General features: G+C 37.1%; 1 protein-coding gene, 1 long non-coding RNA gene and 1 pseudogene across 22 annotated transcripts, besides 12 other annotated features; 1 reads left to right on the top strand and 2 right to left on the bottom strand.

Moving 5' to 3' along the window:
• Positions 111,834 to 112,404: an enhancer, noted in NCBI's record as "H3K4me1 hESC enhancer chr8:82850908-82851478 (GRCh37/hg19 assembly coordinates)". NCBI's record gives its function as "activates a minimal SCP1, AML or CMV promoter by ChIP-STARR-seq in naive H9 embryonic stem cells {active_cell/tissue: H9 hESC(naive)}" and the evidence as "EXISTENCE:reporter gene assay evidence [ECO:0000049][PMID:30033119]".
• On the bottom strand, positions 127,417 to 208,458 carry LINC02235 (long intergenic non-protein coding RNA 2235). Of its 9 annotated transcripts, NR_170320.1 has the most exons (8): positions 208,406 to 208,458; positions 206,506 to 206,626; positions 201,970 to 202,086; positions 201,558 to 201,691; positions 197,241 to 197,430; positions 187,422 to 187,668; positions 177,559 to 177,675; positions 127,417 to 128,285 (listed from the first exon to the last, which is right to left on the bottom strand). It is a non-coding gene; the product is annotated as a long intergenic non-protein coding RNA 2235 (long non-coding RNA). The 9 variants fall into 9 exon arrangements; NR_170318.1 differs by lacking the exons at positions 187,422 to 187,668; positions 201,558 to 201,691; positions 206,506 to 206,626 and adding exons at positions 200,890 to 201,012; positions 206,695 to 206,747 and having other exon boundaries at positions 208,187 to 208,458; NR_170316.1 differs by lacking the exons at positions 187,422 to 187,668; positions 201,558 to 201,691; positions 201,970 to 202,086 and adding an exon at positions 206,695 to 206,747 and having other exon boundaries at positions 206,506 to 206,569.
• Positions 152,498 to 153,271: an enhancer, noted in NCBI's record as "NANOG-H3K27ac hESC enhancer chr8:82810041-82810814 (GRCh37/hg19 assembly coordinates)". NCBI's record gives its function as "activates a minimal SCP1, AML or CMV promoter by ChIP-STARR-seq in primed H9 embryonic stem cells {active_cell/tissue: H9 hESC(primed)}" and the evidence as "EXISTENCE:reporter gene assay evidence [ECO:0000049][PMID:30033119]".
• Positions 154,822 to 155,596: an enhancer, noted in NCBI's record as "OCT4-NANOG hESC enhancer chr8:82807716-82808490 (GRCh37/hg19 assembly coordinates)". NCBI's record gives its function as "activates a minimal SCP1, AML or CMV promoter by ChIP-STARR-seq in naive H9 embryonic stem cells {active_cell/tissue: H9 hESC(naive)}" and the evidence as "EXISTENCE:reporter gene assay evidence [ECO:0000049][PMID:30033119]".
• Positions 167,121 to 167,287: a silencer, noted in NCBI's record as "fragment chr8:82796025-82796191 (GRCh37/hg19 assembly coordinates)". NCBI's record gives its function as "represses an EF-1alpha promoter that drives an FKBP-Casp9 reporter gene in an ReSE screen in K562 erythroleukemia cells {active_cell/tissue: K562}" and the evidence as "EXISTENCE:reporter gene assay evidence [ECO:0000049][PMID:32094911]".
• Positions 184,809 to 185,630: an enhancer, noted in NCBI's record as "OCT4-NANOG hESC enhancer chr8:82777682-82778503 (GRCh37/hg19 assembly coordinates)". NCBI's record gives its function as "activates a minimal SCP1, AML or CMV promoter by ChIP-STARR-seq in naive H9 embryonic stem cells {active_cell/tissue: H9 hESC(naive)}" and the evidence as "EXISTENCE:reporter gene assay evidence [ECO:0000049][PMID:30033119]".
• Positions 208,208 to 208,477: an enhancer, noted in NCBI's record as "active region_27586". NCBI's record gives its function as "activates an Ori minimal core promoter by ATAC-STARR-seq in GM12878 lymphoblastoid cells {active_cell/tissue: GM12878}" and the evidence as "EXISTENCE:reporter gene assay evidence [ECO:0000049][PMID:35858748]".
• Positions 208,886 to 209,818: an enhancer, noted in NCBI's record as "NANOG-H3K27ac-H3K4me1 hESC enhancer chr8:82753494-82754426 (GRCh37/hg19 assembly coordinates)". NCBI's record gives its function as "activates a minimal SCP1, AML or CMV promoter by ChIP-STARR-seq in primed H9 embryonic stem cells {active_cell/tissue: H9 hESC(primed)}" and the evidence as "EXISTENCE:reporter gene assay evidence [ECO:0000049][PMID:30033119]".
• SNX16 (sorting nexin 16) lies at positions 208,892 to 251,494 on the top strand. Of its 13 annotated transcripts, none has more exons than NM_001348189.2 (10): positions 208,892 to 208,955; positions 210,634 to 210,879; positions 210,995 to 211,238; positions 211,326 to 211,465; positions 221,561 to 221,647; positions 227,137 to 227,285; positions 235,683 to 235,752; positions 247,849 to 247,985; positions 248,578 to 248,697; positions 249,484 to 251,494. In NM_001348189.2, the coding sequence occupies exons 3-10, from the start codon at positions 211,091 to 211,093 to the stop codon at positions 249,578 to 249,580; spliced, it is 948 nt and encodes a 315-aa protein (NP_001335118.1). In that variant the 5' UTR covers positions 208,892 to 208,955; positions 210,634 to 210,879; positions 210,995 to 211,090; the 3' UTR covers positions 249,581 to 251,494. The 13 variants fall into 13 exon arrangements, 9 of the variants coding, with proteins under 9 accessions (NP_001335118.1, XP_047278042.1, XP_005251339.1 ...); XM_047422086.1 differs by having other exon boundaries at positions 208,892 to 209,539; XM_005251282.5 differs by lacking the exon at positions 210,634 to 210,879.
• Positions 208,909 to 208,958: an enhancer, noted in NCBI's record as "active region_27585". NCBI's record gives its function as "activates an Ori minimal core promoter by ATAC-STARR-seq in GM12878 lymphoblastoid cells {active_cell/tissue: GM12878}" and the evidence as "EXISTENCE:reporter gene assay evidence [ECO:0000049][PMID:35858748]".
• Positions 209,289 to 209,338: a silencer, noted in NCBI's record as "silent region_19332". NCBI's record gives its function as "represses an Ori minimal core promoter by ATAC-STARR-seq in GM12878 lymphoblastoid cells {active_cell/tissue: GM12878}" and the evidence as "EXISTENCE:reporter gene assay evidence [ECO:0000049][PMID:35858748]".
• Positions 217,017 to 217,217: a silencer, noted in NCBI's record as "peak7089 fragment used in MPRA reporter construct". NCBI's record gives its function as "represses an SCP1 promoter by STARR-seq MPRAs in K562 erythroleukemia cells {active_cell/tissue: K562}" and the evidence as "EXISTENCE:reporter gene assay evidence [ECO:0000049][PMID:32103011]".
• HNRNPA1P36 (heterogeneous nuclear ribonucleoprotein A1 pseudogene 36) lies at positions 242,147 to 243,377 on the bottom strand (annotated as a pseudogene).
• Positions 266,917 to 268,116: an enhancer, noted in NCBI's record as "BRD4-independent group 4 enhancer chr8:82695196-82696395 (GRCh37/hg19 assembly coordinates)". NCBI's record gives its function as "activates an origin of replication core promoter dependent on BRD2, P300/CBP, MED14 and CDK7 cofactors, and independent of BRD4, by STARR-seq in HCT116 cells {active_cell/tissue: HCT116}" and the evidence as "EXISTENCE:reporter gene assay evidence [ECO:0000049][PMID:35650434]".
• Positions 267,169 to 267,463: an enhancer, noted in NCBI's record as "tiled region #4986; HepG2 Activating non-DNase unmatched - State 24:Quies, and K562 Activating DNase matched - State 8:EnhW". NCBI's record gives its function as "activates a minimal TATA promoter and a strong SV40 promoter by Sharpr-MPRA in HepG2 and K562 cells {active_cell/tissue: HepG2 | K562}" and the evidence as "EXISTENCE:reporter gene assay evidence [ECO:0000049][PMID:27701403]".

Here is a 288,358-nt window from a genome sequence, read left to right as displayed (position 1 = left end):
TGTGAATGAAAACTGTTGTATAAAGAATGATTGCTGATAAATAATATAGCTCTTTATTTTTTTCATATATATTTTATAAATATTCAATGTCTTGTTAATTCTAATCACTTTGAGTTATTTATACTTACCTGGACAAAGAATCACATTATCTACAAATAATGAAAATTTTGCACCATCCGTTTCAGTGTTTTTACTTCAAATTAGTTTATTTATAATATTTGGTTACAAATCCCATAATAGAATTAAGAAGTACATATTAGTAAGCCTAGAATTAACCATAATTATTTCTAGCCCTAAGACCCACTTTTGTTCCTTATTTTGTGTACATGTTTTCTCTATTTTAATTGATTTTTAATTATGAAGCTTTGTCTATTTTGATAGATTTTTTATAAAAGCAATTTTTCATATTAATCTATCACTTATATGTACGTTTCTCAAGTAACTCAATTCTGCCTTTACCTTAGTATTTATGCCTATGTTCTTCTTAATTTTGATTTTCTGGACATTTCAGAAGATATTTTGAATAGAACCATAAAATACCAGCCTGCTTGGTGCAAACAACTTTATCAAGTTCCTTTCTGTGCTGGACATTACACTGGTAGCTCCTACTGAATCATGTCTCCCCACATTCATGCCTTGGGTAGTTCTCTCCCATATAAATTCTAGGCTTGGACAGAGGGCTTGCCTTGGCCATGGATGACCAGATATGAAGTCAGCAGAGGATTGGTAAGCATTTGGAGGTTATTCCCTTGGAAGCCAGGCTCCGTATTGTAAAGAATTGTAGGCTCTTTTCCTGCAGATAAAGTGTATGTGGAAAGACCCAGAAGGACAAGATGCCACATGGAGAACCAAGGTGCCCTGGCCAAGCTCCTGGCCTTACACAGGCACCTGAGTGACCCCCAGATGGCAAGACATGAAGAAAGAAAACATGCAATAACCTACAGCATCATGAGAAATAATAAATATCATTTTTATGGCACTGAGTCTTGGAAATGTTTGCTACGCAACTGAAGAAAACGGAGAAGTTTTCTGTTTAAACTTGGTTTGATTCAATGACTTTTCTATTTAGCCAAGCTTCAGAGAAAGCTATCGAGCAGAAAGATATTTAATTCCCCATGTATCAAATATGCTAACTCACAAATAAGGCAGGAATGGCTCTAACCAAATGTGGATTCAAATAACATTCTTTTCTCTTTTTTCCCCCAACAATAATGAGTTATTGCCTCATTTCAGTATCCTTTTTTCAGTGCTTCAATAGAAACTTAGGGGATGATTTATCAGCTATAAACAGTCTCAAAGTTCTTGTATGTCATTTCTAAATCAGATCTGTTTTTGAAAATTCAAGCTGTCACATGTAACCATTGACTGACGGTGATTAATTCATTATGACTTACAAACTTTTTAAATAAATAAAAAATGTGTGTGTGTATCTTCTCCTCAGAAAAATATAACTACATGAAGAAACAAATTATCACACAAAATTTCAGCAGTTTCATGAATCATCTGAAGCAAATTCATGGACTTATTAAAGATAATATGTAGTAAATTTGGAACACATTTTAGCCAACTAATCTGTTCTAAGATAAAAGCTTCTTGGGAAAAATACAAATAAATAAAATAAATAAAACAGAGCTGCCGTAGTTGAAGCAAAGGCAGAGCTTGAAAACCCACGCTTTGCCTCCAGTCCTTCTTTTACCAGCCCTCACATCACACCTCTCCACAGAACAGCTTGTTAATCACTTCTTTAAAATGACATGATAAATTTATACACATAGAGAAAAAGAAAGACAAAGTGAGGGAACTGGAGTCAGAAAAGTGCTAACCTAAGCTAAGAGTAGATATATAATAGAACAAAGGAAGATGGGATTCAGGCAAGTAAGGTACAAGAAAATAACAGATCAATCAATGTGGACGGAGGTTCAACATGAGACACCGAATGATCTGCTGCTTTGAAATAAGTTGGATGACCATATATCCCAGTGTGTCAAGAACAGACCAGGTTTATGCCTGTGGCCCAGTTGTAATTATTAAAAGCTCCCCCTTTTACTCTCAAAAAGATTCCAGTGCAGGAGATAAAGTATATGTTCCTCCAAAGAGGGCCCCAGTTCTCACCACGTTTGTTTGTGGGCACAGCAGTATTGAGATGTACTTGTTTATCCTAAAGTAGGGACTTTCCATCTTAATCAGTCCCTGCAGTACCAGCAACCCAAGAAAAGAGCCACCAGTGTGATGAATACATGTACTTAAATAAGCAAAAAAGGCCGGGCGCGGTGGCTCACGCCTGTAATCCCAGCACTTTGGGAGGCCAAGGCGGGCGGATCACTAAGTCAGGAGATGGAGACCATCCTGGCTAACACGATGAAACCCCGTCTCTACTAAAAATACAAAAAATTAGCCAGGCATGGGGGCGGGCGCCTGTAGTCTCAGCTTCTCGGGAGGCTGAGGCAGGAGAATGGCGTGAACCCGGGAGGCAGAGCTTGCGGTGAACCGAGATCGCGCCACTGCACTCCAGCCTGGGCGACAGAGTGAGACTCCGTCTCAAAAAAAAAAAAAAAAAAGCAAAAAAGAAGTATTAAATCAAGAGAAGAATTCTTGCTAAATTGACAAAGTTTTCAAAAATTATTGCTTTCTCAATGTTAAGTTACCACAGCAGTTTAATGGAAATGCTTTACCTTAGATAGAGGAAAAAACAAATTATGTTTCACATTCACCTTTTCTTCCACACAAGTGAATTGAAAGTTCTAAAGCCTTAAAATATATCACCATTTTAAGTTCCACCCTATAGGATTATATCTTCACACTTTGGTTCTTTTTTCAATTAATGGTCCATTTGTGGAATGCATATGTAGTTATTTCAGTTCTATATGGCTCATTAGAGGGCCTTCTCAGTGACGTGTTTCATTCCTCTTGGTCTAATATGAACGTATTCACTAGGAATATACTATAGAATAACTAATAAAGCAATTTTTGAACATTTAAGAAGAAGTAATAAAGCACAACTTATCTTCCTTAAAAATAATTTAATCTGTTGTGGCTGTTTTAAAGATTTGAAATCAGGAGAAAATCCTTTACAAGTAGCTTTTATTATAACCTGGAACCTGACACCTCATTCAAATGTGCATATTAATGTATAATATATATCAGAGTGACTCCAGTGGGAAGAATAAATGTGTTAGATCGTGCAAGTATAAAGAATGTAAGAATAAACATGAAAACTGTCAGTGGGTCAGATAAGAGGAACCTCCATTCTATTTATCCTTTCCTGAGTAATTTCCAAGTTTGCATAAAACCATGGTCCCATTTAAACAGTGGAGCTGATTATGATTTAATCTGACTTGTGGATAAAATCCTTTGTAAATGTGTTGCTCTTGCTATTCTATTCAATTATGTTTTACTTGTCCTTTTCTATTGCTTCAAGGAGGGTCCAGATTGCACCTTCTTGATTAAGAAGCAATTTCTTCAGCAAAACTCTACTACTTCAGAAATAGTGACAGTTTTACATTGAGAAACAAAACCCTGAATTTTTCATTGACAAGAAAAACCAAATTTTTTTTCTGTAGGAATGTGAGTTATTGCTAATATTATCAACTATTCCTATAGAATATATCAGAAATAATTCATGTAAATAAAGTATTAGATGAACAAGTTTACAAGTCAAAAAATAGATTTTTTTATCTTCTGCTGACTTAAAAGGAAATCAACAGTAATTAACAAGAAAATATTGAATAGAAAAATAAATATTCTAGATGCAACCTATAAATGTGAATTATGACATACATGAAAAGCAAGACTAAGTACTTTGTTCATTGATAAATTGTGAGACTTCATTTGATCACCCGCACGATCACTTACAAGGACATACTTCAACTGTTTACTAAGATCTAGAGCTCCCCTTCACTGCTTTAGACCAAAAACATGTCATTTGTGGGGTAAGTTCCCTCAAATTCACATACATGCTATTGGATCCAGCTCTATTTTAATCTAGTTACATACCATATTTAACATTCAAGTTCAAAAACCATATAGGCAACAGTAAATAAAGCCTTCACTTGCAATGCTAACAATCTTTTGAGGAAACACCATTTTCAATTTATCTCTTACTGGTGTATTTCCACTGAGCTAAGATACACATATTTAAATGAATATTTGGGTATTGATGGCTCTCTTGTTTTCAATATTGCTCAACTCATACGTAATTGAAAGACAGACATCAGACATGCATAAAAAATACTCTTAGCCATATATTATGATTATATATAACTGTAATAACAAAATCTCAAAATATATTGAGTTCCATGCTTTTTATAAACTATACATCCAAACTTGACTTCAAAAGGACTGAAATAGAGTCTAAATAAATGACATAAAACATTTTAATAAGGAACATTTAAATTTGGTTAAATTAGATTAGGTCTCTAATTGTCAGGATGGAGAGTTATAAAGTCCATATAAGACGGAGGCAAATCGGCCATTTAAGACCTTTCTCATTCTTTTGAATCTGTAAGCCTGTGAGTTCTTTCTGTCTCACCTCCCCCATCTCTTCCTTCAGCAGCTGTTTACAGTAGGCACCCAGTCTTAAACAGGCTGGCCTGTTATGAATAAATCATACTCCCAGAAATGCATTACATGACTCTTGTATGGAATCATACGTATTAAATATTTAAGATGTTTATATTCTTTTCTAGAAAGAAGGCCAATTCACGGATATAAGGGTTGAATTACTTCTTGAAATGGGGTCATTCCTATCATTAGCCACCTGAGACAACTCAGACAACTCAGACAACAATGCAATGGAAAGGGCCTTTGTTAAAATGTTAAGATACTACATACTAAGTTACTTCGCTTGTAGAAGCAGGAAGAGAGTGGCAAAAAATAAAAAGGAAAAGAGGCAAAGAAAAGGATAGGAAATGAAAGAAAAAAAGTAAGGAAAGAAAAGAAAAAGGAAAGGAAAGAAAGAAAGAAAAAAGGGAAAGTAAAGAGAAAAGGGAAAGAAAAAAGAAGAAAGAAATGGGAGAGAAGAAAGGAAGGAAAATAGAAAAGGAAAGGAAAGAAAACTGAAGGGGAGATGGGGGAGGGGCGATTAAAAAAGAAAACAGAAAAGTGAAGGGAGGTGAGGGGAGGGAAGGGAAGGGACGGGAGAGAAAGGAAGGGGTTGGAAGAGATGGGATGAAGAATTTGGCTTTGGAGTGGAACAAACAGGATACCTCCTGTGGCTTCATTGTCTGCAAGCTGTGCGACGTCTGAAAGCTTCCTTTTTATATAAAATGTGCCTACCAAATGGGTATATAGCTACTAACAACCAAACTTACCCTTGTTAAGTTATTAATATTAAATGAGGTAATACAATTGTGATATTTAACATTGATCCCACCAGAGAAAGTCTCAAGGTGATTCTATTTAAGTGTCCCAAGTAGAGAGATATAGCTAGGGAGCACAGGTTTGAATCCTAACATTTTTTACTTACAAATGTCATGGGGATTTGCACCAGGCAGAGTCAGGGAGGGCAAGAATAAATACTCAAACAGGAGCAAAGCAAGTCTTTGGGCAAGGTCAGGTATGTTTCCTACTGGGCAAAAACCCCATAGGACCCTGAAGGATGAAGAAGTGAGGTCCTTAAAGACACTGACAGGAGGAACTGCTAGGACAGATTCTAGGTGGATGCAGTCCATGCAAAGTGTGTGCTCAACTGAAGGTGGGGCAGTTTGCAATGTCTCAGTTCCTGTGTGGAGCCAGGAAACCCAACAATGACTCTACATTGATCATTTGCAAGTCCTCACGTTTGGCTCTTCCCAGACACCAGCCTTTCCTTCCTGGGAAACTTTCCTGAGATCAGCTATTAGAGAATATGCTCTTTCTGAAAATCATCTTTTTTATCTGTCCTTTTTATTTCTTCTTATCCTCAAGTCTTCTTTTTTTATTTCTTTTTAATTTCAGGGTTTATTTCAGATACAGGTGGTACATGTGCAAGTTTATTACATGGGAATACTGTGTGATGCTGAGGTTTGGGGTATAGGTCCCATCACCCAAGTAGTGAGCATAGTACCCAGTAGGTAGTTTTACAAGCCATGCCCCCCTCCCTCCTTCTCCCTTTTAGCAGTCCACAGTGTCCATGTGTACTGTTGTTCCCATGTTCATGTCCATGTGAGTTCATTGTTTAGTTCCCACTTATAAGTGAGAACAAAAGTTATTTGGTTTTCTGTTCCTCCTGCATTAATTCACTTAGGATTATGGCCTTCAACTGCATCCATGTTGCAGCCAAGAACATGATTTCATTCTCTTTTATGGCTGTATAGTATTCAATGGCATATACATATCACATTTTCTTTAGTCAATCTATCATTGATGGGCACCTGAGTTAATTCTATGTCTTTGCTATTGGGCATAGCAAATAGTGCTGTGATGAACAGATGAGTGCATGTGTCTTTTTAGTAAAATAATTTATTTTCCTTTGGCTACATATCCAGGGATGAGGATTGCTGGGTCAAATGGTAGCTCTGTTTCCTTCTCTAGGTATATGTGAGAAAATATTTTCTTCTGCCAAAGAAATGTACTATCTTCTGTCTCTTCAGAAAACCTCTTCTCTTTTCTAATATCTAAGCAAACCCTTTTCTCTTCTTATATCCTTTAATGATAGTGATTAGTGGCTTTTAAAAATTGAGGATGTAAATGAAGGAAAATAAATTTCCTTTGGCTTAATCTTCAAATCCAACTAGATAGTGAGGTGAAGAAGTCATATTATTTTAATGCAATCAAAAAAAAGATGGGGAGAAAAAAATTAAACACCTATATCCTGCTACTTATTTAGAGAATTCCCCATGGTACCTGTAAATTTATTAAGCATTCAAAAAATATTAAAATATTAGGTAATAATTCCATGTTTGTGAACTCAAGCCTCGTTTCACTGGGCTGTCATGTAGAATAGAGTAGTGCTTAAAGATTTGAAGAGTAAGTCTTGGGTAAGTGAACAATGTTAATTTCAAATTACTATTGTTCATAAGTAAATACATGTTTCTCTGTATGTTTGCATATCTTTTATCTCTCCATCTGCTCCATATCCACTGTAACAAAGTGAACCACACTTCAAACATTACAGTGTAATTGTAAGAACTAAAAGTGTCCTTGAGTCCTTCACATAGAGTGGTAGAGACAATGATAATTCAGGATTTTAAAACCTGCACAGGGCAAATGAAACATAGCAACCTCAAGTAGGGACTGCTAGAGTCCCTGTAACCTGTGCTTTGACTCTATGCATTTGTTTCTTAGCCAAAATCAAAGAGATGCCACTAAGACAACTTACCAAAGCCTTTGATATTGTTTGGCTGTGTCCCCACCCAAATCTCATCTTGAATTGTAGCTCCCATAATTCCTATGCGTTGTGGGAGATACCGGTGGGAGATGATTTAATCATGGGGTCGGTTTCCCCTATACTGTTCTCCTGGTAGTGAGTAAGTCTCATAAGATCTGATAGTTTTATAAGGAGAAACCCTTTTCACTTGGCTCTCATTCTCTCTTGTCTGCCACCATGTAAGAAGTGCCTTTCGCCTTCTGCCATGATTGTGAGGCCTCCCCAGACACGTGGAACTGCGAATCCATTAAACCTCTTTTTCTTTATAAATTACCCAGTCTCAGGTATGTCTTTATCAGCAGTGTGAAAACGTACTAATACAGCCTTGCATCAACAAATGGCAAGTTTGGGGAAAATCTTTGTGTCTCCAAGATACTATTCCTCTAAATATCTAAACCCATTTGTATGGGGAAGGCATCAATTACATGATTCCTACTTTCTTCCTACTTTCTGTGCTTCCTAGATTTTCAAGGCTTCTTTTTTTTTTTTTTTTTTTTTTTGACCCTCAGAGGCTTGAACCGCTAATGCTCTGTGTCTCTACTAGTGGCTGAAGCCAATTTGCTGTAAATTTCATTTCTCCTACCATATCATCTTAGATGAATTTTCCTAGATTTGAAAAGCTTCATCATCTTACAAAGCTGTATTATTTTCTGTCCCACCTATTGCATCCTTCTGGAATGTCAATATCCAGAAGAAAAGAACTAGTTTTGAGAAACCACTGACAACTTGGTCTGTGAAAATTTTGGCTGATTAAGAATTCTGCTTCTCCCTATCTCTCATATAATTTCTGTTGCTTTCCATTAACTCTCATTCCTTACTTAGTCCACATTTGTTTCCGCAACAGGAGTTAGTCCTGACATAAATGTCTCACTAATAAAAGAGATGTGACAGAGCTGACAGCTCTTTGGTTTATATTTATGCTTTCTTCTCTCAAGTGGTTTAGTTGTGTCTGAAAATACTTCTCCAAAACCTAAAACTCACACCTATAGTCTGAATGCCTGGGAACACTTGAAAAATATATGAAAATTAAAATCTAAAATATATGATCCATAGATTAATGCTTAACCAGTTTTCTATATAAACTTATTACAAATATTTTTATTGACTTATTTTTTTAACAATTTATTGATAAAAGTATTCCCTTTTTATTCACCATGAATCCTACCTTTGTATAAGTGCTCTCCTACATTTTAACAGAGTTACCTTGGCTTCAGGAACCTGTGGCTTTATGTCCCTTTCACAGATATTTTTCTGTCAATAAATATACCTTGTGGGTGTTCTTTAAGCTCTATGATGTTGCTATTCTAAGAGAGATTAAGAATATGAATATGCAATTATAAAGATGGTTATAGGTAAAGGCAAGTATCATAAAGAAAACCAAAAAGACTAAGAATATATTAGAAGGCAACAGTGGCTCAAGAGAAGCAAGGTGCAAAAACATGGTGGGGGAAGGTCTCCCTTAGGTGCTGAAATTAAAGCTGCAGCATTAATTTGGAGGACATAGCCATGCAAATATGCAGAAGAATAGATTTCAAGGCAGAAAGAAGGCTTTGAGGAGGAAAGGAGTTTGTCCTATTCCAGGGCAACTGAGTCACAGTGCGTGAAAAGGAAAGTAGTAAAACATTACATGGATGAAGGCAAGGAGCCTAGTTAGGAGACTAAATAAATATTCCATGAGAAAGGATGGTGATGGGCTCAGATCACAGCTGTGGAGATGTCAGGAAGTATCTATAATAGAGTCAGGGTCTCTTCTAGAGGTAGAGCTGATAGCACTCCCTAGTGGATTAAATTTGGAATGCAAGAGAATGAGAGGTGTCAAAAATGACGACTAGATTTTGCACCAAATAGGTGGATGGATTATAGCACCATTTACTGACATGAGAAAAGCATATTTGGGGGTGAAAAACAAAAATCTCTTTGGTTTTGCAACATTTTGATATTTGAGACACCTGGTAGACATCTAAGTGAAGGCTGCCAGGAAAACAAATCTGAGCTATGAAGGCAGTAAAGAATAAGATGAGCTGGCTGTTGTCTCTCTGCTGCAAGCACCCCTTTCTGTACCTGGCTCTGTGAGGCCAGGACTAGTTTTCTATACATTACATTTTCCATATGCCCTTGCATTCTGGCTTTCATTTAGGTTTTATTTTTTATTTGAAGGAGATTGGAAAGAAAAATAAAGGTATGAGGGACTATTTTCATGTTTTCTAGTTGCTGCTAGCATTATTCTAGCAGCAGCATAATAGTGGCCTCCAGCTTCAAGCTTCTTCTGCAATAGAAACATCGCTCTGCTTCCTCACATCCCTCGGGGGTACCCAAGACCCCAGGCCTCACTCTTTTGGAGCCAGAGCACCAGCCACTTGCCTGCGTCCCTGGGAGCTGCAAGCATGCACGAGGCCACACTTCCACCTCAGAGGCCCGAGCATCAGCCCTGCAGGGACCATTCTTTCAATCTCCCAGTTTCTCGTAGCATACCCTCTTTTCTAAGGGTAGTTGTTCCTTCCTACAGTTACAAATTTATGGGATACCACAGCTTTCTCTCTATACTCTTTGAGCCCTATAATATATTTGTACACAATTCCATAAATTAGGTCATCTGTATTTGAAATTCTAAATGTAGTTTTTGTTTTCTCGACAAGACCCTGGCAGATCCATGAGATAGATGTTAGATTATATTGATGATAGATACGGTAGATGAGAGAGATGAGAGAGAGTGAGAGAGATTAGATAGATAGATAGATAGATAGATAGATAGATAGACAGACTTTTTTTTTCCTTTCTCTCAACACTGATTGTCTATCATCCCTGAATTGGCTGCTTAAACTAATCAGAAAGAGAGTCTTAGATTACCACTCTTGGATCACAGCTAGGAAACATACTAACAACAAATTATCTCTATTACCTATTCACATCTCCTTCTTTTAATACTTTTTTCTTGTTCATCAATGAGTATATATCAAAACAGCTTACTGTTAAGCTGGAAAATTATTCTTCCCTTGCAAGAAAGTTTCTCTGACATTTTATATCTGCAATTTTGGATGCAGAGGAGAAGACACAGAACTCACTTAAATAATTAATTAAAGATGTCTTAAGTGATGCAACTTACCCATAAGAAAAATATAATATTTAAATAACTATACCCATAGCAGTGCCTCATTTGTCTTCATTTGTCACTGAAAATGCAAGATCTGGGAGGAAATAATATTTGGCATATTTAAATAATTTTCAAGTTCCACTTAAGAAACCATTACAATCATCATTAGTGTAATATAAAATTTAAAGCTACATAAACATACAACACATGCCACAGTAGAAAATATAAAGAATGCACAATCAAATTATAAATGATAAATTTAAAATAATTTTTTCAGGATCTAATCATTAAAATAATCCTGAAGCATGATTTTTTACTTTTGTCTTCCAGCTGATTTATGTACATATACACAAACACACACATACATATACACATAAAAAGGGAAGTTAAAGTTCTTTTACAACACATTTTTGTTTTTATTGTTAACATTCTCTACCCTATAGGATTATGCTCAGCAAACCATAAAGTACAATCAGGATATACTTAAGTTTTTAAAAATTATCACCATACTTCTCCCCTTTTGATGAGGGATTGAGTAAAGAGTTTGGCAATTTGACAGTCACAAACAATTGTCATAAAAACACAGATGTTACCAAACATTAGTGCTGCAAAATCATTTTTTATTAGTATCACTTGCAGCCCTATGAGTGATATCACTTCCTAGTAAGCAAATATTTTTCAGTTAATCCCGTATTGGATCATACCTCTGTCAATGTTTGTAGTGAAGGTAAGCAGTTAGTTTTTGGCCCCAGGACATGCTGTTAGAAATAAAATGTGCATCTTCCACTGTGCCTTGGGGAAGGGTTTAGATATTGGTACATTTTTACATAGTCTTCCCCACGTTGGCACAGAAAGCATCATCTTTTCTTCTTTGGCAGCTCTGGGGTAACATATAAAGCTGGTTGGTACCGAGCTATGGAATGCCAACTGAAGACACCTCAAAAAATTGTTCTGAAGCATAATTCATTTCCTTTGGAAATAAGGATTATCAGTTCTTCCAAAACGTGATTTAATTATGCGCTTACATAAAATGTCATCATCCTAGTACACTTGACATTTTGATACATATTCTGTTCCTGTCATCTATATCAATGACAAATGACAGAATAAAGGCCTAGTCAAAAATTATATCATCCAAGAAATTTTATATAATCGTGGGCAATTAGAATTTGTAAAACATTTAAATGAATTTAGTTTTTCTTTTAAAAATCAGTCAGCTCATAAGAAAGCTTAAACAAGCACTCAATACTAAACCTATCAATCAAGAGACATGGTTGAGAACCAGGCACTAGGCTGAGTCATGGCACCAGCACTACCTTGCCTTTGACCTTGGATGAGCACCTCATCCTCCCACAGATTTCTTCATCACTAGAGGACAAAAAGTAGAAGCTTTCTAAAATTATTCCAAGCAACAAATTCATAGTCTCTTAATATTTTGAAAGTATCCATACTTCTAGATGCTGTAAGAGATCTAGACATAGGTTTTTAACCTGAGACACATATAGTCTATTTTTGTAAGACAGGGAAAACATTTAGGGCAAAATAAAAGGCAATTAAGAAACACTTACTAGGTTATTTACCAGAGACCCTGTGGCAGCTAACTAGCATTATAGGAACAGGAGAAAAGGAGAGGTAATTAATGGAAATCTCTGTTTAAGTTTAATAAGAATATCCATATTATCTTCAGGTTGACTACAACCTACTTTCCTTAGAAAACCTACCATCCAATGGAATTATATACAAAGGAATATATATTTATTGTATACTTTCTATATACCTAATTAACAATGTATTTTACCACATGATTTTCCATTACTATTTCATTCCATCACTGTTGGCTCTTCTTCCAAGCTTTGAATCTCTAAACTCTTTGGAATTCTTTTTAATCATTGGTCCAGGAAGTCACTCAATGTTACCCAGCAACAGAGTGGGATAGGGAAAGCTAGAATGCAGGTTTGCTGACTATTAGTTCAATTCTTCGCTATGCCAATTGCTTCAATTACAGCACTCTCCTGGGTGAGCTCCCTCTCAGCAGTGCATCCTGCACACACTGCCAGAAAAAGTTTTATATCACGCTCTTCTAAAGACCCCATTAGACTATACTAAGCAACACAGGCAGTAGGAAACCTTAGAAATCATCTAGTCCTATTTCTCTATACCACCCACAGACATACCCTTTAGCAACTTCAGAATGATCTGGTCCAGTGCTGCAAGGTGATTACTTAGTGCAGTAATAATGCATATCTTACCTTACCTGATTAAAGCAAACCCTGGGTACCCTTAAAACACATACATATTGGTTTTCTGTTTCATGAGCCTCTCCAAAGGATGGATATCATATCTTTAAACTTCAGCATTCCCAACCATGACTCCTAGAATTCTCTCCAGCCTAGTGAACTGACAACCAAGATATATTATGTTTTATTTACCTATTGCCTGGCTTTCTGCCCTGTCCCTTTTGCAATATATACATTCAGTCTTGAATAGAGTTCCACATTTGCAAATGCTTTTGCTATATCTCAAGTCCTTTCTCTCCTTGGCCTGATGTTCTAGCCTACCTTCTGGCTTTTTTCATGTGTGTGTATGTGTGTTTTCTAGAATAAGTAAAACTTGGCTTTGGTCTCAAGTCTAGAAATTTTAACTACATAGCTACTCCAGAACCTTTATCTTTCCATATCTAACCTGTCAACACACCCAAATATGATGAGAAACAATTGCATTGAGTGAGAACGATGGATTAAGAAATAATTGATTTTAAAAATAACTCTGACACTATCTGCAGGTTTTGAACAAATTGCTTAACTTCTCTGAGCCTCAATTTTTATCTGTAAAGTGGAAATCATAATTATGCCTATATTATAGCTGTAAAGATTAAGTGAGATTATACATATAAAGTATCTGATATGTAATATGCACTAAAAGTGGTAGCTATTTTTGCTGTGATTTTAAATGTGGTTGTAAGGATGGTGATGTTGGTAGAAATGGTTAGTTTTTTTTAATGAAAGATGATCACCAAAAATAAACTTTTGAGCACCTTTAAAATGTTTATATATGTCACCTGGGTTAGAGTTAGGATTACGTTAAGTTTAGGTCACCTTGGAAAATTATATTTCAATATCTGTTTTTAAAACAATGTGTATTTTTTGCATATCTCCATATATATTTAAAGACAAGTCCAACTATTTAAATATCTATGATTTCAGAGACAATTTTTATTTATGAAACTTGTTTTTAAAGGAATGAACATCCATTCATCAGAGACATATGCTGAATGTGAATTTTCTTAAAACATGCTTACCTGCAATTATATAAAAAATATACATATATATTAAGCATACATTTATGTCACTCTGCATAGTTTCATTTTTCTCATGGATTGCCATTTATTCCTTTTAAAAATCTAGTGATATGAGCACAAAAAGTGTGACACAGGCGTAAAAGCATTAGTATCACCATTTTACACATGAAGAAACTGAGGAAGGGAAAAGTAATTAAAATTAGAATGCCTAACTTCATATATTAATAAGTTTCACAATAACCCTGGCAACCTCCCTAAAACAACTCCCATCAAGGCCACTTAATAATTCCAAATTACCAAACTCAGCACTCAGTTTTTTGTCTTTATTTTACTAAGACATTTGACAAAGTTGGTCATTTGCTCCTTCTTAAAATATTTCTTGCACTTAGCTTCTTTGACACTGAATTACCTGATTTTTTGCTTGGTTCAATCTAACTACTCCTTCTGGATCTCCCTTTGCTAGATGCATCTCCTACTCCTAATGTTAAAATTATGGAGTGGCTCACAATTTTCTCTGCTCTTTCAGTGTTTTCCCCTCAGATGATGTCTTGCAGTCCCACTGCCTTACATATCATCTGAATGCTGGTGACATCCGATTACACAACAGCCTCAGCCCTTAACCCCATGAGCTCCAGAACTGAATATTTACTACTTACAGTACATCTCCACAGATCTCTACAGACACCTCAAAATTTAACTTTTGCAAAACAAATATAATTATTTCTGACCCCAGCTCTAAAACAGTCTTCTCTCTCAATCTCCCTTATCTCTAAAATGGCTCCTGTCATCTGGCCAAAATCAGAAACAGAGTCCTCATCTTTCCTAACTTCACAAAGCCAATTCAGAAAATCTTGCCTGCTCAAACTGCTAAATATGCCTTCAATCTACAACCTCTTCTTTTTCCACAGCTGCCTATCAAGTTTTATTATTTCCTACCTGGACAGCAGAAATGGGCTTTTAACTGGTATCCCAGCTTCTATTGTTGCTCTTCAACATTTCATTCTCTACGAAAAAGCTAGAGTAATCTTTATAAACATATATGAATTGTATCCCTTATCTGCTTAAACTCTCTAAGGCTTCCCATTACATGCAGAATAAAACTGAACTCGTTATTGTGCCCCAAAAGCCCCTGCATAGTCAGCTTCTTGCCTGCCTCTCTGATCACTTCGGGATGATGCACCTTCACATTTACAATGTTCCAACCACGTTGCACAACTTCTTCAGTTCCTTGATCTTCTCTAGATATTTTTTTACCTCAGGGATCTTTTTAATAGAGTGTACATTTTTCCTGAAATGGTATTGCTCCATATTTTCAAATAGTTGGGTCTCTCTCATCATTCAGGTTTTTGCTCAAATGTATCCCTAGGACCTAGTAAGAGCTCAATAAATATGGGCTGAATCAATAGAAAGAAATAATGAAATTCCACGTTCTCACAGAGACCTTCCCTGAGTATCTGAAGCACAGTCATCTAAGTCCCCGGCTCAGTCATTATCCTCATTACTCTGTTTCATTTTTTCATAGAACTTATCACTGCCTTGCAGAATTATTTTTTGATTGCCTGTTGATTATCTGTGTAAAGAATGAAGGGTCAGAAAAGCAAGGACCTTACTTGTCTTGTACTCCACTGCATTCCCAGTACCTGGAACAGTGCCCAGTCTTGAGTAAGGTCTCAATGACAGATATTTTACTGAATCATAAAGAGTGAATGAATAAATAAGTTAACTCTATTTTACAGATGAGGAAAAGGAGGCTCAAAGAAGTTACATAAATTTATTATAAGTCATACAGATTGTGGATGAACCAGCATTCCAAGCTGGTTTGACCTCAAATTCCCTTCTTTTTTCGATATGACATGGCAGATGACAAACTGAGGTCTAGACAAGATGCCAGAGACTCATTTCTCCCACTCCTCCCCACTTAGTATAACTATAAACCCTGGAAATAGCATAAAAGGCAACATAGAAAAACTCTGAAAGATGATAAGAGGGAGGAAAAATTATTTGAGACACTAAGACTAGAAAAATAACATAATAGGGTATTGTACACGTCCTCCCTTCCCAATGGACAGAAAAAGGCAATCCTGGTTCCCTGACCCTCAACCTAGAAACAGAAGGCAGCTGAGAGAGATAAGTTATTACTTCCCCTAGAAAGAATCGTAGTTCCCCTGACAATGCCAGGTGAGCCCAGCACCACCAGCAAAGGGAAAAGATAGGAAACCAACTCCACTAATGACAACCTGTCATAGAAAGTTCTCTCCTTTTACTCAGGGCCTGAAATGCCCCTCCTCCATCAAAAGGTACCGGGCAGCTGGGTGACACTGCAAGTGGGATCTTGCCACAAACCCACCTGGCCTGGAAAGCCTCAAAGTCCCAGTGAGCTGAGACTTCTCCCCTCCACCTGGAGATACGGGTTCCCTAGCTTCAGGAAACCCCTTATCTCCCCTAGGTCAGCATTAACAGGGACCAGTAACAGCCACATTAGCACTTGACAAAAGTGCAGGAAGACCAAAATAACTTTGCAAATGCTCTGAAAATTAAGCTGTTTTTGGAACCACAGCTCAAAACAATAGGTCAGAACCTGTGTACTAAACCTAAGCAGAAAAACTACCTGCTAAATATATGATTTAAATAGATTCCAGAGTCCCCTATGATAATAAATATTTAGGATAAAATAGAAAAAAACACCCATCATGCCAAGAATCAAGAAATTACAACTTGAATGAGAAAAAACAATGGATGCTAACAATAAGATCAAACAGATATTGAAATTATCTGAAGAGGATTTTAAAGCAGCCATCATAAAAATGGTTAAAAATCAGTTACAAATTCTCTTGAAACAAACGAAAAAATAGAAAATCTCAGCCAAGAAATGGGAATAATAACAGTAAACTGAATAAAAATCACAGAAGTTAAAAATATAATAATAGAAATAATAAACTTGCTGAATGGTCTCAATCGTGGTGAAGATAACAGAGAAATGAATCAGTAAGCTTGAGGAAAGGTCTATAGAATTTACTCGGTCTGAAAAATAGAGGGAAATCGATGGGGAAAAAGTGAACAGAGACTCAGAGACCTATGGGATGAAAACAAAAAGATTAAACATTCATATCATAGGAGTTCCAGAAAGCAAGGAAAAAGAGTGGGACTGAAAGGGTCTTCCAAGACATAATGGCTGAAAACATCCAAATTTAGCAAAAGACACAAACCTACAGATTCAAGAAACTAAGTGCACCTTAAACAGGATGAACCCAAATGAATCCTTCCAAAATTCATCATAATTAAATTTCTGAAAATCAAGAAAAAGAAAAAATCTTGAAAGCCATCAGAAAAAAAGTGATGTATCACTTATTGAACACCCAATCTCATAACAGCGGATTGCTCATATGAAACTGTGGAGGCTGCAAGAAAGTAGTTAAATAAATCAATATTGTAATTTTTTTCCCAATAAACAGGAAGAATCATTAACTGTCACTAAATAAATAGTAAATCCCTAATGCTACTTACCTAGAAGCAAACTGGATGCAGTTGCAGTGTGAGAGCAGCTCTGTGCAGATCAATGCTTTAAGTTCCACTGAAGACATCTCTTTAAGAGGTTTACTGGGTCTTCTCTAAGTGAATTTCGTACTTGAGAAATAGCCTAGATTTTAAATCAAATTATCCTAAGGAGGCTTCCTAAATTTAAGAACATCTATACAGTCATTTTTACTAGCTGCAGCAACTATCAGAGAGAAACTTTATTTATGTAGATTAGTCAGAAAAGCAAATTAAGCTTGATGTTCAATGCATTTTATAGATGCATGTTCAGTTTTCATTGTTGCACTAAAATCTTAAGCTTAGGTTTACCAGGCATTGCTTCTAAAAAAGGACAGTCACGCTGAAACATGCTCAGTATTTTATTTTTGTGGATATACATCAAATATAGGTTTCAGACTTCCTTATAAGTTTAAAATCCCCACTGAAAGACAGCAAATGTTCAGCATTTAAATGGTAGGGAACTATGCGGAGAGACTGGGGAGAAAGTAAGATTGCTGATTATAGTGACTTTAAAAGTTACTGCCATTATTTGACCTTGGCATTTCATTTTATTTAAAATATGCTTATTTCATACATACAAAAATGTTTAAATGATTATTAAGCAGTTGATAAGTCTTTTGAGGACCAAAGGCAGTCTTTTAAGTATGTAAGGTATTCCAGCTTTGCCTCTGATAGCATACTCTCAAATAAATGTATAACTCGAAAATGGATTTTCTTATCATCATGAAAAAGTATAAACTTAATCTAGTTTCTATTTCTTTATCTCAATACCCTTTTAATTGACACTTTGCCTCACCTAATGAAAAACCACCCTCTCCACAATCACAACTATTAGAATCTTATTCTGGCCTTGTCAGACTAACTGACAGCAAGTTAAAGCTTTAACACTGATAGTTGAAAATCTTCTAATCCAAAAGCCAGTAAAAATCTTCAGTATCCTGACTGAATACATATCTATTATTCTTTATAGCTAACTTCAAGAGGATTTAGAATGACAGATAACAAGATTTAAGAAAGCCTTAATGCATTTTAATTCTAGCTTTAAAAGTATTAGGTACTATGATTTTTTCTCTAAAATATATTTAAATATAGAAAAAGAGCTAAAGGTAAGTTATACAGACTTCTTAAAGTATACCATTTCCTTCCTTTTCTAAAATAATTCTATTTATCCGCCATCCATGAAAAAAATTATGAGCCCAAAGCTATGCTTTACTATATCAAAATCCCATATCAAAGAGAATCTGTACTCAAAATATAAAGTATATTAAGTGGGATATAGCTGATCATAACTCTACATTAGCAGCCAAAAGCAAAGTGAATCCACAAATGAGTGAGTCCACACATTTCTGAAATTCTCAACCCTACTTTAACTAGCAAAAAACTGATACTGGTAGTGATATCAGGGTTCTATTAGAGATTAGAGAATTTATTAAATAACTCATGACTCATTCATATAAAGTAATACCACACAAATATTGGAAATCAGGTCCTCACAGTACATACAAAGGTAGGAAAATGTTTACTCTATATTTTTAAGAAAAAAACATTATGTAATTGTAATCACAAAAATATACAGTTAACTAATTTTTGACAAGGGCACCAAAAAGACATAATGGAGAAAAGCTAGTCTCTTCAATAAATGATGCTGAGAAGTCTATACATAGATATGCAAAAAAATGAAATTGGACCCTTGACCTTACAAAAATCAACTCAAAATGTATAAAACATCTAAATGTAAGACCCAAAACCGTAAAAGTCTTAGGAAAAAACACAGAAAAAAAAGTGCCTTGACATAGGCCTTGGCAATGATTTTTTTGGATGTCACACCAAAAGTTCAGGCTACAAAAGAAAAATAAATAAATGGGAACATATCACACACACCAAAATGCTTCTGCACAGAAAGGAAACAACCAAAAAGATAAAAAGACAGCCTATAGATTAGTAGAAAATTTGCAAGCCATTTATGTGATAAGGGTTAATATTCAAAATTTATAGCGACCTCACAAAATTCAATGGCAGAAAAACAAATAACCCAATGAAAAAATGGGTGAAGGACCTGAAGAGACATTTCTTCAAAGAACACATAAAAATGGCCAACAGGTGTATGAAAAGGTGCCCAACATCACTAATCACCAAGGAATTACAAATCGAAACCACAATAATGCTTCACACCTGTTAGGATGCTATTCCCTAACAAGAGATCAGTGTTGGCAAGGGTGTGGAGGAAAGGGAAACCTTTTATGCTATTGGTGGAAATGTAGATAGGTGCAGCCACTGAGGAAAACAGTATGGAGGTTCCTAAAGCAATTAAAAATAAAACTATCATACAATCCAGCTGGGCGTGGTGGCTCACGCCTGTAATCCCAGCACTTTGGGAGGCAGAGGTGGGTGGATCGTGAGGTCAGGAGTTCGAGACCAGCCTGGCCAACATGGTGAAACCCCATCTCTACTAAAAATACAAAAATTAGCTGGGCATGGTAGTGGGCACCTGTAATCCCAGCTACTCAGGAGGCTGAGACAGGAGAATCGCTTGAACCTGGGAGGCGAAGGTTGCAGTGAGCCAGGATCACCCCACTGCACTCCAGCCTGGGCAACAGAGAGAGACTCCATCTCAAAAAAAAAAAAAAAAAAAAAAAAACAGAAAAAGAAAAAAAGAAATTAAAAATAGAACTATCATACGATCCAACAATAACTCTTCTGTGTATACCCAAAGGAAATGAAATTACCACCTTGTAAAGATATCTGCACTCACAGCAGCATTATTCACGACAGCCAAGATAAAGGAACAACCAAAGAGTTCCTCAACAAGAAAGTGGATTTTAAAAATGTGTTTAAAAAACAAAACTAAAACATAAATTAGCCAGATGAGGTGGCATGTGCATGTAGTCCCAGCTACTCAGGAGGTTGAGGTGGGAGAATCACTTTGGCCCAGAAAGTTGAGGCTGCAGTAAGCTTGATCCCACCACTGCACTCTGCCCTGGGCAACATAGAAAGACCTTGTCTCAAGAAGAAAAAACAAAGCATAAAAATGTGATGTGTATGTGTATATACATATATATATACATTTTTTTTCTTTTTACACCCATACACATAGATATAAATATAGATATAATGGAATATTATTTAACCTTAAAAAAGGAGATCCTGCCATTTGCTACAACATGAGTAAACCTGGAGGACATTATGCTAAGTGAAATAAGCCAGACATGAAAAGAAAAATTCTGCATGATCTCAATATATGTGGAATCAAAAACATTTAAAACAGAAATAGAGAATGAAACAGTGGTTACTGGGGTGGGTGTGGAGGAATGGGTGAAAATGGGCAAAAATTACATAGTAGCAGATATGTAGAAAGAACGTCTAGAGATCTAAGGTACAACATAAGGACTACAGTTAATACTGTATTCAGAATTCTTGCTAAAAGAGTAGATTTTAGATGCTCTTGACACACACACAAAAGATACGGGCAACTGTAATATAATGGAGATGTTACTTTGTTTGACTATAGTAACCGTTTCACTATTTACATGTATATCAAAACATCATGTCATATACCTTAAAAAACAGAATAGGCCAGGCACAGTGGCTCATCCCTGTAATCCCAGCACTTTGGGAGGCCAAGGTGGGTGGATCACGAGGTCAGGAGTTTGAAACCAGCCTGACCAACATGGTGAAACCCCCATCTCTACTAAAAATACAAAAAAATTAGCCAGGCGTGGTAGCACACGCTTGTAATCCCAGCTACTCAGGAGGCTGAGGCAGGAGAATCGCTTGAACCTAGGAGAGAGAGGTTGCAGTGAGCCAAGATTGCACCACTGCACTCCAGTCTAGGCGACAGAGCGAGACTCCATCTCAAAAAAATAAAAATAAAAATAAAAAAATAAAAAATTTTAATGAGTTATAGAGATGGTTATATAGTGGTGTTGGTTGTACAACATTATAAATGTATTTAATACCACAGAACTATATATGTAAAAATGGTTAAGATAGTAAATTTTACATTATGTGTATTTTAGCACAATTTTAAAAATTGGGAAAAGAAACTATTTCTAGTAGCATCTAGACTTGTATATATCTCTCTCATTCTGGTTTATTACTTTATATTTACATATGATTCAAACATACATATGTAAACATACATGTAAACTCTGATAGTGAGTCATAGCTGAGTTTTCGTCAGTTTACCCAATTGACCAGCTGTCTCATTTTCATGGAGCTTATCTGACGCTACTTTGGCCTCTAGGTGTGATAATTTGCCTTTAGGCAATTAAGAAGACACATAGTCTTTCAAGGTCAGAAGAATAATATAGTTTGTCCAGTATGATCATGATGCTGTGAGTTAATAAACTAGAGAAATGATTGGTCCTACGAAGTAAATTCAAATGGTAATTATAGTTCAGGATAGGTCTATCTTCAGATAGATGGAAAGAACTTCAGAGTCCTCCAACATTTCAGATAAAATTCACTAAAATGACCGTAAGTGATAACCATGATTAGTGGTACCTAATCATAAGAATTGTATTCTGTGGTGAGAGAATAGAATATAGTTGGGAAATGTTTGGATTTTTATGTAAAGACTTAGACTCTTTTTCTGTACAGCCCCCTCCAATGCACATTCATGATCTCATCCAGTGCTGAGATTATAAATTAGAAATTTGACATTATAAAATCTTGCAAATTTCCCAACAGCCCAAAGCTGGTGGGGGGCAGAGCTTAGATGTTTTTAAAACTTTTTTCACTATACAAGACTGATTGTGGGGTCTCACATAAAAACACCTGAGAGAATTATAAAGGACAAGTAGGGAGGTGACAGGTTGTTGCCCAGTCATGCACCTCCAAGTAACTAGCACTACTGTTCCCTCAGTTGCTCAGGACATACTTTTGTGGGCTTCTCTTTCTCTCAATATCCTTACCAATCTATAAGTAAGTCTTGTGCACCCTACCTTGAAATCACATTTCAAAATCCTTCCACTTCTTTCTGTCTCTACTAACATCCCTCAAATCCAAGGCACAACCATGCCTTGCTTTGCCAATGCAATAGGCTCCCATCTGAGTTTTCTAATTTCACTTTGGCCCCTTTTAGTAAGTTCCTCACATGGCAGTCAAAAATGCAAACTAAATAAAATAATGTCACTATCTTCTTTTGGCTTATACATAACGCTTTCAGCACCTTACAAGATTTAGCTGCTGTTCTATCACTTCCCAATACTCTCTCCTATAATCCACTACTCTCCTAACACATTGGCCTTGTTCTGGCTCCTCAAAGGAACCAAGCTTGTCCTCAGATTTAAGATCTTTACACTAAGCTTCTCCTTTTTCTTGGAATATTTCCCCCTGATCTTTGCATAGTTGCCTCTGATCACTCAATTTCATGCTTAAATGTTATCTTTTCAGAGAGCACCTCTTCCTGGCCTCATAATACAAAGTAACCACATAGTTACTTTCCATCACACCACTCCATTAAAATTTTCTTTGTACCACTTATCATTATTTAAATATTAGCACTTACTTAATGAATTATCAATTGATTATTGGTTGTCTCTCTGTCTCCCCACCAATACAATTCTAATATAGATGAGCAAGGATGTTGTCTCTGTTATTCACCCCTGCATCACCAGGACAGTCTGATATAGAATAAGTACACCATAAAAAAACTGATGAGTTATTCAATGGCCCCCATTACCTATCAACAACAATGCCTTCTTTTCTTCTCATTCTGTAGTCCTCTTAAAACATGCAAAATTCAGAGGCAATTCTTTCTGACTTCAAATATTTTATTTGTCATGGTGTTTCCTATTGTTAGAGTGAGCCAATCTACAATAGTTTTATTCCTTTTTAGCATTTGTAAACCAAAAGTATCTGAGACAGGTTTCAATCAATTTAGAGGCTTAATTTGCAAAGGTTAAGGATCATGGCCCGTGACACAGTCTCAGGAGTTCTTGAGAACATGTGCCCAAAGTGGTTGGGTTACAGCTTGATTTTATACATTTTAGAAAGACAAAAGTTACAGGCAAAGACATAAATCAATACATGCAAGGTATACATTGGTTGAGTCAGGTTAGAGTTTTATCTCATTGCTACAAAGAGTCTGTTCTGTCAGTTTTAGGATCTCTATTTTAATGTTAATGTTGGTCAGTTGTGTCTAGTCTCCAAAAGAAAGGGGGTACAATAAGGCCTATCGGACCTGCCTTTCCTGTCATGGCATGCACTAGTTTTTCAGGTTTCTTTGGAATGCCCTTGGCCAAGAAGGGAATCCAGTCAGCTGGGGGGCTTAGAATTTTAATTTTAGTTTATACATTTTAGTAATTTCTCTTCTATATTTGTTCAGGAAATTCATTCAATTTGTGTTAAGAAAAAAAGTCGAGATCAAAGTAGATATAACTAATAATTCAAGCACAGAAATTAAATAAAGAGTTACAATAGGCCAGGCGAGGCGGCTCATGCCTGTAATCCCAGCACTTTGGGAGGACAAGCGGGTGGATCACGAGGTCAAGAGATGGAGACCATCCTGGCCAACATGGTGAAACCCCATCTCTGCTAAAAATACAAAAATTAGCCAGGCTTGGTGGTGGGCGCTACTCAGGTGGCTGAGGCAGGAGAATACTCGAACCTGGGAGGCGGAAGTTGCAGTGAGCTGAGATTGCACCACTGCACTCCAGCCTGGCGACAGTGAGATTACGTCTCAAAAAAAAAAAAAAAAAAAAAAAAAAAAAAAAAAAAAAAAAAAAGAGTTACAATAGAGTTGCAAAAGTGGGAAGCAGACATATGGTAAAATAACTCAAGGCATAACACATGCTATCAATATACTAACACTGCATTCCTGACTTAAAATAAGTTAGCAAGCAGAACAAATAGCAAGCCAAATGCAAACTAATGAGGTGCGGGGAGCGAGGGTGGCGGGGGGTAGAGCAGAGAAAAAGGAAGCAAGGTATCCCAAAAAACTCAACTATAGGTGGAAAAATTTCATCATGGGCAGTTGTACATGTAAAAGTATCATAATTCCTGTTCCAATGGTTCCCAAGTCCCAGTCACCTGGGAAGCATGTCAGGAATACATTGTCTTGGGTCTGAGCCCCTGAAATTTCAAAATCCTGGAGTGCAGACTTTGAATCTATATTTTTAACAATGTCTTGTACTATAGTGAGTTTAAAAACCTCCAGTATATTATCACAACCTTCACTTTACAGATAAGGAAGCAAAGGTCCACAAAAATTCTTTAATACCCAACCCAATAACCAGAGAAGATTAAGTTTCCATGGATTTTTTTTTCAGATACTGAAAGATCTCTTTAGAAGAGTTTTAACTACCTTAGAAAAACAGATGAGAAAAAATGGGCTGGCAGTGAAATTAATAAGGAAGCCTGAGTGTGTCTGATGGATCTATTCCCCCAGGGGTATTTCAGTGTTTGAAAGGACCTCATATCAATCAACTGCCATTACATAACTTAAATTTTTGTTTACCTTCTTGAATTCGAAGTAGAAAACCAAGTAGAGGGCATTAATAGAGACCAGTTAGGGAACTGTTGTAGAAATTAAGAAGTGGCCAAATATGGGATTCATGGGACTGCTGGGGAGGGGGCAGTCCACAATGGTTGAGCACAGCATAAATCCAGGGGGACACAGTCACATAAACCACAGTAGAAATCACCTGAATAGTGCAATAAGATGAATCTATGAGCTAAGGTGGTAGAGAGAAGGAGGAAAGAAAGGAGGGAAGGAGAGACAGAAAGAGAGAAACAGAGAGGAAAACAGCTGAAATTAAGATATATTTAGGACATAAAATGTGTATAATTCAGATACACAAGTGAACAATGAGTTTATGTGAATTTGTAGTTACATAGCTATTCTAATATTGTGTTTTCTTAGAATTACATTCTTTATATTTTCATTGAAATTTATATGTTAACCTTTATACAGGTCATATCCTATACACCTAATCCAGATGATGAAAATAAAGAAGGAAGAAATCTTCTACTTATTTAAAAAAAAAAAAACTGTGCTCCTTTTTAATGTGTTGCCCTATACATTTTCCAGGGATTCCTATAGAAATAAAGATAACCAAAAGAACCCATAGTTTATCTCCTTAAATTCTAAAATAGCTCAAAAAATATATATAAAGCTCTTGGTAATTAACTAATAAATTAATGAATAGATAATATGATCAAATATTTTAGGGAAAAATATTTTAAAGACTCTTTCTCAAAAAGGAAGTATTTGCCATTTAGTCTCTTTGCTTAATTCCAAATCACTATAGGTATTTTCCTACTTAGCTTAATTTGACAAAGGAAAAAAACACTAATAATGTGAAACTAATAATGTGAATAACAGTTTCCCTTTTAAAGAAATATTTCAGAATATGTTTTCAGTGTGCAAAATGTCAGAAAAGCAAGAGAAAAGTTGTTATATTGAAGCTGTCACCATTAAATTGGTTTATGATCCATCTATTCATGTAGACTAGCTCCAAATTTAGTATACACAATGCAGTCTTGCAGTCCCTAATTTAGTATTTCTAGGATAAACAACCATCAGGTTTGCATGCATTGATTTTTTTTTCCACTAGAATCTCTTAGTTTATTGTTCATGACTTAATTATCCATAGTTCTATAACTTCAATAAAACCTAATTCAATTAAGGAAGTTTACATTTATTCCAAAGCAGCCTGCAACAATTGCAAAAAGAAAAAAAAAAGTTTAGTAGAAAAAAATGCTTAACAGGGCAAAAGTTATGCTGTAAGAAGACCTTCTGGTAGTTCACTTAAAATTTTTAAAGAGGTACATTAAAGGTCATTTGGAAAATAAATGACCAAGTAAAACTTTTTAATGCTTGTGAGAATTAGCATGTCATATAAGAAGACACACAAGCAGCCAACAAATGTATGAAATGCTCATCATCACTTATCAGAGAAATGCAAATCAAAACCACAATGAGATACCATCTCATATCAGTGAAAATGGCTTTTGTTAAAAATTCAAAAACTAACAGATGTTGGTGAGGCTGCAGAGAAAAGGGGACGCTAATACACTGTTGGTAGGAATGTAAATTAATCCACTGTTGGTAGGAATGTAAATTAATCCAGCCACTGTGGAGAGCAGTTTAGAGATTTCTCAGGGGACAGTTGAACTACTATTAGACTCAGCAATCCCATGACTTGGTATATATCCAAAGGAAAATAAATCATCTTACCAAAAGGACACATGCACTTGTGTGTTCATCACAGTGTTATTCACAATAGCAAAAATATGAAATCAACCCAGGGGCCCATCAGTGGTGGATTGGATAAAGAAAAATGTTTACATATATACCATGTAAACATACAACCACAAAAAAAGAATGAAATCATGTCCTTTGCAGAAACACGGATGTAGCTGGAGGCCATTATCCTTGGTGAATTAATGCAGCAACAGAAAACCAAATACTTCATGTTCTCACTTATAAGTGGGAGCTAACCCTTGTGTACACATGGACATAATGATGGAAACAACGAACACTGGGGACCTCTAGAAGGAGAAGAAAGGGCAACGGGCAAGTGTTGAATACCTGTTTGGCATGATGCTTACTCCTGGGTGACAGCTTCAGTTATACCACAAGCCTCAGCATTGCTGAATATATCTTTGTAACAAAAATGCACAAGTATCTCCTGATTCTAAAATAAAAGTTGAAAAAGATAAAAAGGGACTCTGGTCTGGTGCAGAGGCTCACGCCTGTAGTCCCAACACTTTGGGAGGGCAAGGTGGGCAGATCACCTGAGGCCAGAATGTTCGAGACCAGCCTGGCCAACATGATGAAACCCTGTCTCTACTAAAAATACAAAAATTAGTCAGTCGGTGTGGTGGTGCCCTCCTGCAGTCCCAGCTACTCGAGAGGCTGAGGCATGAGAATCGCTTGAACCCAGGAGGCAGAGGTTGCAGTGAGCCGAGATTAAAGCCACTGCACTCCAGCCTGGGAGACAGAGCGAGACTCTGTCTCAAATAAAAAGAAAGAAAGAAAGAAAAAGAAAGAAAGAAAGAAAGAAAGAAAGAAAGAAAGAAAGAAAGAAAGAAAGAAAGAAAGAAAGAAAGAAAGAGAAAGAAAGAAAGAAAGAAAGAAAGAGAAAGAAAGAAACTCATGGAACATGAATTGACTTACCCTTTCCTCCAGATCCCATCGGTATTAGGGTGCTAGGGCTGCTAACTAAGTACCACAGAGTGGGTGTCTTAAACATCAGGAATTTATTTCCTCATAGTTCTGGTGGCTGGAATCCAAGATTAAGGAGTCAATGGTTTGGTGTCATTCTGAGGCCACCTTCCTTGGCCTCTAGATGGCTGTCTTCTGGTGTCCTTACATGGTCTCCCTTCTGTGCGTGTCTGTGTCCTAATTTGCTTTTCTTATGTGGACATCAGTCATATTGGATTAGGGGCCACCCCAATGACCTCATTTAACGTTAATTATCTTGTTAAAGATCCTATCTCTGAATATAGTCACACTCTGAGATACTGGGGGTTAGGATTTCAACATATGAATTTTGGAAGAAACACAGTTCAGCCATAACACCATCTGATCCTCTCTTCCACATTCTTACTTCCTCAGTCCTAGTTGAGAATCTGTCTCATCATGTCTGTCTTGAATTTCAATCCCAGTCTAACTACTTCCACTCTCTCCTCTATACTGCCCTCATACCTGCCTCATATCTACCAGGATTGTAAAACAGGAGAAAACTTAGAGCCCTTAGAATATTCTGCCCAAGTGTAAGCTCCTGCCACGAAAATAAATAGGTTGATAAACCATGCTATGAATGCTTATAAACCAGCCAAAACCAAACAAAATCTTTAGTACTAGGGGTTCAGGAAAACATAATAAATTTACTTTTATTAAATGCTAGTTGAATCACTGGAAAGTTTTCATATATACCAAAGACCGCACGAATTTTCCCAAGTGCTTATGTTGGTACTTTGTGCTCAGAAGACATTTCATTTCTTACTTATCCAATTTGTAAAAATTTAAACAAATTATATTTCCTGATACAGTTAAAACTGCAGCTCTTCTGTTTTCCTTACTCCTGTATCCCAGGGCTCAGAATCTATATAAGCTTATCAAATGCTCTTATACATTCCTGATAGAAGTGGTAATGATATAGCCCTTTAAAAAGTAATTTCCTAACATAAATTCAAAGCTTTAAAAATGTCCATTGAGCCAGTAATTCCAGTAGGATTCTAACCTAAGGACATTATTCTAAATATGGAAAGCTTTTGTATAAAGATACTTTTTGCTGCAGAAAAGTGTAACTCTGAAGAAAGCGTTTACATGTGTTTATAAGCAGGTCAAATACCGTATAAAATAACAATTAAAACAACAATTTAATAATGGACTACTTACTATATGTCAGACATTAAGCTAAGCATATTACATATGTTACCTGATTTAATCATCACAACACCACCATGAATTAAATATTATTATTCCTCTCTTATAGATGAGGAATCTGAGAGTTAGAAAGATTAAGAAACTGATCCAAATTTAAGACACTATTAATTAATGGAGCCAGTTTGTATACTGCAAATGAAATTAATACTGATTCATTGCCCCCATGCTCCACACTCTCCAAGGCCACATTCCCTTCAAGTCTACATTGCTCTTATCCTTTCCATCTCTCCCACTCAGAAGGACTCAGGAATTTAATAAATTCACCCCAAGTTGTTGAGTAAATATAGCTTGCTTACCAAGGGTCTTTGAATTTAAATAAGACAGCTGAAAGCAACAATGATTAACCTATATCAGTGCTTCTCAAAATGTGGGCCAGGAACCCACAAGAGACCCTGAGATATTTTCAGGAAGCTCATGAGGTCAAGATTTATTTCATAACAAATCTAAGACGTCAATTTCCTTTTTCACTGTCGTGCTTTTATAAGTATACAGTAGAGTTTTCCAGGACTACATGACAGGTGATATCTCAACAGATTGAATGCAGAGGCAAATATGAAAATCTAGCTGTCTTAAGTCAAACTTTAGTCAGATTTGTAAAAATGGGGCATTGGGGGAAAATACCACTCTTCTTATTTTGTTTTTAGTTTTGAAAAATATAGCTCTCTTTTGTGAAAATATTATTTATCTTAACAGGTAATGGTCTAATTATAATACTTTTTGTTTCTCAGTTCTAATCTTAATACAGCAATTTCAATAGATATAATCAAATAAGAGCTCTGGGGTCATCAGTTATTATTAAGACAAAAAAACTTTAGGAAATACTAACAAAAGTAAATTATTAAGTAATAATGAAGTTTCTATTAGTGGCTGCAGATCAGCTTAACAAAATTTTTTGGAGAATGTGATCATATATTTGAGGCAGGGCCTTGCTCTCTTGCCCAGGCTAAAGTGCAGTGGCATGATCATGGCTCACTGCAGCCTCAACCTCCTGGGCTCCAGTGATCCTCACCTCAGCCTCCTGAGTAGCTGGGACTACAAGGGAAAGTCACCATCCCTGGTTAATATTTTCTTTTAATTTCTTGTAGAGATGGGGTCTTGCTATGTTGTCCAGGCTGGTCTCAAACTTCTGGGCTCAACCAATCCTCCCACCTCAACCTCCAAAAGTGCTGGGATTACAGACAAGAGCCACTGCACCTGACCTGGAGGATGTGACACTTTTATCAGCCTCCATCAGTTTCACAGACATGGACACCCACTTGACCTAAGCTTGTTTTCAGGTTCTCATCACTCTGTCATGATCTTCAAAAGAAGCAAATATTGTAGCCTACTGAAGTTACATCCAACCCCAATATTCAGGGACTAACAACTCATTTGTCTTTAAATCTAAAAAACATTTGTTAGGCACCTATGCAAATCAAGTATTTAATATAATCAAAGTTGACAGTGCTGAGATAGAAACCTAAGTTTTCTTGTTCCAAGTTCATTGCTCTTTGCATTACACTGCCACTAAATAATGTTTAAATAGTCCATTTAAGAATACCCGAGATGGAATACATCACTACCCACTCTGCCAGTTCTTTCTCTCTCTCCTTAACACACACACACACACACACACACACACACACACACCCCTCTCTAATAATACAAACTGATAGAGCTCCACATTTTCTGAAATACAAAAAGAAATCACTATTTTGAACTTTGCTCCGTTATGTCAAAATAGTCCCTTTATTATAACAATGACAGAAAAAATGTTCTTGTTTGATTTCCATTGACAATAGCATTACTGAGTTATTGAGCTATCATCCTGTGCCATTTATTATTTCTGATGTTCTACATTCAGTGTCTCAGTTGTAAATAACTTGTTCCAAGTCACATAGTCATTAGATTACAGAGCTGGGATTCATACCCAAATTTCTCTATGTGCAAATCCTCATGCTCTTAAACATTTCACTATCCTCTTTTGTAATGTTTAACTCTAATTAATTCTCTATGTGGTATGTGGAATGGAATTACTTGCTTGGTTATTACATGATTTGATGACTTACTTGAAAGACAGTGCCTAGCTGTGGTGCACGAAGGCATGGAAAAAAATCAAGTTTTATTCCTATTATCTACTAGCTGACTTTTCTTTCAAGACAGTTTTAGTTTCTACTGTGTTATGGTTCCTCAAAAGTTTAAACAACAGGTCACGAAGCAAATGAAATGATTAGTAGTGGTATTTATTCACTAGCTGTTCTAAGTTCAGTAAAAAATAATAAATTGGGTCTCTTTTTTTAATGTTAACTGAGCCACTGGAGAGACCTCATGCAATCTAAAGTATATGAAAAGAAATATGGACAGTGGCAAGTACAATTAATTGAACATTTTATAGAACATTGAGAGAGTTCAGGGAAAGTGCATTTCCCATTTTTTACTTCCCGTGTTTAATGAAAATCCACCTATTATGACTGCATAGAAAAAGAAGAAATAAAAGAGAATTATCATTTTTATTTCTACTTAGCAGCTCATCCAAGCATTTGAGTTTGCTGGGTCTAGAGGCAAAACATGTGGAGAATTGATTGAAAGAGATAAGACAGAGCAGAGATATTTGTCTTCAACCTCTCTCTCCAAAATTAAAACCTTAATTAAAACCTTCACACTGCTATAAAGACATACCTGAGACTGGGTAATTTATAAAGAAAATAGGTTTAATTGACTCACAGTTCTGCATGGCTGGGGAAGCCTCAGGAAACTTATAATCATGACAGAAGGGGAAGAGGCACGTCTTACATGTCAACAGGTGAGAAAGAGTGTCTGAAAGAAGCTAAGGGGGAGCAGCCCCTTATAAAGCCATCAAAACTCATGAGTACACTCACTCACTATCATGAGAACAGCACAGGGGAAACCGACCCCATGATCCAATCACCTCCCACCAGGTATCTCCCTCAACACTTGGGGATTACAATTCAAGATGACATTTGGGTGGGGACACAAAGCCTAATCACATCATCCAGTCATAGTTACTATCTTTTTAACTTAACCATTACTTTTTAAAGCCAAATTATCAGTATGGAAGTGTGTATAAGTCCTATTACTGATTTCATTTTCAACATATTCACTTTCTCATAATAGATACCTCTTTCATGAAACCTTTTAGAGGATATTTTATTTAAATTATTTTCATAACACATACATATTAGACTCTAAAAACATATTAGCAAGGAAAAAGAGAGGAAGGGAGGAACAAGAGGAGTTGTGATGGAAGAAGAAAGAAAATACGAGCTTTTGAAAATAAATGATGCTTCCAAGGGATTTCACTGTTAAAAATACTCAAAGCCACCACCCTCTTCCCAGGAGTTCCAAGTCTTATAAGAATAACAAGGGCAAATTCCCAACAGGCAGAGCTCCTTTTGGCTATAATCAATTTCTGGAAGTCAGACCATAAAGCAGAGGCATATGGATAAAACCGTGGAAAAGACATATTTTCCGGAAAACTTAGGTTATGTTGCCTTTAAAGTAAATTTTGAAATAGACAAATGCACTTTGGAGTATTTGTCTCATGGGTCTTCCTCTAAAATAATGAGTATTCATGCCATGAGATGTAAAGAAGGTGTTCTGGAACAATTGAAATGCCCTGAAGTCCAGAAAGCAAAGATAAGACCTGCAGACCAGATTCCCAACACCCCATTAGAAAGGTGCTTCCTCCTCACACAGGAGGCAGTCAGAAGATAGAATTCATCTTCCCACTACAATAAATATCTGGAAACCCTCACGAAACTTTTGTCAAGTCTGATGAATGTGCATTAATTTACTGAGAGTATTAGAAATAAATAAAGGGAGGAGGCAGTATATGGAAGTGTGGATCACTCACTTTTACCTCTCTCTTGGCTCTGCTGAGAAGTGAGCAGCATTGCATCCTGTTGAGTGACTTTATCCAGGAATACTCAGCAAGGAACAGCACCGAGGTAAACAGGCTCAAAGTAGGGCTGGGAAAGACTCCAGGGAGTAGCTTCAGTGGGAATGACTCCAAACAGGACAAGACCTTTTCTCCCAATAAATCCTAAAGCATAGTAAGCTGCAGAAGTCTGAGGGGAGAGGAAACAGAAGAGAGAATAGGGTAGGAAGGCTGGCAATTGAATGACATTAGGTTTTATCATATTTGTGCATAAACATATTCTATCTACAGTATTCTATTTTTCCATACTGAGCAATCCATGATTTTCCATGAAAACAGTTTGTAGTAGAATATTTTCAAGTGTAATAAATGACTGTAAATTGCTGTCCATTTCCTTTATGAGAAAAATTAAAGGTATGTCTGTTTGAGGTATGTTCAAAACAGAAAGAGCCATGGCTGGCAGAACACATTATTCTAACGTCATTGGGCCAGTAGAGGAGATGAGCTTATTGTATGACGACTCACAAGTCTGTGGAGACATGCAGAGTTGTATGTTCTTTTCTCCTCTTCTTTTTTTTAATGATTTTGTAACATTATGGACTACACAGTGTTTGAAATTCACACACACACACACACAAATTGACTTCTATAAATCAATTTTCATCAGTTCAACTCTCTGATCAAATTGGCCTAGATAAAATTTGATTTATAAAATACAAGAACATATAATTTTATCTCTTATTGCTTTTACTTCCCTGCCAATATTTAAGTACTAAAAACTCTGATTTGGGTTATTTCTGTGTCATTTTTTATTTACTTTACAAAGGTTAATAACTTTATTAAAGTACCTTCAAACAGACAGATGCAGTGCTAAAAATAGCCAAGTTAGAGAGCCATCTTGGAACATAAAGATATTCATGATGATGACAGAAATTCATTCATTATTTGGTTTTATCCCTGTAGCTCCATCAAATAAACTTAACAGCAAAAGTGATAATAATCCTAACCCAACCACAATTTGTAAATTAGTAGTAAGTAAATTTAAGCCCAGTAGAATATCCATACATGCTTATTTATGGAACTGGTTTTATTGCCAGGGCAAGTCAAATGATCCTAAACCTTGTTGTATCTTTTATGTAAACGTCCTGCACCATAACTTCAGGTGGCCACCTTACATCATTTAAATTCTAATATTAAGGAAATTTTTAAATCAAATCACCAGAGTACTGATTTGACAAGCTATGAACTAAGAAGGGGAGGAGATGTGGAATAATATAATGAAAATTACAATCAAGTAAATACAGTTGCTTAAAGTTTCCTTCAAAGTCAACTTCGAAATTATCTTGGAAAGTAAAACTCATGTGGAAGGAGACGATAGAGTGAAAATCTCAGATGAGGAATAGCCAATTGTGTACATCGTGGTACACTATTTCTCTTGTTGATGCCTATGATCTATGAAAATGTGTAGAATTTTAAAGTGACTAATGATAACATAACTGTTGAACAAGTTTTTAACAATCTACCTGAGGGTTTTTATAAGAAGAAATTCTATTGACTGGAATAAAATGAGTGAATGGGTGAATATGAATGGAGCCAAATGTTGACAGTAACAAGCACAGGGAAGTTAGCTTGCACCAAATTAGACCTTCAGCAGCTATGAGAACTACAAAGAATTTAACTCAAATGATATGCTTCTAGATCATCTCAGTGTGTTCAATAGGTATTAGAGATGTTAAATATGAGAATACAGAATTGGTTTATCCATCTGAAAAGAAGCCTAGGAAAAAAAATACAATAAAAAATTTTTTTAAAAATAGTTTAAATACTGTATGAAGGCTCATCTATATATAAAACACAACCACATGAAAGATAAATATGAAGGATTATTCTACTACACAGATTTTTTTCTGTGAATGTGAGTTTTACTGTCCTTTGACAAGTTTTCCAAATTAGTAAAAGACCCAGAGCTCAGATAATCTTTCAGTATACTTTATGAAAAGTGGCTTGCTATCTCAATAAGATGATAAGTATACAGAAATTTTCACTTAGGTAAGCTTAAAAATTTTGCACCATACGACCTTCACAGTAGCATTTGGGTACCTCTGTTCAGTGACTGAAGAAGTCACCCCTGCTGTTATTTATATTTATACCCCTACGGGAGCCTGAATTAATATAAAAAAGAAATTATCTCAATGCTGAATTTAAAATATGGCTTCATTTCTTTGCAATTTAGTCTAACAATGGTAATGTGATAGACTCATCATAGAATAACATTTACAGTTAACTATTAAGGCCAGGTAAAAGATTACTATTTTTCATAGTGGAGAATAAAAAATATTGCTCTATATTAAAATACATATGACTACATATTTGAGTAGAACTAAACTAATGACACTAAACTAATTCCATATGGAATATGGAGGAAAGTACTTTAAATGAGTATTGTGCTGGTATTGGACTATTTCAGGCTAAACCTGCAGACACTGCTCTTCATCTATTTTCTTTGGCCATAAGGAAATACTTTTGTCAAAGCTTGTGAACATAAGTGAAGTAGATATAAATTTGAGTTATTCTATCTATGTTATTGACTAGTCTGTGACTTTGAAAATATTAATTTCTCTGAATCACAATTTCTTCATTTTCATAAATTAACAACATCTAGTTTATCAATTATTTTGATGATTAATTGTAATGGTGATATGAAAGTCAAGACTTGTTCCCTGTTCTTATCAACAGCCAACTGTGGGAGACAAGAATGGAGGCACATATGCCCATAGAGCATGGTGAGTGCTGTATCAGCATAGCTCCAAAACTCTAGACAGTACCCAGGAGGGATGGATGGATTGTTGATGGGGATAAAGGAGAAGTTACACAAAAGGTACTACACATAATAAAGCATGTGGCCAGAGAAGCAGAGTAAGAGTATTACAGCAACCAAATAAAGGCAGCCACATAATGGGAATGAGAAGTAGATTTTCTGGAGGTGATGGGGACAAAAGGGCAGATGAGGATTACACATGAAGGTTAGGGCTAAATTACAGAGGGCCCAATGTGTCTTCTAAGGTCTTTGACTTTACATCATATAAAATGGAGAGTCAGTGGATACACTTAATTAGAAAAAATAGAGTGTATTGCTTTTTAAAAGGTCCTCCTAGCAGCAGTTCAGAGCACAGTGTGACAGGGAGACTCACAGATAAAGAAAACTTCCACAGTAACCAAAAGCCAAGACAAGAAATAATGAGAAAATTGTAAACAGCAGTATAAAACATTAGGACATAAAAAACACTTTTTAAAAATTTATGAGCATATGAGAAAATGAGAGAAAGAAATTAATTTATAGCAAGATGTACTAAATGCAAGCAAAGCAATATTCAGAGGTAAATTTATGATGAAAACATTGTCTTATGATACTCATAATAATTACTTGAGCTAATCAATTATCTGGAGAAACTTAAAAATTAATTAAGTTTTAAAAATAAGAGTAAAAATAAAATTGAAACAGAGAAAACAATAAAATAAATCCAGGAACTTATATTTTTTAAAATAATAATGTTAATAAATCTCTAGAAAACCTAGCCAAGAATAAAAGATTAAATAATGGGCAAATAAAATTAAATATAAAAAGTGGCTCTAGCTGGGCGCAGTGGCGCATGCTTGTAATCCCAGCACTTTGGGAGGCCAAGGCAGGTGGATCACCTGAGGTTGGGAGTTCGAGACCAGCCTGACCAACATGGAGAAACCCCATCTCTACTAAAAATACAAACTTAGCTGGCTGTGCTGGCGCATGCCTGTAATCCCAGCTACTCGGGAGGCTGAGGCAGGAGAATTGCTTGAACCTGGCAGGCAGAGGTTGCGGTGAGCCAAGATGGTGCCATTGCACTCCAGCCTGGACAACAAGAATGAAACTCCGTCTCAAAAAAAAAAAAAAAAAAAAGTAGCTCTGATAACAAATAACTTTTCACTACCTGTGCATTAAATGCAAAATTGTACATTAAAATATTTGAAAAAATTGATGAAATAGATAATTTTCTGGAAAAACACACGTGAAATCTGAAAATTGACTCAAAGGAAAACAGAAATCTAAAAAGAACAATAATCAGGCTTAAAAAAGGCTAAAACCTATAAAAATATTAATTTTTGAAAGGACTAGAAACAGACTATTTTACCAAGAGGCTCCTTATATCATTAAAGAAATATTTAATTTCAGGTATTACTAAAAGTTTAGCAAATTGCTGGACAGGATCAATTTCTAGAAATCAATAACTGGCTTACAAACAACAAGCAATTGGAAAATGCAATAAAGAGGTAATATTTCATTCAGAATAGCCACCAAATATAATATAAAACATTTAACAATAAACTTAACAATAAATATGTGGCCCCATAGAAAATAAACTTCCAAACTTTTCTAACATAGAATTAAAGATGTGAATAAATTTTTCTAGAGGCATCTTGTATGATGAAGGACTATAGGAAATAAGTTAATTCTGCTAATTTAAGTAGAAATATGCAAAATGTATAAATTACTGAAAATAGAAAATAATTGGAAATATCATAGTTAATTTGTATGCAGTGCTAACTATGTGTTATGACACCTTTACATACATTAACAATTTAAGCCTCATATCTGTTCCATGAGGTGCAAACTGTGCTTTTCTGCATCTTATGTAGGGGGAAACAAAAGCTCAGAAAAAGAAATTGTCCAAGATCATGTGGCTAGTAGATTTTGGAACAAAGACTTAAAATCCAGATAGCATGATTTCAAAACCTGAGCTGTTTGCTCCTATGGTATTTAGCTTCTCAATCCCAAGTGTCCAAAAATTAGAAACCAGTCAAATAAATTAGGATACATATGTATGTCTTTGAAAAGAGGAAATGCTTAAATATAATGTTAAGTTAAAAAGGAATAAATAAAACATTATAAATAATACAATCCTAATTTTATTATTTTTGCCTGTGGGTGTATGTGTGTCTGTGTGTATAAAGAGTGCTTTAAAAAAATGGACAGAAATATAAAAAAAATGTTAACTGTGGTTTGAGGTAATATTACATAAATTTTGATTTTTTATACATTCCAAATTTTCTGTATGCAACAGATATTATAACAAACAAATAATAAAAGCTAATTTTTAAAATAAGTATGAGTTAAGTTAGTGATCATAAGATAAAAAGTTATTTAAAATAATATTTTATTAAAGTGAAATACAGTAAAATATTCAGACACAGAAAATGCTCTTCCTTTAATCTTCCCAAAATATATGAAATCAATGAAGGGTTAATTATGGAGCAAAGCTAAAATACCCTCCTATGAATCCAACTTCCTGATGTATCTTTCCCATTTCCCGAAACATGTAATACTACAAGCTAATAGGAATTAAAAATTGGATATCTAGGCCAGACATGGTGGCTCATGCCTATAATCCCAGAACTTTGGGAGGCCAAGGTGAGTGGATCACCTGAGGTCAGGAGTTCCAGGCCGGCCTGACCAACATGGTGAAACCCTGTCTCTACTAAAAATATAAAAATCAGCCTGGTGAGGTGGCATGTGCCTATAATCCCAGCTACTTGGGAGGTTGAGGCAGGAGAGTCGGCTTGAACCCAGGGGGCAGAGGTTGTAGTGAACCGAGATCATGTCATTGCACTCCAGCCTGGGTGACAGAGCGAGACTCCGTCTCAAAAAAAAAAAAAAAAAAAAAAACAGTGGATATCTACCATTTATTTTTAAAGGAAAATCCCAGAAAGTCACATATTTACACATTTCATATAGTATGAAATGTTTATTTTAGTCTTTTATTATTCAGTTAGTATACAAGAATCAGCAAACTGCACACTACTCTGTCCAATTACAGACTGTATAATCCTAGGCTCCATGGCAGGCTTTTTCTAGCACATTTCTCTAATGCAAGAAATAAAGGAAAATAAAGGCAAAAACTTTTAAATTATTTTATACCAAAATGAAAATAACAAGCTAGAATATTTTATCAATTTGTTTAAATACTTGAATCTTTTATTTGTATTGTTAAAAATGCAATATTACTGAAATTTTTTATCTAGTGAACCTACCACTACAAAAAGAATTGATCTAAGATCTCCTTCAGTATCTCTCTTGCCTCAAACACAAAGACCCCCAAAAAACATGGATGTTTAACTGCATGATTATCTTCTTGGGTAGCTTTGCCAAGATCCGCTTCTCTCAACTCACAGGTCTCAAGTTGAACCCGTCAACCACAAATTCTCCTGTAGTAATGGTATCCTCCATAGTGAACATGTCAGTGCCAGCCTCTATCTGCAACCGCAACCACTTTCAGCTTTCAGTTTTTATTTAAAAGACTTAATTGGAAGTTTTTATTACTCCCAATTAGGCTTTTTAATTAAAAGGAAAAGTTGAAAGAGGCTGCAGGCAAATACTGCTGAAACCCATATCAGCATAAAATCAAAGGAAATAAAAACAAAATTACACTACTGTAAAACAGCAGTAACAGGCGCAGCTTTCAATAATGTTTACCTCTGGTCATATTTAATGTTATGGTAGCACATTGACAGTGATGAAGTGGACATGACTGATTGGAAAAACCAGACTGCCTCTAATGTAACAATAAAATTCATCAAAATGATACTTAAAAGACCACATTAGCATTCAAGGCAAAAATCTACCAAAATGCACAGTTGACAATTCAAGCAGTTAGCAACTCTAATTCACCAACATGGCACTAACTCTACACACTAATGCAGACTCTTAAAGCCTCTTTGACAAGCAGAACACTAAATATAAAAAATGTGGGTAAGTGCTTATTGTTGTAAGATGATTGGCTTTTTAATTCCTTGAAGAATTTTTTTCTGTATAAAGCCTTAACTTGTCATCATTGTCAAGTTTTGCACTACTGATGGTTTTTTAATTCAAAATGAAATTAGAAGAAATTTAAATTCCATGTAATGTCTTCAGAGCAAAATAGAGCTTCTTATATAAAGGTGAGATCATCATCAAAGGTAATAGGAATATGTAGAGATATTAGATCTATACCGGAGACAATTTCATACCCAATAAGCTTGGCTATTTATCCTGAATTTTATAAATTATACTGTGAGTCAGAAGATGTTTAAAATGGTTCACATATAAATTGTGATGCTGAAGAAGTTATTCCTTTGTATCTTCACTTTCCATCTCACATACTTAATTGATATTTGCCCCAAAATCATACTACCAAATTTGGGGTAAAAACGCACAGAGATCTATGTAGAGATGATAAATTTCAGTAGGACCAGGCTGCAAAAATCTTTGTTGTTTATGTCCAGTCATGTGAGGAGTTCATATTTTGCAATTTGCATTCTTGATAAAAGATAATACAAATATATGCAGCCCCTCTGTCGTTTTCTAAAGACAATAATCTTGCATTTTGTCTTTCACAAGGAGACACTCACTACAGTGCAGACTAGGGGGACAGGGGCAGGTTGGAAATCCTTTTGTGTCATGGATTACAGTCTTTTTAGTCTCCTTGCCTTGACTGCTGACTCTACAATTCATTCGCTGCATAACAAGCTTTCATAAGGCATAAATCAATTCGCATCATTCCCTTGCTTTACAAACACTATTACGGCTTCTTACTGTGACTAGAATAAAACCTGAACTCTTATGCATGGCCTATCAAAGCACTGCCTGGTCTAGCTTGTGACTCCAACCTCATCTTGAGTCCTCTCCCTAGCTCACTCTCTCCAGCAACTAGGATATGTGGACATATTAATAAGCCCTTGCCTGCATTGGGGCATTTGCAAATGCCCTATTCTGTGTCTAACACTCTTCCTACTTTCCCAGAGGCCCACTTTTTCTATGCTTCTCAATTTAAACTAGTATCAATGTAAACATTACCTCTTCAGAGATGCCTTCCCTAACCATTTAAAGTATGTCCATCACAGTTACCATCATAAGTCTACCACAATTCATAAATTTATATGCCCCATAACCCTTAACACAATTATAATTACAATACTTAGGTGACCATTTATATGTTTTCATTTTTTAGAATGTCTTCAACAAGAGTACATCCCGCTTCCAAAAAAAATCAAGAACCACGACTGTTTGTTTCAACATATTCCACCATGTACCCAACACCTAGCTGCATACTGGGCAGACAGTAGGCAATCAATAAATTTTTTATGAATAAATGAATAAATAAAGAATATATGAATGCAAGTGTTAAAGAATTCCTTTCAAGTTGCTAGTAACAAAGGCACCTCGTGTGTTATAAAATTATTATAATAAGGTAGTAGGGAATAAAAACACCATTCAGTTGTGTTAAGATCAGCTAAGAATGTATTCATGACCCCTCTAGCCAGACATATCTCAATCTAAACAAGAAGTGAGCTCTTGTATCTTCTGTGCGGTTTGAGATTGCGGGGGGCGGGGGGTTGTTTTTGTTGTTTGTTTATTTCCTAATCATACAGTTTTTTTTCCCCCTTCTCCCAAATCCCACTTAAAAGGTCAGCCCATAGGTTTACTCTGAGGTGTAAGTATAAGAAGTGTCACTTATTTCTATAGAGTATATGTCCCACAGTTAAAGGTATGGTAGTATTCCACTTATCAAAGCTAGTCTCCCACCAACTCACATTATGAAATGTGAAACAAAGTAGAAGACAGTAGGAATTTTACAATAATATCAAGAGAAAAATGTAGAAGGAAAAGGAGTTGGAGGAGAGGAAGGAACCAAGTCACTATTGTAGCCCTTGAGATAAACAACTGGGGGTGAAGGTGTTAGGGAGCATATTCACTATGCTCATATTCAACTATCTTCACTTAAAGTTCACTTAGGGAGAAGAAAGAAAAAAGACAAGTCTCATGGCACCACCAGCCTATGCTTTCATACCTCCAGATGGTGGGTGTATAGAAACTACCTGGAGATGCATCCAAGCACCTGCAGCCTCTAGGAAGATTGCTTTCCAAAATGGAAAGGTGAGCTGGGATTAGAACTAGGAGACTGAGAGAAGCACGGAACTAAATATTAAAGCTTGAACAATCATACAAATATTTTCCTACCTTAGGAGAGAAAGCTGAAAGAAAGAAAAATATAGCCAGGCATGTGCAGCATCTCTGACATCTTAGTCATTACATAAAACTACATGGTAACATCTGTATCATTTACTTTATTTTGAACAGAATAGACGGATCAGATAGGATAAATGATTTGCCATGAGCAAGACAGTTAATAAGGGTCATAGCCTCGATGAACACAGACTTCTCTGTCTCCAAAGCCTAATGAGTTATCTTCAATTCAGGCAGAAAGACCCTTCAGACCATTTGCTTTTTACCTGTTCCTTTGGTTTGCAATGTTGCATTTTCTGTTTTGTTTTACTTTGTTTCATGTTTCAACTGACATGCCTGTGCCACCTACTTTAGAATACTTGCAGATTTTCCAGAGCCAAACTTTAACATCATTGCTTATGTTTAAAGGGACCTGGAACTTTTGTTGCAATTCTAGGTTCTGCACACTGTGTTTGAAGAAGAGAGAAATCATGGGTAGTTTCACAAGAAGAAAATTTCACAGAGGTAAAGGGCTCTAGCTTCTGAGCCAGTTAAACCTGAGCTTTTTTCATAGCTGTACCACCAGGTATCTGTACTCTTAAATAAAGACCATTGCTGTATTCTTTTTATTGTTGTCATAAGAAATTATTATAAATGTAGTGGTTGAAAACAACACATATTTATTATCTTACAGTTCTGGAGGTCAGAAGTCAGACATGGGTCTCAATGAACACAAATCAAGGTGTTTACAGAGCTGTATTCCTTTCTGAAGGCTTTAAAATAGAATCCATTTTCTTGTCTTTTTCAGCTTCTAGAGGCTTCCTACATTCCTCAGCCCTGGCCCCATTTCTCCATCTTCATAACCAGCAACATTGCATCTTTCTCACTTTCTTCCATCATCACATCTGTATCATTGATCATAGACAGAAATGGTTCTCCTCCTTTTAATGACCCATGTGATTCAATGAAACCCACCCAGATAAGCCAAGATAATCCCCTCATCCCAAAGTCCTTAACCTTAATCACATCTGCCAATTCCCCATTGCTAGGTAAGATAACATGTTCATAGATTCCAGGGATTAGAATATGAATATCTTTGGAGAGGTTACTATTTTGCCTACCACAGTTATCTGAGTCTCAATTCTCCCACCAGTATAACAGGAAAAATAGCTCCTACTTTATAGAATGTTGAGGTTGATAGGTGAGTATACACACAAAATGGTTAGCTTAGTATCTAACATATAATTATGGGCCTGAAAATGTTAGCTATTGTCATAAGTAATAACCTGTTCTTGCTGTTCTCACTTGCTTCTAGCAAAACCCTCTTCCTGCTACCACAAAACCGTCAGGGTCATTGATTTCAAAGCATCTTCTATCCCAGATTCTTCTCTATATTTATCGGAGGACAATGTTTTCTTAAACCTTTCATAAGCATTTATCTCCCCTTCGAATAAGCTGGAGAGGTGACAAGGGGGGTTATACCTGTACACATGAAATTTTCAAAACTGCCACTCAATAATGGTCCCTAAACCCCTGCAAAACTTCTCTTATGACCATGCACGTTACTTTTCAATCTAAATAAACCCCTCACTGAAATTCATTATAAACACTCCCATGTCTCTCTCTCTGAGGCCCAGGGCTGCAAGTGGTGAGGAAGCCAGCCAATCACCTGCTACTTTCAGAGGTCCTGGCATCACAGTATAACCAGATTGTCAAGGTTCACCTGGAGGATTACCTGCTAAATCACAAGTTTAAAGAAAACAATTTGGAATTACCCAAGAGGAAACAACACACTTACTTATCTCCAGACTCTCCACACAGACTGTATTAAATTTTCCATAACCAAATTTACTGCAGGGCTGAGAACAAGCATGAGATATTTCTGCTGAAAGTTTTTGATATTTCAAACTGCCTTTTAAAAAGAAGCTTAAAACGTAAGTGCAATTCCTCTCTTCAGCAAAATTCATATTTTTTTTCATTTGGGAAAATGCTTGGCCGTCTAATTGTTCCATAGTACAAAGTAAAATAAGTTCAAAACACAGGACCTAAATTAAACCAGATAATAATGCCCTTCACTGTCAACATTTTGTAAACACCACATTTGACATCATCAAACTGTCCAGGAGTTCTTTCAGCACCCATTTCTGTGACGTTTATAAATCAATAAAACACAAGTATTCACACTAGTGGAGGGAAAAAGAAATGAAAGATGGCAGGAAGATTACTTTTTAAATTTCTAAACTAAATATATATTCAAGTATAGCAATTCTTGAGCCAAACAGGCAATGAACTCTTGCAGAACTATTTAGCATTTTTCCCAATGCTTGGTAGTCACTGCATTAAGTGTACAATGTAGGAATATAGAAAACAAGTAGAATTCAGCCAAATAGATTTGTTGTAGTCAATATTCAGCAATACTAAAAGGAAAGGCATGTTTTGTTTGAAAAGGGCACCTCAATTCCCATCCCTGCCCATCAAGTGAAAAGGAAAATATATGAGGATATCAACTGTGAAATGTCAGCATACTAAGTAGGGTATATAGCTTGTGTTTCCTGATATAAAAGAGAAAGATCTCGGTGAATGCTATTTGAAAGTCCATCTGCCACAGAGCTATACGATGCTTTCCCGTGTTCTATAAAGCTGCTCAGAAGGGATGCTCAGAGTGCTGAAGCACTATCTCAGTACATCGCCCCATCACCACCCACAGCTGTTCATGGGAGTGCCGGAGAGAATTGGATGTACTAAAGAAAATGAATTTGGAAATAAAATAGAAGAGCCTCCGAATTTAAACAAGAAAAGGAAAAGAACTGAAGCAAATGATACGGTTACCTTATCCCATGACACAAGCATGTGTGAATGAATGTTATAAGATTTTTTACTAAGCCTAAACATAACTATGAAATATAAAAAGGACCTAGGTCTTTTGTTGTTGCTACCAAAGCGGGGGAAATGAGCTAGTCCAGAGTGACAGTGCTGGAGGCAGATAATGAAAGCTTGAAATGGAAATGGCGATAAACTCTGTGTACAAGTCCTGCAGATTAGATGAATATTTATTAGAGTTACATTTCACATTCTCCTAAAGAGTATGTAGCATCTTAAAGAATAATTTTAAAAGCTCTCATCTCTATTTCAAAAAAAAGGGTGTGGGGAAGAAAAAAAGGTGCAATCTACATGGAGTAATGTGAATTCATGAATGGCAATGCTCACAATATCTTAACATGTTTCTCAAACCAAAGAACCCCATAATCACTTCTCAGATTTAACAAGCTGACATCAAACTATAAACAGGATCATTTCACACCAACGATATCACAGTCACCTCTCAGGAGAAAGGGAAGCCACATTTCACAGTTTAAAAGTTCACATGAAAAGCAAAAGTGCAACGAAACTACCCGGAGTCTATGAGGGAACATCGCCAGATTAATAATGTGTGAAATGTAGTCAAAACCCTGCTGCCCATAGCAGGTATTTCAGCTTTTCTTAGACTGTTAAGATAATTGGAAACTTTTAAAGACAGGATACTGTCATTTAATATGGATTCTGCTTTAAAAGAGATAGTTTTGATCTATCACTACACAGCTTCAAAAGTAAATGGGCACCCAAGTGCAACAAGGGCTCTCGGGAAGACACATTTCAGTACTCACCTGGCCAAGTGCAAGACGGTGGAAGATACATTGGGGTTTGATTTGATGGTTGTCTCAAAAAAAAAAAAAAGAAACAAACAAACAAACAAAATCCTCTCCCACTGCATCAATAACAAGATAGGGACATTTGTTTTCACATACCCAAGGAAGTAATTACTTGTACTGTAGCATATATATCATTAATCTGCTTTTTTTTTTGGACAGAATCTCACTCTGTGCCCAGGCTGGAGTGCAGTGGCATGATCTCAGCTCACTAGAACCTCCACCGCTGAAGGTGAAGCAATTCTCCTGCCTCAGCCTCCCAAGTAGCTAGGATTACAGGCATGCACTACACGCCTGGCTAATTCTTGTATTTTTAGTAGAGACAGGGTTTTGCCATTTTGACCAGGCTGGTCTCGAACTCCTGACCTTAAGTGATCCACCAGATTCAGCCACCCGAAGTGTCCTTAATCTCTTTTATTAGACCAATTATAATTTGGATTAAAATTTACAGACCACAAGGTATGGTGATTTAAAACAGTATAAAAAATCCACCTAGTTAATGAAATCCAAAACTTTTATTTGTTTTCCCTTAATCATCTGAATAATTTGTCAAAAATATTGCCCCCATCTACTACATCTTTTTAAATAAATTCAAATGAATAAAGTTGATTCATTTTAAAATTGTGCCTCCTCCACCATGACACATTAATATATCATCCTATTTATCAGAACAAAGACATTAAAATGACATACCACATTTTAATAACATAAAATGATAGTAGAAAATATCAGAAGACAAAATATACTTTTCTTTTCTTTTCTTTTAGCTAGTTTAGGGAAAAAAAACAAAATATATCTGTCTTGCTTGAGCTTTTAATTAGTTAATCCTCCAAACAGGTAAGTCAGTGCTGTGAAGTGCTCCTCTGGTTTCAAATAATTACCTGAAAATGAATGCCTGGGGTTGGATTAACTATTGCCTCATCAGCATTCATCACTATTGCTATAGCATGAAGAGAATAAAAAATAAAATAAATGAAGAGAGGAAATAAAACTATGACAAAAAAGGACAAATTTTTTTTTAGTCTTGCCATGGATCATATCTCCCTAAGCATTATTTCACCGTACATGTTGTGATGGTTGCATAACAGCCACATTCTTGAAGCACATACTTACCTGGAACAAATTTTGTAGTTTCTTCTGCTTTCCAGGCAGAGACTCTCACACTTAGTTGGCACCAGAACCACTTGGGAGCTTATTAAAAGTTGAGATTCCCAGGACTCTAAAGATTCTGAGGCAGTCGGTATAGTTTGGCGCCTGGGCATTTTCAAGCACTCCAGGGTGATTGTCATGCAGTAGGTTTATGGATGATACCTGGAGAAACATTGCCCTGCACATTGTGTTCTACCTCCATTTCCACATCCCCAAAGAAAACAAGATTTCCTGCATATGCTCTGCACCCTAAGGAGGCAGAAAATCACCACATTTCTGTCTCATTGCCCATTGTATGAATGAGGCTGTTGCCACTTATTAGTCACCTGTTCCAAACTGAACCTCTGGCGACAGATCCTCTTATCTTCGCAAGTACATCATTCCATCTTTGAACAACTCTGACTTTTCTCTTCTTCTTGTATTTGCATACAAGTTTTTGTTCTAACCTTTGGAACCATATTCTGTAACCGCTGTTTTGCTCCCTCATACCGACAGTGTAGACACAGGTAGATGGTTCCACCCAAAGATTGGCAGGGGGAACAAATTCAGTGAAAATGCCCTGGAGCTCATATGACATGACACATTCTTAGAAAGGGCTGGGGGGATTAAGGCGATTTGAGATTTTGGTAAAGCTGTATATGATTACAAAGGTATAGATGATGAGAACAGAGAATGGAATTGCCAAAAGAGAGATTATTTTCCTTCCAGCAATATAGGATACACACGAAAAATATAAATTTAAACAATATGGAAGTTTAGAGTAAAAAGGTAAAATCTCTTTTCTCAAAGCTGACCCTCCTAGTCTCCTAAAACAAGTATCTCAACATCTTTTATTTCCAGTTATTTTACTGGCTTTCATTACCACAATATATTTATATCTCTCTTTACCTGACAGTGCCCATTGCCTTCTCACCTAGAGAGATGAGGAGTTTGTGAACATGCTCTACCCTCTTCCTCTTCTCTGTCCTCTACCTTGTATTATTAATTTAAGCTATTCTAGTGGTTGCCTTTATGACTTTAACTTTTGTGGTTAAGTTTCTAGCTCTGAATTAGTCACCTTGGGCAGCATATAAAGATGCTATAAAAAATAGGATATTTGCACATTTATGCTTTCTAAAGGTAAGATGTTAAAAATGCTTTCTTAATCATTAACCTATGTGTTAGACGACTGACCTAAGGCAAAGCTACTGAAATCATTCTCTCTTCTATCCATAGTCAGTAGTATTGTTGACATGTATACTGTAGAGAATTGTTTGAAACTTTCTAAAGCCTTGTGTTTGACATAAATAAAAATTTGTGTAACATATACACTAGATTGACTGTCCCCATGCACCTTCTTATAACTTTGATACATGATTTTAACTCATGTTAAAAAAAAAAAAAACATTGGCCGGGAGCAATGGCTCATGCCTTTAATCACAGCACTTTGGGAGGCCGAGGAGGGTGGATCACTGGAGGTTAGGAGTTGGACACCAGCCTGGCCAACATAGCAAAACACTGTCTCTCCTAAAAATACAAAAATTAGCCTGGCAGGGTGGCACATGCCTGTAATCCAGGCTATTCGGGAGGCTGAGGTATGAGAATCACTTGAACCTGAGAGACAAAGGTTGCAGTGAGCCGAAATTGTGCCACCGAACTCCAGCCTCCAGCCTGGGAGACAGAGCAAGACTCCATCTCAAAGAAAAACAAAAAACAACAACAACAAAAGAAACACATATTTTTAACTAGTACAACATAATTTGTCCCAGAAGAGTTGATCCTCTATCTTGAGGATTCTTTAGTTCCACACTCTATTTCAGCCCCATAAAAAAACCCTTCTTTATTTGACAGGCCCCTGGATTTCTAATCAAGCTACATTTGCATTATCCAAGAGTAATAAAACATCTACTGACAAAAATAAAAGTCACTAACTAATATCCTAGAACAAAGCTAAGCTATCAGTTCTGAAAGAATGTTGCTTCCAAACAACCTCACTGTGTTAGTCTTGGCTGGAGAACAAATGACAGAAAGTTATTTAAAAGCTGACATATAAAGAAAGAAATGGCAGTGCCATAAACAGGTAGTTAATGAATCACAAAGGTAAAAGATAATGGCGTTGTTGTGACATGGTAACAAACCACAATGGCCAACTCACTTGTCCATCAGAGTATAATTATGCTCAGTGGGAGTATGGTTGTTTTTGTTGTTGTTTTGAACAATGATATAGACAGTGAATCAAAGATGCAGAGAAATAATGCTGCAACTGCAAACCAAAAAACAACTTTTATAAGAATTCTATGTCCTATATAACCAGAGATGTAAATGTTGATTTTTCTATGATATCACTACTACACAGGAAATTAGCACTTCCAATATGCTTGTTAAGGCTAACTTATGTAGGCCAATCCTTAATTTTCCTGGGATTGATTCTTTACTTTTTCTACTAGGAAGTTACTGTCTCTTGGAAAACATACAGCACTAACTCATTGCACAGTGCCCTTAAAGATCTAAAGGTAAGGTTTTTTGGAAAAGTGCAAACCTTTATACATATTTACAAAAATATGCATTGTTACAATGATATCCATAAATAAATACATCCTAAAGGAATACACTATTCAATGTCAAAGTGATTGTTAAAAAATCAATATGATATAATGTAGCATGCTATTATAATATAAAACTTTAATAGATGTGCTTATGAACCAAGGAAAATTTGCCTACAGAATGCCCAGTGTGAGATTAAAAATAAAATCCAACAACAAAATTTAAAATTTCATAAGAGCCCATCCAATGGGTATAGAAGAGAGAGGAAAAGACATTAACAAACAGCAACCAAGACATGTAGGGTAGGAAGGACGAAAGTAAAACTATTGTTTAATTTTAAAATCATAACAAAAAAGATAAATGCTTTTTAATAGACCAGTTAGATGGAGTATATTATCCATACTATTTAATGGGAAACAAAGCAGAAATTAAGAAGCAGATTTAAAGTTTTCATAAATTGTTTGCTGTGTAGGCATATCATGGGATTACAATAATCGAATTTTTGAAGTTAAATAATAGTGACTTTAAATGTGAAAATCCATTTTTAAAACCATACTCTACATCCTGATGGTTTGGAATCAGCTACTATGCACAGAAGAATGTCTTGATTATGAATAAAAGTTCTTAAATTCTAGCCTTTTCTTGGATTATAGGTATTTCCAAAAGGGAGGAAAAATCATGGCCAACAAAATTCAAAATCCTAATCCGAATTAATTTTTTCACTTCCTAATCTATTCACAACTCAGAAATATATTTGAAGAATTTATTCCAGTAAAAAATGCTCCCTAGTTCCAAAGACTATTTAATACAGTGGTTTTTCATTATTCATAGCACCAACCGATACCAAGTGGTAAAGAATTCCACAGTGGCATATGTCGTTATCAAATGTACCAAGAAATCACAGTTCATAAATATTAATGTTTGTGGCTGAGTCAATACTTTATCAGACCAATTATTATAAATGTGAAAGTGCTAACAATCCTCCCTTGTTTACCACAGCAGAATTTATACTAGTCCCTGGTGAACAACATTTAATTTTTTAAATGCTAATATTCTTGGCTTCAGCTATTTTCACTGCATATTCCATATACTTTTAATGTGTACAAAGTATGGTAACTGTAGCTACTGTTTACTGTGTAATATAACCCTGAAGATTAGGTTACAGTTACCACTTAGCAGTTACTACAAATATGTTCAAGTTAATGGTAATAGGATTATCTATAATTGCTTTATGAGAATTGAAGTTCACACAGAGGTAACTATTCCAATTGCTACAACTACTCAGATTCAATTTTCCAATTCTTACCATTTTTACTATAGACAGGAAAACATACAAGAGCTAAAGAACAGAAGGAGAAAATCAGAATTATTAGAATGATGAAGGTGCCGAACTAGATTTGCTCACTCTAGCTCTGGAGATGCAAGATATGCAGCCCAAAGTTATCTTAAGAAAAAAACCCAAGAATCAGACTAGTGTTCTAATCTGAGATGTGCCGCTGTCTCTGAGAATGTACATAATTAAGTTCTCTGAGCCTCAGATACTGCTATATCTTTTTTATGCTATTTCCCTTTTGATCCACAGCCTGTCAAATTGTATCCATCTTTCATTGGTCAAAGAATATATGGATTTCCCCATTAAGTCCTTTTTTATTACTTAAGCCAATTAATATATCCTTATTTTGAATATTTAGAGCTTAGATAACCCAATTTAGTGCAGAATTATGTATATTCCTCTTATTTTTTTTTTAATTATCTCCTCTGGGCCGGGCACAGTGGCTCACACCTGTAATCCCAGCACTTTGGGAGGCTGAGGAGGGTGGATCACCTGAGGTCAGGAGTTCGAGACTAGCCTGGCCGACATGATGAAATCCCATTTCTACTAAAATACAAAAATTAGCCAGGCATGGTGGTGCATGCCTGTAATTCCAGCTACTTGGGAGGCTGAGGCAGGAGAATCACTTGAACCCAGGAGGCGGAGGTTGCAGTGAGCGGAGATCGCGCCATTACACTCCAGCCTAGGCAACAAGAGCAAAACTCCATCTTAAAAAAAAAAAAAGAGAAAAAATTATCTCCTTTGTACACAATAATAATAATAATAGCTTCCTGTTTTGATTACCTACTATATGCCAAAAATCAGAATTGAACAATTGGATACACTATGACTTCTTTGCTCAACTAGGGAACTCCATTCAGTCATTTATTAACACAGTGTAAACATGTAGCTCAGTCACATGGCAGTGAGTTCACTAAACAAATGTATAGTTCATGGCAGAAAAAGAAAAAAAGGCATTTATCAGCAAGAATGAAATAAAAGTATGATAGCAAGATTTCCACTTATTTTTACGAATTCTCTAAATCTCCAATTGCCAAAAGGCAAAGCTTAGTTTTAATTAGAAGGGCTGCTCTATGAGTTAACCAGTTGGTAAATGTGGAAAGAATGACAGGACATGCTCTGCTTAACTCCACTCACTTCCTCTAGAGAGGGAGCTTTCCTGCAGAGAACACAAATTTCCTTCTCTTTCATGCTGTACATCTTACCCAGGCAGGCTTCTGGCATAGGCAAGCCCTGGTTTAGAGCCACCTGGAAGTAGATGGGGCAATTTCTGTGATTCTGGAGTTTTTTATTTGCAATCCTATAAGGCAAACAGATAAAAATCTACTCTCTACCTAACCTCTGTTAGTGATAAAGGTGGTATTTTGGCCCCTACCTTTTTTTGGCTTTTGTTTTTTTCTAATTTTTCAGATGTGGAAAGAGGGTGCTGTTTATTGGTATTTCCTTGAAAAACTCATAAACTCAATTTTGTAAAATTCTGCATGTATGCTTACTTAAAAATCTGAAAAATAATTAAACCAAAGTGATACAATGGAAGACAATTTTTTAATTTTTTTTATCTTTGCATATTCTACATTTTTACTTTATGAAGATATACCATAGTTCGGAAAAAGGGTTAAATATACATATTTTATATATATATATATATACACACACATATATATATACATACAAACAGGCATATATATGTTTTTAAATAGAATGCTGACTTCTCAGAAAAAAAGAATATTGGTTATGTGTAGTCCTCACAATAGATGTTGCCTTAAAATGCTCAATATTCATATCATAAGTATTTAACAGTATTTTAATGATAAGCCCCCAAATGGATTGCACAGTTGGGATAAACTTGCAGGAAGTCTTGAGCCTCCTATATTATTAAGAACCCTTTCTAATCAGTTAACAGACCCTTGGAGCAATCAAAGAAAATTACCTTCTTTTAGCCGTTACAGATCCACACGGCTTTTCAAAAACATATCACTGCATTACACGCCCATGGTAGACACAGAATCCCTTTGGTCCAGTAGAAGCTATAGTATGCTTTTATGGTGACATTTTCCTCCAAATATCACTAACTTTCATAGAAGTCAGCAGCTTCAAAGTGCTGGAGGCAGCAGGCTTGTAATCAGGAGACATTTATTCCCTCCTCTGTCACTGTATTTCTGCTCACTTAGCCTCGCTTCATTTTGCCCATGCACAAAATAAGAAAAACAACTTTTTTCTTATTTTTTCTTAATAGTGCTTTTTTCTGCTTTTTTCTTAATAGTGCTAGTTAAGAAAATAAATGGACATATCTACATGAATGCTATAACTCTATATTCTTACAAATGTATATATACATATATACATTCTTTAATTAACTTTATTACAGTAATTGCTATTACCATAATTAACTTTAGCTGTCCATCAACGATTAGGCTATGTAATTTTTCTTTTGTTCCTTAACTCAAGATGCACTTAAGTATGTGACATTTTTTCTCCCAATATCACTATTTTCACAAAAGTCCATCACTTCAAGGTGCTAGAGGCTGGGAAGGTATCAAAACAGCAGAGGAGCAAGCTTTGTCTGTAGGAGGAAAGCTGGTATTCTCCGAATCGACAAGAAAAACATCACCCTTGAGAGTTGCTTTCCCCAATCAAGAGATGAAAAATCACTTGTATGTGGCAAGTTAACCAAATAATAGTGGAAGAATGCCAGTTTCAGGAAAAGTCATTTTGATGGATGTGAAAGGAATGAAATGAGATGCCTGCTTTATTAAACAGCAGCTGATCTGTTTTCTGCCCACGAGAGGAAGTTTACAAAAGAGTTGGACAGTTGTGTCAGGGAACTGAAGCCCACAATCACCCGCAGTAGTTTGAAAAGGACAAAAACACAAAGTACATCCAGAGAATAAAGACAAGTGACATCTGATACAACACAAGAGACCCAGTGGAACGGCATTACAGCTTGAAGATAGAAAGCAGCAAATTAGGGTCAAAGAAAAAGCTTGTTTTTATGAATCTGAAAACACTGAAAAGACTAAGGAGACAGAGAAAATCCCTTACAACCTAGCAAGGCTATAGATGTCAAATAGCCAGGAAAGTTCATCTTAAGTAGTTTCACTGCCAGAGTTTTGTTTTGTTTTGTTTTTTAATGAACTGAATTAATGAGCTGGATTTCACTGCCCTTTTAAAAAGAAGGCAAAGGAAATAAGCCAGTGTTGACAAACAGCATTAAAAGATGGCTAAAATATTCTGCAATAGTTACGCTTGCAGCCTGCAGCTAAACCCAGCTGTTGACTAAGGGTGACAGCTGCAGAAAACACTGAGGATTAAAAGTATCACTTGAAATTGGGGTGATAGGTTTTGAGGTTTGCTGTTCTCTTTTTGAAGTGATGATTTTGCCTGATTACATCAGAGGCTTAAAAGAGATCAAAAGCTCCAGATGTTGTAACCTGCTTTGTTGGAAAGACTCCTAATTTAATCAAACATAAACAGAATATAATTACATAAAAAGTAATAAAGTCTCTGATCAAGATTTGAAGTTGCAATGTTTGGACTGCTCAAGTACCCTTATTATCTCTTTTTAAGACACGTTGGTAATTAGAGATATGCATTATTTCCAAAAATCCAATAACTCCTGTTTGGTATGGGAGAAAAGATCAGAAAAAAATCTTAGGGACTACTAATGTTTTTGATATGAAAATTATATGCACATTTGTAAAAAGTGGGTAGAGCATGGATATATGGTTATAACCAACAGGGATAAACACAGCTTCATATCTGAAATTATAACAGAGCACTTGGGCAGAGCTGGCAAAGTCTAATCCCCAACAAAACCAGATGGATCAACATATCACAGAGAGAAACTCAGAATTCAAAAACAAATACCTATTCCTGAATAGTTTTAGACAGCATGTCTACATATTTGTTCTTCATATCTTGGCCAACACTCTCCAGGTAACTTCTGTGCTCCAATTTTGAAAAACATAAAATGATAAAGCAGGTGGGATGTTTACTTCCAACTCAGTATTGACAGTCAGTCAAAAATATTCCTTAATACCCACAAGGCTTTTAACATTACAGTGAGTACATGGAGGTACATATTAAAGAAGTTAGATAACATTTTTGAACCAAAGAAAATGTACAATAATGATTTCAATGATACAGGGCATGTATGTTCTGGGATTCAAACTAGAAACTGACATTAGAGAAAGAAATCAAATGCAGAAGATGCAAGAAGACATTTCTGACAGGAAACTGATTTTTTTTTCCTTTTTACTTTTTGTTGTTAAGAGATCCTATGCAGTTAACTATCACAGCCAGCCTCTCCTTACTTCATACTGCCACCTAAAGGATAGCAGGCAATTGCTACATAGTAATGTGTTTTCTTTCTCATGGCTGCAAATAAATGTCCTAATTAATTTCATGATGCCCCTATTTTGCATGCAGTATTAAAGTTAAGCACGCAAGTGCACATTGGATCTTATGTCTATAATCATAAAATAAAAATGCTGCCTGGAGTTTGAGATTAGTTTAGGGAAGCTGAAAAAGTCCCTCCCTGCCCATGACATTTAATAGCAAAGCACATTTTCATTCCTGTTCCATTTCATTTCAGAAAGGAAGCAGATTATCAGGATAGGTGGTCAAAAGATTCTAAATAAGGATCCCAGTTCTGCTAATGGAGATAAATGTAATGTTCAAATGCAGTGTTTAATGAACGCTTTTGGTGGCAGTTGTGGTTGGCTACATGTTTCATTAACTGTGATACAATTAGCCACTCTTTCTCAAAGAATACACTTCCAAAATTTATATTTTAAAACGATTTGGATTTTTTAAAATACCTTTTTGAAAAGCATAAAACAATTGAAATTAAAAGTAAAATGAAATTTAGTGACATGAATAATGTCAAGTGACAGGAATAAATAAATTCAAGTATTACTGTCCAGTGAATGTAAATAAAAGGACCAAAATATCATGGTTATTAGAAAGAGACCATTATGAATTAAAAGAAACGATTTGGTTCTTTCAATTTTGTAACAAGAACATTATGACATTTTCTGTCTGAAAAGAATTATCAAATTACTTGCTTGAAAAAAATTGATCAAACCAGGCCAGAAGAGCAGCTTCCATGGCAACCAATGCATTAGAAGATCATAGATGTTCTATATCCTCATTTAGCATCTTGACTGATAAAATTCAGAGAAATTCAGTAGGCCCTAGATGAACTGAAAGATAAATTTGACTATGCTGATTGGTGAAAGCTACAATAAGATTACCGGTGAAAGTAATCAACAGATTCCCAAGATGGATCCAGATATTTGTTAAATAATTTAAATTCCTCCTGCACACAAATGAATCAGAAACAGCCTTACATTGAAAAAAATCTCTCTCTCTTTTTGTTCTACAATAGATGTGTAACTGGAAAGTTCTGCACATGTCATGTTTCTGTTATTCAATTCAGTCTCTTAAATGAACTGAAGAAGCTCCCTGATTGAAGGAATCATATGTTGCATCATTTTGTAAAATAGAATCTTTTTATAGTACAAATAGCAACAATTTTCTCTCCTCAATGCATTTGGTAAATAACAATCCTCAGATATTGAATTTTCTTAAAATAATACAGTCATAATTTGCAAATAACAAAATGCCAGGAGATACAGAAATTACTCCTGGAGAGTTCAGAATTCAAAAGCACAGCATTACCAGAAGAAGTTTTAAAAGATGATTATCATTTATTTTTATGTACTACAGGTAGTAAACATTTGTGAATTAATCAAGACTATTGTCAAACAAGTTTCCTGCAATTCAGGGTCTCAGGTTGAGTTTAACTTGGTTGCCCCAAAAGAGAGAAAATAATATATCAATGTTTTTCTTAGTTAATAAACTTCATGATAGCTAAATTAATTTAGTTTTCTCTTTAATACTAATTCAAACCTACAATGTGATGTATCATTTGAATTGGTATATATATTTTTGTGTGACGCTTTTTGCACTTAACTATAGACCATCTGAAAATCTTTCAGAAGAAACAAAGACCTCATTTTAAAAACTGCAGATTGAGAGTTCATTATGGGATAAAGATGTTTCTGTGTACATTTTCAAAATTTGTTTTTGAACAAATTTTGGGAGGCCAAGGAGGGCGGATCACTTGAGGTCAGGAGTACCAGACCAGCCTGGCCAAAATGATGAAACTCCATCTCTACTATATATATATATATATATATATATATATATATATAGTGTGTGTGTGTGTATACATATATGCTATATATATATAATGTGTGTGTGTGTGTGTGTGTGTGTGTGTGTGTGTATACACATTCCCAAAAAATTAGCCGGGCATGGTGGCAGGTGCCTGTAATCCCAGTTACTTGGGAGGCTGAGGCAGGAGAATCACTTGAATCCAGGAGGTGGAGGCTGCAGTGAGCCAACAGGGTGCCACTGCATCCCAGCCTGGGTGACAGAGCAAGATTCAAAAAAATAAAAAATAAAAAATAAAGCTAACCTGGATTGTTTATTCCTTCAGTACTACTGTGTGAACTTAAGAAGGGCTAAACACCTCTCTATTCTATTTCTTAAGAGGGTAATGCTGTTTTACCCAAAATTATATTAAATATTTAAAAATATTATATGTAAGACTTTGCAAGCCAAAAACCATTTTTGCCTGAAATACAGCCATAAAGGGAGAAAAGGGTTTGACCCCTTTTTGCGTTAATTAGCAAATTATTTCCATTTTTCCACTTAGGTTCATATTTGTAAGAAAAGCCTCATAATCATTGTGATTGCATTAGAAACTTTTATACTTATGTTACAAGGGGAAAATATACACAGTTTGTGTGATAACATCGGATAATTACCATGCCTATGACAGGCTTTTCATAGTGTAATAAGAGATTTATATATCACGTTACTTTTGGATAGGTCACAGGGCTACAAAAATCATCTCCCTAATTTTCACTTCATCCATAATTGGCAGATAGGATCTCCATCAGAAGCTAGTAGGTAAGAGGTAAGGGAAAATGGAATGATGGCTGGAGGTCAGGTCTGTTCTAAGATGAATAATTACAGATATTATGCTCCTTGAGGGTGAGCATAATATCTGATGGTCTCATTTCCCCTACTGAGGACATTGCTTTGTACAAGTTTTAAGAACTAAAATGAATTTGTGCCCTTTGTGCTACCATAACCCCTTTATCTTTGTACAGCACCACCTAATTCCACTATAATACAACACATTTTCACATATTTGCTTACAGAAAATTTCTGAAATAGAATGAAATGTGGTGAAGATCATATACAAGAGTTTATCTTCCAGGTGGCAATTCTCATGTTAACATGAGGAATAATTCTCCTTAATCTTTGAAAAGTATGAGATGAGATAATTTGGAAACTAAGGAACAGTTTAGATCATCATCTGAAAGTTATTATAAGGCTAATTAGAGTATGCTAAATTAATGATAATTTATCTGAAATTAGCCAGAGGACTTATAAAGGCTCATATTCCCAGTCCACTACCACTACTTAATTAATTTATGTGGAAATTACTAATTCCCTGGGAAGAATCCTAAAATGCTTCCATATGATGACTAGGATGGGAAACGGAAAGCATTGGACAATGGTAGCTAGTCTTCAAGATGGCCTCAATGATCTGCACCTCTTTTGTCTCACTTTCTTGTATAGTCTCCTCCCACTTTGTACCAGGGATAATCTGGTACAAAGTGATCAATACCATGTGGCAGAAATAATGGTGTCACTTCTGAGATTAGGTTATTGATAACTGCTGCTTCCATCGTCGGTACTCACTCCTTCGTGAGCTCCCTCTTCCTCTCTCAATCTCTCTTTCTTTCCTTTTTTTTTTTTCTCTCTTTCTCTCTTTCCTTAAAGTCTCCAACTAAAAGCTAGTAAGGAACCAAAGCCTCTCAAGTGGGTTAGCTTCAAAGTGATTCTGTAGCCCTAATAGAGCCTTGAGATGACTTCAGCCAAGCCTACACATTGGCTGCAACTTGAGAGACCCTCATCCAGAATCACTCAGCTAGGCTCCTAAGTTCCTGACCCTCAAAACTGTGTGAGATAATAAATACTTGTTTTAGACTGCTATGTTTGGAGGCAATTTGTTGCACAGAATAGATAACTAGTATAGGCCTGGAGACATATACAGAGATTTCATATTTTCTCAAGATGAAAAGTATGACTATAGAAGTAAAATCTTAAAAATACAGAAAGTGAACATCTACCTACCTAAAAGATGATTACTATGATTTGGTTTTCCAGATGGAGGTTTATTGACTCCTAAATCATGGGCTATTCGGAAAAGAGATAAATAGTTAAAAGCCTGTGAATAATATATTTTGCTATGATGAAGGTTTGTAAGACATGAGGAAGGAAAGATAGTGACCAGTTTAAAAGGTTAAACAGTATAAAAATAAATTCAACCTAAAAAGAGTAATGATGAACGTGATGTTTATTGATTCACAGGGGACAAGTTTGGTAATAAAACCAAGGCCTTATGTGTTTGGTTATGGTCTGTATCTAGGATAGTTAAGAATATGGGTACTTTACAAAACAAAATTTAAAATGCCACCTAAAGAAGTAAGTTGATGTTGCAGATATCAGGGACAACTAGTGGGAGATGGAACACACGCCCGAAAAAGCAACAGATCTATACCACAGATACTGTTGAGGAGGAAAGTAGGGTCATATTTAAAGACTATATACCTTCCTGTGATACAGGATGGGGGCAAGGAAGTGCTGAGTAGAGAAGGGTGGGTCCCTGGCGAGGGTTCCACCCCCGGCTCTGTGCCCATGGACCAAGGTGAGGACAGGCATTTCTGCTTTTGTGCCCAAATGTTGAATTTCCCAGGACCAACCTGGCCCGCCAAACCCCCATCCTGTGCGTATCAAAACCTGAGATCCTAGCAGGCAGGGACACAAGCAGCTGGACATTGAGAGGAACACATTGGTGGAAGAGCACACTGACAGGCCCCAGCAGACACTGACAGGCCAGTAGGCCATTGAACAGCAGAACAATGGGAGTTTGGCCCGGGCAGTGGGAGGAGAGCCTGGCCGCTGAGCAGCCCGACTCCGGGAGAAAACCACCTTCCCACTCCATCTCCCTTCTGGCTTCCCCATCTGCTGAGAGCTACTTCCACTCAATAAAACCTTGCACTCATTCTCCAGGCCCCATGTGATCCAATTCTTCAAGTACACCAAGGCAAGAAGCCCCAGGATACAGAAAGCCCTCTGTCTTTGTGATAAGGCAGGGGATCTACTTGAGCTGAATAACACGAGCCGCCTATGGACAGCTACACTGAAAGAGCACATAGCAACAAACACCCACTGGGGCCTCGGGAGCTCTAAACATTCACCCCTAGATGCTGCCATGGGGTTGCAGCCCCACAACCTGCTCATTCCCATGCTCCCCATAGAGGCTTACACAGCGGGGCACTGAAGAAGCAAGCCACACCCCCATCGCACACCCTGCAAGGGGGACAAGGGAAATTTTCCCGTTTCACCTGTAGAGAAATCCACAGACCTAAAAGCAGAAACACAATTGGGTAACAAGAGGCAAGATTAGGAAGAAAGTGTAAAAGAAACAACATTGTGGAGTCCGTTCCAAGATGGCCGAATAGGAACAGCTCCAGTCTGCAGCTCCCAGCATGATCAACGCAGAAGACGGGTGATTTCTGCATTTCCAACTGAGGTACCTAGTTCATCCCATTGGGACTGATCAGAAAATGGGTGCAGCCCACAGAGGATGAGCTGAAGCAGGGCGGGGCATCGCCTCACCCAGGAAGCACAAGGGGTTGGGGGATTTCCCTTTCCTAGGCAAGGGAAGTCGTGACAGACTGTACCGGGAAAATTGGGACACTGCCACCTAAACACTGCACTTTTCCAACGGTCTTAGCAAACAGCACACCAGGAAATAATATCCCATGCCTGGCTCAGTGGGGCGCATGCCCGTGGGTCGCACGCCCAGTGAGCCTTGCTCACTGCTAGTCTGAGATCCAACGGTGAGGCTGCAAGCCTGGCTGAGGGAGGAGCGTCTGCCATTGCTGAGGCTTGAATACGTAAAGCGGCTAGGAAGCTGGAACTGGGTGTAGCCCACCGCAGCTCAACGAGGCCAGCCTGTCTCTGTAGACTCCACCTCTGGGGCAGGGCATAGCAGAACAAAAGGCAGCAGAAACTTCAGCAGGCTTAAATGTCCCTGTCTGACAGCTCTGAAGGAGCAGTGGTTCTCCCAGCATGGTGTTTAAGCTCTGAAAATGGACAGACTGCCTCCTTAAGTGGGTCCCTGACCCCCGTGTAGCCTAACTTGGAGACACCTCCCAGTAAGGGCCCACTGACACCTCATACAGCCAGATACCCCTCCGACACGAAGCTTCCAGAGGAAGGATCAGGCAGCAATATTTGCTATTCTGCAATATTTGCTGTTCTGGCAGCCTCCACTGGTGATACCCAGGCAAACAGGTTCTGGAGTGGACCTCCAGCAAACTCCAACAGACCTGCAGCTAAGGGACCTGACTGTTAGAAGGAAAACTAACAAACAGAAAGGAATAGCATCAACATCAATAAAAAGGACATCCACACCAAAACCCTATCTGTAGGTCACCGTCATCAAAGACCAAAGGTAGATAAAACCACAAAGATGGGGAGAAACCAAAGCTGATAATTCTAAAAACCAGAGCACCCCTTCTCCTCCAAAGGATCACAGCTCCTCGCAAGCAATGGAACAAAACATGATGGAGAATGACATTGATGAGTTGACAGAAGTAGGCTTCAGAGAGTCGGTAATAACAAACTTCTCCGAGCTAAAGGAGGATGTTTGAACCCTTCGCAAGGAAGCTAAAAACTTCGAAAAAAGACTAGACAAATGGCTAACTAGAATAAACAGTGTAGAGAAGTCCTTAAATGACCTGATGCAGCTGCAAATCATGGCACAAGAACTACGTGATGCATGCACAAGTTTCAGTAGCTGATTGGATCCAGTGGAAGAAAGGGTATCAGTGATTGAAAATCAAATTAATGAAATGAAGCAAGAAGAGAAGTTTAGAGAAAAAAGAGTAAAAAGAAGCAAACAAAGCCTCCAAGAAATATGGGACTATGTGAAAAGACCAAATCTATGTCTGATTGGTGTAACTGAAAGTGACAAGGAGAATGGAACAAAGTTGGAAAACACTCTTCAGGATATTATCCAGGAGAACTTCTCCAACCTAGCAAGGCAGGCCAACATTCAAATTCAGAAAATACAGAGAATGCCACAAAGATACTCCTCGAGAAGAGCAATCCCAAGACACATAATTGTCACATTCACCAATGTTGAAGTGAAGGAAAAAATGGTAAGGGCAGCCAGAGAGAAAGGTTGGGTTACCCACAAAGGGAAGCCCATCAGACTAACAGCAGATCTCTCAGCAGAAACTCTACAAGCCAGAAGAGAGTGGGGGCCAATATTCAACATTCTTAAAGAAAAGAATTTTCAACCCAGAATTTCATATCCAGCCAAACTAAGCTTCATAAGTGAAGGAGAAAAAAAATCCTTTACAGACAAGCAAATGCTGAGAGATTTTGTCACCATCAGGCCTGCCCTAAAAGAGCTCCTGAAGGAAGCACTAAACAGGGAAAGGAACAACTGGTACCAGCCACTGCAAAAACATGCCAAATTGTAAAGACCATCAATGCTAGGAAGAAACTGCATCAAATAATGGACAAAATAACCAGCTAACATCATAATGACAGGATCAAATTCATACATAACAATATTAACCCCTTAAATGTAAATGAGCTAAATGCCCCAATTAAAAGACACAGACTGGCAAACTGGATAAAGAGTCAAGACCCATCAGTGTGCTGTACTCAGGAGACCCATCTCATGTGCAGAGAAACACATAGGCTTAAAATAAAGGGATGGAGGAAGATCTACCAAGCAAATGGAAAGCGAAAAAAAAGCAGGCGTTGCAATCCTAGTCTCTGATAAAACAGACTTTAAACCAACAAAGATCAAAAGAGACAAAGAAGGCCATTACATAATGGTAAAGGGATCAATTCAACAAGAAGAGCTAACTATTCTAAATATATATGCACCCAATACAGGAGCACCCAGATTCATAAAGCAAGTCCTGAGAGACCTACAAAGAAACGTAGACTGCCACACATTAATAATGGGAGACTTTAACACCCCACTGTCAATATTAGACAGATCAACGAGACAGAAATTTAACAAGGATATCCAGGAATTGAACTCAGCTCTGCACCAAGCAGACCTAATAGATACCTACAGAAATCTCCACCCCAAATCAACAGAATATACATTCTTCTCAGCACCACATCGCACTTATTCCAAAATTGACCACATAGTTGCAAGTAAAGCACTCCTCAGCAAATGTAAATGAACAGAAATCACAACAAACTGTCTCTCAGACCACAGTGCAATCAAACTAGAACTCAGGATTAAGAAACTCACTGAAAACTGCACAACTACATGGAAACTGAACAACCTGCTTTTGAATGACTACTGGGTAAATAACAAAATGAAGGCAGAAATGAAGATGTTCTTTGAAACCAATGAGAACAAAGACACAATGTACCAGAATCTCTGGGACACCATTAAAGCAGTGTGTAGAGGGAAATGTATAGCACTAAATGCCCACAAGAGAAAGCAGGAAAGATCTAAAATCGACACCCTAACATCACAATTAAAAGAACTAGAGAAGCAAGAGCAAACACATTCAAAAGCTAACAGAAGGCAAGAAATAACTAAGATCAGAGCAGAACTGAAGGAAATAGAGACACAAAAACCCTTTCAAAAAATCAATGAATCCAGAGCTGGTTTTTTGAAAAGATCAACAAAATTGATAGACCACTAGCAAGACTAATAAAGAAGAAAAGAGAGAAGAATCAAATAGACACAATAAAAAATGATAAAGGGGATATCACCACTGATCCCACAGAAATACAAACTACCATCAGAGAATACTATAAACACCTCTACACAAATAAACTAGAAAATCTAGAAGAAATGGATAAATTCCTGGATGCATACACCCTCCCAAGACGAAACCAGGAAGAAGGTGAATCCCTGAAGAGACCAATAACAGGCTCTGAAATTGAGGCAATAATTAATAGCCTGCCAACCAAAAAAAGTCCAGGACCAGACATATTCACAGCCAAATTCTACCAGAGGTACAAGAAGGAGCTGGTACCATTCCTTCTGAAACTATTCCAATCAATAGAAAAAGAGGGAATCCCCCTAACTCATTTTATGAGGCCAGCATCATCCTGATAGCAAAGCCTGGCAGAGACACAACAAAAAAAAGAGAATTTTAGACCAATATCCCTGATGAACATCAGTGTGAAAATCCTCAATAAAATACTGGCAAATTGAATCCAGCAGCACATCAAAAAGCTTATCCACCAAGATCAAGTTGGCTTCATCCCTGGGATGCAAGACTGGTTCAACACATGCAAATCAATAAACATAATCCATCACATAAACAGAACCAAAGACAAAAACCACATGATTATCTCAATAGATGCAGAAAAGGCCTTCGACAAAATTCAACAGCCCTTCATGCTAAAAACTTTCAATAAGCTAGGTATTGATGGAATGTATCTTAAAATAATGAGAGCTATTTATGACAAACCCACAGCCAATATCATACTGAATGGGCAAAAACTGGAAGCATTCCCTTTGAAAACTGGCACAAGACAGGGATGCCCTCTCTCACCACTCCTATTCAACATAGTTTTGGAAGTTCTGGCCAGGACAATCAGGCAAGAGAAAGAAAGAAAGTGTATTCAATTAGGAAAAGAGGAAGTCAAATTGTTCCTGTTTGCAGATGACATGATTGTATATTTAGAAAACCCCATTGTCTCAGCTCAAAATCTCCTGAAGCTGATAAGCAACTTCAACAAAGTCTCAGGATACAAAATCAATGTGCAAAAATCACAAGCATTCTTATACACCAATAACAGACAAACAGAGAGCCAAATCATGAGTGAACTCCCATTCACAATTGCTACAAAGAGAATAAAATACCTAGGAATCCAACTTACAAGGGATGTGAAGGACCTCTTTAAGGAGAACTACAAACCACTGCTCAACAAAATAAAAGAGAACACAAACAAATGGAAGAACATTCTATGCTCATGGATAGGAAGAATCAATATCATGAAAATGGCCATACTGCCCAAGGTAATTTATAGATTCAGTGCCATCCTCATCAAGCTACCAATGACTTTCTTCACAGAATTGGAAAAAACTACTTTAAAGTTCATATGGAACCAAAAAGGAGCCCGCATTGCCAAGTCAATCCTAAGCCAAAAGAACAAAGCTGGAGGCATCATGCTACCTGACTTGAAACTATACTACAAGGCTGCAGTAACCAAAACAGCATGATACTAGTACCAAAACAGAGATATAGACCAATGGAACAGAACATAGCCCTCAGAAATAACACCACACGACTACAACCATCTGATCTTTGACAAACCTGACAAAAACAAGAAATAGGGAAAGGATTCCCTATTTAATAAATGGTGCTGGGAAAACTGGCTAGCCATATGTAGAAAGCTGAAACTGAATCCCTTCCTTACACCTTATACAAAAATTAATTCAAGATGGATTAAAGACTTCAATGTTAGACCTAAAACCATAAAAACCCTAGAAGAAAACCTAGGCAATACCATTCAGGACATAGGCATGGGCAAGGACTTCATGTCTAAAATACCAAAAGCAATGGCAACAAAAGCCAAAATTGACAAATGGTATCTAATTAAACTAAAGTGCTCCTGCACAGCAAAAGAAACTACCATCAGAGTGAACAGGCAACCTACAGAATGGGAGAAAATTTTTGCAATCCACCCATCTGACAAAGGGCTAATACCCAGAATCTACAAATAACTTAAACAAATTTACAAGAAAAAATCAAACAACCCCATCAAAAAGTGGGCAAAGGATATGAACAGACACTTTTCAAAAGAAGACATTTATGTAGCAAACAGACACATGAAAAAATGCTTATCATCACTGGTCATCAGAGAAATGCAAATCAAAACCACAATGAGATAGGATCTCACACCAGTTAGAATGGTGATCATTAAAATGTCAGGAAACAACAGATGCTTGAGAGGATGTGGAGAAATAGGAACGTTTTTACACCATTGGTGGGAGTATAAACTAGTTCAACCATTGTAGAAGACAGCATGGCGATTCCTCAAGGAACTAGAATTAGAAATTCCATTTGACCCAGCCATCCCATTACTGGGTATATACCCAAAGGATTATAATCATTCTACTATAAAGACACATGCACATGTATATTTATTGTGGCACTATTCACAATAGCAAAGACCAACCCAAATGTCCATCAGTGATAGACTGGATTAAGAAAATGTGGCACATATACACCATGGAATACTATGCAGCCATAAAAAAAGGATGAGTTCATGTCCTTTGTAGCAACATGGATGAAGCTGGAAACCATCATTCTGAGCAAACTATCACAAGGACAGAAAACCAAACACCACATGTTCTCACTCATAGGTGGGAATTGAACAATAAGAACACTTGGACACAGGGCAGGGAACATCACACACTGGGGCCTGTCATGGGGTGGGGAGATGGGGGAGGGATAGCATTAGGAGAAATACTTAATGTTAATGATGAGTTAATGGGTGCAGCAAACCAACATGGCACATGTATACATATGTAACAAACCTGCACGTTATGCACATGTACCCTAGAACTTAAAGTATAATAATAAAAAAAAAAACTGTTAGGAATGTGACTTACAGAGCACCTAGCCACATCAAAGTTAGGGATTCAAAACTGCATAGGTAACAAAAGAGAAAAGGTAAAAGTACTTCCGGTATAACAATATCTTGTAAAGTTTTTTTTTTTAAACCTAAGTGCAGAATATTTGATGATAAATTCTAGGCATTCTTTGTTGAAAATTTCATGTTTCATGTTTCACAATACCCAGAGCACTGAAAAGATTAAGAAACGTCCCCATTCTAGAATCTTGGAGAAATGGATGGAGGGGAAGAAATTCTAGCATATGTGCGAGTTTCCAAACTACTAAAGATAGATATCGCCAGTTATTTTCCAAACAGAGGGGAAGTATTATTCAATGAATAAACTAATGGCACAAATCCCTGTAAGAATTTTAGAGTCATGTATAAATACTTTAAAAAGCAAAGAAGTTATCTCCAGAAACCAGCCCAGTCACCAAGAACAGATTCTAACACCCTAATCTCCTTATCTGATAGACTTATAAGACAAATAATTTTGATGTTACTTTTTAAAGAGTATATTTTGATTTAACATATGTTTTGATAAAGCCTCAACTGAAATACTTGTGAAAAAGCTAAAGAACAGAGATAGCATAGTTAGGTGAGATGTTAATTATAACTAAAATATGTTGACTGTTAGATTGATGAAAAATTACAATAAGTTTCTAGTGATCTATTGTCCTCTCATTTGGAGGGATAGATTAAAGATGGGTTTACACTATTTATTGATAACAAATAGCCAGGAAAAATACATTTGATGGCAGAACTATAATTTTGTATAAAAAGTGTAAATTTAACAGAAAGCATTTAAGGTCTTAGATTTAATCAATTGCATACATAGAAATGGGAAGACAAAGGCTAATGGCTAATATGGCTAATTTGGAAAACATTCTGGTGTAGTTAATGGACTATAATCTCAAAGCTAGCCCATAGAGTAAAATACAAAAAAAAAAAAAGCTTATAATCCAATATTAAGTCTAAAATGTGTATTGTCCAGATTCTAAAATGTAATAATAACTCTGTATTCTGCATTGACCAGATAATTTTAGGGCTATGATACATAGTTTTCGGCAATACTCTTAATAGAAATATTGAAAAACTATAGAAAGTTCAATGCTGACTGGTTATTCATTCTTCTAACAGACAAATCTTATACTATTTGGAAATTAATTTTTAAGTTTCTATTCTGTTTCAGGCATTATCTGAAACTGGTAAAAGAAAAAAAAATTTAAATACCCTGTTCCTGTCCACAAAGAGCAGATGACACAGTAAAGGAATAAAACAAATACACAAGATGGTGTGTATCTGCAAACTCTGTGATGTAAGGGATATTTGAGATAATTGGAATGCTCTGCCTGGAGGACAGACTTGGGGAAATATGATGGATGTCTGCAAACAGCTGAAGGGAAGCATTAGATGTGTGTCTAGATATATCGTATCATACAAGAAAGTAAGGAGGAAAATTACGGGAAGGCAAGTCTTGACCTAAGAACTTTACAACATTTAGAAATGCAGAGCAAGAGACTTAATCATGAAGTAGTGAGCCCTATTTTAGAAATGTCTGATCATAGGGTAGATGAAACCTGGAAGAGGTACTGTAAGAAGGATTTTCACTTTGAGGTATGGCTGCTGCTGCCCCTACTGTTCCTGCTGTGAAGAGGATGGGGTGTCCAAATGTGTTTAACAAGAACAGAGAAGTGGGGTAAAAATGTTTGCTCTGTCTCTAATATTTTTGATTCTGTGTTTCACGTGCATCCATGTGAAGAGACCACCAAACAGGCTTTGTGTGAGCAATAAAGCTTTTTAATCACGTTGGTGCAGGCAGACTTAGTCCGAAAAGAGAGTCAATGAAGGGAGATAGGGGTGGGGCTGTTTTATAGGATTTGGGTAGGTAGTGGAAAATTACAGTCAAAGGGGGTTGTTCTCTGGCTGGCAGGGGTGGGGGTCACAAGGTGCTCAGAGGGGGAGCTTTTGAGCCAGGATGAGACAGGAGAAGGAATTTCACAAGGTAACATCATCAGTTGAGGCAAGAACCGGACATTTTCACTTCTTTTGTGATGCTTCACTTGCTTCGGGCCATCTAGATGAATACTTGCAGGCTTGGGGTCAGAGGCCTGACACCGTGCACAATAACTATCATTCTCTATCTTCATGAACACGATTTTTTTTTTTTTTGAGACAGGGTTTCGCTTTGCCGCCCAGGCTGGAGTACAGTGGTGTGAACAGAGCTCACTTGCAGCCTTGAGCTCCCAGGCTCATGTGATCCTCCCACATCAGCCTCTGGAGTAGACAAGACTACAGGCGCATACCACCAGATCCGACTAATTTTTTTAAATTAGGGTCTTGCCATGTTGCCCAGTCTAGTCTGGAATTCCTAGGCTCAGGCAATCTTCCTGCCTCAGCCTCCCAAAGTGCTAGAATTACAGGCATGATCCAGTGCACCTGGCCAAAACACTATTTTTATTTTAGATCCCATGTCAAAATTTGTCATGCTTCAAGAACCAACACAATTAGGCAGCACATTTATCTTAAGAAAAAGATTGTCCCCTGATCAAGAGATTAATTCTAGTGTGCCATGCCTAATGTGTTTGAGAACATAGAGCAACTTTTAGAAAACACGTAGTTAATAGATCCACATGCAGGAGGCTTAAAAACTTAACTTAGATTTAGGATTATTTGGCTTCATATTTATATAAAAATTGAAAGAAGTTATGCTATCTAGGAAACATTCATTCTTTTGTATAACTCTTTTCAGAATTTCTTTCAAAAGAGTTCCTTTAGCACAAAGCACACTCTTTTCATCTTATTCTCTGATTCTTAATACTGCCTGAGTTGTAAGAAGGTGACTGATATTTTCTTTTGAGGATGGTTCGAACATCCTCTCAGGGGATCAGTAACACAAATTCTAAGAAATTTAGTACCCATCCCCTACCTAGTATTGCTAGATATGTTAAAGGACCTAAAATCTTCAAAACACATGACTCCTTTTTCTACTATCAAACACATTACTTTGAACCACAGTTTTAAAAAGACACTAGCTCATTTACATCTTGGACAATATAACCAGGTTACAGAATAAATAAAAGAACACTAAATATTCCAAGTCAACCAAAATAAAGCTTAAAACTAATTAGTATATTAATTTTAAAATGGCTAAGTAGGAGGTGTTTGTTAACTTGACTTTTAAAATAATATTTTAAATAATTTTTTCTATTCTCTGTGGAACTCCACAGGCAATTCATATCAGTGCTTTCTGTGGGAATTTTTCCGTGTGGCCTCTTTCAGTTTCATAAGAACAAATCATATCCTATATTCAGCATATTTATTGATAGCAAAGAGCCAGGATAATAAATATATTGAATGACAAAACCAAATTTTCTTTTTTGAAAAGTACATTTAACAGGAAGCATTTAAGGTCAAATTATATGGTTGCCACTTGAATTAGCAAAGTTTAATTTCTGCAATCCAGATTTTTGGCAAATAGCAGAATCATAAATACTAGCTATTCTTACATAAGCCTCAATTGTGATGAGTCACATATATGGAAAACTGCCAATTACTCCTCTAAATCAATATTTCTCAAATTTTAATCTATGGTCCATGAGCATCCGAATGAACTAGGGGCTTTTGAATGACACAGGTTCCTGAACCACACCCTTTATCTGCGGAGTCAGGCTCTCCCTAAGTAATCCTTGTGCCACCTAAAAATTGAGAACTTATTTTAGATTGCTTCATTTTTTTTTTTTTTTTTTTTTTTTTAGTGACAGAGTCTCGCTTTGTCACCCAAGCTGGAGTCCAGTGGGGCAATCTCAGCTCACTGCACCCTCCGCCTGCCGGGTTCAAGCGATTCTCCTGCTCCAGCCTCCTGAGTAGCTGGGACTATAGGCACATATCACCCAGCTAATTTTTATGTTTTTAGTAGAGACAGGGTTTTGCCATGTTGGCCAGGCTGGTCTCAAACTCCTAACCTCAAGTGATCTACCCACCTCAGCCTTCAAAAGTGCTGGGATTACAGGTGTGAGCACCGTGCCCAGCCAGATGTGCTTCACTATATCACCAGAAAGCTACAGTAAGAAAAAAAAAAAAAAAAAATATATATATATATATATATATATATATATATATATATATGTATACACTCAACATTGTATTGATTTTACATGTTTATTAGTGGACAGTGATGACATCACACAATTCCTTCTCTATGAGAACATAGCAAGTATGACTTTCAGGAAAAAGTTTCGCTTTTCCTGGAAAACAGCTTTACTTTTATTTTATCCATGATTCTTATTTCTGTCTTTGTTCTTACCACTGGATGGTTCAAAAACAAATTTTAGACCTGTCTTTTTTAATACTAAAGTATATAATAAAATTCATTGAACATGTTTCAACAGTTTAATGTTATTTCTTAAAATATTTAGGTAGTAAAAAAAAAAATCCAGAAGAGTGAAATATAGATTGATTGATAGGTAGGTCAATAAATCTCCTAATAATCCAGTCTAACATTACTTTCATTGATAGCCATATTACACATTTAACTCTGGCAATTGAAATATAAATGTCTTATTGCATGTTTTACATGCATGTCTTCCCATTTTTTTCTGTAAATTATTTAAAAATAGTTTTATTTAATTATTTCTGTTCTCTACATCTCAGAACTCGTGCAAAGGTGCCACCAGAAAAGTGAGAATGGCAAATGTAGGAAGGAGCTAGGACTTAGCCACCAAAGGTGAGATAGAGTGTACAGGAAATAATGGAGTAGTAACTGGAGTGGTATTCACTGACTCATAAACCAGATCTTTGGACATAATTATTTAATCAATAATCCACTTAATAAGGCCAGCACTTAGCCCATAGTTTAACACCTTTTCCAAAAAACATATTGTGAGAAAACTTGTCATGTGCCAAAATCCATATAGAGATGCTCCTTGACCTCTGATGGAATGGCATCTCAATAAACTCATAATAAACCGAAGATACCATTAAGTCAAAAGTGCATTTAATACACCTAATCTACCGAACATTGTTTTGCCTAACCTATCTTTAACATGCTCAGAAAACTTTCATTAGCCTACAGTTGGGCAAAAGTTATCTAACACAAAGACCGTTTATAATAAAGTGTTGACTATCTCATGCAATTTGACTACTGTACTAAAAGAGAAAAAACAGAATGGTTGTATGAGCACTTGAAGTATGGTTTCTACTGAATATGCATCACTTTCACACCATCGTAGAGTGGAAAAATTGTCTGTACGCTAGATACACTATGTTTTCCTGGTATTTCTAGATTAGTCAGTTGTTAAAAAGAAAAATAAATTTAGTCTGATATTAGTTGTTCTCTTAATATCAACCCATGCTAATTCCCAGTGATCACTTTTTTTTTTTTCATTTTCTTCAGTAAATGCTCAAATCAGTGCTTCACAATCTGGTAATGAATAAGTCTTGTTCTTTGTAATTTTCAAGCTATCAAGAATTAAATTTTCATAAAATAAAATGATTGTTATAAAAATAAAAGAACAAAAAACCCAAAGACATACAGAATACAGTGCATTTTTAATTATTTTAAGTTTTAAAACATTATTTCAAATTATTATTAAATTCAATAGTCATAAAATTCTCTAACAAATGTCTACCAAATTTCTAAATGCTTACTCTGTCTTTCTTATTTTATCACGTGGAGCAGTAATAAACAGTCTACAGATAAGCATCTGTCTGTGGACTACACTTTCCACAACCTTCCATGAACAATCCATCCAATACTCCACTGATTTTTTCATCTGCAGAAATCCACTTTCCATAAATGTTTAGAAAATGGATTATACCTTCTCCTCTCAATTTTTCTTAACCTTCTTCTACTCTGCACAATTATTCAATAATCACTGAAAATGGATTAGCAATCCCAATGGCAAATCTTTTTAGCAGTTGTGTGGTATAATTAGACCAAAGCTAATTGGAATAGCTAAAAGTGCTTTTTCAATTTTGACAATAATTTGGGGCTTTATTTCCCTCTTACCATTGTTTCTTCTAATGTTTTCAATTCAAAGGTGATTACCTTTTTTCACCAATGGCAAGTTCTCTTCCCTTCGGGGCACATGGAAAACTGTATTTCTCAATCCCATTCCAATTAAGCAGGACTATGTGGCTAGTTCTAGCCAAGGAACAGTGGAAGCCCTCAGGTGATTTTCCAGCCTCTCTGCTCCTGACCAAGAAAAGAAAGAGAAAAAAAAACCCACACACAAAGGAAAGAAAAAAAGAAAACACCTGTTCTTTATAATGGAGCCTGTCTGAATTATCCTAAGTCCCTGAATAATCATATAATGCTGAATCTGCGGCTGACCTGCACTAAAAACAAAGCATGAACAATAAACAAACCTTTGTTGTTTTAATTACTTGAAATTTCAGAATTAATAAACTGCCTATCCTGACCAATAGTGTCTTTTCAGAAAGGAGGAAAAATAGTCATCAAACAAGTATTTAGAAATGAGATAATTTTAGTAAAATTGAAATGACAAAGGAAACAAAGGGTGCCATTCTCATATATCAGAAGGACCTAATTCAGTGTAGGTAAGGCTAGAGGTTCAAGGAAGGCTTCCCAGAAGGTGTGAAACTTAAATTGAGACCTTGATCATAATAGGGAATTTGGAAAAAGAGGGAAAATGAGAACTCCAGGCAAAAGAAATTGTGTGTGAAGACCTCACAGCTAGGTGTGATGACAAAAATGTAGAAAGGGACCAAGCTTCCAGAAGTCAACTTCAGGCCCATCAGCTCCTACCTTGACAATTTTGTTTACCTCTTGCTCCTAGGTCACACTGGAGACTCCTGCCTATAGTTCTGATTCTCTCAAAACACCTGATCCATGTTCTGGAGGGCACAAATTTTTCTGTAGTAGTTTTGCACTCACCTATTACTTGAAGAACTTCGTGTTTATTGCACGCCTGGCACATAGAAATGCCTACTAAATAACTGATAACTGACTAAATAAATCGATAATTAAAGTATGATTAAAAGGAATAGTTTGCATGGATCCACAAGGTCTGTGTAGTCTATTCTCAAGCAGAAACAAGAAGCAAAAATCATATTAGAGCTATCTTAAATATTATGATTTTCTAAATTGTGTTCATATTGCTTCTCTCCCAAGCATAGAGGAAAACTGTATTGATTCTAATCAAATGTGGAGAAAGCCCATATGAATTAATGAGAAAAAATATTAATTTTAAAGCATAAAAGACATGCCATTTTATTACTTCCAAATACAATAACTCAAGTTAATGGAATAATAACAATGCTAAAAAGGCATTCTATAATTTCTTGTTTAATGAATCAGCCTGCCAACAAGTATTTATTGGACACCACCTCTATACCTAGTAAACAGTCTTCAGAGTTTGTGCTACAAATTTCAAAGACACACATTTATAAGAAATCACTGTTTTTAATATGCTTAGCTGCTAGGCAAGAAATTATTAAAGATTGCCACTGAGTCAAAAAAATGTATACTGTTAAAAGTTATCGTAGTTGTTGCTAGTCCATTTGGGCTGCTATAAAAAATACGCCACAAAATGGGTAGCTTATCAACAATGGAAATTTATGTCTCCCAGTTCTGGAGCCTGAGAAGTCCAAAACCAAGGCTCTCGCAGACTCAGTGTCTGGTGAGGGTTTATTCTCTAGTTCATAGATGGCATTTTTTCACTGTGTCCTCACATGGCAGAGGGAGTAAACGAGCTCTCTGGGGTCTCTTTTATAAGGGTACTAATTTCATTTGTGAGGGCTCTGTTCTCATGAACTAATCACTTTCCAAAGGCCCCACCTCCTAACACTATCACCTTGAAGGTGAGTATTTCAACATATGAAATTTTAGGGCATATAAACATTCAGTCCATTGCATTTTCATTAGCATACTCATTTGTTTCTTTCAAATACATATAAAATATTGAAAATACTTTATTGTCTGAAATTCATATATTCCCAAATGTTTTTAAAAGTCCCAAAACAAGCAAAGAAGATAGGACCTTTCTTCTAGAAGTACTTTAAAATTTCTGCTTTTCACAAACTAGTCTTGGTGACCTTTCAGATTCCCTTTATTCATTAAACAGTCATCATTTATGAAATAACTGCCTTAACATTCCATCCACCTCTGATTTAAGAACTATCTCCAGTTTAAGGAAGGTCCTAGTACAGTGGTTGATATTGTTAGGCTTTTTGTCCCCACCCAAATCTCATTTTGAATTGTAATCCAAATTGCAATCCCCATGTATAGAGGGACAGACCTTGTGGGAGGTGATTAGATCACAGGAGTGGTTCCCACATGCTATTCTCATGATAGCAAGTGAGTTCTCATGAGATCTGTTGGTTTTATAAGGGGCTCTTCCCCTTCACTTTGCACTTCTCTCTCCTGCCACCTTGTAAAGAAGGATGTGTTTACTTCTCCTTCTGCCATGATTGTAAGTTTCCTAAGGCCTCTCCAGCCATGCAGAACTGTGAGTTAATTAAACCACTTTCCTTTATAAATTACCCAGTCTCCGGTATTTCTTTATAACAGTGTGGAAATGAACTAATACAGTGGTTACAGAATAGATCCCAACTGCTTCTTTCTATAGCATTGTCACACTTGTCATTCCCAATGAACTATCGTTTTTTGCTCTCCATGTTATTTTATACATAGATAACTAACAATGCAATCTGTTTTCAATCTTTAACATTAGTCATTTAATTTGATATTTATCCTAGATATTACATTCTGATCATTTTTGCTGATAATTGGCAAGATTATTTCCACAATTATATTTTGCTTTGACCTACTTCATATTTCAATACAATGAAAAGTCATCCTCACTATATTATATTGGTCCTTTATAAATCAGTATCAATTAATCAGGTATGTGATCTTCAAGATCAAGCCAATGCTGCTTGTTACAACATCTAATCCATCACAAACATGATCCTCTGAAACAAAAATCACATGGAATAATTATAATGTCTATTTTCACCAAAATCAATAAGTTTGCACTTCTACTTGATAGTTTTAGTAATACTGAGTCATATTCTGATCAATTATTTTTAACCTGCATACTTTGCTCTTCATGGCTAGATTCTAGTTGCATGAAGACAAGAACGGATTTATGTATTATCCAGCATGAAATATGTCAGGAGCCCTAGTAGGAAAACACTATGTCCATTATCACTTAAAGCTCAGTCACTGCTTGCCTGTACAGGCTTGTAGGGGGTGGGGGTCGGGGGGGTAAAATACATTATTACCCTTCAGGCTTTCGGCTATTCTGTTGCCTCTTATTCTATCTCTGAATTACCCATGTCAGTGAATCATCTCATAAAACATTGCTGAAAACTTACCAGAATTCCATCTCTAAAAATCTGTCATATTTAATAGCATGCCATTCATTTATTTCAGTAATGGAGATTTATATCCTGTCTGTATTCAAGGTACAATATTAGAAATCAGTTGATACAAACAGATTCTCACAGTAATATTCAATGTTTCAAAATTCTACTCTTTCTAAAAGAAACATCCTAAATGTTAGGGGACAGAGTTAATGAAAAAAATAATAAGAAATCACATTATGCAAAGATGGCTTTTACTCAAAGTCCTCAAGAGTCTTTCCATATTTCATATGAATTGCAGTTTAAACAGATAAATAGACAGGTTCTGCCTTAACTTGAAAACCTATAATTTTCTCTTGTTTAGAGAAGTTAACTTAAGCAAAAACATTTTCCATCACCATTTTATTCTCACCGTATTCACTCATCAATAATGTGAGAGATTGAGGAGAGTAGAAAGGTAAATGCATATTTGACAATGGAGTGGATATTATACCTTTTAAGAATAGGTCATTTGTGTCTTTCCAAAGTCTATTGAATGGTCAATGGTGAACTTAAATGAGTATTGTTGCCTTATATAATAGAGGTCAATAATTTAAGGTCATATTTATCCAGAACTAAGTGTGACTTTAAAGTCTAAAGATCCAGGCATTCCTGTAAGTGCAAAGAAAGAGAACATCTTACTTCATTTTTCATCCTGAGTTACACATGAAACTTAGGGCAGAAAGAATTTTAAGGATGCTTCTTATTTTGCACCAGGACTATAGAGAGAACTGTCTTATCACAAGTAAATTTTGGCCCCTACCCTTCTTATTTCTAGCTCTATAGATGAGGGAGGTAGATAGAGAAATTTAGATTTTCAATTCAATATTTATTTAAAATTAGACATCATAATGTCTAAAATTATATGGTGACTTTCATTTGCAAAATGATTTAACACATATCTCACAGAAGATAGATTTAAAATACTAGCAAACACACTTAACACTTGCATAAGTTGTTAGCAATTTGAAAGAACTTGTTGTAACTGTAAGAAGTTTTGTATAAGCCTCATGGTAACCACAAAGCAAACATCTATACTAGATGCACAAAAAATGAAAATTAGGGACTCAAAGCCTACCTATAGAGAAAAATTACCTAATCACAAAGGAAAACAGCAACAGAGGAAGAAAGGAACAAATCTTCTATAAAACAAACAGAAAACAATGAAAAAAATGGCAGTAGTAAGTCCTTAAAGATCAATAATTACAGGCCAGGTGCAGTGGTTCACGCCTGTAATCCCTGTACTCTGGGAGGCCGAGGCAGGTGGGTCACCTGAGGTTGGGCGTTCAAGACGAGCCTGACCAACATGGAGAAACCCCGTCTCTACTAAAAATACAAAATTAGCCGGGCAAGGTGGTGCATGCCTGTAATCCCAGCTACTCAGGAGGCTGAGGCAGGAGAATCGCTTGAACCCAGGAGGCGGAGGTTGCAGTGAGCCAAGATCGTGCCATTGCACTCCAGCCTGGGCAATAAGAGCAAGACTCTGTCTCAAAAAAAATAAAATAAAATAAAAGATCAGTAATTACAGATATCTTGGAGATATTGCAGGTTCAGTTCCAGATCACCACAATAAAGTGAATATTTCAATAAAGCAAGTCACATACAGTTTTTTTTGGTTTCTCAATGCATATAAAAGTCATGTTTGCACTGTATTTTACTATATTAAGTAGGCAATAACATTATGTCAAATAAAAAAACAATTTATACACCTTAAAGATACTTTATTTTAAAAAAAAAAAAAAGTTCTAACAATCATCTGAGCCCTCAGCAAGTTGTAATCTTGCTAATGGGAAGGGGGTCTCTCCTCCATGTTGACGGCATCTGATTGATCAGGGTGGTGGTTGCTGAAGGTTAGGGTGGCTGTGGCAACTTCCTAAGGTAACAATAAAGTTTGTCACAACAGTTGACTTTTCCTTTCACAAAAGGTTTCTCTGTAGCATGTGATGCTGTTTGATAGCACTTTACCTTCAGTAAAACTTCTTTCAAAATTGGAGTCCATCCTCTCCAACCCTGCCAATGCTATATCAATTAAGTTTACAGAATATTCTAAATCCCTTGTTGTGGTTTTAACAATGTTCACAGCATCTTCACCAGGAGCAGATTCCATTTCAACAAGCCACTTTCTTTGTTCACCCATAATAAACAACTCCTTATTTGTTAAAGTTTATTATAAGACTTCAACAATTAAGTAAAGGACCAGAGTCTTTTCTGCCTCACCAGCCATACTGTCACTGTCACAACTACTCAACTCCTCTGCTGTGTTGTAGCATGAAAGCAGCCATAGACATTGTGGTGAATAAATGGGCACGGCTGTATTGTTACAGCAAAACAGACAAGAGTCAGATGTGCCCTGCAGGCTGGAGTTACCAAAGCCTCATCTGAAATTCAGTTTGGAAATTATCTTTTCTGACTCCTTTCATGAAACTTTTTTCGCTTTTACCCCCATTGAGCAAAAATAGAATTTCTCCTTTCGTGCTCACCTAGAATTTGTACATATTTTTATTATAGCACTTCTCTCATTGTACTATGTAAATTATTTATATATTTTGTTGCCCCTTTAAGCAGTGAATCCATCAAAAATAAAAACCATGTTTTATTAATCTGTATATAAGAAAATGGCTAGTATCCTGTAGGTGTTCAATAAATGTTGACTGTTGAATGAATAAATAAATGAATGAACGGATGATGAATATACATGTTAATTTGAAGTGGATCTTGAAAAATGGATAAGATTTAGCAGATGACCCTTTAAATAAAAGTGTAAAATACTTTTAAATCTAAAGGAAAATGGTTTATTTTTCTCCCTGAACAATCTTCTTTATTCATTCTACAAATATTGATTGAAGAGCACCTGCTAAGGGCAAGGCCCTTGAGAATTAACATTCTATAAAGCAGTGCTTCCCAGAGTTGAAGACTATAAAGTACACTAAGTCATTGTGCCCAATAAATGTGCCTATTATCGTCTGTGCATGAAAGTCCTTTTAAAAGTTAATGGGATCCAAATGCATATAGCAGAATAAAAGAGAGGAATACCCAGACCAAATTACACAAGAATTTATGACACTCTGTCCCTGTACGTTGAGTCAAGGGATTTGGGTTATTGAAGATAGCATTCTAATGAAGTATTTTCATCTGTTCTGCACATCACTGTCCTTTCATTAGCTGCACAAGAAGAGGAGAGCATGGCATAGCACCAACATGTTAATTCTTTGTTTGAGAAGGTCCCTAGGTCTTTATGTCCTTTTTAAGTACTCCTTATCTTCTTTAATTAACTATGAATTTCTTAATTTGTATTGTTTATTATTCTGTCCAACTGGCTCTCCTCATGGCCATCTGCTCTAATGTATATTTTACAAGTGATCTTCAGATATTTTAGATGCCATATCACTCTAGGCAATGGTTTATGCAATTACCGCAAAAATGACACAACATCAATTTCTGCGGCCCAAAAATTTAGTATTTAAATGATGTAAATCTAAATTTTTTTCTTCAAACATCTGAGTATCTATTGCTAAGCTTTGAAGAAACATATCTCATTGCATTAAATTCGCTGCTCCAGGTTTTTGGCAAGTGGGATTCATGTATATATTAGTTGCCTGAGCTTTCACAACGTTCTAATCGGGTCTGATGAATTGTAAAAAACAACAACAAAAACTGCAATTTTACTGGCTCAGAAACACTCACAAGGCTGAACTTCAGCCCTGTGAAAAGTTTCCCTCAGTCACCCTCAAGTGTTTGAGGAATTCCCAGAAGATATTTTACATATTCTCAAGAAGAAATTAACTCCCACTGGTTGTTAATGGTGCTCTACCATTGCATGCTAGAAAGCAGGACCAATATATGGTGTCCTCAAAGTCTATTACTATGGTAATAGATCAAATAATATCAGCCTTTTTGTTATATTTTACTGGTGGGGGTCAAGGTGGGATGCTTTATGTCCCAACAGTTTATAGATTTTAGTCAGGTAAATCTATTATCACTTTAAGAGCTGTGTCTTACTCTGTTGCCCAGGTTGGAGTGCAGCGATGCAATCATAGCTCACTGCAGCCTTGAACTCCTGGGCCCCAGCAATCTTCCCACCTCAGACTCCTGAGTAGCTGAATAAGTCTATTTTTCATTACTGTATGTTTTATTCTTAACACACAGGGATATGTCCATGGATCAGAAATGGGAACAAATGAAAATTGATACACTGTCTGAAGAATAAGCTATTTCCTCTAATGCCAAAGGTTTTGTTCTTGGAAAAATTTATTTCCCTGACACCTTCCTTCAGGGCCAGTTCTTTCCCAGGGATGACCTCACCTCCTCAATTAATAGAATCTGATGCCTCCTTCACTGGCCCCCACCCCCACTGCTGTTTGCCATATTGAAATGCCGACTGTGTGGAAGAAAGAATCCTTGCTGCGTTTATAATGTTTTCATCCTGAATGCCTTCTTTCATTTAGTAAAGATTGCTTACAAAAATTAACAAAACACAGTTAATCTACTTCTTTCTGACTGAAAAATGACAAAAATATAGGTTACGTAAATTAATATTACTCAAATCCTATCGGAAAACAGCTGCACCTTAAGGAGAATGGCATTAATTACTTTGCCATTTCATTTTAGAGCTGGGAAAGATCTTGGATAATGTCTTTACTAGCAATGTCCTGCAAAGGAGAGCATTTGGGTCCAGAAAAACCAAGAGAGCTTTTAAAAATCACACAGCTGGACATTTATTGTTGTAGTCATTTAGAAAGACTAGAAAAAGTAAAACATTGAAGAACAATCTAGGGAAAGTCCATCGTGAACTTCAAGGTCCTGGAAGACACTAGCACCCAGCCAGGTATGATAGCATGTTAGGCAAGCTGAAGACAAACCTACCACAGTTTATATATATATATATTTTTTTTCCCCAAGGAAGGTTTGTAGTGAGAATACATTGCCCACCAAAAATTATGCTGAATCTTCCATGGTCTTATTTAAAGTTCTGCACCAAATTTTAAAAGCTCTATGACAATACGGTTATTGTCATTCAGTATAATTTCTATGTGCCCACTCCCTTTCCTCCAAAATGTGATTGTAAGGAGGTAGGTTGTTTTTTCTGTATTTATCATATGGTGCCAAAAGACAGGTCAAAGGACATCTTAGACATTCTCATGAGCTAAGAAAAGAGAACATATTTCAGTGTCTTCTAAAAACAAAAGGACTTCGGGAATGGAAGCAATAAATTTGGTCTCTGACAGCTCCTCCGTTTGTGATGGTTATTGGTTACAAGGCTTTACTGCTACCTGGAAGTGTAAATTGCACCCCTGAGATTGTTTCGCATGTAACCTTTCACTCATACTTGATAGCAAACAAATGAAAGAGAGGCAATACCATCAGATGTGATGATTTATTTTTAAAGCATGAGTTTCTTTGTTTAATATAAATGTAAAAACATAACTTTCTCTTCAAGCCAGCCGGGTAGTTTAGGCAATTTATCAAACCAAAAGCACTGGAGCTCTGCAGTAAGAAAGGAACAAAATGCATTTGTGCCCAAGTAATTGCCTTTCTCTTCCTGAAATCGAGTAAGATAGATTCAGGGCATAGGTGATTCCAAATAATAATTATAGTCAAACAAAGAAACTTCTGTATGCAATTAGTCTAATTTTACTTCATCTCTAATTTTCAGAGGTATTACCACACAATTTACATTAAATTTCCTTTTTGCCCCTTGAACCGTTTTGTGAATTTTTATTTCATCAAGAAGACTGTTGTCAGCTCCTTAGTCACATAATAAATACAGTCCTTTCAAAAGCCATTTTTCTCATTTTGTCTCCTTTGGTTAAAGCTATTTTATAACCTTTGCACAAATCATGCCCAAACGCAAAGCTGATTCAAGTACCGCTACGTAAAGCATAAGTTATGTTGTGACTACTTTAGCCATTCATCCACTCAAGTATTTATTCAACACTTACTATATGCTAGGAAGAATTCTCAAAGTTGGAAATACAAAGATTAATATAAATTACAAGATCCTTGATATCATGGAACTTAAAATACAGTGTAGAGAGAAGAGCGCAGAGAGGGGAATAAATAAAAAATATAATTTTAAATGGGTAAGGTGACCTAGGGTGGAGATGGCAATTATTTTAAGGTGAGTGGATAATTAAAGCTTCTCTGAGAAAGTAATATTTGAGCTAAAACATGAATGGTGAGAAAATCTGAGAGAAGATATTTTGGCTCGAGGGAATAACAAATACCAAGACCCCGAGTCAGAAAAGAGCTCAGCATGTTTAAGGAATGGAAGAGGAATCAGTGTAGTGGAGCACAGTGAGTGATGGGGGAATCGCAGAGATGAGGTCTAAGGGGCCAGATCACATGGAACCTTGGAGGTCATCTCAAAGGATTAGATTAATTCAAGGTGCAGTGGGCAGAGATTGGAAGATTTTAAACAAAAAAAGTGACATGAAAGTCTTCAAGAGGAAAGAAAAGAGACAGAATGCAATCATTTTACTACTAAGTTTTGTTTATGTATTTCCTTGTGTGGGCTAACATTTGAAAGCTTTAGAATTTAACAGAATAATAGTATAGCACATTTTACAGTAATAATGCTTTCTTACAATTTTCAGCTAATTCCTTGTTCTGTGATCTTGGTACAGAAAAGTGGAGAGAGTATGGCTACCTGGTAATATAGACACTCCCAAATGTGCTTATATGGAATTGATACTGAATAAAAGAGATAAGCTGAAACAAGAACCAGAACCCCAGGAACAGGGAAAAAGAAAGATAAGTGTTACAAAACCTGAAGGATAGCTTGAATCATCAGAGAAATTTACTTGGTAAGTAAACCTTTCATTCTGTGACCAATACAGAAGCCTACATAGATCTTTATTCTCAATATAACAAACAAATTTCAGAGCAATATATACTTTAAGCTGTCTGGCCTTTACAATCTTCAAGCACACACTCACATAACAAGTCAACAGAGAGAATTACATTTGAATTAAAATTTTATACATCCCATTTCAAAATCAGAAATAGCTGTAATGCTAAGAGATTTCCAAGCACAAAAATATCAAGGAAATAGACTATACACTAAATCCTTTCATCCATTAAATTCTGCATCATTTTCCACATATTCTCAGAACAATAGGAAAAATACACAGGAACTTATTTCCAGAATTAGATCAGAAAAATTTAAGATCATTTTTGTGCAATTTACTGTATGTTTTCAAAACAAAATTCTTAATATCAACGAAAGCCTCTCATAAACTTTGAGTTACATGTCATGAAGGTAAAAGCAAATTTCTACTGAAAGATGCAGCTGATCTGATACAAGTTTTGAATAATTGACTGTATCAAAAGAATTAGAATATGTAGAAGGACTAATTCAAAGTAAGCAGAACTAGTCTTTTGAATAAATGTTATGTTACACATCTCTGTAAACATGGTACCAGAAAATGTCTATTAAAAAAGTAATTCATCTTGCTTAATTTTCTTAGTGAAGCCCCCATATCCTATTTACACTCAGAATATACTACCATCTTCTTTCTCTTTGGGTCTCTTCTTTTTCTCTTTTTTTAATTTGTATATATTTAAGGGGTACAAGTACAGTTTTGTTACATGAATATATTGCATAGTAGTGAAGTGTGGGCTTTTATTGTGGCCATCGCCTGAATAGTGTACATTATACCCATTAACTAATTTTTCATCCTTCTCCCCACTCCCACCTTCCCACTTTTCCTTGTCTTCAATGACTATTATTCCACACTCCATGTCCATTGCCCGTTTCTACTCATTATTTAGCTCCCAACTGTAAGTGGGAACATGAAAAATTTGATTTTATGTTTCTGAGTTGTTTCACTTAAGATAATGGGTCTTTTCAACTTTAAGACCCAAAGATCTTAATGGTTTAGATGTGTCTCTTGTCATACCACTGTCACTGGCGAGTTCAAGATTGGCAAGGACTTGACCCATTGATTCTGTCTTTCCAATACTACATTCTGTCTTCCTTTTGATCTGAAAGATCAGAGACCTAGAAAAAGATGCAAATGCCAACTAGTAGCAATGCCCCAAAATTCCTCCATTGTTTTACTATTAGTTTTAGTGAAGACTAAGTAAATTTGAATTGAATATGAATTCCTATTGAATTCTTATAATAAAAGTTGTACCGTATATAATTTACAAACTATAGATGCAGAAGACTCAAGGCACTAAGGATAATTTAAAGATTTGTCAGTGTTTCCAAACTTCACTACTTAAATTCAGTTCATCTTCCACAGTGTTTCTCTGATAGGTCCTATTATTCTTCCTGGGAAATGGAGGCTGGCATTAAATTTATATATCTCTGAAGAGAGAACAATAAGGACTTGGCAACCCATTAATTAAGAAGAGGAAGAATAATATAGGAGTTTAAATATGTGGACTTTGGAGGCAGGTCACCTGACTTGATACAGGCCCTTCACTTGGTCATCATAAATTTCTATTGCTGCAGTTTTCTTATTTGTAAAATGGTGTAATAGTACCTACATCATGGGATTTGGTAAATAATTAAATGAGAAGTTATATGTTAAATGTTGAAAGCTGTTCTTGGAATGTAGTAAAACCTATATATACTTATTAGCCATTATTTTTGAAGAAGTAACAGTTTACTTATGACCAGAAGTTGTTCAACGTGATTAAAAGTCAATATGTGGAGTACACATTTTAGAAAGTATGAGTAAGTTATAAGAAAGATTGCTTAAAAAGTCAATGTGATGCTGTATAAGGTAAAAAAAATAAGATTTTTTTTCATTCCAACTATAATTGGGGAAGAAATAAAAATAGTACATAAACCAAAAAAGGAATATTAGTAAATGTATTGATGTTTAGTAATTAATGAAACAGGAAATGCATTCCTAGGAAAACAAAACATGAAAAATCATGCATAGACTCAGAGGGAGCTGATTTTAAATCTAGTCTTCATTGTGTCTACATTTTAGCCTTTTTTTGCTGTAAAATTTAAATTTAAAAAAAAAATTCTTATGCGTTTGGAGTAAGAATTAATTGAGAGTACATCTGTAACAGCCTTTAGTGTCTAGTGCATAGCAGGTATTCAACAAGAAAATTCTTTTCTCCTCCTTTAAGACTGATATTACCAAGATCAGGCCAACCTTCTCATGGGCACCTGTATGTACTGCCACAGTCAGAGGAGGCTGAGTAGATGAGTGGCTGATCCTAGGAAAAGTTTTGACTCTTCCAAACATTTATCTCATTAGATGAAGGCAATAGAGAAACATTTTGTGTCAAAAAAAAAAAAAAGAAGAAGAAGAAGAAGACGAAAGGAAGAAAAAGAGTCTCTTCTCTAAGGCCTAAGGTTTTTTATTGCCAAGATAATATAGATTGGTGTAACTTGCTCAAGATTCACAGAGTTCATTGAAATGTGATGGCCCCTAGCAGACTGAACCATCCTCAAGGATTATCACAGACCTCAAATGCATAAAGCTGAGACAGATCTGGCAAGACAGAGCAATCACAAGCCAATTAAAAATAAATCAGTAAGTCTTTTTAAAATTTAGGAACAGCTGCCTCTCCTTCCTGTGGTGTTTCTCTGTTTGGTGTTCATAGAAGTACACATTTATATTTACTTCAAGCAGATGCTTTTGCTCTCTTATTTCATGATACGGGGGATCGCAAGGGTAGGAGTGTGAGAGGACAGATGTGGCCCCAACAAATATGGCATTTTACTGAGAACAGAGCCAAAGGAATTCAGCAAATAGAATTTTCATAAGCCTACTCATCTGTGTAACTATTTGGAAGAAGGTTTAATCTAGAACAGTACTGTCTTATAAAAATAAGTGAGCTGCTTGCAGTGAGCCGAGATCGCGCCACTGAACTCCAGCCTGGGCGACAGAGCAAGACTCCGTCTCAAAAAAATAAAAAATAAATAAATAAATAAATAAAAAAGTGAGCCGCATGTTTAATTTTAGATTTTTTTTCTAGTAACTACATTAAAAATAAATAAAATAACTGTAATAATATATTTTGTTTAACTCAATATTTCGAAAATTGATTTCAAGATATTAATCAATACAAAAATTGTTGAGATAATTTATAGGGCTTTTATGTACTAATTTTCAAAATCCAGTGCATATTTTACACAACAACACACTTCAGGTCAGAATAGCAAATTTTGTTAGTGAATAACATATTGGCTCAGAGCCAGAGAGTTGATATGAAATCATAATAGTAGCCTGGGCTTTATCATTTCTCTTTAATGAATGTATGTCTGAGCTTAACAAGAAATACAGAAAAATACCACCATGTGCCATAACACTCTCCTTCTTATTTTTTAGTCAGTTTTTTCATCTATGTCAATTCCTAGGTACAAATTAGGTGGTTTATGTGGCTATCATTGTCTTATCTAATATTACCAGTGAGAACCTTGAAGTAATGGGCTCTACAGGGAACTCAGAAGTGCAAGATCAAAATTCACAGTGATCTGTCCCTCAAAGTATCCTGAAATGCTTTATAAATGTTACTTACAAGTTTGTAAGAGGATATATATTTGCTGAATTCATGAGAAAATGGATGATGATGAAAAATTTATAATTGGATAAAATTTACATTTTGTAATTTTATAATTTGTATTTTTGTTAATAAAGATTACATTATATTAAGCAATTTTATATCAATAGAAAAATGATGGATAGGTAGATATTACTATGAGTTACCTAAAACTCCTCTTTCTAGTAAAAATGTTTAATTACAAAAATCTGCAATTACTTCTACATCATTCAGTTAAGGGTAAGGACTGCAGTGTCAAGACAGAAGCATGGTATAAAGAAATCTAGGATGAACAATGAGGGTTGAAAATTAGAACCTTAAACTCATTCCTTAAGTTTTTTTCAAGACTGTCTATATCTTTATGCTTTCCAATTATTCAAAACCTGAGGGGAAAAATTGTCATTTTTTACTTCTGATTGTATTCTGCTTAAGCAGGAAATCTTAAAACAATCATTAAAACCTCATTATCACATGTCAATCCTATGATTACTTGTTATTGCCTCCTATTTCTTCCCCATGTTAGCTTAACCAAGACACCACTTCAAGTTCTCCTGATAAGATATAGTTTTCATTACACTATTCCCATATTCAAGGACACTCTCTCTCCACTATTAGATTACCTCCAAACTCTTTGGCATCCTAAATCTTCCATCAGTTGTGCACACACCTAATAATGGCTCCTGACTCACTTTCTCATCATCCACTCCTCTTTATACTTCTGCACATTCTGTACCTAACAAATTATTTATGCCTTGAGTCTATGAGAAATGGTGGAGAGAGACATGCCAAAGTGCTCTATGAAACTTCATTCTGTCCATTCTGAGGCCAGCCAGGGTGCCCATGAATCAGCAGCAACAGACATTTACCCAAACCTGGCCAGGGAACAGCTATGAATGTGAATGGAGAAATTATGGGATCAAAAACACAGGTATGGGCAATTTGATTTTATGGGATCAAAAACACAGAGAATGAAAAATCTGTTCAGCTGACATGTTAGAAACTCTTGCCAAAAATTGAATAAGCAGCTAAATCCTGAATCATGACTGGGCTGCCCGGTGCTAAGAATTTTTAGTGATATTTGAAGTTCTGTTATGTCAAGGTCAGAGAAATACATCAAATTAAATAACCTATCCTGACACATGAATTAGCCTTGGGAATTTTAAGAAAAGAGGTTTTTTGGCATACAAGTAGACTTAACTAAACTCACAGCTAGATGCTAATTCCTGTTGTTTTAATATGAAGACCTTAGCATTATTAAGATGAAATCAAAAATATAGACAATTGGCATTACAACTCATGGAGCTACCTTTATTCAGACAGAAGGTCTAATGTCAGTTCTATAATTGAATAAAGGAGAAAACCTGTAAAAATAGTCTGGCTATACTACATGCTCTATCCCTGTTTTATCCCTGCTGGATTCCCAGTGCCTAAACTAAGAGACATCTTATAGATTTTTTTATTTCTTTGTTTTTTCCATTCTTTAAGTCATTCATGACTGATTAGTGAACGATCTAGATGACAAAAAGTGTGATTTTGAGTCATAAGCCATCTATAGAATTTATATTGCCCAATGCACTACTCTACTTTCTAAAAGTCAAATGAACAGTAGAAAGAAGGGACTGGAAACTTTTATTCACATAGCTACAGTTTTTGAAACTACAAGGGAGTACTGTTTATAGGGAATGCCAATATAATGTGTGCCTTCCAAAATTAAAAATCTTATTTTGTAGTTTTCAGAATTTTAGGCTAGCTCTGGGTAACTATAGGCATTTGGACAATATGTAGTTTTCTAATTTAAATAAAAATTGAGGCTGGGCACAGTGGGCCATGTCTGTAATCCCAGTACTTTGGGAGGCCGAGGCAGGCAGATAACCTTGAGGTCAGGAGTTTGAGACCTACCTGGCCAACGTGGCAAAACCCCATCTCTACTAAAAACACAAAAATTAGCTGGGCATGGTGGCATGTGCCTGTAATCCCAGTTACTAAGGAGGCTGAGGTAGTAGAATCGTCTGAACCCAGGAGGCAGAAGTTGCAGTAAGCCAACATCTCACCACTACACTCCAGCCTCGGCAACAGTGAGACTTCGTCTCAAAAATAAATAAATAAATAAGAATTGAATTTGTCTGTCTTTTGAAAATACCAAAAAAAGTCATGTTCTTTAGCAGGGTTAAATATATGAAAAATGCTATATAATTGTTCTGTTTTTTGAGACAGAGTCTTGCTCTGTGGCCCAGGCTGGAGTACAGTGGCCTGATCTCAGCTCACTGCAGCCTCTGCCTCCCAGGTTCAAGCAATTCTCCTGCCTCAGCCTCCTGAGTAGCTGGGACTACAGGCCTGTGCCACCACACCCAGCTAATTTTCCTGTATTTTTATTAAAGATGAGGTTTCACCATGTTGGCTAGGCTGGTCTTGAACTCCAGACCTCAGGTGATCCACCCACCTCGGCCTCCCAAAGTGCTGGGATTACAGGCGTGAGCCACCACACCCAGCCAAAAGGCTATACAACTTTTATTTAGTATAATTATTGTTCTTTCCTAGTATAAAATTCTATATAAAAGAGTTGTTCTTCTACCAAGGGCTGGGGGGAGCAATTTATAACAATGATGTCTTTAAGTCTACTATAAAAAGGTAATCATATTAGAATTTTCAGTGCCTATGTATGTTCATTGCAGCACTATTCACAATAGCAAAGACATGGAATCAACCCAAATGCCCATCAATGGATAAAGAAAATGTGGTACATATATACCATGGAATACTATGCAGCCATAAAAAGGAATGAGATTATGTCCTTTGCAGGGACATGGATGAAGCTGGAAGCTATTATCCTTAGCAAACTAATGCAGGAACAGAAAAACAAACACTGCATGTTGTCACTTATAAGTGGAAGTTGAACAATAAGAACACATGGGCACATGGAGGGGAACAACACACTGGGGCTTGTCAGGAAAGCGTGAGGGGGTGGGGAGGGCATCAGAAATAATAGCTAATGCATGCTGGGCTTAATACCTAAGTAATGGGTTGGTAGTACAGCAAACCACCATGGCACACGTTTATCTATGTAACAAATCTCTGCATCCTGCACATGTACCCCAGAACTTAAAATAAGAATTCTCAGTGCCAAGAGTATAAGCATTAGTGTGTATGTTATATAATTGTATCTCAAACATTATATCAAGCATTGGTGTAAACATTTTTCTCCACTGGTTTTCTATTCTTAATATGGATTACTGATCAACTCCACCAGGATTACATTTTATGAAATACTTATGAAAGTCAAATTGACATACTTGTCAAAACAATGTGATAAACATCCCCTGCCCCCCTTCTCCTATGTACACACATGCATACATGTGCACACAAAAACACATAGGAATTACAGGAAACCAAAGCCACCTATTATTGGCTGAGTCCTACTATTATTAGACACAGATTGTAGGACGTATTATCTCATTGACCCCTCCCATAAGTATCTGCATTTTACAAATGAGAAAAGTGGGTCTCAGAAATGTAAGGTGATTTTTCAAAGTTCACACATGTAGGAAGAAAAAATTAGAGTCTAATTCAAGTGCTTGGCTTCTATAAACTATATCTTCTACTCTACAATCCTGCTTTTTCTAGGCTTTTGTCCTTGAAACAACATTTTGGGGAATCATAACATTTTCCCTCAAATTGGTTTTGATACAGAAACATACATACACACATATAACCGTATGTAAAAGATTTTTAAATTAAATCATCTACTTAAAGCTTCTCCTGGGCCACTGCCCAGGTGTGATGCAATCGCAATGAGAAGATACAATGAGAGAGGTGTTAGATACTGGTGGTGGTTACAAACATGTTTTAGCATCGGAGAGACTTGATTCTTCCACTTCATGGTTGTGTGACCATGACCCAACTGTATTTTCTCTATGCTGCAGATTCCTCGCCCATGAAATGGGTCTAAGAATACCACCTACTTCATAAGGCTGTTCCATAGAGCCCCTAGCCTAGAGCCTGGCATTCGGAGCATAGTTAGACGGGCTGACAGCAGGTATAAAGAGAATGAGCAGAACTGCTTCCTGGCCCCTAGAACTGCTGTTGAATATTTGAAGGTATGTTCCACACCACTAACTGTGGAGTGTTTTGAAAAGTGAACTTTACAGGTTTTTACAATAAGATGCAATTAACTTGCATGCTGGGCTGTCGCATATTGGCTATTACAAGAACTCCGTGACTGAAGAAGCTAAGTTGGCAAAGTTCAAAAAGCAAGTTCCTCAGTTGAGCTACATAATAGACGAAAAGGTCACCTTTGACTCACTTTTGCTATTGGCTGTCAAAGGTGACCAGTTTTTCACAGCATATACCCCATGTGCGTTAACAGACCCCTGATGGATGCTTTTGATAGAAGATGGGAAGGAAATGTTAAAGAAGCAAAATGTCAAAACCAAGCTTTCTCTCTGCAAGAAGCTGTCTTCTATTGTGGCTACTTCCGGCTCCACCATGGGGCACTCTTGAAAACAACCCCTTGAAAAGCTAAAAATAAAAATAAAGAACAAGAATCTATGCTACAACTCCCCATTAAAATGCTTTTATATTAATTTTGAAGATTCTACAGACATTTAGAGACTCAGTTGGAACATTATGCAGGAAAGGAACCCCAGAGTCCAGATGAATGTTGATGAATGCACCTCGACCTGGCAGGGTACAAATAAACAATAATTCACAGTTATTAGCATTTACTTTCTATAAAATTTCAAAAGAATAGATGCAAGCAGGACTGAGTGTGCAGAATCTCCGTAAACTAAAACATTGTCTGCATGAAGCCGTAATAACCAATGCATAATCAATAAAAGTGTTTTTTGATTATGTATGAGGCCAAACAATTTCTTGGATCATATTGTTTTTCTGATTTTAATGAAATCAACCAGTTGCTTTCCTGTCATATAGAAAAAGCTATAAAGATAAACTTCGGTATTATAGAAACATCCAGATGTAAAAAGAATTAGCAATTATGGTTGGGATGGAAGTCTAGAAAGCATGAAAAGATCCAACTTGAACACAGACAGTAATGTTTAAATTTATGTTATTCCAAGAGAAAGGCATATAAGTAATAGAAGTAGAAAATGTGCATTTGCACTTTCCAGTTAACTAAAAAACTTGGTGTCATCAGTAGCCTTTTCAAGCACCTATAAAGATCTGATATTTTGTGTTATGTAGTTCTTCATTTAGAAAGATGGCACTTCTGAACCACCATCAAGGGATAATACAGTTAGAATGCCTCCTTTGAAGCAGTGATAAATTGTTTCTCAACAGGAAAGCAGTTTTATACACTATTGTGGTAAATTAGATTCTTGTTCTTCATTCTTCATTCCTTTCCTATTATAAAATTATGAATCTTTTCCCTAAGCCATGTAATTTTGCAGTTCTTCCCACTATCAGGATGCTTCCTCACCCCATTAGTATTGAGCTTAGACTTGTAGCTTTCTTTGTAATGTGTGTGGATATGACATGAGCAGAAGCATTTAAAAAAAGGTGTGTGATCTGATGGGGTTATCGCTGGTGGCCATGACAAAACTACACTCCTAACGCACCCAAAATGGGATACATGAACAGACATGAACCCAATCCAAAGCTGGAGTCTAGCCCTGCTGACCAACAGCCTGAAACAGCGCTCTCTTAGCAGATCCATGGACTACAGAATGAGAGAAAAAATATAAATATATATACACACATATATATATATTTGTTATCAAAAACCTCTGAATCCTTGGATAGTCAGCTATATAACATTACTAAATCAATAGCTTCTTAGCAAGTGTGAAGAAAGTAGACTGTAAAGTCATGGAGGTCTAGATTTGAATAGTCACACTGCAGCTAGCTATGTAATTGTGGGCATGTTTCTCAACCTACCTGAGTTTAAGCTTCCTCATTTGTAAATGAGGAACTGTAAAATATCAAATTGTACAGTGATGCCAATCTCTATAGTACTGCTGTAAAAATTAAAGAGCACAATGTATATAAAACAAATTGAATAGGCTTGAGACATTAGTTCATAAAAGTTGCTGTCATCATCATCATCATTATAATCTTTATCATAAAGACCTTCTTTCTATATCCAGTCCTCCATGAGGAAATGGTAGCTTGTATCATGAAATAGTTTGTGTACAAATCTATTAATAGTATCTCATCCAGAGTAGACCCAATAATTTCTTTCCTAATCACATGTTCCCTATGGGCCCATTAAGACACGGGACTCATAATTTTTGTTTCAGTAGCATCCTATGCTAAATAACCAAAGTGATCAAAAATGCAGTCTTTTTTTTTAAAAAAAAGCAATGCATTTGAACCCACTCTTTTAGTCTACCCCAGACTGAGGCCAAAATCAAATCACTTTGATAATAAAAGTTTATGCTTCTCTAATTCTCAAATTCATCTAATATTATGGACTCAGTAGTATGCATTGTATACATACACACACACATCCACACACACGTGCACACACACACACACAAACACACCCAAAGTACTGCTCTGAGTCCCCAGTGGGAATTTCATACTGAACTAGGGATCTCCTCTTAGTCTGTCCTGGTTGCTATAACAGAATGCCATAAACTTGGTGACTTAACAAAAAATATTTATTTCCCACGATTCTGAAGGCTGGAAATCTGAGATCAGGGTGCCAGCATGGTCAGCTTCTTGGTGAAGGCCCTCTTCGTGGTTTATAGATGGCTGTCTTCTCTGTTTGTTCTTTCATGGAAGAGAAAGAACATCTCTCTTATGTGTCTTCTTATAAGGGCACTAATCCCATTCATGAGGGCTCCACCTTAATACCATGACCTAATTACCTCCCAAACACTCTGCCTCCTAATATCATATTAAGAGTTAGGATTTTAATATATTAATTTTGGGGAGACACAAACATGCAGTCACTAACACTCATCTTGTAACTAGGCACCACCATCTTTCCTAAGCCTTGCTGTCACTTCCACTGGGTACCACCATACTATAATTCCCAGGTACCCCACACTTAACAATGCTGGGTTTTCCTGCATCACAGCCTTTTCTGGTGCTGCTAATATACTGAATACCAAGGTATTCAAATCTACTCACTGTTCTATATCAATGTAGGGAGAGATGAATCCCTTCTTTCATCTGTAACAATCTGCCAGGAATTAACCAATGCAATAATCTCTTTTGTCCTGATGTAGTATAGAAATTTTAATGGAAGTAATTCTTTCACTTTGTACGCATAGCTTCTCTCTCATAATATCCAAAACTGAGCCTATCATGGAAACAAGTAGGAAGAGAAGGAGCTGGGCCTTGGACAAATCTGAGAGATGGTCACCATGCTGTGGCCAAAATTAGCCCTGTGATTTGACAACTAAAGCTGCTGCACTATTAGACCAAGCTTATTTTCTTCGCCTTTCCCTTAAAATGAATTTATTTTTCATGCGGTCCTTCAATCTCTCTTTTGTAAATTATCTTTCAGCACACCTAGTCTTGCCAATGCACAAGACATACCCACACAAGTTCAGGCTTATAATGATAATGCCCTGATCCCCCTGCTATAAATAGACAGTCATTAACAAAAGGGAATAAGTGACAAAAATGTGAGTTTGGATAAATTATCCATACTCAGATCCTCAGCATTATTTTATTTTTTAACCACCTCACTATCTAATAAGTAGCTCAAATTTGATATGTCAAAAATTGAACTCTTAACTCTCAGCCCACTCTCCAGACCTGTGGTTCTATAGTATTTTCTCTTTAGTAAAAAGCAACTCCATCTTATTACTTGCTCAGGCCGAGAACCTCATTCACCTTTGACTCTTCTGATTCTCACATTTCACAACCAAGCCACCAGCAAATGCTTTTGGCTCTACTTCAAAACATATTAAAAGTCCAACTATTTCTCACCTCTCCAGCTAGTGCTATACTGATCTAAGCCCCCTTTATCTCTCACTTGGACAGTTTTAAAAGCCTCTTAAATGTTCTCTCTGCATCCACACTTCATTCTAGTCTATTCTCAGTACAGACGCCTGAATGATCCTTTAAAAATATGTCAGAAAAATTTTCTGCTCTGCCCTTAGCCTTTTACTGCTTCCTATCTCACTCACAGTAAGAGCTAAAGTTCCTGCAATACCTTCTAAGACCCTACATGGCTGAAGCCCTTTTGCCCCTCTTGCTTACTCTGTTCCAGCCCACTGGTCTGTCTCCTTGCTATATTTGCACTACCTCAGGTCTGCTCTCATTTTAGGGCCCTTGTTCTAGCTGACCCCTCTGCCTAGAACATTTTTCTTACAAATATCTTGGCTACTCCCTCACTTCCTACAAATATTTGCTCAGAGGTCTGCCTCTGAGCACTTTCGCAGAGGTCTGCCTTAATGCTACACCCCTCTCCTCCTCTCCTTCCCCTTCCTGAGCTAGTTCCGCATTTTTTAGAGAATTTGTCAGCACCTATCATAGTAAATAATGTATTCATTTATTGTTTTGATTGTCCTTTGTCTCTCTCTCTTCTTTCTCTATTTTCACTAGAATATAAGTTCCATGAGGGAAAGGGACTTTATCTGCTTTGTTCATTAAACAGCACTAGGTGTATTAATGAACATATATTGAAAGGATAAACAAAATTATTTCATAAAGTAATTAATCTTTATTCATATTAAACAGGGCTTTCCACATTATTCGAGCTTTGCAGAGGGCCAAGGCATTTGTAGTTTAGGCACTTGTAGTTTGTACAAATCTTACAAACTATGTTTTATTCTTTAAGTCTAGAGTTATTTTTTAAAATATTCTGAATAAGCGTAATCCTTTTACACTCACACACAATGTAATTATGTTATCAATTTCAAATGTCTTACAGGTACAAAAGTTATATTTTGTGATGCCCAGCATTGTCTATTGATATGTAAATGGTTTATTCTAAATGGTTACAACATTATATAATTTTTAGTAACAGAAAAATTCAAAGACAACTAATATGAAAATGACACAGATGACAGATGCTATGCAGAGAAAGTGGAAGACACTTTTGTACAAGTGAAATGAATGCTATAGATCAGCTTCATAAACATGTTTTATTTGCATTTTCTCTAAAACAGCATGTACTTCATCAGGTTCACACAAACATCTCAAACATAAAACAACACGTGAAAAGGAAAAAGCTTCTCTTCCCATCCCCTAAACTTTCTTCTCCTTTAAGAATGAAAATGGCACTGACATCTATCCAGTTAATCCCTCATCTTCCATATCCAATTAATACCAGTAGCCAAGGTCTGCCAATTCTACTGTGTAAATGTCTCTCAAAACGACACCTTTTTTCCCCATGAGGTTGTTCTTTGCTGCTGTCATTACCGTTGGCCATGATTTTTTTGCCTGGGGGAACAAACTCCTAAGTGGACATCCCCTTTAAGTCTTGCCTTTCTCAAATTCATCCTTCACAAAGCACATCCGATCTGGCCATTCCATTGCTAAACTTCTCAGTGATTTCCCCTTGCCCTTAGAGTTAAGTTAAAAACAAAATCTTAACATGGCTTACCAAAATATCTTTGATAGTTTCATATTGCCTGTCTCTTAAAATTCAAGGAATGGTTTTATGCTTGTGTGCAAAGTATACAGCAGGATATTTTAAAAGGGGTGATTAAGGTTAGGTTTCCCCAGAAGCAAGCCTTGAGACTAAGATTTGAGTCAAAGTAGATGATATGGAGGTGACTCAGGTAATACCAGAAACAGGAAGCCCTTTAGCTGGGAATTGCAGGTGCTTGCCATGGGACAGGAGATGTGAGTGGGAACTACAAGTGCCTAAGGCAGATGGTGGAGCACCAACAGCCTCTGCTGCAAGGGTTATAAACAAAATGAGCCTTTCTCAGGGGAAAATAATCAGAGCAATGAAGGCTCTTGAAACTATATAGCATGAATAATGGTTGAAGAAATAAAGAATGTTCTGCCTAGAAAAAAAGAAATAGGTAATCAGAAATTTCACTCTCCATTTAAGAACACAGTTAACCTTTATTGAAGAAACATTGAAAAGCAAATCACTTGGACATAAAAGTTCTTCTATTTAGTCAATTTTTATATTGTAATGATTTTCCCTTTTTCTGATAGAAGGAAATCTGAAATCCAGAATATTTATGACCTAGGGAGCTACCCCAAAAAAGCTACACATATTTGCTAACTAATCAGGTTAAACTAAAGTCTAAAATAAAATTAAATTTGGATATAAACTGTTCTCTGTATTAAATGACAAATTTTTCTGCTGTATTTTTCTGCCATTCTGTGTAAAATATAAAGACTGCCTTGTGATGAAGATAGATGGATGAATAGATAGATAGATAAATAGATAGATAGATAGATAGATAGATAGATAGATCTGATATGTTCTATGGAGGATGAATTTGAGAAAGGCCATCTAACCAAATTATATATATATGTGAACTTATTTTTTTTGGAATTGTGGAACATACTTTAATTAATTATGAAATAAAGCATTACTAGATTACTAGTAAAAAGATACATATTTTTCAAATTGTAATTTTGAATCCCTTCAGATGTGTATGAGTTCATAATGCATGTTTTGGAAGTTCCTGGTCTTAAAGTTCTGCCTTTTCCTCCCTTACCCACAACCCACAGCCCACCAAAAAAAAAAAAAAAATTAAATATCTAGGACAGCTTTGATTTCAGAGATGGCTGCCAAAATGCACCATCTTCTTTCAACAAAAGTTTGCAACCAGCATGATTAAAATTAACAGTACTTCTGACAGTTTCTAAAGCCTCTCCCAGGGGAGAGCATTTATACTTCGACACAGAATAACTGTCTTGAAATCCTGACCTATGGAAGAGGGATTTGATTTCTGTATGGCCCCAAGAGATAGACTTAAGATAAAAGCAGGAGAAGGATTTTAGCTCAAAGAAGATAGAGGAGGAGGAAGAGGATAAATAAGTAGAAGAAAAAATACTTTAAAATATGTTTTGTTTTGTTTTGTTTTGTTGAGATGGTATCTTGCTCTGTAGCCCAGGCTGGAGTGCAGTGGCACAATCTCGGCTCACTGCAACCTCCGCCTCCGGGGGTCAAGGAATTCTTCTGCCTCAGCCTCCCGAGTAGCTGGGACTACAGGCGCCAGCCACCATGCCCAGCTAATTTTCTTGTATTTTTAGTAGAGATGGGGTTTCACCATGTTTGCCAGACTGGTCTTGAACTCCTGACCTCAGGTGATCCAACCTCCTCAGCCTCCCAAAGTGCTGAGATTACAGACATGAGCCACTGTCCCTGGCCTAAAATACATTATTTTTAAAGATTAAGGCTAGCAATACCGTTCTTTAAGTATAGCTTTGGCTTGGGATATAGAAAGATTAAGGAACATCCAATAACTAAACTAGGTCACTTTAAATTCTGTTTGTAATGCCAACATCTATGATTCCATGATTCTAAGTTTCTAGGGTTCATCTGACAACAGTGTTAGAAGATTAATTAGAGACGAGTGTGTAGATAGAGAAACCAGCTAAGAAATTTCCCAAGAGTATAGGTAAGAGGTAAAGTCTAATTAAATAATAATTCTAGAAATGGAGAAGAGCAAATAAATATTAAAATGTTGAGGACATATTTAATTGGATGAAGAGAACATGAGAGAGGAAGGACTCAAAGATGACATGAATGTTTGGAGTCTCTGTGTAGGGAAGTTAGTAACCCCTAACAGAAATCGGAACCAGAAAAAGAAGAGCAGGTCTAGAAGTAAATAATACAAGGACTTCGAGTTTAAGTTAGTACTCAGCATAGTTAGATATAACCAAGTCATTGCAAATATAGTACTGGAACTTGGAAGAGAGATCAGGACTGGGCATATAGAAGTGGAAACTATCTGCACATCATTGACTGTCAAAGTCATGACTATATATATATATATATATATATATATATATATATATATATATACACACACACACACACACATACACACACACACACATATATATATAGTCACAACTGACCATTGGTGACTCACAGATATATTGAAGCAATGGTTGACAAGTGCTTGACTTGAGGACGTCTTCAGATCCTTTCTGGTGCATTTTTCCATAAAAATAATATGCCAAGTGCCTCTGGCATACACACACACACACACACCCACACACACACACACACATATATATGTGTGTATGTATATATACATAATTTTTTGAGAGAGTCTCGCTCTGTCATCCAGGCAGGAGTGCAATGGTACAATCTTGGCTCACTGCAGCCTCCACCTCCCAGGTCCCACTGATCCTCCTGCCTCAGCCTCCCGAGTAGCTGGGATTATAGGCACATGCCACCGTGCCCATCTAATTTTTGTATTTTTAGTAGAGACAGGGTTTCACCATGTTGACAAGGCTGGTTTCGAACTCCTGAACTCCACCTCCCAAAATGCTGGGATTACAGGTGTGAGCCACTGCACCTGGCTCAAAGTCATGACTTTATATGAGATAGTCTACCAAGAGAGTAGCTCTGGAGGGAAAATAAAATGGACAATAAAAGATCTTTCTGTGATGTAAGTTTAAGAAACACAGGAGCATGGGTAAGGAGACAGAGAGAGGGAGAATGAGGAGAAAGAGGAGAGGGAGGGAGAGGAGGGAGGGAGGGAAGGAAGGAAGGGAGGGAGTAAGGGAGGGAGGGAGGGAGGGTGAGGGAAGAAGGGAGGATGATGGAGAGAAGAAGGCAAGAAGGCAGGCAGGCAGGCTTTGTCAGCACAATCTTCAGATGATGAGTTAGTAAGTAGTATGTTTTGTATGAAAGGGTAATATAACACTTGAAAATTATATTTATGCAATAACTGAATATTGTAATTGGAAAAATTCTTACTGCAGGATTTTTTTCTATTATCCATATTAAATGCTTGTAGCAACCTCTTAGTTGCATAAGGAAACAATAAGCTTAAAAATAATATCTCTTAATAATGAAGAAGTGTCTATTGCTCATTTCAAGTTAAAACTAGATGACAGAAATACTGTTGTTGCTATCCTTGTTTATTTGATTAATTCTTGGGATTCATAATTGTTGGATTGCTCTATTTCATCTAATAATGTTAAATTACAATTATACAGTTTTATGATTTGAAAAGCATTTTCACATGCTTCATCTCTTTCAGCTCTCATGAATACCCTGAGAACTAGACAAGGAAAGTCTAATTACTGAGAGTTTAAGTAACTTGTCCCAGTGAGTAGATGACAAAGCCATTCTACTGCTCCTTTACTCTATCCCCGGACTTTCTGTCTCTGTAGGAAACTGTGGGCACTTATTTGTAAATTAGATGGTTGTGCAGCTGTCAGACTCCCTTCTGAACATTTATACTCATAGAAACATGGAACGTTACAGCAAGCTACCTTATACCAACTGATTTGTCTCTTCACTAGTAAAGGAGAAAATAAGACAATGAGATTCAGGGACTTGTCACAGGTACAATCTATTAATTCATTATGATAGCAATAATTAGGCTATAAATAAACTGTCAGTAAAAGATAGATCAAGATGAGACTCATTTTTAATAAAATAACTTCAGTTTTTGTTTCTTTTTTACATATAAATAAAAACATCTACTGGGAAAGGTGAATAAAATTAATAAGTTTTCAGAATCTTTATACTTACAAATTAAAAAAAAACAGATATAGTGAAATGAAGTCTTCTGCTTCCTCTTTATATCACTCTCATTCTTTCCACTCTCCCTTTCTCTATCTTACGAATAAACTTGGGATAGAGAGCTGGAATGATTGGCATTTTAATGTATGTTCCAAATCTTTTAATTTTATTATTCCTATTAATTATCTTACCTGCTGTGAGCTATGGAAGCTCACTCCCTGCCTTTAGTTATTCTTCAATAAATCTACATCTCAAAACTTTTGCTGTTTTCCTCTTCAACCAGAGACACTTGGCATATTACTTTTTATGGAAAAATGCACCAGCAAGCATCTGAAGACATCCTCAAGTCAAGCACTTCTCAATCGTTGTTTCTTTCAATAGATCTGTGAGTCACCAATGGTCAGTTGTGTAATATGTTATAAGTAATTTTAATAATAATACACAAAAATTTACTTATCCTCCTAAAAATAAATTGGATTACATTCAAGATTATTTCTAGAACATCACAATGGTACTTTTCTTGCATTCTGATATGCTTTCTTAAATGGGAGATAACAGGATGGTAGACAAAGGTAGAAATTGCAGAAATTATATTTACACCTTAAAAGTGAGTTTCTGTGACTGTTATCTGAGCCATAAACCATGGTGGCAAGAAAGGTTGATAAGCACTGTAACCTATGCAGCAAATCATCTCTCATAAAATCCAAGAGGTTTTTTGTTTGTCCGGATGGAGGGGTACAATAATTGACAACAAATATTGAACATTTACTATATGTCCAAAGCTGTACCGCAGCCTTGCAAACTTGGTCATATGGAACCCAATTTATAATTAAGAAAACTGAGGTTCAGTGAAGTTCAGTGACTTATACAATATCACACAACTAATAAGCTGTATAACTGGGAATCAACTAGGACTATCTCACTCTAAAACTTATGCTCACTTCACAAGAATAATGATGTCTTGGCATCAAGACATCTTTCATACATCCATGGAAATACCCATAACTATTCTCAGCTCTCAAGCTGTGCAAAGACTAACTCAGAGTCAGGTCAGCTAAGCCAAGAATCAAAATCGAAATGTTGAGATGTTGAAAGAAAGTAAGAAGGAAGGAAAAGAAGGAAGGAGGGAGAAAAGGAGGAAGAGAAGAAAGGAAACAAAGAGAGGGAGGGAATGAAGGGGACCCAGAAAACCATCAATTTCTCCCCGTCTCACTTATCCCACTCTGTTCTGGGTGCATTTTGAGTTCAAAATAACTTCATGGTGGCAGCGATTAAATTCTAACAAATAAGGCACGTGTATTCATTTCTGGTAAGTGCATAGGTGGGAGCCAATCTAATGCTTCAATTTCTCTCTTCCACTTTATTGGATGTAACATGCTGTGCACATCACAGTTCTTTACGACAAATGCATTTCAAAAGTAAAATTAGCCTTGAACATTGAAACTTGCAACTGTGTATATTTTACCAAATGTCAATTGCCATTTGAGGGTAATTTGAGTTAGTCTGATTCCTTATGTAATTCTAAGCCCAAGAAAGTTATTTCAAATAGAAAAAAAAAAAAGACTTGACCAAATTTTGGACTACATGCAGTTTCCAAAAGTGCAATTTAAGCCATTATCTATAATTCAGTTATAATTTTGCTTTCTACTCCCCTGCTTCCAGCTAGGTTACAACCTCCTGACCATAAGAAAAATTGCCTCAAGTCTTACCTTAATTCTGCCATTTTAAGATAATTTCAGATAACAGCACATATTTGTCCAAGTGTCTACTGTACCATTCTCCTTTCTCTGGTTAAACACTATACTGGGTTTCTTATTATTTCAAGTTTCTCTTTAAACTTTTATCACTCTTCTTAATGATCAAGTAGAACATTATTTATATTATAGAATTCTTCTAGACACAAAATGCCTCAAGATGTGGGTTTTTATGTCATGATTGTCAAATTATTTCCTGAGAGAAGTTTTAAAATAACATAACAAACCAAATTGAACTTATTATTCTCTGTAACACAGTAATCTACATAATCACTACTAGCAGTGATTCTGAATATGTTTTATGGCTCAGATTTGTTTCATAATAATAATAACATTCATTTTGTGTTTACATGCACCAGGAAATATAGTATATATATAGTACATATGGTAAATATTGAATGAATTATCTCATTTAAACACCAAAATAGTCCAAGGAGTAGTATCTTATTATATGCTTCAGATTATTTCCTTAGCTAAAACTTCAAGATGAAAGGTTTCTAGGTCACTGAATATGGGCAATTTGCAAACTCAATACATAGTTGTGTCCACAAAGATTTTATTAATTTATGTTCCCTTCAGCAATGCATGTAAATCTTCTTTTATTCTATACTTTTGTCACCATCAGGTCTGGCTGTAATTCTTTTTCAAAAATCTCCTAATCTGACAAGCAAAAAATGAAACCTCCCCATTATTTAAATTTGCATACTGATAAGTTTCTTAACCTAATTTATTTCCTAATTATCTATTAGTATCTCACTCCGTTATCTATGAGGATCTCCTTAGTGCTGTTGTTCTCAATTTGAATTGAATTGAATCTTTAAATACTAAAACTATTAACCTTTGTCACATTTATTATAAATAGTTGTTCCAGTTTAGCTTGCTTCTTAATTTTAGTCTTTTTTATTTTAGACCTGAAGCCTTTTAATGTTCAAATAATTAAAGCTATTGATTTGTCTCTATAAATTCTTCCATTATAAAGCGATCTTAAGAAAACATAAATTGTTCATGTCACTCCCCTATTTCTTCGACCTTAAGTGTCACATTCCTCAGCATAATAATCAAGACCTTTCATGATTTAGGTCTCCTTCTCTCTTATGAATCATCTTTCCACACTTTCCCCCTCAACCCTGTGCTCTTACCTTGCCAAATTCTTTTCGGAAAACCAATCTGATTTTTCTTCCACCTCTGGAGCTTAGCTCTAGACTCTTCCTTGCCTACCAACACTCACTATCCCCAGATCCATCCCATTTACCTGATTACCTGATTAACTCCTCCCTGTAATGACAAGATTCAAATCACATGGTCTCCTTCAGGATTCCCTTCCTAAGCCACTCACCCTCATAGAAATTGGATGATTTTCCCAGGTGTTCCCATAGCATTCCAGGCTCACCTCCCTCAGAATACCTATCACACTATGTCGTACTGTCCCCTTCCCAACTAGATGCTGGATACTCTATGCAGGTGTCTACCTATTTGCATATCTACATTATTTGACACACACTATATGCCAAAACGTGTTTGATGAATGAATGAATGAATGACAAAAGTTGATGGTAAAGGGTACTGGCATATATTTAGAAATATTTTATTTGTAAGTATTTAAAATTTTTATTCCTAATCCATGATGTTAAGAGAAATAATTTGGGACAAACTAAACAGATTTCAAATTCTTGTGTTTCTTAAAAACATTTCCTGGGAAGTAAGTAAAAAAGGAAAAGAGAATGCTATGTGAACAAGTATAAACATGTTTCTAAAATCGTGGAATATCTAATTTATGCTATATCTTCTAGTTGATGTATCAGTAAAGAATAATTTATTATAGCTTTTTAGAACTTTTTTCTATTTTTCATACTATATCTCTTTTATTTAACATCAAAAAAGCATATTAAGTGGACTAAAATGCTGTATCAAGGCAGAACCAAAAGATCACACTCTAACAAAGACTTTTAAGGAAAAAAAAAAGAAAAATTACCAAGAGAAATCTTAGGGTGTTGCAAAGAAATATCAGGTATAAAGTAATTTTAAAGTGAATTCAAATGGGTAGAAAACAAGGTTCCATTTCATTAGATACATAAACCATTTCAGAGTGAAGACCACAGATTAGAATTATGAACCTTCCCTCTGGCTGCCAGGTAAAATAGTCACCAATATTTATTTTTTCGGTCTGCTTCATGGATTCCAGCCTGATGAAAACTTTAATTGACTCTCTGAGTCTATTCACAAATCACTAAACTGAAAAATACAGTAGGTGGGTTTGCAGGGGACGCAGGAACCTGGGTTCTTAACCAAGTTTCAAGTTTCAATAAAGGGCTTTGTCAAAAATGAATACTTTGCCCTAAACAATAAAAGTGCCCTCAATAAAACAAAATATTGATACCACCTCAGTGGGAAAAGCTATAAAATCAAATAAGTATTTCATATTGTAACTGTAAAGACAAAAGTCTGGATTTCTTTAGTGTTTCTGTGAGACACATTTCTGAAAAATAGTAAAGCAAATATGAAAGCCATAAACCTTTTCAGGGAATCCAGTTTAAAAGAGCACAATATCCAACATAATTCACTAAATATTTGTTTATCTCCAACGACTTTTATACTGGTTTAACCTCAGATCTTTGCTTATTTTTTAAATTTAACATAAATGTTGAGTCTTCGAACTGATTAACACACTATTAAGGACTTCACTAAAGCAATTATGTATTATTATTATATAAAGCTATTACATATCATTATATAAGGTTATATAACTTAATGAGATATCTAACCTTTCTAAGGAGTTAATAATTTAATAAAAATATAATAAAGCAACAGATAACTTTAAAATCAACAATTAGAAAGGATGGTGAACAAACTCAATAATTTTACTTTGTTTAAACTAGTATTACAAAAATAAGTACTTGACTCACATATTAAGAATTTAAATATCTATAGCCATTTAAAAGGGCATGGAATCTCACTAACCAAATTAATGAAATTTAGAACATCAGGCCAGTATGTTTCATCTACCATATTGGAAAATAATAAAAAATATTTAAAATGCCCATGGTGAGTGAGAATGTGGGGAAATAGACACTCTACTTTTCTGATGAGCAAAGAAATTAGTATAATTTTTATCAAAGGCCATCTGACCATATTAACTGTCTATATATACATATATATACATACATACATATCCTGTAACTTCAACATTTTTCTTAATATTTTTTCAGCTTTTTGGCCAAGGAGAAACCTATCTCCTAATGACACTGTTTCTTAACTGCACTGGAAGTAAAGCAGGATTTTTTTTTTCCTTCTCATAGCTCCACTGACCTCAGGAGCTAGAAGGAGATTAGGCATCATCATTTTCCCTTGCCATTTCCAGCTATTACTCTAGCTCCTCATTAAAATGCACACACACACACAGAGATACACACACCTCTGTTCTTTGAAGACTATACTTTATTACCACCCAGTTTTGTTATGATCATCTATTTTTGAAAATGTCAAGATCATATGCATGCTGTATAAATTTAAAAAGGAAAGTAGCCAGAAAAAGAAAAGGAAAAACTTAAACATAAAGATCACATAGCACCTTTGGTATTCCAACTACTATTTATTTTTGTTGTTTCCATTTCTCTACTGTCAATGTTGGCATCTTATGCACACTCTCATCTAACATGGCATTTCTGACTCCTGACAGCAGAGTTACTGTTTAGAGCAGGAGACAAGTTCACCAAAAGATTATCACTACTGGTGCTACAAGTTCATCTCTGATACTCACAGCAATTTTTGTAAAAAAGGCCAAAAAGACCAAAGAGGTCTTTTTTATAAAAAGTCCTCAGTAGGTGTTCATTATTACCATGGATATTTTTTCCATCACCATTAACCTGACCTTCAATTTTAGTTAGTAGGCTGCTATAGGATTTTATTAGGATGTGTTCATTCTTATAGAAATACATATGATGAAGTATGCTTTAAAAGAAAATATGTAGAAACTGCATATTCAAATATTATATTTTTCTACATCACCAAAGAAACAAATAAATCAGTTAACCTCCCACATTCCTGACCAAGGCAATGATGTCAATGGAATAACATAACATCAGACTTCCCTATGCCTGATCTAGTCTAACCAACCTAACATTTCAAAATCTGATTTATTACCACTTACCATATTTTTTCCTGAAGTCAAATTGTGTACTTTGAGTAACTGATTTCTAGAATTACAGTCTCATTACTGCAATGATTCAGCCTTCATATATATATATCATTTATAATACTATTGTGTCCTTTTCGTGAAACAGCTGCAATATTTTCTTCATCAATTTCTGCTGCAAATTGCAAATGAGACAAAAGCCTTCCACTTGCATATATATCATAATGTCATCTATTGATTCTACTAATGTTTTTCAAATTTCATAGCCAGAGCCACCAATTAAAAAAAGATCACTCCTTTTACTAAACTACAAAGCTTAAAAACACTTAAAATTTGGGGAAAAAAAGCAGTTATTAAAGATATGTAGCAAAAAGTTTCTCTTAACAAAAATTGTATTACCCCTAATTTATATGAAATTTTATACCAGCATATACTTGCTTCTTGGCTCTATTCTCCCTACTCACCCACCCACACTCCCACCCCTTGAAGCAGAGAAAAGACCCAGTGAATCATTCTTTTGTTGCATTTTTACCTTTGTTCCAGAAAACTATCTACTGGTCTCATAAAGAATTCTACTTCATCTTTGGTTGTGGTTGCTACAACATGAGCTTTATCCAAAAGGGTCTGTCTTGAGAACTACGTAAGCTATTACTTGACTATTGATTCTGAATGGGATTCAATGATCATGTGACTGAAAAAAATCTTAGCACATCTTATTTATAATTCAAGGTAGTAGAGAACGTGAGTTCAAATCCTGACCTTGCTAACAAAGCATTTCCTAAAGTGTCTAAGTTACATTTATCCTCCCTAAACTTAAATTTTCTCATTGATACAATGAGGATAATAACATCTATTTCAATAAGATAATGCATAGATCATGCTTAGCACAATGTCTGGCAAATAAAAAGTCCTCAGTAGTTGTTAATTATTACCATGGATATTTTTCCCATCACCATGAACCTGACCTTCAATTTCAGTTACTAGGCTGCTACAGTATTTTATTAGGATGTGTTCAATAATGCATATTCTTATAGAAATAAATATAATGAAACATGGTTTGAAAGACAATATGTAGAAACTGCATATTCAGATATTTTATTTTCCTACATCACCAAGGAAATAAATAAATAATAGACAAATTCACACACTTTGTGAAGGTTTCCAAACATTCAGTTAGTCTACCTGCAAAGGCAATATGGATAGGCAAATGCAAACTTAATGGGCTGATTTTCCATTTATAGGCAAGGCTAATTTATTCATTTGTTTTTCAGGATAATAGGATCTTAAGGCTAAAGATACTTTCCAAAGAACTTTGAACTTGCAACAGAAATATTTAAATATAAGTTAAATTTACCTATATAGTCTTAGTACATATATCTTAGTACATCTACATCATAGAGTTAGGTCTCATACATGGTAACTTAATATTAGAAGTATAAAAATAATGTAACTGACTAGTGTTTTACAGTTTAAAAAGCACTTTTCTAGTACAGGCATACCTCAGAGATATTGTGGGTTCAGTTTCTAACCACCACAATAAAGCAAATATTGCAATAAAGTGGATCACACAGATTTTTTGGTTTCCCAGTGCATACTAAAGTTAAGTTTACACTATACTGTACTTCATTAAAAAGGAAATAACATTATATCAAAAAAACTATTTATGTACCTTAATTTAAAAATAATTTATTGCTAATAAAAATGATAGCAATCATCTGAGCCTTCAGCAAATTAAAATCTTCTTGCTGGTGGAAGGTCCTGCCTCCATGTTGATGGCTACTGATTGATCAGGGCTTGCTTGAAGTTAGGGTGGCTATGGCAATTTCTTAAAATCAGACAAGAATGAAGTTTGCCACATCAGTTGACTCTTTCTTTCACAAAAGGTTTCTCTGCAGCATGCGATGCTGTTTGACAGCATTTTACTCACAGTGAAACTTCTTTCAAAATTGCAGTCAATCCTCTCAAATTCTGCCACTGCTTTATCAGCTAAGTTTATGGAAAATTCTAAATCTTTTGCTGTAACTTCAATAATTTTCACAGTATCTTCATCAGGAGAAGTTTCCCTCTCAAGAAACCACTTTCTTTGTTCAACCATAAGAAGTAATTCCTCATTCATTAAAGTTTTATTATAACATTGCAGCAATTCAGTCATATCTTCAGTTTCCACTTCTGTTTCTCTTGCTATTTCCACCACATCTGCAGTTGCTTCCTCCACTGAAGTCTTTCACCCCTCAGAATGATCCATGAGGGTTGGAATCAACTGCTCCCAAACTCCTGCTAACGTTGATATTTTGACCTCCTCTCAGGAATCATGAATATTCTTAATGGCATCTAATGGTACCATCTAATGGTGACTTCTTTCCAGAAGATTTTCAATGTAATTTGCCAAAATCCATCAGAGAAATCACATCTATGGCAACTATGGCCTGAGGAAATGTATTTCCTAAATAAAAATACTTGAAATTTGAAATTACTCTTCAATCCATGGGCTGCAGAAAGGATGATGTGTTTGTGGGCATAAAAACTACATTAGTCTCCTTGTACATCTCCATCAGAGTTCTTGGGTGACCAGGTACATTGTCAGTGAGCAGTAATATTTTCAAAAGAATGTTTTCTTCTGAGCAGGAGGTCTCAACAGCAGACTTAAAATATTCAGTAAACCAGCCGGGTGCGGTAGCTCACACTTGTAATCCCAGCACTTTGGGAGGCCGAGGCAGGCGAATTACAAGGTCAGGAGGTTGAGACCATCCTGGCTAACATGGTGAAACCCCGTCTCTACTAAAAATACAAAAAATTAGCCAGGCGTGGTGGCAGGCGCCTGTAGTCCCAGCTACTCGGGAGGCTGAGGCAGGAGAATGCTGTGAACCTGGGAGGTGGAGCTTGCAGTGAGCAGAGATCGCGCCACTGCACTACAGCCTGGGCAACAGAGCAAGACTCCATCTCAAAAAAAAAAAAAAAAAATTCAGTAAACCATGCTGTGAACACATGTGCTGTCAGTCAGGCTTTATTATCTCGTTTCCAGAGCACAGGCAGAGTAGAGTTAGCATAATTCTTAAGGGGCCTAGGATTTTCAGAATTGTCAATGAGCATTGGCTCCAACATAAAGTCACCAGCTGCATTGGCCCCTAAGAAGAGAGTCAGTCTGTCCTTTGAAGATTTGAAGCCAGATATTGACTCTAGCTTCTAATGTCCTAGATGACATCTTCCAACAGAAGGTTTTCTCATCTACAATGAAAATCTGTTGTTCAGTGTAGCCACCTTACTCAATTATCTAGCCAGGTCTTCTGGATAATTTGCTGCAGCTTCTACATCAGCACTTGCTGCTTCACCTTGCACATATATGTTATGAAAATGGCTTATTTCCTTAAACCTTATGACCCAACTTCTGCTAGCTTCCAACTTTTCTTCTAAACCTTCCTCACCTCTCTCAGCCTCAGAATTGAAGAGAGTTAGGGCCTTGCTCTGTATTAGGCTTTGGCTTCTGGGAATGCTGTGACTGGTGTGATCTTCTATCCAGACCACTCAAACTTTCTCCATATTAGCAGTAAGGCTATTTCTGTTTCTTGTCATTCATATTTTCACTGGAGTACCACTTTTAATTTTCTTCAAGAACTTTTCCTTTGTATTCACAATGTGGCTAACCATTTGGCACAAGAGGCCTAGCTTTCACCCCATGGTCTTCAACATGCTTTCTTCAGTAAACGTAATTGTTTCTAGCTTTTGCTTTAAAGCCAGAGATGGGCAACCATTCCTTTCATTTGAACAGTTAGAAGCCATTGCAGCATTATTAATTGATCTCATTTTAATATTGTTGTGTCTCAGGGAATAGGGAGGCCCAAGAAAGGGGAGACTGGTAATGGCCAATTGCTGGAGTAGTCAAAACACACATTTATTAAGTTTGTTATCTTATCTGTGCATGGTTCATGGTGCCCTAAAACTATTAAAATAGTAACAGCAAAGATCACTGATCACAGATAACCGTAAGAGATACACTAACAATGAAAAAGTTTTTAAATACTATGAGAATTACCAAAATATGGCACACAGTCACAAAATGAGCACATGCTGTGGAAAATGTGATGCTGATAGACTTGCGCAATGCAGAGTTGCCACAAACTTTCAATTTGTAAAACATGCAAAGATAGAGAGGCAGAATAAAGCAAAAAACAATAAAATAAGATATGCCTGTATGTGTCTTCTCATATATTCCTCAGAGTTACCTTCTTAGGATTTTAGGTTAAACTGAAACTGATATGTTTTCTTACTAGTGGTAGAGACTGAGCTTCCCCAAATGTTTCTTCATCCTCTTTAGTTTTAATATAAACTGTCAAGGTTTAGCAGTGCACATGGCACTCAGGCTAGAGACTCTATTTCCATTTCAGTAAGCCCTGGCCACTGGCTTGTAAGTAAAATTAAACTCTGCAACTTCTGGATCATGTCATTGAAGCCTATTTCCCCCCTACTTACTCCTGTACCCTAGGCTGCAAGGTGAATGTGGTGGTGGTGGTGCCAGATTCAATCTTTGAGTGAGGACACTACACTAGGAGATGATGGAGCAATGAGATAGAAAGAGATTGGTTCTTGAGGGCCTCCAGAAGCAGAGCTGCCTCCTTACATAGACCACAACCATCATCTTGACTGTTACACGAGAACATAAATCCCAGTCCTATGTTATCTGAGACCCTGTACTTCAGGTCTTTCTTTTGCTTTTTTTTTTTTTTTTTTAACATTATCTTAATGTTTTCCCTTGCCAATTTATCATTTAATGAGTTAGCGATCACATGGCTAGAGGTGGAGCCTTGACTTCAGAGCCCATAATCTTCCATGTACAGTAGGGAAATAAGCAAGTATTGTTGCAAAACCAAAAACTGCTATAGTGATTTTCTGGATCTTCTTAACATTCTCATACCCTGTGAGACAGAGCACCTTGAAAGTAATAACATATGCTTCCCTTTATTTTACCAGACTAAATCTAAAAATTTTAAAAATAGAGTAGGCAGAATGATAAGACTCTCCTACTCCCACAGAAACCATTATATACCCACTGCCAATTCTAGCAGAGGGAGCATGGCCATCTCCACAGCAGACCTGACCTGTGTTACGGACAGGAAGCTGAGCTGCACTGCAGAACTAGAAGGCTCTCATTGTGGGCATCTTCCTGCTATACCACCCAACCTCAGTCATGAGCTGCTCCCAAGGCCATTTCCCATTCTTCATTGTTCCACCACTGCATCCATCCCTGCACAAATCTTAATTTAGCCACACTATGTGTTTTTATGCCTCCATTTTCTTCCCTTATTCTTTCTCTAACCACAGATTTTTTTTACAATGATGTTGTTGCCTTTTGCTGATTTGTCAACCTCAGTAAAAGAAACACAGTTTACTTTAAAATATGCACAGAAGCCTGCATATGAAACAAAAGTTAACAACAAAAAACTTGTCCCAATTATCTGTGATAAAGAACATAATAAAGATAACATCTAAACCAAGTTTATTAATATTTACTTTATTAATATTTAAATATAATGCAGCTAATAATTGCCAGTATAAACAAAAGTTTGGAGTGATTTTACTCAATAGCATGAGTACACTTTCTTGTTCATTAGTTTGTTCCAAGGTGGAATGCACATAAACATAGATACATACTGATCTGATTCATCATGTCTGAGCCTATTTCTTTTGTTTTCAATCAGGTCTTGCTTGAAAATCCTAATTTACACAAACAGGTCATTTTGAATAGTATTAAAGCAATACACTCTATATAATAAGAAAATTGTTTAAACTTAATCAAAATTCATGATGTCATTCAAAAGACCACCAGGATGGCTAAATAGGAGAAAGGAGAGATTAACTGGTGATGGGGTTTGCAATCAGGAAGAGAACAAACATCTCCAGCATGGACTGAAGGTACTCTCTCTTCAAAGAGGGAAAGGACAGGTTGGGTTTTATTCCTCTCAGGAACAGTATCATACATATTCATCAGGTTTGCCTCTATATTTTTCACTTCATCCTTCCCATTCTTTTATTAATAAAATTATTTATTTAAAGGCAATTGTGCTACTTCAACTGAAATGTTACGTTTGTCTTAAATTCTAAAAAAGTCATATTTCATAAGCTCACTTTATTTTTTATTGATTGATTGTTTTTTGAGACAGAGTCTCTATCTGTTGCCCAGGCTAGAGTGCAGTGGCGTGATCTTGGCTCACACAACCTCCGCCTGCCAGGTTCAAGCAATTTTCCTGCCTCAACCTTCCAAATAGCTGGGATTACAGGCGTGTGCCACCACGCCCCGCTAATTTTTGTATTTTTAATAGAGACGGGGTTTCGCCATGTTGGCCAGGCTGGTCTAGAACTGACCTTGTGATCCACCCGCCTCAGCCTCCCAAAGTGTTGGGATTACAGGCGTGAGCCACTGCACCCAGCAAGGTTCCTTTTTTTTGAGACAGAGTCTAGCACTGTCGCCCAGGCTGGAGGGCAGTGGCGAGATGTCCGCTCACTGCAAGCTTCACCTCCCGGGTTCACGCCATTCTCCTGCCTCAGCCTCCCGAGCAACTGGGACTACAGGCGCCCGCCACCATGCCCGTCTAATTTTTTTGTATTTTTAGTAGAGGTGGGGTTTCACTGTGTTAACCAGGATGGTCTGGATCTCCTGACCTCGTGATCCGCCTGCCTCAGCCTCCCAAAGTGCTGGGATTACAAGCGTGAGCCACCGCGCCTGGCCCCGGCAAGGTTCTTTTTTAAAAAATGCCCATACACACTTAAACCAAGTTGAAAGCCTCAACACTTTGCCAGTTGTGAGTCAGTTTCTTTGCACCTTGCTTCACAATGAAATGCCAATTGTGTTAATATAAAATTAAATCATACAGTATTGGCCCAAATGTAAAATGGTCAATATAGCACTGTGTTCATGAGCACAGATTATAGAGGCAAACAGCCTGGTGCTGAACCTTGCTCCTCTTCATGCTTGCTGTGGACTCTGGACACATGACTGCACTCTGCCCATTTCTTCATCTGTAAAATGGGACTAAGAAGGGTCCTTAAATCATAGACTTGCAGTGATTATTAAATAATTAATGTACATAAAGTTCTTAGAACAGTCCCTGACACAGAATCAGGGCCTTTTTTGCATTAATTAATACTGTTATTATATGCCTCAAATTCAGAAAGCTATCTGAGAGCAAAAGATTAAATCTCTTTCCAGCCAAGATATTACATTTCTAACATCTCTTCCACTAATTGTATCACACACAGATTACAAGTGGCCACAGCATTAGTTCTGATGTGCTACAGATCTGTTCTCGCTACAGATCTCTATGATGCACTCAACTATTTTCTATTCTTTTTTATTTAATTTTATTTACATGCTGGCCACATAAATCTTCCCTCGAGAATCTTACAGGCTGCTTGACTGAGACCTGGAAGCTTAAAATAATAATCATGGAAATTTGGGGGAGAATTATAAAAACTGCTTAATCATTTTCTTCCCCTGGAGCTATGATAAATCCCCCAAACTGCACACTTCATAATGGGACAGGAGCAGGGTGGATGTTGAGAAGACCACCCCAATATTCACTATTGTGCATGTGTTATTGCGTACCTGTGAGTAAATACCTTGGGAAATTCTCATTTTCTGATCATTGGTTCTTAATATTGTTTAACTCCCACAATATGGGTTAAGACATATTTTAATAAAATCTCCTAGTGTTGTGTCAGTTCCTCTGAAATGCTGCTCATAATCCACTAAATTGACTGCATGTCCCATGAATAAGTTGTAATTTACAGTTTAAATACTCTGTGCTACCCCTGTAATCCCAGCTACTCGGGAGGCTGAGATAGGAGAATTGCTTGAATCTGGGAGGCAGAGATTGCAGTGAGCCGAGATGGGGCCACTGCACTCTGGCCTGACGACTCTGTGCTACCTATAATAACTGAGGAATCATTCTATGCCTACTCCTGGTTCAGCCTTAACAAAAATAAGGAAAAAAAAAAACGCAAACAACACGCAGCCAGGACCTTCTTCCAGTGTCCTCATCTGTCCCTTCCTGACCTTCACCGCATTTTATACCTTCATCACTGCCTAATGCTTTTTCTCTCCTTTCCTAACATCATAGTGTAGTATTGAAGAACACAAACACTGGAATTAGAGATCTGAATTGGAGCTTCAGCTTTGCCCCTTATTAGTTCTGTGACATTAGACAACACTGCTTACCACTCTGAGCCTCAGTTTTTTTACCTATATAAATGGGAATAAAATAATTAGCATATTAATAATATTAAAGTGAGGATGAAATGAAATAAGACATAAAGTATCTAGAACATGTAAAAGAACTCAATATATATTAACCATGACTGTTGCTATAGAAACCAACTCACATAATAAGGTAAACTGATTACTCATTGGTATAAATGATGGTTTAATGTTTCCATTCCGGGGCACTAGAAGTCTAAAACTAAAGCAAGAAATTTCTGAGTAAAGGATGTCAAGGATCGGTGAGTCGATGAAGAAGGAATTTTTATTGCCAAAGAGTGCTTTTCACATGTCCTAAAGTCACATAACAGACATACTTGACTGTTACTGGTAAAAAGGAAGAAGAAAAGAAAGGAAAAAGTAAATTTTTCCTAAAGAACACTGTCAAAATGTCTTTGTCTTCAGAGTTAGCCTGAAGGTGTTTCAGAGTTAAATGCAGTGAGGTAAATTATCTATCTTCTTTTAAGTCTAATATTTTAGGGAAAAAAAAGAGAGAACTTTGAGAAATGATTAGACACTGAGCTCTTTTGGAAAACAAGTCAAAAAATGAATTAGCTGACTTAAAATTGTTTTTAGAACCATTAACAATCTGCGTGACCCTCCAACCCTTCCCCGATGAATCTTCCAATTTGCCACATGCTATTTTATACTTTTGTTAAAATCTATTTATGCATTCACATTACTTATTCACAGCCAGGAGATCAGAGCCCTAAAACAGAAATCACATTAAATGCTACAGACAGAATGTGGAAAGGCTGTAAAATTACCCATCCATAGTTATGGACCTGTTATTAACCCTATGGCAACAAGCCAATTTAGAGAAGTTATTTAAAGTTGTCATTCAGGGAGTGTTAGCACTCCACTGTGGTTCTGTGCTTTTTATACCAATTACATTTGATTTATAAGTTTTCACTTTTGTGACGCCTAACATTTGGTCCTTGGTAGTATTGCCTTTTGCAGTTAGTTATAAGTAAGTAGAAATTATGTTTTATACTTGACAATAAATGCATTGAGTAGTTTTATGGTCTTGTTTTCAGTTTTACATTGTTCCTGAATTTTCAATTTCCCTCCAAAAAACAACTTCCATGGCCTCAGCTGCTACCCATGAGCTTGATTAGGTACTAAACTAAGGCACTCTCAGCTTGGGAGTTGGAGACGAGGAGTAAAGGAGGAAAAGCTGAATAATGTCTAGAGACAAAAAATAGTGAGCCGATATTCCATCCTTTAGATTCTACCTTTTTTAAACTGATTTGACATAGGAGTATCTTATGAGTAAATTGAATTTCAGTAAGCTTATCAGCTCTGGAATTGATCTTAATTCTTTCAAGTTATTGTAGGAATATATCACTCTTTAAATTGATGCTTCATCATACTAATCATTACACAGAAATGAAATGGTTAAAGAAGACCTAACTTATGACTGGGATAAAATGGGAGCATAAAAATAATCAAAACTTTGCATGTCTACCTAATTATTGATGAACTTTTCTGTACAATTGATTCTATTTTGAGATGAGCTTGGTCTATCCTTTAAAAATCATCTCATTATACTGTAATTATTATTCCTTCTAAATATACTTATTAAAAATGTATTCCATCTTTCTTAATGGATTAAAACTAAGCTGAAATAAATAATAGATGGAAACCAATTGCAAAGATATAGGTAGGCTATTACAGATGCCCCTTGATTTACAATGGGATTATGTCCCTGTAAACCCATGGTAAGTTGAAAATATTGTGAGTCAAAAATGCATTTAATACTGCCAACAACCCTATCATAAAGTGAAAAAATCATAAGTCAAACTATTGTAAGTCCAGATGCTCCTCTACTTACAATGGGGTTATGTCTCAATAAACCTATCATAAGGTCAAAAAATTATAAGTAGAACCATCATAAGTTGGGAACCATCTGTACTACTAATTGATTTATATCATCAACAACTCTTGAAAATGCTTTCATAATTTATAATGTTTTTATAGTAACCCTTACAAGAGTACAATACAATTTCATAAAGCTCAAAACCAAGGAAAATTAAACATATTATTTACCATATATATTATCACAAACTATGTTTATAAAAAGCAAATGAGTGATACACATTTATAACTAAATGAAAATTAGAAATAGAAATTTGAAGAGTGATCACTGTTGGAAGAAAGGCAAGGATATCGGATAAAGGAAGAACACAAAGATAAAAGCTATTCCTGGTGTCTAGGTAAAGCCTTCAAACTGTGGCCCAGAGGTCAAATCCAGTTGCAACTTCTTTGGTAAAGTTTCACTGGTACACAACCATGTGCATTTGTGCATATATTTTCAGTGGATGCTTTTGTGCTCCAACAGCAGAGTTGAATACTTGTGAAAAAGATATGACTTGCAAATCCTAAAATATTTGTTATCTCTTTAAAGAAAAATGTTGCTGACTCCTGATTTAGCCAACTAAAATTTAAAAGCCCTCCATTAATTGTTAGTTTATGTAGAATGATATACTGACCACTTCATTCACTTCAGCTTTACTTATCCTCATCCCTAAGCAGAAATTGTGAAGGCAGAAATGCTGAAGGCAGCATAAAATTACATACAAGCAGTGGAAGGAGCAATCAATACTGAAAAGATCAAGTTTTTTTGTTGTAGGTTTTCCAATCTGAAAAAAGTAAGAATCCAATATAGTCCTTCTATCATGGAACTAGGGAAGGGTTCTTAGCTTTGACCATAACAGAATGATAGAATAATTTTCCAGCCACCCACAGAGGCTAACCCTGTATGAACTGAAAGAGAACTTAATGTAAATATAAGGGAATGATTTTATATTATCCTCTAGATTTTAATTTTTTTTAACTTTTATATGTACTATTATTTTTTATTTTGTAGGTACACAGTATGTGTATATATTTATGGGATACATGAGTTATTTTGGTACAGACATGCAATATGTAATCACATCATGGAAAATCGGACATCCATCCCCTCAAGCATTTATCCTTTGTGTTACAAACAATCCAATTATACACTGTAAGTTATTTTTAAATGTATAATTAAATTATTATTGACTGTAGTCCTCCTGCTTTCAAATACTAGGTTTTAGATATTCTTTCTAATTTTTTGTTTTGTACCCATTAACCATCCCCACCTCCCTCTTCCCCACTATCCGTCCCAGTCTCTGGTAACCATACTTCTATTCTCTATTCTCTATCTCCATGAGTTCAATTGTTTGAATTTTCAGATCCCACAAAAAAGTGACAATACGTAGTGTTTGTGTTTCTGTGCCTGGCTAATTTCACTTAACATAAGGACCTCCAGTTCCATCCATGTTGTTGCAAATAACAGAATCTCATTCTTTTATGGCTGAATAGTACTCCATTATGTGTAAGTACCACATTTATGTATCCATTCATCTGTTGATGGACACTTAAGTTGCTTCCAAATCTTAGTTATTGTAAACAGTGTTGCAACAAACATGGGAGGGCAGGTATTTCTTCCATATACTGATTTCCTTTCTTTGGGATATATACTCAGCAGTGGAATTGATCGGTTGCCTCTGCTTGTAGGGTATTACTCAAGAAATTTTTGCCTATAACAATGTCCTGTATAGTTTCCAAAGTTTTATTGTATTAGTTTTATAGTTGGAGGTCTTGTATTTAAGTCTTTAATTCATTTTGTTTGATTTTTATATAAGGGGAGAGATAGGCATCAAATTTCATTCTTCTGCAGATGAATATCCAGTTTTCCCTGCACCATTTATTGAAGAGAGTGTTTTTTCCTCAGTGTATGTTCTTTGCACCTTTGTTGAAAATTAGTTCAATATAGATGTATAGATTTGTTTCTGGGTTCTCTCTTCTGTTTCCTTGGTATATGTTTTTGTTTTGTTGCCGGTATCATGTTGTTTTGGTTCCCATTGCTCTGTAGTATAATTTAAAATAAGGTAATGTGATTCCTCCAGTTTTGTTCTTTTTGCTTACGATAGCTTTGGCTATTCTGGGTCTTTGTAGTTTCATATAAATTTTAGGATATTTCTTCTATTTCCATGAAGAATGTCATTGGTATTTTGATAGGGATTGCATTAAATCTGTAGATTGTTTTGGGTACTATGGACATTTCCCATCCGTGAACATGGAATATCTTTCCTTTTTGTACCATAATTAATTTTAAAAATCAATGTTTTATTGTTTCCATTGTAGAAATCTTTCATTTGTTTGGCTAATTCCTAGGTATTTTATTTTATTTGTAGTTATTGTAAAAATGTGATTACTTTCTTATTTCTTTTTTCAGATTGTGTGCTAGTGGCATATAGAAATGCTACTAATTTTTGTATGCTGGTTTGGTATCCTGCAACTTTACTGAATTTGTTTGTCAATTCTAATAGTTTTTTGGTTGGCGTCTTTAGGTTTTTTTTAAATATAAGATCATATCATCTACAAACAAAGATAATTTGACTTCTTCCTTTCCAATTTGGATGGCTTTTACTTCTTTCTTTTGTCTGACTGCTCTAGCTAGGACTTCCAGTACTATGTTGAATAACAGTAGTGAAAGTGGGCATCCTTGTCATATTCCAAATCTGAGAGTAAAGGCTTTCAGTTTTTCCCCATTCAGTAAAACACTAGTTGTGGGTTTGTCATATATGACCTTTATTGAATTGAGGTATAGTCCTTCTATACCCTGCTTTTTTGAAGGTTTTTATAGTGAAGTAATGTTGAACTTTATCAAATGCTTTTTAAGCATCAATTGAAACAATCATATGGTGTTTGTCCTTCATTCTGTTGATATATCATATTGAACAATTTTGTTGAATCATCCTTGCATCCCTGGAATAAATCCCACTTGGTTATAATGAATGATCTTTTTAATGTATTGCTGAATTTTGTTTGCTAATATTTTGAGGATTTTTGCATCAATATTCAACAGAGATATTCTTATAGTTTATTTTTGTGATGCAACCTTGTCTGATTTTGGTATCAGGGTAATGCTAGCCTCATAGAATGAGTTTGTATTTTCTCTTCCTCTATTTTACGTAACAGTTTGCATACGGTTAGTATTAGTTCTTCTTTAAATGTTTGGTAGAATTCAGCAGTACCCCATCAGGTACTAGGCTTTTCTTTACTGGGAGACTTTTTATTATGACTCTGATCATATTACTTTTATTGGTCTGTTCAAGTTTTTGATTTCTTCATGATTCAAGCTTGGTAGGTTGTATGTGTCTAGGAATTTGTCCATATTGTCTAGATTTTCCAATATATTGACATATGCTTGCTCGTAATAGCCCCTAATGTTCCTTTGAAATTTCTGTGTTATCAGTTGTAATGCCTCCTTTTTCATCTCTGATGTTATTTGGATCTTTTCTTCCTAGTCTGGCTAAAGGTTTGTCAATTTTATTTTTTTTAAAAAAGCCAACTTCTGTTTCATTGATTTTTGTATTGTTTTCTTCATTAAAAATTTATTTATTTCTGCTCTGATCTTTATTATCTCTTTTCTTCTACTAATTTTGGGTTTGGTTTGCTCTTACTTTTCTAGTTCTTTGAGGTGCATCATTAGATTATTTATTTGAAGTTTTTTATGTAGGAACTTATAGCCATAAATGTCCCTCTTAGTACTGATTTTGTTGTATCCCATAGGTCTTAGTATGTTGTGTTTCCATGATCATTTGTTTCAAGAAATTTTTCAATTTCCTTCTTAAATTCTTCATTGATCCACTGTTCATTCAAGAGCATACTGTTTAATTTCCATGTGTTTGTATAGTTTCCAAAATTTCTCATTATTGATTTGTATTGTTATTCCATTGTGGTCAGAGAAGATGTTTGGTATTATTCCAATTTGTTTGATGTTTTAAGACTTGTTTTGTGACCTAAAATATGGTCTATCCTTGGGAATGATCTATGTGCTGAGGAGAAAAATGTATATTCTGCAGTTGTTGGATGAAATATTCTGTAAATAGCTATAGATCCATTTGTTCTATAATACGGAGTAAGTCCGATGTTTCTTTGTTGATTTTCTGTATGGGAGATCTGTCCAATGCTGAAAGTTCAGTGTTGAAGTATCCAGCTATTACTGTATTGGGGTTTATCTCTCTCTTTAGCTCTAATCATATTTGCTGTATATATCTGGGTGCTCCAGTGTTAGGTGCATATATATTTACAATCATTATATTTTCCTGCTGAATTGATCCCTCTATTATTATATAATTACCTTCTTCTTCTCTTCTTACATTTTTTGTCTTGAAATCTATTTTGTCTGATATAAGTATAAGTACTCCTGCTCTTTCTTGGTTTCCATTTTCATGGAGTATCTTTTTCAATTTCTTTAGTTTCAGTCTATGTGTATCTTTATAGATGAAGTGTGTTTCTTGTAGGCAACAGATTGTTGGGTCTTGCTTTTTTCATCTATTAAACCACTCTATGTCTTTTGATTGGGCAGTTTAATCCATTTCCATTTAATGTTATTATTGACAAGTAAGGACTTACTCCTGACATTTTGTTAGTGTTTTCTGGTGGTTCTAGTCTTTTCTTTTTTTCTTTTTTCCTGTCTTCTTTTAGTGAAGGTGATTTTCTCTAGTGGTATGCTTTAATTTATTGCTTTTTATTTTCGGTGCATCCATTGCATGTTTTTTGATTTGAGGTTACCATGATGCTTGCAAATTCTATTTTATTTTAAACTAATAACAATTTAACAGTTATTGCATAAACAAAGAAACATACAAAAATACAATTAATAAAAACTCTACCCTTTAACTTCATTCCTCCTAACTTTTTGTTGTTTCTCTTTATGTCTTACTGTATTGTCTATGTCTTCAAAAGTTGTTGTAGCTCTTATTTTTAATTAATTCATCATTAAGTCTTTCTACTTAAGCCAAGAAAACTTTATGCATCGCCATTACAGTGTTATACTATTCTGTGTTTTTCCATAGGCTTACTATTACCACTGACTTTTGTTCCCTCAGATGATTTCTTCTTGCTCATTAACACCCTTTCCTTTCAGATTGAAGAATTGTCTTTAGCATTTCTGGTAGGACAGGTTTGGTGTTGATGAAATCCCTCATTTTGTTTGTATGGGAAGGTCTTTATCTTTTTTGTGCTTGAAGGATATTTTTGCCGTATATACCATTCTAGGGTAAAAGTTTTTTCTTTTTCTTTTTCTTTTTTTCTATTTTTAGTAGAGATGGGGCTTCACCATGTTGGCCAGGCTGGTTGCGAACTCCTGACCTCAGGTGATCCACCTGCCTCAACCTCCCAAAGTGCTAGGATTACAGGCATGAGCCACCATGCCCAGCCAAGTTTTTTCTTTCAGCAATTTAAATGTGTCATACCATTCTCTCCCAACCTGTAAGGTTTCCACTAAAAAGTCTGCTGCCAGACATATTGGAGCTCCATTGTATGTTGTTTGTTTCCTCTTTCTTGCTGCTTTTAGGGATCTTTTCTTTAGCCTTGACCTTTGGGAGTTTGACTATTAAATGCCTTGAGGTAGTCTTCTTTGGGTTAAATTGGCTTGGTGTTCTAGAGCCTTCTCGTATTTGAGTGTTGACATCTTTCTCTAGGTTTGGGAAGTTCTGTGATAGTATACCTTTGAGTAAAATTTCTACCCCTAGCTCTTTCTTTACCACCTCTGTAAGGCCAATAACTCTTGGATTTGCCTTTTAGAGGCTATTTTCTAGATCTTGTATGCATGCTTCTTTGTTTTTATTCTTTTTTGTCTCTTTGACTGTATTTTCAAATAGCTTGTCTTCAAGTTCATTGATTCTTCTGTTTGATTAATTCTATTAAGAGACTCTTACCTCCCCTTTCCACAGGCAGAGTAGCCTTTCCATTTGGCCATCATCATTCCATGGGGGGTTCTGCCAGGCCACCACTGATGTTTGCTTGAAGTCCGAGGGCTCTTCCATCACATTATCGTGAATGCCGCCAGGCCTAGGACTCATCTTTGAGGGCAGTGGGCTTTCCTCTTTCCCAGGGAAGGTCCAGAAATGCTGTCCAAAATCCTAGGCTTGCACTCAAGGACTTCCAAAAGCCTGCTTGTTTCTCTAACCCAATGTGGATGAGCTGGTACCTAGGGTGCAATACAAAGTCCCCTTTAATTCTCCCTGTACTTTTCTCAAACAGAAGGAGTCTTTCACCATAGCCACTGTAGCTGAGCATGTGCTGGGTCTCCCCTGAAGCCAGCATGTCTCAGAGCACAAGGCCCATGAAATACTCCCTGGGAAAGGCTGGTGGTTATTCAGAGCCCAAGGGATTTTTCGTCAGCAGTTGCTAAATCCTGTCAGGATGGATTCTTCCCTTTAAAGTAGTGGGCTCCCTTTTGGCCCACAGTGTGTCTAGAAATGTCATCCAGGAGCTAGCATCTTGAATGTGGGCCTCACAAGTCTGCCTGGTGCTCTATCCTACTGTGGCTGAGCTGGTATCCAAGATGCACGATAAAGTCCTCATTACTCTTCACTCTCTTCTCCTTAAGCAGAAGGGAGGAGTCACTTTCGTTGCTATGAACTGCACTGCCTGGGGTTGTGAGAAAAATGGCATAAGCCCTCCCTTGGCCTTCCCAGCTGGTGTCTCCCTAGGTCACATGCCACACTCTTTCACTGGCTGTAAGCCTAGCTAGCACTAGGAGTTGCCTAGGAATTGCAGTGCTTGTGACCTAGACTGCCTTTCAAGTTAACCTAGTATCCTAGAGCACTTCAGCTCGTGCTGGTGAGGCCTGCCAAGAAACTCAAGTTCCAATGATGGACAATTCCCCTCTAGCTAGGGTTGGTCCAAATGCTCCCTCCATGCTGGTGCTGGCTGGGCTCAGCACAGCTTTATTCTCCGCTGCGATGGGGTAGCACTGAGTTCAATGTAAAGTTCCCCAGTTGCTGCACTCTCCCTCCCCAGAGTACACAGATTCTCTCCCCAGGAGGCACAGCTGCTGCCAGAGGTTGGGGGTGAGAGGATGGGGGAAATTCAACACTGCCTCTTTTTCCCTCTTCAATGTTTCTTTCCACAGTATGAAATTAAAACCAGGTACTATGATTACTCACCTGATTTTTCGTTCTTGCGATGGTGTTTTCTGTGTGCAGATAGCTGTCAAAGTTTGGTGTTGTTCTAGTGAGGTGGGTGGTAATAAATGGTATTGGCTTCTATTTTGCCATCTTGTTTGGACAGTCCACAGTCCCAATTAACTTCTTGATAAGATACAGTGAAAGTAAGTGGCTCTTTTTGGTACTTAGCCATCCTTCTAAAGTCTTTTAGAAAGTGAAGATTATAACAGCCAGGTTATATACAGACCAATGGTTCTCAACCAGGTACAATTTTGAAACTCCCCCAAATGAGGCATTTAACAATATCTGGGGACATTTTTGGTTGTCACTGCAAATGGGAGGTTTCTATTGGCATCTAGTGGGTATAGGTAAGAGATGGTGCTAAGCATCAAATAATGCAAAGGGCAGCCCAACAAAACAAAGCCTAAAATGTCAAAACTGCTGAGGTTGAGACACCCTGAAATTGATTCTTGGATTGGATATGTTGACAATTAGGGTCAAGATTCTGACAATAAGTCTAAATCCCAGGTAAGTAACGCCCTTTAGAACATTCCTTCTGAATTTGGTACACATGCTACATACACTGACATATGTGCAAACCCATCCTACACACTCTAATACATACATTCTACCTAACAGGAAAACTTGAAGCAACTCTCCATAATGGAAATTACTTGGATATATATTTTTTAATTCAAAAATATTGTTTAGCTTAAATTATACCTAAAAATTGCCTCAGTTCTTTTATTTATTCTGTACACACAGAGATAGCATACAGAAATAATTTTTTAAATTATACTATTGCTTACAGATTATCATTTCATATAGAAAATTGGCCATCTTTCAAAAATATGAAATGCAAAAGGACACTTTCATGAGGTTTCTTATTTGTTATGCAGCTTTGAGTAGGGCCTTAGCATCTGCACATGCCTTAATCCACATCCAAATGATATTATTGAGCATTCTAAAAAGAGTGTCTGGAAAATTATATGTCATACGCTTAAACAGTCTGGCTGTCACCATCAGGAGAAAAAATGGTTTTAGCAAATGTTTCAGATGTATCCCAAAAAGGCTGTGAGCATTTTCATTAAAATCAAGAATTTATTTTATAATTAGCATTCCATATGTAACTATTCCCTTCTTAATTTTAGTGGATTAATGGATATTTCTAATCTTCCCAAGAAGATTTATGACAGCTTTGTTGTTCATTAAGTGTCTCATTAGTAGGCTCTGGAAAAATAGGATTCTAAACACTGAAATTAGTAAATGTTAATAGTCAGTTCTGAAACTTTTAAAATGCATGCTCTGATGTTGATAATTACAGCTGGTATGTCCATCATTATTTATTTATAGATGCTGTTAGTAAAGATCTAGTAAAAATACCTATTAAATAAATTGGAATATTGTCTCCTCAAATGAATTAATCAATGTCTTATTCCGTGTGGTCCTATTTAAATTGCAAAACTACTAGGGTTTAAAATGTGCCTTAAATTATAGAGTTCATCAAGGGAAATATAAGACATTCCCAGAATGAATATTAATTATACCTACCATAGCCCTATCCAGAACTAACCTAGACAAAATTATGAAACAAAGAGCTTGTATCTCAGCCTGCTTTTTACCCAATATATTTAGATATCCAATGCCCTCTTTTCATTTTATTTTATCTTGTTTTAAATTAACTCCATCCCTGTTATTCCAAGCTGTTGAGGTTTTCAACAGTGTAGTTCCCTGATAAATGCTGTGTGGTTCACCCTATTACACAAAAGTCACATCAACAAATCTAATCAGGTTAACCCCTTCTCTACCTTGAGTTTCTCTAGGACTACTATAGGTACACAACCTTAAAAGATCAGCTATTTAAAAGTAAAGATTTACCTGACATTCTCTCAACATTCTTAAAGGCATGTTTTTCTTTCTGGGGAACTATTTAAATATTATATTTTATGCAAACTAGTAAAATATTAATTTTAGGCACAGCATGAAAAGCAAAGAAGAAATTATAATTCCTAAAGCAAGCACTTAAGAAGTAATGCAAGACAATATGGCTAAAATGCCAGTAACTAAATTTAAAATAGAATTTACAAAATTCAGTTAGTCAAAAGATGGCAAAAAGAAAAAAAAGGAGGAACAGAAGAATCAAAAGCAGAAGTGGCAAATAGTAAATAATAAATTGATAAAATAAATCCAACAATATTATCAATAATTAAATTAAACGTTCATGGACAACGTATGCCAATTAACAGAATGAAACTGTCAAATTGGATTTTTTAAAATGCAAATCCCAACTACAGTGCATATGCTGGCTTTTGTAGACATGTACTTTAAAAATAAAGAACGGATAGATCAAAAATAAATAGATGAAAAAACATAACACCATGTTAGCAGCATAAAGAGTCTGGAGTAATGTTATGTTAATGTCAGATAAAATACACTTCAAGACTAAATGTAACTTATGTCTTGAGTGATAATAAAAACATAACACGTAAAATATGTGGGATGGGCCAGGTGTGGTGGCTCACGCCCGTAATCTCAGCACTTTGGGAGGCCAAGGCAAATAGATTGCTTGAGCCTAGGAGTTTGAGACCAGCCTGGGCAAGATGATAAAGCCCTGTCTCTACAGAAAAATAAAAAAAAAAAAAAAAATAGCTGGTGGAGCGGTGCACCTGTAGTCCCAGCTACTTTGGAGGCTGAGGTGGGAGGACTGCTTTGAGCCTGGGAGGCAGAGGCTATAGTGAACCAAGATCACCCCACCGCACTCCAGCGTGGGTGACAGAGACCTTGTCTAATAAAACAAAGCACTCAAACAAAAGTAAAATTAAATATATATATATGTAGGATAAACTGAAACAGTACATATAAGGCAAATGTATAGCTTTAAATATTTATATTAGAAAATCAAAAAGATTTAACCTAATGACCCACATTTCCACCTGAAGGAGCTAGAAAAAGAAAAGTAAACCAAGAGTAAATCAAAGGAAGGTAGGAATAAAGAGCAGAAATGGAAGAAACAGAAAACTGACAATTGAGAAAAGTAAAAAGCCAGTTTAAAAAAAAATCCACAAAATTGATAAATTCATGGCTAATCCAGAAATAACGAGAGAAAGAGAGAAAATGCTTATTACCAATATCAACATTGAAAGAAAATTGTCACTACAGATCCTTAAAGACAGTAAAAGGACGATGAAGAAATATTTTGAATAAAAATATGCCAACAATTGGGGCTACTTGCTAATCATCTATTGTGAAGAGCTGTTTAAAAATATAATACATATAGGCAAGGTGCTGTGGCTCATGCCTGTAATCCCAGTATTTTGGGAGGCTAAGGCAGGTGGATCACCTGAAGTCAGGAATTCATGACTAGCTTGGCCAACATGGTGAAACCCCATCTCTACTAAAAATGCAAAAATTAGCCAGGCGTGGTGGTGGGCGCCTATAATCCCAGCTACTTAGGAGGCTGAGGCAGGAGGATTGCTTGAATCTGGGAGGCAGAAGTTGCAGTGAATTGAGATAGCGCCATTGCACTCCAGCCTGAGCCACAGAGTGAGACTCCATCTCAAAAAAGTAATAATACATATAAAGAGAGTGTATACAAAAATGCTTATATTACACTGATGCCAACTATAAGCCAGGCTTTTTGTATACCATATTTCACACATCCTTATAATTTCATGGGTAGAAATGATTTGCTCTGCTTTATAGGGGAGGAAACTGGAGATGAGAAATAGTAACTTTCCAAAATCTTCATAAACAATAAAGAAAAGAGTTGTTATTTGAATCCATTATCTACTTAGCTCCACAGTATATGCTTTTAAATGATATAACATGTTGCTATAGTGATACATATATATTTTGCCCTAATTGATACTAATTATATCTTCTAAGTCTCTCTTTTCTCATCCTCTCTCACGTTCCAAATGCTAAAATTGTGTATTTTGATACAAAAAATAAAGCAGCTGAACTTTTTTTCTTAAAAGCAAAACATATATTACAAAGTAATGGGACAATAATCTGTGATCTAAAAGTCCTAAGAAATTATAATAACTAAGAAAGAACAAATGAGTTTTAAGTAGTATGAGCATAATATAAAATAATCATAATCACAACAACCTCCAAGTTCTCTGGGTCAGGAAGCAGATTTTATGCAGCTTCATATTTGCCATAGGAACTTTGTCAAATTCTATATCTGAAAGTATTATACAACTTAAATAGACATGACAGAATAAAAATAAAATAAAATTATTACCAAATGAATCATATTGAAATATAATTATTTAGTAAGTTAATCAAAATTTCTATATTATCAGACCAAAAATCATCTGACATAAGGTTTTTTATCAGCAAGATGTGACAAGGGAACAATGTTTCAAATTTCTATAGGAAATTATACCTTTACTTCTATATCGAGACAAATTATAAATAAAACGTGAGTCCCAACTACAGATACTTTCAGATATTCAGATGAAATGGGAGAAGTTCCCTTATCCCCCTCACACGGCATGCAACGGGTGTGGCTCGCTTCTTCGGTGACCTGCTGCTCAAACTCCTGAGGGGAGCATGCAGATGAGCAGGTCGTGGGGAGTGTTTTGGGGCTCTGACCCCACGACAGTGTCTAGGGTTGAGTGTTTGCAGCTCCCGAAGCCCCAGTGGGCATGTGTTGTGGTGTGCTCTTTCAGCTTTGCCTTCTGCAGGTGGCTTGTGTTAATCAGCTCCACTAGACCCTGTGCCTTATCACACGGACAGAGGGCTTTCTGTATCCCGGGTTCTTGCCCTAGTGTACCCAAGAAGTCGGATCACACGTGGGCTTGGAGGATGCGTGCAAGGTTTTATTGAGTGGTGGAGGTAGCTCTCGTGAGATGCATGAGGAGCCCCAAGGGGGATGGAGTGGGAAGGTAGTCTTCCCCTGGAGTCAGGTCGCCCAATAGCCAGACTCTCCTCCAACTGCCCCCAGCCAAATTCCACATCATGCAGCCATCGATGGCCTGATGTTGTCTGCTGGTGTCTGTTGCTGTGTTCTTCAGCTCTCTTGACGTCCCGCCACTTGTGTCTGTGCCTTCTCAAGTCTTGGGTTTTTATGGGTACAGGATGGGGCGCATGGTGGGCCAAAAGGCAACATTTGGGGCATGAAAACAGAAATGCCTGTCCTCATTTAGGTCCATGAGCACAGGCCTGAGAGTGGAGCCCTCACCAGGGACCCCACCCTTCTCTACCCAGCACTTCCCTGCCCCCCTCCCATATCACAAGGACTCAAAATATTAACTCACTAGTTTTTCTAGGAAATTCATTTGACTTTGTACACTTCAGGGTGAAAAACACAAAGAAGAAGAGAGGATATGAAAAGTTGTAAGCTCTCCCAGATTCCAACAGAAGGATGTCCCAGGATGACAGTCATGTAGCAATTCTAGAAAATAACTGGACCAAATTAGAACAGGAAGTCAGTGAGCTCCAAAAAGAAGTTCCTCATAAAGAATGCCAGGAGGAGAAACACAAAAGTATGTTTGATGAAAAATTCATGGTTCAGTTATGAAGCAAATTTCAATGAGGTGTGATTTTCAGCAATTAAGAATAAGATAATCCATTTGACCTTAATTCTGGTGTGATTCTTCTTCTAACAGTGAAGTCTTGACAGTGGACTGCTAGGAAGAGAATGCTAGCATACCATTTGGATCTGAAGCTAAAAACATTAAAATAATAAAATTTATTTAGAATCAACCTATAAACAAATACTGAGATATTTATTTAAATGTAGATAATTCATGGAATATTTCTGTAGATATGGATATAAATAAAGCATGGAATATTTACATTGAGCCAAGTAATAAATTAACAACAGAAGACCCAATTATACCTGCAGAGTCAAATATAAATATTATCAACATTAATAATGTGAAAGTAAAATTATAAGTGGCAAAATTTGAAAATGAATAATAAAGTTGCAAAAAACCATGTTTTAACATTAGTTCAAAATCAAGAGTTACTGTCTGAATATGATGAAATAATACATATAAATTTACATACAATGTTTAAAATTACAAGGGGAGCTAATGGAATAATTAATAATACTAATCTCAATAATTGGGAGGACAGAAAGGGATTAAATAGTATGAGTTAAATATGTATCTTTCATAATAGAGGCAACAGAGTCCATATTTCAAGAAATAGCTTATTGTATAAAGGTATGGAATCAACCAACAAATGATAATAACAGTTGAAAATGATTGCTTCTGCCAAGTGAGTAGGCAGAGTAGAACTTTTTATTATAACCTTTTCTGTACTAGTTGAGTTTTTAGCATGCCCATTCTGCTCTGATAAATTAATTTTAAATAAAATATGAGTATTTCATATACAGTGCCATGTAAACTTCACCAACAAATTAATGCCTTGAATATATTGCCATTGATGTGAGCTAAAGAAAGCATATAAAACCACAAATAGAGCAATTTTTAAGAGGCAGACCATGGTTATATGTCATATAAAATTTCATTCTATATATAATTTCATTAGCAATAAAATAAAGATTAATTCAACAGGAATCATTTTACTTCTAAGTATTCTGCAGGCAATGCTCTTTTAAGCTAAAAGAAATGCAAACAATCAAAATACTGCTAAGCAGTCATGATGTTAAGTCACAGCTGAAAAGATACAAGCTATCACTAAATTAAGAACTTCAATAAAATTCTTAAAAGCATAAGAATGTTTAATTATATTCCAATAATGAGAAATATCAATAATGTAAAATGTTGACCACAATCTCCAACAGAATTTCTGAGCCATCCACAATCTTCCCATTAAAATTTAGCTGTCACCAGTTAAAATAATAGAGAATATTTCTCCTTCAAAGATACAATTTTAGTGTTCATAAGCCCTTCTCTCCACTGGCAGTCTTTCTTATTGTATGTGGTTCAAAAGTCCAGGTTATTTTAACACAGCTTTAGAAATCTTAGACCTCAAACTTTATAAGAAAGATGTAATTGAAAAGTTTACATTTCGATTTTGCATTACTCGATGAGCTTAGATCCTGAAAACCCCAACTGTCTTGCAATCTTCTCAGCTTCAACCTTCCTCCAGGCAGACTGGATTCACCTGGGAACAAATCCTTTGACTCACTAGGTCTTTGTCATTACACATTTACTTTCACCTGTGTCTTATGAATACTCTATTTCTGACCAAAGCCTTGAAGAAATAAGCATATTTTTGGCTTATACTCCATATCTACAACTTCACTTCAAGTAAAATCTACTCTTCTCACATAGCCACCTAGCAGCTAATAATACCTTAGAGTAGTGTGTTCTAAACAACCTTTCTGCTCTGAAATGCATGTATTGACAATTACTATATGTAAAGGTAAATTCTGTTATGTAAGTGATTGAAGGATTATAGAACCCAGTATTTTTTATACAACTTGTACTATAACTGAGAAATGGACCAGGCAGTCTCTGTAGGCATGTTTCCAGTCTTCAGGAGCCAGCCATTCTTAAAATTCCTAGAAACTGGCAGTGGGAGGAGACTTATATAGTCAGTTGAAACATGATATTAAGAGAGTGGTAGTACATGGTGATCCAAACAGTTTTGTTACTTCTTCTAAATCACTCTCAGTATGGCAGAGTTGCAGAGATCCAACAAAAAGTAAAAAGCAGAAATCCCAGAAACGTTGGAAAGCACAGGAGCTAATGTTAGCAGGAGAGAATATATCCAAGTCATACAGCACCGAAGTGGCCACAAATCTGTATGGGCCTGCAGCAACCTCAATTCTTCCCTCCTCAGAAGAAAGAATTCAACTGAGGGGCATAAGGCAGAAGGTGAGACCAAGGCAACTTTTAGAGCAAGAGTGAAAGTTTATTAAAAATCTTTAGGTCGGGCACAGTGGCTCACGCCTGTAATCCCAGCACTTTGGGAGGCTGAGGCAGGCGGATCACCTGAGGCTGGGTGTTCGAGGCCAGCATGACCAACATGGTGAAACCCTGTCTCTACTAAAGATACAAAATTAGCCAGGCATGGTGCTGCGTGCCTGTAATCCCAGCTACTTGGGAGAATAAGGTGCAAGAGTCGCTTGAACCTGGGAGGCAGAGTTTGTAGTGAGCCACGATTGCGCCATTGCACTCCAGCCTGGGCAACAAAAGCAAAACTCTGTCTGAAAAAAAAAAAAAAAGCTTTAGAGAGCCGGGCGCAGTGGCTCACACCTGTAATCCCAGCACTTTGGGAGCAAGAATGACAGGAAGGAAAGTACATTTGGAAGAGGGCCAAGAAGACTACTCGAGAGATCGAGTGTACTGTTTGACCTTTGACTTAGGGTTTTATATGTTAGCAGGCTTCCAGGGTCTTGTGTCCCTTGTCCCCTGATTCTTCCTTTGGGGTGGGCTGCCTACATGTGCAAAGACTTATCGGCATTTGGAAGGGGCAGCATGCACAGTGTGTTTAATGGAGTTGTATGCATGCTTACTAGAGGCGCTCTTCCCTTAAACAGTCCAAATGTTCCTAGATGGTCATATGCCAGTTAAACTCCACCTTTTTGCCTCTCAGTGTACATGCAGGAGCACACTTGCCCAGCTCCTGAGATCTTATGGGGAAACTGCTTGTCATGCCTGTCTGTGTGAAGAGACCACCAAACAGGCTTTGTGTGAGCAACAAGGCTGTTTATTTCACCTGGATGCAGGTGGGCTGAGTCTGAAAAGACAGTCAGTGAAGGGAGATAGGGGTGGGGCCGTTTTATAGGATTTGAGTAGGTAGTGGAAAATTATAATCAAAGGGGGTTGTTCTCTGGTGGGCAGGGGCTAGGGTCACAAGGTGCTCAGTTGGGGAGCTTCTGAGCCAGGAGAAAGAATTTCACAAGGTAATGTCATCACTTAAGGCAGGAACTGGCCATTTTCACTTCTTTTGTGATTCTTCACTTGCTTCAGGCCATCTGGATGTATACGTGCAGGCTTGGGCTCAGAGGCCTGACATTCGTGTCTTCTTATATTAATAAGAAAAGTAAAACAAAATAGTGTTGAAGTGTTGGGGTGGTGAAAATTTTTGCGGGTGATATAGAGAGAAAATGGGTGATGTTTCTAAGGGCTGCTTCGAGTGGGATTAGGGGTGGCGTGGGAACCTAGAGTGGGAGAGATTAAGCTGAAGGAAGATTTTGTGGTAAGGGGTGATATTGTGGGGTTGTTAGAAAAAACATTTGTTATATAGAGTGATTGGTGATGGCCTGGATATGGTTTTGGATGAATTGAGAAAATAAACGGAAGACACAAGGTCCGAATAAGAGAAGGAGAAAAACAGGTATTTAAAGGACTAAGAATTGGGAGGGCACAGGACATCCAATTAGAGAGTGCCCAAGGGGTTTCAGCTTGGTTGGTGAGTTTTTGGGCTCTATCCTTGACAGAGTCCTCCTTTTTAAGTTGGAGGCTGAGCTTGGTGAGGTTGTTTTTTTTTTTTTTTTTGAGATGGAGTCTCACTCTGTCGCCCAGGCTGGAGTGCAGTGGCGGGATCTCGGCTCACTGCAAGCTCCGCCTCCCGGGTTCACGCCATTCTCCTGCCTCAGCCTCCCAAGTAGCTGGGACTATAGGCGCCCACCACTACGCCCGGCTAATTTTTTGTATTTTTAGTAGAGATGGGGTTTCACCGTTTTAGCCGGGATGGTCTCGATCTCCTGACCTCGTGATCCGCCCGCCTCGGCCTCCCAAAGTGCTGGGATTACAGGCGTGAGCCACCGTGCCCGGCCGGTGAGGTTGTTTTTAAAAGACCATTAGTCCATTCTACCTTTCCTGAAGACTGAGGACAGTAAGGGGTATGAAGGTTCCACTGAATACCAAGAGCCTGAGACACTGCTTGGGTGATTTGACTAGTAAAGGCCGGTCTGTTATTGGACTGTATAGAGGTGGGAAGGGCAAATTGAGGAATTATGTCTGACAGAAGGGAAGAAATGACGGTGGTGGCCTTTTCAGACCCTGTGGGAAAAGCCTCTACCCATCCAGTGAAAGTGCCTACCCAGTCCAAGAGGTTTTTTAGTTTCCTGACTTGGGGCATGTGAGTAAAGTCAATTTGCCAGTCCTGGGCAGGGGCAAATCCCTGAGCTTGATGTGTAGGGAAGGGAGGGGGCCTGAGAAATTCCTGAGTAGTAGTAGAATAGCAGATGGAACACTGAGAAGTGATTTTTTTGAGGATAGATTTCCACGATGGAAAGGAAATGAGAGGTTCTAAGAGGCGGGCTAGCGGCTTGTAACCTACAAGGAAGAGGTTATGAAATGACGACAAAATAGAATGGGCCTGTGAGGCTAGAAGGAGATATTTTCCGTCATCCAAGAACCATTTGCCTTGTGTGGGAAGAGATTGACAGGTGGAAGTTTCAGTGGGGGAGTAGGTGGGAGTGACCAGAGGAGAAAGAGAAAAACTGGCCATGAGGGACAGAAGTTGGAACACTAAGCTGCTTCTTTAGCTACCTTATCAGCATAAGCACTGCCCTGAGTGATGGGATCTGATGCCTTTTGATGGCCCTCGCCGTGAATGACTCCAGCTTCCTTTGGAAGTAAAGTGGCCTTGAGAAAAGTTTTTATTAAAGAGGCATTAACGACGGAGGACCCTTGCGTAGTGAGGAAACCTCTTTTTGCCCATACAACAGCATGGTGGTGCAGGATATGGAAGGAATATTTAGAGTCAGTATAAATATTGATGCGTAATTCTTTTGCAAGAGTGAGGGCTCCAGTTAAGGCAATGAGTTTGGCTTGCTGAGAGGTAGTGGAGGGGGGCAGAGTGGTAGCCTCAATGGTAGATGTGGAAGATACTATAGCATAGCCTGCCTTTGCTAGTGTGTGGCAATTAGGCCTGGTGGAACTGCCGTCAGTAAACCAGGTGTGATCAGGGTGAGGAACAGGAAAGGAGGAAATATGGAGAAATGGAGTAAATGCCAGGTGTATCAGAGAGATACAGCCATGGGGGTCAGGTGTGGTAGCAGGAATAATGTGGGAGGCCAGATTGAAGTCTGGGCCAGGAACAATGGCAATTGTAGGAGACTCAACAAAGAGTGAGTATAACTGAAGGAACCAGGGAGCAGAAAGTATATGCGTCAGGTATGAGGAAGAAAATAGATTTTGGAAGTTATGAGAGCTGTAGAGAGTGAGTTGAGCATAGTTTGTGATTTTTAGGGCCTCTAAAAGTATTAGAGTGGTGGCAGCCACCACATGCAGACATGAGGGCTAGGCTAAAACAGTAAGGTCAAGTTGTTTGGATAAAAAGGCCACAGGGCATGGTCCCGGTCCTTGTGTAAGAATTTTGACCACACAACCCTGCACTTCAGGTGTGTGTAATGAAAAAAAAAGGTAAGGATGAATCAGGGAGAGCTAGTGTGGGAGCGGTCTCTAAAGCTGTCTTCAAGGAATAGAAAGAGGAGTGGGGAAAGGATTTAGGATCTATGGGGTCAGCTAGGTTTCCTTTTGTGAGTTTATTTAATGGTTTTGTTAGGATGGCAAAACCAGATATCCAAAGGCGAAAGTATCCAAGCATGCCCAGGAAGGAAAGGAGTTGTTATTTTGTAGAAGGGGTTGGGGGTTGAGAGATCAGTTGGACATGATCGGCAGGGAGAGCACGTGTGTTTTTATGAAGAATTATGCCAAAATAGGTAATGGATGAGGAAGAAATTTGGGCTTGACTGAAGTAATGGGGGCTGTCGGTGAAGCCTTGCAGCAGTACAGCCCAGGTAAGTTGCTGAGGCTGATGGGTGTCAGGGTCAGTCCAAGTGAAAGCGGAGAGATGCTGGGATGAAGGGTGCAAAGGAACAGTAAAGAAAGCATGTTTGAGACCCAGAGCAGAATAATGGGTTTTGGAGGGGTTGTGGAGGGAGGTATTGAGGATAGGAGAGTATATGGGTTTGGCACCACGGGGTGGATAGGCAAGACAATTTGGTTGATAAGGCACAGATCCTGAACTAACCTGTAAGGCTTGTCCAGTTTTTGGACAGGTAAAATGGGGGAATTGTAAGGAGAGTTAATAGGCTTTAAAAGGCCATGCTGTAACAGGCGAGTGATAACAGGCTTTAATCCTTTTAAAGCGTGCTGCGGGATGGGATATTGGTGTTGAGTGTGGTAAGGGTGATTAGGTTTTAATGGGATAGTAATGGATGTGTGATCGGTTACCAGGGAGGGAGTAGAGGTGTCCTATACTTGTGGGTTAAGCTGGGGGGATATGAGAGGAAGATGTGAAGGAGGCTTTGGGTTGGGAAGAAGGGTGGCAATGAGATGTGGCTGTAGTCCAGGAATACTCATGGAAGCAGATAATTTGGTTAAAATATCTCGGCCTAATAAGGGAACTGGGCAGGTGGGAATAACTAAAAAAGAGTGCATAAAAGAATATTGTCCAAGTTGGCACAAGAGTGGGGGAGTTTTAAGGGGTTTTGAAGCTTGACTGTCAATACCTACAACAGTTATGGGGGCAAGGGAAACATGCCTTTGAAAAGAAGGTAATGTGGAGTGGGTAGCCTCCGTATTGATTAAACAGGGGATGGACTTACCCTCCACTGTAAGAGTTACCTAAAGTGTCTGTGATGTTCCAGGAGGCTTTCTAGGCAATTGGGCAGCATCAGTCTTCAGCCGCTAAGCTGAGAAGATCTGGGAAGGAGTCAGTCAGAGAGCCTTGGGCCAGAGTTCCAGAGGCTGCTAGGCGAGTTGGACAGTCCGATTTCCAGTGGGATCCCACACAGATGGGACATGGCTTAGGAGGAATCCTGGGCTGGGGGCATTCCTTGGCCCAGTGGCCAGATTTCTGGCACTTGAATTAAGATCCAGGGGGAGGAGGTCCTGAAGGAAGCCCTGACCACTGTGGCTTAGGCGTTTTGAAGTTCTTGTGTGCTGGAGATGTGGCTGGAGTTTCTCTCACAGTGGAAGCAAGGAATTGCAACTCAGAAATACATTGCTACTTGGCTGTCTCTATTATTGTACACCTTGAAGGCAAGGTTAATTAAGTCCTGTGGTGGGGTTTGAGGGCTGGAATCTAATTTTTGGAGCTTTTTTTTTTTTATGTCAGGAGCTGACTGGGTAACAAAATGCATATTGAGAATAAGATGGACTTCTGGCCCTTCTGGGTCTAGGGCTGTAAAGCATCTCAGGATTGCTGCCAAACGGGCCATGAACCAGGCTGGGTTTTTCATATTTGATGAAAAAGAGCCTAAACACTAACTGATTTGGGAGAGGTCAAATAAAGAAAATGGAGCATTAACCTTGGCTATGCCTTCAGCTCTAGCCACCTCTTTAAGAGGAAATTGTTGGGCAGGTGGGGGAGGGCTAGTTGTGGAACAAAACTGTAAGCCAGACTGGGTGTGGGGAGAGGAGGTGATAGAAGGATTACAGGGTGGAGGAGCAGAATCTGAGGAAGAATTGGAGTCTGATTCAGCCTGGTGGGGAGTGACCTGAGGAGCAGTCTGGGGATGAGGGGAGAGGTCAGATGGATCGGTAGAAAAGGAAGATTGAAAAGACTCAGCAATGCTTGGGGTTGGGACTGAGGGCACAGGCAGGAGGGAAAGAAGGAGGATTTGGGACGAAACGCATTGGGAACAGAGACTAGGGAGGGACCGATGTGTAAAAGAATGCCTGGACGTCAGACACCTCAGACCATTTGCCCATTTTACAACAAGAATTATCTAGATCTTGTAGGATGGAAAAATCAAAAGTGCCATTTTCTGGCTATTTGGAACTATTGTTGGGTTTGTATTGGGGTCAAGAGGCATTTCAGAAGAAAATAAGGCATTTAGGTTTAGGTCAGGTGTGAGTTGAAGAGGTTTTAAGTTTTGAGAACACAGGCTAAGGGAGAAGAGGGAGGAATGGAGGGTGGAAGTTTGCCCATAGTGAAGGAGGCAAGCCCAGAGAAAAGAAAGGGTAGAGACATGGAGAGAAGTGGTGGGGGGTGCTTGCCCCCCAGGAAAGTGGAGAGAAAAGAGAGGGTAGAGACAAGGAGAGAAGGAATTTCACAAGGTAATGTCATCAGTTAAGGCAGGAACCAGCCATTTTCATGTCTTTTGTGATTCTTCACTTTCTTCAGGCCATCTGGATGTATACGTGGAGGCTTGGGCTCAGAGGCCTGGCACTGCTGATCATCAGTTTCAGGTTTTTCTGTTTATTGGGAGACTGCCTTTCCCTGGCACTGGCTGTGACCAATTATTATTTTAGAGAGGCAGTTTAACAACTACCTGACCATCACCTGATGGTTGCCTGACATTTCTGGTGGGATGGGGAGCCTCTCTTGCCCTGCTTATTTATGACTAGTTACCTACCATAATAATAGCAATGATATCAACTATGAATTACATGTATTGAATATTTATTATGTGCCAGGTATTTTGCCTCTACTATCTCAATTAAACCTCAAAGAATCCTCATTTTATAGATTTTTAAACCAATACTTAGAAAGGATATCTAAATTGTTCATACCTAGCAAGTGATAGGATAGGGATTTAAACCAAGGCAGTCTGATTCCAAAGCCACCATGTTTAAGCAAGCTGCTACACAGCTCAAAACAAAGATTTATGCATAAAAGAGTAAGAGTGGCAGGTAGATTTTACTAGAGCTGAGCTCAAATATATAAACCAGGCATCAAAAGAAAAGGATGATTATTGGTCCTACAAAGAAAAATAAGGAAAGGGTAATTAACGATCTGTTGGACCAGTACTAAATAGAATTCAAAGGTGCCTTAATCCCTTCTGGAAACATTCTCTAAAACTCAAGATTGATACAGGAGGTAGTTAGGCATAAACCACAATTAACCAGTGCATGGGAAAGGCAAAACTAAGGGTTTTAGGGAAGTTGAAACTTTGCCTCTGAAAATTTGAGTCTAAGTCTGCTGAAATTATTTGACAATTTTGAAAATAAACACAATTTAAAAGCTGTTGGAACCCCCAAAACACTTTAAGCCTTAAGAAAGATGTGACTGTGATCTGAGTCACATATGGTTACAACTTCTATTTCTCAGATTATAAATTAACTCACTTTCTTATTTATCTTTTTCTTCACAGTGACTAGACAGAATTAAATGATATCAGGGACACAAACCTCTGCCTTTTAGTGACCCTTGTTACAGATTAATTTCTCATTTGTTGTCCTGCTTTGCTTAGACCAGATGACAGAAAACCCATGACTATTATGCCTTCCGTAAAAAGTGTTAAATATACCCTTCCCCAAAAGAAAAACCATCTGTAACCAATCACATTGCTGTAATTATGCTCTAGCCTTGTATGTAAAATGTTGTAATCCTGCTAAAACTCATCTCCCTCTGCCTATCTAAATGAAACCTAAACTTTCCTACTTCTGAATTCTAATTCCATCCCTTAGAAGTTGGTATTTCCAAGAAGGCTATCCTTAAATTCTGCACTTGAATAAACTCTCTTTAAATTAGATTCTGACTCTTTTGATTATTTTAGGTTGGCACAATAGATTATCAGGAGAAAAACAAAACTCATTGTATGCATAGGCATGGGGACCACACACAAAAGTATGAGACTCAAAGAAATCTCACATTTCTTTGAGAGTACTGAAGTTTTAATACCATATGGAAAGGAATAGAGGCTTGGAACATGGAGATCAGTTATGGGAGGGAGAGGGGAGGAATTGCATATCAAGCAAAAAGTATCTTGTTATGCAAATGAAATCTCTCAGGTAGCAGCTCTCAGATTAGATAATAGCCTATAGTGAAAGTTTCTCTGTTAGAACTTCAAAAGTGTCTCTTTTTCCTAAGTTAATCTTTCCTAGATCAAGATAATGTAGATAAGGTCTCAGAGAAATCCTGTTCGCATCTACTGTTTACTTCGCTAATGTAGATTTCCTCTACAGATGTAAATCTCCTCCACAAAAGGACAACTCTTCAGAACTATTCCTTTGTCTGTAGCCCCTCTGAATATCCATCTCAAAATATGCCAAAAAAGTATATTTTGGGGTGAGATACTCTACTTTCCTTCAGGGTGAACATATTTTAAGAGTTTACTTGTAAGTCATGGACATAAACGTGGAAATAATAGACACCGGGGACTCCAAAAGGAAGGAGGGTGGGAGTAAGGGTGAGGATTGAAAACTTACCTGCGGGTTACAATGCCCACTATTTGAGTAATGGGTACACTAGAAGGCCAGTCCCCACTAGTAGGCAATGTACCCATGTAACAATCATAAATATGTACTCCTTGAATCTAAAACTAAAAATTAAAAGTTTAAAAAAGAGTTTACTTATAAGTGATTTAAATTTTTATTAAGCATATTTTAATAAAAATAAATTTAAATCAATTCCCATAATGAATAAAGTATTAAAAAAAGAAAAGGAATATGAAAACCTACATGAATCAAAAAAGATTGACATAGAGATTTGCATGGAAAATGGGGGTGATGGAATCATGTGGTTCAATATTATATTGGTTTCAATGGGCCATTAATATTCATTTTTATGTTCAAATTGACATTTGTTTTCCTCTTTTCTATAATTTTTATGGTGGCAATTACATATTCCATATCTGCTGACCCATGAATCAGATATCCAATGAGACCCTCAGTAGTCTGATCCAAGAAAGGAATTATCTGGCCTTTTGAGGAATAGAGAGTAGAATCGACCTGACTGAAAATGACTCAAGATTCTACCACACCTGGTCTATATTGAGATATGGGTTTTAGGACCCTTTAGAATTGAAATACCATCTTCTTGGAGAATTTCATTTCCAAGTTTTGTGAATGTTAAATATAATGAACCCCAAGTTACTCTTCATATGTTCAGCTCTGTTATTCTTTTATTCTCCATTTTAAAGTTTAACTTCCTGGTTCTGTTCGCTCCCTTGCTTCTAATTTCAGTAAACAACTTTCCCACCAGTCCTAATTAGTAGTTCACATCTGTTCCCTGGTCACCTGCTCCATCCTGACTCATCCTGATCAGCTGCTTTGACCTAAGTCACTCCTGGTCACCTGCTCTGACCTAAGTCACCTCTAGTTACCTGTTCCTAAACGTCCTTCCCACCAAACTACTCACCCCACCACTCTGGCTCATACCCCTGACCTCTTTAAAATAGCCAATCAGAATTAGCTTAGACTGTGCCATCCAACCGTAGCCAATAGGGGAACAACACAGCAGTAGGGGCTACCTGCATCAGGAATAAGAACTCTTTCCCCTCCCCTGTCCAGGTATGCTCTTGCCATTACTCCATTCACAAGTCGCACCCTTCTATAGAAGTAAAAATTGCCTTGCTGAGAGAATTAAATTTATGTTCGAGTGCTATTTCTTTGCAGCACCAAGAAACAAGCATTTTGCATTTCTAACATGAATACATTTAAATATTAAATTTATAAATAGATGGATTGGTGGAAAAGTAGATAAGTGGCTTTCTCAGAGAACTCGTGAATATGCAATGTAAACTATGATGTGAGAAACTTAGTATAATCAAAAAGAATGAATTAAATTCAAATTTTTATCCAAAATAATACACTTTTGAGATTCCATCAGTAAATTGTTTGCCAAAATTACATAGGCCAAATGTAATATTCTATAAGACATTTCATGGCTTGTAACTTTGTGTGTAAAAACAACTCTTTAACTCTCTTATTCTCTAATTTGGCTCAATTTTTCTAAAGTTTCTCTTTTATATGGCCATTCAACGCAGCATGATTGCTGCATATAATATAATATGACAAGATTGCCCATTAACTTGTTTTCTAAAATACCCTTAAGTAACTGAGTTAATACAATATTTAGAATGGAGCAATCAGGTGGGAAATCTTGCTCTTAACTGTAGCGACTGCTGAGCACATAGATTACAGCAGTCTCCCTTCAGCCTTTTATTCATGAGCCTTCAATGACAATTTGTTCCTCCAGGAATCTAGTGCTCCAAATCAAACAAAAATTTTAAAGACAATGTTTTCTTCTTTAGAAAACAAATTTTAAAATATAATAAAGAGAATTATTCTGCTTGCTTTTTCTTCCTGTGTCTATGAAAACGTTCATACCAGTCTCCATTAACTGCTGAAGTGTGAAATGTATTCAGAACTTTAAAATTAATGTAGTTAACGTATGTTATTTCAGAAGAGAGTTTTTGTAAATGTTGGTCTTTTAAACCTCAATTTTTTCTTATCTAGTAAAGTGAAAATGTAGGATATACTGTTAAATGACATTTCTCTAACTACAACTTAAAGAATCAATTTTTTATCAATAGATCATAAATATTTGTATCTACCAGACATTATATATCGTTTACAACAGAATCTCCTGAGTAGTTACTATTTAATGCAAATTTCTAAGCTGTTGTCTAGATTTACTGAATCAGAATTTCTGGATATCAGGCAAGGTAAACTACATTTTAATTAGTCTCCCAAAGGTTCTTTGGACATATTAAAATTTGAAAGTGTTTGAATTATAGATTCCATAATTCCTCATCTGGATTCCTGGACTTATTTACTGAAGCTTTGTGCAGTGAAAAATACATGTATTTCTACCATATACATACATATGACAAATAAGTTACCAAAATATAATATTCAGATTTTAAATGTAGACTCATTATTTATAATATATTTTTATTTTCAAATATATAAGCCATAATGAATGAGATTTAAGGGAAATTTGATTTTTATTATTGTTAATGGTATTTTATTATTGTTAATGGTATGTGTATCAACCTTAGACCCAGAGCCAGATCAATGAAGTCATTACTTATTTATTCTTTAAATAATCTTATGCCAATCCTTCTACTAAGTGCTGGAGATACAAACATGTATTACACATAGTCCTTCTAGCATTAAACAAAAAAGACTGAAAAACAGATCTCAGCAATATAATGGCTTAATGCAGCACTAGAGATATGCAAAAGTATTTCTGGAAGCACCAAAGAGTACAACTATCTCTTGTTGGGTGGAAAATGAATGGAAAGTATAAAGAAAGGTTCCTTGGAGATGACACATGGGTTGGAACTTAAAAGTAGGAATTAGGTTGCATAGGATGAGAGTTAGAAGCATTCTAGGCACAGACTGTAGAATGAACAGAGATATAGAGATAAGAAATAGCATGGTATGTGCGATAAACTGAGTCATGTAGTGAACTGAAGAGAAAACGGAATGTCAGGAAATGGTTTAGATTTGAAACTTGAAAGACAGGCAAAAGCTAGATCATTAAATGCATAGTGAGAGATGTAAATTGTCTTGGACTTTAAATAATTTTTATTCTGCTTTTCCCTTCTCTGGGACTGAAAATACACATTTGATAGACTACTTGATATTGTCCCAAAAGTTCACTGAGACTGTGAAAGGAAAATAAAATTTTGGGACACCAAACTCACTATATCAAAGGGAAGTTCAGCTTGGGAACAGAGTCACACAAAATCTACCTTCCTTTTTGTTTCTAAACAGATAACTACAAAGATAGGAAGCCACATATCTCTCTAGATGGCTTCCTTCATAAATTCCTTCCAAGAGAATGGCTTATGGACAACAAAATCTTTACCCTAAAACATAATTTTGTTGAATTTCATCCATGTCCCTGCAAAGGACATGATCTCATTCCTTTTTGTGGCTGCACAGTATTCCATGGTATATTTGTGCCACATTTTGTTTATTCAGTCTATCATTGATGGGCATTTGGGTTGGATCCATGTCTTTGCTATTGTAAATAGTGCTGCAATAAACATACGTATGCATGTGTCTTTATAGTAGAATGATTTATATTCCTTTGGGTATATACCCAATAATGGGATTGCTGGGTCAAATGGTATTTCTGGTTCTAGATCCTTGACGAATCACTATACTATCTTCTACGATGGTTGAACTAATTTACATTCCCACCAACAGTTTAAAAGCATTACTATTTATCCACAGCCTTGCCAGCATCTATTGTTTCCTGACTTTTTAATAATCACCATTCTAACTGGCATGGTTTTGATTTGCATTTCTCTGATGATCAGTGATGTTGGGCTTTTTTTCATATGTTTTTTGGCCATATAAATGTCTTCCTTTGAGAAGTGTCTGTTCATATCCTCTGCCCACTTTTTGATGGGTTTTTTTTTATTGTAAATATATTTAAGTTCTTTGTAAATTCTGAATATTAGGGTCTAGTAATTTTTGATTAGGTGATGGATAGTGTGTATTTTACATTGCTGGGGTCTAGATTTTGGTCTGATAGGCAGTATATTTAGTTGATCCTTTTGAAGCTTGTTTTTAAGCTTTGAAGAGAGGGTATTAAAATACTCCCTCTCAATGGGTGTTCCACAAGATAATTAAACCCTAATGTCTAAGGCAATGCTGTAGATAATGAATTAATTTCTCTCTAATGTATTTAGAATGGTATTATACCAAGCTTGAAAGAATTAAGAAAATACTTATTCATATTATGTTTCATAAAACCTCAGTTGAAAAAGACAATTTAGGCACATGACTAAGGTATAACCCCTTTGACATCTCCCCTAAAGGCCAGGTGTTCAAAAAGACTCTTGATTCTAGCTGACCAAAACTCAAATGTCTCCCGGCCCTGTACGAATTCTAGAAACTTTTCAACTTACAGCTTTCCAGCAGTTTTTTTGCCTGGCCTCAGGGAGTTTCTTTTACATAGGCACAGCTTAGTATTTAGCAACAAACTCTACGGGATTCCTATACAGATTTTTTGACATTCTTTCTGCATGCAACTTTAACCTCTTTGTTATTCTGTTCACAAATTCCAGATGCATCAGTCTTCCTGTACACTAGACTCTGTCTGCTTAATTCAATGATACCACTGTGCTCTGATGGAGATAACCAACCCTGCACTGTAGTCCAGAAAGTGCCTGAAAGCAGAAAGCTGGGACTTATCTGACTGTAGGCTTATCTTATTTGTTTTCCTTCTTTCAGAACTGTGCCAACTGCTTGATCAATATCTGAAAATTGCTGCTTCATATGTAGTCCAGTTTTCTAGTTGTTTGTGGAAGGATGGTAAGTCTAGTTCCAGAGTGAAAGTTTCATCTTTGACTTTAAATTATACTTGATGGGGAGCCAATAAGGGATTTTAGTCAAAAGACTGCCATTGTTATATTTTTATTTCAGATCACTGTAGCAGTTCTATGGAAGAAAAATGTGAGAAAGATTAGACTGGTGAAAGAGAGAAGTTCCACAATTATTTAGAAGGTAAAATTATGAGGACTAGATGACTAATTCATATATATATATATATATTTAAAATTATTATACTTTAAGTTCTAGGGTACATGTGCACAACGTGCAGGTTTGATATAAGGTATACATGTGCCATGTTGGTTTGCTGCACCCATCAACTCGTCATTTACATTAGATATTTCTCCTAATGCTATCCCTCCCCCAGCCCCCTACCCCCGACAGGCCCCGCTGTGTGAAGTTCCCTGCCCTGTGTCCAAGTGATCTCATTGTTCAATTCTCACCTATGAGTGAGAACATGCGGTGTTTGGTTGTGTGTCCTTATCATAGTTTGCTGAGAATGATGGTTTCCAGCTTCATCCATGTCCCTGCAAAGGACATGAACTCTAGATGACTTATTGAATATAAAAAATGAAGAGAAAAAAGGAGCCAGAGATAGCTCTAAGAATTCAAGTTTGGGTGTCTGAGTGTTAAAAATTTATATACAGAAGAAGATCTAGTATTGTGGCCATTTCAGTTTTGTCCATATTGCCCTCAAGGCATCTTTGGAACACCCAAACAGAAATAACTTATGAAGAGTTGAATATACAAACTTGAGTTTCAAGTCTGTATATTTTGGGAAAGATCTTGGGTGGAGAGATAAAATCAAGAGTAAGCAGCATATAAATATTAGTTGAAACTATATAGGAAATAGTATTATTCAGGAAGAATATATAGAATCATAAGAGAGCTGAGATAAAACAACACTAACATTTAAGGCACAAAAGCATAAGATGAAGTGAGAGGAGTAAGTCCTGAGAAATGAAGGGAGCCAGGAGATTGTAGAATTGTAGAATCAAGGTAGTAAAGACTCTCAAAAGGAGGGGTTAAACTATGACTTCAAATACAATAAGAAATTCCAGGAAAATAAAGGCTGAAAGAATGGTCACTGGCTTAGGCAATTAAGAGGAAACTAGTAGCCTTTTACCCCTTTAGTACATGAGGATTGCTGTAAGCCAAATGGCAGCAGGTAGAGAAAATGAAAGAGAATAAATAGCAAGCACAGATTACTTTTAAAGGACTAAAGATGCAAGAGGATTGACTAAATTGAAGCTAAAAAAAGATATAGGTCAAGAGTATGTGCCTTTTAGTATAGGTGACTTGAATTCTAGTAAGCCGAAGAGAACTTGAAAGTGCAGGAAAGAGGGAAAAGTAAATGGATTAAGGTCCCAGAAGAGAGAAGCCAAAATAAAATCAAGAACATAGAGGGATTGTTCAGCCTTAATCCAAAGTCTTGACCCCCATTAGTATCAGAAGAAAGAACATATAGGAAAAAGTATCCAAGGCTGCAAAGAAGGCTGGTTCTGAGCAAGAGTTCCTGCGTGGTCTCCAGAGCAATGGCAGGACACTGATCTGAGGATGGTATGCCATAGAGTTTAGGGAGGGAGAGCAAGGGTCTTAGAAACTAGCATCAAGGCCTTATTCGGGGAGATGACCTTCATCCACAACCTTTAGCAGTGAGAAAGACCCTGGTTGGGAACTGTTACCAAAGTGGTTTTTCACATAACATTAAGAGCATTTACATGAGAAGAGATAAATAATGAGGATGTTGATGATAATGATGATGATTAAAATAGACACTCTGATGTACCCCGCCAGGTACTCCCTTCAGGACTGTATTCCCCTGGCTTCTGGGAGTGCTGTTGACCGACAGCCCTCAGCTGCCAGCTTTCTCAGCAAATTAATCTCAGCTGAAAAGAGCTGCCTTCCCCAAGGTAATGATTCTCTCTTGGCTACAGTCTGCACCCAATGACTGGTCAATTCTAGGATATAGAATTCAGCCTCCTTGCCCCAGTTAGTAACAAAATTGAAGATGCAGCCTAACTTCAGAGTTCCTTAAAGGGCCAGCTGAGGCTAAAGACACTGTCAACTTCCTTCCCTTCCTCCACAGATATAGTAGTCACATAAAATACAGGACACTCAGTTAAATTTGAATTTCAGATAATTGGGTCCCAAATGGTGTATTTTATATTAAAAATTACTCATTGTTTACCAAAAATTTAAATTTAACTGGCAGTCCTGTATTATTATTTGCTAATATGACAAGCCTAGCCACAGGTTTAATTCTGAGCATACTCTTTTATTAGTCTGTTCTTACACTACTATAAAGAAATACCTGAGACTGGGTAATTTATAAATAAAAGAGGTTTAATGGGCTCATGGTTCTGTGTCTGGAATTGGTGGGTTCTTGGTCTCGCTGACTTCAAGAATGAAGCCGCGGACGCTTGCAGTGAGTGTTACAGTTCTTAAAGATGGTGTGTCCAGAACTTGTTCCTTCAGATGTTCAGATATGTCTGGAGTTTCTTCCTTCTGGTGGGTTCGTGGTCTTGCTGACTTCAGGAGTGAAGCTGCAGACCTTCACAGTGAGCGTTACAGCTCTTAAAGGTGGCCTGTCCAGAGTTGTTCATTCTTCCTGGTGGGTTTGCAGTCTCACTGGCTTCAGGAGTGAAGCTGCAGACCTTTGCGGTGAGTGTTACAGCTCATAAACACAGTGCAGACCCAAAGGGTGAGCAGCAGCAAGATTTATTGTGAAGAGCAAAAGAATAGAGCCTCCACACTGTGGAAGGGGACCCGAGCAGGTTGCTGCTGCTGGCTTGGATGGCCTACTTTTATTCCCTTATTTGGCCCACCCACATCCAGCTGATTGGTCCATTTTACAGAGAGCTGATTAGTCCATTTTACAGAGTGTTGGTTGGTCCATTTTGACAGAGTGCTGATTGGTGCATTTACAAATCTTTAGCTAGAAAAAAGAGCGCTGGTTGGTGCATTTACAATCCTTCAGCTAGACAGAAAAGTTCTCCAAGTCCCCACCCGACCCAGAAACCCAGCCAGCTTCACCTCTCAGTTCCAAGGCTGTACAAGAAGCAGAGCTGAAGGGGCCTCAGGAAACTTACAATCATGATGTAAAGCAAAAGGAAGCAGGCATGTCTTCACATGGCCAGAGCAGGAGGAAGAGAAAGTGGGGGAAGGTGCTATACACTTTAAAACAACCAGATCTCATGAGAATCTATCAAGAGAACAGCAACGAAAGGATGGTGCTAAACTATTCATGAAGGATCTACCCTTATGATTCAATCACCTCCCACAAGGCCCCACCTCCAACATTGAGGATTATAATTCAACATGAGATTTGGGTAGGGACATAGATCCAAACCGTATCAGCTCCCTAGGTAAACTTCCTTCATGTTAATCTCAGTCTCAGAATTGGCCTCCCAGGGTATCCAAGCTACAACAATCACTAAATTCTGGAACTTAATCAGCTGCAGGTTGGCTGGCAATGAGGAACGATTTTCTAAGAATGTTGGGAATATGTACAGTGCCCAACACAAAGTAACAGCATAGCAGCATAAATATTAACCTCTGACTGGTGGTAAATTGGGATAACATACAAATGGAAGGAATTACACAAGCATATGGAATTTGTCAGGCCTCTGAGCCCAAGCCTGCACCTATACATCCAGATGGCCTGAAGTAACTGAAGAAACACAAAAGAAGTGAAAATGGATGGTTCCTGCCTTAACTGATAACACTACCTTGTGAAATTCCTTTTCATGGCTTATCCTGGTTCGAAAGCTCTCCCACTGAGCACCTTGTGACCCCCGCCCCTGCCCGCCAGAGAACAACCCTCTTTGACTGTAATTTTCTACTACCTACCCAAATCCTATAAAATGGCCCCACCCCTATCTCCCTTCACTGACTCTCTTTTCTGACTCAGCCCACCTGCACCCAGATGAAATAAACAGCCTTGTTGCTCACACAAAGCCTGTTTGGTGATCTCTTCACACGGACGTGCGTGATATTTGGTGCCAAAGACCCGGAACAGGAGGACTCCTTTGGGAGACCAGCCCCTGTCCTCACCCTCACTCCATGAGGAGATCCGCCTACGACCTCAGGTCCTCAGACCAAACAGCCCAAGGAACATCTCACCAATTTCAAATCAGGTAAGCAGTCTTTTCACTCTCTTCTCCAGCCTCTCTTGCTACCCTTCAATCTCCTTCTCTCGCTACCCTTCAATCTCCCTGTCCTTCCAATTCAGTTCTTTTTCCTCCCTAGTAGAGACAAAGGAGACACATTTTATCCGTGGACCCAAAACTCCGGCACTGGTCACGGACTTGGGAAGACAGTCTTCCCTTAGTGTTTAATCACTGCATGGATGCCTGCCTGATTATTCAGCCACACTCCATTGGTGTCTGATCACTGTGGGGATGCCTGCCTTGGTCATTCACCCACATTCCCTTGGTGGCAAGTCAATTGCGGGGACGCCTGCTTTGGCTACTCACCACCCCCCTTCTCTGTGTTTCTACCCTCTCTTTTCTCTGGGCTTGCCTCCTTCACTATGGGCAACCTTCTACCCTCCATTCCCCCTTCTTCTCCCTTAGCCTTTGTTCTCAAAAACTTAAAACCTCTTCAACTCTTGCTTGACCTAAAACCTAAGTGTCTTATTTTCTTCTGCAACACCACTTGGCCCCAATACAAACCATTTAGAAAGAAATGGTTCTAAATAGCCAGAAAATGGCACTTTTGATTTCTCCATTTTACAAGACCTGGATGATTTTTGTCAAAAAATGGGCACATGGGTCTGAAGTGCCTGATGTCCAGTCATTCTTTTACACATTGGTCCCTCCCTAGTCTCTGCTCCCCATGCAACTCATCCCAAATCTTTCTTCTTTCTCTCCTGTCTGTTCCTTCAGTTTCCACCCCAAGCTCTGAGTCCTTTGAATCCTTCTTTTCTACAAACCCATCTGACCTCTCCTCTCCTCCCCAGGCTGCTCCTCATCAGGTCCAGCCAGGTCCGAATTCTTCCTCAGCCTCCACTCCCCCACCGTATTATCCTTTTATCACCTCCCCTTCTCATACCCAATTTGGCTTACAGTTTCCTTCAGCAACTAGCCCTCCCCAACCTGCCCAACAATCTCCTCTTAAAGAGGTGGCTGGAGCTGAAGGCATAGCCAAGGTTAATGCTCCTTTTTCTTTATCCGACCTCTCCCAAATCAGTTAGGGTTTAGGCTCTTTTTCATCAAATATGAAAACCCAGCCCAGTTCATGGCTCATTTGGTGGCAACCCTGAAACGCTTTACAGCCCTAGACCTTGAAGGGTCAGAAGGCTTATTCTCATTATGCATTTTATTACCCAATCTGCTCCCAACATTAAATAAAGCTCAAAAATTAGATTCTGGCCCTCAAACCCCACAACAGGACTTAATTAACCTTGCCTTCAAGGTGTACAATAACAGAGAAGAGTTGCAATTACTTGCCTCTGCTGTGAGAGAAACCCCAGCCACATCTCCAGCACATAAGAACTTCAAAACGCCTAAGCCACAGTGGTCAGGCCTTCCTTCAGGACCTCCTCCCCCAGGATCTTGCTTCAAGTGCCAGAAATCTGGCCACTGGGCCAAGGAATGCCTGCAGCCCAGGATTCCTCCTAAGCCATGTCCCATCTGTGTGGGACCCCACTGGAAATGGGACTGTCCAACTCACCTGGCAGCCACTCCCAGAGTCCCTGGAACTCTGGCCCAAGGCTCTCTGACTGACTCCTTCCCAAATCTTCTCAGCTTAGCAGCTGAAGATTGACGCTGCCCAATTGCCTCGGAAGCCTCCTGGACCATCACAGATGCCTTGGGTAACTCTTACAGTGGAAAGTAAGTCCATTGTCTTCTTAATCTATACAGAGGCTACCCACTCCACATAACCTTCTTTTCAAGGGTGTGTTTCCCTTGCCTCCATAACTGTTGTGGGTATTGATGGCCAGGGTTCTAAACCTCTTAAAACTCCCCAACTGTGGTGCCAACTTGGACAATACTTTTATTCACTTCTTTTTAGTTATCCCCACGTGCCCAGTTCCCTTATTAGGCTGAGACATTTTAACTAAATTATCTGCTTCCCTGACTATTCCTGGGCTATAGCCACACCTCATTGTCACCCATTCCCCCAGTTCAAAGTCTCCTTTGCATCCTCCCCTTGTATCTACCCGCCTTAATCCACAGGTATGGGACATCTCTACTCCCTCCCTGGCAACCGATCACATGCCCATTACTATCCCACTAAAACCTAATCACCCTTACCCCACTCAACGCCAATATCCCATCCCACAGCACGCTTTAAAAGGATTAAAGCCTGTTATCACTTGCCTGTTACAGCATAGCCTTTTAAATCCCATAAACTCTCCTTACAAGTCCCCCATTTTACCTGTCCAAAAACCGAAGAAGTCTTACAAGTTAGTTCAGGATCTGTGCCTTATCAACCAAATTATTTTGCTTATCCACCCCATGGTGCCGAACCCATATACTCTCCTATCCTCAATACCTCCCTCCACAACCCCTCCACAACCCATTATTCTGTTCTGGATCTCAAACATGCTTTCTTTACTATTCCTTTGCACCCTTCATCACAGCCTCTCTTCGCTTTCACTTAGACTGATCCTGACACCCATCAGCCTCAGCAACTTACCTATGCTGTACTGCCGCAAGGCTTCACTGACAGCCCCCATTACTTCAGTCAAGCCCAAATTTCTTCCTCATCCATTACCTATCTCAGCATAAATCTTCATGAAAACACATGTGCTCTCCCTGCTGATCATGTCCAGCTAATCTCCCAAACCCCAACCCCTTCTACAAAACAACAACTCCTTTCCTTCCTAGTCATGGTTAGGTACTTCCACCTTTGGATACCTAGTTTTACCATCCTGACTAAACCATTAAATAAACTCACAAAAGCAAACCTAACTGACCCCATAGATCCTAAATCCTTTCACCACTCCTCTTTCCATTCGTTAAAAACAGCCCTAGAAGCTGTTCCCACACTAGCTCTCCCTAACTCATCCCAACACTTTTCATTACACACAGCCAAAGTACAGGGCTGTGCAGTCAAAATTCTTACACAAGAGCCAGTACCACACCCTATAGTCTTTCTGTCCAAACAACTTGACCTTACTGTTTTAGGCTGGCCCCCACATTATTCCTGATACCACACCTGACCCCCATGACTGTATCTCTCTAATCCACCTGGCATTCACTCAATTTCCCCATATATCCTTCTTTCCTGTTCCTTACCCTGATCACACTTGGTTTATTGATGGCATTTCCACCAGGCCTAACTGCCATTCACCAGCAAAGGCAGGCTATGCTATAGTATCTTCAACATCTATCCTTGAGGCTACTGCTCTGCCCCACTCCACTACCTCTCAGCAAGCCGAACTCATTGCCTTAACTCAGGCCCTTACTCTTGCAAAAGAGACTACACATCAATATTTATACTGACTCTAAATATGCCTTTCATATCCTGTACCACCATGCTGTTATTTGGGCAGAAAAAAGGTTTCCTCACTATGCCTCTTTAATAAAAACTCTTCTCAAGGCCACTTTACTTCCAAAGGAAGCTGCAGTCATTCACTGCAAGGGCCATTAAAAGGCATCAGATCTCATCACTCAGGGCAGCGCTTATGCTGATAAGGCAGCTAAAAGAAGCAGCTAGCATCCCAACCTCTGTCCCTCACGGCCAGTTTTTCTCCTTCTCATCAGTCACTCCCACCTACTCTCTCAGATGAAACTTCCACCTATCAATCTCTTCCCACACAAGGCAAATGGCTCTTGGACCAAGGAAAATATCTCCTTCCAGCCTCACAGGCCCATTCTATTCTGTCATTTCATAACCTCTTCCTTGTACGTTACAAGCCTCTAGCCCGCCTCTTAGAACCTCTCATTTCCTTTCCATTGTGGAAATCTATCCTCAAGAAAATCACTTCTCAGTGTTCCATCTGCTATTCTACTATTCCTCAGGAATTTCTCAGGCCCCCTCCCTTCGCTACACATCAAGCTTGGGGATTTGCCCCTGCCAAGGACTGGCAAATTGACTTTACTCACATGCCCTGAGTCAGAAAACTAAAATACCTCTTGGTCTGGGTAGACACTTTCACTGGATGGGTAGAGGTCTTTCCCACAGGGTCTGAGAAGGCCACCATGGTCATTTCTTCCCTTCTGTCAAACATAATTCCTCAGTTTGGCCTTCCCACCTCTATACAGTCTAATAACGGACTGGCCTTCATCCCTACTATCTTCTGTCTAGTCATACTCCTATTCACTATTCTCAACTACTCATAAATGCCCTGCCCTTGTTTACACTGCTGGTTTACACTTTTCCTCCAAACCATCATAACTGATATCTCCTGGTTTTACCTCAAACTGCCACCCTTAAGTCTCTCAAAGTGGATAGAAGATCTTCAGTGGCAAGGTACACTCCAATACTTTCACCCTGATGAGGTCCTATTCTTTACTTTTACATTCACTCTTACTCTCATTCCTGTTCTTATGCCACCTTCTACCTCTCCCCAGCTATCTCCACCACACTATCAATTTCACTCACTCCCTCCTAGCCGTTTCTAATCCTTCTTTAACAAACAATTGCTGGCTTTGCATTTCTCTTTCCTCCAAAATTGCCGAGGCCTTGACTTACTGCTGAAAAAAGAGAACTCTGTATATTTTAAAATGAAGAGTGTTTTTACAAAACTAAATCAATCTGGCCTGGTATATGACAACATAAAAAAACTCAAGGATAGAGCCCAAAAAACTCGCCAACCAAGTAATTATGCTGAACCCCCTTGGGCACTCTCTAATTGGATGTCCTGGGTCCTCCCAATTCTTAGTCCTTTAATACCTGTTTTTCTACGTCTCTTATTTGGACCTGTGTCTTCCGTTTAGTTTCTCAATTCTTACAAAACCATATCCAGGCCATCACCAATCATTCTATACGACAAATGTTTTTTCTAACATCCCCACAATATCACCCCCTACCACAAAATCTTCCTTCAGCTTAATCTCTCCCACTCTAGGTTCCCACGCCACCCCAATCCCACTCAAAGCAGCCTTGAGAAACATCACCCATTATCTCTCTATACCACCCCCCAAAATTTTCACTGCCCTAACACTTCAACACTATTTTATTTTATTTTTCTTATTAATATAAGAAGACAGGAATGTCAGGCCTCTGAGCCCAAGCCGGCACGTATACATCCAGATGGCCTGAAGTAACCAAAGAATCACAAAAGGAAGTGAAAATGGCAGGTTCCTGCCTTAACTGATAACATTACCTTGTGAAATTCCTTCTCCTAGCTTATCCTGGCTCAAAAGCTCCCCCACTGAGCACCTTGTGACCCCCCGCCCCTGCCCGCCAGAGAACAACCCTCTTTGACTGTAATTTTCCGCTACCTAACCCAAATCCTATAAAACGGCCCCACCCCATCTCCCTTTGCTGACTCTCTTTTCAGACTCAACCCACCTGCACCCAGATGAAATAAACAGCCTTGTTGCTCACACAAAGCCTGTTTGGTGGTCTCTTCACAAGGACGTGCATGACAGAATTCATCTACAGTTTGAGAAATGTTGGGAAAATAGTAAAATTATAATGACAATGGAATCAGATGGCTGCTGCTGGAGACCATGCTTTAGAAAATATGATTTTAAAGTAGCTGAAGATGATTAAATAGCATAAAGACTAAGGGTAAAAGAAGGAGGATTTCAAGGACATCAAGGAGATACTTGGTGGCAAGTTGACACCTTCTACCCTGGAAGAGTAATGATTTATTTTGCCTGCTATAAACATATTAAGATATAAGTTGCAATTTCTTTTTCTTTTCTTTTCTTTTTTTTTTTTTTTTTTTTTTTGAGACAGAGTCTCACTCTGTTGCCCAGGCTGGAGTGTAGTGGCACAATCTTGGCTCACTGCAACCTCCACCTCCTGGGTTCAAGCAATTCTCTTACCTCAGCCTCCTGAGTAGCTGAGATTACAGGCACATGCCACCATGCCTGGCTAATTTTGGCATTTTTAGTAGAGACAGGGTTTTGGCATGTTGGTCAGACTGGTCTTAAACTCCTGGCTTCAGGTGATCCGCCTGCCTTGGCCTCCCAAAGTGCTGGGATTACAGGCATAAGCCACTGTGCCCAGCTGCCATTCCTTTCTATAGAGCCTTAGACTATATTATTATCCAAATGTTTAAAGAGTATTTGCTCTGTCAACATGGAATCCCACACAAAGTCACATCAGACCAATGGAAGCACAGCAGTAGACACATGAGCTTGAGATTCCATGGTCCTCTCACATACAGAATTACCCAGAATCTGCCAGCCTGCTAAAGCAAAGAAAAGCCTACTCAAGAAGGTATGGCTAAGGCACCAGCTCAGAGACAATACCCTATAAGAATGGGCCACTGTCCTCCAGAATGCAAATGCACATACACACACATATACACATACACACATATACATAGATAATGGCTGTGTCCTCAAGACATAAATGCATGGGTCTGAAAACCAAGAGATGGAAGAAAAGATCATCTCACTTATATCACTCCCTGTGAAACACCACATGGGGAATTTTTGTTTCCTGCCTCACAGTGCTGGGCTCTGCAGGTTGAGAAGTCCTGACTACCAAAGAAAGAATGCTTCTACTAGGGGAAACAGCAAGAGTCCCCGTGAACCTTAATCTATGGCTGTCAGTCTAGCACTTTGGACTTCACATAACAAGGGAGCAGCAGAAAAGAAAAATCACCTGGTTGGTAGAGGTAATTGAATTTGATCATCAGGAGGAGATAAAGCTACCAATATACAACAGAGGCAGGGAGAAACATATTTGACACATAAGTGAGCCACTTAATGTCACTTGTTATTCCCTTGCCCAATTTTGATGGTAAATGGATAAATACAGAAGCCATGCCTGAAAATGGCATAGAGACCAGGAACAGTACACTCCCTAAGAAGTACTATGACAGGATAACATAGAAGGAGCATAAAAAATAAGAAGATAAGAATATTAGATGAAAGTCATGCAGAAGTCGAAACAGGCTTTCTCTAAACTCAGAGTATATCTATTTCTCCTATAACTGTTAACAAAAAGAGTCAAACTGTGTAAAATATTTGAAAAGATTTATTCTGAGCCAAATATGAGTGACCATGGCCCATGACACAGCCCTCACGAGGTCCTGAGAACATAAGCCCAAGGTGGTCGGGCACAGCTTGATTTCACACATTTTAGAGAGGCATGAGACATCAATCAAAATACATTTAAGAAATACATTGTTTTGGTCCAGAAAGGTGGGTCAACTGAAAACGGGGTTGGGGGTAGGGGGAGGCTTCCAGGCTATAGGTAAATTTAAACATTTTCTAGTTGATAATTAGCTGAGTTAGTCTAAAGACCTGGGATCAGTAGAAAGGAAATGTTGAGGTTAAGATGAAAGATTGTGGCGATCAAGGTTCTTTTGAAGTCTTACAATGGCTGCCCTTAGAGACAATAGATGACAGGTGTTTCCTATTCAGATCTTTAAGAGGTGCTAGACTTTTAGTTAATCTCTTTAGGATTGGGAGGGCCTGGAAGAAAAAGATCTAGCTATGTTAACAGATTCTTTACAGATGCAAATTTTCCCCCACAAAGGACAGCTTTGCAGGGCCATTTCGAGATACCGCAAAGAAATATGTTTTGGGATAAAAATTTTTAATTTTCTTTCTTGTCTCATTATATTATGCCAAAGTCAGGTTGGAAAGTAAGTCATGATATATAGAGTTAAATATAACCCATCTGATAAGAATTTATGTTTTGTAGGGCATGACTCCCCAGACCCCTTAGATAGGAATTTGGGTAAAACAAAAAAAAATCAGCTCTTAGTCCTCATAACCTTCACCAGATTCCCCAAGGAGTATGATCTATTATCATTGAAAAAAAGATTACATTATAAAGAATGCAAATTAGTATTCATTGCAAATTTACTATGTGTCAGTTTTCTTATATTATTTCACTTTAATGCTCATTAAAAACCCTGTAAATTAAGTCTTAATAGCCACAGATTAGGAGATTGAGTTTTAAGAAATGAATAATGGAAAGACATTTTCACTACAATATATCCACATGGAAAATTAATATGAGCTTCAGACAGATAGAATAAAACCATGGAAACTGAAAACAGAACTGAGGTCAGGCATGATGGTTCACACATGTAATACCAGAAATTTGGGAGGCTGAAGTGGAAGGATCACTTGAGACCAGGTGTTTAAGACCAGCCTGGACAATATTGCAAGACCCTATCTCTAAAAAATAAATAAAAATAAAAATAAGAAAACAGAACTGAGATGACCAAATATAAGTACTCAGAAGTAGCACTGTGCAATGTAACTTTCTAAGATGATGGGGGAATGTTTAGTATCTGTGCTGTCCAATATTCTATATATTTGTTCTGTTCAATACTGTAGCAACTAGCTACAAGAAGCTACTGAGCAATTAAAATGTGGCCAATGCAACTGAGGAATTAAATTTCTACTTTTATTTAACTTTAATTATTTAAATTTGAATTTAAATTGCCGCTTGTATTACATGGTACAACTCTACAGGATCCCTGGAATTTTTCTTGTCTCTCTAATAAAATATACCCAGAGGTTAAGATGCTAATTACAAGAAAAGCAATGCAACTCTGAATTTCCAGAACAAGATTTCTAGTATACTGATCACACTTTTTCTTCTCCCTCAAGTAATGACAAAATTGGACACATTGCATGCCAAGCTGTAATTCTTAAATGGAGCAAATGTATTATATACTTCGATGAAAGACTTTTAGCAGTCGCTGCTAAGTACAGAGACACACTATTGCACAGAAGCATTCAGAGCTACTTTTCATTTTTCAGTCTGAGTAAATTCTTTCCTTCTCAAAAAATGTAGTGATACGTTAATGTAAACAGCTGGTTTCTATTTTTTGTTTGTATGCCTGTTTTTGTTTAGAGGGACTAGTGTTTAGTTTTTCACAAACTCATTTTTAGATGTCTCCAGTTTATGGTCTACTGTGTGTGCAATCTCCTTCTTCAGGAATTTAGACCAAAAACATTTTTTCTGATTAGGTTGCTCATCATTATTTTCTGAGCTTCCAATTAAGTATCATCTGGCAATCTGGCAATTTCATGAAACATTACAGCAAGCTGTATTTCGATTTTTGCCGTTTATCTTTTAACTCTCATTAAGGAGAATCTATTTTGAGTCCACTGCTGAATTAAGACCTCCAAATATTTCATAAGATTTGATACCTTGCCAAATCCACAAAACCTAAATTCTGCTTAAAAGGATTTTTTAAATTGAGTCCTATGACAGATCATTTACCAAATTGAGTACATTTAACTAATTTTCTGGCTGCTCTCATTCAATCTAATAGATCACATTGAAATCCTTAAATTCTGCCCATTTTACAACCCCCACAAATATTTCAGAGTTAACACTATTTTTCTTCAAGGGAAGCATGAGGTAAGAAAAATATACCACATAGAATGTTAACAATGTACCTATCTCTATCTCCACATACATATTCACTTGTCTCACCTCCTTTACTGAGATGTAGGACATATGGATTTTCAAAGACTAGGTATAATAAAACTCTGTCGTATAAATGGGCCAAACTTTCATTGTACAGTTACTGTGACTTTCAAGAAACTGGCTAGAATCCAGAAGCCACGCAAAAAGAATCTAAAAATTATTAAACTCTCTAAAGCCAACAATTCTGGGTTTTTATCTTGATTCTGTTGTTGAACATTAGAAAATTATTTAATGTATCTGTACCTCTGTTTCTTCATCTATAGAGTGGAAATAATAATTATAATACCTTCTTCATAATGTTGCTTTAATAGTTAAATGAGTTAATACTTTCAAAGCACTTCAAATAGTGTCTGGCATACAAGCAAACCAGCATAAGTTAACATAAATATGATAGAATCATGGTATACTGCTACTAAATGTAACTTTAGATGTTGTTCATTTTATGTGTAAATTTAACACTTGTATGATGTTAAAAATACTTTTTATACCTGCTTTTGGGATTTTAGTATTTAAATTCTGAAAACAGCAAGAAACTTCTAAATATTTATTTATGATTTGATAATAAGCAGAATTTACTTAAAAGAGAGCTGCCATCCAATATAGAAATTGGTATTGTGACATTTCTGACACTGATATAAATATGAACTTTATGTTTCTAATGGAAACTATGCCTGCAATTCTCATATGATAACAGGTATGGGCAGTGATGTACCTACAGTTACCATCTTCTTGATTTTGAGCAAATTTTCTTATTCAAGCAATATTACTTTATCACTTCTATTTCAGACATTCTGCTAAGTATGGGCAAAAAATATTAATGAAACTGCTTTTATAGTATTTACTGTAGCAGAGGATAAGACATTAAAGAAGTCACACAAATGTGAAATTTCAATTGATATATATGAATTTGAACATATTAATTTAGGAATTTGACCTAGTCAGGAATTTTCTGTAAAGAAGAGATAAATAATAAGACTGAGTCCTAAAAGGTGAGAGAAAATTAACTAAATAGATGAAAGAAAACCATTCCTAAGAAAATAGCATGAGCAAAATCTCATGGAATGAAGTGAAGAGAGTAAGGTAAATGAGATCTTTAACAAAGCTGTCTAGTAGGTAGAGAACAGATCATGCAGAGATTACAAGGCCATGTTAAGGAGTTTTGCCCACATTCTATGACCAATGGAAAGCCATTGAAGGATTCAAACCAAGATGTGGAGAAGAGAAAAACATGACCCAGTTGACTTTTAAACAAGATCAGCCAGGCTGCAATGAGAAGATAAACTGATAGAGGAGTCAAGAGTTAACTATTAAATAAATCAGTTGGGAAGCTATTTCAACATGATGCTTCATCTAACAGGTGAGTGGTGGAGATGGAGAGAAGTATAAATTCAAGAGATACTTAGGTATCTTGATGATTCACCAGATGTGGAAGATGAGAAAGAAGGAGACATCAAAGATGATTTCTAAGTTTCCAACTTGTATAACTGAACCAGATTTGGGAAAAGAGGACCATTAATTTTTTTTTCTTGGTCATGTTGCATTTGAAATGCCTTTAAAATATTCAAGTGAATATATTAAATTGGCAGCAGGAAAATGTCTGATTATAAACATAATAAAGTAACTGGTACCAGACTATTCCTCCCATGGTAAATGACTGTAAAATTGGACAACACACATAGCGATATTGTCAGACATTAGTCAAAAGGCAGCACAAAACTCTGATCCCTGAGAAAGAGGAAACACACAAAGTAAGCCCCATAATTGGCCTGAATTTCTACAGGGGAAATCTTTCCAGACTATAATGCAGGGAGGCAAGTTAAGCAGAGCACAGCAGTATCATTGAGCTGAGGAAGCAAAAATCAATGTTTAAAGTTGCTAAGAAGGCTGAAGTATGTGGAACTGGCTACTGCAGACAAGGAAGCCATGAAGACAAAGACCTCACAAATCTATATAGGGGTCCTCTTACTACATTGGCTAAATTCTAAAGCTGTGCATGCACATGGTGAGACTCAGGAAGATGGTAGAGAACAACTGCTAGGTATTTGTGAAATAAAATGTATATCTTTGTGGTTTCAAATTGGTTGAAGAAATAGAAATTCTGACCAGCAACCATGGAAAGATCTTGCTAAAAACCCCAGGCGCTCAGTTGAGACTTCTTACAAAGGCCATAGCTTAGAAGCAGAACTACTCTAGCTATAGAAGAAGATCTACCCTAGACCTTTAATAAAGTTGATATAGCTTAAAAACAGGTTTCAAAGAATTATGATGATCCACCAGTAAATTTCCTGCCTGCCAGCTCAAAATCCAAACTTTTAAAGAAAAAAAATCATACTTTTATAAATATGTTTTACAATATCTAGTACACTATCAAAAATTACTAGATGTGAAGAAATAAGACCATAGCAGCAGAGGCTACTTTAAGATATCCCAGCAGCTAAACCTAAGCCCCAATGGTAAAGAAAAAGAATAAAAGCACAATGCACCCAAGACAGAGAAAAAAAAAAAAAAAAAAAGTAACAATAAGCATAAAAAGAAGAAGAGAAAGAACAAATAGAACATCAAAACTACTAGATCAGACAGCATCCAAAAATAAAGAACCTATGATTTAAATACCGTGAGATTTCTGTGAGTCAAAAATTACTAGATATTTTTCTTTAAAAAATTAAATAGTTTAATTGAAAGAATGGCCACTATTGATAACCCAATTAGTGTCTTTAAAGATCCAGAGGAAAACATATCTCAAAAGAAAAAAAAATTTATGGAGAAGTTAATCATAAGGAAAAAGGAAAAAATAGATCTAAAATATCTAATAAATAAATCATGAAATTTCAGGGAAAAAGTAACAAAGAAAAAATTAAAGACATTATAATGAAAAAAATTTGTGATTTTAAAAAATGTTTTGAATCTGTACGTTTAAGGTTCTTACTGAGGTTCAGGAAGATTTTACAAGACATACAGTAGGGCATACATGGCAATAATGGAATTTGAAGGTGTAGTATGCTGAATAATGACCCACAAAGATGGCAATTCCTAATCCCTGGCACCTGTGAATGTTACTTTGAATAGTAAAGTCTGCAGGTGTGATTAAATTGAGAATCTTGATGTGAGATTTATCCTGAATTATCTGGATAGGGCCTAAATGCCATCATATGTGTGTATAAGAGAGCATCAGATAGATACTACACACAGAAGAAAAGGCCAAGTGACCACAGAGACAGAGATTGGAGTGATGTCCAGTCTCAAGGAATGCCAGCAGCCATCAGAGCCTGGAAAACAAGATTTATTCTGAAGGCTATTCATTGCTCGTCTATTTTAATAATCCCCTAAACATTTAAAGCAAATGTCTGTAGCACATTCAGGAGCTGGCAGAGGCAAAGGGTGGAATCCCCCCTAGAGCCTCTAGAGGGAGTGCACCTCTGCCAACACCTTGATTTCGGCCAGGTGATACAGATTTCAGCCTTCTATTCTCCAGAACTGTAAGAGAATAATTTTTTTGTTGTTTAAGCCACCCTATTTATGATAATTTATTACAGCAACCACAGAACACTAACACAGAAGGTAAAGAGAAAATTTTACAAGTTTTCAAGGAGCAAAAACAAGTTACTCAAGATTGAAAATAAATGAAAAAATATAATTCCATAAGAATGAAGAAAACAGGAGAGTAGAGAACAACAAACAAGAGCTGTCAAAATTATCATGAAAGATATGAAACATAATCATGGTACAATCTACATGTAGTTCAGTGGTCAAAATATTCTAAAGATTGATAGTGAAAACCAAAAATAGTGATAAAACTACATTGAGAGGCAGTAGGAAGGGGAAGTCATGTAAATAAGATCCATCCTTAACTACAATAACAGAAGCCAATAGATACCTAAAATTAATAAAACAAAAGCTAGCAGCAGAAGCAGATTCTTTAGAAATAGTGGAAATTATACAGATGCAAAGAAGCGCGTGCAGCTCTCCTCTAAAGGGCAGGATCTGGGGTGGAGAAGAGCGGGGTAGAAAGCTACTGTGTTTGCTATAAGTTTTTAAACTGATTTTTCCTTACGTACATGTACTGGATTGATTAAAATTCAAACATAAGAACACAATTACCACAAATAACAAGAAGCTACTGTCTTCTGGCTCGTCACAGTAATTGAGGCCTCCCTTCTCTTTCTCGATTCTAGGGGGAAATAAGCCAATGGGTCATTAGCTCATTGTGACAGCCTTAAGAGACAGGAACCTGCAAGATCCTGACAGAGAGAAGTCTTTGGAAAGGCAGTAGGGGAAATGCTTCGAAAGGTCTGAGCTCTATTCACCAACTGGGCTGCTACAATTGGTATTACGCATTCATCAGAATGGACCTTTCTCCAACTGTCCCAGGACTGAAAAGATATCGATCCTGGCTACTCATGGCCTAGGAGGAACCACACTGGAGCTGCCCAAGCTCCAGGGATAGAATATTCTATCACCGAGGGTTTTCTGCTCTGAAGCCAAAAGTGGAAGAATGAGACCTGAAAAACTATTCAGTCTTAGCTTTTCCTATTATGGGCTTGTGCCCACTAAATAGGATGTTTTTGTTTGTTTGTTCAAGTGCCCAATACTAAAGGGGGTATCGATTTATTTGAACTAGGCAAGTAGACTAAAGTGAAGTGCAGTAAGTGATGGTTAATCAATAGAGTCAGCCTTCAGAAGCTATTCTGCAACACTCCAGAGTAACTGTTTGCTATTCACAAAGTCTCACTGGAGAGTTTCTTCAGCTTCTGACCATCACAGCCTGCTTGGCACTTCCCAGATCTCTCTTACAGTTATCATTCTGTCAGTCTTTTAAACATGGCCATTCAAACCCAGTCCATAGACCTGCAGATAAATATCAAACTGCTGGCTTTATTCTCAGCTCCTTCTCTTTCAAATGCAACACACACATACATACATACACACATACATATACACACACATACGTACATCAGTTAGTACAAACAAATACTAGAGAGGTGTTTTCCTCATTACCGCTTTTGGAGTTCAGCTTGATGAATTCAAAATATATGTGGCATGAGCAAATGAGAAATAAAGAGACAAAGAAGTGCCCTGTCAAGTACAGTAGCAAATATACATAGGGCTTACTACGTGTCAGGCACTTGGGACCTATAAGTAACCTATATTAACTTATTTAATTATCACAATTGCATGAGATAGTTATTTTCATAATCCTCATTTAAGACATAGAAATCAAGAGATAAAAGATTTAACTTGCTCAAGGTTGCACAGGTAGTAAGCAACAGAAGAGGGATTTGAACTCAGGCGATCTGGCTCTAGAGTCTGTGTTCTTCACCACAATACAATAATGCCACTCAAGCCATATTTAGGTTCTTAACGTGATAGACTGTGCACGCTTGGTTTCTCTCTAGTTGTTCCTAGCACAATGTGATTATACCATTGGCTCACAAATAAAAGTGTCTAATAAAATCTGCTCAGGGGCATGGGTAATTTCCATAACATCAAGCTACCTTGAAGGTTTTCAAGGATTGGTGTCATCCAGTGTGATGTCATTATCAAGGACAAGAATATTGTTACAGCTAGCTGGTGATGCTGCCTCTCCCTTTCTGGAAAAATACGAGTTAATCTGAGGCCCAACAGACCTTTGCCTGGTTTGCCTGTGGAATAATCCAATTCTGACTCAAGGGCAGGTTTTGGTTGAAAAATACAGTTATGGCTTTGTGGAATTAGGGAAATGATAACGTTTCTTGATTTGTTGACTACTAGAGTCATGAGAAGTGAAAAAGTACGGTGAATCTGAGATTACATGCTCAGAGAAGATGGTACAGTGTTTATGACTAAGCCTGACAGAAAACTGGGGAAGATGGGAAAACTTGTAAACAATGATGAGTAAATCTGCTTTGGCTATACTGAGACTGTCAACAAAGACATCTGTTAGCTTAGTAGCTCTGTGAGCTATCAGTCAAGTGTTTATTGACTGCTTCTCGGGAAGATGCTCAGTGGTAAACATTCTATGAAGACAATCACATTATATAAATGCCATCAAACATGTTGGAGAGATTTCCAGCTAACCTCGCCTGAGTACATCTGAGCAGTTCATTAACATCCGGAGAAACATCCAGATCTGAAACTCGTTATTTTAAATCTTTCCAAAGTGAGACACTCAATAAAAAGATCCCAAAATAAAATATGTTTTCTAGTATTTTGATAAATCAACAGTGCTGTGTTTTTCACAACCATCTGATTCTAGCCAGGATTTTAATGCAGCAGTTTGAGCAAACTTGGGAGCAATAATTTATTTCATTTTCTTGAGAATGCACATTGATTTCCTACATAGAAGCTCCGTAGTTCATTTGATTATTTCTAAGTAATCAGGAGCACCATTTTAAACTAGACTACCCTTTTTTCATAGTCTAGTCTAAACTCTCTTTAGGATGCAAAGATTTAATTTCTATTAGTAAGAAAACAATCACTTGTATTTTATATGCATAAATAAAAAAATGTCTCTCAAATATTGGTTATATTATAGGCTAATGTCTCCATTTATAGAATAATTTACTGCATATACTACAGTTACATACTTTATGCAATAAGGTATTGATTTTCAAACTGCTTTTCCAATGCCCAGAGTTCTAGAGTATTGAGCCTTGTTGGGTGGAAAAAAAGGAGAGAACTAAGTGGCCAAGAAAATTGGACTCTGGGTCCACCAGCATCATTCTAATCAATTTTTCAATCTATTCCTAAGTTGCAGTTTTACATATGATATTATTTGGCAAAAATACTTTCTGGCTAAAAATATATAAACCACCACTAATGGAATTTTGTTATAAAAAATTGAAAACTCATTTCCAGTCTTCACTCTTTACAAAAGATTATTATGTTTAGTGGTTTGCAATATGCTTCAATTATTCTCAGCTAATGGTTTATGTAATGTAATATTAAGTAAAATCTCAACTGTAATCAAGAATGACAAAATATTTGAGTCACAATTTAAGATAATATACTCTCAATCTGAAAAAAAGATAAATATTTAGATACTTTTTTCTCAAATAAGTATATTACCTTTCACAATAATTATCAAAATGGGGGGGAGGTTCTTTTTTTTTTAACACCTATCAACAATCATTCTTAGTTACTTGCACTTAAATTGACTATTTCTCTCTAAAATATTCTACTATCTCCACTAGTTTATGTTTCTATTCTTCCACATGAATAAAAATGAAATTATATAATATGCCTGAAGTTCAATAATTTAATTTTACATTAATCCGTTTGCAGTATTCCTAAATTTATTTGAAGTGTTATGTTATCATACAGAAAATTTTTCCACCTTTATAATGAAAACTATTTCAATAATTTTATTGATTCTTCACAATCTATTTCAAGTTATATAGGTAAGAAATATTCAAAACCTCCTAATACAATTTCCTCATAAATGTCAGTGTGTGACCAAGTAGAAAGTACATATACATGAGAATCATTTTGTGCAAAATTAAGTTACAGATTCTCTATTATTCTTCACCATCTTCTTAAATTAAGACAAACTAATAAATTCATATTACTGAATGGAGACTGAAATTATTTTACCTAACACACTTGTTTATTGTTTAGCATAAAAAAGGTAAAGGCCCTACAAAGAGAAATTACTTCCTATTTAATAGTAATATTGTGACCAAAACAAAGTCTTCTATCTAAAGGCCTTTCAACGACATCATCTTGGAAATCAATATTATAAGCAATAGTATGTACATATAGGTATATATGTATAATAAGGAATTGTAGCTGCATGTCTAAATAGGCTTCCTTGAATTCCTCCCCAAGAAATTAAAACAATAATTAAAACACATAGTACACATTCAATTTACAAGTTTTTACAAGATTCTAAAAATAAGTTGTCATTAACATTCAAATTAAAAATAACAAGCATTAAGGCAGTAAATGGTATATAGGAACTAAGGTTGCTTATGCCATGCAAATTTTCCCATTTGTGGAAGGTCTTTCAGTTGGGACAAAATGAAGAGAGAGACAAACAGCTTCTTGGCTTCCCTTTGCCACTGGCTGCACAAGGCACTAGCTCTTTCCTGTGGCACTCCTGGATCTCTTAACTTTCCCAGGGTTTTGGTTATAGGAGTCATTTCTTTTCTTTTATTTTAGAGATAAGTTATCACTATGTTGCCCAGGCTAGCTTCGAGCTCCTCGGCTCAAGTGATCCTCCTGACTCAGCCTCCCGAGTAGCTGGGACCATAGGCATATGCCACTGCAACCAGCTTTTTTATGTAGCAGTCATTTCTAGCTTTCAGAAAATGTGCATCTGCATCATGGGTGCATTCTCATTTGGGTACTTGACTCTCCCATTCCATCCCAAAACCTATGAGAACAAATTTCTTTGTATGATACCCATTTTGGTCACTCTAACAGCCATATATTTTCCCAATTTAAATAAATATGTTGTCCGGGCACAGTGGCTTACACCTGTAATCCCAGTACTTTGGGAGGCCGAGGCAGGCGGATTAGTTGAGGTCTGGAGTTCGAGACCAGCCTGGCTGATATGGTGATACCCCACTTCTACTAAAAATACAAAAATTACCCAGGTGGGGTGGCACACGCCCGTAATTCCAGCTACTCAGGAGGCTGAGGCAGGAAAATCCTTTGAACCTGGAGGGCAGAGGTTGCAGTGAGCCAAGATTGCGCCACTGAACTCCAGCCTGGGCGACACAGTGAGACTCGGTGTCAAAAAATAAATAAATATGTTTATGTTTATGTGTGTTTCTGTCACCATAGCTAGATAGAATTTTTTCAACAGACAAGTGGACAATTAGAAAGTCTAATTTAGTAAATAGACAAGATAGCATACACAAAATTCACCTGGCGCTGGGGGCGGAAGACATTAGGGATAATCACTTGGAGACCAGTAAAGAAAGACATATCTTCAAAAGCAAATAAAAGTGATGTTGAATCTGAAAAATGTGTGTTCACAATTGAAGAAAACATGTATTTTCAAAGACATTAGAGACCAGTGTCTAAGATGAAGAACTTCTGAACACTTCAAGAAATGGAAAATCATTCAGAGGTACTCAAAAGCCTATTTGACTACCCATCAAGAGATAGTGACTGAACCTGAATAAAGAGGTAAAAATGTTAATGAGTAAAAATCATCAATCTTTGTGAGCACATGGTGAAACGACCACATTTATATAGCTACCTGGTAGTGTATAAATTAGTAAATTTTGTAAAAAACAAAACTTATGAAATATTTCCTATATACAACAGAATGTATATAATGCATATATAATATTTAGAGTAATAAAACATTGTATCTACCAAAACGAGTGGGCTAGATGATCCATATTTTTGAATGAAATATCCCCTCTGTACACTATTTAAAACAACAGAAAAAAATCTTGTTCCTATTACCAACTCATATGCGAGGCCATAGACAATAATGCCAACCTAGGATTGAGTAAGTATCAGTGTATAAAGTGAAATCCCTATAAGGGACTCTGGTTGGGAATTCAAGTGCATATGTCTAACTATACCATAGTCTATATGTGGTCAATACATTGACCAATTTTCTGTTGTTTAAAGCTAAAAGCTAAGTATGACACAAAGTAGTGACGATTTGTTTATCATAACCCAACAATTAATACTTGTCTTACAAAAAGAATTTTCAATCATATAAACTTCAGTAAAATATGTTTCTAAATAAGTTCAAAAGCAAATATGAGTAACATTTCATTATTTATCTCATTTAATTTTTTTAATTTTTTTTTTCGCCTCTAAGAACCCATGTTTATGAGGTCCCAGAATGGAATTTAAAATTTAACATTTAAATTTAAAGAATTTAAAATTTAACATTTAAATTTAGAGAATTTAAAATTCACCTGCTTTTAAGTTCTAGGAGAGATTATCCAACAATACGATGAGTCTGGAAGGTGTGTTAGTTTAAACCCTAAGAAAATCTAAGATGGGATTAAACATGCAAGAGGTTCTTTGGGGGGAAATGCCTACGAGGGATGAGGGGAAGGGAGACAATGAAGGAGAGATGCAAGTCTGGTGCTTATTTGGTAGAACTGGGTAAGAAGAGTCTCAGGTTGCAGCCTCTTATTTCCAAGAGAGGATTGACAAGGCCAATGTGGGACCTCATAATGGGCCCATTAGAGGAGTCTGCACGAATGGACTAGCACAGTCCCTAAGCAGTGCTCAGTCACTGACTGGGAGTAGCCCACAAGTAGCAAAGCTTCTGAGTAATTACAGAGTTGGATCGAGAGAGGCAGAAATTGGGGCAGTCAGTCAATTATGTTCCCTGCTGCAGAAGATGCAAGCAGTGCATTTTCCTGGCTGCCACAGGAGAAACGGCATGTGTTATTACCTAGCTAGTTCTCTTCTCCTTTTGGCAGCTGAACTCCTTTCAAAAGATTATGCTTTTTACTGCTCCAAGCAAATATATAAGATTTACTCTTATAAAGGTGGGTAAAGAGGTCAGCATTTGTTTTTGAGGGAGGAAATACCTAGTACATGAGGCCAAGGTCTTTGTAACCAAAATAAGAATTGAATTTGGGCAACAGACTTAACACCAATAGTGACTGAGGATTTTTCCAAAGTAGCTGTGATATATGGCTTCAGTTTTGAGTTGGTGATGTATAGAAATTTATATCAAGCTTATCTAGAAGTTTGCAATTGTGCAATTTTGTTGTTTTTTGTTTTGTTTTGTTCCTCTGCCCTGGCTTGAAAGGCTTTAAGTTTTAGGTTCCATGGTATTTTTTCATTTGGTGGTAACCACAGCCTATGGAAGCTCTTTCTTCAAGGACAGTGCCATATACACTAAGACTAAACTGGATAATCACCGTAAGAAATGTGGGGTTGAGAGCTTCATCAAATGGTTGATCTATAGCAGACTTGGGCTGATTTAGGATACAAGATAGTGCTGTTTCAGCTTCGACCATTCAGGTGCAGCTTCCTAAACAGGTGTGGCTGAGGCAAAGATTCAAATGTAAGAAACAGTCTTTTTATACCTAGGTCTATTAAACATTAGGAGGCAGAACAACATTTGCTAGTATTATGTGGAAAGGATTTAGCAATGCTGAATCTGAGTTTTACATATACTACACTGTACTCATAAAGTTCTAGGTTTGCGTTATCAGTGTCAGACGTAGATGAACAGTACAAAAGAGACATACAAAAATAAAAGGCTCTGAATATGGGATGGGAGAGGGTGTTCTCAAATAAGTTTTGCTCTCTGGAGCTTCCACCATTAAAAATTTCTAAACTTTGAAAAACAGCAGCAGTGTCTCAAATGCTACAATCTGGGAAAGGAGACAGCTCAACAAGGTAAATTGTTTCCCCCATGTACATGCTAAAATTAATCTCTTGCTAATTCCTCCCCATTGAGTTTACAAATTCTGGATAACTAGCATAAAGTGGCTAGCATTATAGGTAAACCAAGAATATTTTCTCAGCCTGAGCTCCTTCACCCAAATACCATTGAGCCTATGCTGTGGTATTTGGCAGCAATATTTAATTAGACTAGATCCCGGGTCCTAGATTCTGGGAACATTATTTGCCTTGCATTCTGGGACTGAAGATTGGCTCATTTCAAAATGTGCTGGGTATGGGCCTAGGGCTGTGACCATCTGGTGTGTCCTATTTATCATTTGGACTCTTTAAAGTGTAGTTCGCCAATCATTGGGCATTAAGCTAATAGAACTTCTGAGGCCCTGAAGGAGCTACACCCATTTCAGTAACAGATAGCCCAGGTTGCAGCTTTTAAAAGAACTCCAACCTTACCAAGCACTTAGAACCCCTCTAGCTGAGACTGAGTAGAATATTAAGCTAAAAAGAATGGATTTCTTTAGCATCTTACAACACAAGGGCAAGAGAATTTGATTTTTGGACTTTATTTCCTTCACTCTTCTTCTTAAATTTGAATTTATGAGCCAGATTTTTTTCTGCTTGCTCCTACAGATCTACTCTATACCCTGCTCTGTGCCCCAGAGGCTGCATAGTCTCCCTTCCTCTGACTTCCCGCTGGATTCAGCCAGTGGAAAGCACCAATAGGATAGGAAGGAAAGTAGGTCAGGGTATTTTTTCCCCTTGGTTCCTTCTCTGCTGGTTTACCAGGAGTTGGTGGCATCCCTCTATTTAAGGCATCACTTTCCATATAACTACATTGTTTAGATTCCAAAAATCTTTTCCTCCCCATGCTTCTTCAGGCCTAAGGTGGTAACAGGCACTGTCTATTGATAACTCAAGAGCGATGGCCATCCTTGTTGGCTTCCCTACACTGTGTCCACATCAGTGTAAACATTCCCTTTGTTAAATTCAACTGCCCAGTTTGAGTGTACCATCTGCTTCCTACTATGACCTGGTGGATACAACTTGAAAGAGAAATTGAGTTTAAAACTTCTCCCTAGGAATTTGGTAGTAGGAAAGGGGTTGTATTTTATGATTTGTCATTTGCTGTCTTTGAAGAACTTCTGATAGGCCATTTTGGATATGTAGCTGGACATATTAGGGATATCAAGTAGCATATAAGTAAACTTCATGCTTGGGTACACGGTGGCCTTGGAGGACTTAATTTAATTGCCTATCACTATGACCTATTGTAAGCCTCTATATGTAAAATCCATAGGGCCTACCAGTGGTCCCAGCAGGTACTCAAAGGAGCAATAACTAGTATTTTCAGAGCAGCCTCAAACAAGTGGAGGAGGGAAGGGTCATCCTGAGAGGCTGCTGTTCACCTTCCCAGTGTACGTTCATACCTTTGGTTGAAGAAAGATTTAATAGTTAAGTCCAATGGATTAAGAGAACAAAAGAAATTTTGATGGTGACAGATGTTTACTGCCCACTCCTGGTGTTTTCTTTGATGCAGAGGGAATCCCATTAGTAAAACATTCTTGGCCTCTATCTACCCCCTCACTCGTCAATTCCTTGAGTGACTTATATGACAGGTGAGTCTGGAAGGGGAAACTAGGTATGCAAAGCCCTGTCTGCTCTTTCCTTTTTTTTTTTTTTTTTTTTTTTAGACAAAGTCTCACTCTGTCACCCAGGCTGGAGTGCAGCGACGCGATCTCAGCTCACTGCAACCTCCGCCTCCGGGGTTCAAGTGATTCTTATGCATCAGCCTCCCAAGTAGTTGGGACTACAGGCATGCGCCACCATGCCTGGCTAATTTTTTTGTATTTTTAGTAGAGACGGGGTTTCACCATGTGGGCCAGACGGGTCTCAAACTCCTGACCTCAGGTCGTCCGCCCACCTCGACCTCCCAAAGTGCTGGGAATACAGGCGTGAGCCACCATGCCCAGCCTGCTCTTTCCATTTTCTTAGGAAGGCCCTGCCTACAACGAGTGGACAGTCAGCTCAGCTCCAGCCGGATTCCTGTCTCTTGGTTTATGGCATGTATGTATGCGGGAGAGACGGCTTCCTTAGTCCGGACAGCTATAACTTGGTGAGAAAATTTGCATAATTGCAAAATTCAGTATTCAAAAATACATTTGTCTGCAAATACAGGGCACATTCTGAAATACTAGCTTTACGTGGGATACAGATAATATTCAGACTTCCATCTGCCTTGCTTCTTGGGGAAAAGAGGTAATATTTATTTTTCCTCCCAATGATCCCCAACAAATATTAATTTAAAATTCCCTTAAATTAAATTCCATACTTTTCAGTATAATATTCTTAATAAAATAAATAATATCATCCTATCACCAAAAACTAAGTTGTGATTTAATTACTTGCTTTAAAAACCAAAAATACTATCATGCCCAGAAAAAACGGAAAGCCTTAAAATTCTATAGCAGTCAGTGAAATAAAAAAAAAAAATAGTTCTGCTATTGTTTGGAAGATTTCAATATATTTAACTAAAATAAATATGTACTTTTTAAAAACTATTAAATTATAACAAATGATAAAAAATTTGATTTAGGGTTACCTTTTCTGTCTTTTCATCATTTTCTGTTTCTGCTCCTTTATCCTCAGTGTATAAAACAGAGGTCAAAATCTGAGAATACATCTCTGTGGTTAACTGTAAGTGCTGATGATGGTGTCTGGTAAAAGAGCTGCTGACACCAGGTCAACATGAATGATAGAAAGAAACATTGCACTCATAAAAGAGCAAGACCTTCCTGGTTTTGTGTCATGTTTGATATTCAAAGGGGCACATACAGAAAGCATTGGTTGGCAAAGATATATTATTATGTGAACACTATCAGAGTTGAAAGAGGAAAATTTATACTTGAGAGAAATAGTTTGTATTAAACAATTGAGGAGTTGCCAGAACACGCCACTGAAGTTTTGCTGACAGGTATGTTCAGAGAAAGATAATATTCAGGTGGAGGTGGGGAGGGGGGTGGATTTCCTAACACCAATCACCATGGTAAGCCCAGCACCAGTCTTGGTGATTTTGTGACACAAAAATCTTGTGGATTTCGCTTTCCAGTGAAACCTTCCTTTCACCAAGGTCTGTGCTGCCCTGTGCTTGAGGTAAAGAGTATAAGACCAACTTGTCCCAGGAGGGAAGTTGTTACAATATAAGTAGCATAGGCCAGAAGGAGAATGTATGGAGTAGATCAGTAAGCTACATGGCTCTCAAGAGAACTTGAGTTCTCTTGAAGATTCATGGCAAGTTGTTCTATGTGTGAACTACTGTGTAAAAATGAAACAATACTTGAGGGAGGAATAGATGTTTCATAAGCCGAGAATGTTACATATTACCGTACTAACTCACACTCATCAAACACAGAAAATTTTATTAAGCACAGTCTGTGTAACAGGAAACTTGCCCTAGCAAGTACCCCAAAGGAAATAACTGTCCTGAAGGACAATGTAGTAGAGGATACAGATTATATATATATATATATATATTTTTTTTTTTTTTTTGAGACTGAGTCTCGCTCTATCACCCAGGCCGGGGTGCAGTGCTGTGATCTTGGCTCACTGCAACCTCCACCTCCCAGGTTCAAGCAATTCTCGTGTCTCAGCCTCCCGAGTAGCTGGGATTGCAGGTGCCCACCATCACGCCTGGCTAATTTTTGTATTTTTAGTAGAGATGGGGTTTCACTATGTTGGCCAGACTGGTCTCGACTTCTGACTTCAAGTGATCCATCTCAGCCTCGGCCTCCCAAAGTGCTGGGATTACAGGTGTGAGCCACCACGCCTGGCTTTATTTATGAAAAGACAAATAATGAAGTACCAGACACTCGTAACAAGGTGATGATGAATTAAGCTAAATACCAAGATTTGCAAAACTATAATGATGTTAGGCTTTTATGATTATCTAATCCAGGACATTAGAACCAGACCAATCTTTAGGGAATAGGGCAGAGTACCTCCAAAAAGGAGCATTTTTACTATTGTCAATGATCCTAAAAGGGGTTAAACCAGAGAGTGTGAGCGGAGAGCTGGATTATAGAGGAAACTTGCCTCTTTCTAAGGACTATTTGATGAATGAAAAAAAATCTGAGAATTATGGAGTGGTTCAAATGGTAGGGTTTGAGCTGTCCCTGGTCAGAGGAGAAAGGCTGAAAACAAGGCAAAGAATAAGCTTATAAGTAACTATTATATTAGTCCATTCTCATGCTGTTAATAAAGACATACCCAAAGCTGGGTAATTTATAAAGGAAAGATATTTAATTGACTCACAGTTCCACACGTCTGGGGAAGCCTAAGAAAACTTACAATCCTGGCAGAAGAGAAAGCAAACACGTCCTTCTTCACATCATGGCAGCAAGGAGAAGTGCAGAGCAAAAGGGGGGGAAAATCCCCTTATAAAACCACCAGATCTCATGAGAACTCACTCACTATCACGAAAACAGGATGGGGGAAATCTCCCCCATGATTCAATTGTCTCCACCTGGTCCCTCTCATGACATGTGGGGATTATGGGAACTACAATTCAAGATGAGATTTGGATGGGTGGATGGGTACACAGCCAACCCATGTCACTACAGATGTGGGCATATTTAGGGGTAATGGTTGTTAGGAATTCTCTGATATAAACACTTCTTTTATCCATGATGCTTCATTAAAGCCTAAGCAAATAGTATAATGGTCTCAGTTTTGTTGTGGATAATTAAGAAAGGCCTGCTGTTTGCATTTTGGGAAGGAATGATACAAGTGAGAGCAGTTTCTTCTCTCTAGACCCTGGAAAAGGATGTGAGTGTGAGGGTGGAGAGGAGAGAGTTAGAGTCGGTGGAGCTGGCTAACGCAGCCGCACCAGGTGGAGTGGCCCTCTACTAAAGATCAGCAGTCAAGAAGACAGAAGCGTGAGGATCAAATGAAGAAGCTTGAACAGGAGAAACATAAGGGTTTGTGCTGGACCAGATGAGAACCAGTACTCTGGGAATAGCCAGAAACAGCTAAGGTTCATTTTGATGACTCTCATTTCCTGATAATTAAGTTGATGGGATATTTGCCATAATAATTTGCATACAAAGATAAAGTTTGCTTTGATTTGATAATAACAGGTTTGATCACTTACGGTTCCATTATTCATAGGGTAACCATCTGTCCCTTTGCCCTGGTCACATCCAATCTATGCCTGTTATCTCAGTTTAATAATCAATAGTACTCACTTTCCATATCCACAGTCCCAACCTGAACAATAAAAATAATGTGGTCACCCTACCTAAGCCCTGCATCAATGACACAGAGAAGAAACACACAAGTTCAGAAGAAGAGATATTGCTGAAGGATAAAAGATATTACATCCTTCACTAAAGGATGAAATACGTCTTGAAGGAAGGGAGGGCTTAAACAAAGAGAAAAAAAGTAATGATTTTATAGGAAAAATGAATGGTACTTAAAAGTAAACTCAATGAGGCATACCTGCCATTTTTTGCTAATATACATTGAATTCTTACCATGTGCCATGCACAATTTTGTGTTTTTACATGTATTACAACTTTTTCTCTGTAAAATAATCCTACAGCATAAATATTATTACTAGTTTTTTAGTGCGGCATAATTTTTTAGTTAAATAGAGTCAATTTAACAAATGTATACAAAGTATGCAGTGAGGAGATGGCAAAGTAAAAATTAAACGTAGGCATCCTGGCTCCTCTGCAATAGCCTGACTACTAGGAAATAATGACCAGATATATTTTGTTAAAGTTTTTGATGAAAAAAATTGTGGTAGGTAAAGTTGGCAAGATGGATGAAAGGGTATTTTACACTATTTGTACTTTATTCCTTAAACAGTGTGGAGCTGATGAAAAGTTTTGAGAAACTGATTTGAGCAAGGCTATTTCTGGAAGATTTACATTTGAAAGCAGCATACAGAAGGAATCTGAATTAGAATTATAAGGTTGTTTTTAATCATATTGGTTTATCATCTCAAATTTATTGTTTTACCCCTTTTCTACTCATTGTTATAAACACATGTGACAACTTTAGGAATTGTTTGCAACTAAGACTTGTGGAGAATAAGATTAATAGCCAAAACACAGAAAGAAAAGTAACCATAAAGAGATGGTACATATGTGTATTTGTACACACACACATTTTTTGTTTAGAGATACGTACCTAAAACAAAGCCCCAAAGCTTGGTGTGAAAGCCTGTAGGAGAGGGTTGGGTTGAAGATGAAAGGAGAAACAAACACTAGGGCTAGAAACGAGATCAGTATTTCAGGAAAGATTAGGTCTGCTTTTTAGAAGAATGAGGCTCAAAGGTTAGAATTTGAAGTTCTGGTTCAAAACAAAGAAAATATTTCAAACAATACCCACAATTTAAGGATGAATTGACTTGATATGATTCTATGAGCATTTAACCCCCAAATTCCTCTATTCTAAATATTCAATCTATAGAACGTTATACAAAAATAGAAAAGGATAGCTAACACTGTATATATGCAGAAGATAGTATGTGTTCAGTAGAAGGAACAGCAGCATGCACTGTGTATGTGCCATAGGTAGACTGGTAAGAGACATATGAATAGATTGGCAGATCAATCAATAGATATTTTAACTAGATAGATATGGATCAATAGACAGGCAAATAAGTATTATTACATGATTTTACCAAATTTCCTCATTTCCAAAATGTGGAAGTCATGATCAAGATAATTCTATGAGTTGAAAAGCTATGCCTGAATAATGTTTGCATGGTCCATGTACTGGTAAATGGGAAAAGCAAAATGATTGAAAGCTTTAGGAATTATTTCTAACATCCGGATTTGGACAATTAGTATTTGTTCTTGAGGCTATAAATTGGTACTTTTTCACATTATTAAAAAGTCTAGTGACTACTGGAGTTTAGGGAGATCATTTTCCCTAAAAGTTAAAAAATAAATTGTTGAAAGTATTTCTTCTCCCAGATGGCACATGATGGCATCTTTATAAAAGCATCAATATTTGAGACACTCAATGTCCAATGTACTGTTTCATTCATGTTCTGGGATTGTGTTTTTATTAGTATGTATGATATGAAAATGTAGATTATATTTCTAAATTTAAAATTATATTCAAGTTATAAATTTAATAATTAATTTCCTGAAACTTTTATGAAAATAAACCCATAAAATCATAAACATTTTACCCTAAATATTTATGCAATATTTTATGTATTTATATAGTTTCACTTCCTTTGCCTAGGTAGTTTATATATCATAGTGGCCCAAATGAAAATTCTGGTAAAGAATCAGATACCTGGCCAGTTGTGGTGGCTCATGCCTGTAATGCTGATACTTTGGGAGGCCAAGGCGGGCAGATCACTTGAGATCAGCCTGGGCAACATGGCAAAACCCTGTCTGTACAAAAAAAAAAAAAAAAAAAAAAAAACCCACACAAATGAGCTGGGTGTGGTGGCACATGCCTATAGTCCCAGCTAATCAGAAGACTGAGGTAGGAGAATTGCTTGAGCCCAGGAAGTCAAGGCTGCAGTGAGCCAAGATCATGCCACTGCACTCCAGTCTGGGCAATAGGGTGAAACCCTATCTCAAAAAAAAAAAATCAGACACCTATCTTCTAATGTCTATATGTATATTATTTTGAGGAAAAAAATGAATTCTGCAGATAAACAATACGAATATTTTCACTTTTTAAATCATTTATTTTAGTGGAAGGACAACTGAAGTTTTTTTTACTTGTATTTTTTTGTTATATAATGAGGTCATTATTTCCAGAGAATAATTCCTCTTTCTAATTGCCTGAAACCACTGTCATAATAATTTGATTTAGATAGGAAAGAAACAATCATAGTCTCTTTTCAATTAAGAGACATACTTTATTTTCCAATTCATCCATTTTCCTCATCTTCTCTAAAACTCATTACAACCTGAACAATTTTATTCATCCCAAACAACTTCTGAAAACACAGTCAAGGGTTACAGTATAATTGTGAAGTTTTAATGTTGTCCCTTATCTTTTTCTTGGAAAAATTTATATTAATAGGTAGAAACTCCAGCTTTTTTTTTTTTTTTTTTTTTGTGATGGAGTCTTGCAATGTTGCCCAGGCTGGAGTGGAAACTCCAGTATTTTAAAGTATTTCTGTAAAGCAGTACATTGGCTATGAAAATAAAATACAGAAAAACCATGGCTTTTTTCCAGATATAACACTATTACATATATTTTGGAACACCCGAATATATCAAGAAACAATGATTGTTGTTATGCCAAAGTATATTTTCACCAACTAAAAGAAAACATTCATGATCCACCAACTGAGGACAAACAAACCTTTTATGACCTAGAACCTGGAGACTGGATCTTTTGGAAATGACACCGGAGAAAGACTGCTCTTGAACCCCACAGGAAGGGATCATCCCAAGTTCTTCTCACCAGCCACACTGCAGCAAAATTTTAGGGCCTTGAGTATTAGGTCTACATTTCTCAATTCAAGAGAATCTCTCCAAACTCTTGGGACTGTACTCCTGTTGGAAACCTCAAGATAACACTTACCAGAGAGGTTTCTCCTCAGAGTCAGACAACATCCTAGGTGTGGACAGCTTTTCCAAGGTCACAGATCAAAATTTCTCTCCTCTGTCATCATGAAACCTTTGTTATTTTTCCACTTTGCCCTGTGTTTCTTTTCTGCTTATATGTGGCAAGCTAATGTGATAATTAAGGCTTCTGTGATAATCAACAGCTTCCACAGAGAAATGCACTAAATGTTGGATATGTCATGTTAAACCTAAACCCTTACGTGATTTTAGAGATCCTTAAGTTTACCCTGTAACAAATTTCACCATTATTTTCAGTGTGACTATTTATTCAAATTTCACATCTGGTGCTTTCTATAACGTGAGGCTTTTAGAGTCAGATATTCAAGTTCCATGTTTAAATCTAACTGTTTAGATCTAACAATAGGCAAAACCCATAGTGAGGGTTTTGTAGTTAAAGTATGCCAGAAAATAAGAAAACCAAAAGAAAGATAATTTGAAAGTTTATAGACAAATTTATAACCCCAATTCCTTAACTGTCAGTAGCTTCCAACCATGCAATAATGAGGTTGGGAGTTCGAGACCAGCCTGACCAACATGGAGAAACCCCATCTCTACTAAAAATACAAAATTAGCGGGGCATGGTGGCACATACCTGTAATTCCAGCTACTCGGGAAGCTGAGGCAGGAGAATCTCTTGAACCTAGGAGGTGGAGGTTTCAGTAAGCTGAAATCACACCATTGCACTCCAGCCTGGGCAACAAGAGTGAAACTGTCAAAAAAAAAAAAAAAAGAAGAAAGACAAAGAAGCCTTGGATAAATATTACTACCATTGCTTCCCTACTGGTAACCTCTAACACACAGGCATCCCGCAGGGAACTACCTATTGTGCCCTTCCAGGAGATATTTTATGTGTGGAGCATTTAATCATCAACTGCATGCATGGACAACTTTATATCTCAATAAGTGGAAAATAAGAGGCCAATGTGGATTAGAAGTTCTAACAGTACTATTGTCACTCCATAACCAATTGGAAACTAAATATTGGTCTACACCTCTTAATTTGTTCTATAAAATAAAGAGGAATTTGTCAGCAGTCATAAATATCTCATGTAGAGAGATCTTGAGATTTAGAGAGCATTTTTGGTAGAATACTCCTTCCCTGGATTGGCATAAATGTAAGTAAAGTTATTATTAAAATTCTGTCTTAAACATTAGCTACTATATCTGACTCAACTGCAAAGGCTTTAGTTGCCCAGCAACCTTTTAAAAATCCTCTTGCTAAGATTGTTTTAGATAACGGCATTGCTTTGGACTACCTGTTGGCTGAACTGGGGCAGGGTGGGTGGGGAGGCTGGCAGAAGATGGGGAGTGATGGCTAAGATCTCTTGCTGCACTTGGATACATGTGTCTGGTATGACAGCAGCTCCATTTTAAGAAATCAACAAACAAGCTACTTGGTTAAAACAAGTAGATTCATCTTCTGACTTATTTTAAAAATTTGTCTGATTTTAATTTGTTCAGTTCAGGAGAGTTCCTATTAGGAGTGCACTTTATTCAGTCTTTTGCCATTATTCTCTGATAGTTTTCATAGTAGTTTTCCTGGTGCACTGTATTTTCTCAAGAGTCTTAATGCTTGTATGCAGCTATCCACACTGCATCATATGGTCCCACTCCAGTTAGAGCAACAAAAACACAAAGAAAACAAAAAGAATCACTCGACTGACCTGACATGATAACTTGTGAATTCCATACTGAGACCAAACAAGTTCAATATGATGGTGACAAAGAGCTCCTGTGTAACTCACAAAAACAAAAGCTCTTTGGGATTCTTTCAGTAATTTTAAAGAGCATGAAATGGTCCTGAAATCCAAAGTTTGAGAACCACTGTTCTAAGAATAATCTGTAAACTGACAGCTGGTGAAAGGAAAATAATTAAGACGAGGTTGGATGAGAGAGGTGGTTTGAGAGGAAGAAGAGTTCTGAGGAATGGGAAAAGAAGCACGGAACCACAGAGAGGTTTTGTTAGTCAGGAGTAACAGCATGACCCATTGTTTTCTCTTTCTCTCATTTTCATTCCAATTCATTCCTGCTTCTTGTGCTATGCTTCTTGCTATCTGTGATATATAGATTCCAAATCTCCCTGCTATATTTCCATGCCAATACCTACATTACCACCTATCCTGACCCCATCCCCGACCGTTACCAGACAAGCACTGATATCATATGAAATTTGGAGACCAGGAATGAAGGAAACTAGATAGGGTAGGAGAAGGGAAGGGCAGATAGTAATATGCTGAATTAACCTCAGCACTTCCAGCAAGTTTTCAAAGCGCCAGTGGAGAAAGGAAAAGAGAAAGATAGCTCTACAGTGGTGTGGCTATTTATTCTTGAGTGTACATTATGAATACTCATTAAAAATTGCAAATTTCCTACCACATTCAATTAAATGGGAAAGTTTTATGAAAAACTTAAAAATTGGGAATTAATTTAAAAAAGAAAAGTTTAGTTAGTTGCCAAAGCATAAGAAAGGAAATGAGGAAAAATTGCAAAGGTATCAATGTTACAATTGAATCAAAAAGGAAATTTAATATTCTTGATTATTGATACAGGATTACAATTGAAGTTATGTAAATATATTGAAATATACAAATAAGCTTTATTAAAATTAAATATCAAAAAAACTAATTGAATATACTTTTTAAGTTTTCATTTTTAAGGACAAAGTTAGTGCTGAAACTGAGAGTACTATGAGGCAACTTGGCCCTCTTAAATACAAATGAAATTACATTTTAAATATAAACTAGTGGATGAGTTTATTTTCATTGTTATTTAAAATATAAATTCATTGGTGGATGTAACATCTGCTGCATGTGTTACTCTAGGTTTCTTAAATTCTCAATAAGTGACTTTGAATAATATTTGCTGTTAAAATCAACACTATATATCTCAGAAACCATATTATCTGACTTGTATACAATATCAATACTTTCATTTTGCTATTCAATAGATTTCTTTTAGAGCCGCTTGTAATTTTTTCTTTAAAAATATATAAATGTGAAATGCTAACTTTTGCCACAAGGTGGCTCTTCATAGACTCTAACTGTATCATCTAAGCAGCTCTTTTTAAAAATTTCCATAAAGACTATATTATCTCCTAAACGTTCTTTTAAAGTGAATATTATTGATATAAAACAAGTTTTGGGAATAGAGGAAAAATCTAAGATAAATAGTTAGATTCTTTCAATGATTTCTGGTGTGTCCACACACACACACACACACACACACACACACACAGAGAGAGAGAGAGAGAGAGAGAGAGAGAGAGAGAGAGAGAGACTGCCATTATAATGTATTTATTTAGAAGATATCCAGGCTCTTGAGTTACTGTAGCAGAATGTGGTACCTCCTAAGGAAGGCAGTTCCTCAACAAAAGGCACCCTGAACAGGTACTTTCATCACTTACTTGGCAATCCATGATTGCTGTTTCTTCTCTTGTATAGGAGCATATCTCCCATTCAATATCCGAGGAAGGATGACATATGAAATCATTCACTTAAAGAATGGCTTTACTAGCAATGGCTTTACATAGACGGAAGCCCCAAATACAAAGCATTTATCCATTAAACAAATGTATATTGGTCTACTCTATATTCCAGACAGTACAATAGATAGACAGCTCAGCATAGCAGTTAAGAACATAGACCCTGGAGCCAAATTGTCAGGACTTCAATAGTGATTACACTTCTTATTATCAGTGTGGTCTTAGTAAAATACTTAACTTATTGCATCCAGATTTCCTTATATGTTAAATAGGTATAATAATATAAGATTGTCATGAGGATTAAATAACTGAGTGAAGTAAAGGCTATAGAATAATGCTCACTATATTTAAGTGTTTCATAAGTGGTAGCTATTATTACTAGGTGCTGTAGTGGATTTAAATCAGATAGGCAAATTCCTTGATACTGCATCAATCAAAAGTCTAATTCCCTTTTACTCAGATTTGAGCTGGCCTTAGTGAAGCATTCCTAATGAATAGAATGCAGGGACTTCCAAGGCCAATGAGAAAAAGTGATATAACTTCAATATGCTCTTCCCTCTATCTTAGGATGCCCACCCTTGGAACCCAGACACTGCTATGAGGAAACAAGCGACTAGCTCCCACTTATGTGTGAGAACATGTGGTAGGCATTTTCTGTTCCTGCATTAATTCGCTTAGGATTATAGCGTCCAGCTTCATCCATGTTGCTGCAAAGGACATGATTTTGTTCTTTTTATGGCCACGTAATATTCCAAGATGTAGATATACCACATTTTCTTTATCCAATCCACTATTGATGGGCACCTAGGTCAATTCCATGTCTTTGCTATTATAAATAGTGTGGCAATGAATATACCAGTGAATGTGTTTTTTTTGGTATAATTTATTTATATATACCTATTTTCCTTTAGGTATATATCCAAGAATGGAATTAATGGGTCAAATGGGGGTTCTGTTTTAAATTCTCTGAGAAATCTCCAAACTGCTTTCCACAGGGGACGAATTAATTTGCATTCTCACCAACAATGTATAAATGTACTCTTTGTTTCTGCTACCTTGCCAGCAGTGGTTTTTTGACTTTTTAATAATAACCATTCTGACTGGTGTGAAATGGTATCTCATTGTGGTTTTTGATTTGCATTTTTCTAATGATGATTGATGATGAACATTTTTTCATATGCTTCTTGGTCACTTGTATGTCTTCTTTTTCAGAAGTATCTATTCATGTCTTTGCCTATTGTTAATGGGGTTGTTTTTTGCTTGTTGATTTATTTAAGTTCCTTATAGATTCTGGATATTAGATCTTTGTTGGATGCATAGTTTGCAAATATTTTCTTATTCTGTCTGTTGTCTGTTTACTCTGTTGATAGTTTCTTTTGCTGTGCAGAAGCTTTTCAGTTTAATTAGGTCCCACTTGTCAGTTCTTGGTTTTTGTTGCAGTTGTTTTTGGGGACATCATAAAAAATTCTTTGCCATCGCCAATGTCAACAAGGGCATTTCCTGGATTTTCTTCTAGGATTTTTATAGTTTGAGGTCTTACATTCAAATCTTTACCCCATCTTGAGTTAATTTTTGTATATGGGTAAAGATAGGACTCCAGTTACATTCTTCCGCATGTGGCTCACCAGTTATCCCAGCACCACTGATTAAATAAGGAGTCCTTTTCCCATTGCTTGCTTTTGTCAGCTTTGTCAAAGATCAGATGGCTGCAGCTGTGCAGCTTTATTTCTGGGTTCTCTATTGTGTTCCATTGGTCTAAGTGTCTGTACCAGTACAATGCTATTTTGGTTACTATAGCCTAGCATAGTTTGAAGTAGGGTAGTGTGATGCCTCCAGCTTTGTTCTTTTTGCTTAGGATTGCTTTGGCTATTTGCACTTTCTTGGTTCTATATGAAGTTTGGAATTTTTTTTTCTAATACTGTGAAGAATGACATTAGTAGTTTAATAAGAAAAACATTAAATCTGTAGATTGCTTTGGGCAGAATGACCATTTTAATAATATTGATTTTTCAAATCTACGAGCATAGAATGTTTTTTCATTTCTGTCGTCTCTGATTTCTTTCAGCAGTGTTTTGTAGTTCTCCTTGTAGACACCTTTCACCTCCTTGGTTAGCTGCATTCCTAGGTATTTCATTTTCTTTGTGGCTATTGTAAATGAGATCACGTTCTTGATTGGACTCTCAGCCTAGACATTACTTGTGAATAGAAATGCTACTGATTTTTGTACATTGCTTTTGTATCCTGAAACCTAGCTAAAATTATTAATCAGTTCTAGTAGCCTTTTCACAGAGTCTTTAGGGTTTTCTAGATATAGAATCATATCATCAGTGAAGACAGATAGTTTAATTTCTTCTTTTACTATTTGGATGCCTTCTTTCTCTTGCCTGATTGCAGTAGCTAGGATTTCCAATATTATGTTGAATAAGAGTTGTGAGAGTGGGCATCCTTGACATGTTCCAGTTTTCAAGGGAAATACAGCTTTGGCTCATTCAGTATAATGTGGGCTGTGGGGATTTCATAAATGGCTCTTACTATTTTGAGGTATATTCCTTTGATGCCTAGTCTGTTGAGGGTTCTATTATAAAATGATATTGAATTTTATCAAAAGCATTTTTTGCATCCATTGAGATGATCGCATTGTTCTTTTAATTCTGATTATGTGGTGAATCACACTTATTGATTTGTGTATTTTGAATCAGACTTGCCTCTCAGGAATAAAGCCTACTTGATCATGGTGTATTAACTTTATGATGTGCTGTTGGATTTGGTTTGCTAATATTATATTGAGGACTTTTTGCATGTATGTTCATCAGGGATATTGGCATGAAGTTTTGTTTTACTGTGTGTGCCTCTATCAGATTTTAGGATTAGGCTGGTGCTGGTTTCATAAAATAAGTTGAGGAGCCCCTTTTGCTTGATTTTTTTGGAATAGTTTTAGTAGTATTGATACCAGCTCTTCTCTGTACATCTGGTAGAATTCAGCTATGAATTCATCTGGTCCAGGGGTGGTTTTGGTTAGTAGGTATTTTATTACTGATTCAATTTCAGAGCTCAATTTTGGTCTATTCAGGGCTTCAATCTCTTCCTGATTCCATCTTGGTAGGTCGCATATTTCCATCTAGGTTTTCTTACTTGTGTGCATAAAGTTATTCATAGTATTCTCTGAGAATCTTTTGTATTTCTGCAGGATTGGTTGTAATGTCATCTTTATCATTTCTGATTATACTTATTTGGATCTTCTCTTTCTTTTTGTTAATCTAGCTATTGTTCTATCCAATCTTGTTTTTTCAAGAAATCAACTCTTGGTTTCATTGATCTTTCATGCAGCTTTTTGCACCTCAATTCCATTCAGTTCTTCTCTAATTTCAGTTATTTCCTTTCCTCTGCTAGCTTTGGAGTTGGTTTGTTCCTTTTTCTCTAGTTCCTTTAGGTGCAAAGTTAGATTGTTAATTTGAGATCTTTATAACTTCTTGATGAAGTGTTTAGCATCATAAGCTTTTCTCTTAACACTGCTTTAGCTCATCACAGAGATTTTGGTAAGTTGTTTCCCTATTTTCATTAATTTCAAGAACTTTTTGATTTTTGTCTTAATTTTGAGGTTAACCCAGGAGTTATTAATTAGCAAGTTATTTAATTTCCATGTATTTATTTAGTTTTGAGAGATTTTCTTTTCTTTCTTTCTTTTCTTTTTTTTTTTTTTTTTAAGACAGTGTCTCACTCTGTCACCCAGGCTAGAGTGCAGTGGCACCATCTCGGCTCACTGCAAGCTCCACCTTTTGGGTTCATGCCATTCTCCTGCCTCAGCCTCCCGAGTAGCTGGGACTACAGGCACCTGCCACCACGCTTGGCTAATTTTTTGTATTTTTAGTAGAGACAAGGTTTCACCATGTTAGCCAGGATGGTCTTGATCTCCTGACTTCGTGATCCGCCCACCTTGGCCTCCCAAAGTGCTGGGATTACAGGCGTGAGCCACCGCGCCTGGCTGAGAGGTTTTCTTGGTATTGATTTGTATTATTGTACTGGGGTGTTGAAGTTCCCCCACTATTATTGTGTGGTTATCTAAGTCTTTTTGTAGGCCAAGAAGAACTTGTTTTATGAACCTGTATGCTCCAATGTTGGATGTGTTTAAATTTAGGATAATTAAGTCTTCTTGTTGGAATGTACCCTTTGTCATTATGTAAAGCACTTCTTTGTCCTTAATTTTTATTCATTTACAATCTGTTTTATCTGACATAAGAATAGTGACTCCTGGCCAGGTGCAGTGGCTCACACCTGCAATCCCAGCACTTTGGGAGGCCGAGGTGGGTAGATCACGAGGTCAAGAGATCAAGACCATCCTGGCCAACATAGTGAAACCCCATCTCTACTAAAAATAAAAAGAATTAGCCAGGCATGGTGGTGAGCGCCTGTAGTCCCAGCTACTAGGGAGGCTGAGGCAGAAGAATCACTTGAACCCGGGAGGCAGAGGTTGCATGCAGTGAGCCGAGATTGTGCCACTGTACTCCAGCCTAGTGACAGAGTGAGATTTGATCTCAAAAAAAAAAAAAAAAAAATTGTGACTCCTGCTCTTTGCTCTTTTATTTCCATTAGCATGGTAGATCCTTCTCCATTACTTTACTTTGAGCCTGTGGGTGTCATTGCATGTGAGATGGATCTCTTGAAGATAGTAGATGGTTGGGTCTTGTCTTTATCCAGCTTGTTACCCTATGCCTTTTATGTGAGACAATTAGCCCATTTACATTCAAGGTTAGTATTGATATGTGAGCTTTTGATCCTGTCATTGTGTTGTTAGCTGGTTGTTATGCAGACTTGATTGGATAATTGCTTTATAGTGCCTGTAGGCTATGTGCTTAACTGTCTTTTTGTGGTAGCAAGTGCCATTGTTTTGATATCATGTTTAGTATACCATTGAGGACTTATTGTAAAGCTGGTCTAGTTGAAATTATCCCCTGAGCATTAGCTTGTCTGAGAAAGATTTTATTTCTCCTTCACTTATGAATCTTAGTTTAGTAGGATATAAAATTCTTGGTTAGAATTTCTTTTAAGGACACTGAAAATAGGCCCCATCTCTTCTGGCTTGTACAGTTTCTGGTGAGAGGTCTTCTGCCAGTCTGATGGGTTTCCCTCTGTACATGAATTGACCCTTATCTCAAGCTGCCTATAAGATTTTTTCTTTTGTATTGCCCTTGGTGAGTCTGATGACTATGTGCCTTGGGGATGGTTTCCTTGTATAGTATATAGTTAGGGTTCTCTGTTTCTTGGAATTGCATGTCAACCTCTCTAGCAAGATTAGATAAATTTTCATCAACTCTACCCTCAAATATATTTTCCAAGTTGCTTATTCTCTCTCCTTTTCTCTCAGGAATGCCAATGAGTCATAGATTTTGTCTATTTACATAATCCCATACTTCTTGGAGGTTTGTTCATTGTTCATTTTTTAAAATTCTTTTTTTTTTTGGTCTGAGTTGATCCGAAGAACCAGTCTTTAAACTCAAGATTCTTTCCCCAGATTGATTTATTATGCTGTTAATACTTCCAATTGTATTATAAAATTCTTGTAGTGAATTTTTCAGCTCTAGAAGTTCAGTTTGGTTTTATCTTAAAATAGCTATTTTGTATTTCAGCTCTTGGATTATTTTACTGGATGCTTTGGATTTCTTGGATTGGGTTTCAACTTCCTTCTGATCTCAATGTGCTTCCTTTCTACCCAGATTCTGAATTCTCTGTTTGTCATTTTAGACATTTCAATCTCATTAAGAACCATTGCTAGAGAGCAAGTGGACTTTTTGGAGGTAAAGGTGATACTCTGGCTTTCTGAATTGTCAAAATTATTGTGCTGATTCTTTCTCGTCTAGGAGAGCTGATGTTCCTTTAATTGTGGTGTAAGTTGAGTACAGTCAGTTGGCTTCTTTTTTGGATACTTTTAGAAGGCCAGGGCTCTGTAAGGAATTGTTATATGTAAGTGAATTCTTGTACTTGGTTTCAACAGTGTACATATTAGCCCAATAATTTTTGATGGTATAGTTTGAGCTCTGATCCAGTAGACAGTGCTTACAAGTAATGGTTTGTAGCTAGGCTATTACCCAGTTGCACAGCCTTTTTGGACTTCCTTTCATTCAAAGGCATACTCTCCAGTGTATGGATGGGAGAGAGATGGCCCCCTCACCAGGTCTGCTTCTTGGCCTTGGGGAAGTCCCCTCCAATCACTTGTGCCACACTTGCATTTTTTTTTTTTTTGGTGAGGTGTTCTGGGCCATGGGGCTCCCTTGTGCAGGGGCTGCAATTGAAAGATAGGCCACACCCTTTCTGGGCCAGCCCTGTGGAGGAAGACATGCCCCACTCCTGCCCTGGCCCAGAAACCCACAAGTCTTGCCCATCTCAGTGAGCTGAGAGTGAGGGCTCCACCATGACTTAATTGCTGGTCACAGATCTCAGTTTGGTACTCCCAAGCTGCATGCCACAGCTCTGGGGGTACCAGGATGTTCTGTGGCTTGGGGTTGGGCTCCAACTGCATTGGGGAATCTGATGTGCTTTCAGGTCACCAGAAAAATACTCAGGTGGGGCAATGGATTCAGATTGGGCTGCAGAGGCTGTGTTTGGTACCCAGTCCTGTGAGGTGGCTAGACATGGGCCTTGGGAGAGGCTGGTGGGCAGGAGGGCTTATGGAATAGACATGTCCCAGTCCCATGAGGCAGCCAGCCCCAGTTTCTCCTGGCTTGGTGGTCAGCTAGAGCCAGAGCCTCCCAGAAGAGGATTGGGAGCGCTGGGGGATAGGTACCTATGACCATGCTCCATCAGAGCTTCCCAGCACTCAAAAGCTCCTGGGATCTCTGCTGTCCAAAATCCTGTCTCTGCCTTCTCCCAGGGGTGATCCACCTGCCAGCTCACATGTCCATGGGGATACGGGCTCCCCTGTAGCTAGGATCCCAGATGTCTGCAGTGAGAGTGAGCCACCCGTCAGTTCCCTCACTCACCACTTTCCCAGGAGCCATTCAAGGCTGGGAGTTAGCCCTCGCATTCAGGTGCCCCATGCAGGGTTCCCAGCTTCCTCTTTCTTCAGCTACAGCTTCAGCATCATCTCTCCATCCACTCTTGGCATTTTCTCTCTTAAGAGCTGCCCAAATTATGTTGGTTTACTCAATAATTTGGTCTCTCTTGGTGGGAGTGACACCTGCTGGCTGCATCTCATTGGCCATCTTTTCCACAGTCTCCATTAAATATCTTTTGTTGGTGAAAAGAATAAATGAAATAACACATGTAAAATTAACTAGCTCTGATCTGACACACAATTTCCAACTCCAAGCAAAATTGCCCCTCTCTTCTTTATGCTTATTTATGATCAGATACTCTGTTGAGAGACACATCTGAGCATCTAGAACACTTTTATTATCTTTACTGATTTAAATGCCTATCTCTACCTAACTGCTGATTGAAGTCAATATGTATGAAGTATTTACTTTTATGTGGCCAGCACCTAGAATTATTCTTCACACATAAAAGTTGTTCAAGAAATGTTGGCTGACTGAATGGGGAAACAAACATGGAAACAATTTCAATGCAGTGTGACAAAGACCAAACTCTCTACAAAAGACTAACACACTCTCTACAAAAGACTAGAAGAAGAAATGTCAAGTAAGCTTGGAAAATTTGTAAACACACACACACACACACACACAGGATTTAAAATGTGAGCTTTATAAATGGAGGTCTTCAGAGAAGAGGAAAGAAGCAGCACAGACCAAGGAAAGGAGACATTTCACATTTATGAAAAGTGATTGATCCAGGACCTGGACTAAGAGGAGAGAAAAAGAAAATAAGAAATGATGTGGCTAGAGTTGGTATGCAGGAGCCACATTATAAAGGTCCCTTGTGTGCCAGCTGCCAGAATAAAGGGTTTTTCATTTTATCTCCATTGGTAGAGACTCCAACTTAAGTGACTGAAATAATAAAGAATTTTGAGCGATGAATTATAATGCATGTAGATTTGTGTTCCAGAATGCTCACTTTAGTAGCAAAGTCAAGAAAGGGTGTCCAGTGTCTAGGAGACTAATCTGGAGCTAACTGTATGAGTCCAAGGCAATTTATGTAAATACCTAAGGTATGTATTTGTGGTGATGCTAGAAGAGAAAATAGTTTTAGCTGATATTTAGAAACCAATCGACAGGGATTGCTTCTGACAAGGGGAAGTAATACAGTTAGGGAAATCTAGGACAATTCCCAAGTTTTTGGCTTTGGGTGGCCTGGTAGGCAGCGATATCATCACCAAAGTGGAGAGGAGAAGGAATAGCTAGGTAGAGAGGAGGCGGCACTAAAGACATGATTACTTTAAAGTACTGATGGAACATTCAGATAGAAACATTCAACCAGCTTTTGGAAATAAGCCTAGGTGGTGTGCTCCTTCCTTTTCTGTTCCACGGAGTGTGTCTCTTCTCTTCTAGGGAAGAGAAAACTGGAGGCAGGGGCCAACATTACCATTTCTCCAGCTGGACTGTTGTCAGTGGGCAGATGCTCCTCATCACTAAGCAGCTACAATAAAGTCAGTGCTTCTACCAATGGATCACTATAAGGAATAGCCTTCCTCCACCTGTTCTAGATACCACCTAACCTGACTTTCCACAAATGAATACAGATGCCAGTGAAAGGGTAAGAAGATCTTAATTGAGAAAGAATTATTCAAAGCTATCCCAACCTTTCTCTAAAAGCTGCACATCTGTTACCTATTATTTGGGATACCGAATTTTTCTGCCTCTTACCTAGGGTTTACATAGATCCTCACTATTGATCGCCTCTCATTAGGTCATTAACTTTCCTTGGAGGAAACATTATTGATTGTTTTTCAACATTCATGTTCTATTCTCCCTTCCTAACAGCTTTCAGGTTTTAATTTGGATATCCATATTCGTGCCCATGTAACCTACATATTTTATGTAAAGCTGATTCAGATTCTCAGACCTCAGGGGTAGACCTTGGTTGACCTAAGACAGCAAACATGTTCTATTCCCCTGACCAAAGTCACTGGTACATTGTTGGGCATGTGACTTAAACAGTTTAGTCAGTATGAATCTCAGGGCTCTTGGTTGGCATATTTAGACAAAAGTTCTTTCTCACTGGACTAACCAGAGAAACACATAAGCTTGATTACTACTAGCAGCCATTCTACATCCATGAGGCTAATTAACCTAACACCACAGAAAGGAGAACAGAAAGTCTCGCAATCATCCAAACCTGAAATCTGTCCTATTTCTAGATTTTTCTGAGAATTAAACCAAAAATTTTCTTACTAATTTTTCAGCAAGTTTAAGCTATAGTTTCTATTATTTATACCCCCAAAGCATACTACCTAATTCAGGATGTGGTATTAAAAGATGAAATGGGCTGAGTGAGAGACGCAGGGTACAGGGCAATATCTTCTATTGAGTAGTAGGCTATCCTGATTATGAGGTTGAAAAAATAAATGTTGTTTAAACTGTTAACTGCTGTGATGGGAAAGAAACAGCCACACTTCATAAACACTGCATTCTCCAAAAGGGCACACCATCCTATCTTAAGACCTCCTCTAACAGTACCTGGGTGATGTTGGTGATTGGGCCAGTTCTCTGAACTGGCACTCCTCGATAAGAATTTTGGAAAATATTGTAGCTTTAACTACTTGTGCGCTATACTCTTAGGACATGGGGACACTTAGCAACTTGTATCTTCAGCTTTGGATTTTAGCTATTTCAGGACAACATAGAAATCTCATTTGTCACCTAGGTGCATAATCTTTATCTCTATGTTTATACCTTTATCTATACTTACAGCCATAGCCATACCTATGCCTATATGAATATCCATATACATGCTTATATCTATATTTATACACATATATATCCATATTTATGCACATGTCTATGTATAAATATATACATCCAGCTGCATACTTAATACAGTTATGCATCACTTAACAGCAGGTATACATTCTGATAAATGCATCATTAGGTGATTTTGTCATTGTGCAAACATAGAGTGTACTTACACAAACCTAAATAGCAAGGAGGCTGAGAAAGCAAGTATATTAAAATTTACAATTTTATATTGGGAAGTGTGCTCTGACCTCTTACCAAGATACATAGGGCAGAAATTCCCCAGGCACAGCAAAAGATTCAGAGAGTTGGCTACCAATAGGGTCCATTAGAGAGTTGTTACATGAGCTTCTGCCACACCTAGGCTTATTACACATCTAGGCTAGATGGTACAGCCTATTGCTCCTGTGCTACAAACCTATACAGCAGGTCACTGTACTAAATACTATAGGTAATTGTAACACTATGGTGTCTGTATATATAAACATCTCTAAATATAGAAAAGGTAATGTGTTGTGCTATGACATTACAATGGCTACAACATCTGTAGGTGATAGAAATTTTTCAGCTCCAATATGATGTTATGGTACCACCATCAGATATGCAGTTCATCATGATCAAAACATTGTTATGAGACACATGACTATACTGCATTGTTGTAACATTAGAATTATTATAACAGTTAAACAAGTAAATATATGTAGATGCTCAACTGATATTTGTCAAAAAATTAAAGGTTCCTGCAAAATTTTAAATTCTCAATAAAGGTTAGCCATTATTATTTGTATCTATTGTATCTATCGTAGTATAGATAGTTACAGCAGAAAATCCTAACTTAAGCTTGCTTATCAATAGAAAACATATTATCTCATGTAATTTCAAATTCAAAAGCAGAGTAGACTCTGGGTACAGTACAATCAAAGGCTCAATGATATTATCTAAATGCTTTATCATTCTTCATTCTGCTGTCCTCCTATTGGCTTCATTCGGAAGAGATTCCCTTGCAATTGCAAGATGACTGCCAAAGGCAGTCAGGACTCTGTGCTTTTTTTGTTCATATGCAATTGAAGAGAAGAGGAGAATATTTTCCCCCACGCACAAGAAATAAGTACTTCTCTTCTCTTAGCCTTTTTCTTGGCCCTTTTCTTCACATGCTTATGTAACAAGCAGCCAAAAGTTGCTGTGTCCAATTTAAGGAAGATATTAAGGATATTGACTAGCTCATAGAAATTCTAGAAAGCTTGGGGACAATGCAGCCAGAAACAAAGCTTCAAACTAAACCACAAAACTAGTCTTGTGAGGATGCTGTTACCACTGAACATTAGATCCTATACTTCAGACACCAATCAGGTTCATTTGATTAGCATGCCTAGGGCATGTATCTATACATTAGTTTCAAAGGAGGCTGAGAAAGCAAGTATGTTAACAATTTACAATTTTATAGTTGGAAGTGGGCTCTGACCTCTTACCAAAATACAGAGGGCAAGGATTCCCTAGACACAAAAAAGGATTCAGAGAGTTGGCTGCCAGTAAGGTCCATTAGACAGTTGTTACAGAAGCTTCTGCCAACTCAGCCACCCACGCAGTATGGTGCTCCCTGAGGAGAAGAGGATTGTGAACAAAACTGAAAGAACTGGCTCACTAAACTCTGTAATACTTTCAGATTCATGTAAAAATTAAAGAAGCTTCTCCATTTCAGTTGACTTGTACTGAGTCTCCAGCTTAGTGGAGGTAGGTAGTATTACCGACAGCTCTCTAGCTTGCATCCATAGTGTCAGAATTTAACTCAAGAGACACTGCATGACTAATCTCTTTTAGGGCAAAGGCTAGTGCAGAACTGTCAAGGCAAGCAGTGACTCAGCCAGCGGCAAAGGCAATGACAGCACCTCATCCAGCAACAGTGACAGGGAACAACAACCAGAACAGATTCCCTAAAGCATTGAATATGCCTTTTAGGGATGCCAAGAATATTCAGGAAAAGAAAAATCTACAAGTGCCTGAATTCCTTAACAAGGAAGTCAGGGTTTGAAATGAGGAGGAATTGGGTATTAAATTTAGAAATCTAATGTCTCAGGGACATATGGATCACATATGTGATTAGAGAAACATCTAGCACTTACTTCCTGGAATTGGAGCTCTTACAAGAAGGAAAAGGGAGCACTTTTGATAACAAGTTTCCCTTTTTCTTGTGAGGCAGTTTTCCTGGAAGCTCAGCCACCAGATTTTTGCAAGGTTGTTTTCTTGTAGACACTAAAATTTCAGCAGTCATGACACATTCTCAGAAAAACTTGATTTGATACCCCAATCTATAATTGCTTCACTTCCCCCACCTAAGCAACTCTTACATTACTCTATTTTATTTTCTGCAAAGAATATGAATATAAATTCTTAAAACTTAGTTATTATGTTTATGACTGCTCCTGCATAAGCCTTCACCAGAGTCCACCAGAATATGGACCTCATGAGAACAGTGAACTTGCATATCTTGTTACTAGTAAATTCCTGCAGTCTTAGAACAATAACTGGCACATACGGTAGACACTCGAGAAATATTTGTTGAATAAGTATTAAGATCTGGCTCCTCATAGAACTAAGGCCATTATTATAACCATGCAAAAATTCCAGTTTTATGCCTGCAAGTCTTTAATTCAATTCAAACAATATTGTCTCATTATTAAGCAACTTCTATATAATATCATTTACACATTTCTGCCTGGGACACTCTTCTACCCAACTATATTCCTCGTCTCCTCTCCAGAAACATGCTTCAACTGATCAACACCTTCCAATCTGTCTGGTTGATCCAGTCTTTCAACATGGAAAATGAAAGAAGTGAGACATCAGAACTAATACCAGAGAGTAAGTCAGAAAAACAACAGAAGACTAGAGGACAGAATAGGCACAGGATAACATCAGTTTACCAAGATGAAATATTTTTAGGGGCCAAAGCTAGGGTGCATAAATTATGCTAGAATTAGCTAATGGTCAAAGTGAAAGAAAAAAAACTGAAATCATTTGGGCTAGATACTATGTGTATTAAATGGTGTGCAGAAACCAGGACTTCCTGGAACTAAGTTCAGAGACTTAGTTTTCAACCAGTGTCTTGCCAAGTGTGGCTTTTCAAAGGTCCAGGCTCCACTTCCAAGAGTGAAGGAGAATGTAAGGCGGAGTGGGAATCTGGCATGGGTTTTGGAGACAGAACTGGTTTTGAGTCCTAATGATGCCAAACAAGATAACTTCTCAGAATAACTTTCCCAAAGGACAAGCTAATCAACCTCTCAGCAACTCAAATCTGTGAAATACAATTATATTAGTAGTACCATCTCACTGGATTATTGTGGGGTTTAAATAAATCAATGTAATGTGTTAATTTATTATGGAACTCATTTCACAACTTATACAAATATTGAATCATCATGTTGTACACCTTAAATTCATACAATTTTATTTGTACATTGAAGCTAAATAAAACTGGAAAAAACAAATAAGTAAATAAAAGTCCATAGGAAAAAACAGAAATATGGGTCAAAAATTAATGGACAAGGTCAACAGCACAGTTCTCTGCTCTTAACTGCTATTTGTTCATTTAACAAATATCTATATACATTATTACTAATATTGTTTACATCTTTTAAAGTAGCTGAGCTGCCTAGTTGACTCAGGAGGTAATGATAATAGCTATTGGATTTTTTTGGCAGTCACTTTGCTAAGCATTTAACAAGCAGGATTGTTTTTAGTTTTCAAAATAACCTCATAAGAACTATCATTGCCCCATATTTCACATGAAAAACATCAAAAGTAACCCAAACAAAAGACTCGTGGGTAAGCCAGATGTTTAAGTCCTCCCTGAAGAGGTATCAAGCTCCTCTAGAAGATAAGCGGGAATCCTGGTGTTGATGGGTTAGAGACTTGCTGCCTTTTCAAGGATGTTTTCTCCTTGGAAACTTTTTTTTCTTTCTTTTTTGGAAGAGTCTCTTATAAACTGGGGTGTTAAAATCCCTAGCACTGGGAACTCAGAGAATATATATCATTCTCTACACATATGCCACGAGTTATCTCAAACTCACTTAAGACAAAGACTTAAATACACAATAATGTCTGATTCATTGGTCTATTTAATTTCAGAAGTTTAACTTTTTTAAAATTTTATTTTGGCTCTTCCTAGTGCCTTTTATGGATCTTAGCAATGCTAACTAGGCTGTAATATTTATTTCGTTATTGACTTCAGATTTCCATTGATAGACATAAACTCAAGAGTTAGATCTGAAGTGGACCTTAGAAATTATCTATATAGCCCACTGATTTACAAATTACTCAAATAATTAAAGGTGTTCTTTCTCTTTAACCAGAGCTGTTTCGCTTTTGTTTTATGGAGTGAGCTTCCATTTATTGTTTCTACAAAACATAATTTCACTGAGAATGTGTGTGTATAGGTTTATTTATATTAAACCACCACACTGATCTAATAAGAAAACTTTACTCATTTTCATTTATTTAATCATTCAGTTTAGCACCACTAAGTGCCCATGTTTCTTTCAGCCAGTGGAGACGAAAACAAAAAAGACACTCTCTCAGCCTTAAAGCCTTCCTGTTCTGGTCAGGAAGGCAGACATACAGAGAAAACCGCATTGATGGGAGTAAGGCCATAGCAGAGGCTTGCCGAATAAATATTTAGGCAAGAGAATAGGGTCTGGAGGCAGGGAACCTAAGGCCAATTCATGCTGACTTCCTAAAACTGAATCAAAAGGAAAACCCCACCTCTCCACGCCCAAGTAACAAAAGGGTCAGAGGCTACTCCCTTTGCAACATGCCCACTTCCACTGTGCACAGATGAAACATGGAATGTACCTCTGATTGGTCCTCTCCCACAACCAATCAGACTGGTCATAGGCCAAATCTTCATTTACATAGGGTATAACCAAGTAATCAATGGGAAGCCTCTAGAGAGTCTTTAAACCCCAGAAAATTCTGTAATTAGGGCTCTTGAGTGACTTGCTCGAGCCTGCTTCCACTCTGTGGTGTGTACTTTCATTTCAATAAATCTGTGCTTTTGTTGCTTCATTCTTTCATTGCTTTGTTTGTGCATTTTGTCCAATTCTTTGTTCAAAGTGTCAAGAATCTTGATGACTCGTAGTCAAGACCTTCCACCAGTAACAGTATGAGGACATGGTGGAGGGAGATTGGAAAAAGCTTTCAGAGAGGATAGGACCTAGGGCTGAGCCTCATTAATAGGATGAGAGAAGTGCAAGAATTACACACAAAAGCAACAACAAAAGCTAGCAACAGAAAAAAATAGAGAGCTCAGAATGGGAAATAATTGATGTAGCTGTACTTTGAGGTTAATTGCATATGGTAAGCCCTCAATAAATAGCTGGTTAATTTATTTACCAACTAAATTCGTATTCTGGAGGAAATAAGCCTGTGAAAGTCAGTTCATGAAGGGGCTTACAGGTTTACCCAAATAATTTGGATTTATTCTCTAACCTAGGACCTGAAAATGCAAATGTCTATAGGGATCTTGTAAAAATGTGAATAAGTTGGCCAGGTGTAAAAAAATAGTAATTATGAAGACTATACCTTATTACTGTCAACACATGGATGTCTAATACATACTCCTGGCCCTTAGGCTACATACATAAATAAGTACAAACAATATCAATATAACATGATGATTTGTCTCCATTCATGTACCAAAAGCAATAAGATCATAAAGGAGGGCTTACTTAATTCATCTGAAGGAAGCAGGAAGATATTACTGATATTTTATTTGAGGTGAACTTGAGGAATAAGCAGAAGCTTATCTCTCTGTTTCTAGCTACACTCCAACATACTCCCTGCATTCCAATCAGGTTGGTCTCCTAAGTGTCCCGCAACACCCCACATTCCTATGTCCTCTCTCAAGTCTTTCACTTTGCCTGGTTTGCTCTGCCTTCTTTACTTACTCAATTTTTACCAACCCTTAAAGACCCAGTGCAGACCTTCCTCACCCATAAAATCCTTGAAGACTTCCCAGGTACCGAATGCTAATTGAGAACATACCAGAGGTTGGACATACTGGAAAGCTGAAAGACACATATGACACAGCAGAGTGTAGAAGTGCTCAGGAAAGAGCGTTTTCTTGTGTGTGATGAGAAATTTATGGGTTTGGGAGTCAAGGAGTAATTGGCTCTGTGACCTCAGCAAGATCATCTAGCCTGTGTTTGCCTCAGTTTTCTTAGCTAGAAAAATGGACGCTTATCCTCATGGTCGTTATGCTTCCTTTCAATTCGAAGATTATGACTCTGATTTTGAAGAACAATGTGATCTCTTATGTTTCCAGTAGCATTTTCACACATTTTCAGAACTTTTCTGTATAATATGATCAGTATAAAATCACTCATCAATGGTAGCACTATTGAAGAGTATAATTTCTGTGCCATTATAAATATAACTCTTACCCTGGGTTTAAAAAGTTGCATAGGTCACAGGTGCATTGAGAAAAAAATCAGCTGTCATGTTACCCTGTTACTGTTTTGGTTATCTCACATTAAGAACAGATTGTGGTTCTTTCTCTGGACCTGCAATTTCATGGCAGTAAGAAGATAGAGGGCAAGTGGACTACAGATCCTGAATATTAAGATGAAAGAAAGACTGCCTATGAAAAACAACACACATGAATTAAAGAATCTATGGAATTAAACTAAAATAATTAATGAAGTTGTTATTTTGTGTTATTTTAGTAATTATGGAAGCATTATTTATGTTATAAACAGACAATAAGTTATGAAATACCATACTTTGTTTTAAGATCTTAGATGATAAATTGTTGACAGCTATTTGCAAAAACTAGGAGGGTATTTCCTTAGCATCTACTATTTATTGTCAGTTTGCCTCATTCCAACTGGCTGCATTAGTTGTACTTTTGGTTTTAAGCAAAAGAACCAACTCCAGCTAGATTTAAGCAAAGCTAACCTATTGAAAGAACATTAGATTATCTCATGGAGTCCAAGGAAAAGTCCAGAAGCGGGAGGAACCAGATCAACTTCAGGGACCTTAGCAGTAGAACTTCATGGACCTTCTCGCCACAGATTTTCCTTTAGTTTGACTTTAGTTCCTGTGACTTCCCACCTGTATCTCTCCTCCTGTCCCCAAATTGTAATTTCTAGGAAAAAGCATATGTTGAACACAACTTGGGTCAAATGTCCTGCTCAAGCACAACCAACTATGACAAAAACATATGTCAAAAGAGTGATATATTACAAACATGGCCACCAGAGACCCTGCCTTGTAGAAGAGACCAATGTTTGCAAAAGGGAGAAATGTTGGTATCCAGCAAGCCACCTCAAGAGAAGTCTGCCCATTGCACAGGCTTTTTTCTGCTGTGATTTTTACCTCCTTCCTCCCTTCCCCAGTTATCCATATTTATATATCACTGTATAAAATTATACCTTGTCCTTCTAGAAGTAAATATGAAATTAAAGTAATGAAAGGGGCAGAATAAACAATCCTCTGTTATTCTTTAAGTGAAAATATAAACAATTCCGTTTGATTATACCATGTAGAGGCATCCAGAGCTAGACTAAAATATTACAAAAATAGGGACTAATCATCAGATATAGTCTATGAAAATCTAATAACTTTAATAATAATACATTTGTCTAATAACTTTGACCAATCACAGAATAATCTTTCTTGATTACCAAAGGTGTTTACTTCATTTCTTGAAAGTAAAATCTAAAACATTTATCAATACCAGATATTCTGAAAGATAAAGAAAACATGTAGTATGTATGTTATACTCCCTTCAATAGTTTGTGAAGGAAGTTCTTGGACAATTTCAAAGACCTAGATCTTTATCCTCCTCCTAATTGTTATCTGTACACCCTTACTTCTTGAAAGTATAATTCTCCTTGGCTTCCTAGATATGGGACTATCAGGTTTTCCTCATCACAGGTCTCTTTTGCTGCCACATTCTCGGCTCGCTGTAACCTCCGCCTCCCGGGTTCAAGCAATTCTCCTGCTTCAGCATCCCGAGTAGTTGGGACTACAGGCGCGTGCCACCATGCCTGGATAATTTTTTTTTTTTTTTTGTATTTTCAGTAGAGACGGAGTTTCACCACGTTAACCGAGATGGTCTCCGTCTCCTGACGCCGTGATCCGCCAGCCTCGGCCTCCCAAAGTGCTGGGATTACAGGTTTAAGAACTCAAGGATATAATTGCCACCACAAGGCCAAGACTGCCAAGTCTATCCTGAAAACTACCTATGTTTTAGTCTACTTGTTACTGGTTGAGGGTAGTTGTCCAGGTTCTTGATGTTTTGAACAAAGAATTGGACAAAACGCACAAACAAGGCAGTGAAAGCAGAGAATTTTAATGAAAGTACACTCCACAGGGTGGGAGTGTGCACGAGCAAGTGGCTCAAGTGCATCTGTTACAGAATTTGCTTGGGTTAAATGCCTTCTAGAGATTTCCCATTGGCCCACAACCAGTCTGATTTGTTGTGGGAGGGGACCAATCAGAATAAAGAATAGACCCACAACCAGTCTAATTGCTTGTGGGAGGGAATCAATCAGAGGCACTTTCATTTTTCTTTTTTTTTTGCCTTTATCCATTCATCTATTTTTTTATTTTATTTTATTATACTTTAAGTTCTAGGGTACATGGGCACACATGCAGGTTTGTTACATAGGTATACATGTGCAGCGTTGGTTTGCTGCACCCATCAACTCATCATTTATATTACGTATTTCTCCTAATGCTATCCCTCCCCCAACCCCTCACCCCCACAACAGGCCCTGGTGTGTGATATTCCCTGCCCTGTGTCCAGGTGTTCTCACTGTTCAATTCCCACCTATGAGTGAGAAAACGCAGTGTTTGGTTTTCTGTCATTGTGATAGTTTGCTGAGAATGATGATTTCCAGCTGCATCCATGTCCCTGCAAAGGACATAAACTCATCCTTTTTTATGGCTGCATAGTATTCCATGGTGTATATGTGCCACATTTCCAGTCTACCACTGATGGACATTTGGGTTGGTTCCAAGTCTTTGCTATTGTGAATATTGTCGCAATAAACATACATGTGCATGTGTTTTTATAGTAGCATGATTTATAATCCTTTGGGTATATACCCAGTAATGGAATCACTGGGTCAAATGATATTTCTAGTTCTAGATCCTTGAGGAATTGCCACACTGACTTTCACAATGGTTGAACTAATTTACACTCCCACCAACAGTGTAAAAGCATTCCTATTTCTCCACATCCTCTCCAGCATCTGTTTCCTGACTTTTTAATGATCACCATTCTAACTGGCGTGAGATGGTATCTCATTGTGGTTTTGATTTGCATTGCATTTCTCTGATGACCAGTGATGATGAACATTTTTTCATGTGTCTGTTGGCTGCATAAATGTCTTCTTTTGAGAAGTGTCTGTTCATATCCTTTGTCCACTTTTTGATGGGGTTGTTTTTTTCTTGTAAATTTGCTTAAGTTATTTGTAGATTCTGGATATTAGCCCTTTGTCAGATGGGTAGATTGCAAAGATTTCCTCGCATTCTGTAGGTTGCCTGTTCACTCTAGTGATAGTTTCTTTTGCTGTGCAGAAGCTCTTTAGTTTAATTAGATTCCATTTGTCAATTTTGGCTTTTGTTGCCATTGCTTTTGGTGTTTTAGTCATGAAGTCTTTGGCCATGCCTACGTCCTGAATGGTATTGCCTAGGTTTTCTTCTAGGATTTTTATGGTTTTAGGTCTTACATTTAAGTCTTTAATCCATCTTGAGTTAATTTTTGTATAAGGTGTAAGGAAGGGATCCAGTTTCAGCTTTCTACATATGGCTAGCCAGTTTTCCCAGCACCATTTATTAAATAGGGAATCCTTTCCCCATTTCTGGTTTTTGTCAGGTTTGTCAAAGATCAGATGGTTGTAGATGTGTGGTCTTATTTCTGAGGCCTCTGTTCTGTTCCATTAGTCTATATCCCTGTTTTGGTACCAGTACCATGCTGTTTTGGTTACTGTAGCCTTGTAGTATAATTTGAAGTCAGGTAGTGTGATGCCTCTAGCTTTGTTCTTTTTACTTAGGATTGTCTTGGCTATGCAGGCTCTTTTTTGGTTCCATATGAACTTTAGAGTAGTTTTTTCCAATTCTGTGAAGAAAGACATTGGTAGCTTGATGGAAATGGCATTGAATCTATAAATTACCTTGGGCAATATGGCCATTTTCATGACATTGATTCTTCCTATCCATGAGCATGGAATGCTCTTCCATTTGTTTGTGTCCTCTTTCATTTTGTTGAGCAGTGGTTTGTAGTTCTCCTTGAAGAGGTCCTTCACATCCCTTGTAAGTTGGATTCCTAGGTATTTTATTCTCTTTCTAGCAATTGTGAATGGGAGTTCACTCATGATTTGATTCTCTGTTTGTCTATCATTGGTATATAGGAATGCTTATGATTTTTGTACATTGATTTTGCATCCTGAAACTTTGCTGAAGTTGCTTATCAGCTTAAGAAGATTTCGGGCTGAGACTATGGGGTTTTTCTAAATATACAATCATGTCATCTGCAAACAGGGACAATTTGACTTCCTCTTTTCCCAATTTAATACCTTTTCTTTCTCTCTCTTACCTGATTGCCCTGGCCAGAATTTCCAACACTATGTTGAATAGGAGTGGTGAGAGAGAGCATCCTTGTCTTGTGCCAGTTTTCAAAGGGAATGCTTCAGTTTTTGCCCATTCAGTATGATATTGGCTGTGGGTTTGTCATAAATAGCTCTTATTATTTTGAGATACATCCCCATCAATACCTAGTTTATTAAGAGTGTTTAGCATGAAGGGCTGTTGAATTTTGTCAAATGCTTTTTCTGCATCTATTGAGATAATCATGTGGCTTTAGTCATTGCTTCTGTTTATATGATGGATTATGTTTATTGATTTGCATATGTTGAACCAGCCTTGCATCCCAGGGATGAAGCTGACTTGATTGTGGTAGATAAGCTTTTTGATGTGCTGCTGGATTCTGTTTGCCAATATTTTATTGAGGATTTTTGCATTGATGTTCATCAGGGATATTGGTCTCATTTTTCAACTGCCACAGAGAAGGAGAGGTCGTAAAGAGAGTAGCCTCTGATATCCAGTCAGCATGAATAAACCTTAGGTTCCCTGCTTCCAGACCCTATTTTCCTGCCTCATATTCCCCCTGAGAGATGTGATTCCCATAAATCTTTATGGGAAGCAGAGGGATTGATGGTCTTTCTTCTGTAGCTGCTTCATGCTAACTTGGGGTGCAATCCCTACCTATTGCTGATCATGGAAATTTTTCCCTGCTCTATCCAGTGGAGGCAGGGTAGTTTATTGATCGCTGGGGGTGCTATCTTCATTTGGAACTGGCTGGCAATGTTGTTGCATGATCATATGAAGCTCAATGGTCTCTAGGTGAGAGGAAATGAATTTGGTTAAAAGATCTAATGGGAACTTCAGGGGGTGGATACCTATGCTATCAGGAATGTTTGTTATAGGGAGAAATTAAAACATTCTGCTTAATTGCTACAAAGGGAGTGATTCCAAACATTTGAAAAAAGAAAAACTGCAAAAATATATAAAAATATGGCTATTATTATCCAGCCAAATATATAAAAATATGGCTATTATTATCCAACCTACAATAACTATGCAACAAAAACACCAAGGAAAGTTGGTAGGCATTTACTTATCTTTTGGCTGTCTTCTAAACAGGCACTTCAGGTCTTCCACAGGTTCACAGGTGTAGTGGCTGAAGGAAACTTCAGGTTCCAGGTCTGAGGCTTCAGGTATCACAGACTTGATCCTTGAAAGATGTATCCAATTATTTAAATCCTAATACTTTGACCATGGAAAGCATGGCCAGCACCACTGAAAATGTTCCCTTCCATTTGGGCTGTAGTTGTTGAGCAGGCGATCCCTCCTTCCAAGTTTTAACAAGTATCTTATCTCTTGGCCTGATTTTGGGATGCTGGTTAGCTCCTGGTATGGGGAACCTTTGAGTTCCAAACTTTTGTGAAAGCCTGCTGAAATTGTCCATTAACTAGGTATTTCACTAAACCAGCTGTTTCTGGATCAGTAATTAGATCATTAGTTAAGAATGGCCTTCCGTATAACATTTCATATGGGTTTATGTTAATTTTTGCTCTAGAGGTATTGCAGATCCTTAAGAGGGCTATAGTCAGTAAGCTGACCCAAATTTCTGATGTTTCCTAACATAGCTTACCTAATGCTTGTTCTAGAGTTTGGTTAACCCTTTCTACTTTCCCGAAGAATTGAGTCCTCCATGCTGAATGTAAATAGTATTTGATTCTGAAGGTCTTAGCGACCCCTTTAGTTATTTGGGAGATAAAGGATGGGCCATTATCTCTTTGGAGACTCTGAGGTTACCCAAACTAAGGGACTATTTATTTGTAAGAGAAACTTTATAACCTCAATAGCCTTCTCTGTTCTGGTAGGATAAGCTTCGACCCAACCAGTAAAGGTATCTATCAGGACTAACAAAAACTTGTATCCTCTACAAGCGGGCATTTGGGTGAAGTCTAATTGACAGTGTTCCCCTGGGTAAGTTCCTCTCCTCTGGACTGATTCTATTAGAGGAAGCATTTTGTTTCCTGGACTGTTAAGTGCACACAGTGAGCAGGATTGACAGACCTGCTTAACCACTGAATCTAAGTTAGGCCCAATGAAGAGCCTGTTAACCATGGCCAGGGTGGCATCTCCACTGGGCTGTTTGAGGGAGATTTAGTTTGATTCCATATACCACCCGGATACTTATTTTTGTCCCCCTTGTTCCTTTATTAACTGTTCTTCCTATAGCGTGTATTCAGGATCCATTCAGGAATCATAGAAAGGAAGCAGTGCTAGGATCTGTTGGGATTGCACCCTGAGGGATACGGCTTTAGCTTCTCTATCAGCCCTTCTGTTCCCTTGTGCTATAGGAAGTAAGTCCCTTTGATGCCCCCTACAATGGATTATAGCTACAGCCTTTGGCAGGTGTATTGCTTCCAACAGCTGAAGAATTTCAGGCCCGTGCTTTATTGGGGAGTATTTGCTATTTAGTAGTCCCTTTTCTTTCCAGATTGTAGCATGAGCATGAAACATAAGGAACGCATATTTAGAATCTGGATAGATGTTAAGCTTTTTCCTTTGTCTCAACATTAGTGCTCAGGTAAGAACAATGATTTCAGTATTTTGTGCTGATGTGCCAGGGGGCAGTGGCTGGGCTTCAATAATGGTGTTGTGATTTACCATTGCATATCCAACTCAGCACTCCCCATTTGACACAAAACTACTGCCATCTGTGAACCAGTTATCTTCAGAATCTGGGAGAGGCTAATCTTTTAAATTAGGCCAGCTAATATATGTGTGTACAATGACCTGCTCACAGGAATCATCAGTTATTGGGCCTGTGGGTAGCAATGAAGCTGGATTCAAGGTGTTACAAGTTTTAAGGGTTACATCTGGATTGTCTAGCAGCATGGCCTGGCATATGTTTAACCTTTCCTCCATCATCCACATGTGTCCTTTTATCTCTAAGACTGGCTTTACCTGATGGGGGGTTAGAACTTCCAGTGGTTGGCCCAGGGTGATTTTAGTGGCTTCCTCCACAAACATAGCAGTGGCTATTGCCTGCAGGAAACTTGGTCATCTCGAGGCTGCTCCATCCAACTTCCTTGAAAAGCAGGCAGTTGGTCTGGGTTCTGATCCTAATTTCTAGGCTAGCACTCCCACAGCTACGCCCTTCTCAGCTACATACAAGAAGGGCTTAGTTATGTCTGGGATGCCAAGAGCAGGAGCCTGGTAAGGGCCTATTTTAGCTTGGTGAAGGCTTCTCATTTCTGGGGTCAATTCCGTTAGCTCATTTTCAGGCCTCCTTGTTGCTTCATATACGAGCTTTGCTACAAGCCCCAAATTTGGTACCAATATTCTGCAAAACCCAGCCATTCCCCAGAAAGAACAAAGCTGCGCTTGGTGGCTGTGGGGCAACCACATATGGCTTGCACTCATTCTGGGGATATTTGTCGGGTTCCCGGTGTTAAGACATACCCTAAATATTGGATCCATTGGAGGGTAATCTGAGCCTTCTTTTTGGACACTTCACATCCTCTGTCAGCCAGGAAATTCAACGTTTTTATAGTATTTTGGTCAGAAGCCTCCTGGGTTGGGCTACACACAAGAAGTTCAACCACATACTGGAATATACTTCCATTCTCCAATTGCAGATCCCTCAGATCCCTCTCTACAGATCAGGCTAAGAAATCAGGGCTATCCTGAAAGCCCTGAGGGAGTACTGTCCAAATGTATTGTTTTTTTTTTTTCTGGTATTAGGATTTTCCCATTCAAAGGCAAAAAGGTATTGGGATTCTGGGGCCAGAGGAATAGAGATGAAAGCATCTTTTAGGTCTAGGAGAAACATTTTGCATCCCCTGGCACCTAAGCCAGGAGGGTATATGGATCCACCACCAATGGGTGGACGGGGATAACAGTGTGATAAATTATTCTGAAATCCTGTACTAGCAGGTATTCCCTCAAGGGCTTTAGAATGGTTAAGATGGGGGTGTTTCAGGGAGAATTGCAGGTTTTTAAGAGCTCATGGGTAAGCAATATCTCAACTATGGATGCCAGGCCTTTTCTTGCTTCCAGCTTAAATGGGTATTGTTTTCAATTGGGGCAATAGCTGGGGTCTTTAAACTGGTATTTTGACTGGCACTGCTGTTTTAGCTTTCCCTGGTGATATGGTTTGGCTGTGTCTCCACCCAAATCTCATCTTGAATTCCCACATGTTATAGGAGACACCCAGTGGGAGGTAATTGAATCATAGGGGAAGGTCTTTCCCTTGCTGTTCTCATGATCATGAACAAGCCTCACAAGATCTGAGAGTTTTATAAGAGGGAGTTTGCCTGCACAACCTCTCTCTTTGCCTACTACCATCCACGTAGGATGTGACTTGCTCCTCCCTTGCCTTCCACCATGATTGGAGGCCTCCCCAGCTATATGGAACTGCAAGTCCATTAAATTTCTTTCTTTTGTAAATCATCCAGTCTCGAGTTTGTCCTTATCAGCAGTGTGAAAATGGACTAATACACCTGGCTTCCCAGCATAACATGCTAGCAGGTTAACCTGTTTATTAATGTGGTCTGGGATATTGTCTGTATTTTTGACTATTAGCAATTTTACTGGGTAATGCTTAAATTTGTAGTAGTGCCCCTATTTTAATGATAATATCGCTTCCCAACAGGTGGACAAGGCAGCTTGGAACTACTAAAGATTTATGTTGGAACATTTGTTTCTCAAACTGACAAAGGAGAAGTAAAGAATCTCGTTTGTGGCTTTCCTTCCATTCCCGGAACACTCTTAGACTGGGAGGAAAGTTTTCCTGCATAAGCAGTAAGGACAGAGTAATTCGCCCCTGTATTGGAAAAAAAAAACTGAATTTGGGTACCCATGACATCTAGTTACCCAGGGCTCTGCAATAGTAATTATGATGTTCCTGGACAGGGGCAGTGAGGAAGACTCTAGGCCCCTTCAGTCTTCATCTAATTCCTCCTTTCACACTGCTAGACTTTTGCCTAACTGAGCCCCTTGGTGGGAGCGGGTGCAGTCAATCCTCTAGTGCCAGAGACCCCTCTTAGTACATTAGACGTCTCTGACCTTAGATTGGTGCCACCACCACTTTGGAATGATTCCAACCACCACTGATGACCCACTGTGAGTTTTCCCTCTTGTCCCTGGATGAAGGTCTCTACTTCTAGAATTAACTTTCAGACAAACCTTTGGATTTTTTTTCCTATCACACTTAAAACAATTCTTTAACTTTCTAAATTTGGACAAGATTAAATTGTACATAGATTCCCTTTCATGAATCCCCTCCATGAGTTACACAGACCACAATATGCCCAAACTCTGTGACTTATCCTTAGCCAGTCAAGTAGGGGGACGGAAGAATTTAACATAAGGAAAGAAGGCTTAAGCCACCTGAAACATGTGTGAATTTTCCCTGGACAGGCTGCCACTGCCAATTGCATCACTCATAGGCATCAGGGACTACAACTGGAAAAGACAGAAAAGAGTCCTTCCCCTTTCTGGGCAAGGCAGCTATCCCCATTCACTCCTGGGCCTTCAGTTAACACCAGAGAGTGGCCCCAGTTGCCTTCAGTTACCAAGGAGCTACTAGGAAATGGCCACTGAAAGACTGAAAAAGAAAAGAACTCAGGTTCCTCACCTGAACCAGGTGGTGGCAGTCAGGTGCTTCCACATGGACCTTTTAGTTTCACCAGAGAGTGGCCCTGGCCAGAAACCTGCAGTTGCCTCCATGCTTAGGCACTGTCCATCAAGGATCCCAGCTTGGAAAGGAAAAGGGAGAGAGAGAAAGAGGAAAAAGAAAAATACAAATCCCAAACTTTGGGCTTACCTTCTGGCTGGCTCACCAAAATATGTTACCAATTGAGGGTAGTTGTCCAGGTTCTTGGTGTTTTGAACGAAGAATTGGACAGAACACACAAACAAGGCATGGAAAGCAGAGATTTATTTTAAATGAAAGTATACTCCACAGAAGGAAAACAGACTCAGTCAAGGGGTTCAAGAGCATCAGCTACAGAATTTTCTGGGGCTTAAATACCCTCTAGAGGGTTCCCATTGGCCTATGCCCAGTCTGATTGGTTGTGGAAGGAGACCAATCAGAGTGAAAAGTAGGCCCTCAACCAGTCTGATTGGTTGAGGGAGGGGCTCTATCAGAGGTTCTTTCATTTTTCAACTGCCACCCAAAGAAAGGAGGGTTGCAACTGCCACGCAGCAACTGCCACGCAGAAAAAAGAGGGGTTGAAAATGGAGTCGCCTCTGATATCAGTCAGCATGAATCAGCCTTAGGTCCCCTGTTTCCAGACCCTATTCTCCTACCTAACATTGTTTCTACAGAATTCTATTTTTATTTCATTCACACTAAAAGGGCAGAATCTCTTAAACCAAAACCATCATCATGTCACAAACCAGACTATTTTCCAACCTTCATTTCAAAATGACCACTATCACCTTTTCTCACTCTTAGTCGGGCAGTAGAATAGGGTCCGGAGGCAGGGAACCTAAGGCCCATTCACGCTGACTTCCTAGAACTAAATCAAAAGGAAAACTCCAACTTTCCAAGCCCAAGTAACAAAAAGACCAGAGGCTATTCCCTTTGCAACCCCCTGCCCAACCTTCTAGGCCCTTGGTATCTGGGCCTAGTCTTCATTTCCATAGGAGTACAACTTTGTAACTTAACTTTAGCCTCTGATTGGTTGCAGGCTACTCCTTAATTTACAGAGGGTGTAAACCAAGTAACCAATGGGAAATCTCTAGCGGATATTTAAACTCCAGAAAATCCTGTAACCAGGGCTCTTGAGCCACTGGCTGGAGGCCATTCCCACTCTGTGGAGTGTACAGTCATTTCAATCTCTGCTTTCCTTGCTTCATTCTTTCCTTGCTTTCTTTGTGCGTTTTGTCCAATTCTTTGTTAAAAAAACCAAGAACCTGGATGACTTGTAGTCAAGACCCTCCATGGGTAACATTGGGACTATACAAAAGCCTTAGAAATCGTGGAATGATTTTTCAACCACATTATCTGATTCTAATGATGAACAGACCTGTAGACCGGTCTGAATCTTGGGATTTGCCTATCAAAAAACTCGGCTTTCCCTACTGCACAGGTCTTCAGAAGCGCATGTCTAACAAGGCTAATATTCCATCATCGGGATCAAATTGCTCACCGGATAGTAAAAAGACACTACAGAATTTCAGGGGTTCTCTGCCAATGAGAACTTCTGAATTATGTAGAACGGATCAGCTACTAAGCAGTGTTCTATCTTCCTACTCTTCTAATCGATTGTCATCCCTTAAAGCGCTGCTAATTCTAGAAAACAATCTATAACCTGTTAGAATCAGCGCAAGCTGGTGATGACTACAAGTCCCATGATGCAAAGTATGAGCACGGACCAATGTTGGTCGCAGTTCCTTCTGGGAATTGTAGTCTTCTCCTGTTTGGCAAACTAGGTATTGTAGCCTCCATTTCTCAGAAGTTCAGTTGGAAAACTAAAGATAGTGCAGAGAATGTCGATTTCCTGCCACAAGATTACATTTATCTTCGCTACCTGAGCGCCCAGCCGATCAACTCCAGTCGCTCCTCCGGTGGGCGGGCGCCCATGCCGTGACATCACTTCCGGCAGAGATGTGTGTGTGACGCTCTCTCTCTCTCTCTCTCGCTCTCGCTCTCTCCCTCGCTCGTTTTCTTTCTCTTTCTCTCTCTCTCTCTCTCTCTCTCTCTCTCTCTCTCTCTCTCTCTCTCTCTCTCTCTGTCTCTCGCTCTTGCCCTCTCTCTCTCTCTTTCTCTCTGTCTCTGTCTCTCTCTCTCTCTCTCTCTCTCTCTCTCTCTCTCTCTCCCTCCCTCCCTCCCTCCCTCCCTCTCTCTCTCTCTCTCTCCCCCCCCCCCCCCCCCCGCCCAGTTCGGCCCCTCCTTCCACACAGCAGGGATCTTGGGCCCGGGCAGAGACTGGCTGAGGCGGGGAGCAGCTGCTTTTGGGGCGGGGGTGTCACGTGAGGCTTCTCGCTGCTGAGGGAGGAGGCGAAAAGCTGCGGTTAAGGAGAGTCCGGTTTAACCGTCACCGGGAAGCGCGCTCGTTCGGGATCGCCGAGGGGGCTGAGGTAAAGACTGGGTCATTACCTCAGGACAGGCGGTCGCTGTCCCGGGTTCTCGTACGGGTGACACCTGCAACCTTGATGTCTGGCGGGCGGCAAGGGGCTCCGCGGGAGAGTGGAGAGGCGCCGCAGGAAGCCCAGCCACCTTCAGGCCACCGCCGACCCCACTGTGCGTCTGGGAGGCGCTGGGCGCGCACCGGTCAGCGGAGGCGGGAGAGTCTGTGATCCCAGGGAGCTGCGGGTCTCGCCGCCTGCAGTGCGGAAGACCCGTGACCGGCGCAGACCCCGGCCTTACCTTCCGAGGGTCGAACTGTGCCTGGTATTTGCCTCTTTCCTCCCGCCCACGGGGTTGCTCAGAGTCGGGCCACCTCACCTGAGGTTTTCCAGAGTGAGAATGAACTGAGCGTCCTGGGAGCAACTCCGCATCAGGGTAGAGGCGAAGACGCTCCTAATGAGCACAGCACGTTTTTTTGTTTGTTTGTTTGCTTGTTTTGTTTTTTTAACGCTTGGGTAGCGCTCACATCTTCGGACGTCAGTGGTTGTGTTGATATGTATTGATATGCGACCTCCCCCCAGCCAGGCGGCCTCAGGTAGTAGAGTGGCAAAGGCCAGGTAGATCCCTCGGACCTTGAGAAGGTTGAGATTTCAGACTTACTTGTTTTTGGGGAGGCCGTCAGGCGGAACCGAGGAGCGGTGAATCAGCAGCTAAAGTTTCATGAATCTTTGATAATGGGGAAATGTTGCCGAGAGCCACTTGAGTTAAAAATCTTTTTTTTTTTTTTTTTTGAGACGGAGTTTTCCTCTTGTAGCCCAGGCTGGAGTGCAATGGCACGATCTCGGCAAACTGCAACCTCCGCCTCCCGGGTTCAAGCGATTCTCCTGCCTCAGCCTCCCAAGTAGCTGGGATTATAGGCCTGCGCCACCATGCCCGGCTAATTTTTGTATTTTTAGTAGAGACGGGGTTTCACCATGTTGGCCAGGCTAGCCTCGAACTCCTGACCTCAGGCGATCCACCCGCTTCATCCTCCCAAAGTGCTGGGATTACAGGCGTGAGCCACAGCGCCCAGCCCAGAGTTAAAAATCTTATTTCAGCATCTTTCCAAGTCCAGGTGACTCATTTCTTACCTTTCCCACCAGTAGAGTTTCGTATGAAAAGTTGGGCAGTTATTGTTGTGTGTAGTCTTGTCATTTTGTTGGTCTGTAGTTGTTACAGTTTCTTATGAGTTTATTATTTAACAAAGTAATAGTAAACCATTTCTTCTTTGTGTTATGATACTATTCTGACACAAGATATACTGGTCCGTTTGATAACAGATTCTTGAGTGTAAGTTATAAAGATTTAAATACCCTCAGTTTATCGTAGAGCAGAATTAGTGATGACCTGTAAGCTGTGAAGAACGGTTACAATTTTCACTATTTAATTTTGTTGCATATAAGTTCAGTGTTCACTGGGTTTTATTTGAGTAACTTGACCAAGTGTGTATTTTTAATCCTGGGTTCTATAGAATTATACTATGTAGCATCAAAGCATCTGGTTCATTGTTACTACTCTGTGTAAATCTTTATAGTTTCACTAATTAAATTGAAAGGTAATGTGAATAGATTTCCTCCCTTTCTGATTAAATCCAGAGGTAATGTAAATAGTTTTCTTCCTTTTCTTTTTTCTCTCTTGTACTGAATGTAGTACTGTCAAGATGATAAGCATGGAATAAAGCTTCAGAAGGGTCTTTACCAATCTTTCTCCTACCAACTTTTACATACATGAAATCAGGTTAAAATGAACTTTACAGAAATACTTCACAAGGGAATAAAGTAGAGGAAAAAGGGATAACATGTAACATGGAGTCAAGGAAAAAGAGTGTGAAGTAGTTTTGCTCTCTCTATCTTGCAAATAGGAGTCCTTAAAGACAACTGGGAGAAGGGGTTTGAGGTATGTTTTCATTCCAAATAAAATAATAGTGTCATAAAATTGAAAAGAATACTTTTCTTTTGAATCCTGCTGCACATTAAAGACTAACCTTTTAATATGTCCTTTTCATTTTTAGATAGTGAATTCCTAAGAAGAAAATAATGGATTGCATATTAGTTGTTCTCTAAGTGGACTCAACAGTGTGCAAGCTTGTTGGAAAAGCCAAAAGAAGATGGCAACTCCTTATGTCCCAGTTCCTATGCCCATAGGAAACTCTGCTTCCAGTTTTACAACAAACAGAAATCAAAGAAGTTCTTCTTTTGGCAGTGTCTCAACAAGCTCAAATTCTTCTAAGGGCCAGTTAGAAGACTCAAATATGGGTAATTTTAAACAGACAAGTGTTCCTGATCAAATGGATAATACTTCATCTGTCTGTAGCAGTCCCCTCATTAGGACTAAATTTACAGGTACAGCTTCTTCCATTGAGTATTCTACTAGACCAAGAGACACTGAAGAACAAAATCCGGAAACAGTGAATTGGGAAGATAGACCATCTACACCTACTATACTGGGTTATGAAGTGATGGAAGAAAGAGCTAAATTTACTGTAAGTATTGACTTCTGCTGTATAACACTACAAAGTGAAAGATTGGCTAATCTCTGTGTTCAAACCAGTGTTAAATTAATGTAAACTTGTACTTATAATTTCTTGAATATGAAATTCTAATGGTTTTTACACCACTGAATTCTATCATGTTGTAGTAAACTTTTGCTTTACCTTAATAAATTTTCACAAACCAGACACACCTATGTAACTATTAATAGCACATAAATCAAGGAAAAGAACGTTACTAGAATCTTAAATGCTCTAGGTTCTCTGCCAGTCAGGACCCATTCACCCAATACTTTTGTATAGCCTAGATTAATTTTGCCTATTTTTGTACTTTATCTAAATGGAATTATATACTCTTTTTGCATCTGGTCTCTTTTCTTTAGCCTTGCCAAATTACATGCCCAGCTTTAAAAGATATTGGTGAACAGTGTTTCAGAATGGTTGTACTGATTTATACTCCTAAAAGCAGCATATAAGAGTTCCAGTTGATCCATAGCTTCCTAACATGTGATATTTTAACATTTTTATCATTTCAGCTGTTCTCATGGGTACAGAGTAATATCACATTGGTTGTGGTTTTAATTTGAATTTTCTTAATGACTAATTGAATTTAAAATTTTTTTGGGCTGTTTGGATATTCTCTTGTGAAATATCTGTGCATGATTTTTGTTCATTTTTCTTTTGGGAAGTCTCCCTTTTGATTTGTAGTTTTCTGTGCACTTTGGATATAATTTTTTTTTCAGATACATGTATTATGACTATCCTCTCACTCTGTGGTTTGCCTTTTCAATTCCTTAATAATACATTTGATAAACAAAAGTTCTTAATTTTAATTTGGCTTGATTTATTACTTTTTTTAATGGCTAGCACTTTTTGAAATCTTTGCCTACTCCAAGGCTACAAAGATACTGTCCTATGTTTTCTTCTAAAATCTTTATTGTTGGACCTTTCACATTTAGATTCGTAAACCACCAGAATTGATTTTTGTCCATGGTGTGAGGTGAGGGTCAAGTCTTTTTTTTTTTTTTTTTCCAGATGGGACCAATTAATCAGGCTTTTATTTGAAAGACCACTCTCTCTCCTCTTCATTTTCAGTGTTGTCTGTGTCATAAATCATGTGACCATAAATGCATGGGTCTGCTTCTGTGTTCTATTTTTTCATCCTTTACTAATTTCACACTGTCTTAATTAATAAAGTCTTATAATAGGTCTTGATATGTAGCAGTGTATGTACTTTAGCTTTTTTCTTCAGGATGGCCTTGGCTATTCTTCACCCTTTGCATTGAGATTTTGTTAGATCTATAGATTAATCTGGGGAGAACTGACATCTTTACTGAGTTTTCAAATCTATGAACCTAATCCATTTACTTAAGTCATTTTTTTCTAGTAATGTTTTGTTGTTTTTGGTGCAGGGTTCTTACATCTGTTGGTTAGATTTATTTCAGGATATGGATGTTGTTTGATGTTCTTGTGAGAGACATCTATTTTTGTTTTCTATTTACTGCTATTTTATATAATTTGTCCTTTTATGTTTACATATCCAGCAACCTTGCTCAACTCTCTTATTAACTCAAAAGGTTTACTTTTTTGGTAAGACTTTGTTCTTTTAGTAAAGTTTAATGTTTACTTCAATGTTTCATGCTGTAAATTTATGACAGGATGGGAGGACCTCCAAGGAAAAATTGTTGAGATAATTTATGAAGAGGCAGTCTTTAAAATTATCATAAGACTGTGATATAGGAAATCTTCAGGGAACTCTGTCTCTCTCTCTCTTTTTAGAAAATTTTTAGAAAATATAAACTGATGGCCAATTTCCTGAATTAAGAAATAGGCATTTATTGAGTTGATACTATGGTCTGAATGTGCGTTCCTTCAAAATTCATATGTTGAAACCTAACCTTCAAGGTGATGGTATTAAGAGATGGAGCTTTTGGAAGCCAGTAGGTCATGGGAGCAGAGCCCCCATAAATAGGATTAGGACCCTTAAAAAGAGGCCCCAGAGAGCTTTTTGTCCTTTACACATCTGAGGACATAGCTATAAGGCACCATCTATAAACCAGAAAGTAGGCCCTCTCCAGATACCAAATCTGTTACTGTCTTGATCTTGGACTTCTCAGACTTTAGAACTTTGAGAAATAAATTTCTTTGTTTACAAGCTACCAAATTTATGGTATTTTGTTATAACAGACCTAACAGACTAAGACAGATGATATGTGTGAAGATGCAAGTATTTGGCCAAATACAAGGTGGTGTTATGTAAAGCATTTCAAGAGACTGGAGAGGAGGAAGTAAATGACAGATATGAAATTAGTCATATTCATTTATTTATTAACTCAACATTTTTTTAATTACCTATTATGCCTCAGGCACTGTTCTGGGTAATAGTGGTACAGCAATTTGAATGAAAGCATGATAAGTAAGTAAATAATAAGACGCCTGATATGTCACATGGTGATAAGCACTATAGAGAGAAATAAAACAGAGAAGGAAGACAGGGAGTTTCCCCAAATCTGGGGTTGGGATTTAAATAGCACTATCAGTCATGGCCTCACAAAAAGATGTTAGTGCTAACAGGGAATGAGCCATGAGAATGTGTTTTCAACACAGATGGGACAACTACAAAGATCCTTGTGGCTGACAGCAGAGTAAGCTGTGGGAGGTGTAGGGAATGAGATGACAGGCAGGGAAGTGTGGCACACAGATCACATAGGGAAGGAGGCACTGTGAAGACTTTGGATTTTACTCTGCATGAGATGAGAATCTTTTAAAAGGTTTTTAAAAGAAGAGTCATGTGATCTGACAATGTTTTAAAAAGTTCATTCTGGCTACTGAATTGAGACTGGTTTGGTCGAGATGGGGGACAGTCAAAGCAGGAAGCAGTTAGTAGGTTCTTTTAGTAATCCAAGGGAAACATGATGGTAGTGTGGACTGGGGTGGTGGAGGAAGTCCTGAGAAGTGATCAGGTTCTGGATTTGTTTTAAAAGTAGAACCGGCAATATTTCCTAATGATTTGGAAGTGGAGTGTGGGAGAAAGAGAGGTCAAAGGTGACTTCAAAAGTTTTGGCCTAAACAATGGGAAGATATGGCTGCCATTTAATTAAATGACAGGTTTTGAGGGATGATCAAAATTTGTTTTTAGACATGCTAGATTTGATATGTCTGTTCAACATTGAAATGGAGATGTTACATGTGTTAATGTGTACACATACATATGTAATGTGTGTGTATACATATAAGCTGAGTTTAAGGGAGAGGTATAAGCTGGAGATACAAACTTGAGAATCTTAGGTTTGTAAAATAATTTTTTCTAGATATATTCTTTTGAATTGCTCTCATAACTGAAAAAAGTATTAGGACTCACTCTTGATCTGATAATATATAAGGTGTCTAGTCTTTAAAAAGGTTGTTTAAAGACAAAAATTGACTAGGATGTGTAGTGAGTAGAATTGGGAAGGAAGCATGCTATGGACCTCTTTGATTGGTAATGTTTCATTTCTTGCTCACTGATATGGTTTGGCTGTGTCCCCACCTAAATCTCATTTAATTCCCATGTGTTGTGGGAGAGACCTGGTGGGAGGTAATTAGGAAGTATAGCTAACTTGCTTTTGATTTTACAAGCTGATAGGCAAAAGGGACTTGCCTTGTCTCAGATGAGGGACAAGGGGCAATCATTGGGGCAGGTCTTTCCCATACTGTTCTTGTGATAGTGAATAAGTCTCACAAGATCTGATGGTTTTAAAAGCGGGAGTCTCCCTGCACAAGCTGTCCTCTCTTGTCTGCCAGCATGTGAGACTTGCCTTTCACCTTCCATCATGATTGTGAGGCCTCCCAGCCATGTGGAACTGTAAGTCAAATAAACCTCTTTCTACAGTCCAGGCTGAGGTAGTCTTAGTTGGAGATGAGGAACTTGTTGGGAAATGGAGAAAAGGTAATTCTTGTTAGGTTTAGCAAAGAGATTGGCGGCATTTTGCCCCTGCCCTAGAGATTTCTGGAACTTTGAACTTGAGAGGGATGATTTAGGGTATCTGGCGGAAGAAATTTCTAAGCAGCAAAGCATTCAAGAGGTGACTTGGGTGCTACTAAAGGCATTCAGTTTTATAACGGAAGCACAGCATAAAAGTTTGGAAAATTTGCAGCCTGACAGTGCAATAGAAAGTAAAATCCCATTTTCTGAGGAGAAATTCAAGCTGGCTGTAGAAATTTGCATAAGTAATAAGGAACCCAATGTTAATCCCCAAGACAATGGGGAAGATGTCTCCAGGGCATATGAGAGGTCTTCATGGCAGCCCCTCCCATCACAAGCCCAAAGGCGTAGGAGGAAAACGTGGTTTTGTGGACTGGGCCCAGGGTCCCTGTGCTATGTGCAGCCTAGAGGCTTGGTGCCCTGCGTCCCAGCCGCTCCAGCCATGGCTGACAGGGGCCAACATAGAGCTCAGGCCGTGACTTCAGAGGGTGTAATCCCCAAGCCTTGGCAGCTGCCACATAGTGTTGAGCCTGTGAGTGCACAGAAGTCAAGAATTGAGGTTTGGGAACCTCTGCCTAGATTTCAGATGATGTATGGAAATGCCTGGATGCCCAGGCAGAAGTTTGCTGTAGGGGCAGGGCCCTCATGGAAAACTGCTGCTAGGGCTGTGTGGAAGGGAAATGTGGGGTCAGAGCCCCATACAGAGTCCCTACTGGGGCACTGTCTAGTGGAGCTGTGAGAGGAGGGCCATCATCCTCCAGGTCCTAGAAAGGTAGATCCACCAACAGCTTGCACCATGCACCTGGAAAAGCCACGGCTCATAAAAGCAGCCAGGAAGGAGGAGGGCTATATCCTGCAAAGCCCCAGGGGTGGAGCTGCCCAAGGCCATGGGAGCCCACCTCTTGCATGAGCAGGACCCAGACATGAACTAGACATGGAGTCAAAGGAAAGTATTTTGGAGCTTTAAGATTTGACTACCCTGCTGGATTTCAGACTTGCATTGGGCCTGTAGCCCCTTTGTTTTAGCCAATTTCTCCCATTTGGGATGCTTGTATTTACCCAATGCCTGTACCCTCATTGTATCTAGTAAGTAACTAGCTTGCTTTTGATTTTATAGGCTCATAGACGGAAGGGACTTCTTGTCTCGTATAAGAATTTGGACTGTGGACTTTTGAGTTAATGCTGAAATGAGTTAAGTCTTTGGGGGACTGTCTGGAAGGCACTATTAGTTTTGAAATGTGAGGACATGAGATTTGGGAGGGGCCAGGGGTGGAATGATATGGTTTGAATGTGTCCCCACCCAAATCTCATCTTGAATTCCCACATGTTGTGGGAGGGACCCAGTGGGAGGTAATTGAACAATGGGGGCAGGTCTTTCCCATGCTGTTCTTGTGATAGTGGGTAAGTCTCATGATATCTGATGGTTTTAAAAATGGGAATGTCCTTGCACAAGCTCTCTTCTTTTGTCTGCTGCCATGTGAGATGTGCCTTCACTTTCCACCATGATTATAAGGCCTCCCTAGCCACATGGAACTGTAAGTCCAGTAAACCTCTTTCTTTTGTAAATTGCCCAGTCTCAGGTATGTCTCTCAGCAGCATGAAATGGACTAATACACTCATAGTACTTTAGGTGTGTTCATTTTGTGAAATTTGTCAAGTTGTACGCTTATGAATTGCACACTTTTTGTATATATTTTATAATTCAAAAACAACTACATTAAAATAAAAACAGTACAAGGAAATACATATGAAACTTCAAATAAAGAGTAGAAACAACAACAGTTATTGGAATATAGAGAAGGGAATGATCAGTACTGTTCATAAAGTTTTCATTGAAAGCACTACTTAAACAAGTAGAAAGCACTTTCTAGAAGAGATAGAACACAAAAGTCGTATTTTATCTTGCTAGAGAAACAGGGGTATTCAGTGGCCACAGTGGAGAGTAGCTTATTTAGAAGGGGGAGTTCATTTTCTAAGACAAGAAAATAAAGTCAGTATGTATTATTTGTAGATATTCCTAATTATTATATGAAGTGCACTTTTATCCTGTATCAGTCATTCATACTCAAAAGTTTTAAAGTCGACTTCTCTCTTCTTTTAATGAGTGACTCCTAAAAAGAATTTCTTTTGTATTCCCATTGCAACTTTTTTAGATCAGGACCTTCTGCTGACTTTAAAGAGTATCCGAGTAACCTTGTTTCCCACCCTTAGATGTTACAAAGATAAATTGCTTTATTTTTTTAAACTTCAAAGCTAAAGGATTTATCCTTAACTCCTCCTTATTCTCTCCCTTAAAAGCTGAAAGAGAAGTTTGTATGGGAGAAAAATCAAAGGGTAAGGATAATCTATAGTCCCTAACTAATGAATGGTCTTTAGGGCAGCACTGTCCAATAGAAGTATAATGTGAGCAGTAATTGTGAATCACATCTGTAATTTTAAATTTCTTAGGAGCCACATTAAAAAAAAAAAGAAATAGGTGAAATTATTTTATTAATATATCTTATTCAACCTAATATGTCCAAAATATTATCATTTTAACATGTAGTTAGTATTAGACCATTTTAATAAAAGCTGTTTACATCTTTTTTCACATTAAATCTTTGAAATTCAGTGTATATGTTGCACACTACGCACATCTCAATTTTGACTAGTCACACATTGAGTGCTCAATTGCCATGTGTGACCAAAAGTGCAGCTCTAGAGCTGCAGTTGAAAATTGTTGCACAGCAAATGTCCAGAAAAGAAGTTACTTTTTTAAAGAGAGTTTCTTATTCAGCAAATATTTATTGAGTATCTCGTATGTGCCTATATGTAGCTTAGTGCAAAATACCGTATCAAAACTACTAGATGCTTCTCTGAGATTCTATCATAAATAACACTTTCTCTTAATACATTCTAAAAGCATACTTATAAAAAATAGAATCCACTTTTTCCTTAGGTGCTTTTAAAAATACATTGACTTGCTTCAACCAAGTTTTTCTACTCAGTAGCCTACATAATTGTACATAATTACAAAAATGTAAATTTTATTCAGTTGGGGTTTTTTGGTATTTCAAGCTTATATTTTGCCCTATTTTACAATAATTTCAACTTTCATTTTAGATTCAAAGGATACATGTGCAGGTTTGTTACATAGGTATATTGCGGGATACTAATGAACCCATCACCCAAGTAGTGAGCATAGTACCCAACAGTTTTTCAACTCCTTCCCCCCTTCATCCTTCTCCACTAGGAGTCCCCAGTGTCTATTGTTGCTATCTTTATGTCCATGAGTTCCCAATGTTTACCTCCCACTTATAAGTGAGAACATTAGGTATTTGGTTTTCTGTTCCTGCATTAATTCACTTAGGATAATGGCCTGTACCTCTATACATGTTGCTGCAAAGGACATGATTTGATTCTTTTTTATGGCTATATAGTATTCCATGGTGTATCTGTACCACATTTTCCTTATCAAATCTATCCTTGATGGACAGCTAGGATGATTCCATGTCTTTGCCATTGTGAGTAGTTTGTGCAATGAACATGTAAGTGTATATGTCTTTTTGGTAGAACAATTTGTTTTCTTTTGGATATATACCCAGGAATGGGATTGCTGTGTCAAATGGGAGTTCTGTTTTAAGTTCTTTGAGAAATCTCCAAACTGCTTTCCACAGTTGCTGAATTAAGTTACAGTTCTACCAGCAATATATAAGTGCTCTCTTTTCTCCATAACATCACCAGCATCTGTCATGATAATGACTGATAGCCATTCTGACTTCTGTGAGATGGTATCTCATTGTGGTTTTGATTTACATTTTTCTGATGAGTAGTGTTGTTGAGCATTTTTTTTATGTTTCTTAGCTGCTTGTATGTCTTCTTTTAAGAAGTATCTGTTCATGTCTTTTGCCTACTTTTAATGAGGTTATTTGTTGAATTGTTTAAGTTCCTTTTTTTTTTTTTTTTTTTGACGGAGTCTCACTCTGTCACTCGCTAGAGTGCAGTGGTGTGATCTTGGCTCACTGCAACCTCTGCCTCCCAGGTTCAAGCAATTCTCCCATCTCAGCCTCCCGAGTAGCTGGGATTACAGGCACCCACCACCACATCTGGCTAATTTTTGTATTTTTAGTAGAGGCGGGGTTTCACCATACCATGTTGACCAGGCTGGTCTCAAACCCCTGACCTCAAGTGATCTGCCCACCTCAGCCTCCCAAAGAGCTGAGATACAGGCATGAGCCACTGCACCCAGCCTTGAATTGTTTATGTTCCTTATGGATTCTGGATATTAGACCTTTGCCAGATGCATAGTTTACAAATATTTTCTCCCATTCTGTAGGTTGTCTCTTTATTCCATTGATAGTTTCTTTTGCTGTGCAGAAACTTTATTTTAATTAGGTCTCACATCAAGTTTTGTTTTTGTTGCAGTTGCTTTTGAGAACTTAGTCATAAATTCTTTCCCAAGGCCGATGTCCAGAATGGTGTTTCATAGGTTTTCTTCTGGGACTCTTATAGTTTGTGGCCTTACCTTTAAATCTTTAATCCATCTTGAGTTAATTTTTGTATATAGTGAAAGATAGAGCTCCAGTTTCATTTTTCTGCATATAGCTAGCCAGTTATCCAAGCCCTGCTTATTGAACAGGGGATCGCTTCCCTATGCTTATTTTTGTCAACTTTGTCAGAGAACAGATGGCTGTAGGTGTGCAGTTTTATTTCTGGGTTCTCTATTATCTTCCATTGGTTTATATGTCTGTATTTGTACCAGTACCATGCTGTTTTGGTTATTGTAGGCTTGTAATATAATTTGAAGTCAGGTAGTGTGATGCCTCTGGCTTTGTTCATTTCACTTAGGATTGCTTTGGCTATTTCAGCTCTTTTTTGGTGCCATGTGGATTTTAGAGTAGTTTTTTTCTAATTCTGTGGAGAATGATGTTGGTAGTTCGATAGGAATACCATTGAATCTATAGACTGCTTTGGGCAGTGTGGCCATTTTAATGATATTGATTCTTCCAATCCATGAGCATGGAATGTTCTTCTGTTTCTTTGTGTTATCTGTGATTTCTCTTTTTTTTTTTTTTTTTTTTTTACCCCCTAGACGGAGTCTTGCTCTGTCGTCACCCAGGCTGGAGTGCAGTGGTGCAATGTCAGCTCACTGCAAGCTCCGCCTCCTGGGTTCATGCCATTCTCCTGCCTCAGCCTCCCAAGTAACTGGGACTACAGGCGCCTGCCACCGTGCCCGGCTAATTTTTTTTGTATTTTAGTAGAGATGGGGTTGCACTGTGTTAGCCAGGATGGTCTCGATCTCCTGACCCCCATGATCCGCCCACCTCGGCCTCCCAAAATGCTGGGATTACAGGTGTGAGCCACCACACCCGGCCCTGTGATTTCTTTCAGCAGTGTTTTGTAGTTCTCCCTGTAGAGATCTTTCCTCTCCATGATTAGATGTATGCCTAGGTGGTTTTTTTGTGTGTAACTACTGTAAATGGGATTGCATTCTTGATTTGGCTCTCAGCTTGAATGTTATTGGTGTATGGAAATACTATTCATTTTTAAACATTGATTTTATATCCTGAAATTTTACTGAAGTCCTTTATCAGTTCCCAGAGCCTTTTCGCAGAGTTTTTAGGGTTTTCTAGGCATAGAATCACATAGTTTGACTTCTTCTTTTCCTATTTGGATGCTTTTTATTTATATCTTGCCTGATTGCTTTGGCTAGGACTTCCATATTTTATTCTTGGCAATAAAAACATTGAACTTATTTGAAAACTTTGCTTGATAGTTATTAAGTTTAAAAATTGTGTAGAACAAAAGTGGCTATTTTTCATAGCTTCTTCAAGTATAATTTTTTAATCAATTTTAGAATATATTGACATAAATCATGTTTTGGAAGCTGATGAGTTTATTGTTAGTGTGCACAGAAAAAGCGTTTTGTCTCAAATCTGTTATATTTCCTAAGGAAAAAATCTGGCTTTTGGTGCCTGCATTGATTATTTGTACTTTTGATAATTTAAATGATTTTTGATATTTTTTACATAATAATTGTTATAGTCTGGGTTATCAAGTAAAATTTTTTAAAATATTTGGCTTGAGTTTTTAAATATCTTTACTTTTATATTTTTCTCTCCGTCTGTTTTTCTTCCTGTGCATAGGTATATAAAATACTAGTAAAGAAAACCCCAGAAGAAAGCTGGGTAGTTTTCAGAAGATACACTGACTTCTCTAGGCTTAATGACAAAGTAAGTACTATAATAAATCCAAACTAACATTTCAGTTTTGAATTCTTTTCTGTTTCCTATACTTCTGTTATATTTTTTCTTTGTTAATGAGTCAAATTCATTCTAGTTCATAAGAAAATTAATTTTTTAAATAAATTTTTAAAATAAAAATTTTTAGCATAAAAATGTGAAACTTTAAAATTGCCAACAGAAATATAAATAATTATCTTGTGAGTCTGAAAAAGATGTGTATAAGATCTTTTGAATTATTATAAAATTATATATGTCTATAAGATAATGAACAAAAACATATTTAACATATTGTATTAGTTTCCTATTACTGCATAATAAATTACCACAAACTTTGTTGCTTAAATTAACACCTGTTTATTATTTAGTGGTGTGGGTGGGTTCAGCTGGGTTCCTTGCTTAGCATCAAGCAAAGTCAAAATCAAGCTGTTAGCTGGGCTGGGCACTTATCTGGAGGCTCTGGAGGAGAATTACCTTCCAAGCTTATTCAGGTTGTTGGCAGAATTTAGTTTCTTGAAGTTGTAGGGCCAAATTTTCTGTTTCCTGGCTGATTGTCAGCCAGAAATCATTCATACTTCATAGAGACTACTCTCCAGTCCTTGTACATAGCCCCTCCATCTTCAAAGCCAGCAACAGTGAGCCAAGTTCTTCCTGTACTTTGAAGCTCTTTGACTTTCTCCTCTGCCACCAGCTAGAGAAAACAGTCTAAAGGGATCAGGTGGTAAGATAAGGCTCACCCAGATAATCTTAGCTTAAGGTCAATTGATTAGTAACCTTAATTACAGCTGCAAAATCCTTTTTCTATGTAACATAATAAAATCACAGAAGTAACACCAGAGGCAAAGATCATGGACCATCTAGAATTCTGTCTACTGTGCATACAAAACAGAAGAATAATAAACCTCAGTGTATTAAGAACCCTTAAAACTAAATTAGGAAAGTGAACCCCAAAGTAAAAAATGCAACAAACAGTATGAGCAGGATAATTCACAGAAGAAACATAAATGATCAATAAACCTGGAAAACACTTAATATCACAGATACTCCAAGAAAAGGAAACTAAGACACTCTTTTTCACCTGTCAAGCTGACAGATATTTAAATGATAATACCCAGCGTTGGAAGTATGAATCTTCCTAGGGGATACCCAAAAGTTTTGCATAATTTAACATAATAATCACATTTCTAGGATTTATCATATATAAGTAGTCATAAACATGGGAAATATTTAGCTTTAAGGGCACTTACCACAGTGTTTTGTATATTGTTTTGTTTATCTGTGTTTTACTTTGCTTTTAGTAGTTAAAAGTTGGAAGCAACCTAAATTTCTAAAAGTGAAGAATTAAGTAAATTATTATTAGAATATAATAGCAAAAGAAGAGCTGCCTTGTCCCCAGAGCTAGAGGAAATTTAGATGGGGCAGGAGGCAGAGGGTGTGATATTTTGGAAGCCAAGAGAAAAATCATTTATCTAAAAGAAGCAAGCAGTTCATTATGCTTCTGAGAGGCCAAGTAAGATGATCTTAGAACATGCAGAAATTACTCTCCAATTTTGACAGGTGTTTAATAAGAAAGCTGTACTGGTCCTGTTCTCTCCCATTTGTGACTTGTCCTTTCCTCCTTCTTTGGACTCCTTGAAGCTTTAAAGTTAGTATATTTTTATAGTGTTTGGTGATGGGAAACCCATGTAACTTTGTAGTTATTTAGCTGCCAAATTTTTCTGCCACTGTAAAAACCTCAGTTTAAATGAAAAGGTAAAATATGGAATGCTAAATTATTTTATCCATTTTAAGATTTGGTTAAGATGCTTTCTTGTAATATGCCAAAATAAAGTGTTATTTTTAATGTATACCTACAGTTATATATGAATTTTATTTACTGTTCCTGAGCTTCATATATTATACTGATGAATTTGAAATCTATAATTCTGTACTTCTGTTAATTTTTTTAAATGACTAAACAAGCCGAAAGATAAAAGCAATTCATGAAGTTACCTGATAGTTAAGTGGAATACTTAGTTTTTAATGAAATTATTACAATTTTGATCATGCAGACTAATTTCAAACAGTTTCATTGTAGACCTATTTAATCCTTTATGAAAAAAAATCCATTATTTTTCTTTTCAGACTATACTGTTATTTAGTGTTTACTTCCTATTATCTCTTTAGATTTCATCTTTATTGCTGAAGTATTTTCTTAGGCAAGCTGAAATTTAGATAAATCTTTTAGAAAAAAGATGATAGGAGTTTAATTTAAATTTAGTAAATATCTCCTTGATCCTCCAAGATGGGCATTTAAAATTAATAAGTGTTTATGTTGGTGTTATAGGTACCAGAAAGAGCTCTACCCATCAGTTGCTTTTACTGGCAATATTTTTAAAAAGTATGTCAAACACTAAGAAACACACAGTTTAAATTGTAGTTATCATTGATATAATTGTAAAAAATAAAAGCTTAGGATTTTTCATTTTACAAAATCAATCATGAAGTATTTATGAAATGAGTAGATAGAGTTCAGCATTGTGCTAGGAATTTGGAGTTACTCTTATGTAGAAACTATATAGATGTGATTCTAACTTTAAGGAATTTACATTTCCCAGTTATATAGTTGTGAAGTACAAATAGCTAATTGGCAATACAAAAATTATTGAATGTGCTAAAATAACACTGCTTAGAAAGAGAACATTTATATAGAACATTAATATTTTCTTTTTGTTTTATTTTTATTTCCTGGGTTATGGTCTGACTTCAACTTCTCTGGGAGTGATAAGAGCCTCTGCTGAGGAAGTCAGAGGACAAAGTCATGAGCAAATTCTGGAATGCACAGGGCTTATCAGAGTTGGGGCAACCAGGCGGGGTTTTAGGGTGGACTGGGAGATGCATTGATTGTAGAAATATGGCCATGAGAAGTGAGTTTTTTTCTAAATTCTATTTAAAATTGAAGCTCAATATTTCTACTTCCAGGTTACAGCAGTAGGACAAAGCTGAACATTTCTGTGAGGTAAAATTACTGTTCTCAGTTGCTTCCAGGCAGCAGAGCATAGGGAGAGAGAGAGCAGGACCTTACCAACTCATTGTCAAGACATTCCAGGTTCATATAAAAAATCTGTGGCAGATGCAACCAGGCATTCAGTCCTCACATTAAAAAGAAGTTCAGTTATATTCTTCCACATGTCTGTCTCTTGAGTCACGCTGCTCTCTCCTAAACTGATCTGCCCTCCATATGAGCTTTGTAAGTGGCATCCTGAGATTGCCTTTCACTGTCTTTCTGGCAATTTTTTTTCATTTCTCTCCTTTGTTGGATCTTATTTTCTCTATCCCTTATCTTCCTCTTCTTGAATTACCCAATTGTGGGACAACTCCTTCTTTTCTGTGGACAATTTTTTAAGGGGAAAAAAAAAATCTAACCATTTAAATTGTAAATGGTTTTTATAATTTAAATTATAAAGCTTAAAATTAATAAAAAGCCTATTTTCATTTCCCTCATGTCTTTTGTTATTTAATTTTCTGTCCAGATACATTAAATATCAAAGCTCCAAGGCCATAAATATCTAATTACATCTTGAAATCAAATTAAGGTTTTAGTTATCTAAGTTATTCTCTAGTTTTTGCCTTATTTATTTTATCTTCACGTTTATAGAAATATAGACAGAATGTTATAATTTACCATTTTTCCACTATTTTATGCAGTGCATTTTTCCTTTGTAGTTGTGATATTCATTTTATATTTAAGTATAGAAATGCAAACATACACGGATTCATTTCAGTCATTCATTTATTGAACATATATTGTTGACTGCTTGTTATGTAGCAGGCACTATGCTAGACATTAAAGATGCAACTATGACTAAGGCATGCATAATAATTGTAGTGTAGTAAAATGGTTCTCAATCTTAATTACACTTTGGATTCCACTGGAAAGCTTTTTAAAATTACAATGCCCAGGCCTCATTTCAACTAATTAAATCCTAATCTATCAGAGATGGGAAACAATCATTAATATCTTTTAAAACTCCTGGGTGATTCTAATGTGCAGCCAGAGTTTAGAATCACTGGTCTACTAAGACAGCCTAAATTAAATGTGCTGTTTACATTGTGAATGATGTCATTAAAGAAATAAATTCATGATTTGACAATGTGTGTCAGTTTGTCTTTTCTAAAAGTGGCCACAGCAGTATGTTTAGTCCCATATGCTCTTCCTGAATCTTGCCACTGCCCATCAAGAGATAGAATACATTTCCCCTCCCCTTGAACCTGGATGGTCTTGCGACTACTCAACCCAATAGAGGTCAGTGGAAATAATGCTGTGTGAGTTTTAAGCCTAGATTACAAGAAGTGCACAGTTTCATTCTGGCTTGCTTTCTTGGAATGCTCCCTTTTGAAGCCAGCCTCCATGCTGCAAGAAAAGTCCAAGACACCTGGAGAGGCCAGTATTAGGCTTATGGCTGACAACCTTGGCAAAGTTCTCAGCCAGCAGCCAGCATCATCCACTATAGATGTAAGTGAGTGAACTTCAGACAGTTCCAGCACCCAGCCTTCAAGTCTTTCAGCTGAGGCCTGAATTCATTGCATAATAGAGATATATCATCCTTACTGTACCTCATATGAATTATTGACCTAAAAAATCTGTGAGCTTAATATTAAGAAATGGTTATCTTGTATCACTGAGATTTTAGGTAATTTGTTACACAGTTGTGGTAACTTGAACAGAATGTAAAAGGGAAGACTTCACTTAGTTTACAGGGTTGGGAAAGTCTTCCCTAAGAAAGTAAAATTTAAGCCAAATGTATAAAATAGGTCATAACCAGAATATAAAAGTTAAAACTAAACTTTTAGGAAAGACACATAGAAGAAAATCTTTACAGCCTTGGAGTAAGCAGACTTTTTTTATGATCTAAAAAAAAGCATAAACCATAAAAGAAACAATGGATGAATTAAATAACATTAAAATTAAAAAAAATCTGCTCTGTTAAGACAAATTGAAAAGTCAGGCCAAGTTGGGAGAAAATATTTGTAATGCATGTATCTGACAAAGGACTTGTATCTGAAATATATAAAGAACTCTTATAACTTAGGCAACCTAATTTTTTTAAAGGGAAGGTGCTAAAAAATTTAATACATAATTCACCATTGAAGATACTCAAATGCAAATAAGCAGATGAGAAGATATTCAACTTCATTTGTCAGCAAAGAAATGCAAATTATAGCCAGAATGAAATGGTTCTACACCCCCACTAAAATGGTTAACATTCAAAAGATGGACAATGCCAAGTTCTGGCAAGGATGTGGAAAGACTGGAACTCTTCTGTATACACAGCTGGTAGAAAACAAGAAATAAAACAAGGCATAAAAAGCTTAACTGAATTTAATTCTTTTATTTTAAACTTATTTCATGAATAATTTCATGTAGTCAACAGGATAGATTTTGTAGAATTGATAGTGCTTGAGTTAAACATTGTATTTGCTCTTTTCTTCTTTTTCAGTTAAAAGAGATGTTTCCAGGTTTTCGACTAGCACTTCCTCCAAAACGCTGGTTTAAAGATAATTACAATGCTGACTTTTTAGAAGACAGACAATTAGGATTACAAGCGTTTCTTCAAAATTTAGTAGCTCACAAGGACATTGCTAACTGGTATGTAACGAATTGAAATAAGAGATTATAAAAGCATTCCAATAACTGGCGTAAATTAAAGAATAAATCTATGATCATAGTTATTTAAGCACAAAAATACAGGGTTGGAGTATAATTACTTGTCTTCTTTAACAAAGTACTACAAGAGATTTTCTTGCTTTCTTTCAATAAGGACTTTATTTGACATTTCATTTTTATCAAAGCTTATTTTAAATAGTCAGTAAAGTGAAAAATCCAGTGTACCATGTACTAAACCACCCAAAGGTAAACTTTTAGTATTTTGTATTTTAGCAATGACTTAAACAAAACCACTTACATATTAGTAAAATTTTGGTTAATATGATACTATGTAATTGTAAGGGTAATATTCTTTATATTTCTCCAAAGTAATGCAAAAATATTAAAATTGTGAAATTGGCTTAATTTACATAGAAGGTAGAGTGAAAATACCAAACAGCATTAAAAAAGGAAAAGAACAGATCTATGTGGGTTTTTTGCTTCAGAATATATTTACAAGAAAATTGCTTAGTGGTTCAATATCAGCTGAGTATCTAATTTTGGAACTTATGTTATCAGATAAATTAAAACTACTTTGAAAAAAAAAGTAGAAAGCATTTACAGTGTAGCAATAGCTTATAGATAACTTGGGCCTGTAACTGTCTTGGGCAGTTTTTCACATGAGGATGGAAAACAAATTAAGAAAACCATTCTATCTAATTTTTTCTACCTCTTTTTCTCAACCTTTGCATGTATCAATTTTTTTCCTGCATGACACACGTGCGATATATATATATAGATATACACACACATATGTGTATATATATATATATATATATATATATATGTATATGTATATATATATATACACATCTTGCTTTTCAGTGTGTGCCACATAAGCCTGATGGCTTCTCAAGGTCTCTGCCCATCCTCCCTTATTTTTCTCTTAATGAAGGAACTACAAGCCAAACCCATTCTTTCTACTCCAGATTGATATATGCAGTTGTCTCCTCGACATCTTCAGATATCTCAAAATTACGTCAAACCTAAAACATATTTGAAAGTTTAGTATGCAGACTTTTTTCCTCCAATTTGTAGCAGCATCATCTACCCAGAACCTGTGAGTCATCTTTAACACATCCTTCACTACCCTTAACATTTCCCTTGCAAGTACCACTCAAGTCTGTCTACTTCTCTCCATCCCTGCCATCACTACCCTAGTCCAAGCACGTATCTCTCACCTTAATTACTGTAGATGCTTTCTCACTGGTCTTCCTCCTCCCCTCTTACTACTATAGCCCAGTAGAGCCACAGTGATCTTTGTGATGCAGTTTGACTTATTCTTTCTGGTCCCTGCCTGCCTGCCTTCTTTTCAATCTTAGGTTTTGTTATTCCTGCCCACCTCCCCTTCTCTGTACATTTGCCATATTGGTCTTCTTTTAATTCTCCAAAATCAGCTTGCTCCTTGTTTCTCAGAGCCTTCAAATATGCTATTTCCTGAAAAGGCAGCCTTTCACACTACTACCCCATCCAACCCTGACCTCGTACCTTACCCATCCTTCAGTTTTCAACACAAACTGCACTTCGTTAGGTAACTGGCCTCCTGACTGACCACTCACCACCACTACCACCACCACCAAACACTAGGTCAGTTCTCTATCACAGAGTCTGTACCATCCCTTCTCAACTGGCTCTGATGCTTTAAGACACCGTTCATCACCCACAGGTAATGAATTAACTTATTTCCTATATTCTAAGATGATACTAGCTATGTGCCAGTCTCAATAGAATTGAGACAATCACTTAAATCATTATCAGTAGGGGTCAGTTCTCTCTTGGAATCTCAGTTGAGAAAGGCTAATTGGTACTTCACTTTCATAGCATTTCAGCTTATAATTATTTCTGTCAATATTTGTCTTTCTCCCACCAGATTGATTGTAAGATGTTTAACAACAGGTCATGTGGCTATTTTATTCACCATCCAATCTAATGTTTAGCACAGCACTAACATAGTTGGTTCTCAATAAGTACTTCTTGAGTGAATGATATAACTATTGATATTCACTGATATACTGTGTATTAGAAAAAAAAAATTGAAGCCAATGTGACAGAGTTAGCGATTATGTGGTCTAGGTGGTGAAAACATTAGTGCTCCCCACTTTATATATATATATTACATCTCAAAAGAAAAAAGAGAAAAGATTAGTGTTAATTCAGACACACAAAGCAGGAATAAAAACCAGTAAACACCAAAATTATAGAGAAAGCCTTGGAAGAAAATATGTTTAATAGCATACCATAAAAGAGGACTTGTACTACCACCAAGAAGTCGACATATCCTCTCCCCTTTTCTCTTGTCCCTTGTTCGGTAAACCTTTATGTCTCTGTATTTAAAATATTATGGTGAATTAAAATCAAATGTATTCTATAAATGAATTCTCTATTTTTAAAATACTGATAATAGATCTTAGTTGCTAAAGTAGAGATTACTAGGGCCATTTGAGATCCTGTCATTTCTAAAGCTGCATAGCTCAGAACAGTGGTAATGGTCTTGCTCAATTCATAAATAGGCATTTTAGGCAAAGAAAGGTTTCTTAGCTAAATAAGTTGGGGAAAGGTTTCATTTGATATCCCTAAAGGATTAAAGGTTCTAAGAAATCTTGCATGAAAGAATCTAGTATGCCTTGCGTTTGTTTGCCTACCTGCCTTTGTCATATATTATCAGGCATTTAGGGAATGCAGGAAGATAACCTCAATTCAATTAAAAGCAGGGTACTTGTGCCTTGGTACTCACTATCTTTTTTATAGGTGATGGGTGGCATTTTTTGTTTCACAATGTAAGAGACTTCTTAATAACATATTGCTTAAAATGTGAGTCAGAGAAGAGGAGGAAGGGTTATTCATACAGAGCAAATCTTATGCATTTGCCCTGTGTTAAAGGGTATAAAAGAGGGGATATATACTCACTGGTTTTAAAATTCATTTAGAGAAATTAGGCTCCTGTTTAAACAAAATAATGACATTTGTGAATTGCTACTTGGTATGATACATTTTATAAAAGTAACAAGAACTCAAAGAAGCGGGGAGATCAGTGCTGTTTGCAATGGTCAAGCAGTACTGAGAATGGGATTTGGGGAGCCTGGAATGCTTAAGATTATGGGTAGGAAAATGGATATAAGTCAGAAACAAATAATTAGAAAGTATATAGAAAGTCTGAGGTTGCCAAATATTTATGAATTGATGGTTGATCCATTAAAAAACTAGCACAGTACTTTCCTACATTTTTTGAGATTATATCTTGTCATCCCTCAGTACTGTTCCTTCTATGAAATACATACCTAATTCTAAATGTATCACAGACTAAATTATTGCACTGATTCTGCCATCAGTACTACTGTTGTACTGCACAGCCAAGATTTTAACTATCTCTGCAATCTAAATTCAAATAGTAGTTGGAGCATAAGGTAGTTCATCAGACAAAAGCTTGATTGTATCCAACAAAGTAGGAGAAGAGGGAAAGAAGATTGTCTCATTTTTTACAATTAAAAAGGAAGGGGGGGAAATCCCTCCTAAGGGAGAAAAGGAAAAAAGACAAAATCTCAACATTTCTTTATGAAAACATAAAACTGCTTGTAAGAATCACTACATAAAAACATCAATTAGTTGCATATTACCTGCTGGGATGCCTGTTAGCATTCTGGTACAGTTGGAATGGCAACATAGAAAAAGCTTAGTATCTTTAGCTGGCCAAATAATTATTTGATATTGTTTATACATTCATATTAATTGTTTATTAATTGTTCTTTCACTTTTTGTATCCTTAGCACCTTACAACAAGGCTAGTTCTTAACCTTCCTCTTGGCTAAGCCCTTACCATTACACAATGGGCAGCCCTTAATGCTACATATTCTCCAACTCTTAACAAAGCAGAAATGGAAGAAAATACGAATTGAATGGATGTTAAGGACTATTGATTTGAATATTTTAAAAGAATGTTGTTTTCAGATTTATTTAGAAAGTTCAAAGTAAGGATGCAGATAAAAACATTAATATTTACATAATAAACAGATTTATTAGAGATTTTATCTGTTCAATAAATATTTATTTAGAGCTTACTATTTAAAAGATGCTTTGACTATATAAAAATGAGTTAGATACTCATCCTATTTAAAAAAACTGAATAGAAAGAAGACATACCCCCAGAAATCATAATGGATAGTTAGATCTCTTTTAAAGGTGGAAAAGAGAACTTTTGACTAGGAAAATTAGAAAAGGTTTCGCAGAGGGTGATAGTTGAACTGCACTTTAAAGAATTAGTGATCATTGGCCCAGCAAGGAAAGATGAAGAAGGACTTTGCAAATGATAGGAAATATCATAATCGAAATGCAGAAGCAAGAAGGTACAGGTCTTGTACCAGGAACAACATGCAAGTCAGTTTATCAAGGTGAATATAGTCTTACATTGCACAGTCTTAGTTAAAATATAGCTATTTGTTTTACAGTGTCTTGAACTACTTTTAAATTATTATGTCATTAATCAGCACAGCAAATACTTTACCATTCTCCATTTTTAGAAGTACTTCACATGTATCTTACATGCCATTTTTTTCTTTTTAATTTTTCGAAATTCAAAAGTTAAAGTTATGTATTTGTCTTCACACTATCATTTATCTGTAAGGGATTCAGTACGAAAATTCAGTATTTTTAATTCTACATCTATTTTTTTAAAGTTCAGGATGGATCTGGATTAATAGCAGTTCATGGCTTTAAAGAAAAGAAAATAGTATCCAAACATTAATATGACAGAACAATTGAAATAAATGAGAATATTCTTTTAAAAAACTACTTGGGAGATATGATAGCCATCTTTACATACTTGAAAGATTTGAAAGATTGTTTTTGGAAGGAAGGATTGATCATGTATATTTAAGAGTAGTGCTTCTCCAACTGTAATGTGTCTGTGAATCACCTGGGATTTGTTAATGCTGACCCTGATTCAGCAAGCGTGAGGGGAAGATTTTGCATTTCTAACAGGTTTCTAGGTGATGCTGATACTGGCTGGTCTAATAACCTCATTTTGAATAGCAAGGCTAACATATAAAATAGGAATAACAACAAGAAGTTAGAGGAAGGTACTATCAGCTCAGATTTTAAAAAGTTACTTGTCATTTCAAGCTGTCCAATATAAAAATGTTCTGCCTTTTGAAAAAGTAGATTTCTCTTCATCTTAACTATTTGAAGAGAGTAGATAACTATCAGTGGTATCAAAGAGGGAATTATTAAATGGGATATGTTTGATTAGATGACAAGTTAGGTTTCTTCTAGTTAAAAAAAATTCAATAATTCTCTACTTGAACAAGAATACTTAAAGATAACTTTTGTACATTTGCAACCTGAACTATCTTTTCACAGGAAATGTGATCATTAATGTCTCTAAGTTGTTTTTATTTTTTTAATTTAAAAAAGAAAATTTAAGATATTCAGAGAAGTTAATCTTAGTATTTATATAAAATGAAAGAAGAATTCAGTTATTTACACAGTAGTTCATATAATGCTATCTCATGAGAATCAACACATTACTAAGGTTGGTTGGATGGTTTTTGCTACAAAATGTTATTTTGGTAGAAATTAAATTACAGATAGTTATAAAATTTGCAATAAAGTCAAATATGTTGTTCTTAAGAGCATAGTTTGAAAATACGGTAAAACTCTTTAAACAAAATTCAAGAGAATCAAAGAAACAGGTGAATTTATAGTACAGATTTGCTCTGATAATTAAAACAATGCTGAGGGATACCATAGGTGATTTCCTTATCTGCCTTTAGTAAATTAAGTCAACACCTGACCCCAATTTTAAAATAGGTTTCCCAAACACAGTAAAAATGTATTCCAGATAATAAAAGGAATAATGGCACACATAGACAGTCAATAAATATTCACTGGATCTAAATAAAGTTATGTAGTCAGTGATTCTCAAGCAAGGGTGAGGGTTTCCTTTCCTAGGGGGAAAAATGTATCAGAATTTCTAAGAAAGGAATTGTTTTCTCAATTACTACCATCTTCCAGAGATTCTTGTGTGTCCTCTCCTTAGAAAGAAAATAGAGTTTGAGGGTATTGACTGCTTTCTTTACTGACTGAGTCTTGTTGAAGCAGAGGAAATGTAATGAGCCACTGAAAAGGTTTTATGTAAATTAACATTGTAAAGCCAGTTTCAAATTTTATTCTGCTACTGATTAAAGAAAGTAAAGCATAGAGTATAACCTTGGAACTATATGGATAAAAACTTAAAGAATCCATTGGATTTCATGTAAGTAGAACTCTAGTGAGCCATAGATCATAAAGATTTTTAGGGAAGGTGAATGAAACAGAATAACCACTCCAAAATGATTCCTCCAGCTGGATACACTGTCAACATTCACTGTCCATCTTGGCTAAATTTCTACTGTAAACCAAAGATATAAAAAGGGATATATGTGTACTCCTTTACCCCTTTTTCTTTCCTAGCAGTAGCAGTCCAGTAGAGTAATTTGTAAACATAAAAGCAACATTAAAGTATGAGGAAATTTGAATATAAAACTGTAAGAAAATAATGTCTCACATTTGTCATATACTGAAAGTATTAAACAGGACCCTTCCATATGTTTCTTAGCAGTTTGCTTTCAGTCTTAAGTGCTATTTCCTCAGGGTTTCATACAAACTTGACCTCTCAATCCCAGATCAATTGATTTCCTAGGAGTCATTTGTATGTAATAGCAGGTGCCCCAGTATAAATAATGGGTGGATAGAAGCATAATATCTACATCAGAAGACCTTGTTCTATTCTGTGCTATCAGCCAACTGCAGTTTTCTACTAGAGGCCATGACTAGAGAGGGTTGCAGATAAATCAGATGTTTTCAGAGAGAAGTGTCCAGCAAGGAGAATCCAAATGAACCAAAGCATAAGACAGAAGAATTTAAAGGTAGAAAAGGACACATATTCACACTCAGGGAACAGATTGAAAGTACAGCTCTACCACCTGCACTTTCTGACAATAGGCAAGTAATTTCACCTCTCTGAAATTCGGTATCATTTGTGAATGAAGATCCAATACTTATCCTAATCTTACCTGATTGTCGTGAAAATTAAATACAATAGAATATGTGAGCATATTAAATACAATAAGATATGTAAAATTCCATTTAACTCTTCATGGACACCTCCTGACATCATCAACCTGTCTGGCCTAATCTGAAACCAAAAGCCCCATTCCCTTTTAGCATAAGTTGACATCCCCTTTTTGTAGTGTATCAAGAAATCCTGGCTGGGTGCGGTCGCGGTGGTTCGTGCCTGTAATCCCAGCACTTTGGAAGGCTGAGGCGGGCGGATCACCTGAGGTCAGGAGTGGGAGACCAGCCTGGCCAACATGGAGAAACACTATCTCTACTAAAAATACAAAAATTAGCTGGGTGTGGTGGTGGAAGCCTCTAATCCCTGCTACTCGGGAGGCTGACGCAGGAGAATCGCTGGAACCCAGGAGGCGGAGGTTGCAGTGAGCCGAGATCACATCACTGCACTCCAGACTTCAGCCTGGGCTGTTAACAAGAGCGAGACTCGTCTTAAAAAAAAAAAAAAAGAAAATCCTTTGTAAAAGGAAATTTGTAAAGATTTTATTTTGCAAATCTAAAATAAGGATCCACATTTATATTTTGATGTGTACATAGAGTTGTCTCTCAGTTCAACAGTCCAAACTTGCTTTTTAGAAAGGCAGGGAGGCATTTTTATTATAAGGAAGTTTGGTTATCTACCTCCTTAACCTGTTTCTCTGATAATAGCAAAGTATAAGCATAACAATATCATTTTTTAATAACTATTTTAAAATTTGTGGTCATTTAGAGATAGGATGGTTAGAATTTTTTCTCTCGAACTATCTAGGGAAAATATTTAAGTAAATTAATATAATAAACATGATTGCAAGGTCAGTCTTTAACTTGTTTGAGAGTAAATGCTTTTCGGTCACTTTAGAAGAATCTACTGAAACAAAAACAAGTGAGGTATAAATTAGAAATTGCATTTATTCATAAAAGGATAATGACTGTTAGACTAGTTCAGACTAATATTTCTTTGAAAATCATAAAGAGGCTATTCACTATGTTGGTCTCTTGAACCATTATTGTGAAGTATGTTTTATGCCCCATAGTTTGTATGTAACAATAAATTTGTGATATTTATGTTCTAAGATCTTAGAAAACACCTTAAGATCTTTGCATCTTCTATAGTTTTATATTTATATTTAGTTACTTGTATGAAAACACATAACCAACTTGTTTAAAACACTGTACAGCTTCAAAGTAACTTTTGCTTTTTGCTATCTTTTGCAAACTTATTTGTACTTCAGATCATTTTTTTTTTCCTTTGAAAAGCCTTGCAGTGAGAGAATTTCTTTGTTTGGATGATCCACCGGGTCCATTTGATAGCCTAGAAGAAAGCAGGGTAAGTGCTGTATTATATAGCACATGAAAAGAGGAACAATTAATGCAGTACAATAACTACATTGTTTCTTGGATGGAATAGCAAACAGCAAAATATTATAATTTCAGGCTATGGTAGTTTTGCACAGAAAGCTTTCATGTTTGAGTCAAAGGTTGCTTTCAGTGAAATACATAGACTTAGCTCAGTGAAAAAGTAAAAATTCATATATGTCTTATAGTCAATAAAGCTCTAAAATTAAATCCTGCATTATTTTTACTGTTTCAAAAAAAATGATTTGGGGGACCTTTTTATATTTAATAATACTATGTGTAAACTGAGTTTTCTTCCATTTGAGTGTCAAAATAAGGAATGTACAGCTAAAATCAAATTTAAAACTTCAGGGGTAGGAGTGATTATCTTGTTATCGGTTTAGCTTGTGCCTGATGCTTCTCAAATTACATTAATTGACGTGTTAAAGTGTCCTGTTTCTTGAAGCAATAGCCTAGATTCACAAAACAGATTTGGTAATAGTAGATTAGCTAGGATTTTATGCAAGTTTTTTCCCCAAATGTTTAATGGCATTTAAATGGAACAGATTTAATTGGTAGGTTTGTAATGTTTTCATTCAAGCTGAGTCAGTTCTTTGTGTTAGATTGAATGCCCTGGCCTTTTTAAAACAGCTTTATTGGAGTAATATTTTCATCCATAATATTCACCAATTTGTTGTTTGCTATTCTACTGAAAATGTACAATTTAATACTTTTTTGGAAATTTATAGAGCAGTTACCATCATCACTGTAACCCAATTTTAGAATATTTTCATCACCTCAAAAAGAATTCCTATAAGCCATTTTGCAGTCAGTCTGCACTTCCAGCCCAAGGCAACCACTGATCTGCTCTCATTCTCTACACATTTGCCCTTTCTGGATATTTCATATAAATAAAATCATACAGTGTGTGTTTGTGTGTATTAGTTTACCATATACATAACTTTTATATATACAGTCTGCCTAATATATAATATACAGTATTATAATCTTTTACACCTGATTTATTTCACTTAGCATGCTTTTGAGGGTATTCCATGTTATCCTCTATAATTATTTCATTACTAAATGGTTTTTCATTGTTTGCATATACCACATTTTGTTTATCCAGTCACCCATTGAGGGATACTTGGATTGTTTCCAGTTTTGTGATATTATGAGTAATGCTATGAACAATTTCATATAATGTTTTGTGTGAACATATGGCTTTATTTCTCATGGACTGAGAAATTCTACTTCCCTAAGAGTAGAAGTGTTTGATCATGTAACAAGTTTAACTTTTTAAAGAAACCAATAAAGTTTTTGAAAGTTGCTGTATTCTATTCTCACTTGTACTGTACGAGAGTTTTAGTTTCTCTATGTCCTCACAAACATTTGATATTATCTCTCTTTTGGATTATAGCCATTCTCTTGGATAGGTAGTGATATTTCATTATAGCTTTAATTTTCATGTTTCTAATGATTTTTTGATATTGATATCATGCCACATGCTTTTTAGCCATTCATGTTTTCTTCAATGAAATGTCTGTTCACGTCTTGCCCATTTTTTAAAAAACCTGGGCTGTTTATCTTATTCAGTTATAAAATCTTTACTTTAGATATTAATCCTTTATCAGAGATACAATTTGTAGATATTTTCTTGCAGTCTGTAGGTGTCTTTTCATCCTCTTAATGGCATTCTTTGAAGTGCAAAAGTTTTTAATTTTAATGAATTTATTTTATCACTTTTTTAATGGCTTATGCTTTTACTATTGTATTATAAAAACTCTTTGCCTAACCCAACATTACAAATATTTTCTCATATATATATTTTTAATTTTATATTTTAGCTCTTACAGTTAGGTTTATGGTCTATTTTGGGTTAATTTTTTTTAAGGTATTAGGTAAGGGTCTTAAGTTCCTATACCTATCTTAATTTTTTTTTAGTTCGTTTTGTTTAATTATGTTGACACTTCTGTCAGAAATCAAATGACCATGAAAAGAAGGGTTTGTTTCTGGACTCTTAATTCTAGTCTGTTGATCTATTTTCCTGTCCTTGTGCCAGTATGATACTGTCTTGTTTACTGCAGCTCTATTATCATTACTGTTTGCATAGCATATCTTTTCCCATCCTTTTACTTTCAATCTGTTTGTATCTTTCAACCCAAGATCCATCCCTTCTACATAGCGTGTAATTGGGTCTTGATCTGTTATTCTTTCCGACATCTGTCTTTTACATCTGCCATTTTGCAATTTGTTTTCTGTTTCTCTCATCTGTCTCCATCCCATTCCTCCTTTTATCTTGTGTAAAATAATTTTTAGTATGCCATTTTGATTCTTCTGTAGAATTTTTTACTTTTTCTTATTTTTCAGTGACTGCTAAAGGTATTATATTTCAGTGAAATATAAACTTGGCTCCAATATCTCTCCGTTTCCTCCCTCTTTCTTTGTGTTGCTATTGTTATCTATTTTACATATATCTTATAAACCTAACAATACAGTGCAATAATTATTTCTTTATACAGTCTTTTGTGCTCTAAAGAACTTAAGAAATGGGAAAATATATTTCATAGATTATTTTATTTAATCCACGTGTTTACTATTTCTGGCCCTCTTCATTTCTTCCTGGAGGTTGATGTGATCATCTGGTATCACTTCCTTTCAGTCTCATAATCTTCGTTTAGTTTTTCTTGTAAGACGGGTCTGCTAGCAACAAATTCTCACAGTCTTTGTTTAGCTGGAAATGGTCATTTTTGAAAGATAGTTTTACTGACAGATTTTTTTCTTCCAGCACTCTGAATGTGTCATTCCACTGCCTTCTGGCCCCTATTATTTCTGATAAAAAAAAAATCAACCTTTATATTGTTTCCATGTGCATGATGAGCCATTTTGCCCTTGCTGCTTTCAAGATATTCTGTTTGTTTGACTTTCAGCAGTTTGATTATGATGTATTGGGGTGTAGATCTCTTTCTGTTTCTCATGCTTTGGCTTCATTGAGCTTTGTTGACTTGACAGATTAATGTTTTATATCAAACTTTGGAATTTGTTAGCCATTATTTCTTCAAATACTTTTTCACTCCCTTTTTCTCTCCCTTCTCCTTCTTGGACTGTCATTACTTGTATATTTGTATACCCTGTGTTGTGCAAAATGTCTCTGAAGTGCTGTTCATTTTTCTTCAATTGCTTTTTTCTCTGATCTTCAGATTGAAAATTTCTATTGATCTTCAGATTCACAGATTTATATTTCGGTCATATTAAATCTCCTGTTGAGCCCCTCTTGTTAATTTTTCAGTTACTGTGCTTTTCAACTCCAAAATTCTCAATTGCTTATTTTTTAACTGTTCTTTCTCTTTATTGAGATTTTTCTATTTGTTGACTCATTATCATTATCCTTATCATTAATTCAATTTTTTCTAGTTTATTTCATGTACGTAATGGTTGCATTAAAAATCACTGCCTGATATGCCTAACATTTGGGGCCGTTTAGAGATAGCTTCAATTGACTGCCTTTTTTCCTGAGTATGCTTAGATTGACCTTGTTTCTTTGAGTGTTTTGTACATTTATTTGAATACAAGATATTTTAGGTGATACACTGTAGCAACTCTTGATTCTTAATCTCTGTCTCCTATAGTGGTTATTATTATTTTGTCTGTCTGTTTAGTAACTTGCCTGGACTAAATCTGTGAAGTTTGTCTCCTCAGCAATGTGTGGTCACTGATGTCTTTTCTCAGTGTTTTTTTCCTCATTTTATTTTTAAGCCTGGCTTTCTTGTATTTCTGCATAGCTTAATGTTCAGTCAACAGTTGGTCATAAATTTTGCTTATATACCTCAAACTAGTAAGATTTTTACACTCTGGTAATGGATCTGTATATAGTCTAAGGAGTGTATTTAAAGTTAAGGTCATTTTCAAGTATGCTGTAGATTTTAGTTTCTGCTGAATCCTTTCCCATCTCCTATTCTATACACGCATATGGGCTCTGTTGTCCTGTGTGGCTTGGGTCCCAGGATATGTGGAAAGCTTATCAAGGCCCCATAGATATATCGTTTCCCAGAACTCCCTATTAAATCCTGGCTAGATCATTGCTTCTGGGTTTCATTCAGCCTTTCGGCTACCATTTTGTCTCTTTGATTTAGAATCTGTTTAGAAAATTAAGTTCTATTTTAAGTGAACATTGGGCTAAAGAAGCTAAGTGTTTATCACTCCTTTTCCAGCTCAAGGATTCCAGGATTTTTATTCCTTTAAAGTATAGTATTCTTTCTTCTTGCAAGACAGCCTTTAGTTCATTTTTTAATTTTTAAATTAGCCCTTTTACAAAAAAATAATAATTTGAATATCTTTTTAGTGTTCTTAGTTCAAAATATATGCTAGTTAGTATTGTCAAGTATCATAACTTGGCAGGGGAAGAGTGGAAGCTGATTTGAGTTAGGATTTCTCATACACTCTATCGGCATTTAGGGCTGGATAACTTTTTGGTGGCCGAGGCTAGAGCACAGCCTGACGTGTGCATTGAAAATATTTAGCAGCATCCTAGGCCTCTACATATTAGACACCAATAGCATACCCACTCATGACAAGTAAAAATGTCTCCAGACATTACCAAGTGTCTTCTGAGTTTAAAATCGCTCCTGATGTAGAACCACTGATTTAAATAAGTCACCAAGGCAATATTAAGTTTATACACTCAACAGAGTAATATGGAATGTATCTCCTAGACTCTTTCTCTAAAATAAATGCATTTTCCTACAGTTGTATTTGAAAATATATGTTTATTTGAACAGTGAATGAAGAAATTCTGTGTTTGCTCCTCTCCTTCAAGGTAAAATCTACAGTAACCTAATGAGATATATATCTCTTTTGTCTGCAGACTTACTTAAGCAGCCTCTCATTTTAAGAAAAATCCCAAAATGACTTATTAACCCACATTTCTTGGAGTGTAAAATTAAACTTATTCAAAGGATACTCAGTTCGGCAAATCTTTAACCTACTTTTCTCTGTTCCCTATTTAAGGTAGTCATTTCTACCCCTCATATACTTGTACTAAAAGAGGGAATTAAGATTAGGGATATAAATTAGTCTACCTTTTTTTGGGAAAATTCAAATCTATTACTTGTATGGAGATAATATAATTGGAAGAAATGAGGTCTTACTGTATTAACATTAATGAATAGCTTATTAGAAATAAATTATAATTTTTAATATTTTATATGAATTATAAGTACAAACAATTAAAGCAGAATTCTTAAGCCATCTATTCTCTACCTAAATTGTAATATGTAATGAAGCTGTTTTCTTAGAATCACTTGCTAGCAGATTTTCCTGTCCTGATGGAACTGTTTGATCTCTATCCCAGAAGGAAATTTATATCAATATAGCCTTCCAATGACTATTCTAAGGACAGTCTCCATTCCTATATACATTTTTCCTAAGGTACCTCCCTCACTGGGGTGGATGTTAATCTTGGAAGAAACCCAAGGTTTTAAAGGTACTTTCCTAGGAATACAATTGTTTCATTGTTAGATATTCTCCTCTTCAACTTCACTGCATATGCTAAAATTACACCCCAAATTTGTTATATCAGTTTGTACTTTTACCAACAATATGTTTTCCTTTTGCTCTATATCACCACTAATACAAGTATTGTCAATCTTTTAATTTTTGTCAGTCTGATGGGTATAAAATAATATCTTACTGTTATTTTAGCCTAATTTTCTTGATTACCAGCCAGGTCTGGCATCTTCCATAGTAGCTGCACATTCTTTGTCACATTTTCTATGGCTCTTGTTCTTCCCTACACACCAGCACATAAAAATATTTCTCCTAAATTTCCTTCTAATAAGTGTAAACTTTTGCTTTTCACACTCAGGTCTTTTTTTTTTTAAGAGAATTAAATTGTTTATTGATTACACCTAATAATGGATGATACACAAGCTTCATTCCCATCTATAATTTTATCTGGTACCATTACTCAATTTAAATATATTGCATAAGATGTGCCAACAATCATTTTTATAACCAATAATTCCATGATTTTGCTTGGGTAATCCCTTTTAATGGTGAACTTCAGGTCACAACAGTAACTATCAGTTCAACTACACCAAGGTTTCTGAAGACAATGACTTCCCCACCCAAGCAGGTTGTATGTAAATTCCAAATAGTACCTGGCATCACTCTGAAGGAATTCTAACTTCACACTGTTGGGGAAATTTACCAAGATGGCTTCAGAGTAGACTAACTTTACACAGCACATTAAAAAAAAGACATTTATTCAGTATCACAATCAGACTATTACATTTAGCAATCAACAGCCTGGGTGCAAAAAAAAAAAAACTACATTAAAACCCTTCGTTGGAATGCTTTACATTTGCCACAGAACAGAAACTAAAATAACCTGTTATACAATTAGTCAGAAATACAGTCCTCGAGTTTTTTGCCTATGCACATGAGTATTTGTCTAAAACATGTCTTCTTTGTAGCAGCTAGGCCCTGCCACCACTGTGCTTGGCTGACTTCACAAATCTGTTGTTACCTGTAGCTTCCCTGTTACTTCTCTGGCTCTCCTCTCCTGCTGAGCTTTGTTTCCTAATTAAAATCTTCTGCCACTGCCATAGCTACGGCTGCTCCTGGAACCGCCATAGCCACCTTGGTTTCGTGGTTTGGCAAAGTATTGGCCTCCACCACCATGGGGGCCAGAGCTTCTGCCTCCAAAGTTTCCCATCTTCATGGGTCCAAAATTTGAAGACTGATTGTTGTAACTGCCAAAATCATTGTAGCTTCCACCACCTCCAAAGTTGCTTCCATCATTACCAAATCCCTTATAGCCATCCCCACTGCCACCATATCCCCCACCACCACAGCTGTCAGCAAAGCCACCATGACCCCTGAAGTTTCCTCCACAACCAAAGTTGTCATTCCCACCGAAAACACCTCCACAACCACCACCAAAGTTTCCAGAACCACTTCGACCTCTTTGCCTGGATGAAGCACTAGCCATCTCTTGCTTTGACAGGTCTTCCTAACTTCACAGTTGTGGCCATTCATGGTATAGTGTTTCTGAATGACCGTCTTATCCATGGAGTCATGGTCGTGAAAGGTTACAAAGGCAAAGCCCCTTTTCTTGCCACTGCCTTGGTCAGTCATGATTTCAATCACTTCCATTTTTCCACACTGTTCAAAATAATCTCTTAGGTGATGTTCTTCAGTGTCTTCTTTAATGCCACCAATAAATATCTTTTTCACAGTTAAGTAGGCAACTGGTCTTTGAGAATCTTCCCTTGAGACAGCTCTCTTTGGTTCCACAACTCTTCCATCCACCTTCTGTGGCCTTGCATTCACGGCTGCATCCACCTCCCCCACAGTGGCATATGTGACAAACCCAAAGCCCCTGGAGCACCTGGTGTTTGGATTTCTCATTACCGCACAGTTCGTGAGGGTTCCCCATTGCTCAAAATGGCTCCTCAGGCTCTCATCAATTGTTTCAAAACTCAACCTTCCAGTGAAAAGCTTCCTCAGCTGTTTGGGCTCTTTAGGAGACTCTGACTTAGACATGACAGCAGGGAGAAGAGAGACTTTAACAATGCTTCTTCGGCGGCATCCACGGGCAGAAAGGAGCAAGCTGACCTCAGATCTTTTAATTGATTTAACTTTTTCTGTATGGATGACCAGTGATCCCAACCTCATTTATTTAAAAGTTCATCCCTACTGCACTAATTAGTAATTCTTCTATGCTAAATAGTTGAGTGTGAACGGGTCTGTTTATGGTCATTCAGTTCTTTTTTTTTTTTTTTTTTTTTTTTTTTTTGAGACAGAGTCTCAAACTGTCACCCAGGCTGGAGTGCAGTGGCGCCATCTTGGCTCACTGCAACGTCTGCCTCCGGGATTCCAGCAATTCTCCTGCCTCAGCCTCCTGAGTAGCTGGGATTACAGGCACGCACCACCACATCCAGCTAATTTTTGTATTTTTAGTAGAGACGGAGTTTCTTCATGTTGGCCAGACTGGTCTTGAACTCCTGACCTCAGGTGATCTGCCCACCTCAGCCTCCCAAAGTGCTGGGATTACAGGCATGAGCCACCATGCCTGGCCACTCAGTTCATTTTTAGTAGTCTCATCCCTCTGCTGGTACTATATTGTGTTAATTACTATAATTAAATAATCTTATTAACTGGCAGAACAAGGGTGCCCTTATTCTTCCAAGTTGGCTATTCACTTTTCCATATGAATTTTAGAACAACTTTGTGAGTTCCATGAAAAAATCCTATTGCCATTTTGTTTGGAATTTTAATACATTTATTTATTAATTTTGAAGAGTATCTTTATAGTATTGAATCTTCCTATTAATAGATCTTTGCATATGGAGGGTTTTTTTTTAAGTTCTTCAATAAAAGTTTACATTTTTTTCATCTAGGGAAAGCCATAGGATTCCTCATCATTTTTGTTGATGAAATAATTGGTATTTTTATTACATTCTAAGTTACTAGTTTTATTATTGATTTTTATATATCTATTTTGTATGTCACATTCTCTTGTTAGTTTATAGATCTGTTTGGATTTTCCATATCGGTAATCATATCCCCTGCAATATTAACAATGTGTTTTTTCCTAATACGTAATATCTTTCATTTCATTTTTCTGTATTATTTTGCTAGATAGATTCTTTGGAGGTTAATTGAAGCCATTATGGTGGGCATCCTTTTCCTTTCATCCTAACTTTAATGAAAATGATCCTGTATTTTGCTGTTGGATATGGAGTTTTCTATAGGCTGGTGGTAGTTGTGAGTTATGTTGATTTGTTTATTGTTTTCGTTGTTGTTTTTAGATTAAAGAAGTTCTATTTCTAGTTTGCTAAGAGGTTGTAGGGATGTGTGTGTGTGTGAATGCTTTCACTTGCATCTGTATAGATGATCATATGGGTTTTTTTTAATCTATTGGTGTGGTAAATTACATTCATAGATTTTCAGTTGATAAAACATTGATTATGAGATTAACGCAAATTCAGCGTATTTTTTTAATTACTGGATTTGAATTGTAATGATTTTATTTAGAATTTTGGCATATGTAACATTTGTTTCTGTTACTGCCCTTTGTTGGGTCTGGCATCAAAATTATACCAGTTTTATAAAATAAGGAATAGTCCCTCTTTTTCTGTTATCCAGAACCATTTGAATAAATGCATATTGGTTGTTCCCTAAATGTTTGTTAGAATTCACCTGTAAAACAATCTGGATTTGATATTTTCTTTAGCTTGTCTTATAGTAGATTTTTAACAACTGATTCTGTTTCTTTGATGTCTGTAGTTTATTCAGATTATTTGGGGAGGTTTCAGTTTTGAGAATCTGTATTTTTCTAGAACTTGACCATTTTGTATAGATTTTAAAATACATTTTTTTTTCTTTTTTTTGAGATAAGAGTCTTGCTCTGTGGCCCAGGCTGGAGTGCAGTGGCGCTATTTCGGCTTGCTGCAAGCTCCGCCTCCCAGGTTCACGCCATTCTCCTGCCTCAGCCTCCCGAGTATCTGGGACTACAGGCCCTCGCCACCACGCCCAGCTAATTTTTTTGTATTTTTTAGTAGAGACGGGGTTTCACTGTGCTAGCCAGGATGGTCTTGGTCTCCTGACCTCGTGATCTGCCCGCCTCAGCCTCCCAAAGTGCTGGGATTATAGGCGTGAGCCACCGCAAAACTGTTGTTCTTAGTAGTATCACATGACTTTTGAAAATCTCTTAACATATCTTTAGTTATATATCCACTTTGAATCTCACTGTTTTTTCCACTAGTCTTTTCTCCTTGGATTTGGTGTATTTTAATAGTCTTCTCAAAGAACCACTTTTTGCCTTTTTGATTCTCTTGATTAAATTCTTTTCCTGTCTCTTAATTCCTTTCTTATACTTGGTTTTAGTATGTTCTTTGACTTCTTTAATTGGATGCTTTCTCAGTTGTTTCTAGTATTATACAGTTCTTTTATATAACAGTCAAATTGCATCTCACAAGTCTTAATATTTTCATTCTCGTTCATATTTTATATTGTTCCTATTATCTTGTTTGCTCCATAAATTTAGAATTCTCTTTAATTTTTCAAGCACTTTTTTCTAATATTATTGACTGTTTTTTAGTCTATTTGCATTTTTTTCAGAGATTATGTTCTGTCTGACACCAATTCTTGGTTATTGTTGACAGTGTTCTGCAGTCTTTGGGATCTGCACATATGTGATAAATTTTCTAAATTTTCCATGTGTGCTTGAAAAGAATATGTATTTCTTAATTGTTAGACTCACAGTTCAATATATGTTCATCATATCAAACTTACTAATTTGTATTGTTAAAATTTTTTTAATCTTAACTCATTTTTTTGTTTAATCCGTTAATTGCCAAGAGTTATGTCAAATTTACCCCTTATGGTGTGGATTTGTTCAATTTCTTCTTGTAATTATGCATTTAAAATATTCCTGGTGAATTATTACTTTTATTATTAGGTAGAGACTCTTTGTGCCTAATAATGTTTATCACCTTGAACTGCATTCTGTCAGATATTAAGAAAACTACAACTTTTGGTAGGGGAGAAAAGGCTAACATTTGTCTGTTGCCTTTAAGTATGTTTCTACTTTTGTATTTTAAATATGGCTGTTTTAAACATCATAGTTCTTTTTAATACAGTCTGAAAAATCTGTTAAGTTTTGAGTTTATTTTATATATGGTAATGACCAATATATTTGTATTTATTTCTATTATTTTATTTTGTGCTTTTGATTCTGCTTTATAAAATGCTTTTTTACTCCTTTCTTTCTTTTCATGTTATTTAATGAGTTTTTCTCTTTGTTCTCTGCTCTTGGTTTTTAACTTCTGTAGTCATTGTCTTTTATTTAATGGTCATATGTTCTCATATATTGGAAACCGATTGTTTACAGCCCTCCTCAAAGTTGGCCATCATTATTATTTCACACAGTCAATGTTTCTTTTGATTTACCTAAGTCTTTGTCACTTTCATTCCTCTCCATTCCTACTTTCATCCTACTCTTTCTTTTGGGATTCAGTTAACTACTTCTTAAAGTACATAATTTAATAGTTCTTTCAGTGAATGTGTATTGGTAATGCTTAGATCTTTGATGTTCAAATGTCTTTTAATTTTGTTTCATTCTTGAAGTATGATTTAACTGAGTGTAGAATTCTACCTTGATAGTTATTTTTCTCAGTGCTTTAAAGTGTTTTCCACTGCCTTTGACATAGACTGTTTTATGACATCTACTCCCAGTCCCCTACTGTCTTACAATTTTATAGTAAACTGATTTGTCTTCCTGGTGTTTTAGAGATCTATTTGATTTTGATATTTGCAACTTCAGTATCTTGTATTTATATATATATATTTGTTTTTATTTGTCTTCCTTATGATACATTGTTTTTCCCAAAATCCATATGAGGCTTTTTAGATTAGATTCTTCAGGTGAGACTTTACCTCGCCCACCTAGAAACCAGATTGAGACAAACAATCTTTCTTGATGTTTTTCTGTGTTGTTGAGTGACTTTTATTAATAGGCTCTTTAGGGTCTTTGCTTTATTCCTGAATCTATCACTTTTTGTCACTTACTTCCCAAAATGTACCTGACTCCTCATTTCTTGTACCATCCTGGTACTGCAACCCAAGTGTCAAGATTACCAAAATGCTGTTACAGTAGTATGTCTACTGAGCTAATACAAATGGCATCAACCACAGTTGATATTTTTTAAGTGTAATCATGTATGACTAGGCAAAAGTAGATTAAAGAGAGTAAAAACTAAAGCAGTAGTTGCCAATTATTTTTTATCCCAGTTCTACACTAGAGGGATATCACATACTCACTTCAGGCACACTAGCTTACTACTGTAAGTCTTAAGAAAAAGAACTTGTAGTTATGTCCCCCTGGTGGATGGGAACTAAAGTTAAGATACCAGTGACCTAAAAAGATGAGGGTAGAGAACAAATCATTTGGAGTTTCATACTATTATTTTGATTATCTGTGTTCTTTGACTCTTCAATAATGCTCTTGAGAAAGATACTGCATTTGTAATTAATTGTATTCTTTTTCTGCATGTGTTTAGTTTTGTTTGTTGTTTTTTTTAAGGCATTCTGTGAAACTTTAGAAGAGACAAACTACCGCTTACAGAAAGAACTACTTGAAAAACAAAAGGAGATGGAATCACTAAAGAAACTGCTCAGTGAGAAGCAACTTCATATAGACACTTTAGAGAACAGAATCAGGTGTGTTGTGATACTTGCATTTCTACTCTGACTAATTCAACCCTTAATACTCTGGGCTAACTGCCCTTTATATTTTAATATGATTTAGGAATTTTCTGATTCTGAAAGTTGTAGGCTTTTGGCATACTTCATTGGGAAAATTATGCTTTATTTAGCATAATTTTGCTAAATAAATTTTGAACATTGAAGGATGGGAAACATCAGGAAAATAAGCCACTAACTGTTCAACAAGGTAAACATTATTCATTTTAATCATTGTTAAATCATTATTAAATAAATAATCATTATTAAATGGAATACCATTATTTTATTTAAGTGACATCTTAGTTTCTAGGCATTTATGCCAGCTTTTCACATATGAAAGCTCTGGTTTGCCATCTCATCAGCATATCTTGAATTGATACTAAAGTCATTTTAAATTAATCATAGCTACTGATTTTCTCTGTTGACTTCCAAAGTGAGCTATTTATTAGCTATGTAACTACATTAAGGCTTAACAGCTAAAGACTGCTATAGCTACCTGTATTCACAACATTAAACATATGCCTGTTTTGTTCATAGAAAATAACTTGTTGCTATAACATACTTTTAGAACATTGTCTTTAGAACCTGAAGAATCACTGGATGTGTCAGAAACAGAAGGTGAACAGATCCTAAAGGTGGAGTCCTCTGCACTTGAGGTTGATCAAGATGTCCTGGATGAAGAATCTAGGTATATAATATTTCATTTATGATAGCTTAATTCTTGAATAATTGGAGGAAAGTGATTCTAATACTCTATAGAGTATTTTTTTATGAACTCAGTGTTACTGTATCACGAATCTGCTAAGCAAACAGAGAATGAATTGGAAATATTTTAGGCTTTTCCTAAAATATTTAAAAATAAAAACACTTTAAAAATAAAAAGTGTCTTTGACATCAGGATGTAAGTTTTCTCATTACTTACTTTAGAGCTGTGTCTGCATTAACTGGCCTCTGACTCAGGTAATTAACTAATTTTTTAAATATTGACAGATTACCTTAATCTCCCTCAATATCACCCTTTTTCCATTGAAAAAGTAGGCTACTATAATATAATAGCAAACCACCCTTCTTACCTAATAGGAATGATGAAAAGGTAATGAATTTAAAAGCACATAGAATTTTTATTGCATACAAATCCAAGGTAATTGTTAATAGTTTAGTGGTAATGGTCAACTATAATTCTGAGAAAAATTTTATGTTGATAAAGGTAATTACCAAGTAGATTTTTATTGGTAAATGGTAGTTTGGAGAGCTGAGTTTAAAAACCTATCTCCAAAGGTCTTACTTGGCAATGACAACTTAAATATATCAAATTTCTGATTGAATGTTTAAATACTCTTACATTAAATACTTTTACACTAAGTATGTAAATTTTCTATAAGGTAGAAGATTTTTAAAGGTAATAGTGAAAATGAAATAATAGCATGCATCCAGTCCCATCATTGATATGTTCCTTTTTTTTTTTTTTTTGCAGAGCTGATAATAAACCATGCTTAAGTTTTAGTGAACCTGAAAATGCTGTATCAGAGATAGAAGTAGCAGAAGTGGCATATGATGCTGAAGAAGACTAATGTATCACAAGCAGTTCCCTCCATTTAGACTATTCAAAAATTTAGAAGAGTGGCAAATACTATTTTAAAAGAAGAACCAAGAACTGTAAAACATATAGAAAAGAGCAAGAATGCACATGTATAAAGTTTACATAAAGAAGTTTTTTTAAGTTATTGAGATAGGAAATATATTCACTGCTGCTTTTAATTGTATTTTATCCAATTACATTTAATACACTAAAAAAAATCTTGTTGGAATTCTGTTATCAAGGCCCACATTCTTAAATACTGTGCATAAATTATTATGGTGTTTTGCCTATATATTGCTCCAAACTACTGTGTATATATGTATGTGTGTTAAATCACCAATTATATTAATCAAATGGAAATTAATTGCATGTTACTATCTGGGTGATATATTCTTCTTTATATCTCTGACATGACATATTTTCATTAATAGTTTAAATCAGTGACCATCATAATAAAGATAAAATTTAGTTGAGTTTTTAATGTTTACATGTTTACATCTCTAAATAAAATTTGCTTATTTGAAATGTTAATGCTCTTTAGAAAAATGACTTTCTAGTACCAAAGGAAAACTACTTGAAAGAGCTGTAATCATATAGCTAAAGTGATAAGATAGCCTTGATTTTAAAAGCTGATTCATTAATATCAAAATACTTTAATAAGTGTCACAGTTATTAATATGTTACATTTGTTTAGTTTCCACGTAATCTTTATCTCTACCTAGATTTAGTGAGTTTGCCTCTTTCAGAATACTACCTCCTTTTGTTAAGGCATATTCTTTCGAAAATATAGATTCTAAATAAATAGGGGCTTATACAAAAAAGAAAATAAAAAGCCATATATACTGCAAAGTTCCTAACTGGCTTGACTCCTGACATTGCATTTTTATTTCTATTTGTGTGAAGATGTTGTTATACTGTATTATGGCTGATTTTCTTTTTAATATATTTAGCCAAGTGATGCACTTTATGATAATTAAACTCTTTTGTGCCAAGTTTAATTGGTGGATTTTTTTAGTAAGTAGAGTTAGGAGAAAGAATTATGTAGTGCCTTTACTATTTCACTTTCTACAAAAGTCTCCTAGGGTCTTTGAGTCAGCTTTATGAAAAAATGTTTGTTTATTTCAGCTTTGTGTACAGTCATTAAAAGTGCCTTGTTTCATTTTTATAGGATGAAGTTATTTATTTTCTATTTTCACTGTTTTGCATATTGCTGTTAATAAGCATTGTAATCATGCTGGCATTTTGCAATCCCAGTCGGTATGCTTTCTAAAAACTGAGGGAAACTTACTGGGGAAATAGAATAACAATCTCCATTTTTTTCTTTACTATCTAAAAGTTTATCGGTATCTTGATGTATATATATATTAAGGTGTGGCTGTTTAAAATTCTAATGACATATATCAACACATTCAATGGCTGTTGTTAACCTTTGAAGTAAAAAGGAGATCACTTTTTACCAAATAACCAAAAATTTTTAGTCTGTCAAAGTGCACAGGTATGTTCTCAGAACATTTTTCACAATGTGTATCAGAAATATGTTTGCTATCCTTAGAGACAGAAATGAATATAATAAATTGATCTGCTTATTTATTAAAATTATTATTCTAGACTTACAAAAGGCTTAAAAAGAACAATCATTTAATCAGTACCATTCTGTATCTTATATAACAGATCTTTGCCAAATTCTAGATATTATAGTGTTGCCTGTCTGTTCTAAAGCGAACCAGCCACTTTTTCAATCTGGCTTTTTGGAAGATTGTATTTAAAGTTCTTCAAGGATGAAGAAAAAAATCTGTTAATTAGGTAAACCACTATTATTTATATTTATAATTTACTTTTTTTTACTTTTATAATGCATTTTACTCCCAGTATTATGTTCATTTAATAAATTATTTTTTCACTACAACAGTAGCTGTGTTGTTCATATGTTGAATACCATTTTCCCCCTCCATTTTCTATATTCTCCCTATCTTTTACAATTATTGTAAATTGAATTATATTTAAGTGCTGAATTTCACAGATGTAGAATGAGTCTGATTTTCTTTTTAGGTTTACACTTTATATTGCTGATCATTTTTTGAAAGTCTTTGTGAATAGGTGCAATGCACTTTAACATAACCTATACTAATAATTCTAAAAATTGAATGTAACTGAAATAACATTTTTGTGGATAATCTTTTAACCTTTTAGAAATAAGTTTACATATAGTTAGTACAACCATAAAACAGCATTTTAAAATGTATCTACTACATCGAGATTAGCCATTTACAGCACATTTATTTAGAAAACCATGCTTAGATAAATTATCTATGTAGTCTAGTTCAGTCTGTGATATTAAAAGGGAACAGTGGCTTTAGATATAAAAATAATTTGGTTTTGAAATGGATTTTATTACTTATAGGAACACATGAGTTTGGGGATTATGATAAAACAAGTCTGTTTTCCCAACTAGCAGAAGAATCTAAATTTTATCCTCTAGGAAATCTTCAGAGAGCTACATATTTGATCCACATTTTGGCTCTTCATAGAATTACTGTTACTGCATTATGCTTTGTTTCTATGCTGTTGGCTCCTAATAGCAAACACAGTCATCAAAACATATATTTTCAATACATGTGTTTTTAAGGCTAATGGCTACTATTAAATATATCACATAGTGTACCTTTTATGAAGACCCATAGGAGAAACTTCTCTTGGGTCTTGATCTCAGCAAAACATGTGCTTCTCCTAAACAGTTGAGTTTCAGGGGAGGGTTGTGTGGTTTTTGTTTTGTTTGTTTGTTTGTTTTGGGACAAAGTCGCTCTGTCACCCAGGCTGGAGTGCAGTGGCGCAATTTCGGCTCACTGCAGCCTCCGCCTCCCGGGTTCAAGCAATTCTGTCTCAGCCTCCCGAGTCGCTGGGACTACAGGTGCACATCACCACACCAGGCTAATTTTTGTATTTTTAATAGAGACAGGCTTTCACCATATTGGTCAGGCTAGTCTTAAACTCCTGACCTCAGGTGATCCACCCGCCTCAGCCTCCTAAAGTGCTGGGATTACAGGTGTGAGCCATTGTGACCAGCCTAATTTGTTTTTCTCTCTTTTTTCTATTTAGTGGTTTTCCCTAATTTTATTTTTATTATACTTTAAGATCTGGGATACACGTGCAGAACATCCAGGTTTGTTACATAGGTATACACGTGCCATGGTGGTTTGCTGCACCCATCAACCCGTCATCTACATTAGGTATTTCTCCTAATGCTATCCCTCCGCTAGCCTCCCACCCCCTGACAGGCCCCAGTGTGTCATGTTCCACTCCCTGTGTCCATGTGTTCTCATTGTTCAACTCCCACTTATGAGTGAGAACATGCAGTGTTTGGTTTTCTGTTCCTGTGTTAGTTTGCTGAGAATTATGGTTTCCAGCTTCATCCATGTCCCTGCAAAGAACATGAACTCATCCCTTTTTTATGGCTGCATAGTATTCCATGGTGTATATGTGCCACGTTTTCTTTATCCAGTCTATCCTTGATGGGCATTTGGGATTCGTTTTCATCTTAAAGAGTCTAATGCTCTCTTTGTTGCTCCTCTTTGTCTTTTGGGCAGCTCTAGGCCAAATTGTAGTTCACTTGTATGGTTATGCTTTTCTGTTGTAATCATGACTTTATTTTTTATCTTCTTCAATTTTTTTTCCTATTTAAGTCGTTCTATTAGAACATACGTATTTTGGGAGCCAGGTGCGGTGGCTCATGCCTGTAATCCCAACACTTTGGGAGGCCGAGCTGGGTGGATTGCTTGAGCTCAGGAGACCAGCTTGGGTAGCATGCATGGAGAAACCCCGTCCCTACAAAAAACTAGCCAGATGTTGTGGCCTGTGCCTGTAGTCCCAGCTCCTGAGGTGGAAGAATCGCCTGAGCACCAGAGGTGAGGCTGCAGTGAGCTGTGACTGCACCATTGCCCTCCAGCCCAGGCATCAGAGTGAGATACTATTTAAAAACAAAAAACAAAAAAAAAGCCTTGAAAGAAGATCACTGAATGTGGAATGCACTTAGAAATGCTAGCTAATGGTAAGCTATAGGTGGATTTTTGACTAGAGCACAGTATGAAGTCATGATCATGGTTTTCAGCCTCAAATTAGAACAGACCTCACTTGTCACTTGTAAATAATTTACAGAATATTAGATCAGTGTCATCTCCACACAAAATAATAAGCAAAGCAACCAATGTATACTCAATAATGTTTTATTATAATAGATATGCTGAGAGTAAGTATAGACCTTAAATAATGTTTGCAGCCTAGCTAACTGTAATCAAAGACATTAGCAGCAGTCAAATAGTGGCTAAGGTGTGAAATGTAAAGCCCCACATTGCGGTTATTAAACCTATAACTCTGGAGGACTCTAGAATTAGCTGATCTGCTAGTCCACGCTTCTATAATAGTTCCTTTGGAGAGCAGACTGTTCACTGGCTAACACTACAGATACTTATATTCCTCTTCTGTTTTGCCACCTCTTAGATAGGAATGATAAAAACTAAATACTTGTTTTTACAGCTGCACTTGCAGCTAGCTTTGAGCCTGTCACAGTTACAACCAATGAGATAAATAGAAGTCTGCTGGTAGCTTCTGGGAAGTCTTTTCCTATAAGGCAAGAATGCTGCTAATACGGCCGTTCCCCCTTCCTCTCATTTTGATCTCAGATGATGTTCAGAGCTCCCATGGCAACCATCTGCAAACATGACTGTGACAAGCCTGAGGGAAGGGTAAGAGAATCACAAAGACTCTGGCCACTTGCCAAGCAGCTGTAAGTTGTAGGTTTTGTGTTAATTGTACCAAGATAAAGACTATCTTAAAATTGTATTTTTGATTAAAACTTCAGAAAAAAAAGGTTTTCAAGAAAAGTCTATCTTGTCTATGAAAAATGTCTATGACAAATGTCTATGACATTTTGTTAGCAAAGACAACAGGAGAAAAAAAATGGTTTTCTTGAAAGCTAAAGGGGAGAGAATATCTGACATTCAAAGTCCCTTACCTCTGAGGTTCCTTTTGGTAAACAAAATATGTATGAAACAGAAAGCAGTCTATTGTATATTCTGCGTGTGTGTGTGTGTGTGTGTGTGTGTGTGTGTGTGTGTGTGTGTGTGTGTATTAGTCTGCTCAGACGGCTATAACAAAATGCCACATTCTGGGTGGATTATACAACAGAAATCTATTTCCTCATAGTTCTAAAGACTGGGACATCCAAGATCAAGGTGATGGCAAGGTAGGTTTCCTTCTAAACTATCTTCTCCTAGCTTGTAGGCCACCACCATCTCACTGTGCATTCAAATAATCTATTCTTTGTGTGCGTGAGCTTTGAACAAACATTTTTGTGTCTCATAATTAGATGGTTCCTATCAGATCAGGGACCCTCCCTTATTACTTCATTTAACCTTAATTATTTATCTCCTTAGTGGCCCTATCTCCAATACAGCCACACTGGGGGTTAGTGCTTTAACATAAAATTGGGAAGGAGACATAAACAGTCCGTAACAGTATGGTATGCATATAGCATCATTAAATGTTTACAAAGATGTTTCTCGGTTCAGAAGATTAGTTTATTCTTTTATTTGTTCATTTGACAAACATGTTTTTGCACAACTTAGTAAAAATTATTATGAAACACACGATCCCTTCAAGGAGTTCAGAGTGATATGGCTCTTTACACAGGATAATCTGCGTGAAACAAGAAACATCTATCTGGGAAAATATTTTACATTTTGTTAGTGAAGGAGAAAAGTTGTTTCTCTTTTGAAAGCCAAAGGAGAGAGAAACATCTGTTAGACTAATCAAAGGTGCCTTAACTTCTGAAAGTCTTTCCAGCAAACTACATATATGACTGTGCATCACTGTGGTTAATGTGGCACAGATATTCATGGTAAATTCATAGACGTAAGCTTGGTAAACTATAGAGATGTGAGGGCCAAAAAGGAGGACAAAGATTGTCAAAAAACAGAATTCTAGCACATTTTAGTTGCTTTCTTAAAAGATAGAAGACCACACCCAGCAGAAAGTTTGGCTCCAGTCTACTCAAGTAGTATTGTTCATATACTATTAATAAACATTTAAATTTTTTAAAATACAGCTGATATGCACAAATTTAGAAACAAAACTAATTCTTGGTAATCATCCATCTCTCTTGGGGAGGAAGAGAAATACCCAGGTGTCCTAAAAAGGAAGCTACTAGTCACAAGCATTCAGGGTGCCATGAATGTGAGCAGCACATTTTATAGAGAAAAGGGAGAACTGTGGCAGGCCTATTATGTATGTATTCCAGGGTTGGAGAGTGTGGGGATTATTTCCCTTATACCTTAAATCTATCCACTTCTTTTCATCTCCACTGTCAAAACTATCTCAAATGAACAATTACAATAGTCTTTTTCTTTTTCTTTCTTTCTTTCTTTTTTTTTTTTTTTTTGAGACAGAGTCTTGCTCTGTCACCAGGCTGGAGTGCTGTAGCGTGATCTCAGCTCACAGCAACCTCCAACTCCCTGGTTCAGGCTATTCACCTGTCTCAGCCTCTCAACTAGCTGGGACTACATGCACGCGCCACCATGCCCAGCTAATTTTTGTATTTTTACAAGACACAGGGTTTCACCATGTTGGCCAGGACGGTCTCCATCTCCTGACCTCGTGATCCACCTGCCTCAGCCTCCCAAAGTGCTGGGATTACAGGCGTAAGCCACCGCGCCCGGCCACAATAATCTTAACTGATCTCTCTACTTCCACTTCAGCCCCAACTATAATCCATCCTCTTACAGGAGCCACAGTGTTCTTTTAGAAAAATCTAAATCACATCAATTTTTTCTACCTAAAAACTTTCAAAGATTGCCCCTTGCACTTATTATAAAATTCACACTTCTTTTTTTTTTTGGCATTCAAACATGGTTTCACCTCTACAAACTGTTTTCTAATGCCAGCCCACATGGCTACCTTTTCATTTTTTGAGTCCCAAGCTCTCTTGACTCCTAACTTTTTGTCTGGGAATGCTATTTGTCTGGCTCTTCCTCTTCAAGTCTTAAATTTTTCCTCTTTGGGCAACTTAAAAGAGCCCTCAAAACAGTTACCAAATTTAATCTTAAAATTATTGTTTACTGGCCAGATGCAGTGGCTCACGCCTGTAATCCCAGCACTTTGGGAGGCTGAGATAGGTGGATCACCTGAGGTCAGGAGTTTGAGACCAGCCTGGTCAACATGGTGAAACCCCGTCTCTACTAAAAATACAAAAATTAGCTGGGCATGTCGTGGGTGCCTGTAATCCCAGCTACGTGGGAGGCTGAGGCAAGAGAATCGCTTGAACCTGGGAGGCGGAGGTTGCAGTGAGCCAAGACCGTGCCATTGCATGCCAGGCTGAGCATCAAGAGTGAAACTCCGTCTCAAAAAATAAAATAAAATTATTATTTACTTTCTTATTATCTGTTTTCTCTTTTCTCCTCCCTTCCTGCCCCCCCCACCCACTTAGAAGAGGATCTGGAACACAGTGTTCAAAAATATTTATTGAATAATTAGGATTCTAAAAGCCTGAATTCAGGCAGTAGTAGATAAAAGAGGTCAATGGTCTGGATAAAGAAAATATGGCATATATACACCATGGCATACTATGCAGCCATAAAAAAGGATAAGTTCATGTCCTTTGCAGGGACATGGATGAAGCTGGAAACCATAATTCTCAGCAAACTAACTCAGGAACAGAAAACCAAACACCACACATGTTCTCACTCATAAGTGGGAGTTGAACAATGAGAACACATGGACACAGGGAGGGGAATATCACACACCAGGGCCTATCACACACTGGGGCCTGTCAGGGGGTGGGGGGCTAGGTGAGGGAGAGCATTAGGAGAAATACCTAATGTAGATGATGGGTTGATGGGTGCAGCAAACCACTATGGCACGTGTATACCTATGTAACAAACCTGCACGTTCTGCACATGTATCCCAGAACTTAAAGTATACTAATAATTTAAAAAATAGAAGTCAATGGCAAAAAATATTTGGACAGAAACTGTAAGTCTTGGGGACTGACACTCTCAGGAGATTGTTGTGCTACTAACTGATGGAGACACTTACAGAGGGAGGAGTAGATTTAGAGCGGCAGAGGGTAGATGCAGTTTGGGACATGCTGCTTTTGAAATATGGCAGGCAATCTGGAGCTCTCCATCAGGCAGTTGGATACAATAGTCCAAAATTCAGGCGAGAGGCATGTCTTACAGAATTTGAGTCAGATTAATTAGGAGATATTTCTTCTCTTGTTCTTCACATCCCTTGGCCATAGTGTAATGGCCTAAAACATATTAGGGACTCATATGTTAGCAGCACTTAAATGAAGACCAGAAACACATGGCTCCATGTGTAGTATGGTGACAAGCGCCATGGAAATATACCTGATGGACCCAGGTGTTTCATCCAGATAATTTCTTTTCATTCCATAATTAATTTGTTATCATAGAAGATGGTATTTTTTTCCCTCAAGGGAGATACAATAATAGCACAATATCACAAAATTTTGTCTTTGTTCTTTGCTTATTTTAATAATATTTAATAGTTTAAAAAGTTCATCTATGACAAACCCACAGCTAGTATCATACCAAATGGGGAAAACCTGAAAGCTTTTCCTCTAAGACCGGAAGCAAGGATGCCCACTTTCACCATTCCTATTCAACATAATACTGGAAGTCCTGGCCAGGGCACTTAGGCAAGAGAAAGAAAAGGTATCCAAACTAGAAAAGAAGAAGTCAAATTGTCCCTGTGTGCAGATGACATGATCTTATATAGAGAAAACCTCCTAAAGATTCCACCAAAAAACTGTTGGAACTAATAACTGAATTCAGTAAAGTTGCAGGGTACAGAATCAACATTCAAAAATCAGCAGTGTTTCTATGTATTAACAACAAGATATCAAAAAAAAATCAAGAAAACAATCCCACTCACAGTAGCTACAAAAAAAATACTTAGGAATAAATTTAACCAAGGAGGTTAAAAAACTGTACACTGAAAGCTACAAAACATTGACTTTAAAAATTGAAGAAGATACAAATAAATTTTAAAATGTTCTATGTTCATGAGTTGGAAGAATTAATATTGTTAAAATGGCTAGACTTCCCAAAATGATCTACAGATTCATGCAATCCCTCTCAAAATACCACTGACATTTTTCACAGAAATAGAAAAAACAATCCTGAAATTTGTATAGAACCACAAGACCCCAAATAGCAAAAGCAATCTTGAGCAAAAAGAACAAAGCTAGAGGCATCACACTACCTGACTTCAAAATATACTACACGGCTATATTAACCAAAACACCATGGTACTGGCATAAAAACAGACACATACACCATGGATCAGAATAGAGAGCTCAGAATTAAATTTACAGATCTACGGCCAACTGATTTTCAGCAAAGGTGTAAGAATGCACAATTGGGAAAGGACAGTCCCTTTAATAAATGATGCTGGGAAAATTGGATAGTCACATGCAAGAGAATGAGATTAGGCTCCTACATCTCACCATAGACAAAAATCAATTCAAAATTCATTAATTAAAGACTTACATGTGGGCCGGGCGAGGTGGCTCATGCCTGTAATCCCAGCACTTTGGGAGGCCAAGGCGGGCGGATCATGAGGTCAGGAGATCGAGACCATCCTGGCTAACACGGTGAAACCCCGTCTCTACTAAAAATACAAAAAAATTAGCCAGGCGTGGTGGCAGACGCCTGTAGTCCCAGCTACTTGGGAGGCTGAGGCAGGAGAATGGCGTGAACCCAGGAGGCAGAGCTTACACTGAGCCGAGATTGCACCACTGGACTCCAGCCTGGGCGACAGAGCGAGACTCCGTCTCAAAAAAAAAAAAAAAAAAGACTTACATGTAAACCAAAACTATGAAACTACTAGAGGAAAACATAAGGCAAATGCTTTGCAACATTAGACTGGGCAAGGATTTTAAAAATAAGACCTCAGAAGCACAGACAACAAAAGCAAAAATATAGACAAATGGGGTCACAGGATCACCTCAACCTGAAAAGCTTTTGACAGCAAAGGAAACAACACAGTGAAAAAGCAACCTATAGAATGAGAGAAACTGTTTGCAAACTATACATTTGACAAGAGATTAATATCCAGTATATATATATATATATATATATATAATTTCCACAACTCAACAACAATAAAACAAATAACTAAAAATCTAAAAATGGGCAAAAAACTTTAGTAAACATTTCTCAAGAGAAGATATACAAATGGTCAATAGCTACATTAAAAATGCTCAACATCAGTAATCATCAGGGAAGTGCAAATCAAAATCACAACGAGGTACCATCTTACTCCAGTTAAAATGGCTTTTACCAAAAAGACAAAAGAAAACACGTGTTTGTGAGGATGTGGAGAAAGGGGAACACTTATACACTGTTGTTGGGATTGTAAATTAGTACAGCCACTGTAGAAAACAGTATGAAGATTCCTCAGCAAATTAAAAATAAAACTATTATATGATCCAGCAATCCCACTACTGGTAATACAGCCAAAGGAAATAAAATCAGTATGTTGAAGAGATATCTGCACTCTCATGTTTATTGCAGCACTATTTGCAATAGCCAAGATATGGAATCAACCTAAGCGTTCAACAACAGATGAATGGATAAAGAAAATATTATATGCACACATACACACACAATGGAATGCTCTCCAGCCATAAAAAAGAAAGGATTCCTGCCATTTGTGGCAACATGGATGAACCTGAAAGACAGCATATTAAATGAAATAAGCCAGACACAGAAAGACAAATGCCATATAATATTATTTCACTTATATATGGAATCTGAAAAAAAAAGGAGTTGATATCCTAGAAGCAGAGACTGGGGAGGAGAGGAAGCTAGGGAAGACAGAAAACTGTTGGTCAACAGGAAGAAAGTTACAATTACATAGAAGGAATATGTTGTGGTGTTTTATTGCAAAGTGGGATGACAATAGTTAAGAGTAAGTCTTTGTATATTATAAAATAGCTAAAAGAAAGGCTTTTGAATGTTCTCACCACAAAGAAATGATAAATGTATCGGATAATAATGAATATGCTAAATACCCTGTTTTGATTATTATATAACATATAGGTACCAAAACATCAAATTTTACTCCATGAATATGTATAACTGCAATGTATCAATAAAGAAATAAAGCAAATTTTAAGAGGAAATTTAAAGAATGAAAAAAAAACTGATCTCACTAGCAATCAAAGAAATATAATTGCAACTACAAGAAGACACTACATTGGCAAGAATGTGTTGTGAAAACAGTGTTCTCCCTAGAGTATATGGAAATGAACTCTGTGCATTCCTGATGGGAGTGCAAATTTCTTTAAGAATATTTGTGGAGCTGATTTAGGAATATGCAGCGAAACCATTAAAAACATTCATAGCCTTAACACAGCAATTACATTTCTATGAACTTAAAATAATGACACATATGTGATGTGTAAAGATTTAATTCAAAGGATGTGCATTACATTTATCACAAATACTTCAACTAAAAGTTTTAAGTATTTAGAGGATTTGTTACATACTGTATGGCATATAAAATTGCGAACTCTTTTGTACCCGATAAAATGAAGACTTACATATAGCCAACAAACAGATGAAAAAAAGCTCAATATCACTGATCATTAGAGAAATGCAAATCAAAACCACAATGAGATACCATCTCAACCAGTCAGAATGGCTATAATTAAAAAGTCAAAAAACAACAGATGCTGGCAAAATTGCAGAGCAAAGGGAATGCTTATACACTGTTGTTGGGAGTGTAAATTAGTTCAGCCACTGTGGAAAGTAGTGTGGAAATTCCTCAGAGAAAAAACAGAAATACCATTCAACTCAGCAATCCCATTACTGGGTTGTATACCTAAAGGAATACAAATCATTCTGCCATAAAGACATATGCACGTGTATGTTCACTGTAGCACTATTTACAGTAGCAAAGACGAAGAACCTAAATGTCCATCAGTGGCAGATTGGATAAAGAAAATGTGGTCCACATACACTATGGAATACTATGCAGCCATAAAAAAGAACAAGATCATATCCTTTGCAGGAACACAAATGGAGCTGGAGGCCATTATCCTTAGCAAGCTAATACAGGAACACAAAACCAAATAATGCATGTTCTCAGTTTTAACTGGGAATTAAACAATGAAAATACATGGACCCAAAGAGAAAAACAACAGACACTGGATCCTACTTGTGGGTGGAAGGTGGGAGGAGGGAGGATTAGAAAAAATAACTGTGGGTACTAGGCTTAGTACCTGAATTACAAAATAATCTGTACAACAAACCCCCATGACACAAGTTTACTTATGCATGAAACCTGCACATGTACCCCTGAACCTAAAATAAGAGTTTAAAAAATAAAAAAAGGAAGATTAAAGATATTCATGATACACTACTTCTATGATTTTAATGTGTCCCCCACAAAGCATGCACTGGACATTTAATCCCCACTGCAATGGTGTTGGGAGGTGGGGCCTAATGGGAAGTGTTTAGGTCAAGAGGGCTCCACCCTCACTAATGGATTAATGCTGATCATAAAAGGGCTTGAAGCTGAATTTAATTCCTTGCTCTCTCTTGCCATGTGATGCCTTTTGCTATGTTGTGATGCAGCAAGAAGGTTCTCACAAGATGCCAGTGCCACACCCTTGGACTTCCCAGCCTCTAGTACCCAGTACTATAAGCCAAATAAATTTCTGTCCATTATAAATTACCCAGTCTGTGGTATTCTGTTGTAGCAATGGAAGACAGACTAAGACAACCACTAAATGAAAGAAGCAAGTTACAAAACTATAATTTCAGTTTTACAAGTAAAAAGATATACATTTATGCATTTGTATACAGAAAGAATAAATATAATACCTGTGGTTATCTCCACTTGATGAAATTATGAAGTTTTATTTTCTTCTTTTCATGAATCTGTATTTTATCAATTTTCTACAATAAGCATGTATTACTTTGTAATTTTTAAATATTACTTTTAAACTAATAAAAACTAATATGTATATTGCCCCACCATCTGCTATCTGACTTATGGCAAATTCCTCAACATGTCTGTTTCCTATAAAAGGAAGATAATGCCATCCAAGCTATGGCATTGCTGTGGCCTAAATAAAGTGTGCATATGCTAAACCCAGCCTGTCTCATAGTAGGCACTCATGAATGGGTAGTATCTGACATTCAGCCTGTGCTGACTACCATTATCTTTGGCCATTCAGAAGAAGAGTCCATCTGTATGCCTAAACTATACAGCATAAATATTTCATTAAACTGATATTGGTGAACAGACCTAATGTCATTCATTAACTAACCATTTTATTTCAGTTGTTCACCCTAATCTTAAATTTTGAAGGCTTAAATAGGGTCCACCCAGGTTACAAATGACTTTTCTTCTAATTTCATTTCCAAGTTACACGTTAGTAAATAGGGCTTTCTCAAACTAAACTTAAAATACCTTTTTAATCTATGAAATACTGGAAGTCTGTGTAATGTTTTCAATAGGACACAACGGCTTTGAACTAGTAATTAAACAATAATAATGAAATAACAGTTACAGATATTTATCTAGATGCATGGGGCTTGGAAAAAGCAGTTTAATTAGAAATAAAAGGTAACTGGAAACTTTTGTGAAGAATTTAATGGGAGATTTCAGAGTAAGCTACGTCAAACACGAGGAGTTTTTACAGTTGTGCAGAGTTGTCCACCTCAACTTAATAGGTCAACAAACAAGGCAAAAGATTTAGGCCTTGAGGATACAAGTAAGCAAGGAGATAGCTTCCCGAATCCTTCCTGGTTCCTCATGGAAGCTGACTGCAGGTTTGGTCGTTCCCACAGTGCACAGGAGCAATGCAACCACTGCGTCCTTCCCTGCCTTTTGTGTAATGAGGCTGGGGTGAAGCGTATCAACCCTAAAGGGTTGACCTAGTGCCTTGTAAGGGCTTCTTTTATATCATGGCCTGCTGCACAGGGGCTTATAAAAACATTGCACAGGGTTTTAATTTTTTGTTTTGCATAAGTCTGTCAATCACTAGCTTTAATTTTATGCTTGTTAATCAAAATAAAGGCTGTGCTTTTACTTAAAATGGAATAAAAATATTCCTGTGATGGCTGAAGAGGAGTTAGAAGACAGAGGAAGAAGTGAGGGTTTGCCTCCAATTGAATTAATAAAAGTATGCATGGTAAAAGAAGACAAAAGTTACAATATCGTATGGACTCAAGCAGCTGAGAGGGAAAGAAAGATGACCAGGAGAATATGGCAGATAAAACTGAACCAGACAAAAGCAAGAAGGCACAAAAGCACTCAGTCTGGAAGGTTTATAATCTGGTATGTGCCAGCCCTCTAATCTTCAACTTGGTGCATCAGGGGTTTATTTAGTAGAGTCTTAGAGAAATTGCTTTTGTAGTATATGAACAACTTTATGTTCTAAATAAGACCTTTCTTGTATGTACTAAAAAACATAAATAAAATAAAAGACAGTTGCCTTTCCTTTTTCAGCTAGATGATAATTACTCATTAAAGGTTGATGTTGCTTACATGGATATATTTATACTACCTTGCTCAACATCTTTTTAAAAAATCTGTTGAGGCTGGGCTTGGTGGCTTATGCCTGTAATCCCAGAACTTTGGGAGGCCAAGGTGGGCAGATCACTTGAGGTCAGGAGTTCGAGACCAGCCTGGCCAATATGGTGAAATTCTGTCTCTACTAAAAATACAAAATTATACATATATTAGTCAGGCGTGGTGGCGCAGGCCTGTAGTCCCAGCTACTTGAGAGGCTGAGGCAGGAGAATCACTTGAACCCGGGAGGCAGAGGTTGCAGTGAGCTGAGATTGTGCCACCGCACTCCAGCCTGGGTGACAGAGCAAGATTCCGTCTCAGGAAAAAGAAAAATCTATTGAGTTTACTTTTTTAAGCATTTTATGTCTGTAAAATGTTTTCTAATTTTCCCCAGTTCTTACAGGCTACAACTTTCCAAGCTCACCTGCCTCTTAATCTAATTCTAGTTCGGAGTATACTTTAAAATTCCACAAACTTAAAGTCTGGACTCTGCTTTCTAACAAGTGGGGCAAATTCCTTTGCATTTCTGAGCCTCAGTCCTCATTTAAAGGGAGACAACAATAGTGCCCCCCAATCTGGTTTATTGAAAGAAGAACAGGTAAAGAGAATGTAAACTGTTCAACAGAGAACTTGGCATCTGCTGTGGCTCAGGAAACCGCACTGTCGCCGCAGGTCAGTGTGGATGTTGTGGAGGTGTTAAGTGGGGCAGTGCGTGTTTTCCATGCCCACATAAAAATGTTTGCCAGTCAGAGATTTATGCCTCATCCAGTGCCCGCTAAGCTGCTATGAAAAGACAACAATTCAGTCACATTCTGGAAACAAGAAAAAGCTACCTGCAATGCTGAATTATCCATAGTCCTATAGTAGCTTGTAGACCTACTTGGTGATGATGGGCTCTGTGTTTGAATAGTTAGCTTCACAGAAACACATTTTCATTGCACCCAAGTTGACAATACATTGGAGCTCAACTTTTCAATCTCATCTCCTGTCATGCTTTTTCTGATTCATTGGCCATACTAGTCTTTTTCAGTTCAATCAGTGTTCTAAACATTTTCCCACCTCAAAACCCTCGAACACAACATTTGCTGTACATTTTCTTTCTATAGAGGAAGAAAGCCAAACCTTAGCTAGGGAAATCTCAACTTCCTGGTTCTGAAGCCTTTCCAGTAAATCTTGTTTTATTAAGCGATGCTTAATAATTGTTTTATAAACACTGAAAGTTAAAATGCAATTTCCTATGTAAATGCATCAAGCAAATAAGAATGGTATTTAAGGACATAAAGAAATAGGGAAATTAAGGAAGTTGATCTATTTAAGGTCAGGTCACAAATTCCCTTAAGCTTTTTCTTGGAAACATTTTTCTTTTGGCTCAGTCTCACCTTTCAAACATATCAGAAAAATAATATTGATTTTGTGTGTTGTCAAGGCATAAAAAGCTGATATGAAAGGCACTTCCTAAATTTATTTTCAAGATACAAAATGGTCACTGTGACTAAATATACAGTGCTCCTTTCTGCATTAGTTGGATCCTCACCCAATTACATTAGGAGTTTTAAACTTTAAAATGTTTAAAAGTAAATATTATTGGAGTAAACTTGATTCCACTTTTCTTGGTCACTAGCTTCTGTTGAAGTGGAAGGGTACACTCTAAGAAAGTTAATTGAATTTAAAGATACTGAAATAAGAATTCCCTTCAATTCAACCAATATTGGTTGAATTCAATTCAACCTGTACATGTTGAGATTACTGTTTATGTGCATGGAGTTTCTAGAAAAATGATGGCAACAAAAACACAATGTCTGCTGACCTTGGGTTCTGTCTACAGAAAGACCTCAGAAACATTTTAGGCATTGCTTTCAATTACTCAACACTTTGTAATCTGTATACATCCAGGCATTCAGTCAGCAAACATTACTGACCATCTACTGCATGGTAGGGCATGGGCTTCACATTTGCTAGATGAACAAGGCCCTTTGTTAACCCGCTACTTCTCCAGTCTCCTCTGCCAACCAATCCCCACCCAGAGCCCCAGCTAGGGACATGCTATATCCCAGCTCTGCATGCTCTATTCACTCCATAATAACCAGGAAGTTAGCCCTGTAGCACCTGTAACCTCCTCCTGTGGTGGACCACTTACCACCTTGGGCTGAACTCATTTATCTTGAGTCCATTACCACTGCAGGCTGACTCTGAGCAACCCTTCACTGCTTATCACATCACAGTGCTGGAGTGTACACCACAGAGGCTCAATAGATATTTGTTACATACAAGCAGATTGTGACCAGCCTGGGAAATAACATTTCAAAATAGGGTATATGGAAGTCTTAGATCTCAGTCAATTAATACTTTATAATCTGCTCTCAAGTAACATGGATCCAGGGACTCTCATAACTAGTAGTACTTTAGAAAGTAGATGTCAACACTGACCCTCAGGGCAAAAATTCCTTTCATAGCAAGCTTGCCATTCCCACAGAAGCAACTGTGATTTGGAAAGTACTCCTGAAGTGGCTCTAGGGTGACAGTTTGAGACAGCATCTACCTCGCCAGATTCAAACCCTAGAATGCTCATGCCTGAGGAGCCTGCCAAGTCTTCTGCTCCAAACTTCTCATTTTACAGATGAAATCACAAACCAGCAAGGTGACATGAACACAGTGAGTGGAAAACAAAGCTCTTTGGCTCCCAACCTAATGATACTTTATTTCATACAAATGTCTCCTGTATTTGGTTATATCTGTGAACATTTCATGGATGATGGATCAGGGCAGTTATCTGTGAATTATACTTCCACCATAGCCAGTGGAAGGAGAGTTCTCAGCCTTGTCCCTATTCCACGTTCCAGTTCTACCTCTTGGGCCTAGGATGATGAAGGAGATTGCTGAGTCATATTTTAATACCATCAACCAGGGTCAACAACTTCCACCCAGCCTGAGGTAGCTGCAGGCATCCTACCCACCTCCCTACAGTGAAACTGCTGCCCATTCCAATGCCATTCATGCATGCACTAGCCCAAAAGCTTTTGAATGAAGAGTCACCCTGATCTCACTAAACAAATGCTACCTCATTAGGTGCTATGACTACACCACAGACCCTGAGACAGGATGGAATAAGACCAGGAGTTAGAGGGTGAGTCAGCAGAATAAAATGGCTACTTAGAGAGGAAACTCCATCAGACATAGGAAGAAGGTGGGGCAAGACAATATCCAGCACCCTCCCTTGACATCACAGCCACTCTTAAAAAGGTCTGTCTCTTCACAACTCCCCACTTCTGTCCCCAGACCCCACGTTCACTTCCAGGTAAGTTTCCTGAAGAAGGATTGAGGCCCCTGCTCTTCAGGTTTAGCAGCAGCGAGTGAGCCAGTGCTCTTCACCCTCTCTGTGTGAGGTCTTGGGAGAGGGTTAATGAGCCAATCCCGTGGTTGCCCCATGGGCACATCATAGCCTCAGCTGACGAACAAAGACCCAACAGGCACGAATGCAGGGAGGCACACGATGAGTGGATCGTGACTTATCTCAGTGAATGAATCTTCATCTAAGAGTTGTTTTCCTCCTGCAGACAAACCAGAACATGAACCTTCCACCCTCTTATCAATCTGCAGAGATTCCTTCCAAATTCAGACAGGACATTCAACATTTAGAACAGAAACATAGTAATCAAAGGTTATGATAGTTTAATGTGGATATAACACATTCTTGGGAAGGTTTATTCCTCCTTGTCACAGGGGCTACTAGACAGATGTTGACTAAGCACGGTGAGTAGATGGTTGGGTGAGAACTTGTAGAATATTAGTTTTAAACTCTCCTTCAATGTAAATTTCTTTAGTGCAGGTTTCTCTTGTAATATCACTTCATTACACTTATTTGTTTATATAATTCCCTCTTCTCAACTGTATTAAAGGTTGAGACCTTACCTTTTTACCATTGCATGACCACCACCTAATTAATATACCTGAGAGACAGTAGGAGTTTAATAAATAAATCTTGTATAATTACATTTAGCTAGATTTTCGGAAGGTACTATACAGATTGGTCAGATGCTTTCATGTTAACAAGAAATAAGTCTTACATCTTAACTTATATTTATATAAAATCAAAATATAAACAGAATCTTACTCTCATAAACTGACTACAACTCATGAAAATAAACTACGATTGTCTACTTAAGCTTCACTGCTTGGAACAGAAAACTAAGTACCTCATGTTCTCAATTCTAAATGGGAGCTAAACATTGAGTACACATAGACCAAAAAAAAGGAGGAGGGGGGATCAACAGACACCAGGGCCTACTTGAAGGTGGAGGGTGGGAGAAGGGTGAGGATGAAAAAACTACCAGTCAGTACTATGCTTATTACCTGGGTGATGAAATACTCTGTACACCAAACCCTTGAGACACACAACTCACCTGTATAATAAGCCTGCACATGTACCCTCTGAACATAAAATAAAAGTCAGAAAGAAAGAAGGAAGGAAGGAAGGAGAGAAAGCAAGCAGGAAGGAAGGAAGGAAGGAGAGAAAGCAAGCAGGAAGGAAGGAAGGGAGGGAGGGAGGAAGGAAGGAAGGAGAGAGAGGGAAAGAAAGAAAAGAAAGAAAGAAAGAAGAAAGAAAGAGAAAGAAGAAAGAGAGAGAGAAAGAAAGAAAGGAAATTAAAGACCATTGTGTGTTGTTCTCTGCATGGGCCTTGTCTTTAAATACATTTAAATTGTGAGAATAATTGTTTCTGTCTTCATAGTCAATTGCTCCACATTTGACTAAGCATTAAATCACAAATAAATTCAGTTTTTCCTGGCTATCCTATTCTTACTTCAAATTTTTGTGATTTGTACTCAAGTCGTATCATGTATTTTACTTATAGGATCCTGTAATTTTCCTATTTGTTCACACTTCATCGTTGGCCTAAGAGATTTGACCCTATCGGTTTTCTTTCTGTGACTCAATTTTAATGCCTATATGTTTTAAGAAGTAAGTTCTAAAATTTAAAAAAAAAACCTTTCCTGCTTATGGTAGACAGAATAATGCCCCCTCCCCGCCCCCAAGATGTTCACATCCTTATCCCCAGAACCTGTAACTGTGTGGCCTTACATGCCAAAAGGAACTTGGACAATTTGATAAAGTTAAGGACTTTGAGATTGAGAGATTATTCTGGATTAACTGGGTGGGCCTCATTAAACAGTATAGGTCTTTAAAAGCAGAGAACATTTCCTGACTATGATCGTGGAGCGATATGACCATGGAAGAAGGGTCAGAGAGCTGCTGGCTTTGAAGATGGGAGGAAGCAGCCATGAGCCAAGGAATGCGGATGTCCTCCACAAGCTGGAAAAGGCCAGGAAACAGATCCTGCCCTAGGAAACAGATCCTCCCCTAGGGAATGCATGCTACCGCACCTTGATTTTAGCCAAGGGAACCCGGATCTGCAGAGATATAAGATAATATATTGGTGTCGTTTTAAGCCACTATGTCTGTGGTAATTGGTTATAGCAACAATAGAAAAACCATACACAGCCCAAACCCTAGCAACTCGCAAGCTAGAGGGAAGCTCTCTGAACTTGCATTTCCTCATTTATAAAAGTAGAGATAATACACGCTACCTAAGAGACTCCTGTGAAGATGAAATGCAATGAAGAATGCAGAAAGCTTAATTCAGTGCCTGCAACCTCCGAAGTGAGGGGAGCTGTTCTCTGAATTAACTGGGATGTGAGCCCCACAGCCACTTACAGTCCCTTACGCGGCCTCCCCTCTGTCCTCCTGGAATGAAAAGCGTTCCTTCTGAGGTTGCGGGTTAGAGAAGTCACCTCTATTCGCATGCGCAGGGCTGGGCAAGATCCTTGGGTTTTATAAGCAATAGTAGACTTCCCAGGCGACCAAAGTATCTCCCAGGTCCTATAGTCCCAAGGCATCAGCACTGAGGAGGAGAGGGCCACCCCCAGGTGTCACCGCAACCCTATTATTGTCCCCGGCAGCTTTGCCTTCCTGGTCTGAGATGATGCACCCTAGAGGGAGACGACGCAGTAACAGGATTCCAAAGACCACATACTCTCAGACGCAGTCAAACCATATGGCCTGCCTTGTTGCCTCGTTTAGAAACAATCATTTTCCATTCTAAAGTTTCGATGAATAAAATCCAAACTGTTACCAATTTTGCACAACGGAGATGCCTGCCGCAGATTTTAGCAGGTGCTCGGTCCTCGCATTGACGATGAGCTTAGAGTGCCGCCTAGTGGGAACAACGAGCGGCAGCAGTGACAACATTTTGTAGAGGAAAAAACTATCAAGGGAGGCATCGGGAACGTTATAAATAGAAAGTCCCAAGGTCCTGGTGATGGGCTGCTGTTTTATGGGCCTGCCTGACCTAAATGAGCTATATCCCAAGGTGACTACCTCATCTAAAAAGGCGTCCTAGCTCCATCAGGATATTCATCTTATCTAGCTCTCAAACATCCTAAATAGAAGTGTAATTCATTTACTGTAGAATATTTTGGTAAATTTTCCCCTTTATTTTCATAAGGCAGAAACATGAAGTTGACCTTTTCCTTAGAAATGTTCATATTCGAAATACTAAAGGTTATTATTGAGAATGTTGAATTTTAATAAACTTTCAATTTATTCATTTCTATTGTTTTATCTGTTTTTCACTAGGAATCCAGCTACACACCATTGAGATATGTTTGTTTCAAAAAGATTTTAATAATTCTGTACCAGAACTATTCCTAATATTACCCTTTTATATTTTCTCACATTCTGTTTATTTTTTCTGAAACCTTTCCTTATTCATTAGCTCATTTTTTTTTACTTCAGCTAGTTTTCTGAAAGGGTTATAGTTAATAACTTTTTGTCACCTTATTTTGGAAAAATAAAATCTATCTTATTTACTCCATACTTTCCTTTAGAGGAAGAGTATATTGAAAGAAGTGGCTTTGCTCAAAGAATTTTAAATATAGAAAGCTGCTACTTGACTAGCTGAAAACTGGACATTTTTCTATAATGTCAAAACACATCACAGAAACTGAGAAACTTCCTGGATTTTCTACTACTTATCCAAGTTCTCTTCCTCAGTTGCAATTTCCACTAACTGGATGTTAGCCAGCCCCCTTCCACTCTATCCTCTTCTCTACACGGAAGTAATTTGCTGATTCCAAACCCAGGCTCTTCTACAGATTATCCCCTGAGTGCCAGCCCTACAGTAATGAACTGGCATTAAACTTCTCCACTTCGATGTTGAAAACCAAACGGATCCTCTTCCTCCCACCTACATCTGCTCCTCCTCCTAAAATCCTCTATCTCGTAGAAAATGGTACTACCATCTGCTGAGCCTCCCAAAACAGAACTGGGGGATAACTATAATTCCTCCCTCCCCGTTGACCTCCCCCAAATCCCATTTTCACTCTCAGTTCACCCTTTCGTCATCTTTTGCCATGATGATTTCTACAGTTTCTCAGTGGTTCTCCCTGTTGGCCCTTTCCAGTAAATTCTGTATTTTTGTGATAGATTGAGCTTTGTACAATGCAAATTGATCACCACCTAAAAATCCTTCGTTGACTCCCCAGAGCTTTCATCCTAAATCGAAACTCCTACATGAGGATATCAAGACCTTTATCATCTGGCTTCTAGAACCTCCCAGCTTCATCTCTTCCTACTCGCCATTTTTCACCCAATCTTCCAGCCATTCTAGACATCAACATTCCTTTCCACACCTCCCTGCCTTAGCTACTGCTCACCACTTCCTCAGGCTAGTTCCTTCAGTCCTCAGCTTAGGCAACGGGTCATCCAGGAGGTCAGCTTAAGGCATGTGGGCAACATTAGAACAAGGATCACATTGCATTCCATTGTCTTTATGTGTCTGCCTCTTCCCCTACTAGACTTCTTGAGGGCAGAAACTGTTGATGTTCATTTCTGAAAACCTAATGCCCTACAGACAGATTGTTATATTTGTTGGAGAAGTTGAGAAAATATGATAATGGAGAACACTTCTTACTCTCTGCTAAGCACTACAAAGGTGTTACATGTATGGCTATATTTAATCTTCATACTGACCCTATGAAGATATTTTTAATGTTTGTTTTATAAATGAAGAAAATGAGGGCCAACAAAGTCAACAAAGGGTCAACAAAGTTAAATTATCTGAGGTCACCATGGCGGAAGCTGTAATGTACCTTCCAAATCCTCCTTCAAGAAAAGACAGGACAGACACAGTAGCTCACGCCTATAATCCCAGTAGTTTGGGAGGCCGAGGCGGATGGATCACCTGAAGTCAGGAGTTTGAGACCAGCCTGGCCAACATGGTGAAACCCCATCTCTACTAAAAATACCAAAATTAGCTGGGTGTGTGGGGGGCACCTGTAATCCTAGCTACTCGGGAGGCTGACGCAGGAAAATTGCTTGATCCTGGGAGGCGGAGGTTGCAGTGACATGGGATCACGCCATAGCATTCCAGCCTAGGCGACAAGAGCAAGACCTTGTCTCAAAAAAAAAAAAAAAGAAAGAAAGAAAGAGAAAAAGGCCTTACTGCCTATTCTGTGTGGACTGTTGTCCATGGTACTCTTTACCCAAGGCTATGTCCTTTGGGGCACATTCAGTGACTGACCCCTATGAGAGATTACCTCAACTGAGTTGTCAATTCAGAGTATCTCATGAGGTCAGCTCAGAGGCCTCCTTTGAGACACAACTTTTCCTCTATCCAATCTCATCCTTCTCTTTCTTTAAAAGACATCAATGCTAAAAGCACTCTTTTTTATAGCTTTTATTTTAAGTTCAGGGTACATGTGCAGGTTTGTTACATGGGTAAACATGTGTCATAGGGGTTTGTCGTACAGATTATATCATCACCCAGGTATTAAGCCTAGTACCCATTAGTTATTTTTCCTAATCCTCTCCCTCCTCCAACCCTCCACCCTTCAATAGTTTCCATTGTGTGTTGTTCCCCTCTCTGTGCCCATGTGTTCTCATCATTTAGCTCACACTTATAAATGAGAACGTGCAGTATTTAGTTTTCTGTTCCTGTGTTAGTTTGCTAAGGATAATGGCCTCCATCTTCATCCATGTCCCTGCAAAGGATGTAATCTCACTCTTTTTTATGGCTGCATAGTTTTCCATTGTATATATACCACATTTTCTTTATCATGTCTATCATTGATGGGCATTTAGGTTGATTCTATGTCTTTGCTATTGTGAATAGTGTTGCAATGAACACACACGTGCATGTATATTTATAACAGAATGATTTTTATTCCTTTGGGTATATACCCAGTAATGGGATTTCTAGGTCAAATGGTATTTCTGTCTTTAGGTCTTTGAGGAATTGCCACACTGTCTTCCACAGAGGTTGACCTAATTTACACTCCCACCAACAGTGAATAAGCATTCTTTTTTCTCCACAACCTCACCAGCATCTGCTATTTTTTGACTTTTTAATAGTCATTCTGTCTAGTGTGAGATGGTATCTCATTGTGGTTTTGATTTGCATTTCTCTAATGATCAGTGATGTTGAGCTGCTTTTTCATATGATTGTTGGCCACATGTATGTCTTCTTTTGAAAAGTGTCTGTTCATGTCCTTTTCCCACTTTTTTATGGAGTTTTTTTTTTTCCTTGTAAATTTAAGTTCCGTATAGATGCTGGATATTAGACCTTTGTCAGATGCATAGTTTGTGAAAATTTTCTCCCATCCTGTAGGTTGGTCTGTTTACTCTGTTGATAGTTTCTTTTACTGTGCAGAAGCTCTTTAGTTTAATTAGATCCAATTTGTCAATTTTTGCTGTTGTTGCAATTGCAAAAGCACTCCTTAACAAGCCTCATGCACTCTTCTCTCCATCTCAGACTCTGCTCCCCAGGGAATCCTGTGGCACTCACACAGCTAGAAAAACATAGGTACTGAGCACAGGCACTCAACAAAAAAAACAACAAATGTTTCATCTGTTTTTTTGTTTATTTGGTTGGTGCCATTTGTTTAGGGTACTTGCCCTCAAGAACCTCACAATCTAGTCTATTGGCCATGAAGGGGCAGGAAAATTATATTCTAAAGTGCATGGTTTTAAGATCAAGTCAATAAATGTAAGTTTAATTACTTCAAACAGGACACAAACGTTCTCTAAGTTTAAGCTTTGTTTTATTTAACAACGCTTTTAGAAACCCAAAATTTTAGCAATGATATTTTTTCTTCTTAAACACAAGCCTGATCCACATCTTATTTGTTATTTTTCTAAATACCTTTAAAGCAATTAAAAAGAAAAACATTTTAAGAGAAGAGAAGAAAAGAAAAGGCTCTCATGAGTGCCTAATGACCGTAGATCTTCCCAGAACTTGTCCATGCCACAAGTTTAGCCTCCCTGGATATTAAAATCTGTGCTGGTGACTTCAAGCATTATAGCCACCTGAAGCCTTTGGCTATGGCAGAGTGCTCTAGATCCTGCCAACAGACCTCTTCAGGAAACAGACCAGAGTAAAGACAGTTCAAATACCTTTAAACCTTCGTTTTAAAACATGATCTTGGAAAGAAACCAAAAGCAAATGCAACAAAAGCAAAAATTGACAAATGGGACCTAAATAAACTTAAGAGCTTCTGCACAGCAAAAGAAACTATCAACAGAGTAAACAGACAGCCTGTAGAATAGGAGAAAATATTTGCAAACTACGCACCTGACAAAGGTCTAATATCCGGCATCTATAAGGAACTTAAACAAATTTACAAGATAAGAACAAACAACCCCACTAAAAACTGATCAGAGGACATGAACAGACACTTTTCAAAAGAAGACATACATGTAGCCAACAAGCATATGAAAAAAAGCTCAATATCAATGATAATTAGAGAAATGCAAATCAAAAGCACGGTAAGATACTATCTCACACCAGTCAGAATGGCTATTATTAAAAAGTCAAAAAAAAAATACCATGCTAGTGTGGTTGTGGAGAAAAGGGAACACTTATACACTGTTGGTGGAAGCGTAAATTAATTCAACCATTGTGGAAAGCAGTAAAGAACTAAAAGAACTTAAAGAACTGAAAGCAGAACTACCATTTGACCCTGCAATCCCATTACTACATATATACTCAGAGGAATATAAATCATTCTACCATATAGACACATGCAAGCAAATGTTCACTGCAGCACTATTCACAATAGCAAAGACATGGAATCAACCTAAATGCCTATCAGTGACAGACTGGATAAAGAAAATATGGTACATATACACCATGGCATATGAAGCCATAAAAAAGAATGAGATCATGTCTTTTGTGTAAACATGGATGGAGTTGGAGGCTATTATCCTTAGCAAACTAATGTAAGAACAGAAAATCAAATACTGCATCCTCTCACTTATAAGTGAGAGCTAAATGATAAGAACTTATGAGCACACAGAGGGGAACAACAGACACTGGAGTCTACTTAAGGATAGAGGGGAGGAGGAGGGAAAGGATCAGAAAAGATAGCTATCAGATACTGAGTGTAATACCTGGGTGATGAAATAATCTGTACAACAACCCCCCCGTGATACGAGTTTACCTGTGTAACAAACCTCACATGTACCCCGGAAGGCAAATAAAAATTATATATACGTACATACAGACATACGTACATACATACATATTTCTGATCTTGAACTCTCAACTTTGATTAAGAACTAAGCTACAGAAGGGCTAACTTTTCAAATAGGTGCTGCAGGGAGTATTCTTTACCAGTGTTTGAACTGTTATTGTCATAATTTTTTGGTTGAGGTTTGCTTTCGGTCTTTGCAAAATTGAGGAATGTGCTTTTAAAAACTCTGTCAGAAAAATTAGTTAGTTAATTAAAACATCAAGAGCCCGTCAGTCTGGCTCAGTTTCCTAGAAGCTTATTGCACAGTGTTAAACCTATATAATTTTTCATTGTCCAAATTAAAATAAATTTCTTGGAGAAATGTTAGTAGAGAGACTAGAATTTAAGCTGACACTATGAGGTACTCACTCTTTTCATATTCCATCTCTCTCATGCTGACCCTTCTGGCTTTCTGTTGCCCTCTGCAACCAAAGAAAGGCAAGAAAAGGTCTTTCCATCAGTTCTATGGAACTACTACTCTGGAACTATTACTTCCTTAAGAATTTTATGTTTGTGTCATTTTGTGAGGAAAGCACTTGTACCAACAAAAATGTAGGGAAGTGGTTAAGAATGTAGATATTGGATTCAAGGAGACTTGAATTCAAACTCTTAATCTTAATGTGGCAGTTGCATGGCATCAGGAAGTTGTTTAATGTCTTTGAGCCACTTTCAGCTGTTCTTTTAATGACTACTTATGTTAATCAATTAATAACTACTATATTAACACCTACTACATAGTCATTTTTAAATAAACTGAATAAAATATTGAATGAGACCCTTTGCACTCAGTTGGCATATAAATAGCACATGACAGATGATGATAGTTGCTACTTAAAGTTCCTCTGTTGCACTGAGAATAGACAAGTGCAGGGAGAAAACATTTATTAAGCATTAACTTGATATCAGATACAGCACTATCTTTACATACATATTCCCATTTAATTCTCATAACAATCCAGTGAGATTGATAATAATATTCCTACTATGTCGTGGAAGGACTGAAGCCTCAGAGAGATTAAGGAACCTTCCCAGAGTCACACAACTAGATTGTGATCTGTCTAAGAGCAGAATCTGTGTCTTTTTTTTTTTTTTTATTGTACTTTAAGTTCTAGGGTACATGTGCACATTGTGCAGGTTAGTTACATATATATACATGTGCCATGCTGGTGCGCTGCACCCACTAACTCGTCATCTAGCATTAGGTATATCTCCCAATGCTATCCCTCCCCGTCCCCCCACCCCACAACAGTCCCCAGAGTATGATATTCCCCTTCCTGTGTCTATGTGATCTCATTGTTCAATTCCCACCTATGAGTGAGAATATGCGGTGTTTGGTTTTTTGTTCTTGCAATAGTTTACTGAGAATGATGATTTCCAATTTCATCCATGTCCCTACAAAGGACATGAACTCATCATTTTTTATGGCTGCATAGTATTCCATGGTGTATATGTGCCACATTTTCTTAATCCAGTCTATCATTGTTGGACATTTGGGTTGGTTCCCAGTCTTTGCTATTGTGAATAATGCCGCAATAAACATACGTGTGCATGTGTCTTTATAGCAGCATGATTTATAGTCCTTTGGGTATATACCCAGTAATGGGATGGCTGGGTCAAATGGTATTTCCAGTTCTAGATCCCTGAGGAATCGCCACACTGACTTCCACAATGGTTGAACTAGTTTACAGTCCCACCAACAGTGTAAAAGGGTTCCTATTTCTCCACATCCTCTCCAGCACCTGTTGTTTCCTGACTTTTTAATGATTGCCATTCTAACTGGTGTGAGATGGTATCTCATTGTGGTTTTGATTTGCATTTCTCTGATGGGCAGTGATGGTGAGCATTTTTTCATGTGTTTTTTGGCTGCATAAATGTCTTCTTTTGAGAAGTGTCTGTTCATGTCCTTCGCCCACTTTTTGATGGGGTTGTTTGTTTTTTTCTTGTAAATTTGTTTGAGTTCATTGTAGATTCTGGATATTAGTCCTTTGTCAGATGAGTAGGTTGCGCAAATTTTCTCCCATTTTGTAGGTTGCCTGTTCACTCTGATGGTAGTTTCTTTTGCTGTGCAGAAGCTCTTTAGTTTAATTAGATCCCATTTGTCAATTTTGGCTTTTGTTGCCATTGCTTTTGGTGTTTTAGACATGAAGTCCTTGCCCATGCCTATGTCCTGAATGGTAATGCCTAGGTTTTCTGCTAGGGTTTTTATGGTTTTAGGTCTAACGTTTAAGTCTTTAATCCATCTTGAATTGATTTTTGTATAAGGTGTAAGGAAGGGATCCAGTTTCAGCTTTCTACATATGGCTAGCCAGTTTTCCCAGCACCATTTATTAAATAGGGAATCCTTTCCCCATTGCTTGTTTTTCTCCAGTTTGTCAAAGATCAGATAGTTGTAGATATGCAGCGTTATTTCTGAGGGCTCTGTTCTGTTCCATTGATCTATATCTCTGTTTTGGTATCAGTACCATGCTGTTTTGGTTACTGTAGCCTTGTAGTATAGTTTGAAGTCAGGTAGCGTGATGCCTCCAGCTTTGTTCTTTTGGCTTAGGATTGACTTGGTGATGCGGGCTCTTTTTTGGTTCCATATCAACTTTAAAGTAGTTTTTTCCAATTCTGTGAAGAAAGGCATTGGTAGCTTGATGGGGATGGCATTGAATCTGTAAATTACCTTGGGCAGTATGGCCATTTTCATGATATTGATTCTTCCTACCCATGAGCATGGGATGTTCTTCCATTTGTTTGTATCCTCTTTTATTTCCTTGAGCGGTGGTTTGTAGTTCTCCTTGAAGAGGTCCTTCACATCCCTTGTAAGTTGGATTCCTAGGTATTTTATTCTCTTTGAAGCAATTGTGAATGGGAGTTCACTCATGATTTGGCTCTCTGTTTGTCTGTTATTGGTGTATAAGAATGCTTGTGATTTTTGTACATTGATTTTGTATCCTGAGACTTTGCTGAATTTGCTTATCAGCTTAAGGAGATTTTGGGCTGAGACAATGGGGTTTTCTAGATATACAATCATGTCGTCTGCAAACAGGGACAATTTGACTTCCTCTTTTCCTAATTGAATACCCTTTATTTCCTTCTCCTGCCTAATTGCCCTGGCCAGAACTTCCAACGCTATGTTGAATAGGAGTGGTGAGAGAGGGCATCCCTGTCTTGTGCCAGTTTTCAAAGGGAATGCTTCCAGTTTTTGCCCATTCAGTATGATATTGGCTGTGGGTTTGTCATAGATAGCTCTTATTATTTTGAAATACGTCCCATCAATACCTAATTTATTGAGAGTTTTTAGCATGAAGGGTTGTTGAATTTTGTCAAAGGCTTTTTCTGCATCTATTGAGATAATCATGTGGTTTTTGTCTTTGGCTCTGTTTATATGCTGGATTACATTTATTGATTTGTGTATATTGAACCAGCCTTGCATCCCAGGGATGAAGCCCACTTGATCATGGTGAATAAGCTTTTTGATGTGCTGCTGGATTCGTTTTGCCAGTATTTTATTGAGGATTTTTGCATCAATGTTCATCAAGGATATTGGTCTAAAATTCTCTTTTTTTGTTGTGTCTCTGCCTGTCTTTGGTATCAGAATGATGCTGGCCTCATAAAAAGAGTTAGGGAGGATTCCCTCTTTTTCTATTGATTGGAATAGTTTCAGAAGGAATGGTACCCATTCCTCCTTGTACCTCTGGTAGAATTCGGCTGTGAATCCATCTGGTCCTGGACTCTTTTTTGTTGGTAAGCTATTGATTATTGCCACAATTTCAGAGCCTGTTATTGGTCTATTCAGAGATTCAACTTCTTCCTGGTTTAGTCTTGGGAGAGTGTATGTGTCGAGGAACGTATCCATTTCTTCTAGATTTTCTAGTTTATTTGCGTAGAGGTGTTTGTAGTATTCTCTGATGGTAGTTTGTATTTCTGTGGGATCAGTGGTGATATCCCCTTCATCATTTTTTATTGCGTCTATTTGATTCTTCTCTCTTTTTTTCTTTATTAGTCTTGCTAGCAGTCTTTCAATTTTGTTGATCCTTTCAAAAAACCAGCTCCTGGATTCATTAATTTTTTGAAGGGTGTTTTGTGTCTCTATTTCCTTCAGTTCTGCTCTGATTTTAGTTATTTCTTGCCTTCTGCTAGCTTTTGAATGTGTTTGCTCTTGCTTTTCTAGTTCTTTTTAATTGTGATGTTAGGGTGTCAATTTTGGATCTTTCCTGCTTTCTCTTGTGGGCATTTAGTGCTATAAGTTTCCCTCTACACACTGCTTTGAATGCATCCCAGAGATTCTGGTATGTTGTGTCTTTGTTCTCGTTGGTTTCAAAGAACATCTTTATTTCTGCCTTCATTTCGTTATGTACCCAGTAGTCATTCAGGAGCAGGTTGTTCAGTTTCCATGTAGTTGAGCGGTTTTGAGTGAGATTCTTAATCCTGAGTTCTAGTTTGATTGCACTGTGGTCTGAGACATAGTTTGTTATAATTTCTGTTCTTTTACATTTGCTGAGGAGAGCTTTACTTCCAAGTATGTGGTCAATTTTGCAATAGGTGTGGTGTGGTGCTGAAAAAAATGTATATTCTGTTGATTTGGGGTGGAGAGTTCTGTATATGTCTATTAGGTCCGCTTGGTACAGAGCTGAGTTCAATTCCTGGGTATCCTTGTTAACTTTCTGTCTCGTTGATCTGTCTAATGTTGACAGTGGGGTATTAAAGTCTCCCATTATTAATGTGTGTGAGTCTAAGTCTCTTTGTAGGTCACTCAGGACTTGCTTTATGAATCTTGGTGCTCCTGTATTGGGTGCATATATATTTAGGATAGTTAGGTCCTCTTGTTGAATTGATCCCTTTACCATTATGTAATGGCCTTCTTTGTCTCTTTTGATCTTTGTTGGTTTAAAGTCTGTTTCATCAGAGACTAGGATTGCAACCCCTGCCTTTTTTTGTTTTCCATTTGCTTGGTAGATCTTCCTCCATCCTTTTATTTTGAGCCTATGTGTGTCTCTGCACATGAGATGGATTTCCTGAATACAGCACACTGATGGGTCTTGACTCTTTATCCAATTTGCCAGTCTGTATCTTTTAATTGGAGCATTTCGTCCATTTACATTTAAAGTTAATATTGTTATGTGTGAATTTGATCCTGTCATTATGATGTTAGCTGGTTATTTTGCTCATTAGTTGATGCAGTTTCTTCCTAGTCTTGATGGTCTTTACATTTTGGCATGATTTTGCAGCTGCTGGTACCGGTTGTTCCTTTCCATGTTTAGCGCTTCCTTCAGGAGCTCTTTTAGGGCAGGCCTGGTGGTGACAAAATCTCTCAGCATTTGCTTGTCTGTAAAGTATTTTATTTCTCCTTTGCTTATGAAGCTTAGTTTGGCTGGATATGAAATTCTGGGTTGAAAATTCTTTTCTTTAAGAATGTTGAATATTGGCCCCCACTCTCTTCTGGCTTGTAGGGTTTCTGCCGAGAGATCCGCTGTTAGTCTGATGGGCTTCCCTTTGTGGGTAACCCGACCTTTCTCTCTGGCTGCCCTTAACATTTTTTCCTTCATTTCAACTTTGGTGAATCTGACAATTATGTGTCTTGGAGTTGCTCTTCTCGAGGAGTATCTTTGTGGTGTTCTCTGTATTTCCTGAATGTGAATCTTGGCCTGCCTTGCTAGATTGGGGAAGTTCTCCTGGATAATATCCTGCAGAGTGTTTTCCAACTTGGTTCCATTCTCCCCATCACTTTCAGGTACACCAATCAGACGTAGATTTGGTCTTTTCACATAGTCTCATATTTCTTGGAGGCTTTGCTCATTTCTTTTTATTCTTTTTTCTCTAAACTTCCCTTCTCGCTTCATTTCATTCATTTCATCTTCCATCGCTGATACCCTTTCTTCCAGTTGATCGCTTCGGCTCCTGAGGCTTCTGCATTCTTCACGTAGTTCTCGAGCCTTGGTTTTCAGCTCCATCAGCTCCTTTAAGCACTTCTCTGTATTGGTTATTCTAGTTATACATTCTTCTAAATTTTTTTCAAAGTTTTCAACTTCTTTGCCTTTGGTTTGAATGTCCTCCCGTAGCTCAGAGTAATTTGATCGTCTGAAGCCTTCTTCTCTCAGCTCGTCAAAGTCATTCTCCATCCAGCTTTGTTCCATTGCTGGTGAGGAACTGCGTTCCTTTGGAGGAGGAGAGGTGCTCTGCTTTTTAGAGTTTCCAGTTTTTCTGTTCTGTTTTTTCCCCATCTTTGTGGTTTTATCTACTTTTGGTCTTTGATGATGGTGATGTACAGATGGGTTTTTGGTGTGGATGTCCTTTCTGTTTGTTAGTTTTCCTTCTAACAGACAGGACCCTCAGCTGCAGGTCTGTTGGAATACCCTGCCGTGTGAGGTGTCAGTGTGCCCCTGCTGGGGGGTGCCTCCCAGTTAGGCTGCTCGGGGGTCAGGGGACAGGGACCCACTTGAGGAGGCAGTCTGCCCGTTCTCAGATCTCCAGCTGCGTGCTGGGAGAACCACTGCTCTCTTCAAAGCTGTCAGACAGGGACATTTAAGTCTGCAGAGGTTACTGCTGTCTTTTTGTTTGTCTGTGCCCTGCCCCCAGAGGTGGAGCCTACAGAGGCAGGCAGGCCTCCTTGAGCTGTGGTGGGCTCCACCCAGTTCGAGCTTCCCGGCTGCTTTGTTTACCTAAGCAAGCCTGGGCAATGGCGGGCGCCCCTCCCCCAGCCTCGCTGCCGCCTTGCAGTTTGATCTCAGACTGCTGTGCTAGCAATCAGCGAGCCTCTGTGGGTGTAGGACCCTCCGAGCCAGGTGTGGGATATAATCTTGTGGTGCACCGTTTTTTAAGTCGGAAAAGCGCAGTATTAGGGTGGGAGTGACCCGATTTTCCAGATGCCGTCCGTCACCTCTTTCTTTGACTCGGAAAGGGAACTCCTTGACCCCTTGTGCTTCCCAAGTGAGGCAATGCCTCGCCCTGCTTCGGCTGGTGCATGGTGCGCGCACCCACTGACCTGCGCTCACTGTCTGGCACTCCCTAGTGAGATGAACCCGGTACCTCAGATGGAAATGCAGAAATCACCGTCTTCTGCGTCGCTCACTCTGGGAGCTGTAGACCGGAGCTCTTCCTATTCGGCCATCTTGGCTCCTCCCAGAATCTGTGTCTTGTTTAAATTCACAACACCTGTCATCAAGTAGTATTTGGTGATGGATACATTAACAGCTGAATGCATAAATCAAATATAAGCTTTATATCCCATGTAGTGCAGACTTTGCATGTCACATTCAAGGCAACAAGAGTCTTTCTGAAATGTTAAGGAATCATTTAGATTATCACTGGAAACTGATAAAAGGTGTAGAGAGTGTTACTCACCACTTTATACAAAGTTAGTTTTATACAATATATTTTAGTTCCAAGTATTTAAGGAAATCTTTGTCCAATTATTAGCTGATCACTAATGGAACAGAGAGTTCTGGGGAATATACAACGAAGAATACAGATATCATAAAATTAGTTCAGAAAATTTGCTGAACGAACAACTTCAAAAGAAGCAACAAAAACAAGCACTAAGGGATAGGTTATAAAATTCAAACACATAACATTCAAAATACCCTGTTTTCAACAAAAAGTATGAGCCACACCAAGAAATAAGAAAGCATATGGTCCACACATATGAAAAAAAACAATCAATAGAAACTGCTCCTGATGAAGACCAGATGTTGGACATATTAGACAAAGATTTTAAGTAATTGATTTCAAATATATTCAGAGCTAAAACAATTTCTAAAGAACTAAAGGAAAGCATGAGAAAAACTTCTTACCTAGCAGAAAATACCAATGAAGAGAAAGAAATTCTTTAAAAAGCACTAAATAGAAATTCCAAAGCTGAAAAATATAATAAGTGAAATGAAAAATTTGCAGAGGGATTCAATGGAAAATTTGAGCCAGCAGAGAAAGAATCAGTGAATTTGAAGACAGGACAATTAAGATTTTCTAGTGTAAGGAGCAGAAAGAAAAAAATGAAGAAAAAGTGGATAGAGCCTAAGAGCCCCATGTAACACCATCAAGCTTACCAAAGTATACATAATAAGAACCCCAAAAAGAGAGGAGAAAGGAACAGAAAGAAGAAATAATGATCACACTCCTTCCAAATGAAAGACATGAAAATAAATATCTAACATGCTCAACAAACTGTGAAAAAATGAACTCAAAGAGACTAAGACACATTGTAATCAAACAGTCAAAAGCCAATGACAAAGAGAATCTTGAAAGCAGCAAGAGAAAAAAGACTCATGATGTATAAGAGATACTTAAAGATGAACAGATTACTCATCACAAACTCATCAACCAAAACAGCAAAACTGTTCTTCAAAAAAATGAAGGAGAAATTAAGACATTCCCAGATAAACAAAATCTGAGGGAGTTTATTGCTAGTAGACTTTTCCTACAGGAAATGTTAAAGGGAGTTCTTCACCCTGAAATAAATGGACCCTAGACAGTAATTTGAATCCATACGAAGTAATTAAGAACACTGGCAAAAGTAACTACATAAGTAACTATAAAAGAGAGTATTAATGCATTTTTTATTACTCCTCCTTTTAAAATTTTATTAAAAAACAAACGCATAATGCAGTAATTATAAATCTTAGTTGATGGGCACATAATGTATAAATATGTAACTTATACAGCATAAAAGAGGGAAAGAATGGCGTTCTATAGGAATAAAGTCTTTGTATACTATTGAAATTATTTGTATTAGTCTAAACTAGTTTGTTATAAATTAAGGTGTTAATTGTAATCTTCAAGGGAACCACTAACAAAATAATCCAAAAATACGTAGTAAAAAAAAATTAAATAGTACTTTTTCCTGTGGAATATATTTTCTTTGCCAGGGCCATATTTTCTTGGATTTCTTTGTGTGTCTCATATTTTTTTGCTGAAAGCAATATTAGGAATAGTATATACTTGAATATTATAACCCATTCCATAGTGTTTGTTGTTGCTTCTTGTTGTAGTTGTTTATTTAGTTACTTTTCTAAACTAATTTTGTAAGTCTTCACTCTTCATTGTGTGTACCCCTTGAAGTCTCTGTTCCATTAGTGGTCAGCTAAATTAAATAAAAATTAAAATGTAATTTCAGAATATATTTAACACAAAATAAGGAACAAATGGAGGAATTAATAAACAAAACAGACATATCACTCTAGTCCCTTTATGGTGCTATAACAAAATAACAGACTGGATAATTTATAAACAATAGAAATTTATTTCTCACAATTCTGAAGGCTAGGAAGTCCAAGATCATGGCACCAGCAGATTCAGTGTCTGGGGAGGGCATCTTCTCACAGTGTCCTCACATGGCAGAAGAACAAAAGAGGAAACTGGGACAAATGCTGTGTCCTCACATGGCAGAAGAGTTGAAGAAGCCAGGCAGCTCTTTGAAGCCTCTTCTATATGGATATTAATCTCATTCACAAAGGCAGAGCCCTCACGACTTAATCACTTTCCAAAATACCATACGTCTTAATCGTACCACAATGGAGGTTAAGTTTCAACATGAATTTTGGAGGAACTCAAACATTCAAACCACAGTAAGCATACGGAAAACAAAAAGAAAATAGCAGATACAGTAATTTCATTAAATATCAGTTGATTAAACTCTCTAATTAAAGGTAGAAATTGTCCAGGCAAGGTGCTCACACCTGCAATCCCAGCACTTTGGAAGGCTGAGGCAGATGGATCACCTGAGGTCAGGAGTTCGAGATCAGCCTGGCCAACATGGTGAAACCCCATCTCTGCTAAAAATACAAAATTAGCTGGGTGTAGTGGCAGGCGCCTCTAATCCCAGCTACTCGGGAGGCTGAGGCAGGAGAATCACTTGAACCCAGGAGGTAGAGGTTGCAGTGAGCCGAGGTTGCACCATTGCACTCCAGCCTGGGCAAAAAGAGTGAAACTCCATCTCACAAAAAAAAAAAAAAAAAGAAAAGAAAAGAAAGAAAAAGAAAAAGAAATTGATGAATAGATTAAAAAGCATGATACATTATAAGACGTGTACAAGATACTTTAGATTAAAACACAGATATATGTTAAGAGTAAAAATATGAAAGAAGTTTCCATGAACTGTAACCAATAGAGAACTAGAGAAGCTATACTAATATCAGACAAAATAGATTTTAAGACAAAGATACTGCTATTGAAGAGATGGCAGGAAAACTAGAAGAAATCTCTGAGTTCTAATTTACTGGAGCTTGAGATAGAGGTCATGGCTATAAATATACATGATGACAGGGACCATGTTTTATTAAACTTTAATCCTCATACTTAGCTTGGATCTTAGGGTATAATAGATATTTAATAAATATTGATTGAGTGAATGAAATTATATATGTACTATAAATCATTCCCATAGAAGTGATAGTTGAAGCTATAATTTAAAATAAGATCTACGGAGACTATAGAAAGGAGAGACCACAAATAACTAAATCATGGAAAATGTGGGAAAGATTTGCATTTATGAGGCAAATGAAAGAAAAGCAAGTGTTGAAGTAAGAAAATACAAGAAAACAATTGAAGATAAAGAGCAGTAGACTATCAAAAGATCACAGGGCACATACATATTGTATCAATATATACAGAGTATATAAAATTTGCATCTAAGCATAGATTATATATACACATATTTATGCATGTGTGTATATGTGTGTATTTATATAATCAAAATAATCAATCACATACATGTCACTGTTTCAGCACACCACAGAGAAGCCTAAACTGGAGTGTTTTCTGACTTTTGAAAGGAAACACTTAATTCTTCTGATATCATAATTAAATATGGTTCATAATCAGAAGCATTGCCTACTTGCTCAGAGTTTGTTCATCTCTCTTCTAAATAACAACTCCATTGCTTTGCCCTGTCTGTATTCCTCTTATGTATACTGAGCGTTTTTCTTCTGAAAAAATGGCTCAAGTATCCTGTATATAGTGCAATAAAACTTCTGGTAAACAAATAAACAAATGATGCAAAGTGAATTTGAAGTTAGAAGAGGATTTTAGCTACTTTAACAAACACTTTCTCCAATGGAAAGATTAATGTCCATCTTAAATTCAGAAGATGGGGGAAAGGAAGTGGAGAGATGAAATAGAAATTGACTAACATTTTATCAACTTATTCCCTAAGGATGTAATGTAATGGTACTAAGATATCTTTATTAGTCTTAGCTTCTTTGGGTTTTTCCTTTTTTTCTTCTTTCTTTTTGCTATGCTTGCTAACTTTAATACATTGTCCATCTTGTTTTAGTAGGACACATACAATTGCAGTGTATAAACTATCTGCTACCCCAGTTTCTGCTAAAGAAGTCTTTGCTCAGATTCTGTGTTTGCCAAGAATGAAGAAACACTGCAATACAGATTTAATTATTCTCCATTATTGCACGGACACTTATTGTTGTAGGTGGTATTTTTAGGTTTTAGGTGGCCAACATGCATTCCCCTTTCTTCAAGTGGGATCATCTTCACTATACTTTATCCACCCTCCTTCCTGCTTCTCAGTTTATAACGGTTCAGATGGCTGACTTCAGAGGCAGTTACATAAACCAAGCTTGGCCAATCAAATGTTCTGCATCTGGAATTTGACTCTTGAGTAGAATAGCTTACTCACAATGGTGATAGCTTACTTTCCCTAGAGTTGAATGCTCAGAAGGAGTAACTCCAGAGATACCCTGACCTCCAGAGCTCCCTGGTTTGTGACCCTCCTCAGATTTGCATTTTAAACATTGCTTTCATTTCTGGAATATCCAAATCCCTTCCAATAAATACAACTTTTTCTCTTAAGTTATCTTGAATGCACTTCTACAACCAAAAAGAAAAACAAAAACCTTATTTATTAGAAAACCTTTTATTTAAAAAGACAGAATACCAACAGACTAGTTACCCAGCACTGCCCAAACTGAGGTCTACCACTGAGGTGTCCCTGTAAGAAGTAGGACCCATTGTTAGCAAACATACCAGAATTTATAACTTCCAAACAAGTCTACCCATTCTAAGGATGCTTTAACAAAAATGCTGTTAGATGGCTGATTAATATCTTTATTCTTTTTAACAACTTTCAGTCCAAAGTTGATCTACTTTTACAACTGTTCTCTCGTGTTTCAATTCTTCCTTACTGTCGACAGAGGAGCAGCATTATGATTTATGTCAAAGTATTTTTATTCCATTTCAATGTAAAATACCATGTTTTATAAACATTTATTTTTAATACTTTAGCAGCTTAGTATTTCAAGTTATACATTATCTGTATACTTGCTGGTAGCCAGGATTTGGTCTTGCCCAGGAATACTCAATAGAAAAATAATGTAAGCCACTTACGTAATTTTAAATTTCCCATGAGCCACATTAAAGTTTTAAAAACTAGGTGAAATAGATTTTAACAATATATTTTATTTAACCCAATGCATTTAAAATAATATTTTAACATGTAATCAATATACACTTATTAATGAGATATTTTTATATTCTTTCTAATAATACTAAGTCTTTGAAATCCAATGCATGTTTCACACTTAGAGTGCATTTTAAATGAGATGCAAATTTCCATTTGAAGTGCTTGGTTTGTATAAAGACTTCATAAATTTTACAGTTGAAAAAGTAGATT

This window comes from Homo sapiens, chromosome 8 (genome assembly GCF_000001405.40).
Source record: "Homo sapiens chromosome 8, GRCh38.p14 Primary Assembly".
NCBI lineage: Eukaryota > Metazoa > Chordata > Mammalia > Primates > Hominidae > Homo > Homo sapiens.
This window is presented reverse-complemented; position numbering and strand designations above follow the sequence as displayed.

Excerpts from the sequence above, each read along its gene's own strand:
- SNX16 (NM_152836.3), top strand. The coding sequence starts at position 211,091 with ATGGCAACTCCTTATGTCCCAGTTCCTATGCCCATAGGAAACTCTGCT. Across the intron at positions 211,466-221,560 it reads AAGAAAGAGCTAAATTTACT|GTATATAAAATACTAGTAAA; the intron begins GTAAGTATTGAC and ends TCCTGTGCATAG. Across the intron at positions 235,753-247,848 it reads ATAGCCTAGAAGAAAGCAGG|GCATTCTGTGAAACTTTAGA; the intron begins GTAAGTGCTGTA and ends GTTTTTTTTAAG.